At 44.8% G+C, this 268,044-nt stretch overlaps 3 protein-coding genes and 2 long non-coding RNA genes across 6 annotated transcripts; 3 read left to right on the top strand and 2 right to left on the bottom strand.

Moving 5' to 3' along the window:
• Positions 1–36,102: 36,102 nt before the first annotated feature.
• LOC143932226 (uncharacterized) lies at positions 36,103–38,342 on the bottom strand. Its single transcript, XR_013262896.1, has 3 exons — positions 38,117–38,342; positions 36,445–36,650; positions 36,103–36,340 (listed from the first exon to the last, which is right to left on the bottom strand). It is a non-coding gene; the product is annotated as an uncharacterized LOC143932226 (long non-coding RNA).
• A 3,561-nt stretch (positions 38,343–41,903) lies between these two features.
• Positions 41,904–50,849, top strand: LOC143932194 (uncharacterized). Its single transcript, XR_013262895.1, has 3 exons — positions 41,904–42,120; positions 45,041–45,086; positions 50,556–50,849. It is a non-coding gene; the product is annotated as an uncharacterized LOC143932194 (long non-coding RNA).
• On the bottom strand, positions 50,780–66,076 carry GNG3 (G protein subunit gamma 3). Its single transcript, XM_077455814.1, has 3 exons — positions 65,922–66,076; positions 57,685–57,791; positions 50,780–51,200 (listed from the first exon to the last, which is right to left on the bottom strand). The coding sequence occupies exons 2-3, from the start codon at positions 57,781–57,783 to the stop codon at positions 51,072–51,074; spliced, it is 228 nt and encodes a 75-aa protein (XP_077311940.1). The 5' UTR covers positions 57,784–57,791; positions 65,922–66,076; the 3' UTR covers positions 50,780–51,071.
• A 13,313-nt stretch (positions 66,077–79,389) lies between these two features.
• Positions 79,390–157,885, top strand: BSCL2 (BSCL2 lipid droplet biogenesis associated, seipin). Of its 2 annotated transcripts, none has more exons than XM_077455813.1 (10): positions 79,390–79,476; positions 86,929–87,660; positions 103,116–103,197; positions 106,525–106,668; positions 135,698–135,832; positions 139,722–139,819; positions 144,612–144,735; positions 146,350–146,419; positions 153,046–153,108; positions 156,323–157,885. In XM_077455813.1, exons 2-10 carry the CDS (start codon positions 87,449–87,451, stop codon positions 156,475–156,477), a joined length of 1,083 nt encoding a protein of 360 aa, XP_077311939.1. In that variant the 5' UTR covers positions 79,390–79,476; positions 86,929–87,448; the 3' UTR covers positions 156,478–157,885. The 2 variants fall into 2 exon arrangements, with proteins under 2 accessions (XP_077311939.1, XP_077311938.1); XM_077455812.1 differs by having other exon boundaries at positions 79,406–79,504.
• Positions 157,886–172,164: 14,279 nt separating this feature from the next.
• On the top strand, positions 172,165–180,103 carry LRRN4CL (LRRN4 C-terminal like). The gene is made up of 2 exons (XM_077455811.1): positions 172,165–172,502; positions 178,790–180,103. The coding sequence occupies exon 2, from the start codon at positions 178,790–178,792 to the stop codon at positions 179,651–179,653; it is 864 nt and encodes a 287-aa protein (XP_077311937.1). The 5' UTR covers positions 172,165–172,502; the 3' UTR covers positions 179,654–180,103.
• Positions 180,104–268,044: the final 87,941 nt, after the last annotated feature.

Raw genomic sequence — 268,044 nt, 5'->3', positions numbered from 1 at the left:
TCTGGCGTACATCGGGGGATAAGCATATTGGAAAAGCCAAAGCCTGAACCTTCTTGTTCCAGACTGACAAGATGGTGTTTTGTAGCAGTCTTGAGTGAAACTGTGCGTAAGGGATGGCCTCGAAGGAGGCCATTTTCCCTAGCAATCTCATGCACAGCCGAATGGAAGGATCTTTCTTTGCTTTGACAAGTTTAATTAGTCCTACAATGTAAAGAAAAAAAATACCCAACACGACTGACCCTTACCATCAGTGCAACGATAGTGCACATGTAATGACACCTCTATGCTCTAAAATCCTCCCAAACAATACTCTGGAGCAAGATCTTTTCCAATCATGAAACAGGTATAAAGATCCTTGTGCAGCTCAGCAGTCTCCCAAAAACAACAGTCACATCTGTAACCCGATCATATACTAGAGCCAATTTTGGACAGAAGCCAATTACCCTACCAGCAAGTCTTTGGAGTGTGGGAGGAAACCCACACAGGCACAGGGAGAACATGCAAACTCCAGGCAGGTAGTGTCGTGGTTGGTATTTGAACCAGCTAGGCGAGAGTGCTAACCACTACACCACTGTGCCGCCTGGTTCTTGTCTGGGGTAAGAATACCTTTTTCTGTACGGTATCTATGACTAGCCCCAAGTAATGTAATCTTGATGGTTTTAAGGAGGATTTTTCCCAGAGATTCCAGGTAGTTTACAGCTGTGTGATTTATAACAGAGACTGAATGATCTATTAAAAGTAGATTGTCTAAATAGGCTAGGACCGTTATGTCCTCAGCCCTTAATCTGGCTAAAGGAGGTGCCAGAATTTTTGAAAACACCCGCAGTGAGGTGGCTAGATTGAATGGCAGGGCCACAAACTGAAACTGATGATTTTCTATCTTGAAGTGTAGAAATTGCTGGTGAGCAGGAAATATTGGCACATGGAGATATGCATCCTTGATATAGATCGATGCTAAAAACTCCCCAGCAGCAAGATAGAAACAACCAATCGCATTGAGTCCATGCAAAAGGACCGGATAAGTGCCGATTCAGATCTTTGAGATCTAGAATGGGTCTTACATCGCCGTTTGGTTTTGGAACCGTGAAAAGTTTTGTATAAAAACCTGTGCCCTGTTACTCCAAGGGAACCTCTGATATCCCCAGCTGGGATAAGAGATGATCCAGAGCTAGAAAGAGAGACTTCTTTTTCTCTGGATCCCTGGGAACGTTTGATCTTAGAAAACGATAAGGTAATTCAAAGATATTTCTTAGAAAACTCCACTTACCTTCCCGCCGCAGGCTTATCTGAGATAAACCCAATATTCACCCTTCATGGTCGGCTCCGAAACCTTCAGGAACAGGGTAACCTAGAGGTTACCCACAATCCTGGACCTGCAACAGCACCCTGCCAGTAAAAACTTTATGGCCTTACTACCAAAAATTACTGGATCCCAGGGTCCAGCTCTCTAAAAAGAGAAGCATTCGCAAGCAAAACCTTGTTTCTTTGGACACGAGGCCCTGGTACCATTCCTTAGGCCCATTAAAGGACACTCTGAATGGATCTGGTCAGCATAGTTAGCCCCAGCAAGGCTTGCTCCAGTGGGGCTCAGCACAGCACATCTTTACTCGTGACCAACACCTTAGACACTGGCGAAAAAACAGAGGTACTCCCAGTAGTGGGAGGGGTTATATAGGGAGTGCACTTCTGGTCTTAGGGCGTGCCAGTGTCCATCACCTAAAGGTGGCCTATTAACCCACATAGTAACTACTATGGCTCTGTGTCCCCTGATGTATGAAAATAAATATAAGGGCTGTTACTGATTAAAATTTTCGTGTTTGATTAATTGATTTTTTTTTATTCAACTAATTTCAATTAATTATAACGCACATACAGATCCAACTACTTTTAGCTGATCTCCTTGCATTGCAACTCTGCATTAGTCAGTGGTAAATGTGGTCTAATAAAAAGAAATTAGCTGCGCTGAAAAAAAAACAAAAAAGTGATAGCAGCTGATTAGGCTGGAACAATTAAATACAAATGAATTGATCAATAAAGTAGATGAAATGAAGAATAATGTCCAAATAGTCCAATAATATCCAAATAATTAAATTCAGTATTCCACAAAATGATGAGACTGGTAAAGGCGCATCCTTAGCACTCTATTCACTAGTGACGTAACACAGTAGCACCCAAAGAAGCAGTGACAGGGTATGATAGAAAACATCCTCCACCACCGATAACACTACCAGATCCAAAGATCTCTTTTTAGGGAGATCATCAACAGCAAGTGGCTCATTCCCCAGCCAGGGTTTCTGTATGCAGATAGAAGAATGGTCCCTGCTGTGCCATATCAGTTTGGTTTCAATGGATTAGGCAATGCTCATCCCCCATGCAAGAAACAAAAAGGGCCTCCATAGTGTAACTCTTAAAAACTTTTATTAAAAAGCATAAAGTAATGCACTTACAAATCTTCATGGTTAAAAAAGCGCCGGCTCTCGAACGCTGCCCGTAACTTCCGGGACAAGCGCGGTATGTGGTGACGTTGGCACACCACTCCTCCCTACGCCATTTCATCACAGATGACGTTTTCCAGGGGCACGTAAATGTGGTATACACTATATACAATCACCCAACACTAGTTAGTTTCCACAATCCATGACTTAACTTCACAGTTCACACAAATACATTTTAAATTCAAACTAGCACTGATGTAAGTAATTTTTTTTCCTACAGTAGCGTGACAATCCCTCCACCTCCGGTCTAACTAATCACTCCCACCTTATGGCATGGACCCCTGTGCAAACGGGTGGTTATGCAAGCGGGTATCAAAAGGGTTAACACGGACCATAAACTTCTCTCACGTCTCCTTAAATCTCAGCAAGGATGCCAGGTCATGGGTAGAAAGAAAAGATCTGTGCTCAAAGCTTAAGTATAAGATTTAATTTTTGTGTTCAAACACAAACTACTCACATAAAGATGATAAAAACACAGTGTCAGAGAATCACCAGACATCAACGTCGGCACTTCCCTGTGCGCCTGCGGGGAAGAGCTGCACAACGACGTATGCATATGCGTCGTACGATACAATGTCGCACACGCATGTGCAAGCCTATGCACACGGCTATGGGCCTTACCTGATTGGCCTGACAGTCCTATAAAAGGCATCAATGTGCTCTGTGTCTTTGCTGGTTTGTCTCCTCAGCTCACCTGTGTTCCTGTTTCCTGTTCCTGTTGACCACTTCCTGTTGTGACCCGGCTTGTTTGAAGACCACTCTGCTTCTCTCCTGATCTGACCCCTGGCTTGTTTATACGGACTTTCTGCACTTAGCCTTGCTGGCTCACGGACTGATACCTGTGCTTGACCCTCGGCCTGCCTCTGGAATATCCTTTATCTCACGGACTGATACCTGTGCTTGACCCTCGGCCTGCCTCTGGAATATCCTTTGTCTCACGGACTGTACCTGTGTTTGACCCTCGGCCTTCATTCCAGGTGTTGGAACCCCTGGCAGGCGTTTACCTCTACCAGTTCCAAGATCTTCTGCACGGGCATCTCTTCCTTCAGTAGACCTGCTGCATTCCAGTCACCTGCTGGCAACCCGTGCCTCTCTGTGCCCTGTACCCACTGTTCCATCCTCAGGGGTACTGTGCACCCAGCTGCAAGGGAAGCCGCTCACAGCACTTCGGCTTTGGTGAGTACCTTGACAGTACAAACCAGCCATGTCAGAAGCCGACAGGGCTGGCTCACCTTTGGAGGCTCTCTGCCAGCAGGTTGCAGCCCTCACCCAGGCCGTACAGTGACTCCAAGATGGCTACTTCCAGATTGAGGGTCGCCTTCAGCATTTGTCAGTCGCTCCCAGTCTACCAGATTCTTCATCGTCCACAGCCAGCAGCCCTTCTGCTTCGCAAGCCCAAGGCGATGCAACACCTGCGGCAGTCATGACCCTTCCGGAACCCAGGGTCCCTACTCCTGAGTGTTTTTCGGGCAGCCGGAAGAAGTTTAGGTCATTTAAAAACGCATGCCTCCTGTATTTGGCTTTGCAGCCCAGGACCTTTCATTCTGAGTCGGTAAAGGTGGGTTTCATCATTTCCCTGCTATCCGATGAGCCACAGTCCTGGGCCCATAACCTCCTAGAACAGAAGAGCCCCCTTCTTGACTCAGTAGAGACTTTTTTTGAAGCTATGTCACAACTATATGACGATCCCCAGCGCACCGCTACGGCTGAAGCCATCCTGCATTCCCTAACCCAGGGAAAGAGACCAGTAGAGGATTACATTGTGGAATTTCGGAAATGGTCTGGGGACACTAACTGGAATGAGGCTGCCCTTAAGTATCAGTTCCGTCTGGGCCTGTCTGAGACCTTAAAAGATGAACTAGCCCGAGTAGACACCCCTACATCCCTGGAAGATCTGGTCCAGTTGGCTACCAAACTTGATCGACGTCTACGGGAGCGTCGCTCCGAACGCCTCCAGTCACCTAGACCCACGTGGATGCTACCCCGGGTACCCCCGGTACCCGCACCTGTTCCAGCTCCCATCTCCTCTACTGATGGCGAACCCATGCAGCTGGGCTTGGTCCGGGCTCCACTCACCCCTGACGAGAGACTCCGTCGGCGTCAAGCCAACCTTTGTCTATATTGTGGTGAAGCGGGCCATTTCCTACGCAGCTGCCCTGTGAGACCCAGTAAGTGCCAACCTCGTGTTGCTGTGAATTCCCAGATTGCGGTTTCCACCCGGTCTCACCTTGTCCTCCCGGTTTCATTACAGGTGGCGGAAGAGGAGGTTCGGCTGGGAGCCATCATTGACTCCGGGGCCTGCAGTTGCTTTATGGACATAACCCTAGCTCGGAGCCTGCACGTTCCCCTCTGCTCTAAAAAACAACACCTTCAGATTCATCTGGCCGATGGCTCCCTACCCTGCTCCGGTCCTGTGACCCAGGAAACGGTACCAATCTTGACATCCACAGACTCTGGTCACTGCGAATTTCTTCGCTTTGACGTTATCCACTTTCCTATGTTCCCAATCATTCTGGGTTTCCCTTGGTTACAAGCCCACGACCCACAGATCAACTGGAACAAGAAAGAAGTACTCTTTTCATCTGCCTACTGTTCACAGCACTGTCACCTGCCGACCTCCCACAAGTCCACCTCCTGCCTAACCATACAGACCATTCCTGATAACCTGCAACATGTCCCTTCAGCCTATCATAATTTTTTGGACATCTTTGACAAGAAGAAGGCTGATACTCTGCCACCCCATCGGCCCTATGATTGCCCGATAGACTTGCTACCCGGTTCCGAAATTCCGTTTGGTCGGATCTTTCCATTATCAGAGACTGAACTAGAAGCCCTACGCTCTTACATAGATGAAAACTTGGAAAAGGGATTCATCCGACCATCCTCTTCTCCAGCTGGTGCAGGCATCTTTTTTGTCGAAAAAAAGGACGGTTCTCTCAGGCCTTGCGTGGACTACAGGGAACTTAATAAAATTACCATTAAGAACAGGTACCCGCTTCCACTCATCCCTGAACTTTTTCAACGCCTAAGAACTGCCAAGATATTTACTAAACTAGATCTTCGGGGAGCATATAACTTAGTCCGAATCCGTGATGGGGATGAGTGGAAGACGGCTTTCAGGTCCAGATTCGGGCATTTTGAATATCTAGTGATGCCCTTCGGGCTCTGCAATGCCCCGGCCACATTCCAGCATCTGGTCAACGATATATTCCGTGAGTATCTAGACAACTTTGTGATAGTATATCTTGACGATATTCTGATTTTTTCCAATTCCTTAGAACTGCACCGTACTCACGTCAGGAAGGTCCTCCTTGTCCTCAGAGAACATGGGCTCTACCTAAAGGGAGAAAAGTGTGAATTTGAGAGAGACACCATCCAGTTCCTTGGATTTATCATCTCCACAGGAGGAATCTCAATGGATCCAAAGAAGATCAAAGCCATTCAAGAATGGCCGGCACCTTCAGACAAAAGGTCGGTACAGCGATTCGTTGGCTTTGCCAATTTTTATCGCAGGTTCATCCAGGGCTTCTCCACGATTATTTCACCCAACTAACCCGCCAGCAGGTGAAATTTCGATGATCTCCACAAGCACAGGAAGCCTTCGATGAATTAAAGAGACTTTTTATATCAGCTCCTATCCTCCTACATCCAGATCCAAGCCTTCCCTATGTGTTGGAGGTGGACGCCTCCGAATTCGCATTAGGTGCTATCCTCTCCCAAAGAAGTGGGCCGAAGGCTCTCCTTCATCCAGTTGCCTTCGCCTCTCGGAAACTCAGTCCTCCGGAGAGGAATTACGATGTCGGAGATCGAGAACTTCTCGCTATAAAGTTTGCACTGGAAGAATGGAGGTACCTGCTGGAGGGTGCGTCCCAACCCATCATGATCTTTACAGATCACAGGAACCTGGAGTACCTCAGAGCTGCTAAACGCCTCCGACCCCGACAAGCACGCTGGGCTCTCTTTTTCTCCAGGTTCAACTTCCATATCACCTTCCGTCCTGGTTCCAAGAATGGGAAAGCAGACGCACTCTCCCGAATGTTTCCAGAAGCCGAAGAACCACCTGAACCCACAACTATTCTGTCTCCACACAACTTCCTCCAAATTATCCAGCCCGATCTAGAAACTGCCATCAAACAAGCCACTAACCAACTCTCCAAAACCACAGCATCCTCCCTGGAAAGGAAACACGGTTTGCTATGGGCACACAACAAGGTATTCATTCCTCCCTCAGTAAGACCTCAGATCTTGCAAACCTTTCATGACCACAAGATGGCAGGACATTTTGGGATCCAGAAGACTACCGATTTAATCAGTCGTTCGTACTGGTGGCCGGGTTGGAGAAGGGACTGCAAGAACTATGTCCAATCCTGTATCACTTGCCAGCGTAACAAGGGGGCAAACACCAAGGCCTGGGGACTTTTGAGGTCCTTACCTGTCCCCGAACGCCCTTGGAGAGAGATCTCTATGGATTTTATTGTTGACTTACCACCTTCTGACCAATTCACTACAATCCTAGTAGTGGTAGATCGTCTCTCGAAGATGGCACATTTTCTACCTATGTATGGCACCCCTTCTGCTTCAGCTACAGCAAGTATCTTTATCAAAGAAGTCGTGAGGCTACATGGCGTCCCTTCCAACATCGTGTCTGATAGGGGAATCCAATTCACCTCCAAATTCTGGAAAGACCTCTGCAAAGCACTAGAAATCAAGACCTCACTATCCTCCGCATACCACCCGCAAAGCAACGGGCAAACAGAAAGAACAAATCAGACACTAGAACAATACCTTCGTTGCTTCTGCTCCTGCTCTCAAGACAATTGGTCCTCTCTCCTGCCCTGCGCGGAATTTGCGTATAATAACTCTGTACATTCCGCCACCAACCAAACTCCATTTTGGGCGAACTATGGCTACCACCCTTCTTTCTTGCCAGATTCCGTCCCTGAAGTCTCCGCTCCTGCAGTCCAAGAACGGGTGAAGTCAATTCAGGACAATTTCCTACAGATTCAAGAGGCCATGAAGAAGGCTCAAAGAGACTATGAGGTGTACTACAATAGAAGAAGAAGAAGTTGCCCAAGTTTCAAGATCGGGGATAAGGTTTGGTTATCTTCTGCCAACCTAAGATTGCCATACCCGTCACGGAAATTCGGTCCCAAGTTCATTGGCCCCTTTGGAATCAAAAGGGTGGTAAACCCAGTAGCTTTTGAACTGGCGCTACCTAGTTCGTACAAGATTCACCCGGTGTTCCATGCATCCCTATTAAAACCAGTGATTCCAAGCTCCTTCACCGGAAGACAAGTGGCACCACCTCCACCCGTCCAAGTCGAAGGTGAGGAAGAATTCGAGGTTGAAGCCATAATGGACTGTCGAAAGAGGGGAAGACAGACCCAATACCTGGTAAAATGGAAAGGGTATCCCCCTGAAGACAGTTCTTGGGAACCCTCCAGTAACATCCACGCTCCTCGCCTGATACGGGATTTTTACCGGAGACACCCCAAGCTACCAGCCAGATTGGGCATCCGGAGGCTGCCCCTGGGGGGGGGGGGGGGCACTGTCAGAGAATCACCAGACATCAACGTCGGCACTTCCCTGTGCGCCTGCGGGGAAGAGCTGCACAACGACGTATGCATATGCGTCGTACGATACAATGTCGCACACGCATGTGCAAGCCTATGCACACAGCTATGGGCCTTACCTGATTGGCCTGACAGTCCTATAAAAGGCATCAATGTGCTCTGTGTCTTTGCTGGTTTGTCTCCTCAGCTCACCTGTGTTCCTGTTTCCTGTTCCTGTTGACCACTTCCTGTTGTGACCCAGCTTGTTTGAAGACCACTCTGCTTCTCTCCTGATCTGACCCCTGGCTTGTTTATACGGACTTTCTGCACTTAGCCTTGCTGGCTCACGGACTGATACCTGTGCTTGACCCTCGGCCTGCCTCTGGAATTTCCTTTGTCTCACGGACTGTACCTGTGTTTGACCCTCGGCCTTCATTCCAGGTGTTGGAACCCCTGGCAGGCGTTTACCTCTACCAGTTCCAAGATCTTCTGCACGGGCATCTCTTCCTTCAGTAGACCTGCTGCATTCCAGTCACCTGCTGGCAACCCGTGCCTCTCTGTGCCCTGTACCCACTGTTCCATCCTCAGGGGTACTGTGCACCCAGCTGCAAGGGAAGCCGCTCACAGCACTTCGGCTTTGGTGAGTACCTTGACACACAGCATGTAAAGCCGACAATCATGTTAGTTCCATAGGGCAGCAGCGGGTGAGGTCATGCGTAGCTCCTCCCCCATATGCGTTATGTTTAATCAGAACTTCAACGTCACCGGACGTCCAGTGACATTGATGTCTGAGAGGTGAGTACCGATCAAAAAAATTTATCAAGGAATTAAGCTTTAATTTCCACAGCCCTAATATATATATATATAGATATATATATATATATATATATATATATATACACACACACACAGTCAGTCACTCATGTATAAATATCTATATATATATATATATATATATATATATTACACACACACACACACACACACACACACACACACACACACAGTCTCCTACAGACACATATATATTTATACTGATTGCAGGCCATTCCTGGTGTACGTATTGAAATACACTTTCAGGCAGGTGATTCAGTGATATGCAGTGCATAAAATATATATACAGTCTCCTACATATATATCCACTGCATTCTAGTCTAGCCAAGCCCATATCTGACTGCAGGCCATTCCTGGTGTATGTTTTCCAATATACTTGCTGGCAGGTGATTCAGTGATATGCAGTGCATAAAATATATATATACAGTCTCAGGCCATTTCTGGTGTACGTTTTCAAATACACTTTCAGACAGGCAGGCAGGTGATTCAGTGATCTGCAGTGAATTAACCACTTGGCGCCCATACTACGTCTATTGACGTCATGGGCTTTCAGTGGTTATATCTAAATGATGCCTGAGGCCACAGACATCATTCAGATATTGACAGTTTCAGCCGGCGATTCCCTGCACCATAAGAACAATCATAGCGGCTGTTCCGCCGCTTGATCGTTCTTATGGGCGGCGGGAGGGCACGCCCCCTCCCGCCGCCCTCTGGTGCTTCTACCGACTCACCGTTTCCATCGGTGAGTCGGTCATAGGATCCGCCGGCCCCAGCAAGTTACCATAGAGATTTCCGGCGGACCAGATTGTCCCCGGAGTCTCTATGATCGTTCGGAGGCCGGGCGTGATGTTATGACGTCATGCCCGGCCTCTGTATTCAAATTAACGGCGCCGATCTGGCTAGGAAGCCAGGATCGTTTTTTTGTTGTTTTTGTTTTATTCTTCCCAGCCTAGAGGTGAGATATGGGGTCTTATTGACCCCATATCTCACTGTAAATATGTCCGATTGTGCCATATTCCTATTACAAGGGATGTTTACATTCCTTGTAATATGAATAAAAGTCATCAATTTTTTTTTTTTAAGTGTCAAACTAAAAAAATAAAAATAAAATTAACAATAAAAAAAAAAAGTAAAGCGCCCATGTCCCCGTGAGCTTGTACACAGAAGCGAACGCATACGTAAGTCCGGCCCACATATGAAAACGGTGTTCAAACCACACGTGAGGTATCGCCGCGAAAGTTAGAGCGAGAGCAATAATTCTAGCTCTAGACCTCCTCTGTAACCCAAAACATGCAACCAGTAAAAAAATGTAAAGCGTCGCCTATGGGGATTTTTAAATACCAAAGTTTGGCGCCATTCCACGAGCGCGTGCAATTTTGAAGCGTAACATGTTGGGTATCTATTTACTCGGCGTATCCTCCTCTTTCACATTATGCAAAAAAATTGGGCTAATTTTACTGTTTTTTTTTTTTTTTAAGCATGAAACCGTGCGAGATAAAAAGTTGCAATGAGTGCCATTGTATTCTCTAGGGTCTTTGCTAAAAAAACATATATAATGTTTGGGGGTTCTATGTAATTTTCTAGCAAAAAAATTAGGAATTTTACATGTAGGAGAGAAATTTCAGAATTGGCCTGGGCGCGAAGTGGTTAAATATATGTGTAAGGCTCACCGCAGGGTAAGCCTGTATTTGTAGGAGGAGTCAGGCTGCATAAAGCCTGCCCTCCTCCACCTCCTCCTCGTTGGACGTCGGATCTCGTGTGGCTGACGTCACTTCCGGCGGGTCGGAGGAGGAGGACTTTTCTGCTTTGGAGTTCATGGATGGGGATGCTTGTGGCCCCCGCCGGCTCCGTTTATGGGCATCTGTCTGCTCGGGGGAGCCTTCTTTCTGCCCGCCTCTTTCTCCGGCCGCCGCCCACCCGCCTCCTTCTCCCGCTGTGCCAGCCTCTGGTTTCCCCCATGTGGTGCTGCGGGGGGGGGGCCGCTTCACCCACCGGCGGCTGTCTGCACGGGGAGGCTTTCTCCCAGGCTTCCTCCGTGTGATTCTGCCGCGGGCGCTTGTCTAGTGGGGGGCTTGCACCCGCCGATCCTCCTGGCGGGGGGAAGGGGAGGTATTCGGCCGCGCCGGCTCCCCTTCCCCCCCCCCCTCACATATGCAGTGCGCCCGCAGTTTCTCCTGGTGGGGGGAGGGGGAGGTTTTCGGCCGCGCCGGCTCCCCCTCCCCCCCCCCCACATATGCAGTGCGCCCGCAGTTTCTCCTGGTGGGGGGAGGTTTTCGGCCGCGCCGGCTCCCCCTCCCCCCCCTCACATACATGGTGCTACCGCCGTTTCTCCTGGGGGGAGGGGGAAGTGATAGGCCGCCTCTCCCGGGGCTGATCCAGCTGTGGGGGGCGTCTGTATGCTCATCCAGCTCCATGATGGAGCCGCCAGCGGGTGCATTCAGTTCCTTGTACTGGGGGGAGCTCCACGAGGGGGACACGCCGTCCGCCCGTTTTTTCCGCTGGGAGGGGGGGGGGATTTGGCAACCATCAACTTCCCTGTCCTGACTCCACGTAGGGGCCGCCCGCCCGCTTCTCCCGCCGGGAGAAGGGGGGGGGTTTTGCTGCCGTCAGCTCCTCTGTCCTGGGTTCTCCTGGGGTTCCGCCGGGAGAGAGGGAGGGGTTTCGGCTGGCCGCCGGCTCCCCCTCTCCCCTCGCATCTTCTTGTCCACTCTAGTGCAGGGAGACGGTGTGTATTTGCACACACTTTGCCCGCGGGGGCGGTGGTAGTGAGTGTGTTCGGCGGGATAGAGGAAGAAGAGCATATGCATGCACTTTAAAGATGGATCTCCTACTTAACTAAAATGATCCAGCGCCACGTGGGAAGGAAATAAAAGCGTTGGGAAAGAATCGCACGCTGGAAGCTTTACAGTGCCTGGAAAAGTATTCATACCCCTTGACATTCCCCACATTTTGTCATGTCGGATAGGAAAAAAAAAAAAAAAACCTGACTAGGGTTCTACCTCGCCGCCCCGCCTGAGCTCCACGTGGCGTGCCCAACCCCCGCCTGAGCTCCACGTGGCGTGCCCAACCCACGCCTGAGCTCCACGTGGCGTGCCCAACCCCCGCCTGAGCTCCACGTGGCGTGCCCAACCCCCGCCTGAGCTCCACGTGGCGTGCCCAACCCCCGCCTGAGCTCCACGTGGCGTGCCCAACCCCCGCCTGAGCTCCACGTGGCGTGCCCAACCCCCGCCTGAGCTCCACGTGGCGTGCCCAGCCCCCGCCTGAGCTCCACGTGGCGTGCCCAGCCCCCGCCTGAGCTCCACGTGGCGTGCCCAGCCCCCGCCTGAGCTCCACGTGGCGTGCCCTGCCCCCACCTGAGCTCCACGTGGCCTGCCCCCACCTGAGCTCCACGTGGCCTGCCCCCGCCTGAGCTCCACGTGGCCTGCCCCCGCCTGAGCTCCACGTTCTCGTGTTATTCACGGTTTTCCCATACAGTTTTACGTTCTGGTGCATTTTATGGTTTTCCCATGCGTTTCGGTCCCATGCGTTCCGGTTTCAGGCCATTCACGTTCTCTTAGCGGTCACGTTCTTAAAGCATTTGCGTTTTCATGCATTGGCATTTTCTTGCAGTTGCGTTTGTCATGCATTTGCATCTTCTTGCAGTTGCGTTTTCATGCAGCTGCATCTTCTTGCAGTTGCGTTTCTCAAGCAGTTGCGTTTCTCAAGCAGTTGCGTTTCTCAAGCAGTTGCGTTTCTCAAGCAGTTGCGTTTCTCAAGCAGTTGCGTTGCTCAGGCAGTTGCATCTTCTTGCAGTTGCGTTTCTCAGGCAGTTGCTTTTCTCAGGCAGTTGCATCTTCAGGCATTTGCGTTTCTTGCATTTGCGTTTCTTGCATTTGCGTTTCTTGCATTTGCGTTTCTTGCATTTGCGTTTTGTTTCAATTACGTTTTCATGCAGTTATGTTCTCGTTCATTTACATTCTCATGTAGTTATGTTCTCGTTTCGTTTTCCGTTCTCATTCGAGTTGACGTTCTCATGCTTGTTGGTTTCAAGCACGTTGCTTACTGTTCTTACGCAATTTTGTTTTTCATGCGTTTTGGGGTCTCTCATGTGATTTACTTTTCTTATGAAGTTGTTGTTTCTCATGCAATTTTCGGTTTCTCATGCATTTGCGTTTCTCGTGCGTTCGCAGGCAGTTGGCGGTTTTTTTTAACGACGTACAGTTCTTACGCATTTATGGTTCTCAGGCATGTTAAAATTCTCAGGCTATTTACGTATTAGATGTTGTTTACGTGTCTCACGCAACTCCTTGCGTTTCCTGTGTTTCTGACGTTTCCCCATGTTTTTATAGCATTTTCTGACGTTTCCCGTGGTTCTGACGTTTTCCCGTGGTACAGTTGACGGTTCATGCAACTACGGTTTCTCATGCTTTTTATGGTTTTCTCTCACTTTCCAGGTTTTCTCTCACTTTCCAGGTTTTCTCTCACTTTCCAGGTTTTCTCTATTGCTTTCCAGGTTTTCTCTATTGCTTTCCAGGTTTTCTCTATTGCTTTCCAGCGTTATGCGTTTTGCGTTTCATGCTTTTTGGCATTTCATGTTTTGCGTTCTCATGCAGTTATGTCCTCGTTTCATTTTACGTTCTCATGCACTCATGTCCTCGTTTCGTTTTTACGTTCTCATGCACTCATGTCCTCGTTTCGTTTTTACGTTCTCATGCACTCATGTCCTCGTTTCGTGTTACGTTCTCATGCACCCATGTTCTTGTTTCATTTTAACATTCTCATACACTCATGTTCTCGTTTAGTTTACGTTCTCATGCATTTTATGTTCTCGTTTCGTTTTACGTTCTCATGCGATTATGTTCTCATTCGATTTGACGTGCTTATGCTTTGTTTTCACGCACGGTTCTCACTCGTTTTACATGCAATTGCCGTTTTCTCATGCAATTCAGTTTATGCAATTCACGGTTTCCATGCAGTTGGTGTTTCTTGAAGTTACGGTTCTTACGCAATTTTGTTTTTCATGTGATTTAGGTCTCTCATGTGATTTACATATGAAGTTGGTGTTTCTCATACATTTGATGGTTTTCCATGTAATTTTACAGTTTCTCATACAATTGCGTTCTCGTGTGTTTTGCTGGCAGTTGACGGTTTTTAAACGACTTACAGTTCTTGCGCTTTTATGATTCTCATAAATTTATGGTTATCAGGGTTTTTTACGTTTCTCATGCAATTCACGTATCGGATGCATTGTTCATGGCTGTTATTTACGTGATGCAACTTCTTGCGTTTCCCTTGTTTCTGACGTTTCCCCATGTTTTTCTAGCATTTTCTGACGTTTTTCCATGGTTTTGACGTATTCACATGTTTCCTTACGTGTTGTCCGGTGTTTCCTTCCGTATTTCCCATGTGCCGCACGTTTCATGTCTCATGCCTTTCATGTCATTACCCTTGTGTAGTTTCATGATTCTCAGGCTTTTTTATGTTCCTCATGCTTGTTAGTGTCGGATGTATTGTACGTGTCTGATGCTATTTACGTGTCTCATGCATTTTCTCGCGTTTCCCATGTTTCTTTTGTTTCTCGTGTTTTCTTGCCTTTTCTCGTGTTCTTACTTATTCCGATATGCAGCACGTTTTGTGTCTTAGGCTTTTCTTTTCTCTTGTGTACCCCCCAGGGTTTTCTTTTATGTTTTTCATCAATTTGTGAAGCCTGCATTTCCTAGGCAGGTCGTGTTTTCTAGCAGCCGCGGTTCTTAAAGCCGCTCATGGTGATCGGTTCACGCTTCTCATGTTTTCATTCAGTCACGTTTCCTTATCGCAGGTTTCGTTTTTGTCGCAGGTGTTTTTGTTTGATCACGATTCTCTCGCTAGTTGGGTGCCATTCCTCACTATTTACTTTAATTTCCTAGCTGCGTCTCCGGCCAGGAGTTGTCCTGGGGTATGGAAGTTTGGTTAGTCAGTTTTTCACTGATCCACGGTTTTCTACTGGCTCAGGGGCTTTCGTGGATCACGGGGCCCGGGCTAGTATCTGTAGGCTCGGGTCTCAGAAGCAGGTTTCCAGTGACGCACTTTCTTGTCAGTTCCAGTTGTGGTAGATTGGTTTTCCATTTGGTTGGCACTGCAGCCTCGATCATTGGGTTTTGTTTTAAATTCCAGGAAAGCCCATGACACTGCTTGGCATGTTTCCAGGTTAGGTTTCCAGTCCTGATGGTGAAACGTCCAGTTCCCTTTGCTTTTCTGTTTTGTTTTAGTTTCCTTTTTTGGCTCCTCCAGCTGGTATCAGCCTTCAGCACTTTCTGGGCGTATCCAGTTAAGTCCCAGCATTTCATGTTGAATGATCTATCAGGTTGTTTTATTTTCGGCTTTTCCGTTTGAAGCCATCCGGGTCTCCAGCGGTGGGGACTCCCTGCTGTGCTTAGCTGGTTTTCCATGGTGGGTTTCATTTTATGACGTTCACGTACTCTCAGGTTTATCTTGTGTTGGTCGCTGGGTTGGGCTCAAGGGGGTGCTATAGCTGGCCTTGTGATTCCTGAAGCCAGGGGAGGGGCTACTGCCTTTCTTAGCGTTTCCTTCTCTGCGGCAAAGGCATAACTCATTTGTCACCACTCCAGGTTAGACGTTATTCACTGGGTCATCTGGTTGTTGAGCTTTCTTCCTACTGTGTTATTTTTTGGCCCCTTTAGGCATACTGACCACGTGACCTTTGGCACACTTCAGGTCTTTGTTTCCTTGTTGCTCTTTGTTCCTTTCCTCATCATCCACAGAGTGACTCTGAGTACAAGTGTAAGGCTCACCGCAGGGTAAGCCTGTATTTGTAGGAGGAGTCAGGCTGCATAAAGCCTGCCCTCCTCCACCTCCTCCTCGTTGGACGTCGGATCTCGTGTCCCACCCACCCATTCCCTTTTTTCTTTTAATTTCTTTCTTTACATTTCATACTTGGGTATGCCCCCTTTAGGCATACTGACCACGTGACCTTTGGCACACTTCAGGTCTTTGTTTCCTTGTTGCTCTTTGTTCCTTTCCTCATCATCCACAGAGTGACTCTGAGTACAAATATATACAGTCTCGTACATATATCTACACAGCATTCCAGTCTAGCCAAGCCTATATCTGACTGTAGGCCATTCCTGGTGTATGTTTTCAAATACACTTGCAGGCAGGTGATTCAGTGATCTGCAGTGCATAAAATATATATACAGTCTCCTACATATATATCCAATGCATTCTAGTCTAGCCAAGCCTATATCTGACTGCAGGCCATTCCTGGTGTACGTTTTCAAAATCACTTGCAGGCAGTCAGGCAGGCAGGCAGGGGATTCAGTGATCGGCGGTGCATTAAATATATATATATATATATATATATATATATATATATATATTTATTTATATATATATATATATATATACACACACAGTCTCCGACATACATATATATATATATATATATATATATATATATATATATATATATATATATTATATATCTGCTGCATTCCAGTCTAGCCAAGTACTAGATCTGACTGCAGGCCATTCGTGGTGTACTTTTTCTAGTAAACTTCAGGCGGTGTTTTGCTAATAAAATTCTGCAGCATGTCTGGAAGGCCACCAAAGAGAGGCAGTCGCTCACAGGCCACTAAAAGAGGGCAAGCAGGGTCTGTCTCAGACCAACAGTGCTTGTCGTGGACACGGTGCATCCTCAGCACGTGGCCATGGGGCACACTTGTCGTTTTTCCTGCAGCTGGCCGTGTTATTGAGCCACAACATGCCCTCCTCATCCTCTGTCACCCAGGCTCAGAGTTTGCCTGTCAATGCAGCTGCCAAAGTCATCAGTCACTCCTTCCCTAGCCCCACCATCATGCACGGAGTAGTCCCCCGAATTGTTCGACCACAGTGTCGTGTACATGCTGCAGGAGGATTCGCAGCATTTTGAAGGCTCCGATGATTGTACCCAGGTTGAGGAAGGCAGTAACGTGAGCCCAGATAGAGGGGGTGCCCAAGAAGGACAAGAAACTGGCAGTCATGTTCCCCCAGCTGCAGCATACTGCCAGGTTTGCTCCAGTGACGAGTAGGGAGGGGATAATGAGGTCACTGACTCTATGTGGGTGCCTGATCGAAGAGAGGAGGAAGAGGCACATCTCCGAGGCAGGGTGCCCTCCAGGGGCCAGCTTAAGGGCAGCCACCCAACTGCATCACTTTGCAGAGCTCCGCATATGCAGGGCGCTGCTGACTCCCTGCGTATTTTGAAAAGTTCTTTGGCGTGGGCCTTTTTTGATACGTGTGCAGCAGATCACACCATTGCTGTTTGCAACATATGTCTGAAGCGTATCAAGTATGACCAAAACAGTAGCCACTTGGGCACCATATGCTTGGCCAGACATATGTCAACCTCCCATGCAGTCCTTTGGCAACAGTATTTAAAAGACCCACACCAAAGAACAAGGCGGACCTCTCCTTGCTCCTCATCAGCTGGGATCTCCAACCCCACTTTACCTTCAGTCCTCTCAGAAACATGCACTGAGAGAAATGAAGGTGTAGAGTTAGGTGTGCCAAGTACTTGCGGGCAAACTGTTATCGCTACACCAACATCCGATTTTAGCAGGCAGATTTCCCTACCCCAGTTGCTAAACCGTCAAAAGAAATTCGGTCCCAGCCATCCACATGCTCAGCGGCTGAATGCTAGCTTGGCTAAATTGCTAGCATTCCAACTGCTGCTTTTTCAGCTGGTAGACTCTGCCCCCTTTCATGAATTTGTGGAATGTACCTCAGTGGCAGGTTCCCAAACCCTATTCCTTTTCACGGAAGCCCATTCCAGCTCTCTACTGGCATGTGGAAGGCAATGTCTTGGCCTCATTGGACAGGGTGGTCAGGTGTAAGGTGCATATTACTGCTGACTCATGGTCCAGCAGGCATGGACAGGGATGTTGCCTTTCTTTCACGGCGCACTGGGTAACTGCTGGGAAGGATGCAGGACAGGGTGCAGCATTGTTGGAGCTTGTTCCGCCACCACACCTCCAAAATGCTAGTAGTGGTGATTCTGCCACACCTCTCTCCTCCACTCCCCCTCTTCTTCTTCCTCTATGGCCTCTTCCGCTGCAGATTTGTACTCGGAACCAGCAGTGCTCCGTAGGCATTCAAGGGGCTACACAAGCACTCAGGCAAAAAGGTGCATTGCAGTGCTTGAGTTGGTCTGCTTAGGGAAAAGGAGCCACACTGGGGCAGCGATTCTGTCAGCTCTACGGGGCAGACTCAGAAGTGGTTGATGCCACGCCAGCTTCAGCCAGGAATGGTGGTTTGCGGCAATGGCACCAACCTCCTCTCCGCCCTCCGACAGGGACACTTGACCCATGTTCCTTGTTTGGCTCACGTTCTTAATGTGATGGTGCAGTGGTTCTTTGCAGGTACCCGGGCTTACAGGATCTCCTGAAGCAGGCCAGGAAAGTCTGTGGACATTTCCGCCGGTCATATAATGCCAGTGCTCTGCTGGCTGACCTTCAAAAGAAATGCAACCTTCCCAAGAACCGCCTCATTTGTGATATGCCCACCAGGTGGAACTCAACGTTGGCAATGCTGCAGCAGCTGCACACACAGCAGAGGGCCATCAATGAGTACCTGTGTGAGTATGGCACCAGGACAGGGTCAGGGGAGCTTGGCTTTTTTTGCCACACCAGTGGCTACTGATCAAGGATGCATGCACTGCCCTGTCACCATTTGAGGAGGCCAAGAGGATGGTGACAGTGCATGCATCAGTGATACTGTCCCTCTTGTCTTCCTGTTGGAGCACACGCTTCATGGAATAATGGACAGGGCACTTGAGGCAGAACAGAGGGAGGAAGAGGAGGAATTCCTTACCTCTCAAGGCCCTCTTTATCCAGACAGTATTCCTGTGGGCCCGCCGATCACATAGGAAGAGGAGGATGAGGATTGTGTCAGCATGGAGGTGGAGCCTAGCACTCAACATCAGTCTACAAGGGATCAGTCCCCAGAAACCCATGGACTTGTATGTGGCTGGGAGGAGGTGTCTGTGGATCATGTCATCCTTAGTGACCCAGAGGACTCCGGATCAAATGCCTCAGCAAACCGTCGCTGCATGGCCTCCCTGATCCTGGAAAGCCTGCAAAAGGACCCTCAGATTTGTGGTATCAAGGAGTGATCATTACTTGCTGGCAACCCTTCTTGATGCACATTACAAGGGTAAGGTTGCGGAACTTATCCAGCCTTCACAGAGGGAGCAGAGGATCAAACATCTTCGGGAGGCCTTGCAGAAAGGTTTGTGCAATGCGTTTCCAGAGCCTGGGAGGTTACAATTTCCTGGTCCTTCTGGGCAACGGGTTGCTGAGGCTTCGGTCAGTCACAGAAGGAGCGGTGGAGAAGGTGGCCGTCTGACCGATGCCTTCAGACAATTATTTAGTCCGCAGCCCCAAGGTCTAATTGGTTCCAGCAACCATCACCAGCGTCTGATTTACATGGTGCAGGAATACCTAGGGGCAAGATCAGACTTGGAGACCTTTCCAACTAAAAATGCACTGGGTTACTGGGTCTGGAGGATGGATCACTGACCAGAGCTTGCACAATATGCAATTGAGCTACTGGCCTGTCCTGCATCCAGCGTTCTTTCTGAACACATTCAGTGCTGCTGGAGACTTTGTAATCGATCACAGAGTGCGCTTGTCCACAGACTCAGTTGATCGGCTCACCTTCATAAAAATGAATCAGTCTTAGATCACCAGCTACCAAGCACCTGAAGCTGATGTAACCGATTCATTTTTCTATGAATGTGAGATCCCTTGAAGACTGCCTATGCTGAGTGACTATCTTGTTATGCTGAGTGACTGTCCTATTCCTCCTCAATGTTCATGTTGATAGATTCTAAGAACATTTTTTGTTTCAGGGCACCACCACCAGTGCCAAAAGCCTAATTTTTCTGCCCCTGTTTAACAGGGGAGTATAATTTTAATTTTTGCTGTAATTTTTTGGAGCAGGGCTCATTCTTGCGCTCAACTAGAGTATCTGTGAGGGGTTGCAGTGTTCTGGCACCACCACCAGTGCCTAAGGCCCAATTTTTCTGCCCTTGTTTAACAGGGGCATTAAATTACAATATTTGCTCTAATATTTCACAGCAGGGCCCGTTCCTGTGCTCAACAAGAGTATCTGTGAGGCTTTACAGTGTTGTGCCACCTCCACTACCGCTTAAGGCCCAACTTTTCTGCCCCTGTTTAACAGGGGCATGTAATTACAATATTTGCTCTAATATTTCACAGCAGGGCTCGTTCCTTCACTCAACAACAGAATCTGTGAGGGGTTACAGTGTTGTGGCACCATAGCCTAAGACCCACATTTTCTGCCCCTGTTTAAGAGGGGCGTGTAATTACAATTTTTGATCTAATATTTCACAGCAGGGCCTGATCCTGCTCCCACCAAGAGTAACTGTGAGGGCATACAATGTTGTGGCACCACCACCACTAAAGGCCCAATTTTTCTGCCCAAGTTCAACAGGGGCATGTAGTTACAATTCTTGATATAATATTTTACAGCAGGGCCCATTCCAGCGTCCACTAAGAGTAAGTGTGAGGGCTTACAGTGTTCTGGTACCACCAATACCTAAAGCCCAATTTTCTGCAGAGTATCTAGGGCAGGCCGTATAGTATCTACAGGCGGTCCCCTACTTTCAAACATTCGACTTACAAACGACTCCTACTTACAAACGGAGGGAGACAACGGGAAGTGAAAGGAAATCTACCCCTTGGAAGGTAATATGGGAAAAAGGTTTCTCCATATTTTCTTTATCACCAATCTTTGTTTCCCTAATAACCCCAAATTTTCATAATCCAATTGTCACTGGGACAGAAAGTGAGGTGAAATCTTCTGAACCGGGGCACAGACAGCAAAACAATTGTTACAGGGGTGATAACCCTTCCCTATGTTATCCAAAAAGCTTAAAAATAAATTTTTTGGCTGGAGCTACACTTACAAAATATACCTGTTCCAAATTACAAACAGATTCAACTTAAGAACAAACCTACAGTCCCTGTCTTGTTTGGACCGCCTGTGTACTGCTGTTCAGAATATATAGGGCCTGGGAGCCTCACAGCTTTTATTTTTTTAATTTTGGTGTGGGGCTCCCCTTAATATCCATACAAGACCCAAAGGGCCTGGTAATGGGCTGGGGGGAGGGGGGGTACCCGTACCATTTTTCTCAATAATTTTCATCCATATTGCCAGGACCCGACATTACATTAGAGCCACAAGCAGTTTTAAATTACTTTTATTCCTTTAGAAATGTAATTTTGTGCAGGGACTGTTCTAAACACGGGAAACACGTGCCACTTTACAGGCATACTATAGTCATACTATAGTCACCCCCCAGGTATGATATTTAACCTCCTGGCATCCGCGCTATGGCCGAATGATGGCCACAGCGCAGATGTGAATTTCCAGGAGGCCGTCATATGATGGCCTCCCCTGTGCGCGCTATGATCACTGAGTCACTGAGACTCGGGTGATCACCGATCCGAGTAAGGGGCCGGTCCTGGCCCCTTACCATGTGATCAGCTGTCAGCCAATGACAGCTGATCACATGATGTAAACAAAAGCTTGGTGATCGTTTTTTTTTTCTCCTCGCGCTGACAGCGGAGGAGAAAAAAAAAGCAGATCACCGGCCTATCTTAAAGGGACATCGTTCCCGAAAAGGAAGAGGCAATTATGCCTCATTTATAGAGTAACAGTGCCCACCAGTGGTGCCAATAAGTGCCACCTAGAAGTGCTGCCTATTAGTGTAACCGATCAGTGCCCATCACTGCCACCCATCAGTGCCCATCACTGCCACCCATTGGTGCCCATCACCATCAGTGCCGCCTCATCAGCGTACATCAATGACGGACAAAAATTACCGTTATAAAATTTTAAAACAAAATTTAAAAAAAATTTTTTTTTTTTTAAATTCGGTCTTAACATAAAAAAAAAAAATCGCACAGGTGATCAAATACCACCAAAAGAAAGCTCTATTTGGGGGGGAAAAATGATAAAAATTTCATTTGGGTACAGTGTTGTATGACTGCGCAATTGTGATTCAAAGAGCGACAGCGCTGAAAGCTGAAAATTGGTTTGGATAGGAGGGGGGTTTAAGTGCCCAGTAAGCAAGTGGTTAAAGGAATATTTCACTTTTATTTTTTCACTTTAAGCATTATTAAAATCACTGCTCCCGAAAAAATGGCAGTTTTTAAAACTTTTTTTTGCAATAATACATGTCCCCTGGGGCAGGACTCAAGTAACAATAAAATATTACAATATAGCTGTATATTGTACAGTAAGAACAAAACATTTACTCAATAAAAATAACAACTATTTTTGACTTTATTTTTTAACTGTAAAGTCTAGGCTAGGGTCAAAATCAAAATGTGATAGCCACCTAACATCTTTGGGGACCATGTGTAAAAGTGTGCTGTGCTGTACTATATACCAGTGGTTCTCAACCCTGTTCTCAAGTATCCCCACCAGGCCATGTTTTGGGAATTTCTCTTAGCTAAAATAGCTGTCCAACATGCCAAGCCATTGACTCTAATTTAAAGCACCTGTGCAAGATAAAGGAAAACATGCAAACATGGCCTGCTGGGGGTAATCGAGGACAGGGTTGGGAACCACTACCTACTAAACTAGCGTCTGGTAGCGACTGAAACGGTTCCTGATGTAGAGACCAGGTTGGCCAGGACAGGAGGGACAAAAATAGTGGGTACTATGCCTATATCCGCCTTTTCTATAGACACAACATTCTCTTTGGGTAGAGGTATTAGGGAGGACATCTGGAAAATGCCTCTCATGCAGCTGGCTCACTGCATCTGGATTGTAAATTTGGGCCAAAACACCTGGAAACAAAAGGGCTGTGATGATCTCTTCCTGGAATTTTAGGAAGGATCCACTTCTTTCTGACGCTTTGTATAGCACATAAACGTTCAGCAGAGCCAATTGGAATAAGTATACAGACACTTTTTTTGTACCAACGTCTAGCCTTACTGGCAAATTAAGTACGACACCATTATCTGGTTGTTGAAGTCCACCCCTCCCATGTTAAGGTTGTAGTCGTGGACACAGAGGGGCTTCTCGCCAATACCAGTAGTATCTGCATGAATTGAAGATGTAACAAAAACATTCAGTGTGTCCTTCCACTTCACTGCAAGCAATTTATTACACCTCAAACAGGCTCTCTCTCCCATCTAAGTTGGGCATCGACAAGCAGCAGGGAGAAGCCCTGGCGATTAGGTTGCACAGTGCCACATGCGCCAATTCCAGAATCAAAATGGTGACTAAAAAGTGGCACGCTTGTGTAATACGGTATTCCTTTCCGAATAAGGGTGACACCAAGACCCAAACAATCTTGTGGCTGCTCCCTATATAGTTTGGGCAGTCACTGGGCTCCATGTTGCTATATTTAGCCCCGTAAATCCAGAAATTACATGTATAGCCTGTTGCCCTGTCACAGAGCTTATACATTTTGACCCCATATTTGGCACGCTTGCTGGGGAGATACTGTTTGAAAACATGGCGGCCAGAAAAAGTAATCGGGACTCATCAATACAGACAGCTTGTTGGGGCAAATTTTTGGTTGATGTGATATACGAGGGGCCAAATTTTGTGGAGCCCATCATATCGAGGGTCACCCTGAGGATGACAGAGTTCATTGTCATTTAAATGCACAAACTGCAAGATTTGTTTGCATCTAGTCCTGGCCATGGCAGCAAAGAACACGGGCATATGATGAATTGGGTCAGTGGACCACTATGACTGCAACTCTCTATTTTTAGTGATGCCCATAATGAGGGATAGGCCCAGAAAGGTTCTAAATTTGGAAACAGTGATATCTTTCCATGCACGTTCTCTGGCAAGGGTCAAATTTAGGTTTGTGGTGATATATTGATTGGCATATAAATTGCTTAGGTCTACAATAGATCAGTACAGATCTTCTGTGAAAAACAGCTCATAAGAACCAAGGGGAGTAAAATCCGCTGTTTCCACCTGAATTCTGGGTTGGCCAGTGAATGGGGTGAAGTATGGGCGCTGCAGAAGTGGTGGGCTCCCAATCAGGATTTGGAAGCGTATCAGGAAGGACACTATGGGCCTGTCTTTGAATTCTTGGTGGCTGCGGGATACTAGTTGTGCTAGCCACTGCACCAGCTTGAACTTCACCAGCTTGAACTGCACTAATGGGACTCGACACATCACACCATGTTACTGCAGTGCTGGTTTGTCTACGACCAGGGTGTACTAGGCCGCTTGGTACTTGCCAGTGTACCAGAAGGTTAAGCGGCGCTAGTACTGACACTAGTCAGTATACAAGAACTATGCGATTGTTGCACTTCAGCAACCTGGGAACAGGGTCGGGTATGCCTGACCTTAGCAGGGACCACTACTCCATCGTCAGAGCTATTAGTCAGGGTGCTGCTGCTCTCTACAGGTTTGTATACTGAGCCTGATTCTGACAGTGAGGCTTCCCCATCGCTCTCATATGTCATGCTCAGCATCGTGTGCTGAAGGGTGTCGGGGCTGATCCTGCTGAGTTTTGGGAACACTATACTATACTATTCTATTGGGGATGCTAGTATAATTCTGATCAAAGATATTGATCCATTCAGACACTGTACTAGTAATGGAGGTGTTTATTGGGTGTGTTACTGACAATCAAAGGGTTAAAATGTATTACTGAACATGTGGCGGACATTCTGACACTAGCTGATGCTAACTGGCATCACGTCACCCGTGACACTAATACAGGGATTAGAAAAAAGATCTGTACACTGTACTAATGACACTGTGACAAGGCAGTGAAAGGGTTAAGGGGGTGATCAGGGGGTTAAAACTTTATTAGGTTTAGGGTACCCGCCATATATTCCCTATCTGGGACTGAAGCGAACTGCTGCTAACACTAACTGACATCACTAGTGACACTAATAGGGTTCAATAGTGACACTATGAAAGGGTTAACTGGGGGGGTCATCAGTGATTAAATGTGCCTAACTATATGTACTGGTTTCAGTGTAGTGCTTGTACGCACTGTCTGATGTGATCTCCTCTCACGTTGGAACCAAAAAGGGCTCCAGAAGAGGCAATCACATTATTTCCTATGTCTGTGTTTACATTACACAGGCACAGGATGTTCTGGGATTCCTCAGAACCAATCAGCAGGTCCAAAAATAATTATCCTGAAGCTGCAGATTGATTGGTTCTGAAACAAATCCGATCATAGCTGGGTCGGCGCGCGCGAGTGTCATACAGGTATGTTGATTCGCGCAGCAATGCCACCTTGTCGCAGTAAATCTGCAGTGGGCGGTTGGCAACCAGCTAAAAAAAAAGTAGGATTTTCAACATGGGTGTCTGTGTTCTTTGTAGAAGTTGCCTCTAATTGCCTTCAATTAAACTTGATAACCTTTTTTATGTTTGACTGTCAAATGCAAAATCTATCCAAGACTGACACACTCATCGTTTGAATTTTTACTCTTGTTGACCAGCCGCCGTACGACGGCGGGTCAGCTCTCCTGCGCGAATCGCTGTAGCTGGACGGCAGTTCATGTAGTTGCAGGCAGGCAGCTCGTACACGCTGCGGAAGTGTGCTTGTGGGTCGGGCGGACTCGATGTCCACAATTGCCTCGTACAGAGGCAGAACGGGGATCTGCCTATGTAAACAAGCAGATCCCCATTTTGACAGGGGACATGACAGAGATCTACTGTTCCCAGTCATCGGGAACAGTGATCTCTGTCATGACCCTGGCAGCCCATCCCCCTACAGTTAGAACACACCTAGGGAACACACTTAACCCCTTGATTGCCCCTTCCCTGAAAGGTGTCATTTTTATATGGCTGCATGGGGTCGTGCCTTGCGCTGCGGTGCAATCTGTCACCGACTGTGTCCAATGGACACAGCCAATGACTGATCACTGTACCAGTCTGCTGCATGTGCCCACTGTAACAAATCACAGCAAGTCACCTGACAGTTGTACACAATGGATGGCCTCCATTGTGTATAATTGTGTTGCACCCCGTGATTGGTCACAGGGTCTGGTCACATGGTACAGACTGAGCCAATCACAGCCCATCTATGCCATGTGTTCAGCTGCGGCCAATCACAGCTAATCACAACAAAACAATTGATTCCTTTCAGTAAAATGCTTAATTATAGTAATGAAATTCATAACCTAATGTGTAAAATAAATAAATAAATCACTTCCCCAGAGTAGTACAATGTTACTATGGTAACATTATTTTGCTGTGGTAAAAGTGTGTACTGTCACCAGTCAGTGCCACTGCCACATCAGTTATATGATGATGATGCTGTACTGTGCTGGTGACAGTATGTAAAATAAAAAAAATCCTTTTTAAAATGTCTTTATTTTCCAGAAAATTACAACTTAAAATTTTTTGCCATGCCTCTTACTTGGACTGTCATGGGTCACTTGGGGGATATCTGTACTTTCCTGACATTTTTGAGCCTGCAGAAAATGTTTGGTCTTTATTCATTTAATTTATTTAGCAATAAAATAAAAAATAAAACCCGAGTGGTTATTAAATACTACCAAAAGAAAACTCTAGTTATGTGAACAAAATTATACAATTTTATTTTGTGTACAGTACGGTGTTGCATGACTGTACAATTGTCATTCAAAGTGGGACAGCGCTGAAAATTGGCCTGGGCAGAAAGGGTAAAACTGCTTGGTATTAAAGTGGTTATATACCCGCTGACACTTTTTTTTTAATACCCCTGTAAGGCAAAAGGCATAATGAGCTAGTATGCACCACATACTAGCTCATTATGAAATACTTACCTTAGAACAAGGCGTCAGCATCTCACCAGATCCACGCCGAGGGAGCTGATATGTTCAGTTATGTTGGGTATCGCTGTGAGTGCCCGGAGCCGTGATGTCGTCACTCCCGCACATGCGCGCAGGAGACTTCTTTCCGGAAAGGTCTGGCGTCTGCCGGGCTTTCAGCCGAGAATACCCTGGGCGCATGCACCGGTTGCAGATTAAATTAATTATTTTCCTAAAAATTTTACAAAATATCCTATAAATGACAATTTACAAGATATGTACATAAGTATTCACAGCCTTTGCCATGACACTCAAAATTAAACTTAGGTGCATCCTGTTTCCACTGATCATCCTTGAGATGATTCTAAAATTTGATTGGAGTCCACCTGTGGTAAATTCAGTTGATTGGACATGATTTGGAAAGGCACACACCTGTCTATATAAAGGTCCCACTTTTAACAGTGCATGTCAGAGCACAAACCAAGGCATAAAGTCCAAAGAATTGTCTGTAGACCTCAGAGACAGGATTGTATTGAGGCACAGATCCAGGGAAAGGTACAGTAAAATGTCTACAGCATTGAAGGTCCCAATGAGCACAGTGGCGTCCATCATTCATAAATGGAAGAAGTTTGAAACCACCAGGACTCATCCTAGAGCGGCTGCCTGGCCAAACTGAGCAATCGGGGGGAGAAGGGCCTTAGCCAGGAAGGTGACCATGAACCCGATGGTCACCCCGACAGAGTTCCAGCATTTCTCTGTAGAGAGGAGAACCTTCCAGAATAACAACCATCTCTTAAGCACTCCACCAATCAGGCCTGTATGGTAGAGTGACTTGACAGAAGTCACTCCCTGAGTGACCAGACAGAAGTCACTCCCTGAAGGACTATGACCATGAGAAACAAAATTCTCTGGTCTGATGAAACAAAGATTGAACTCTTTGACCTGAATGGCAAGCATCATGTCTGGAGCAAACTGCTCATCACCTGGCCAATACCATCCCTACAGTGCAGCATGGTGGTGGCATCATGCTGTGGGATGTTTTTCAGGGGCAGGAACTGGGAGATTAGTTGGGATCAAGGGAAAGATGAATGCAGCAATGTACAGAGACATCCCTGATAAAAATCTGCTCTGGAGCGCTCTGGTCCTCAGACTGGGGCAACAGGACAACGACTATAAGCACACAGTCAAGACAACAAAGGAGTGGCTACGGGACAACTCTGTGAATGTATCCCATAATTCAGAATCCAAAGATTTGAATGGGTATAGTTTGGATAGAAGCCTGGCCTCCGCACTGCCCGGGATACATACAACCAACACTAGCTGCAGCCGGACATTCCGCTACTCCTCCCCACTTAGTCAGCACCCAGGGATAATCCCGGTCCCCACAACATGCTCCGCAGGGTCACCTGCACTAAATAGAAGCCGAAAACGATCCAGGAAGTCCTGGCGTGGGCCTCCATAAAGATGGCAGTGGCTTCATCCACACAGCAACGTTCTCCACGCTCTGCAAAGATGCATCAGACGAATGGTGAGTCAGACACAGACCTGGAAGTTAAGCAAAAATCTGATCACTTAACGGATAAGTTATCCAGAGAAGTTGGGGAACTGGGTCACAGAACAGAAGAACTAGAGCATAGGGCAGATGAATTGGACATGCTCACTCATAACCACTCATAACCATAACACTGCAATCACGCCTGGAGGATTTCCAGAACAGGGCTAAGCGATAAAACATCCACAGGCTCCCTTAATCCATCATTGATGCACAGTCCACAGTCATGGCCCTCTTCCAGGAGCTGGTCCCTGCAATACCAATCAATCGCCTGGAGATGGACAGGATTCATCGTGCCCTGACCCCACGGCAACCAGAAGGTCTGCCACGAGACATCATAGAAAATATTCTTTCGCACTAAGGAACAACTTCTGGCTGCTGCCCGCAACAAATATACTCTTGTTTTTCAAGGTCACACTTATCAGCTTTCCCCCCCTCGCCTTCACCAAGATAAGATAAGAGCACTGAAACCACAACTCCAAATTCTGCAACAGCACCGCATCACCTATAGGTGGGGCTTCCCGTTCTCTGTACACTTCTCCTACCAATGTCATGACTACACATGCAGATCTCTGAAAGACCTCCAAGCCACCCTACAACTCCACCTTTCATCTCCAGACGCACCACACAACAGCTCTTATCAACGTCGATCAGCCTCCTGCTCACCCCATAAGTACCAAAACTCCCCATAAGCACATGGTCAAACCAACACACACAAACGTGGGCGTTTTTGCCTCTCCAGTTCCGCAACACCTAGTCTCAATGCACTGAATCTATTCTGATGTTTATTAGGATCACACCATTTGTTATGTTTCGGCTGCAGATCCCAATATTCACCGGTTGGAATCCGGTCTTCCTGCACATGACTTCACCGGTGGTAAACAAAATGCTTTGTACCTCCCCAACTACTGTCTATTCATACATGTTGCCTTTGAACTGGCCCTTATGCAGTACACCCACTCTATACTTCTTAATGCACGACCACTGTGAGATATCCCTTAGTGGAATGTTATGATCCCTTGGAGCCCAAAAACTTCTTGAATCCCTCCTATGCTTGCATATCATAGCAAACTACAACTTGATCCCCTTACTCCACTTGTACTAAATTGACACTCTGGCTCCAGGGATTCATAGCCCCCTACATAAACTTTTTTTTTTTACATTATCTTTGTTATGTGTTACCCATTTCTTTCCTTTTTATTTGTATTTTTTTTTACAAACTATGGTTACCCTAGTTCATTGCTGGTTCTCACCTGAACCTTTGTTGCTATTGTTAGCTTGGCTGAAGCAACATATGCAACCCTTTTTTGGTTGCTGATTGATAATTGGGGTCTTGGGGACACCATGCACCCATCATGTGATATATTTATATTTTTGCTATTTGTTACTTGTTCTGCTGTACCATACATTACTTCTCTTCTCCCCCCTTCCCCAGGTGTTTCCTAACAAACTCCACTTGCAGAGGCAACCACAACCATAGTGTATACCTAGCCTCAGAATGGAACTACTAAATATACTAACACTCAATGTACTAGTGCTAAACTCTCCACACAAATGGACCAAGGCCTTTAAAACCTTCACCACGGCTAAGGTATGTATGCAAGAGACTCATTTCATCTCCCTGATCCACCCCAAATTCTTCAACCAAGCATATCCACAAGTATATACAGCATCAGCTAATTCCAAAATTAGGGGAGTTATTATAGCCTTCCATCGTCCTACTCCCTTTACACCCCTGGTAGAAATCAAGGATCCAGAGGGCCGCTATTTAATTGTGTCCAGCATGCTGCTTGACTCCGAAGTGACAATAATATCCTATTATGCACCAAACTTTAAACCTCTACTGTTTCTTTTCCATTTGGTAGGTGTTGTTGAATCTCACAAAAGGGGCACACTCCTCCTCTGCGGGGACTCTAACCATTTCCTATACCCCTTTCTAGACAAATCTCCTCTATCCCCCCTCCCCAGTGCCACCAAACTTAGCTTTCAACATATCCTACAACGCTATTCCTTAGTTGACTTGAGCCGTGAACAAAACCCAGCATAACGTCAATACATGTTCTATTCTCACCTTCACAATACATTCTCCTGAATTGACATATCTTCCTCACCACTGGTACCACACCCCCACCTACCTTCTCAACTATTCTTCCGATCCCCTGGTCAGATCATAGCACTGTTTTTACCACCTTAGCCTCCCTAATCCCCTCCACTAGGAACTCTTCCTGGAACATCAATGATAACATTTTATCCCACCTGTCACATCGCCTTACAATATAAATAGCACTCAAGGAATACCTATGCATCAACTCTACCCCTGACATCTCCCCTCTCATACTATGGGAAGATCACAAGCCAGTCATAAGGGGGGCCTGTATTAGCCAGGTGTCCTTTCTGAACAAAGAAAATCGCCTTACCCAACAACGTTTAGAAACATCTTTTAGCAATGCCCACATGACATTTCAGGCAGACCCACTCTACGTCGAATCGCCAAGCTTTGGAAAAAGCTAGGCTACAACTTGACTTATTCCTGATGGACTCTGCAGAAAAGGCCCTATGCCGCTCATACCACACATTACACGTCCTAGCCCTCAGACATCTAGACCGTACGGTTAAACCGATCTGACTAAAGCTATCCCCGACTGATTACACTACCAACCCTGTCAAGATCCTCCAAGTGTTTAGTAAACACCTTGCCACCCTTTACTTGAGTAATGATACCTTTGATTGCACCCGTGCAGAATCCCTTCTCTCAACTACTACTTTGCCACCCCTTTCGTTTCTACAACGCAAAAATCTCAAAAAATTAATTTAAATCGAAGAGGTTATGCTGGCCATAAAGATAAAGAAAACCCATAAGTGCCCAGGCCCTGACAGGTTCTCGGCCACATATTTTAAATGGTTTGCTGACTTCCTAGCCCCAGTACTAACTAGGGCATTTAACACCATCCTTGCTGGCCGCACAGTCTGCTCTGAAACACTGACAGCTGCCATTGCTATGCGTCTAAAAGCCCAGACAGATGACTCCTCTTGGTATAACTATCGACCCATATCCCTCCTCAACCTAGACATCAAACTGTTAGCCAAAATCCTAGCTACTAGGCTCAACCATACCAATGAGTCCTTAATAAACAAAGACCAAGTAGGCTTCATTCCGATTCGGCAGGCAGGGAACATCTGCCTCGCTATTCTCTTGACTCATTTAGCCTGCAAACGCAAAATTATGTTATGCCTCCTGTCCTTGGACATTAGAAAGGCATTCGATACAGTCTTCTGGCCTTACCTACAATTCCCCACAGCCTTCAATTGTTATATAGGCCACAAGTCAAAGATCGTTATTGTTATATAGGCCACAAGTCAGAGATCAAGAGAGGCACACGGCAGGGTTGCCCACTCTCACCTCTCCTTTTTGCTCTATCCCAGTTGATTCTCAATAACACCAACATCAAAGGGCTGGAGGTCAGTGGCCATAATCATAAATTGTGTTTGTTTGCAGATGATGTCCTCCTCTTTATGGCATCTCCACTGACCTTTGCACCCAACCTCCTTAAACTTTTAAGCCCCATACACACTATCAGATTTTCTGCTGAGTTTTTCCTTCAGATTTACCAAAACCATATAATATGAGGTCAAACCTTAGGAGATGCAATGTGTATGCAATCAGACAGGCCCTTGCACTACATGGTTTTGGTAAATCTGAAGGAAAAACTCAGAAGAAAATCTGATAGTGTGTATGGGGATTTAGAAGTCTTTGGTCAAATCTCCAGTCTAAAATGTCAATCCGGCTAAGTCTAGAGCCTTAAATATCTCCATTTCTTTTGCTGACCTAACATATCTACAAACCTCCCTCCCTTTTCCCTGGTTCACTCATGATATCACATACCTAGGAATTAAACTCACAGTTAACACGTTAGACCTTTACGCAGCCAATTATCCCTCAATGCTTTCCCATCTCACCAACCTGCTTAACAAATGGTCTCCCCTTCCACTAGCCTGGATGGGCATAATAACTACAGTTAAAATGCAGATTCTCACCGAAATATACTTATTCTGAGTTCTACCCATCCTGGTTTCAGGTTACTACCTCCGCTTACTACAGAACCAAATATCTTTCTATATCTGGCACACCATTAAACCTCGAATTCCACACTCTACCCTCCACTTACCGAAGATAAACGGTGGCTTAGGCCTGCCGCATCTCACAAAATATTACTGTGCTGGTCAATTAGCCCATTTGCCCAAGTATCATTCCACCACCAAAATACCCCTTTGGGTGGCTCTGGAATTCGTTGAATGTGACCCCCTTTCTGTCGTTAACCTCCTATGGCTTCACCCCTCTGACCACTGCACAATACACAGCCCAGTTACGCGCCACTCACTCTCACTTTGGGATCGTCTTAAATCCAAACATTCTCTCCAATCTCACCCTAGCCCCATGCTCTCCTTCCTACGTAATCCTTCATTCTACCCTGCCTCGTCATCACCATCCAAAAATGGTCCTCCACTAACCTCATCCAAGCTTATAAATTCATAACACCCAATGGCATAAAGCCCTTCCCAGCCCACAGGGAGTCTAATTATATTCCATCCTCCGAAATCTTTTGATACCTTCAGATCAAACATTTATTTAAACTCTTAATTCCCAAAGACTCATCCACCCCTCCATGTCCTTCTTTGAACAAGCCTGTAAAAATGACCGTCATAGGAGAGGCCTAATCTCAGCATGATTTACCCAACTACTTAACTCAGGATCCCCTCCCGCCCTCTCCTGCACCCTCCCACACCTCTAGATGGGAAAGAGACTTAGAAATTGCCTTAGAATGCGCAGGTTGGAATCACATTTGGTTGGCCACAAAATCCTCAAAATATTGTGGCAATTCAAACTAACTACAAAGTCCTGACCTGACCCGTTGGTACTTGGTCCTAGCCAGGATATCAAATATGTCCCTCAATACCCCTCCACTTGCTTTAGAGGCTGTTCTGCTCAAGGGAACTTTCACCATATTTGGAGGTCATGCCCTATTGTGCAAATTTTCTGGTCCAACCTGTTCAACATACTCTCCACCCTCTTACATACAGATCTACAATCTGATCCATTTATAGCTCTCTTAAATCTCAAACCACCAAACTTATCTCAGCACCAATTTAAACTTCTCTTGCAGGCCACAACAGTGGCCAAAAAGATCATTGCCAAATCCTGGAAAACTCACAGTTTATGTGTCCTTGCAGTCAAAAACAAGGTGACATAAGCAATGATACGCGTGGAAATTGAGGCTATCGTTTCCGACAGAGTCGCCAAATACGAAGCCCTTTGGTCTCCTTGGGTGACATGCTTCCTCCCACCCCCTCCCATCCCTCTTGCTCCCATGAGAGGCATCCACTCTAACATATCTCTTGTCCAGCCTAACTGATACAACCCACAAACACCTGGCCTTCTACACCTCTCCATACCCGCTCTCTTCTTCCCCTACCCTGCCACTCTTCCCCTTCCCTCCTCTTTATCCTACTCTTTTTTCTGTACACCCTATCTCCCCTTTCTTTTAGGTCGTTAATATTTTACTAATCGTTTCTATATTTAAACCTGTTGCCAGGTCTGATTCACATAGTTGCTTAAAGCGGTTTTGTACAGAAAATTGCAAGTTCATCTTATTCAAATGGCTTTGGAACATAGATGCAGTTTTGACCATTGAAATAAAATAATATGCAGTATTTACCTTTTATTTTTAATGTTTATGCTGACTTCCGGGCTCTCCTCCCATGGGAGTAGGCGTGTTTATCGGCTTCGCAATGGTCCCTGGGAACTTTTTTAGCTATTTCCCAGGAATCCGTGGGGGACACAGTCATGCCGAAATCTCGTGAGATTTCGGAAGGAGGACGCCGGTCACGTGACGAGGGCGTGTCCGAAATTGCCATTTTGAAAGTGGGCAGGCAGCTCTATCTGCCATTACCACTATAGCACACGAGGCAAGAGGAAGGAAAACAAAGAGGACACTCAATGAGCATGTGCGAGATGGAGCGGTGGATGCTGGGAGCTCAGTGTCATTGCATCCAGGAAGTAAATGCCTGTGGGCTTCAAACGCCCACAGTGAAAATGGAAACCGCCGGACTGCTTTTTTAAAAGTTTTCCTTAGCTATTAAATCGTCACACCGGGGGTTAAAAAGACGCCGATCGTGACTGCAAAGACACCGTAGGAATCGCCCACCAGTGACACAGGTAAAAAAAAATAAAAACGGCAGCGGAATCCCGCTTTAATCTTACGTACTTGCTTATTCATTATACTGCTCCATTGCAAATTTGAAACGTTACATACGCATTAGTTAGCTAGATCTCTAGGGTTTCACCCCTAGGCCGAATAAACACTCTGTAACTCCCTAAGTATATAACCATTTTCTAGCTCACTGACATTGGTTGTTTTATTGTTTTTAATTCATGTTTAGTCTATACTTGGACCTTTTGTTAGTTTATACTTTATCCTACACCTTTAAATATAATTGACTGAATAGGAAACACTATCTATGTTACAGGCAGGTTCCATTGCCTTCCCCCATGGCACAGCTTGTTCCCATATGGGGTGTCCGGGCGTGTTGGATAATAATCCCTACCTTCTGTTCAGCCCTTGGACTACATTGCTCACACAAGTTTATTACTACTGTTCTGTCATAAGTACCCATTCATGCTACACTGTTTCCTGTGTCCCAATGTATGATGAACTCAGTTTGCCCTCTTTACCGTTTCTTCTGAAAATCTCAATAAAAATTTTGAACAATGAATGGGTATAGTTTGGCGAACCAATTCTGAACATTCACCTTCTTCTCTGCCTTTTCCTATTCATCTTCTATTAATTCCTGTATTTCAGTCATTAATGGGAAGAAGGCTCCCCGTCACTTTAAATTTGGGAAATATCTCCTTAACTTCTCAGATGATTTAGAATCTAGTTCCCATTCTATGGCCTCTTTTACTGCTGTGATGTAAGGATCTAAGATGAAAATCAAACAAATGCTCAATTAAATCTTCCACAGCTTAACCTGAGGCTATTTCCAGCAGTGGCGGGGAGGCTTGCTTCTGTTTAGACATGCCTTTCGGCTTAGGCTCGTTTCCAGAGTAGCTTGCAGTAGTCAAACTCTACATACTCTTGGCTATTGCTTAATGAATATATGTTTTAACTCAGAGTGCTTCTGCCTCTTTATCCATGGACACATCTTTAATGCAAAATGCGCAGAGTACATTTTTTTGCCAGGGAAGGAGCTGTGCAAGCCAAACAGAGCACCTGGGATGGCCGTCAGTTCTCCAAAGTTCCACGGCTGGGGTATTATTGCATTGTGTTTGTCCCTTTGGATAATTGTACATGAACTTTCATGATCGGATCTCTGCAGAAGGAAAGCCTTAAAACATCATCATTAGTGTGTAACCTATTTCAAGGATAAGGACCCAATATCCTTTCTGTACAATATAGTCCAAAAATAATTACAGTGAACTGAAATGAATGCCTTTGTAATGTCTATTAATGCCATAAGGCCGGATCGGTGTAATTGTCAGGCATTAAAGAACCTCCTAATTATAAGCATGAATGTTTTTACCTGGCATAAAGCTAGTTTGGTCAGGATGTATTAAAGTAGTAGTAGAATTGTGGCCATCCTCATTGCTAAGGTTTTTGCTAGAATTACTATTTGAAAAGAAATTGTGACCTGACCCAATTCTAAGTAGAATATTGGCTTGCCCCCATCCCTAAATTAGGTAAAACATGTGAAGAGAATCGAACTGGGACTTTAAATGAGGCAAGTCAATCATTAATTAGCTGTTTCTAATGCCTGAATAATAAGGTCATATTGTAACATATTCCACAGAATCACAACTATATCAGTAATTTAATAATACTTATAATGATACCGTAATCACAAGATTTCCAAAGTAATATTCGTATAAGATATTTAATATAATTGATCATTGGACACGATGGTACAAACGATAAAAATACAGAAGGCAATTGATGTGGTTAATACAGCCATATATATAAAAAGAATCAACAAAGCAATAAATTTAAGGTTATATAAGAAAATTAAAGCATCCATAAGATATTAACGCTACGCGTTTCATGGTTTTGTACCAATCTTCAGGAGTCAGATGCATATAAATATAGGCTGGAGAGAAATAAAATAAATACATTTTAATTTAATAACAAAGGGAATCATCTATTTAGGTAGAGGGTAAGTCTAAAGAGATATATAGTTTCCAAAATACTCACTAAACGCCAATAGATAGGATCAAAACTCCTAGGGTGAAATTTAATGGTGGTCTGGGCTACATATGGTCTCAACCGGGGTTGAGGCAAAGAACATCCCCCAAATGGGTGAACCCCGGTCCAGGGAAAACCAGCCGACACAATCACCAGAACATCACACTGCGTCATCGCTCGGGAATGTGCAAATGTACCACCGTGAACTTGCAATTCTAGTGATGAAAAAAAAAAAAATGTGGAGTAATTAATGAAGAAAAATTCAGTAAGGGATATGTGTAGGCTAATAATACCGTTATGGATATATAAAAAAATATAGATAAATAAATAAATTATATATGTAGGTGCCATGAAAGTGTAAATGTGATCGCTAAAAAGTGTGATTGACCAATGTGTGACACATATAAATAACCAAAGTGTAACAGGTGTATTTACCTAGGGTTTGCACTGAGTTGTGCAGGTTGGACATTCCCAGCCGGTGATAGTGCAGGAATTGAGCCGGCAATAGAGCCCACCACTGATATACGCTGGATCCGGGGCGTCATGAAACGCCGGAACAGCGTGCAGGGATGAGGGGACTCTTCCTCCACGAACTGACGATCGCGGTGGATGCCCGCCCATCCAACGCGGAGGCGTATGATGACAAAAAACACTAACTCCTACAATACAGCGTCAAATGATGCTGCGTGCAGAGCGTGTTGCCATGACACCGATGCGCAGAGGTCACGTCCCACCCCCATCAGCAAAGAGATGGGCGGGGGAAGCAAACTAGGCACATCGCAACCCCGAAGTGGGAACCAGAGTGCACCAGTCCCACCGTCACTCAAAGGGGTGAAATTTTTTTATAATAAAGATAAATAATTTTATTAAAAGAAATATTGAAAGGGGAGACATTTTAAGAATCAATTGGGCCAATATCGATTAAATAGGTACAATAAAAATGAAAATGACAACAAATTAGCATATATAGAATTATATTGTGTAGTTATGTTGGCCAATAATGAATTGACTTTTTTTCCTTTTTCTGTTCATTTATAGAAATTGTTTCAAAATAGAGGTTGGGTCAGGTCCAAGGTAGGTGTCTTCGACCCGTATTTGGTCAAAATTTTAAAAGAAATTGTGACCTGACCCAATTTTAAGTAGAATATTGGCTTGCCCCCATCCCTAAATTAGGTAAAACATGTGAAGAGAATCGAACTGGGACTTTAAATGAGGCAAGTCAATCATTAATTAGCTGTTTCTAATGCCTGAATAATAAGGTCATATTGTAACATATTCCATAGAATCACAACTATATCAGTAATTTAATAATACTTATAACAATACCGTAATCACAAGATTTCCAAAGTAATATTCGTATAAAATATTTAATATAATTGATCATTGGACACAATGGTACAAATGATAAAAATACAGAAGGCAATTGATGTGGTTAATACAGCCATATATATAAAAAGAATCAACAAAGCAATAAATTTAAGGTTATATAAGAAAATTAAAGCATCCATAAGATATTAACTCTACGCGTTTCATGGTTTTGTACCAATCTTCAGGAGTCAGATGCATATAAATATAGGCTGGAGAGAAATAAAATAAATACATTTTAATTTAATAACAAAGGGAATCATCTATTTAGGTAGAGGGTAAGTCTAAAGAGATATATAGTTTCCAAAATACTCACTAAACGCCAATAGATAGGATCAAAACTCCTAGGGTGAAATTTAATGGTGGTCTGGGCTACATATGGTCTCAACCGGGGTTGAGGCAAAGAACATCCCCCAGATGGGTGAACCCCGGACCAGGGAAAACCAGCCGACACAATCACCGGAACATCACACTGCGTCATCGCTCGGGAATGTGCAAATGTACCACCGTGAACTTGCAATTCTAGTGATGAAAATAAAAATAAAAAACATATATAATTTATTTATTTATGTATATTTTTTGATATATCCATAACGGTATTATTAGCCTACATATATCCCTTACTGAATTTTTCTTCATTAATTACTCCACATTTTTTTTTTTTTTCATAGTGCCCCCCACCCTCCTGTCAAGCCCTGTTCCGAGCCACATTTATGTCTGAATAATGTGTCCGGGTTTCAGATGGATTGAAACCTGGACACAAGATTTGAAACCCGGACTGTCTGGGTAAAAATTGGACAGGTGGCAACCCTACTTCACTCCCACAGCAACATTCATGGATCCAATTAAGACTTGAGACAAGAGAATCTCATAGTGCAGTACAATCCAGTAAAATGTATTCAAAAAAAGTAAATGCCCTTACAAATCTGTAGCATGTACAAGGTAGGGATTGACAGATTATCGGTGCGGCAGATATTCACTTTTTTAGAAGTATCGGTCACAAAACTGATTGATAAAACCGATATTGCTTCAAGGGGTTTTACTGGGGTGATGCATGCAGCTGCAGCATGTTTTTGGTATTATATCACCATCAGGGTCTTTAAAATCCCACAAGGGGGAACCTTGTACTCTGTATATTGTACACAGGGATGTTGGCCCACCCCCAGTCCTCTTTATCTCAACTTCTTTCTGTATTACCGCTGGATAGTAGGACAGGTGAGTGTGTTTATTAACCGCTTGCCGACTGCCTCACGCCGATATACGTCGGCAGAAGGGCTCGTACAGGCAGAATCACGTACCTGTATGTTGCCCTTTAAGAGGCGGCCAGCGGGCGCGCGCCCACAGCAAGCTCTGTGAGTCGGGTTGCGGGTCCCACGGACTCGATCGCCGCGGGAACACCCGCGATCGCCTCACAGGGAGATGCTAATGTTAACAAGCATCTCCCCGTTCTGTCTAGTGACAGTGTCACTGATCTCTGCTCCCTGTGATCAGAGCAGAGATCAGTGACATGTCATACACAGCCACGCCCCCCCAGTTAGAAACACGCCCCAGGACACACTTAACCCCTACACTGCCACCTAGTGAGTAACCCCTTCACTGCCAGTGTCATTTACACAGGAATCAGTGCATTTATATAGCACTGATTGCTGTATAAATGACAGTGGTACCAAGAATGTGTCAAAAAAGTCCGAAGTGTCCGCCATAATGTCGCAGTCATGATAAAAATCGCTGTCATTTAAAAAAATAATAATAATAATTAATAAAAATGCCATAAAAATATCCCCTATTTTGTGGGAAATTCATCCCCTATTTTGTAAATGCTATAACTTTTGTGCAAACCAATCAATAATTGCTTATTGCGATTTTTTTTTTACCAAACATATGTAGAAGAATACGTATCGGCCTAAACTGAGGGAAAAAAACATTTTTTATCTATTTTTTGGGGGATATTTGTTATAGCAAAATGTAAAAAAATAATGTGTTTTTTTCAAAATTGTCGCTCTTTTTTTGTTTATAGCGCAAACAATAAAAACCTCAGGGGTGATCAAATACCAGCAAAAGAAAGCTCTATTTTTGGTAAAAATAAAGGACGTCAAGTTTGAGCCACGTCGCGCATCCGCGCAATTGTCAGTTAAATCGACGCAGTGCCGAATCGCAAAAAGTGCTCTGGTCAGGAAGGGGGTAAATTCTTCCGGGGCTGAAGTGGTTAAAAGTAATCAGCTACCGTTTTTGTAGCTGCTGACTTTTAACCACTTCCCGACCGCCCACCGTCGTTATACGTCTGCTGTTTGAAGAGGAGTATCGTTGTTATGGCAGCAGCTAGCTGCCATAAACTTAGTATCATCTTCTTCAGTGAGCAGTCCAGTTTAAGATAAAAGTGGTCTCTGCGGTGGATTCGCCACAAAATCACTTTTATCGGCGGCGGGAGGGGGACGGTCATTTCTGCCCACAGCTTCTAAGGGTCCATTTAAAAAAAAAAAAAAAAATGTATGCACTGATTACTGTATAAATGACACCGGCAGGGAAGGACTTAACACCAGGGGCGATCAAAGGGTTAAATATTCCCTAGGGAGGTGCTTAATGTGTGGGGCAGTGTCACATTGAAGGAAAAGAGAGATCCATAATTCAGCTTAGCTAAATCACAAGATCTCTCTTTCCCTTCCTGAAAGATCCGCCGTTTGCCTTGTTTACACAGGCAGATGGCTGATCCATTTCTCCTGTGAACGATCGGCGGGTCGCAAGCAGCAGCTCTGCCGATTGGCTCCTACTGTGTTCAATCACAGCAGGAGCGCCCCTCAAACTGTGTTCACTAAATCACATACAGGTATGTGATTTTGCGCAGCCAGTCCTCCCTGCCGCAGTAAATGTACGTGGGGTGGTAAAATGTCATACTTACCACCTCTGTGCAAGGGTTTTGCATAGAGTGGCCCCGATCCTCCTTTTCTGGGGTCCCCCGGTGGCGCTCTTCGCTCCTCCTCTTCTTGAGTGCCCCCTCAGAGAGAGTTTCCAAAGGGGGCACTCATGCAGGCATGCTCTCGAGTGCTACTGTTGCGTCCATTGACACAGGCAGCAGGACTCGGCCCTGTCCCCCCTCCTGTCACTGGATTTGATTGACAGCAAAGGGAGCCAATGGCTGGTGCTGCTATCAGTCTATCCAATGAGTACCCGAGATAGCGGTTGGAGCTGCTGTGCTTGTCCCCGTCACTGGAGCGATCGGGTTTAAGTAAGAAAAAAAAAGGGGGGGGGGGGTGTCAGCTGTACAAAAGGTTTTTCACCTTAAAGCGGAATTCCACTGAAAAAAATAATAATAATAGTCAGCAGCTACAAATACTGCAGCTGCTGACTTTTATTATTAGGACACTTACCTATCCCGTGAGCTCCTCACCCGATCTATCCCTCGGCTCCCGGGTGCAGGCACTGGCATCTTCAGTAAAGGAATCAGACCTTGTGGTTTCACAGCCTGATTCCCTAGTGCGCATGCGCGAGTCGCACTGCATGTCCTCTCTGGTTCCTGCTGTCTTCTGGGACCTGTGTGTCTCCTAGAAGACAGCAGGGACAGGACGGATGAGGGGCGGGACATGGTGTAGATCTCCGGAAGTGGGAGCAAATCCCTGTATTAGACGGGTATCCGCTCCCCCGAAAGGTGTCAAATGTTAAACAGGGGGGGGGGGGGGTGGAAAAGTAGAAGTTCCATTTTTGGAATAGAATGCATTAAGGTGCAAAGCCCTGAGGGTTTACAACCCCTTTAATAAATAAACCATAAAAACAGCATCTGGCCTTCATAATGAGAGGACTGGAGCAACTCTGCATAACAACCAATCAGCTTCTAACTTTCATTCTCTGAACAAGCTAAAGCCAGAAACTGATTGGTTACTAAGCACAGCTGCACCAGTTTTAGTATATTCCAGTTGTATTTGTCATTGATCATAACAAGCCCGTCAGCCAGCAGCATGTAAAACAGTAGCAGGACGAAGAGGTCTTCGGTGAATCAATACTGGATTGCTTTCCTGCACTATGTCTATGACGGTAAATGATTACGATGACAGCGCAACAACCAAAACACCGGCATCACGGGCTGTGCAGGGGAGTCATGTGATGTTGTGATCACGTGCCCCATGCCTGCCTATCAGCGGCGTGGCGCGTATTCCAGCTGGATATGGCTGAGGCGGGAGTGAGCCGGCGGAGCTCCGGACTTCTTGTAAACGCTTCCCCGGCCCAGGGAGGACAGAAGCGGGTTCTGTGCGAGGCGCTCCGGAAACTCACCGCGATCACGCGAGGCATTTCTGTAAATCTGAAGAACGTCAATGACAACCTGGAGAGGTGTGTGGGCGGGGCGCTGTAGTTTGATATTAGAAGCGCTGAGCGCCACCTGTCGGTGTGTTTGAAGTACTACCTATCCGGGGAACCTTTCAGTTCATGTCCTGAGTATGTAGTACACAACAAGCAGTCTATTGCTGGGGGTCAGTGTCTTTTAGGAGTCTTGTGTTTTTTTTTTTTTTTTTTTTTTTTGAGCCACATGTCAGTTCTTTTGCCTAAGTGACCAGGAATGAAAACGCATGCAAAACGCTTTATGTGGTGTGTTAAAGTGTACTTAGGCGCATTAAAAATGCGCTATGTATTTTCACAATACGCAAATCACATTTCACAGGGGGTGGGTATGTATGGCCCTTAGGCTCATTCTATGTGTGTGCAGGAATGGTGTAGATCACATTCATTTTGAATATCACCCCCCCAAGTATCTGAAAACGCAGGCGTGTTTTCGGTTATGTAAAACGGCATGGTACCGCAGAACTATGTAATTTTAGTGTGCCGCGATTTTAACTGCTTCAGCCCTGGAAAATTTGGCTGCTTGATGACCTGGCCATTTTTTGCGATTCGGCACTGCGTTGCTTTAACTGACAATTGTGTGGTCGTGTGACACTGCACTCAAACAAAATAGATGTCCTTTTTTTTTCCCCCACAAATAGAGCTTTCATTTGGTGGTATTTGATCGCCTCCTGTGGTTTTTATTTTTTTGCACTATAAACAAAAAAAAAGCAACAATTTTGAAAACAAAAAAACAATATTTTGGTACATTTTGCTATAATAAATATCCCCATTTATTTTTATTTAAAAAAAAAAAAAAAAAAGTTTTGTCAGTTTAGGCCAATATATATTCTTCTACATATTTTTGGTAATAAAACTTGCAATAAGCGTATATTGATTGGTTTGCGCAAAAGTTATAGTGTCTACAAAATGGGCTATGGATTTATAGCATTATATATATATATATATATATATATATATATATATATATATATATATATATATATATATATCTTTTTTTTATTTTTTTTTACTAGTAATGGTGGCGATATGTGTATATTATATAATTTTTTATTTTTTTTATCGGAACTGCGACATTATGGCAGACACTTTTGACACATTTTTGGGACCATTTTATACAGCAATCAGTGCTATATAAATGCACTGATTACTGTAAAAATGTCACTGGTAGGGAAGGGGGTTAACTGTGCTACCTCTCTATGTTCTAACTGAAGGGGGAGGGGACTGAAAAGGGGAGATGACAGATTGCTGTTCATACTGTGTATGAACACACGATCAGTCTCTTCTCCCCTTAGAGAACTGGAATCTGTGTGTTTAAACACACAGATCCCGGTTCTCAGTGTGTAATGAGCGATCACGGGAGCCCAGCAGTCATCAAGCCTGCTGGCGCTCGCATCAGCTCAGGGGGTGAGCAGTGGGCGCGCCCCTAGTGGCCACAGGGCGAAGTGACGCAACATAACGTCGTTTCACCTAGCCGTGCCATTCTGCCGCAGTAAAACTGCGGCGGCTGGTCAGCAAGTGGTTAACCATTTTCCAACCAGGCCTTTTTTGGCACTTTTTGCTTACAAGTTTAAATCTGTATTTTTTATTTTTTGCAAAAAATTTACTTAGAACCCCTAAACCTTATATTATAATATATATATATATATATATATATATATATATACACTTTTTTTATTTTTTTTTTGCAGGGACCCTAGGGAATAAAATGGCGATCATTGCAATTTTTTTATGTCGCACGGTATTTGCGCAGCAGTCTACAATTGAATTTACAAAAACAAAACACGTTTACCATAATTTTTTTGTATAATATGAAAGATGATGTTACACCAAGTAAATGGATACCTAACATGTCACACTTTAAAATTGTGCATGCTCGTGGAATGGTGACAAATGGGTATGCTGGCACTGCTTTCTGCATCGAGGACCACCTACCACCAGGAAACAATCCAACAAGCAGACCCTGCTTATTACTTGACCTGCATGAAGGCTTTGGGAAAATTAGATATTTGTTTTGGCATAGTAAAGATTTGACCATCTGTTGTGTTTGGAAGGTGGAGCTGCTGTCGGATGCAACCCATTGAAGTGCAAAGGACTGCACTGGAGGCTTTCAGTGATTAACACAGGTGGTGAGGCGGTGAGGTATTACTTCCTGTCAAATGCCTCTAAAAGTCAATCCATTGCAATTGCTTTTCAGGAGGGTGGTAAATTTAGCCACACATTTAATGTAGCCTAAAGCAGTGTATTACACATTGAGTGTTTGGGTTATTTATTTATTTTCTTTTTCATTCAACCAGTGACTTGAACAAAAAAAACGAAAAAACTCCCTGATTCTCACATCCACACAAGCGATGTAGATGCAGGGATTTCTTCCGCTGTGCTATTGTATTCTGACAGCAGGGACTCGCCCCTCCGTTACAATACATTGATCTCCTTTGTAGCCACTGACATTATGTACAAATGAAATAAAGGCTTTATTTAAAAATGGAGAAAAAATAATAATTTGGTGTAGCCGTTTTTCACTCAACATTATTGGCTATTGACAAAATAATCCACTTAAAGTGGACCTCTGGACTAACCAAATAAAATGGGTGGACAGGCAGGAATTTGAATGCAGGAGAGACATGCTTTGTCTCTTCTGCGTTAAAAAGGACTTGCCTGCCTGTTCACCTCTGTACAGTGAGTCCCACCCTTGCCGCTTGCTGTACAAATTCGGCAATACCGAATTTTGACTGACTGAATTCCCATGAATGTTCGGGAGTGACGTCATCTCTGCCTGTCCAATGGCAGCGATCCAGACCCAGAAGCCAGCCACCAGAAGATGTCATTGGCCAGGTGGGAAGTTTATGAAAGATGCTGACAAGTCACTTGGTTTGTTTTAATGTTTTATATTTCTACATTTCTGTCTTTGTAGAATACTGATGGATAAAGCAGAAATAGAAGAGCTGGAAGAAATGCTGGTATGTGACCTTATAATATATAAAAATATACTTTTGTATACAGAGAAGTAAAAACTTTGTTTTAAAGGGTTTATACTCCTCCCCACCTGCACATTGTGCTTTTCACCTGCATAATATGTGCATTGATCATGGCCTGTTGGCCTGTTCAGAGTCTGGGGTAGCAGAAATATTTGTTTTTTTGGTGATTAGTACCAGGCTAGCTCTAGCAATACATAGACATAGGGGAATTGACCAGTCATGACACTACAAACTGCAGCGACGTGCAAGCCTGTCATTACTAGGTAAGGCAAAAGTGAGTACACCCCTAAGTGAAAAATTAGCCATTTTCCTTCCCTGGTGTCATGTGACTCATTAGTGTTACAAGGTCTCAGGTGTGAATGGGGAGCAGGTGTATTAAATTTGTTGTTATTGCCCTCTCTGGTCACTGGACGTTCAACATGGCACCTCTTGGCAAAGAATTCTCTGAGGATCTGAAAAAAAGAATTGTTGCTCTACATAAAGATGGCCTAGACTATTAGACCTTGTACACACGGTCAGAGATTCCTGATGGAATGTTTCCTATCGGACCGTTTTGTCGGATATTCCGACTGTGTGTGGTCTGCATCAGAATGCTTCCAACGGACCAAGTTTTCCAACTTGCCGGTAAAATTTTCCGACAAAATGCTCCTATCGGACATACTCCGATCATGTGTAGCCTACTCCGATGGACAAAGTGCCACACATGCTCAGATCAAATTCCTAGACCAAAGCTATTGGCTACTAGCGTGAACATAGTCCCGTCGTAACGAAATAACGTCATCACGTTATGTACAATCGGATTTTACGACAACTTAGTCCGACCGCGTGTATGCAACATCACTTCCGGAATTAATCCGTCGGGATTACTCTGACGGATTTGGTTGTCGGAATCTCCGACCATGTGTACAAGGGCTTAGATTGCCAAGACCCTGAAACTGAGCTGCAGAACGGTGGCCAAAACCATACAGCGGTTGAACAGAACAGGTTCCACTCAGAACAGGCCTCGCCATGGTCGACCAAAGAAGTTGCGTGCATGTGCTCAGCGTCATATCCAGAGATTGTCTTTGGGAAATAGATGTATGAGTGCTGCCAGCATTGTTGAAGGGGTGGGGGGGGGGTCAGCCTGTCAGTGCTCAGACCATACGCCGCACACTCCATCAAATTGGTCTGCAGGGCTGTTGTCCCAAAAGGAAGCCTCTTCTAAAGATGATGCACAAGAAAGTCTGCAAACAGTTTGCTGAAAACAAGCAGACTAAGGACATGGATTACTGGAACCATGTCCTGTGGTCTGTTGAGACCAAGATAAACTTATTTGGTTCAGATGGTGTCAAGTGTGTGTGGCGGCAACCAGGTGAGGAGTACAAAGATGTGTGTCTTGCCTACAGTCAAGCATGGTGGTGGAAGTGTCATGGTCTGGCGCTGCCTGAGTGCTGCCGATACTGAGAAGCTACAGTTCATTGAGGGAACCATGAATGCCAACATGTACTGTGACATGCCGAAGCAGAGCATGGTCCCCTCCCTGGGCCGCAGGGCAGTATTCCAACAACTACCCCAAACACACCTCCAACTGCCTTGCTACAGAAGCTGAGGGTAAAGGTGATGGACTGGCCAAGCATGTCTCCAGACATAACCCTATTGAGCATCTGTGGGGCATCATCAAATGGAAGATGGAGGAGCGCAAGGTCTCCAACATCCACCAGCTCCGTGATGTTGTCATGCAGGAGAACTCCAGTAGCATATGTTCATTCCATGGGTATTTAAACAAACTAGATCTGCTTTTGTTGCAGTGTACCTTACATTTAACTAAGCTAAAGTCCAGTGAGACTGCAGATTTTTTATTTTTTTTCCCCCACTATTTACTTTTCTCCACCCAAATTTTTCCTGCCATTTTAAGTGAACAGTGATTATGGTAAGGGTGTAAGTGTTAAAGCGGAGGTCCACCCTAAAGTGGACCTCCGCTCATCGGAACCCTCCCCCCCCTCCGGCGCCACAATTGGCACCTTTCAGGGGGGAGGGGGGTGCAGATACCTGTACAGTACAGGTATCTGTACCCACTTCCGGGATAGCTCTCTGCGGAAAGGGGCGTATATTACGCCCCTTCCCGCAAGTGCCCGCCCCTTCCCGCAAGTGCCCCGCTGCCTGCTGGGAAAACACACAGATCCCAGAGGCAGCGGGGACCGTCCTTATTGCGCAGCGCGGCTCGCGCATGCGCAGTAGGGAACCGGGAAATGAAGCCGAAAGGCTCCATTTCCTGATTCCCATACCCAAGATGGCGGCAGCAGCACCCGAGATACGATCTACAGATCGGCTTCGGGTGCCGACATCGCGGGCGCGCTGGACAGGTAAGTGTCACTATTTTAAAAGTCAGCAGCTGCAGTATTTGTAGCTGCTGGCTTTTAAAAAAAAAAAAAAAAAAAAAAAAAAAAAAACGCGGAGTCCCGGTGGACTCCCGCTTTAAGGTATACTAAAGTCTGTATTTAAATTGAACCTTGATGCGTAAAACAAAAGCACAGCCTTCCTAAAAACCGCTTCAGATGTTTATAGAGACATGGCGCTAATGCATCAGTCCAATCCAACTCTTATGGTAATCTGGTAACTCCTTTTGCTTTATTTGTTTGTAATGCTGAATAGGTGTTTCCAAACACATCCTCTGCCTCCTCCTAGTTGTATTGGCCCTTGTACACACGGTTGGAGATTCCGACAACCAAATCCGTCGGAGTAATTCCGATGGATTAATTCCGGAAGAGGTCCGGAAGTGATGTTGCATACACACGGTCGGACTAAGTTGTTGGAAAATCCGATTGTACATAATGTGATGACGTTATTTCGTTATGACGGGACTACGTTCAGGCTAGTAGCCAATAGCTTTGGTCTAGGACAGTGATGGCGAACCTTGGCACCCCAGATGTGTTTGAACTACATTTCCCATGATGCTCATGCGCTCTGCAGTGTAGTTGAGCATCATGGGAAATGTAGTTCCAAAACATCTGGGATGCCAAGGTTCACCATCACTGATCTAGGAATTTGATCTGATCTGAGCATGCGTGGCACTTTGTCCGTACGAGTAGGCTACACATGATCGGAGTATGTCCGATCGGAGCATTTTTGTCCAAAAATTTTACCGGCAAGTTGGAAAAATTGGTCCGTCGGATATTCCGACGGAAACAGTCCGATGCAGACCACACACAGTCTGTATATCCGACAAAACGGTCCGATAGGAAACATTCTGACGGAATCTCCGACCGTGTGTACAAGGGCTTAGAGCTCGTTCACACGTGTGGGTAACTGCTCTGAAAAGTATCTGTCCAACCCTGAAAATACTGTGCCACAACTTGAATAGGTCACATTTGGTGGCAGAATTGCCAGCCCAAAGCAACATGTCATTTTATTTTAATTTTTTCCCTGCGGCATGTACACAGCCCTTCTTTAGTCAGGTAATTGGCGGCGGGGGTGGTAAAGCTGCCTGATTCTACTGTCCCATTGCTGCTTGTGTGCATGAGATCTTATATATGCAGAAAGCTTAATATATCAAAGTGTATGAAAGTTTCTCATGGTCACCAATCAGATTTAGACCTGCCTTGAAGTTCTCTGGTCACAGCATACTCTTGTTTCATAACATCATCGTTGTAATTTTGGACAATACAATATAAGCTTGCATAAAAATCTTCTTTTCACATTGTGAGGGCTGCCTGCCTGCTGGTCGTTTCTTTCTACAACTTTCTAGATTCCCTGCATGCTTTGCAGCTTCATTCCTTTCGATTTACTTTCTTTTTCTAAGGACTACATATCCCATGGTGCTTTGCTGCCCGCAAGGAACGTTTCCTGTACTGACTCCGCCTACTGAAACTCCTCCTCTCAGCACCCCTATAGTTCAGAAGGAAGGTGCTGTGAAATGTGTAGCACAGCAGTGCCTACTCACAGGGCATTTTATGTGTCGCTGCATTCAACAAAGTAATGGTTTGGAATTCTTCTTCCTTTAGATTAGATTAATAGGAGTAGGCTTGAAATAAATTAATATACAGATAATTATTTTTATTTATCTGTAAGGGGAATTTACATTGGACCCCCCCCCCTCCCATGGTCCTGCTGTACCTGAGGCTGTCATCATCTGCTAGAAGACATTGGGTCGTCGTTTTACTGGTCTCTCTCTCCTCCCTCCTTTTTTTTTTAATTTTTTTTACACAAGGTACATTTAGGCGGTTACGCCGTGGGGACTTCAAATCCCCGGACTGGTGAAGTGGGGACTCGATGTCTCCTAGTGGGTGATCACCGGCGTCAGCTACAGCAGGACTGATGGAGTCCAGTGTAAGTTCACCTTACAGATTCTCTGTAAAGGTGAACTTAAACTTTTTAAATGTGTTGATGCACCAGAGATTCAGGGAGAGGGGGGTTACATCACATTAAGAAGATTAAGAAAGCCTCCTAAACATGTGAGGATCATGAAAATTGTAAAACCTGACTGCAATGGATTACATATGATACCTATAATATACAAAATGTAGTCATGGTAATGGGGTAGACGTTCTTATTTAATTTTTTTCTTTATTTTTTTTCCTGTGGAAGCGTTCTTTAAAGTGGTTGTAAAGGTAGAAAGCTTTTTACTTTTCATGCATTCTCTACATTAAGGTTAAAGCCTTTCTGCAAGCAACTCCCTTCCTTATACTTGCCTGTGCAGAGGATCTCTCCCTTATTGGCTCTGATACAGCAATGGGAGCCAATGTCATTGTCAGCCAGTGAGGAGGGGGCAGGACCAAGCCACACTCTGTGTGACTTATGGGCACACAGGGGCTTGTAAACGACCATGCACATGCAGCTTGCTATGGGGGCACTCAGCGGGCGTGGAGGAGCCAGGGGCTTTAACACTGTAGCCTGGTGTGAAATTTAGCATAACAAGGATCCTTCATCTAGATGTCAGACATGTATCCAGTTAGTTGGAATTAATTGTGCAGATGCCTGCAGTCATACAGAGCAAACTCCAGGCAGGTAGTGCTGTGGTTGGGATCCGAGCCAACGACCCTAGTGCTGTTAGATGGAAGTGCTAACCACTTCGCCACTGTGCTGCCCATCTGATCAGCTGACAGCGGAGATGTCTGCGGCCATTTTTTTTGCAATTTAGGATTGGCCAAGAAGTGCTGGCCAGCACAGATGTTGAAAATCAGTTGAGTCATACCTGCACATCTGACCGAGTGTTTATGACCAGCTTTGTAGTTCTGTGGAAAACCAAACTGTAGGATTATTAAGAACGAAACTATAGAGGTGAGCATAATATTGGTATCCTTGTTGCCCTCCACTTGCAAGAAAATGACTAGTTTTGGGTGGACATTTTATTTGAGATGTTCTAATGTACTAAAATACCTGAAATTCAGCATTGATGAAAGCAGTATATTGTGTTTAAAATGCATTAACCTTGGTTTGTAGACTTGCTGATGATTTTTCTTTGTTCTTTTGCAGAATTCTATGGCGGTGAAATAGGACCGGCACACTGAAACTTCGCGCTGTATGGACCTATTTTTGAATTAACTCAAAGCGGTCATTTTGGCTCTGTCTGTAGAAATTGGCTGATATTCAGTCTTGTACTGGGATACAGGCCATTTATGTAGCTGTATACGCCGTTTTTGGACTTTAAACTTGGACAAACAATTAATTTACTTAAGCAAGAAAAATGAAATTTGGACTTTTTTTTTTTTTGTCAATATTTATTAATCACAGTTGTATAATTTACAAATAAATACTGGTTGTATATCACCACAGTCTTCCATCGGCATAATTTAAAAGTTTAAGTCCCTTGGGTTGAGAGGACATTGTCAATAATTCTCCATGCTGAGGGAGAAGATGGGCAGCATTAAAACCACTCAATGGCGAAATAAAATCGGGTGGAAGGACATGTTGGTAAAAGACAAGGAGGGGAGTGAGTGGGCTGACTGAGCGTGTCAGAGGATGTAGTATTTTTCTGATGTAGCAGATACGTCAGAGGAGGGCACAGAAAAACTTCTTTTCTCTAAATGGGTTTTCAGAAGTGGGCACTGGAGTGATGAGTGGATCTTCACACGCATGAGCATCGCAGAATGTCATGAGATCCGATGCTGCCTTTGAGACCTGCAGGGACAGAGCATTAGAGGAGTTGAGTTTTCTTTTGTCACATAGCATGTTGTAAGCCTCTAATCTATAATTGGATACTTTCCATCAATGGCAGCGAATAACACACTAATATTAAAAATTAGGTATTTTCCTTTACGAAGTGTTAGGGTGGCCATAGATACCTTTTGTGTGTTTATTTTTTTAACAAAAAAAAATAAAAATGGCTTCTTGACAAAAAATTAGTGCATTCACCTTTCCACACATGTGACGTGGATGGAGGAATCCTCCCTGCTGTGCCATTGCATCTTTCGCTGTCGGAATAAAGTGATCAGCAGCTGCAGGCATCTGATTGAGAAACATTTTAAAAAGTCCAGGCTGACAGAAGTCGATCATTAGATCCTCTTCTTCTGTTGAGTGTGACCGGCCATAGATGGATTGAAATTAGGCCAGTCCCTGCTAAACCAGATGAATTTCGATCCATAAATGGGCAGCTTTGTAGTGGTAAGCTTTTTCTGAGGTTGGTCCCCTTGGCTATTCCAAAAGGGCAGTTAAGATTTTCCCTACCCCTCCAGACTCGAATGGTTGCAATTAGTTTGAGTGGTGAACTAATGGGCCCAAGTTTAATAGTGACACACAACTGTGACCCCACTCGCTGAAACATGCTATATGCAGAAAATGCCCTTCCATCATTTTTACATATTGGTTGACATTTCTTCATGCTATCAATTTTAGTGAAGCAGTTGAAAGGATGTTATGGATATCACACTAAGCTGGGTCATGAAAATATGGTTGCCTGATTGTGCTGGGCCCATTTGTGGTTACTGGCTTTTATTAACCACTTTCCAACCGCCTCCTGTAGCTTTACCACTACAGTGCGGCTAGATCGCGCAGGATCACATAAATATATTTTACATAGTGGTAAGTAACTTGCATTTCCGGGTAGGGGGAACTCAACACAAGCTGAGAAGCGGGTCCCGACCAGTGATGTATAGCCGGAACCCACCGTTGGGTTAAGCAAATGACAGAAGAGAGCCCTGTGTAGGTAATCGCAGAGCTCTGAAAGCAGCAATGTGCCATTTTGTTTCTTACAAAGCAGGGAGTACAAATCTGCACATTGCTTGGTAAAACTGACACATAGTAAACATTGTTAGGCACGTATTTAACCCCTTCCCAGCCAGTGTCATTAGTACAGTATATAGTATTATCACTGTATTAGTGTCACTGGTGATGTTAGTGGCATTGCGCCCCCCCCCCCCAGCGTCTGTGTCAGATTGCCCACCGCATTCCCATTATAAGTCGCTGATCACCACCATTAGTAGTATAAAAAAGAAGTGTGTGTGTGTGTGTGTGTGTCTATATATTTATTATTCACACACACATATATAATTATACACTTATACACACACCTCAATCATAGTTTGGCACTATAACTTTCATGCAAACGAATCAATCTACACTAATTAGGATTTATCTAATTTAAGAGAGCCATCTTTGGGATACCTCGGCTACTCCCTTCACAGGAAACACTACCTTGGCTTCAAGATTTTAAGCCCCTCCTGTCCCACTGGACTCTGTTTTTGTTGTTTCCTCCGGTGGGTAGACATCGCTGGGAACCAAGGCTTATCAGCCAAGGAGGTTGGAGTCAGTTTTCACTGTGGGGAGAAGCTCTCCCCCCTAACTTTATTTCTTGGTGGAGCCATGGGCCTTTGGTAAAGTACCAATAGGTCCGCCGCTTAGCCACCCCAGCTTCTCCTGAGGGTGGGGAAGACGTTTCGGGGGGGGGGGGGCATCATCAGAGGTGCACCGTTCCTCCCTGCCTCCTGTGAGGGAGCTTAAGGGCTGGGACGGAGGGCGTGGTGACCTCAGGACCAGTGGAGGCATGCACTACTGCCAGGGCCATGACTTCTATTTCCAGCTGTGGTCTATGAGAGAGGGCCAGGCTGTAACACTTGAGGGGTCAATGAGCAGCTCATAAAGTTGGGACCAACGCGATCCTCAGTGGAAGATGTCCGGGCCAGAGGCAGCCCAGACTGCTCCTGGCAATGCCAGCACCAGCCACTAAGGTAAGAGGAACCCTGGGGTGGGTGTTCCCTTTCCATATTAACTGATGGCTCTATGGGTGTAGACACCTCTTGGTGGTTGGGGGGTTTTGGAGGTGGTACAGGGACCCTGGCGGTGGTTGGCCCTAGGGCCACTCCTGGCCCTCTTAAAGGAATGAGATGATGGCTTCTGAGAGCTGGTTTGTCTTGAATGTGTAATCTCATCCCGCAGCCCCAGACTAGCCCTCCGCTAGCTCAGCAGAGTATTGCACCAGCTGCACTGGTCTTGCCCTCCACTAATGAAGGGACACCAGTGAGGAGCCAGTTAGCGCTGCTTTAGGCTCCCAGGTGGAGTCAGAGGGGTTGGTCGGTGAGTCCTCTAGACCCTCTCGCTACAAGCTTTCCTTGGAAGAGCTCTTGGAAGCCATCCATACCACCCTGGGAATCAAGGAGAGGAAGCCGCTATTGCTAAATGGCAAGATGTGTCAGGGCCTAGGGGGAAACGAAAGAGTGTGTTCCTGGTCCATGAAGTTCTGGTGGAAGCCATTAAAGAATGGCAAGATTTGGAGAGGAAACCCTTCCTTTCAGGAGCCCTGAAAAGCGTGGAGGACGGTCCGTAAGTCTGTAAGATCCCCAGACTAGACGTAGCCTTCCTATCAGGTTTCCAGGCATACAGACTTTACCTTGGAGAGATCCCATGGATGGGAGGATGGAATTGCTCTTGAAGGATACCTGGGACGCTACCATGGGGCGCACATAGGGACCGGGAAGGTGACAATCTTGTCCTTTTCCATGTTCTTACGAGGGGTGGCATATATTTCGGATGCCTCAGAGGAATCCATGCATATGTCCACCAGATCCTCAGCCCTAGTCATTTCAGCAAAAAGGGCTTTGTGGCTAAAGCTTGGCAGAGGGACAGTATGTCCCAAGGCTAAGCCCTGCGGGATTCCCCTCATGGGGACCTTTTGTTTGGTCCTGGTCTGGAAACTTTTTAGATCAGACGGGTGATGGGTAAGAGTCCTTTCCCATCAGGTGTTAACGGGGGAGTAAGCAGAGAATAAGTCTCGCCCACAGAGAAAGTTCAGGGGTCCCAATGGATGACAGTCCTAAGAGGTCTTGGGGTGGTATTTTTTTCATCCTCCCAAACAGCCTGAAAGACACAATGACAGCTGACCACAGTGGGTGGAAGATTGGGGGGGGGGCCTTACTCCCCACACCTGAAGCAGTCTGCTCCAATCCTTTCTTTTTGGGGAACGTAAGGAGGGGTTACCAGCTTGAATTTGCAAAGTTCCTCATTACCAATTTGCTAAGGTGCACCGAAAAAGCGGCAGCCTTACTACCCTCCCTGAGAAATCACAAACCTGGTATCCACCATGGCTTAGTGGCTAGCAGCACTCAAGCCATGGGTTTGGATCCCAAACTTGACATCACATGTGTGACGCTTAAATAGTAAACAGCAGAATATCCTGAAAATAGGCGAATGCCTAATTGCCAATGCGACATCATCATGTTTGTTTTTAAAAGGGTGTCCCCAGTCCATGAAGTTGGGTGGAAGCCATCAAAGAATGGCAAGACCCGGAAAGGAAACCCTTATTTTCAAGGGGAGGTAGCGAAGGAAAAGCCAGTTAGCACTGCTTCAGGCTCCTAGGTGGAGTCAGAAGTAGAGGGGTTGGACGGTGAGTCCTCTAGACCCTCTTGCTAAAAGCTTTCCCTGGAGGAGGTGGGGGATCTCTTGGGAGCCATCCATACCACCCTAGGAATCCAGGAGGAGAAGACGCTATCACTTCCTGACCAGATGTATCAGGGCCTGTGGAACAGAATAGCTTACAGAAGGCTCCCGTCCTTGCCCCTTCGAAAGTTTAATGGCATTCATAGACCTGGAGGATGCTTATCTGCACAGCCCTATCAGAGTTTCTCTGGCTGGTAGTAGAACCAGGGAAGGCATGGTCCTTCAGTTTCAAGCCCTCACTTTTGTCCTATCCTTTTCCTCCTGCAATTTTATCAAGGTCAATCTGGATGTCCTGCTCCTATTTGTCTTTAAACCAAGATAAATTTCTAATTCGTATTGCATAGCATTGGCAAAGGAGGGCGTGGCTCTCGATCCTGAAGGATCTGGCATGGAACCTCCCCTGGATTCTGCCAATCGGGGAGGACCACCTTCTCAGTGTCCATTCTGCTGTCCCCAGGTGGAGTGGTGGAATCTCGCTACGTGGTTTCCAAGGAAGAATTGCTAAAAGGCAAGGGCTTCTCAGATCGGTTGGTGGCTCCTGCTAAGTAGCAGGAAAGAGGAAAACCTGCTCCATCTACCAGGAGATGTTTCAACAGCTGGTGCGCAGAGGGCTCTTTCAATCGGGGCCCCCCTTTTTTACAAACATTTCCGCACCAGGTGATTTTTAGGACAGTTCTGACCTTTTTTTTTTTTTTTTTTTTTTTTTTAACTGAGGGTGGCCTCGAGGTTTCACAAAGGCCAAGAAATTATTTTACCAACTTTCTGTTGGAATTCTGTAGGTAAACGGGAATGTAATTTCCAAGAGTTGGATGTTAAAAGGTCGTAGCACCTTTTGTCAAACACTATAGGTTAGCCCTGTTATCCGCTAAGTAACAGGGCTTTGGGGGGAAAAGTGACCTGCAAGCGGTTGTCCCACCTCAAGATGAAGTGCTCGTTTATCCTCTCAAAGGTGGCTGTCCTTGAGGGAAAAACAGAGTTGCGTACCAGTAATGTCTTTTAGGACAGCACCGGTACCCACCTGAAAAATGGGTTTGAGTTTAGATTAGAGTTTTGTGTGCCGCGTTCTTGTGTCTGCCCAGCTGGTAGGAGGCACTTTTGGAAGACTGAGAGCCCAGAGGGGCAGGAGGGGATTAAAATTTTGAAACTAAGGTGGTGTTTCCTGTGGAGGGAGGAACCAAGGTCCCATAAAGGTGGCTGTCTTAAGACTCCTGGAAAAGACGTTACTGGTACATGTAACATAATACATTTTGGCCAAATTGTATGAAGACTTTTTTTTTGGGGGGGGGGGGGGGGGATTTATTTTATAGCAGAAAGTAATAAAACAGATTTATTTTTTATTTTTTCATTTTCGGTCCTTTTTTTGTTTATGTAATAAAACAATTAAAAAACACTGTGGTCATCGAATCCTAACAAAGGTAAGCTCTATCTGTGTGGAAATAGAACTATAAAACCTTTGGGTACAGTGTTGCATGACCGCGCAAGTGCCAGTTAAAGTAGTTCAATACTGGATAGCAAAACAAGGCCTGGGCAGGAAGGGGCTAAAATCTTGCAGAGCTGAAGTGGTTAAACAGTTTCACATACACGCATAAAGGTAAATCATTCAAAGGCTAGTAAATATAGCATATGGTGAAAACAAATGTGTCTGCTTTTGAAGGTTACTAATTAACTACAGGAAGGTTGCAGGTTTTCAGTTTACTATTGGCAAGATGGTGGCAGTCTAACTAAATTGTGGGCAATATCCAGTTTATTCACAATATAGAAAAACAGTCCCTTATCTGAAACAGTTTATAGACACCTCTTTCTTTTGTTTCCAAAATATACATAATTATAAACAAGGAGACAAATTAAACAGATATATATTGTATATATAATGCATATTTCTTGGTAAGTTTTTTGTTTGGAGTAACAGTTGGGCTTCTAGATTTGGAAAGGACAAGGTCTTTGAAGAGAAGAATCCATACTGTGAAGTGTGGTGGTGGACTGCTGGTGAATTTATAAGCTCTCATGTCCTAAAGCGAAAAATTTGTATTTTTTTTTCTCTTGGGCCTTGGAAGCTGTGTACATCGATGAATACAAGTCAATGGCTACATGTGGCTGTACTTGTGTTATCACAGTAGAAGTGATCAGCATTTGCATGAGTACAGATGTAAACAGTCATCTTCAGGAAAGTGCTGGGGGGTTTTATACTATGACACAGGAGCTGATTAATGTCTGTGTGCACAAGGCCTCAATTTGACAAGTAGTTTCTTCTTGTTCCTTTTTTGTTTACTTGAAAAGGATCTAATCTTTAACCAATATGCAACAAAACCTATAGTGCCTGTCGCTACATTGTCATTAAAGTGTTAAATTGGCTGCCCAGTACCCTCAAAATGCTGACGGCTCAACTAGAGCTTTAAAGGCTGAGAAAGGCAATAGAATCAGTCAGAACAAATTATGTTTATTTTGATACTCGCTCTAGCACTTAATCACTACAGCTTTGTATCTTTTTTTTTTTTTCTCCTCTTTTTGAATTGGGTAGGCAGTGTGTAATTTCAGAAAAAACTGTAAGAAAAAAAAAATGCTGATAAAGGACAGTGGGAATTACCATGAACAGGACCTAAACGGGTTCAACAATGAACCTGGTTACCTGAAACAAAACAATTGCTTCAGCTGTAAATATACTGGCTTATATTTTTTTTAAATACTTGTTGAGCATTGGATGATACACAGTGCCAACATTACATGGTATACATACTTTAATACGACACATCGATGCTTCGATTTTTAGCTGCTCCACAAGCTTTCTGGCTTGTCCAACACTTAGTGTGCTGTTCACGGGGGTGTCCCCTTTCATTGTGCTGCCTAAATAAAGAAAAAAAGTGGTCTGTTTATTCGCATATACTGTATGTCTAGGCTGAGAGATCTGCCCCTCCAAACAGAGGAGAGACAAAACAACTCTGCTCGTTTTATACAGTGGTATCATAAAGTACATATTAGTATGGAGAGGAAAAGAGCAAAACAGTTCAGTAATGTTGTGAACACTAAATTTTAAGTCTTGAAAATAAAATCTTAAAATAATACACCGGAACTGATTCTCAGATGACTGCTATTTTTGGTTGTATATTAAATCTGATGTACCCTGTTTCCCCTAAAATAAGACCTAGTGTGATTGTCGGTGATAGCTGCAATAAAAGCCCTACCCCCCAAATAAGCCCTAGTTAAAGTCCTTGTAGGTCTTCTTTTCAGGGTAGGCCTTATTTTTGAGGAAACAGAGTAGGGCTTATTTGGGGGGTAGGGCTTATATTGCAGCCAACACCGACAATCACGCTAGGTCTTATTTTAGGGGAAACAGGGTAATAACTAATTTATGTATTCTACATCTGACAAAAAAAAAAAAAAGGATAACCAAAGTACTTGAATTACTGGGGTCATATCCTCTACTTCCTTACAACTATTAAGGTATGTACACTGTTCTATAGACCTTCTCATTAAATTAAATACTGAATGTGTTAGTGCAGAACTTGTTGATAGATAACAGTGGTTGATTACAAGGTGACTAATTTGCATGATAATTTGTATGCCTTCTTCCTCTGCCCATTTGATATTTAAACACCCAATAATCAGCTCTGGGAAATATCAGTCATATACACTAATCAGCCAAAACTTTGACCACCTACCTAACATTGAGTAGGTCCCCCATTTGCCACCAAAACAGCCCTGACCTTTCATGGCATGGACTCCACTAGACCTCTGCAGGTATACTGTGGTAACTGGCACCAAGCCAGCCGCAGCAGAGCATTTAATTGCTGTAAGTTGCATGGTGGGGCCTCCGTTGATTGGATTTGTTTTTCCAGTACATCTCACATATGCTCAATGGATTGAGATCTGGATAATTTGGAGACCAATTCATCACCCCATACTCATTTTGTTTCTTGAACCATTTTTGTAGTATGGCAGGATGCATTATTCTGCTGAAAAGAGGCCACTGCCATCAGGGAATACCATTTCCATAAATGGATGCAGGGAGAAGGAATGTGTCAAGTACCATCCACAAGAATGGCAGGACCCAATGTTTGCCACCAGAACATTGCCCAAAGCATTACACTGCCTCTGCCGGTTTGCCCTATTCCCGAACTATATCCTGGTACCATCTCTTCCCCAGGTAAGTGGTGAACACACTCCCAGCCATCTGCACGATCTAAAAGCAAGTATAATTCATCAAACCAGGCTACCTTCTTCCATTGCTCTGTGGTCCAGTTCTGGTGCCCACATGCCCATTGTAGGTGCTTTTGGCTGTGGACATGGGTCAGCGTGGGCACCCTTACTGGTCTGTGGCTACACAACCTATTTTTTCCGTCAACACATCAGCTTCATGGACAACATATTTACTTGCCTAATATATCTCACAGACTTTCAGATGCCATTGTAAAGGGATAATCAATGTTATTCACTTAATTTGTCAGTGGTCATAAAGTTATGATGGATCATGTATATACATAAGCCAGTGATAACCAGGTTTGGTATAATCTGCAGGTAAGTGGCCTGTACATGGGCACCTTGTATTGGGATGAAGGTTTTGGTATTGGTTTGGTGCACAAAATAAAATGTGAGTTTGTATGGGCAAATTTTCTTCACACTGTACAGCTGGAATCATGGGTGTTCGCAGAATTTTTTTCAGGGGGGGGCATCATTTTAGGGTCACCCATGCACCGCCCCTTTTCGACAATGCCATTATCATATTATCATGGTCAGAGACTACAGACGTAGTACAGTCCTTAGGATAAGTAATGGATAATTGCCAACAGGCCCTCTTACCAGACCCAGCGAAACTACAGCAGTGATCCCTCTGGCTGGGTTCCTTAGGGCCGACTCTGGCCAGTAGTGTAGCAAGTCTGTACCCTGGTAGTGGCTGAGTGTTTCTCTCTCTGGTAGTGCTGGGCAGTGTGGCTCTCTCTCTGGTGCCGCTGGGCAGTGTGGCTCTCTCTCTGGTGGCGCTGGGCAGTGTGGCTCTCTCTCTGGTGGTGCTGGGTAGCGTGGCTCTCTCTGGCTTCCGCCCAGCACACTCATTCTTTGTCCTGTAGCGCTCTCTCCCTCAGCTTTTTCCAGGCTGCAGTCTCTTAATCTCTCTCTTGATTGAGCTGTAGCCTCCTCCCTGTGGAAAATGGGGCCACCAATCTTTGGGACTACATGTCCCATGATGCTCTCCTCTCCTAGTCTCCCCACTGGTGGGTGGCAACCGGGTGTGGGCTGCCCGCACCCTGATAGCGGCGCAACTGTGCTGAATTTAAGATCCGATCCCTGATTCCAGGGGGGGGCACTTGACCCCCCTTGCCCCTACCTGCGGACGCCCATGGCTGGAATGTCAGATATCTTACAAACTACCACTGGTGGCACTTTAAAATTCCTTCCAACAACATACGCAGATGAGGCCCAGTATGTCTGATGCAACAAAAGGGATGTGAGTTATTGGTAAAACTTTAAAACTGAATCTCACAAAAGATTTCATACTCAAACATTAGAAACTCTTAAAACTTTACTTTGCTATAACATCAAACCCACGCCAGGACATGTTTACACACTTTAATAAAGAGTGTACTTAGGTAATGGTGGGTCACTGACAGGACATTCCACAGTGCATTTCTTTGGCAGACTGGCACTTAACTTTTAACAGGATTGGGTCAGTGGAGCCCATTCAATGCATGAACTGAATGTTAAAATTCTCCAGTATGCCATATGTCTTAAATGGTTTGTAAAGCCTTAATGTTTTCCTTGCATTAAGGTAAACATTTTTTAGGTGTCCTCAGCCCCTATTTACTTACCGGACTCCCCTTTTTGACCCAGGGGCATGTACATTGGCAAATCGTTTCTCCCCTCACTTCTGGCTCAAAAGCCAGTGATGATAGAGCAGGGGGTGGGGCCGAGTCCCTTTGTCTGTGTCAATGGACACAGGAGAGGGACTCGGCTTCCCATGAGAGGAGGGACCAGGAGCGCTGGCGTGGGACATGAAAGAGGAGGTTCCCACCCTCTCTGTGTGATTCAATTGCACAGAGTAGGTAAGTATAGAGATCTAAACACTGGAAATCTTGCGAGCTGCCATAAACAAATATTAGGTTCTTATGTAGAAAGCTGCTAGCACTGATCACTTCCCATAAGGCCTTGCAGTGCTGTGCTAACTTCTATTAATTAATTACCTGTGTGTTTCTACATATATATACACACTCTAGACTATACCTGTGTTTTATATTTACAACCCCTTAAAGCCAGGTACACACCGGGGAGACATTTACCGGTTAATAAAAAAAAATAAAAATGACTGACATTCTGCAAGTGTTTATGTCGGTCTGCCCATTTGGCCGGATTCTGTCAAACCAGCAGCTGACCAACTCTTGATCAGCGCTCTCAGCGTTCTGGCAGGGGGGCCGTCCCCCTGTCAGAACACAACAGCTCAGAGGGGGAGATGGCTGTACTAATGTTGGATGGTTAGTACTGCGGCTCTGACTGAAGCTGTCAGTTTTTTCCATACAACCCGCTGGGTTGTACAAAGAAAACTAATGCCGCGTACACATGATCGGACATTCCGACAACTAAATCCTGGATTTATTTCCGATGTATGTTGGCTCAAACTTGTCTTGCATACACACTGTCAAACATGTCGGAAATGCTGAACGTCAAGAACACAGTGACGTACAACATGTGCAAAGAGCCGAGAAAAATTAAGTTCAATAGCCAGTGTGGCTCTTCTGCTTGATTCTGAGCATGTGTGGAATTTTGTGCGTTGGGATTGCGTACACACGATCGGAATTTCCGACAACAGATTTTATTGTTGGAAAATTTGAGAACCAGCTCTCAAATTTTTGTTGTCGGAAATTCCGACAAAAAATTTCCAATGGACCCTACACGGTAGGAATTTCTGACAACAAGCTCCCATAGAACATTTGTTGTCGGAAAATCCGATCGTGAGTTCGCGGCATTAGTGTGTACCAGGTTTTACTTTTACACAGGCCCCCCTCCAACACACAGATTTGTGAGCTGTAATTCATACCCAGCGTTTACTCCTCAAGAAATATGCTGAACTTTCTATGCACAATTCCCTTATTACCAATGTATGGCTAAAGTCCAAAATGCTACCCTACCCCACTACAATATACAGTAAGCCTCCTACATACAAACCTTTGAGTTGTGAACTTTCAAAGATGCAGACGTGTTTGCCCAGTTTGTTTTCATTCAACCCAGCGGTCTGAATGAAAAAAAACCTGACAGATTGCCGTACCAACACAAGCAATGTTGGTGCAGTGATCTCCCCAGCTGTGCTATTGTGTTCTGACAGGGGAACTCCCCCCGCCAGAACACACTGATCAACACTCGCAGCCTTTGTCTGCAAACACTGATCTTTGTTGGACTTATGAACGAGCTCACGGAATGGAACTCGTTCGTAAGTAGGGGACTTACTGTACTTCCAAGGCGAGTTCAGAGACTGATTCCAGATGATATGCATTATCATTTGTGTTGGTGGCCCCCTTCACATCTCTGTGATTCATTACCACATGCACAATGGTGCATTGTAATGCCATTAAAAAGTAATAGCAATGTACAATCATGTGCTTTTTAACGTGTGACGGCATCACAAAGCCAGCCTAAATGAAAACATTCCTGAGAAAACGTGGAGGCTGCCATTGCTGACTTGTCATTCTGCAAATACTGATTCTCTGACTGTAACACTCTTGAGTCATTTATTTGAGCCAAATTTAGGGTCTAGAATAAGAACCTCTGACTTTATCTTGACTATTCCAATCTGCATATCTGTTCCACACCACTGATGTCAGTGGGTCAGCATAATAGTCAGGCAACTAGAATTTTTATAAGGGGGTCAGTAACGGCCACCCCATGTTTCTCTTAGGGCAATGCCTTGTACACACGGTCGGAAATTCCGACGGAAAAGGTCCGATCAGATTATATTGCAGGAAAATTTGATCGTGCGTGGGCTCTATCGGACTTTTTCCGTCGGAAATTCCGACTGATTGTTTGTAGAGAATTCCGAACGGACAAAGTGCCACGCATGCTCAGATCAAATTATGAGATATTATCAAAATCCGTTTGAAAAAATCTGACGGATTTTGTTGTCGGAATGTCCGACCGTGTGTACAAGGCATAAGGCTTTGGTCATGGATGTCCTCTGAAATGCATTCTACTATGTAGAGACTCATAACAGTCTAAGTCCATAGTGGAGCAATTATATCTCCCAGATTGTCTGAAAATATTTTGGTGACTTCCTGAAAAGGCTTGATCCCCCAGCCATCTGTGCAATGTGTTGATGTGCATTCAAACTCCAGCACACAAACATGCATGCTAGAGCATTCATTCCAGCCATGTGGAAACAACAATCTCCTCCTACCCTCGCCCAATGGTTCGCCAGCGTCAATGATATAGAAAGCAGGGAGCATCTGACCTCCGGCCTTCGGGATAAATCGGAAGAACACAAAACCAGATGGTTCTACTGGGATTAGTTCCGGTTTTCTGATGAATATCCTCAATGCTTATGAAACCAATTTTTTGCCTATCGTGACCTGGGTGGTGTGTGGCTGGCGGGGCACTACCCGCATCCTCTCCCCTACTTCCCCCCAATTCATCCTTTTCTCCCCCCCCTTTTTTTGTTTTCTCTCTTTTTCTTTTTCTTTTCCCATTATTTTTTCTTAAGCTCAAAAATTGATGCACTTTGTTACGGCCAAACACCGTTTAAGAAACAGTCCACCATTACTAGTTACTACTTTCTCAAAAGTTTAGAAATCTTTGTTGATTGCACAAAACTGCTTTTTTTCAATCCTATAAATCAGGGATCCTCAAACTACGGCCCTCCAGCTGTTGCGAAACTACACATCCCATGAGGCATTTTAAAACTCTGACATTCACAAACATGACTGGGCATGATGGGAATTGTAGTTCCTGAACAACTGGAGGGCCGTAGTTTGAAGACCCATGCTATAAATAGATAATGTTAGATTGTGGCATTTACGCTGATTGTTATTACCATAACTCTGATAGAGCATGGCCGATTATCTACTTGTAATAATCATCTTTTATGCATCTGTCAATAAAAAGATAATTAAAAACAAAACAAAAAAAAACATCCATGCTCTTATAGGGGCTTTTCATAGGGCTGGCAGAGCATGTCAACATCACACCTGCTCAAAGCATTTAGTAATGCAGATGCATATTTGATAATTAAGCCTCATGCATACACACGATCGGAAATTCGGCCAGCAAAAGTCAGATGAGAGCTTTTGGTTGGAAATTGCGATAGTGTGCATGCTCCATCGGACTTTTGCTGGTGGAATATCGTCCAGCAAAAAATTGAGAGCATGTTCTCAATTTTTCGGTTGGAAAAGGTTCTGATCGGAAATTCCAATCGTCTGTACAAATTCTGACACGCAAAATCCCTACGCATGCTCGGAAACAATTCGACGTATGCTCGTAAGCATTGAACTTCATTTTCTCAGCTCATCGTAGTGTTGTACGTCACCGCATTCTTGACGGTCGAAAGTTCGGAGAACTTTTGTGTGACCGTGTGTATGCAAGCTAAGCTTGAGCAGAATTCTGTCGGAAAAACCATCCAAGTTTTTCCTCGACGGAAAATCCGCTCGTGTGTATGGGGCATCAGTGTTTAATGTTAAACTTAACTTACCTCTCTTCATTCCCTCAGCTGCACCAACATCTTCACCTTCTCCTCCTCTAGGTTTTGGATCTTTGATCATCTTGATGGGCCAGACTGGAATGACATAACTCCTGCACTTGGGCTGGGAGTTCATTCATTTTTAGCATCAAGGCTTGCCGAAAATGCACAGTACACTGATTTGTGCATGCACAGTCCAGTGTACATTCTGAAGGTGACTGTGAACAAGCAGCTAAGTTTGCTGACTGTTGAGGAGACTTTGCAAGTCTCTTCTGCAATAGAGCATACCTGCTAAAAATGTTTTCAATTCTCAGTTATGTTCCGCTTTATAACTTGAATTTTTCATGGTCCTGGAACAATGCTTTTTGAAGCACCTTGCAAGGTAGGTTAATTATACCCAGAACTACTGATTGAAATCTCAATACTGAAATTACCATTGTATTAGGAAACTATACATATATATATATATATATATATATGTGTGTGTGTTTAAAAATATGGTTAAAAGGAACTGCATTACCTGCATATAACCATACAATATACAGAGATGGCTAGCATATCATTTTCATAATGTGACAAAAGGTAAATTATTTTTCAAAATTGCTATCCAGCCATAGTTTATACCTATTGTCAATAAAAATATGCACATGTTCATGTAAAAAATAAATGCCAGGCTTGGTTTAAGGCTACCATACAATTGGAAAAAGGTCACATGGCAGGGTGTTGGCAATGAATGTTTGTTTCAATTACAATTGGCCTCTTTCTCATATACATTCAAGATCTATTTTGCCTGATATTCCTGGAATGCGGCATACTTCATACCTGAATACAACATAATATATGATGTCATGATAAAAATAAAGTCATACCCTCTATTACCTTATGGGATAGCCCTATATGAATGGCACAGGCCATTTTCCCAATATTCTCCCCTCTAAGACAGCATACAGCCAAAACCTTCTATCATGATTGTAAACATAAAAAAAAAAAAAAAATCAACCTACAATTATATTCTATACATGCTAACTGCAAATACAATCACACTATATTGTATTGCTAATAAATTCTAATCATTTCAAATGCAAGAAGATAAGAAGCAAAAAAGCTTTCCTGTGTATTTTCCTTTTTCTATTCATCCAGACAACATGGTAGATATGTAGCTGGATGGACAGTAGAAGCAGGGAGGGGCTGTCTGTTGTCAGACTCTGGGGATATGGCAGGATTCCCCCATTTAGTGTTAGTAACAACGCTTCTTTTCTTGCTTTTCCCTATCATTGCATTCCCCATTCTTCTATTCTAGAAATGGTTGTGTGATTGGTACCCACCTGTCTGTTTTGGTGATGGAGGGATACAGGATGCTGAGCACAGCTCCTTCAATGCAGCTACACCAAACACTCACACCCTGCAACAAAGAGAAATGGGGGAGGAGAGACTGGAGGAAGGAGGAGGATTGTGAGAAGTGACTGAATGATTGAATATGGTCACACAGTGTTATGGGAGAAAAAAAAAAAAGGGAAAAAAGAAAGGGGGAGGAGAAATGGAGAAGCGACTGGACGTAATGGCAAGGTCTGCAAATGTATTGCTAATGAATACGGACCAGCAGCACTCAGATAACCAAGGAGAAAATCACACAATGCTTAAAAGGAAAATCCTATAATAATTGACGGTCCTGCCAATATAACAGCAAAATATTCCTCGCAGTTATCTATTGTGTTACATTACCTTGTTATGTTTGATACAACTTGTATTATAAATTCAAATACATTTTTTAGTTAATTTAGATGACATAAGTAATAGGAAGCTTTTTTAAAGAAAAAGATAGATATAGAGGGGCATTAGGATGTATCTGTGTTGCATTCCTAATAGATAAAATATATATATAAAATAATAGATAAAATAGAGGTGCATTAGGATGTACCTGTGTTGCATTTGTAATTTTATTAGCTATATCCCATTATTTCCTATGGAAATGGAGAAGCGACTGGACGTAATGGCAAGGTCTGCAAATGTATTGCTAATGAATATGGACCAGCAGCACTCATAACCATCGAATAGGAATAATGGAAAATTCCTATCAAAATACTTACCGTAATTTTCCTTTCCTGATGGACTCCATGGCAGCAACGTGTGGGTTAAGTCCCGCCTCCACTACCCATAGGACACTACTCCCATAAATCTTTGCTCCCTGCCCCTGGCCGTGTTCGGTAACTAGCCTACTCCAGCCATTTTGGGAGGGAACTCCTGCTGCCATGGAGTCCATCAGGAAAGGAAAATTACGGTAAGTATTTTGATAGGAATTTTCCATTTTCCTGACAGACTCCATGGCAGCAACGTGTGGGAAATAACTCGCCAAACACACCCGGGTGGGCAAAAAATGCTGAACAAAAGATTTATTTAACACTGTCGGCCGACAGGACTTTCAAACCAAAATCAACAGAGGATAAAGAAGCTGGCTCAACACAATAGTGAGACATGAAAGTATGAATAGAAGACCAGGAGGCCGCTCTGCAGATTACATCAGGTGCAACGTGGCGTGAAGCCGCCCATGAGGTTGAGAGACTTCTGGTAGAGTGAGCTGTAACCGCCTCAGGAGGAGCCAAGCCCTTCTCTCTATAAGCCCATTGAATTGCTTGAACCACCCAAGCAGCGATGGATCTAACGGAGGCCTTGGCGCCTCTACTTTTCCCGTTAAATAGCACGAAGAGGAAGTCAGATTGACGAAAAGAAGCTGTAATATCCAGATATTGTTTTAGAGTAACTCCCAAATCGAGTGGATGTGGATCTTGACTTCCAGCAGAATTGAAGGTAGGAAGAGTGATTTCCTGGTTTTCATGGAAAACAGAGGTCACCTTGGGATTTGTCCCCAACATCGGAATTAGGACCACCCTATCTGGAAAGAAGGTGAGAAAAGGTTCCTTTGCACCTAGAGACTGAATTTCGGAGATTCTCTTCGCCGAGGTTATGGCTACCAGAAAAGAGGTTTTAAGGGTTAATTCTCTGATTGAGAGCGTTCTGTCAAGTTGAGAGAAGAAATCTAGAACCAATGGAAGATCCCATTTGGGGAATCTAGGCTTCCTTTGTGGCCTAAGCCTGACTGCTCCTTTGAAGAATTGTTGGACCAAGGGATGATTGGCCCATGCGACTCCGGAAAAGGCTGAAATTGCTGAAACCTGGACCCGGAGAGAACTAACCGAAAGGGAGATATCCAATCCCGATTGCAAGAAGCTTAAGACGTCCCGGACTGTCAGGGTATTACAGGAACTGGATCTTGAAGACAAGTGATCTGCAAACTTCGCCCAAATTCTCTCATATACCCGGTTAGTACTGCTTCTTCGAGCACTAAGAAGAGTGGGAATGACTTCTTCAGGACAGCCTAAAGCCTTCAACCGTCCCCTTTCAAAAACCAAGCCTTTAGGCGCAGGTGATCCGGGCAAGGATGTAATCTCGACCCTTGAGACAGAAGGTCTGGCCTGGATGGTAAAGGAATTGGATCCCTGACACTGAGGAGCATCAGAAGCGGAAACCAGGGTCTGTTGGGCCAATAAGGGATTATGGCTATCACTTCTGCTGTCTCTGACCTGAGTCTCCTCAGGAACTGATGAATAATAGGAGTTGGGGGAAAGGCATAGGCCTTGTGGAACCACCATTTCTCCGTCAAGGCATCCACCCCGTAGGCTTGAGGATCCCTGTACCTTGAATAATACTTCTCTAGTTTTTTGTTGCAAGGGGAGGCAAACAGGTCGACTTCTGGGGAGAACCCCATTGTCAGGATCCAGCTGAACACTTCCTCGTGGAGAGACCACTCGTTGTTGTCCAGAAGTATCCGGGAAAGAAAGTCTGCCTGAACGTTCTGAATCCCTGGGACATAAGATGCTGTCAGATCCTTCAAGTTCCTCTGAGCCCAGGTCATGATCGGTTCCACCTCCTGGAGAAGGGATAGACTTCGGGTACCCCCTTGCCTTCTTATGTACGCCACTGCTGTGGTATTGTCTAGCCTGAGAGAGACCGAGGCTCCTGAAATCAGATGCCGAAAGGCTAGCAGAGCTTGAAAGGCTGCCCTTAACTCCAGGATGTTCGACACCGTCCCTCTGGAGGGGAGAATCCAGGTGCCCTGAGCCATTTCCGCCAGACAGTGGGCGCCCCAACCCCTGTTGCTGGCATCTGTTGTTATGGTGACCCATGAGATGGGGAGAATGGAATGGCAGTTGCAGAGATTTTCCCGTTGGAGCCACCACAGAAGGGAATTCCTCATGGATAAGGTGATCCGAATCAGCTGGGTTTTGCTGCCTGACCATTGAAGAAGGAAACCCCTCTGAAAGGGCCTCATCCTCCACTGTGACCACCTCACCATCGGAATTGTCGCTACCATAGTGCCTATAATTTTCAGGCACTGGAGAGCCTGGAGATGAGAGGCAGAGAGGGCTGGACGGATTCTGTCCCTGACCACTGACAACTTCTCTTCTGGCAATGAGATGGTGCCTCTGACAGTGTTGAATAGGGCCCCTAAGAACACCAGCCGCTGAGATGGGACCAGCTGGCTCTTCTCCAAGTTCAAGATCCACCCGAATTCCTGTAGGGTGGAGATGACCTGCTTCCTGTGTACCAGAAGTTGATCCTTGTCTTGAGCCAACAACAGAAGGTCGTCTAGGTAGTGATGTAGACGAATCCCTTTGGTTCTCAGGAGAGCTACCACTGCCAACAATACTTTTGAAAATACACGAGGAGAAGTTGATAACCCGAAGGGAAGGCAAGTAAACTGAAAATGGCTTTCGCCCACGGAGAAGCGGAGATACTGCTGGTAATTTTCTGCAACTGGGACATGAAAATAGGCGTCCTTGAGGTCTATGGAGACCATCCAGTCCCCTGCTTGGACCGATTGTTGAATTGTGGATAAAGACTCCATCTTGAATTTTTCTTTTTTGATAAAACTGTTCAAGTGGGTTAGATCTATGACCGGCCTCCAGGCCCCGCTCTTTTTCCGGACCATAAACAAAGGAGAGTAGATTCCCATGCCTCGCTGAATGACTGGAACATGGATAATGGCGCCTTGAGCCAACAAAGATTCCACGTAGGCTAGAAGAATTAGCCTTTTTTCGTCTGAGGCTGGGAGAGAGGTGGGGACCCATCTGAGTCTGGGAGATTCCTTGAAGGTCCAAACATGACCTGAGGAGACTGTCTTGATGGTCCAGAAGTCTTGGATCGAGGCCGCCCAGACATGGCGAAAGTGGAAAAGACGAGCCCCCACCTGCCCTGTCTGAGCGGGCCCAACCTCAAAAGGATTTAGTTGGTTCCCTCTCTCCCTTCAAATCACTTTTTGTAGATTTTTTAAAAGAGGATTGTCTTGATTTCCAGGACCTGGAAAATTCACGGCCTGGTCTGTAACTGCGAGCTTCCCTGGCTCGTTCCTGGTACTGTCTCTTTGGAAAAGACCTTCTCTGGGCTTGCAAACGCCGGTCCTGGGGGAGGAACCCCGACTTTCCACCAGTGGCTCGGGTAATAGCCTCATCCAACTTATTGCCGAAAAGGGAGGACCCTTCAAAGGGGATGCGGCACCATACTTGTTTTGAGGCTTGGTCTGCCAGCCAGGGGCGGAGCCAAAGAGCCCGTTTAGCCGTAACAGAAGAAAGCATCACCCGAGCCACCAGGCGTATAATGTCGATAGAGGCCTCCCCAAGAAAGGCGGAGGCCAGCCTAAGCTCTTGGATAGGCGAGCTCTTAGCTGTATCTTCAGAGATATTTCTAAGTGTCTCATCTACACTATCTGTCCATATCTCCATTGCTTTGGACATAGCGGCCAGAGCCAACGCTGGCTTACAGGCCATTCCTGCTGTGAGATACACTCTCTTCAAATCAGCATCAATTCGTCTGTCCAGAATGTCCTTAAAAGACACGGTATCCTCTAAGGGAAGTGTGACATGTTTCACCAGCCGCATGACTGCTGCGTCTACCAACGGTGCTGACTCCAAATGCTTCACCTCTTCTTCATTGAAAGGATAGAGTTTCGAAACCTTTGATAGCATGGAATTTTTCTTCTCCACCTTGCCCCATTCATCTGTGATAATCTCACCTAGCTCAGAAATAAAAGGAAAATTAATCCGTTCCTTCTTTAATTGCTTAAAGAATTTTCTTTGTTTGGAAGGAGCAGCCACAGAATCTTCCCAGTTCAGTGTCTCTTTAACAGCTCTGACCAGAGGAGGCAGTAGAGCGAAATCAAAGCCCACACAGGGATCACTTTTATCAGAGTCACTGTCAGATATGGCAGCTGAGGGGTGGCTATGCGCAGAGGATTCCCAAGTATCCTGCAGCTGAGTCTCCCTTCCTGGAGAAAGTGGCAGCTCTGCCGGGGGAACATAGGACTGGCCCTCAATATTTCTGAGGGACTCCTTAACAACTTTCTCCACCAGGGTTTTAAGTTGTTGATCCGCGTCACCCCTTTCATTAGAAGCCTTGGCATAGCAAGGATCGCATAAAGATTTTCCTGCCGGTACAAGAGCTCTGCACCCCCAACAAGCACTAGCTGAGTGACTAGATTGAGTCCTCGAGGAGTGCGATCTTTCTTCACTACGGTGTCCTGATTTTGAGGAGGAACCATAATGTTTAGATTTGGAAGAGGAGTGCCGGTGATGCGACTTGGAGGAGTCGCTCCCTCTATGAGAGTTGCGATGCTGTTCTGACCTGGAAGGGCTGAAAAAGACACAAGACAAGAAACCACAAGATACAAGACATCAGGACAGAGCTAACAGATACATACCCCTCCCCCACCAGACCTTCAGGTGATCATTAGAAATACCTTTTATGAGAGGGCTGGCCACAAGCAGGCGGTAAGGAATCCATGTCCTCAGCGATATCCATACGCGCTGAAAAGATGACAAGGGATCAGTGCAAGGGACAGGGAAGGGATAGCCTCCCTATCCCAGAATGCCACTTACCAGTGGATGCAACACAGAGGCAGGGGGAAGTCACCGCAACAGCCCGCAAGCATTCCCAAAGCTTGCAGACAAATTCCACATTTAAATAGCCCGCCCCTGTGATGTCACCGCCGTGCCTGTGCGCATGCGCGAAACAGCGGCATTTTGCCGCTATCGCGCATGCGCGAAACCAAGCCTCGATCTCAACCGCGTTCGCGCATGCGCAGTACGGCCGAAAACGCAAACCCGGAAGTAGAACGGCGGCTGGAACGCGGAAGAACCAGCCGCCATGCCTGCACATACAAACAAACAGAAACAAACGAAGACAAATAATAAGATACAAAAACTGCTGCCATAAAGAACTTTTAGAACCTCTCACCACTCCCACCACGATCGATCACTCGGCCGAAGATAAGGTAAGATGACACCGGACTTTCCAGGGGGCAAAACAGGTCACCTGCTAATAGCTGGCTATCCGACCAATGCGCAGCCTGCCTGCCAGTGGCCAGGACATGTGGCTTCTTCACAGCGCCTCTTCCACTGCCCACTCCATACCCTGCTAATAGCTAGGGCTTAGCGGAGTAATGCGACTTTCCAGACCCAGAGTCGCAGACCGGCCGACCTCGATCGTGGGGATGATAAATCTTCAGGTAGGAAGACCACTTCTGGGTCCTTCGGAGGAGGACAAAAAAAGAACACGGCCAGGGGCAGGGAGCAAAGATTTATGGGAGTAGTGTCCTATGGGTAGTGGAGGCGGGACTTAACCCACACGTTGCTGCCATGGAGTCTGTCAGGAAAGGAAGCTTTGAAGCATTTTTTAAACAAAAGATAGATATAGAGGGGCATTAGGATGTATCTGTGTTGCATTCCTAATTTTGTTAGCTATATCCCATTATTACCTAGTCCCCCCCCCCCCCCCTTTTTGCGATTTATCAATTCAGTGTGTCTTTCAAAAACCAAAATGGCTGCTGCAGTTTTTCACAGTGCAGCTTACAGCAACCTCAAGAGAGAAAGGCATGAAGAGAAATCCAACAATGGGATAATAAGCTTGTTATTCACAATGACAACCAATATGAGCTATAGTCAAATGGCTGAAAAAAACAACAACAACCATAACAAATAATTCAGAGCCTAGTAATGTGATAATGAGCCTAATGAATCGACCCTAAAGCCCTGTACACATGGGCCAAATGTCAAGCGGCATTGGCTGGTTCAATAGAAACTGGCTGACATTCGGGCCGTCTGTACTGCAGCTAGTCCTGTTCTGATGGCTTCTGTTGAAGGGGCATGACCGAAAAGCTAGCTCGACTGGCTCCCAATCTTCGCTCTTAGCCAATGGCTAAGAACGCTGACTGGAGTGTTCAAGGTGGGGGGGGGGGCGTCCTCTTGTCAGAACACGATAGAACAGCAGGGGGGGGTCACTGTACTAACGTCGGATTGTTAGTACAGCCTCTCTGACCTGAGTTGTCAATTTTTTTTCGCTCAGCCTGCTTGGTTGAATGAAAAAAAACTAGTAGTACTAAGCTTAAATTGATCCTAAAGGGGATTCATCAGTTTAGAAATGTGAGAGCAACCATTGCTCTACTACTTTTTCAGTTTTGAGGGAATGTGCTCCTGGGCTGAGTTTGGAATTCCCGCTTCACTAATTCACTCGTCCAAGTATATATGAGGTCTTAATATCTGGTAAGCTGCCATTTCGTTTAATGGTGGAGATGAGCTGACTGTTTTTTTTTCATGAAAATACTGTTGCTTGACTTCCAGTGGTAATTTGAGTTCTGATTAGAAAGAACTGATTAGAAAGAACTGTTCAATTTTAAAATGTGACGTTATGTAAGTTTTATTATTTTGAATTTAATAATCAGATAGGCTTTTATTTAGACATTTGCCACTAACCATGACCAGACGGGTCAGACAAAACTTTTGCCAGTTCGGCCCCCTGTTTGGCAGGAGCCAAAGATCATATATAAAAAGTTGCAAATCTACCGCTTACATATATGAAAGCTTCCTGATGTCACTGGTTCCTAAGTAAGCCCACCACATCTCTAGGAACCAACGATGCCATCGGTTTTCCCTGTCACTTTAGCAAATTAGCGGGGTTAGGGGTGACATCACTTCCCACATTTGGCCACTGGCCCCAACACCCTGGCTCCCATCAGCCAGAGTTTTAGGGAAGAGGCCCTAGTCCTCATCAACAAGGCATATGCATCTGATATGCATTTTCTTAGGCACTTCATGCAATTTTTTCTTTTTTTTTTGATTTAGGTACTCACCTAAAATACATACCAAACTCAGATGAAAAAAAGAGGGTGCCTTCATCTAAATGTAGGCTGTAATAAAAAGTTGTGTTAAGAATAAAAGTATTACACTCACTAGATATATGTAGATAGTGAAAAGTTTTATCCCTATTGTGGGGTCCCCAGTACGGTATTTGTATATTGAAATCATATCCCCTCTCAAGCATCTCTTCTCCGGAGAGGATAAGTTCAATGCTCGCAACCTTTCCTCATAATATCCTCCAGACTCTTTAGTAGCTTTGTTGCCCTTCTTTGTACTCACTCCATTTCCAGTACATCCGTCCTGAGGACTGGTGCCCAGAACTGAACAGCATACTCCAGGTGCAGCCGGACCAGAGTCTTGTAGAGCGGGAGAATTATCATTTTATCTCTGGACTTGATCCCCTTTTTAATGCATGCCAATATTCTGTTTGCTTTATTAGTAGCAGCTTTGGATTGCATGCCACTGCTGTGCCTATCATCTATTAGGACCCCCAGGTCCTTTTCCATCCTAGATTCCCCCAGCAGCAACACTTGTTGCTGCTGGGGGAATGGAGGTATATAGTACGTTACAATATGATTCAATACGATTGTAATCAGAGGGCCATGCTCGTATTCCAAAAGGATAAAAAATTGTTGCTGTAACTGTTTAAAAATTGTTCGCTTGGTTTTGGTTTAATTTGTTAGTCAAGTCCATCTAAATTGCTAATACCTCTAAAACTACTCTCTCCCCAGATTGACAATTGTTCTGCTGGGGGTGGCTCCATTGTCCCTCCACAGAGCAGAGCCACCCAAAGACAGGACATGTGTTACCGGCCTGAACACCAGATAAAAAATAAAAAAAATAAAAAGCCTAAAAAAAAAAAAAGGGAAAAATATTCACTGCATCTGAGCACCACAAACAAAAAACACTGTTTAATTAATTTTTAATATTCAAAGCACACTCCCTCATCCATCTATGTCTCTATGATTGATTTATTTTGTTGAGAAATCACTTTGAAATACACCCCCCTAGCATTTCTGGTTGTGGCCATCTTGAGTAAGGGCAAATGATTCATGTTGCATTTACTTCCTGGAATCCACCTTTCCTTAGCTCAGGCATGCATGCAGGTGAGGGTGCTTAGCTGAGAAAACCCCTCCTCCCCTCCTCAAGACTCCTGGGATGTATGACATCATTTGCCTAGGCAAAACACAGGAAATAACAGATAAATGTAAAAAAATAAAATAAAAAAAAGTTTAAAACAGTGGCAGGCAGAAAAGACTGGCTGCTCACATGACTACTGTGATTGGCTGAAATAGTGAAAGAAAGAAAAAGAACAAAATATTACAGCGCACACATGCACAACATTAAGTTTAACTCCTGCAAGACTATTTAAAACACCTGAAGATTCTCAAAAAATATAAAAAATATGGGGATTTGGTCACACCATATGGCTATATGGTGCTTAAAGAGGAAGTAAACCCTGATGGGTTTACTTCCTCTTTCATTCCCTGCAAAGGCAAAGCATAATGGACTACTATGCATCGCATAGTAGTCTATTATGTGTCACTTACCTGACACAGGAGCCAGCGAAGTCACCGCTGTCCCCTGTAGTCTGGTGCATCCATCTCCTCGTGGGGTCTCGCAGCTCCGCCGCTGTCATTCGGCGAAGCCGCGATGACGTCACTCCCGTGCATGCGCAAGGGAGCCGACACTCGCGACATCTCCATCATTGAAGATGCCGTGCTCAGTGCGCCTGCGCGCCGCTGTCTTCGGGCAAATATCTCCTAAACCGTATAGGTTTAGGAGATATTTCTTGGACCTACAGGTAAGCCTTAATCTAGGCTTACCTGTAGGTCAAAGTGTGTTGTAAGGGTTTACAACCACTTTAAGCCCACTTACTGTGACAAAGTACCCCATTATTAGTGGGTCCTAAGCAATATAGTGTGACCAAATCCCCATATTTTAGTATATTTGAGTTAAATGTAATTTTTTGCATGTGGAGGCGTTTTTCAGGCGCTTTAGCGCTAAAAATATTGCCTGTAAAACACCTCAAAAATGCCTCATCTGCAGTATCAGTGTGAAAGCCCGAGTGCTTTCACACTGGGGCGCTGCGCTGGCAGGACATTAAAAAAAGTCCTGCAAGCAGCATCTTTGGGGCGCTTTAGAAGCAGTGTATACACGGCTCCTAAAACGCTAAGATCAATGGGCAGTGCCGACTCGCGTGCGTTTTTAACCCTTTATTTGGCCGCTAGTGGGGGTTAAAAGTGTCTGCTAGCAGTTGAAAAGCACAGTGGTGTAGTGGTTATCACTTTCACCTAGCAGCAATAGGGTCGCTGGTTCAAATCCTGACCACGACACCATCTGCCTGGAGTTTGCATGTTCTCCCTGTGCCTCCGGGTACTCCAGTTTCCTCCCACACTCCAAAGACATGCTGGCAGGTTAATTAGACCTAAAAAAAAAAAAAAAAAAATTGGCCTTAATATGTGTATGTCAATGTCGTTTGTTTGTAAGCGTGTCAGGGTAATGGGGTAAAGGACCACGCAAAGCTGCAGATGGGCTCTGATGGCAAGAAAGCGCCCTGAGGCGATTCAGTTCGCATAGGTAGTGCTATACAAGTCACTCACTCACTCAAAAGTGCCTCTAAAACTACGGTAAAGTGCCGCTAAAACTAGCAGTCATGCTCTCAGTGTGAAGGGGCTGTTAGAGTGGAGACTGTGAGCCAGGCCTTCTCATCCAGCATCAGTGCCTGACTTCACAAATGTGCTTCTGGAAGGATGGTCAGACATTCCCAGAAACACACTCCTAAACTTTGTGGATGGCCTTCCCAGAAGAGTCAAAGCTGTTGTAGCTGCAAAGGGTGAGCCAACTCAATATTGAACTCTACAGACTAAGACTGGGATGCCATTAAAAGTTCATGTGCATGTAAAGGCAGGTGTCCCAATACATTTGGTAATATAGTATGTGGGAATTAAAGCTCGCCCCTGTGCTGCTATATGTTAGGCAGTCATAAAGTGGTAAACAGACATATAACCCATGTACCTTGACCAATGTTTTACTTCTGTAAGTGCTCTGGTTGTCCAGAAATCAGCATTGGAAACTCCTGGTCACTTATGGGTGACATCATGAAACCCATAGCGTTGCTCAGCCCTCCTTGTGCCATCTACGTAATTTACAACATCAGGGCACAACAGAAGAATTTTCCATTCAGCAGGATGTAGATACAATGGTGGGGGCTGACTGTCACTGTGGGGTGTATTTTTAAAAATTTGCATAGCTGTTTGTTCATTGAAACTGCATGTACAGTAAATTAGTTCAATGCGAATGGGACAAAATCAGTTGGTTCCAGGCTACATTCTCTGCAATTCGAACATATAGTTACATAGCAGATGAGGCTGAAAAAAGACACAAGTCCATCAAGTCCAACCTATGTCAGTATTACATTGTATATCCCTGTATGTTGCGGTTGTTCAGGTGCTTATCTAATAGTTTTTTTAAACTATCGATGCTCCCCGCTGAGACCACCGCCTGTGAAAGGGAATTCCACATCCTTGCCGCTCTTACAGTAAAGAACCCTCTACGTAGTTTAAGGTTAAAGCGGAGTTCCACCCACAAATGGAACTTCCACTTTAAGTGCAGGTGACCCCCTAACATGCCACATTTGGCATGTCATTTTTTTTTGTGGGGGGGGGGATCCTCTTTTTAGAGGGTTCCAGTTCCCACTTCCTCTCGGGGCACCAAGGCGCCAGAAGCAAGTTCACCTCTGCCCCCTCCCTCTCTGCAATCATCTGGGACATGTCACAGGTCCCAGGTGATTGCCCGGCCAGTCATAGTGCTGCTCGCGCATGTGCAGAGCGTGCCCTAGCTCTGAAGCCACACCCAGGTGCCCACAGTGACAATGCCGGCGCCACAGAAAGGAGGGGGAGAGAAGCGGGGCTTCATTCGCCAACATCGCTGGACCCTGGGACAGGTGAGTGTCCCATTATTAAAAGTCAGGCTGACTTTTATATGGGTGGAACTCCGCTTTAAACCTTTTTTCTTCTAATTTTAATGAGTGGCCATGTGTCTTATTAAAAGCCCTTCCACAATTTTTTTTTTTTCTATCCCTATTGCGGGGTCACCAGTATGGTATTTGTAAGTTGAAATCATATCCCCTCTTAAGCGTCTCTTCTCCAGAGAGCATAAGTTCAGTGCTCGCAACCTTTCCTCATAACTAATATCCTCCAGACCCTTTAGTAGCTTGGTGGATAACCAGCTATACATATCTGTTATAAAGACACCCCTATGAGCTGCATGGTCATACTGACAAAACTGCGGCCAGCACTTTCCAGCTGGAGCGTGGGCAGAAGTCAAACACGTTAGTATGCATTTATAGACCTCGTTCCCATGGGGCATATGTCTGTTTGCCCACATGAGGATGTAGGTGTTCCGTGCATCTCTGTGCAGGAAGTCCCATGCATGTGAATTGGAACGCAGCAGCTGCTCCCAATTTGAGATCTGTGTGCGCTCAGGGGCGTGCACCCCAATTGACATGAATGGGACTGACTTCACGGGGGGGGGGCGTGGTCACCCACCCATGTGGGTGACCACGGCCCTCATACAGGTGTATGTGTAGAACGCCCTGTATGAACAAGGCCATAAAGGTCAGCGTTATATGGCTGTATGATGATCATAGTGTACAGTGGCGGTGCATCCATAAGGGGGCATGGGCGCTGCCCCCTCTCTCCTGCCACCCTCTCTAGCACCAATAGATTGCATGACTGTTTATCTATCTATGGCCGCCGCTGCCACCCCCATTCAGGCACAGGGCACCTGAATTACAGCGGGGGGTGTTTTTGAATCACTTGATTAGACCCATAGGCTCTAATAGGCATCAAAAAAGGTGACCTGTGAGCGCCATGCTGGGCACTTGCAGGTCACTCAGCTGTGTTAGAAAAGCGAATGAATATTCGCTTTCCTAACACTAAACCGCTTCTCGGATGCTCGGATCTGTTACCGGTCACCTGATTAGCTGAAACAAAAGGTGCTTTGATCGTAAGAGAGGATGGGAGAAGACATTGAGGCGCTGTTCCTCCGAGACAGGTAAGTGCAGACGGCAGGCCGGTGGGGGGCACACTTGCAGCATTTGATATGGCACAGTGGCTTCGTTTGATGGGCACAGTGGGCCCAGTGGCTTCGTTTGATGGGCACAGTGACTGCAATGTAATTCTAAGGTGAACTGACACGTTTTGCTGCATGCTAAAGCATTACATCTATTTGCTGCAGTCTAATAAGATAAAGCCCAGATCAGTCCACAAGCATCCCTTCAGTATAAACAGAGACTCTGCAGGAAAACTCTCACACAGCCCCAGGGACTTATAACCCAATGCACATTAGGAAGCCATTAAAATGTAGAGCAATACAGAGGAGCATCTTTCCCTGTCTAATGGCCCCTCTGTCCTAATGACTAAACCACTCATCTCTGAGGAGGAGGAGCAACACAAATATATTCTTGTGTATCCTCCCCTGTACAGGACCATACCACCCTACATCCACTCTCCCCACTTTCTATAAACCAGCCAATCACAGAGCGTCTCTTACATCTTCTGCTATTGCATGAAAACGGCTTGCCATTGGTCACTTCTCTCTGGCTTGGTAATTGGCTGTGGTGGGCGGGGTTGGATGCAGCACGCACGGAAATGTTGTGTGTCAGAGCTCTTTGCTGGCAGCTGAATGCTGAGTAAGTGAGAGAAGGAGGTCCATGGACGGTATGTGACTGTTTATTATAGGAGTAGAGGTCCTGGTGGAGTGTTCAGGAACCGTCTGTGTACAGACAGGTGTGAGCATTGTTCTAGCTGCAAACTTTGTGAAGTGAGGGATTTCATTTAGACTGAAGTTCAGTCACTTCTTCTTTTCATGTTGTCTGCACAGCACCAGGGACATAACTTGTCTGTATTCAGGGACCAGCTCAGGCGTTCTCCAAACATTATTATTATTATTATTATTCAGGATTTATATAGTGCCAACCGTTTACCCAGCGCTTTACAATATCAAAAGGGAGACAGTACAGATACAGTAAAATACAGGAGGGTCCTGATCATAAGAGCTTACAATCTAATTGTTTCCTCTGTAACCAAACTCCATACTTGCACTCTCGTTTAAAAAAAAAAAAAAAAGTCCAGTGTATATAAAAAATAAATAAAAATATCGCTTAGATGGAGACCACCCCCCCCCCCCCGCCTCTATGCCGAGAACTGAGCGATCAAACACCGCTGATTGCTCAGTTCTCAGTCTTTAGTAAGTGGAGATCAGTGACTGTCGGACAGCGCCTCTCTACTCTCTCCCTCCTGCACTCACTGGAGCGCTGGGCTGTGGAGGGGGTGGGAACGGGTGGCTCGGGCTCTCAGCAGCAAACTGAGAGGCTGAGTCAGCTGCCAATCAGGCATTGGGGTGGATCCCGACGTTACATAGTAGGTGAGGTTGAAAAAAGACAAGTCTATCAAGTCCATCCTATGTGTGTGATTATATGTCAGTATTACATTGTATATCCCTGTATGTTACGGTCGTTCAGGTGCTTATCTAATAGTTTCTTGAAACTATCAATCTTCCCCCACCTGAGATCACCACCTGTGGAAGGGAATTCCACATCCTTGCCACTCTTACAGTAAAGAACCCTCTACATATTTTAAGGTTAAACCTCTTTTCTTTAATTTTAATGAGTGACCACAAGTCTTGTTAAACTCCCTTTTTGTGAAAAAGTTTTACCCCTATTGTGGGGTCACCAGTACGGTATTTGTATATTGAAATCATATCCCCTCTCAAGAGTCTCTTCTCCAGAGAGAATAAGCTCAGTCTTCGCATCCTTTGATCATAACTAATATCTTCCAGACCCTTTATTAGCTTTGTTGCCCGTCTTTGTACTCGCTCCATTTTATCTATTATACATACTCCTTTGTTTAAAAAAAAAAAAAAAAAAATGTACTTGCCTCTTTTTAGTCCGGTCGGGTGATCCTGCAGCTCCAGGTCCTCTGTCAGTGTGTGGCTGTTGCAGGGGAGAGAAAGGGAGTGCCGACAATTGCTGGACTACCCTGTTTCCCTGAAAGTAAGACCTAGCGATTGTCATTGATGGCTGCAATATAAGCCCTACCCCCCAAATAAGCCCTAGTTAAAGTCCTTGTAGGGCTTATTTTCAGCTGGAGGAGATGTTCCAGGACCTCAAGGGGGAATAGGGTGAAAGTGATGTCAGCTTGGGGGGCAGGCTGCCTCTACATCCCCTCCAGTCCTGTGAGCACCTCCAGTTGCCTGTGCATGGAGGCTCTATTTACTGTGAGTTCTAACAATTTTTAAACTGCCCACTAGATGGCACTTTAATCCTTTACACACACACACACACACACACACACACACACACACACACACACACACACACACACACACACACACACACACACACACACACACACACTAGAGGGAATCGCACCACATTCTGGTTTAAAATGAATGCGATTCTTTGCAGTGCCATTTTGCGCCCTTTCATTTTGTATTGATGAAAATTGCACCATAAAGAAACGGATTTGGGAGAGTTACCGATACTTGCGCAAATGCTTTGTTTTGGCACCAATACCAGTATCGGTACATACCTAATTTTTAAGAATAATGTAAAAACGGCCATAGATCAAAATTTGTCTGGTTCAGCATCTGTGGGATCCATCTATGGGCAGTCTGGTTGTACAGAAGTCGATCTCTCACATTTCTGTACAACCAGCATGTTAGAAATTTTTCACTAGATCAGTGTCCTCTGCTATAGACAGTCATGCTAATGAGTGAATTCTGATGATGAGGAAATCTCCCAACAAATGTGTGGTTGGGGGAATCTTTACAGGTGACGCGGGGCTGCACATGCAGGGGGGGGGTTCTTCCAAAGAAGTGGGGTTCATTATATAAGTGGCACTTCTGCTCTTGCTCTTCAGAGATTTGCACAAAGCAAACCACAGCAGATTGCAGGTGCTCACTTCCAAATTCTCACCTTCCTCTCTGAAACATGCACTCTTTACCTCTCCTCCTTTTTCACCATCGCCCTACACCCTCTGGCAGTAGTCACAATCTACGCAATTTAGTCTCCATTTCTCTTCTTCCCAACGCCAGCCTCCCCCTCTCCTGTGCCCTCTGGAACGCCCGCTCTGTCTGCAACAAACTCACCATTGTTCATGACCTCTTTGTCACCAATTCCTTTAACCTACTTGCTTGTCACCAAAACCTGGCTCCACGAATCTGACACCCCTTCTCCTGCTTATCACTCCCAGGGTGGCCTTCACTGGACTTGCTCCCCTAGGCCTAATGGACGCAAGGGAGGGGGAGTGGGATCCCTCCTATCTCCCCAAAGCACCTTCACTCCCCTCCCTCTCTTTCCCTCTCATCATTTGAAGCTCACTGTATATGTCTATTCTCTCCAACTTCCCAAAGAATTGCTTTGATCTACCGGCCCCCTGGATCATTATCGACTTTCCTTGATGAGTTTTCTGCCTGGCTACACTACTTTCTCTCTTTGGAAATTCCCACAATCCTTCTCGGTGATTTCAACATTCCTGCTACTTCATTTTACCTGAAGCAGTGGGTACAGGCTTCTACTCATTCTGATGGCAACACCCTTGACCTTGTATTCTCCTACCTACGCTCTCCATGTACCGTATATACTCGAGTATAGGCCGACCCGAATATAAGCCGAGGCCCCCAATTTACCACAAAAAAACTGGGAAACTTATTGGCTCGTGTATAAGCCGAGGGTGAGACATCCCTGTGTCCATTCCTGTGTCCCGTCCATCCCTGTGTCCGTCGCTGTGTCCCGTCCGTCGCTGTGTCCCGTCCGTCCCTGCCTACCTGTGCCGATCTGCAGCCTCTGTGTGCCATGCTCTCCTCGTCTGACAGACGGCGGCCATTCCTCTGTTCAAAAGCCACGCCTCCCTGTCTGTGATAGGCGGAACACTCAATTTCCCAGCAGTCAGTGTTCCGCCTATCACGGACATCCTCTCATCCTCGTCCGTAGTATGAGAATGAGCGGATGTCCGTGATAAGCGGAACACTGACTGCTGGGAAATTTTGTGTTCCGCCTATCACAGACGGGGAGGCGTGGCTTTTGAATAGTAGAATGGCCGCCGTCTGTCTGCGCTCGACGCGCTGATCGGGCAGGCAGACGGCGATGACTCGAGTATAAGCCGAGGGGGGCACTTTCAGCCTCAAAAAAGAGGCTGAAAATCTCGGCTTGTACTCTAGTATATACGGTAACTTCTCAAACAATCCTTTTCCTCTTCACCTCCCTCTCCCACCACCTTTCCCTCCAATCGCCTAACCATCACCCGTAGAAACTTTGCTACTTCAACTCTTCTCTCCTCTATTCTGCTACTGACCACCTCTGACAAAATCTCTCCCCTGTCCTGCCCCAGCCAAGCCACTTCCATCTACAATAAATCCCTGTCTTCCACCCTGGACCCACCCAGAATCAGGCCTCGACCCCTACAACCCTGGCAAACAGATGACACTAAAATTCTCAAAAAATGTAGTCGTGCGCTTGAGCGTCTGTGGCATAGTACTAATGCCGTGTACACATGGTTGGACTTTCCAACAGAAAAAGTCATACCAAATCATTTCATCAGATATTCCGATCGTGTGTGGGCTTCAGTGGACTTTTTAATTTTTTTTTTTTTTTAATTCGGACGGACCTAGAAATAGAACATGTGTTTAAATCTTTCCGACAGAATCAATTTCTTTTGGGAAAACTGTTCCTCTGTATGCTGTTCCAACGGACCAAAAACAACGCAAGGTAAACTACCGGCTATTGAACTTCCTTTTTCTAGTTCCGTCGTATGTGTTGTACGTCACCGCATTCTAAACGATCTGACTTTGGTGTGATCGTGTGTAGACAAGTCTGTTTCAGCCCAACTCCATCGGAAAAAATGGCAGTTTATTCTGACGTAACAACCGGTCGTGTGTATGCGGCATCAGTCTTTTAAAGACTTCAACCAATACAAATCTACCCTCCAAAAATATACTATTCTTTCCTCCACACTGCCAAGCTGACCTATTTTACAACTCTTATTAACACCTTCTCACCCAGTCCCCATAAACCTTTCTCTACCTTCAACTCTCTACTTCGGCCTCCGCCCACTGACTCACTCACTGCCCAGGAGATTGCATATCACTTCAAAAACAAGATTAACGCCTTCCCGCCAAGCGTACGCAGATGTGCGTACTCTGCTTTCGGGGGTTATACTGGAATGATGCCCGCACCTGCAGGCATCATCCCGGTACCGTTTTTACAGCGGGCGATTGGCTTTCCAGCCATAACAACTGAAGCGGCTAAAAGCCGCTCGGCTGTTATGCCGGAGGAGCGGAAGGGGACGTCCCGCCACCTCCTGCCTCTGTTACCGGTGCTCCCGCTTGATCGGGAGCACCGATTCGCCATCCGACGCCTCCGGCTGCTGGGGAGGAACTGGAACGAAGCCGTAAGCGGCTTCGTTCCAGTCTCCTCATAGTAAACACGGAAGCGACATCATGACGTCACTTCCCGTTTACTCGGCTGCCAATGGCGCCGGTTTTAAAAAGATATACGGTATTCAGAATCGCCATTTTCGGCGATCTGAATACTTTGAAGTATAAAGGAGGGGTGGGGGGTCTTTTAGACCCCCGATCCCTCCATAAAGAGTACCTGTCGCCACCTATTACTGTCACAAGGGATGTTTACATTCCTTGTGATAGCAATAAAAGTGATCAAATTATTATTATTATTTAAAAACAAACAAACAATTTATTCATTTTCAAATAAATAAAATAAAAAACATTTTTTAAAGCGCCCGCCGTCCCCGCGAGCTCGCGAAGCAAAGAAAACGCATACGGAAGTCGCGCTCGCATATGTAAACGGTGTTCAAATCACACATGTGAGGTATCGCCGCGATCGTCAGAGCGAGAGCAATAATTCTAGCACTAGACCTCCTCTGCAACGCTAAAGTGGTAACCGTAAAAAAAAAAAATTAAAGCATCGCCTATTGAGATTTTTAGGTACCGTACTTTGTCGTCAATCCACGAGTGTGTGCAATTATAAAGTGGGACATGTTTGGTATCTATTTACTCGGCGTAACATTATCTTTCACATTACGCAAAAAAATTGGGCTAATTTTACTGTTTCATTTTTTTTTAATTCATGAAAGTGTCCCTTTTCCCAAAAAGTTGCGTTTAAAACACCACTGCACTCCCCCAGTTAAGACCCCATGTCAACAGGTACAATTGACACTCCACTTCAAATCTGCTACTATAGACGAAGTTGCTAAACTCCTTTCTCACACCCACCTGCCCCCTGGACCCTATTCCCTCTCAAATACTACGGTCGCCCTCTGACTCTATCCTACACTCTCTAACCCACATCTTCAATCTCTCTCACCTCCTGGCATTTTTCCCAATGCTCTAAAACGTGCACTGGTCACCCCCATACTTAAAAAGCCGTCCTTGGACCCTACCAGTCTTAACAACCTACGCCCTATCTCCTCGCTCCCCTTTTCCTCTAAACTCTTTGAACGCCTGGTTTACAACCAACTGAGTGACTACCTCATTAAAAACAATCTGCTTGATCCCCTTCAATCAGTTTTTTCGCTCTCAACACTCAACAGAAACTGCTCTTTTAAAACTCACAAATGACCTACTAACTGCAAAAACCAGCGGACACTATTCTGTAGTCATACTTCTGGACCTTTCAGCTGCCTTTGACACGGTTGCTTTACTCCCTTGGTCTCTGTGACTGTGCTCTTCAGTGGCTCTCATCCTACCTATCTCAGCACACCTTCAGTGTCACTTACAATTCTACTTCCTCCACTCCTCTTCCCTCGGACCTCTTTTATTTTCAATCTACACCTCTTCCTTGGGTCAGCTGATAGCCTCTCATGGCTTTCAATATCATTTCTATGCTGACGACACACCTCTATCTCTCTACCCCTCAACTCTCTATCAGTTTCCTCATGTATCACCAACTTACTAACAGACATATCTGTATGGATGTCACACCACTTTCTCAAACTCAACTTGTCTAAACCCGAGCTTATAATATTTCCTCCCCCACGCGCCTCTTCCTCTGACTTATCTGTCAAGAGCAGTGGCACAACCATCCACCCATCCCCACATGTCAGGGTTCTAGGTGTTATCCTGGACTCTGAACTCTCCTTTCAGCCCCACATCCAATCATTTTCCAAAGCTTGCAGCCTCAACCTGCGCAACATCTCTAAACGACGTCCCTTTCTAACCAATGAAATCACAAAGCTCCTGATTCACTCCCTGGTTATCTCTCGCCTTGACTACTGCAACTCCCTCCTCATTGGCTCACCTTTTAAATGGACTATCCCCCTTTCAGTCCATCATAAATGCTGCTGCCAGACTCAACCACCTTACAAACTGCACAGTGTCTGCTACCCCTCTCTGCCAATCCCTCCATTGGCTGCTACTTGCCCAACAAATGAAATTCAAAATGCTAACAAGTTACAAAGCCATCCACAACTCTGCCCCCAGCTTCATCACTAGCCTAGTCTCAAAATACCAACCTAATCGCCCTCTTCGTTCCTCCCAAGACCTCCCACTCTCTAGCTCCCTCCTCACCTCCTCCCATATCTGCCTCCAGGACTTCTCCCGAGCCTCGCCCATCCTCTGGAATAAGCTACCCCAATCTGTCTCCAAACGTATCCACTTCTAGGTGATCCCTGAAAACTTTCCTCTTCAGAGAAGCCTATCCTGCCTCCATCTAACAACTGCACTATTTTGTCCATTAGCTCATACCCCACAACTATTATCCTTTTGTATAACTTGACCCTCCCTCCTAGATTGTAAGCTCTAACGAGCAGGGCTCTCTGATTCGCCCCTGTATTGAATTGTATTGTAATTGTACTGTCTGCCCTAATGTTGTAAAACGCTGCGTAAATTGTCAGCGCAATATAAATCCTGTATAATAATTCATTCATTTTCTTTGGTCGAACGGGAGAAAGAGAATTATATGGCCTGCATTGGGCTGTGCCATATATTGATGTTCTGTCTCTATTGTAGAACGTCTGTCTAAAATTTGGCTTTAATGAAGGATCCATCTAGTAGTTTGAAATAAGCTTCTGTCTTCACATGATATTAACTGTTACTAATGGTCGCATATTTGTTCCCCTCTCTACAGACTGCCTTTGGCATGAAACCAATGGTCCCGGCATTTCTCCCCCTCCCCCAGTAAACTCTTGTACGCTTTCACCCAGTACAGCATACACCACAGATAACTTTAAATTTCCACACTCGAATGTAATGTGACCGGAAGATCATACATTACTTCTGATGTCAGCAGAATTTTAAAAGCCATACAAAGCATGTTACAGACATGTTGGGTTTGAAGGAACAGACAATCTATCTCCATTTCTTCCTTGCCTGATGGATATTGATACAGCCTGTTAGACCTATGGATAGCGTGATACATTTACAATTGGCCATTCCTTATATACCGGGTCCTACTTCTCATCTATAGAGCCTGTTACTGCTTATTGCAATTGTTTATTATTGCTTAACCATGTGTAAAATATCACCCTAAACCCAGCAAGCACAGTCCTGTGTTTTTATGACACCGGCACTCTTGCCAAGATTAGAGATTTAGGACACCAATTGCCTGACAGCTATTGTGCCACTGTGATCACTACCCATCCACCATCATGTCTAATGGATCATCACCCCCTCTGCTGCTATGGGTGGAAGACATGTGTATACTGTTGTTTCTGCGGACACGGAGACTACTTCTGCAGACTGGAATATTGCTTTGTATCCTGCTCTTGCTTCTCTGGGTGTCTGTGTTTTTATATGGCAGCTTCTACTATTCCTATATGCCAACTGTTAAATATGCCAGCCCAGTGCACTTCCAGTATAGGTAAGTGTCCTTTTTATAGTATCTCTTCTTTTTATAGATTTTATTATCTTTAGACACTTTTTGTTATTTTTAGACATTATAATTTGTTTGCAGTTTTATCTTGGTTTTAAAGTTTGATCGCTTGCCGACTGCCTAACATACTATTACTGCAGCAAAGCAGCCTCCCTGTGCTGGATCATGTACCTAGCACTAGATTTGTGCACCTGCCATCCTGGCTGTGCTGTGATTTGTCACAGCACAATCCTACTGCCGGCACCCGCTGATCGTCGTTTTTCACGGATTAAGGGTCTTGCTGTTTATTTTCCTTTGCTAAGCAGGGGAAAAAACAAGATCCTTAGTAAAAGCAGTACATATCTCGCAGCACACTTTTAACCCTATGATTGCCCTAGATGTTAACCCTTTCCCACGCAGTGCCATTAGTACAGTGACTGTGCATATTATTAGCACTGATCACTGTATTCATGTCAGTGGCTGTTCCCCTGAGTGTCAGATTTCCCGTCGCATTATCGCAGTCCTGTTATTAGTCGCTGATTACTGCCAGTAGTATAAAAATTCCAGTATGCTGTATATCCCATAGTTTGGTTTGTCTGACAGTTACAGCATCTACAATCAATATACACCTATTGGGATTTTTTTGTTTTTCTTTCACCAAAGACATGTAGCAGAATACATTTTATTTATATTTTGTTTGTATACTGTACCGATGCATGACCACGCAATCGTCAGTTATAGTACAGTGCCGATTTGAAGGAGGTAAAATCTTCTGGAGCTGAATTGGTGAAAGGATATGTTCACCTTTTTGGAACATGTTCCACCTGTATTTAGTCCAGGTTAACACCGGTGCTGCTTTGAAATCGGGATGCTTCAGTGCAATTTCGAAACCGTAGATCAATGTGATTTGCAGCTTGCGACTTAATTTAATAGAAGTCTATGCAAGTCTCAAATCCCAAAAAAGTAGTGCAGGAACCTTTTTAAAAGTCACTGCGACTTGAGTCCCAACAATTTGGTTTCATTGCCGGAAAAGGGGTGCGACTTGTCATGTGATTTTTTTTTTTTTATTATTATTTATTTATTTTTTAACTCTTAAATCTCAAAGGTGTGAACCATGGGTTGGGATGGAACATGTAAAATGTTCCAGCAGCTGCAACCTCTCCCCCCATCCCTGTGATGGCAAGTGGGGGATCTTTTCCCCTTGCCCGCTGTCACTATTGAAAAAATAACGCAGCCATGCAAGGGCTCGGCTCACGCGGCCGCATCATTTATTCAGTTTCCTGTGAATGCACAAACTAAAACGGTCAGTCATGGCTGCTGATTAGTTGTAGTTCTGAATAGACTGCGAGGTTGCTAATGAGCTGCCTCGTAGTTCTTTCACAAGCACTGCAGCTTGTAAACAGTCAGCCTGCATAGAGGTATGGACGAAAAGCTGCATAGGTTGTCTGCATGAGTCTGATCCAATGATCACAGGTGCAATGCTTTCTAGGCACCTTGGGGAAAAAATTCTAAATGCACTTTCTTTTTTCCCCAAAAGATGAACGTATCCTTTAATTCCAGGCAGATCTAATAAACACAATGTATGCAGCTTTGTATTCATTAATACATTATTAAATGTATTTTATTGCAAGCAGTGTAGGTACCTGACCTTGATTTTGGTATTGTCCACTGTACAACAGAGCTCAGAGAAGAGGAAGCAGCGCAAGTAGAGAATATGTTGTGCCTCAGTGCAATGAGCTCAGCAGTTTACTGATTTCACTGTCCAGGCACAGGTTGGGGACCTGTAAGTGTAATGCCGCGTACACACGATCAAACAAGCGGGTGGAAAAGTCTGGCAAACTGAAGTCCGCTGGACAATCCCCCCGTGTGTAGCCTCCGGCATACTTTTTTGAGTACTTTTTTGAGCGGACTTGGAAAGTAGTTTTGCACTCCAATCTTCCCGCCGGATTCGCATTTCGGCGGACAATCCGGCCGTGTGTGTGCCAGTCCGCCATACTTTTGAAATGAGCGGACTTTTCCCGCCCGGAGGAAAGTCCGCTCATTTCGAGCGGGTCTGCAGGTAGGCGGGGCCCGCGAAGGAGATGCCGCTGGCCCCGCCACCTGGTATGGACTAAAAGGGGAACCCCAACGCCGAAAAAAAACGGCGTGGGGTCCCCCCCCCCCCAAGTCCACAACAGACCCTTGTCCGAGCACGCTACCCGGCCAGACAGGAAAGGAGGGGCGAGCGGGCACTACTTGTGAATTGCGCAGAACTCCTCAGGGTGATGAGTCCGGCAGGAAAGAGCCCCTCAGTCAGCGGCAGCAAGGAGGGTTGGACTGTCGCTGTCCTAAGTCCCCTACGGGTGGCAGGCAGGGTAGGGTCAGCATGGCTTCAGAAACTGGTGTTTCTTCCCCTGAAATCCAGGCAATTGCAACCGGGTCACCGGACTGCGCAGTTCCCATGGACACCCTGATGGTGGTCCTCAGTTTGTTGCCAAGATGGAGGCAGTGCGTGGGAAGAAAGGTGCATTAAAGAGGCCCCTGCCCCCCCCCCTCCTCTGGGGATAGCTCTGACACAGACTTGGGTCCTGTTGAGGCTGGTGACCCCTGCTTTGTCTTATCAGACGATGCTGACCAAGACTGTTCGGACAGGGAGGATGAGTCCCCATCCGGGGACCAGCCGCGACAAAGCGCTTGTTGGAGCACTTATCACAGCTGTGCGTGATACCCTGAAGATTCAGGAGCCAGCGGATCCCTCTACTGATGTACCGGACCCTTTTGGGTCCCACAAGCCAACTTTTTGCGCATGCTCAAACGCGTTGTGTCCCCTGCCGATGTCACGCGCTGCTCTCACGAGCTGGTCCGCATCTCTGCCGAGCGCAGAACACAGCTGAGCTCCCCCCCCAGCGTTCTGTGGATCCTGTCACAGCTGCTTGGACTCTGAGACACTTACTTGCTTGTGGGAACAGCTGCTCGTCCATGTGTAACTATGATTTTAACATGTAAGTGATATTATACATTTCTGGAATCTAATAAAAGCAATTTTACTGAAGTGGTTAAATAAAGTAACCATGATTCCGGTTGAGGGGACTCTTGCATTCAAGGATCCCACGGACAGGAAGGCTGAGGCAGTGGCTCGTTCCTTGTTTACGGTTGTGGGGTCAGCCGTGCGACCAGTACTGGCATCCGCACTTGTGTCGCAGACACTGACTGAGTGGGCAAAACTTTTGCACCGCGAATTGGGAGAGCAACAGGCTTCTCCTGTCTGCGTGGAACTAGCAGACCAACTAGTGCAAGGCCTTAAGTACGTCTGTGACGCGGCCCTGGATACTCTCCCTCTGTTATCCAGGGCTTCAGTGTCAGCTGCGGTGCTGAGGACTAATTTGGCTAAAATGCTGGCCTGGCATCCAAAAAAGCCCTGACGGATCTTTCCTTCCTTGGCAATCGGCTCTTTGGAGCCTCATTGGATGACATTATTAAAAATGCCACCGGTGGTAAGAGTACTCTACTCCCACAGGCCAGGAAGGCTAAGGAGCCACACCGTAGGCAAGGGTCCTCTTTTTCCGCTCACAAACGGCTTTTTCGTCCGCCCGGAGCTTCGATGAAACATCCCTAGCCCGACAGGACATCCATGGAAGGTCAAAGTCCCTGGAACCGCAAGCCTAAGAAGCCTGCGAATAAGTGCTACTGCATGAAGGTTTGCCCTCACCCATGTCTTCGGGAGTTTGCAGCCCGGTGGTCCTCCCGGTTATCCGACCAATGGGTCTGCGATCTGATTTTCACAGGCTACAAGATGGTTTCTCTCTTGGCTGCCAAACAGATTCTTCCCCTCCAGCATACCCATATCCCTGGCTCACGGGAGGCCCTCTTGGGGGCGGTAAGGGATTTGCTGAATCGCGTGGTGATTGTACCGGTTCCGGAATCGGAGCGATTCCAGGGATTCTACTCAAATCTGTTTGTGGTTCCCAAGACGGAAGGGGTACGTCCGATCTTGGACCTAAAAGCCCACAATAATTTTGTAAAAGTGCAGAGGTTCAGAATGGAATCGGTTCGCTCAGTAGTCGCTGCACTCCATCAAGGGGACTCTCTGGTTTCCTTAGACATCCAGGATGCGTACCTGCACATACCCATATGCCTCCGGCATCCAAAAGTTTCTGTGGTTTGCAGTTGGGGAAGCCCACTACCAGTTTGTGGCTCTCACCTTTGGTCTGTCTTTAGCCCCCCCCGAGTCTTTACCAAGGTATTTGCTCCGGTTTTGGTGTTGCTATGGCAATATGGGATCAAGATTGTAGGATACCTAGATGATCTCCTCCTGAGGGCATCTTCCGCCTCAGAATTAGAGGAGGATGTGGAGATCACCATGCAGACCCTGCAAGAATTTGGGTGGCTGTTGAACCTAAAGATGTCGGTGCTTGTGCCGACCCAGCGTCTGGAGTACCTAGTACCTAAGCGAGAGTGTTTCTCCACAGACAAATTGCAGACTCTCAGATCTGCGATTAAAACTGCTGATGAACTGCAAGTGGTCGTCCCTCCACTTTTGCATGCGAGTACTGGGACTCATGGTAGCCTCCTTTTGAGGCAGTACCTTATGCCCAGTTCCACACCAGAGTCCTGCAGAAGGAGATTTTGACAAAATGGGACAAATCTCAGTTGTCTCTGGATCGACAGATCCAGGTGAGCCAGTCAGTCAGAGACTCGCTGATCTGGTGGTTGAGGTCCCTGGTGATTCAGTCCAGGGAAATCGTTCCTTCCTCTAAAAATGGACGGTGATCACAACGGACGCCAGTCTATCTGGCTGGAGTGGAGTGATGGGGGTTCGTTCGGCTCAGGGCCTCTGGTCAACGGAAGAATCCAGTTTGCCAATCTGCTCAAATTGAGTGATCAGGCTGTGCCTTTCCACATGGTCAATGAGACTGCAAGGGCATCCGATCAGGATCCAGTCAGACAACGCCACGGCCGTGGCATAAGTCAATCACCAAGGGAGAACAAGAAGCTCAGCTGCTGCACGGGAGGTCGCTCACATACTTCGGTGGGCAGAGCGACACGTTCCAGCCCTGTCAGCCATTTACATCCCGGGTGTGGAAAACTGGCAGGCGGACTACCTGAGTCGGCAGATGCTGGACCCAGGAGAATGTCTCCGAATGCAATGCCCATTCAGGCTGCTGTGTCTGAAGTGGACCAGATGTGGATCTATTGGCCTCCCATATCAATGGTAAGGTGCCGAGATTCATGTCCAGGACGAGATCTGTGGGCCGACGCGCCAGACGCACTGGTGGCTCCGTGGGATCAGTACCAGCTGATCTACGCCTTTCCTCAACTGAAACTGTTACCATGTCTGCTTCAGAGTGGAAGACGAGGGTATCCCAGTGATGCTGGTTGCCACAGATTGGCCTCAGCGTCCCTGGTACGTCTGGTGGCAGACGCTCCCTGGTGACTGCCGCTGCGAGATGACCTTCTGTCTCAAGGTCCGATTCTCCATCCTGCTTTACCATCGCTGGCTTTAACGGCATGGCTATTGAGAGCCAGGTGTTGAGGAACCGGGGTCTGTCGGACTCTGTGATCCAACTATGTTGAGAGCATGGAAATCTTCTTCTCAGAAGATATACCATCGTACCTGGAAGGCCTACATCTCCATGTGTAAGGAGAAAGGATGGCATCAGAGCTCCTTTTCCATATCCAGGATCCTGCTTCTTACTCCTTAGTGAGTACCTTCGTTCAGGGGGTACGACATGTAGTCCCGGTGTGTCCACCGCTACCCCCTTGAGATTGGAACCTGGTGTTGTCGGTGCTTCAAAAACCGCCATTTGAAAACATCAGGGAGATTCCCCTGTTGACTCTTTCCCAGAAAGTGGTCTTCCTAGTGGCCATAACATCGGTCAGGAGCGTTTCGGAACTGGCGGCCTTGTCTTGCAAGTCACCCTATCTGGTTATCCACAAGGATAAGGTGGTGTTGCGTCCGCAACCGTCTTTTCTACCGAAAGTAGTCTCGGATTTTCATATCAATGACGACATTGTATTGCCATCTCTGTGTCCTAAGCCAAAGCACCCTAAGGAGGTAGTCCTTCACGCTCTGGATGTGGATCGGGCTATTAAGGTGTATTTGTCTGCCACGGCTCCCTTTTCGGAAGTCAGACTCAGTTTGTTTTGGTGGCTGGTCCAAAGAAAGGCATGGCAGTCTCGTCGACCACCATTTCCAGGTGGATCAGACAGATTGTAGTACAAGCCTACGCCTTGAAGGGGCAGGTGCCCCCCTTTCCGGTCACGGCCCACTCCACAAGGGCAATCGGAACATCTTGGGCCTTCCGACACCAAGCGTCTGCTGCTCAGGTGTGTAAAGCGCCGACCTGGTCGTCTGTCCATACATTTACCGTTCATCTAAAGCTCGCCATTTCTTAACCACTTGACGTCCACGCTATAGCCAAATGACGGCCACAGCGTGGACCTGAATTTCTGGGAGGCCATCATATGATGGCCTCCCCTGTGCACGCTCCCTGCGCGCTCTGTGATCACCGATCTGAGTAAGGGGCCACTCCTGGCCCCTTACCATGTGATCATAGTAGGCATAGTAGATCATAGAGGCATAGTTTTTGTAAAATGTGGAAAGAAAATAAACGCTTTATTTTCTCAAAGTTGTCCATTTATAAAATTTCTAACACATAGCATGTACATCACAAAAATTACACCCCAAAACATAGTTTGTCTGCTACTCCTCCCGAGTATGGCCATGCCACATGTGAGACTTTTACACAGCCTGGCCACATACAGAGGTCCAACATGTAGGGAGCACCATCAGGCGTTTTAGGGGCATAAATTTCAATGCTAATTTGACTACCTATTACACTTTGAGTCACTGTAGTGGCATGGATGAGCCGTGGATGGGGATGGCTAAGCATTGTTGAGCCTTGAATGTGTATGGATGGGATGGCTGAGGATAGATGGATGAGTATGGATTGCTGAGCATGGATGGAATGGGCACAGATCAGCGCTATGGGCAGTACACATCCAGCCCACAGCGCTGCTGCACCCAATCTCTCCCCTCGCACTATACCGATCAGTACAAAGAGGGGGGAGAGGAACCAAACGTGACGCCGGTTTGTTTACAAGTTATTCAGTAACCAAAACTGCAATGTTTATCCTCATGACTCACCACAGGAAGCACCCTCATGGCTAACGGAGGATAGGTTTTCCAATTCTAACATTAATAAGTCACAGAGACGATGCATCCCTGGGAATTAGACCAGTTAGGCTAACATTTAATCATGTGCAAGCTCTTGGAGGGGATAAGGGGTTATATACAAGATTTTAGTAATGAAACCAGTATCCTTAGGAATAATCAATATGAAGCTCGTTCTTGCCAAACCAATCTGTTAACCTTCCATGAGGAGGTGAGTTGCCATCTAGATAAAGGAAGGCCCATAGACGTGGTGTATCTGGATTTTGCAAAGGCATTTAATACAGTTCCCCATAAATATTTACTGTACAAACTAAGGTCTGTCAGCATAGGGTGAGTACATGGGTTGAAAACTGGCTACAGGGGTGACTTCAGAGGCTAGTGATAAATGGGGAATGGTCGGGGGGGGGGGGGGGGGGGAGTTGGGTCCCCCAGGGTTCTGTCTTGGAACCAGTCCTATTTAGTTTATTCATAAATGGTTACAACAATGTCTGGGGAATGCCCAGGGAAAAACCAAAGCCTACTTACCACCAGCTCGCAGACAACCAAATTAACCTGTCTAACAGTATGCGTTAAAAGTAGGGGTTTAGTCCGCACGCATTTGCAAACGCATGCGTGAGCCACGTCAAGGCACCCTGGTATCTGTGGTCCTAACACTAACATATAAGTGTCCCCGCAGTGGAGGCACATGCATTCTGATGGTTAGATGAGAGCAGGTGGACTGAAGGGGAGCCACCCCTCCTTAAAGGTACAGGAGCACACCAAACACCCAGCAAGAGCACAATGGCAGCAAAGGTGTTTGTGCACTGCTGGACCAATACAAACACTACCGTGTTATCAAGAACTTGCCCACCGCCCTCATCTATAGCTGGCTATCGCAGTAAGTGGCTTTGGAAGGCTAAAACAACAGGTAACAACAATGTCTGGGGAATGCCCAGGGAAAAACCAAAGCCTACTTACCACCAGCTTTATTCATAAATGACCTGGAGGATGGGATACATAGCTCAATCTCAGTATTTGCGGACCATACTAAGCTAAGCGGGGCAATAACTTTTCCGCAGGATGTGGAAACCTTGCAAGAAGATTTAAACAAATTTAATGTGGTGGGCAACTACATGACAAATGAGGTTTTAACCACTTGCCCACCACTGGCCATCAATGACGTCCTTGAATTTGTGGGGGTATATCTGAATGATGCCTGCAGTTAGACATAATTCAGATGTTATCTTTTTCAGCTGGTGATTCCCTACACCATAACAATGATCATAGTGGCTGGTCAGCCGCTTGATCGTTCCTACGGGCGGCGAGAGGGGACGTCCTGCCGCGCTCTGGTGCTTCTACTGACTCACCGCTGCGAACGGTTAGTCGAAGAATGGATCCGCCATCCCAGGATGTTTACATAGAGATTTCCAGTGGACCAGATGGTCACTGGATTCTCTGATTGTTTGGAGGCTGGGCGTGATGTTATAACTTCACGCCCGGCCTCTGCATTCAAACAAATGGTGCTGCCTCGGCTGGGAAGCTGAGATTGTCTGTCTGTTTAAAAAAGAAAAAAAAAATTATTTAACCCACTCCAAAAAAAACGCGTTTCAAAAATTGGTGCACAAGTACTGTGCAAGGTAAAGTTGCAATGACCGCCATTGTATTGTCTAGTGTCTCTGCTAAATAAAAATATCATGTTATGTCATTTTCTAACAAAAGATTTTTACATGTAGAAGAGAAATGTCAGAATTGCAATATAAAGTTACCTTTCAAGTAGGGTCAAGAATTAACCATAACAAAAGCAAAAGACAGCTATTATGGCTGTAGCGGACAAATCTAGGAGGATATCTGTTAATTCAAACTTTTATTAATTGTCAAAGCCACACCAAGATAAAATCACGTTGCCCTATGGCTGAAGTACATCCGACCCTGCTGGGCATCAGATAGATTTTTGGTATGTCACTAACAAATGCATTCCTGGTGCGTCCTACAACCAATGACCAGGATACATTCAAACAATAAACTCACATAAAACAGACAAGGCGCCACCCAGACCAATAACACACCGAGCTCCTTGTGAGAGTAGCCTCCCTTATTACAGAAAAAGGTTTCTTGAAAAATATATTAGATAATTCATATTATAACAAAGAACTTTCCACCAAGTCTCATTATGGTCTTCCAGAGTTCTAACATTCCTTAAAACATGCTGTTCCTTTATGTATTTTATGAATACATAAAGGAATACATGTGTGTGCATGAGACAGTTACCGTATTTGCCGGCGTATAAGACGACCCGGCATATAAGACGACCCCCTAAAAACCTGCAAAGTTAAAATGTTTTGCCCGTACTCACCGTTTAAGACGACCCCCGATTCCGAGGCTTCCGACGCTTCATATTCCTCTTCTTCTTCGTTCTTGCTGGAGCCATTTCCTTCTTCCTTCTGGTGCTGGAGCCAATCACGGCGAGCAATGTATTCTATTAATGAATACAAAGCCTGCTGGGATTGGCGGAGGCTGTTGCATCATCAGCCCGCGCCTCACTCTCAAAGCCAATCGGAGCAGGCTACTGTGTGTAGCCTGCTCGGATTGGCAGAGATTGCTGCTCCAATCCGAGCAGGCTCTGTATTCATTTGAATACATCGCTCACTGGGATTGGTTCAGTGGTATATACTGTATGTAGCCGAAGCTACATACAGTATTACCGGACAGCCAGAAGGCATCCCAGCAGCGGACCCGGCGTATAAGACGACCCCTCCTTTTTGCTCAGTTTTTTTAAGCGTAAAAGGTCGTCTTATACGCCGGCAAATACGGTATTCAATGTTATTAAATTTAGATGCTGGTAAGGAAGATATCTTTTTCCATCATAATCGGGGAATTTTTGTTGATAGTTTAAATCAAATAGCTTGCACAGACGTCTCCTATATGTATGTACAAATCATCAGTCCCAGACAAAGTAACCATCTGAAAGAAGTAAATAGAGTCGGTCATTTTGACTCGGTCAAAAGCCTTCTCGGCATCTGTACTTAAGACGTATGGTGTTTTAGTTACTAAGGCTATACGCACTAGGTTGAGCACCTTGGTGGTGGTATCTCTCGCTTCACGAGAGGGGACAAAGCCCACTTGCTCTTGATGTATTATGCCTGTCATGTGGTGGGATAGTCTATTGGCCAGTATTTTTGTGAAGAGTTTGAGATCTAGATTCAGGCAAGATATAGGCCTGTAGCTGCTACATGCCAGCTGGATCTTTACCCTCCTTAGGAATAAGGGAGATGATGAGCTCTGTGTCCCTTTGGAGCTGTCCCCCTTCCACCAGGTTGTTAAATAGTTTCACCATATATGGGCCAAGGATAGGTAAGAGGGCTTTATAGTACTGCAGGGTAAACCCGTCCGGAACCGGCGCCTTACCCCGTTTCATCCCTTTAATGGTACATTGCAGTTCCTCTAACATGATGGGCTCATCCAATTCTGCCCCTGTTTCCTCAGTGAGTTGTGGAATGCCAGATGAGGTAAGATATTCTTCTACTACAGTGTCAATACGTAAACAGAAAAGATAAAAGTGCAGCGCTTAACCTCTAAATATAAATGTGACTTAATACAAAAATTTGTGAATTTAGGTAAAAAGCCTAAATAATGAGAATATAAATATTGTGAATCAAAATAGAGTGAAAATCATTAGTGAAAAGTATTTTCAAAAATCAGTTAATCAAATAAAAAACATTTGTCTGTAACTAAAATGTTCCAATACATTAAAAAAAAATTGAAAAATTCAAAAGTGTATAATAGTGCTACACAGTGTAAATAATGTCCCATGTGAATAAACAACAAAAGTGTAATTGATCCTGTTTGTTCAAACAAAAATAGTGCTTGACCACGTGGACCCTTCACCGCTGTAAATCAATAATGAATGGAGGCTTACCAGATCACCAGTCGGTACACGCAGATACGGACACCTAGACGGTTCGATGCGGAAAGCCGGAAAAACGACCCACTCCTTCAGATATCCCGCAATCACCGAAATCAGCTCGGATCCTCTCTTGAGCCGGTCTGCGCGGCTGCGAATACGTAGGAGTTTCGATACACGAAGCCGGAAGACACCCACACCTTCGAATATCGCGAGTGCGCCAAATCGTGTAGTAAAGTTTGAACAAATTAATTTTTATTCAACTAAATGGTTTTATGCGCTAAAAAATGACTCCACCGAGCCATATGAAAGTAAACGTATCGTTAAAAAATGAACAATTTGCTAGCAAAAAATATATATATAATAAACGAATGCTGAAGCACAAAGGGTGAGCGTGGCTACCCGACAATCGTTTCGTCAAAAGTCTGACGTCATCAGGGGTACCCCTGATGACGATACGTTTACTTTCGTATGGCTCGGTGGAGTCATTTTTTTTAGTGCTTAAAACCATTTGGTTGAATAAAAATTAATTTGTTCAAACTTAACTACACGATTTGGCGCACTTTTATTTTTGTTTTTATGGTGATATGATGCTTCGAGGCTTTTGAGAGGACCAGAACGGACTTGGTGACTACGCGATATTCGAAGGTGTGGGTGTCTTCCGGCTTCCTGTATCGAAACTCCTACGTATTCGCAGCTGTGCAGGCTGATTCGGTGATTGCGGGATATCTGAAGGAGTGGGTCGTTTTTCCGGCTTTCCGCATCGAACCGTCTAGGTGTCCGTATCTGCGTATACCGACTGGTGATCTGGTAAGCCTCCATTCATTACTGATTTACAGCGGTGAAGGGTACACGTGGTCAAGCATTATTTTTGTTTGAACAAACAGGATCAATTACACTTTTGTTGTTTATTCACATGGGACATTATTTACACTGTGTAGCACTATTATACACTTTTTTGAATTTTTTTTAAATGTATTAGAACATTTGAGTTACAGACAAATGTTTTTTTATTTGATTAACTGATTTTTGAAAATACTTTTCACTAATGATTTTCACTCTATTTTGATTCACAATATTTAGATTCTCATTATTTAGGCTTTTTACCTAAATTCACAAATTTTTGTATTAAGTCACAGTTATATTTAGAGGTTAAGCGCTGCACTTTTATCTTTTCTGTTTTGTTGTGCCCAGTATCCTGGTTATAGTGTTCAGCTGCTGTTTTTTTAACTTTTTACTAAGCGCAGATTTTTTTTGTTTTATTTTTTTTCTTATTTTTGAGTGTCAATACGTGCTGCGCATGATAATGGGTGCATGGTCTGACCAAGTGATATTGCCTATTGCTGGGTCATGAGCTGCCTCTAGTTGGGGTATTAGGAAGTAATCAATGCGTGAGTATATTTTGTGTGGGCATGAGAAAAACATGTAGTCCCCTTTTTCCCCAGGGTGGTGGAGTCTCTATATATCTATCAGTTGGGCTTCATGTAGATCTCGCGTGATGTGTTTGTGTATGCTGGTACGAATCGATGAGAGTCCGGACGACGTGTCCACCATAGAAGCCATAGGTGCATTAAAGTTTCCCCGTAGGATCAGTTGGCCTTCTGTGAAGTTCATGCAAGGAGTATAGAGACTCCTTTTGGATTTGGCCCCTGGGCTAGTGGCATAAGATAATGGGAAGTAGCGGTTCTATAGGCATGGATGTGTGCCCATTCTGAAGTGTGTCTCCTGTATGAACGCCACATCCACTTGGGCCCTTTTTAAGGTCGTTCAGGAGCATGTAGCATTTCAGGTACATTTTAGACTCTTGGCATTCAATGAGAAAATATTAATGTGATCCATCGCTCCTGGGCTCAAATGGGGAGGTGGGGGGTTGGGTGGGTGGAGAGTGGGTGAGGGGATTTATAGGTGGGAGAGTAGAGGTGAAAAAGCAAGATTGGATCAAGAGAGAATAAGACAGTGTAGACTGTCTTATCTTTTTACGAATTCTAAAACAATTTTGTGCAATGAAGCACACTCCGTGTTACCAGGAAAGGTGCTTGGGCTTAGTGGGGAGGAGGTCGGACTATGACCGGGGGAGACCACACGACCCGGTCCAGACCCCCCTTCTTAAAAACATTAACTTTCAACATGAATGGATTCATTACAGTATAAATGTGCAAGTCCATTCTCTTATATAAAACCCATATAATACAGCGCTTATTCCTGAATACAAATACTGAAGAAATAATTTTGAAGGTGAAAAAATTATATGCGACAAAAATTTGTGAATAAATATGATAAATACAGTAGAAACAGCTGCAACTTAAAAGTGAGATACCCACAATTACAAATATCAATTTTTCCAAAAAAAGCTGCGCTATAATGAATCAAAACAATATGTGAAACAAATGAAAAGAAAAATGTTTAAAACGTGAAATCCAAAATACAAACAAAAAAAATCTATATATAAATATCCAAATTAGTCCATTTCCCAGTCAACAGAAATTCTGCTCATCATCTCCACCGTGTTTTATCACACCGCACCAATGGAAAGAAGTGTCATCAAAGTTGCAGAGAAAGGCTTTCCACCACCAACAATACTGACGCTTACCAGCTATACTGATCCCATCTCAGAGTTCAGATATCGCCATAAATAAATCGCTCCCTCTGAACATGGACTGCATGGAGGATGTATCTCTTTAAACGCTTTGTTCAAGTGGATGGTATGTTCCTACGGCCACACCGCTCATTGCCCAGCACATGCATAAACAAGAGGAATCGCCATAGTGTGATACAGTCAAAAGTTTTAATAAAATAAAAAGAGCTGCACTTACATCAAAATGTAAAAAAAGGAATCGTTTTTCAATTAAGTTTTGCCAACCGGCTTCATACAACGCTGCCCGTCGTTTCCGGGTTCAGCATAGATCGCGGTGACGTTAGCACGCCGCTCCTCCCTACGGCGTTTCGTTAGAGATGACGTCTTCCAGGGGCAGTCAAGATGGGTACAGAGGCTCAATGCTTTCAATTTCAAGCCCTCCCCTTCGGTCTATCCTCAAGCCCACGCATTTTTACAAAAGTATTGAGGGAAGCGCTGGCTCTGCTTAGGTTAAAGGTGATTAACTATTATCCCTTACCTGGATGACCTCCTTGTGGTGGCAGAGTCATACCAGAAGTTATCGGATCTCCAGGCTGTACAAGACTTCCTATAATCCCTAGACTGGTTGATAAAAGTAGAGAAGTCATCCTTAATTCTGGCCCAGAAAGTGACGTATCTGGGTTACGACTTTTGCTCGGTAGACCAAAAAGTTTTTCTTCCACAGGAGATTACAAAAGTGATCCGAACTATGTCAGCATTACAGACCAACCAGTCGCGCTGAGGCAGGTTACGAGAGCAGTGGGTCTGATGACCTCATGGTTTCCCGCAGTACCATAGGCAAGATTTCATCAACGTCCATTATAACTGTTTCTATTAAGAAACTGGGACGGAGACTGGCTTTCTCACTGAGACTGCAGGGGAGCCATTTTTCAGGCGCTTTACAGGTGCTATTTTTAGCCCAAAAGCGCCTCAAAAACGTCTATGTGAAAGGGGTCTAAGTAATGTTGTTTTTTTTTTTTTTTTTTTTGCATGAATCTTTTTATATGGAGGAAAAACTGCGGTTTTAAAGGGCCACACGCCCTACTAAAGAGGAATCTGGATATACAGTGCAACAAAAAAGGAGCCCACTGTGCATACCCCAGCATATAGGGGAAAATTAGGTCAAACATAGAGGTCCAAATGTTATGATCTGAGAACACAGTTATCCTATCCCATGAATGTGGTTTGTGTCCTGCCCCCTCGATGTCTGCTCACAAGTGGATTTCCTGCATCTATTTTGCCCCCTGGATAAAGGCCCTGACTGGGTAACTAGCCGCAAGCTAATCTTGGCTTGCCATTCGCTAAGCCCGCAGTTTGTGGTGGTAACACACATCCGTGGCGGTGTATGTAATCCATTCCAAGTCACTATTTGCTGGATATTCACACTCTCACATGTTGATGGACTTTTTGCAAATGTATAACTCGCATGCATTTTTATTTGTGTATAGATTTGGGTATTGATGTTATTAGCATGGCTTCATTATTTTTTTTATTTTTTTCACTATTGTACTGTGTGTATTTCACAGCAGAGCTTCTGCTGTTTAGGATGTTCTTATTTAGTACTGTATCTTTCTTTTAATTTGTAAAACGGAGATATGTGTAAAGTACATCCTTATGTATGTGCTACAAAAAAGGGCAAGTAGTCAACGAAAATGTGACAAGAATAATACTCCGTTCCATATTGTTTGTATGTACCTCTCCAAAGATGACCACTTATTTTGTAACCAACCTTTCTTAAAAAAACAAACAAAACAAATGAAAACAAATTCAATTGGGAAGCAGCTTTGTATTTACTTGTGTATTTTTGCCTTCTTCAGCGCTGATTGCGACTCGCCACCTGGAATCGTGTGCTCATTCCCAACAGCCAATGTGTCTCTTCTAAAAAATAATCGTGATCGGGTAAGATTTACTGTCCCATTCCTTAATGGCTATATTCATGTTTTAAAGCGGAGTTCTGCTTAACCACTTGCCGACTGCCGCACGCTGATGTACGTCCCTACTTTCGGGACGGATATCGTTGTTATGGCAGCAGCTAGCTGCCATAACCCCGGTATCCCCATGTGCGGTCGGCTACAACAGGGGTCTCCAACCCCCGGGCCGCGGCCCGCTACCGGGCTGTAGCCCGCTTGCAGCCGGGCCGCGAAGTGCGCACTGAGATGCGGCGGCGGTGAGCAGAGCAATCACCGCACTTCCGCCCACACAGCCCTGCCGCTACACTGCTGGGGGTGAAGCAGGTGAGCAGAGAGATGACATCATCTCCCACCGCCCCGCCCACATCACCGCTGTTCCGCCCACACAGCCCGGCCAGTATACTGTTGGAGGTGAAGCGGGGGAGCAGAGAGATTACATCATCTCTCACAGCCCGCCCCGCATCACCTCTGTTCTCTCTCACGTGGAACCCACCACTCCACTCCACTGCACTGCCTCTGTGCTTAGTGACAATTTGCATTTAAGAGGCTGCATCTGGTGGCATGTGTCTGTGGCAATCTGCATCTGGTGGCATGTGTCTGTGGCAATCTGCATCTGGTGGCATGTGTCTGTGGCAATCTGCATCTGGTGGCATGTGTCTGTGGCATGTGGCAAGTGACTGTGGCAATCTGCATCTGGTGACGTGGCAATCTGGTGGCATTGAACTGTCAATCTGCATCTGGTGGCAAGCGATGTCGCATGTGGAAATCTGGTGATGGGCAACGTGGCAAGCAGGTAGCAAGTGACAAGCTGCATCTAGTGACAGATTTTGCATTATGGTGAGTTGAACTATTTAATTTTATATTACAATATAAAAATGATGCACTTCAATCATCCTGACACCATATTAACCATGGTGTTGTGATGAAGTGCTAACACCAGCCATTTCCTGACAAATTGGCCGCAAAAAGCCGCATCGTCCCCCATGCGCCCACCGCCCCTTTTTGGGTGGAACTCCACTTTAAAAGCACAGAATTTAGCAGGTAGAAAAAAGTGTGTCACGCACACTGCCAGGTTCCTGTAGAATCTTAGTATAGCTTTCTGCTTTTACCTCCTGACAGGCAGGCAGCTGAAATCAGGAGATCAATGAACTGAGAGAGTACTCGCCAGCGCTCTTGCAGTTCATTAAGAACTACAAGCCACCTGTCGCAATGGAAGAGGGTAGTTTGTAGTTCATTTATTCACAGAACTCTGTGAGGGAATGATGCAGCCGCACCCTAAATAAGGGTGTAACATGTTACCAAAAGTCAATTTATCCTTTTAATATGTACGATCTAGTTGTGTAGATAATTTCCTGTAGCTGTTTACTTCCGTATGCTCAGTTTGAAATGGTTAAACAGGGAGCATATTTTATAGAATCTGCACAGGAAAAATGTTTGACAGCCACGGAAGATTAGGCTGCTCAATGACCAGAGCGCTTTTTACAATTTGGCACTGTGCTGCTTAAACTGGTAATTGCGCAGTCATGCAATGTTGTATCTAAACAAACTGTGCATCCTTTTTTCCCACAGAGCTTTATTTTGATGGTAATTGCCTCTACGGTTTTTATTTTTTTACGATTATAAACAGAAAAAGACCGAAAAACAAAAAAACAAAAAATTTTTTTCTACTTTTTGTTATAAGAAAAATCCAGCAAACTCAATTTTAGTCATACGTTTAGGCAAAAATGTATTCAGCCACATGTCTTTGGTAAAAAAAAAAAGTCAATAAGCGTATTTTTATTGGTTTGCGCAAAAGTTATAGCATCTACAAACTAGGGTACGTTTTCTGGCATTTACGCAGCTTTTAGTTTGACTGCCTATCGTTTTCTTGAGGTGCTAAAATGGCAGGGCAGTTGCTGTTTGTATCTGCTAGTACTAGTACTGATTTTAGTGTATTTTTAGCAAACATATTGTTTTTAAAAATATTTGTGCAAAAATGACGAGGCCTTAAATCGGTAACACATTCTTTTTATTCTACTGGTCATTTCCTTTCAGAAAATATATGGTTTGTGGGGTCTTTGACAAACTCTGAAAGCTGTCAGTGAAAAATGAAAATCTCCAGATTTTTGACAAATTTGGATATTTAAATTTTTTTGCATTATTTTCACCATTTTGCAAAAAAGTGCAATTTTGTTATTTAACCACTTCCTGCCCGGCCTATAGCAGAATGATAGCCAGTGGTTCTGTTATCCTGACTGGGTGTCATATGATGTCCAGTCTGACACACCGCTACACCGATCTTGACTCTGACTGAGGCTCTTTACCACGTCATCAGCTTTGTCCAATCACAGCTGATCACGATGTAAACCAGAAGAGCAGTTGACCCTGGCTTTTCCTCATTTGCGTCTGACGGACTTGAGTAGAAGAGATCCAATCGGCTGCTCTCTCGATGGGGGGGGTCTCTGCTGATTATCAGCGCAGCCCCCCTCCCCGTGTATGCCACCTAGGACCACCAGGGATGCCCACAAAGTAAGTTACCCCAAACGGTATGCCACCCTGGACCACCAGGTAGATGACAATTGGTGCCACCTGTCAGTGCCGCCTTATCGGTGTCCATCAGTGAAGGAGAAAACATACTTGTTTACAAAATTTTATAACCGAAACAAAAGAAAACCTTTCAACCTTATTTTTTGCTTAAAAAAAAAAAAAAAAAAATAGGTGATCATAAAAAAAAAAAACACCAAAAGAAGGCTCCATTTGTGGGAACAAAATGATAAAAAAAATTTGGGTATAGTGTTGTATGACACAGAGCTGAAAGCTGAAAATTGTCTTGGGCAGGAAAGGGGGGCTAAGTGCCTGGCATTGAAGTGGTTAATAACTTAATACAGGTTAAGCTTTCATATTTAGCAGGCATTTTGTAAAGTGTGTGTGTGTGTGTGTGTGTGTGTGTGTGTGTGTGTGTGTGTGTGTGTGTGTTTTTTTTTTTTATTTAATTTTTTTTAAATCCGCTAATAATGATTATATTTGTAGTGAAAATATTTTGATAAAGATTTGCGCAATTATCACAGAGCCTTAAAAATCAGTAGTACCTTCTTTTTATTCTACCATTCATGTGCCTTTAGAAAATGTATGGTTTGGGGGTCTTTTACAAACTCCTGAAAGCTGTAAGAGAAAAATAAAAATTGGAAAAATTGCAAAATTGGTCCAGCCAACTGAGTTTAAAAGTGGTGCACGGGGCCTGGTATTGAACGCATTAAGCTGGTATACATGTAATATTATGGAGTATATGTTTATAGAAAGATATTAACATACTTTCCCCCCCCCCCTCCACTTGTAGGTGCTGATGTACGGACAGCCTTACCGCATTACTCTGGAGCTCCAGGTCCCGGAGTCAACTGTTAATCAGGATCTTGGGATGTTCATGATCTCGATATCATGCTACACTCGTGGGGGGAAACAGATTGCCTACACTGCTCGATCAGTGAGTAACTGTCAGTTGCTTTCTTTCCATAAGCACATTTTGTAAATGTTTTTTATTTAAACTAGTCAAACTGCAGATGACTGGTGTATTACTGGCTGTACCAAATGTTCCTCCTGTGACCCTGAAGCAATGGACCTGTAATACAATAAGTGTCAAAGCCAATACTGGGACTTTTGTACATTGCGGTGACTTTGCATACGTTACCTGTAGAAAAAAATATGGCCTGCTGTTGCTCTGCTGAGATTCTAATTGGTTAAGAGTAGCTAGGGTGTCAAGTTGGATTAAATGCCAATGTGTAACTCCTGCTTTTACCTGAGTTGGCCACAGCAATTACAAAAAAGTCATTATTATTTTAAAGCTGAATTCCGGGATAAGCAAATGTCTAAATACATTAGTCATATGTATTCTTAAATCTTTGTGTCCTTTATGAATTTCTTTCAGATCTGTGCTGAAATCCAATGTGAAACATTACCTTTTGTGCAGGAGCTTCCTGTAATAGACCAGTCACTGCTGCTCTGTCCCCTTGTCCAGGGTTACTGGTCTTGTCTGCCTTTCCCCCCTACCCCCATTTAGTTTTCTGCAGATAGTGTGTAGTGGTTGATGATAATGCAATCTGGGCACCCCAAAAACTGTACGTGAAGACACAGGGCAGCCATGTTGTACAGAATTCATAAGTCATGACATTTTGTAGAATAGGAGACCCATAACAGCAGTGATCCCTTTTCCATAATCCCAGGAGGGCATCTTCTAAATTAACAAATGTTTAGTGGCATTTCAAACACCCTTATAGGGCTAGTGCAAGGATTTTTGACACCCTAGGCGAAACCTCACTTTGCCACCCCTTCCCTGAGTTCAGATTTCTAGATTTCTGATTATGCATTGCAGTCTCCTGTCATCACTGACATCCAGATCTTTGACAGCCATCGCTACACAGATGTAACCGGTACACTTAGGCCCCTTTCACACTGGGGCGGGGGTGGCGTCTGCAGTAAATCTCCGCTATTTTTAGCGGAGCTTTACCGTCGTATTTGTGGTGGTATTTGGCCGCTAGCGGGGAGCTTTAAACCCCCGCTAGCGGACGAAAAAGGGGTTAAAACCACCCGCAAAGCGCTGCTACAGTAGCGCTTTGCTGGTGGTATAGCCACGCTGCCCCATTGATTTCAATGGGCAGGAGCGGTGGATGAGCGGTATACATACTGCTCCAAAGATGCTGCTAGCAGGACCTTTTTAAACCGTTCTGCCAGCGCACCGCTCCAGTGTAAGAGCCCTCGGGCTTTCACACTGGAGTGAATGGAGCAGCTCTTTCAGGGAGCTTTGCAGGCGCTTTCTTAATGCCTGCAAAGCGCCCCAGTGTGAAAAGGGGTCTTAGCCTTGATTCACGCTATAAATTGCATGTATTTCACATAAAATTCAGTGTGGGGTGAATTGAGCCCATTCATTTTGAAAGAGGCTCAAATTGTGCCACGTTGCACAAACCTTGCAGGCAAATGCACTGAGTTTTGCGACCTGCATTTGAGCTCTCGTTAACATTGCACTGACACCCACTGTAGATTGTAAGGGCAGTGCAATTTGAATGCGGTGTAGGAAATGCACATGGATGGTGGGTTTCCTGCACCTTGTTCTAGAGCAGGGGTTGACAAATTTGCTTGGAATCTAGGAGCCAGCTAAAAAAGTTAGGAGCCAGGTCCGTGACGGCGATCTGGACCTGTCCCTGGCCTGACATGGAGACGAGTGAGGGGAAGATAGCCCCCAGCCCCCCACCTGTCTCCAAGTCATTTCCCATAGCTCTTAGAGGGACATTTTATTTTTTTATTTTTTTCAAATGACAAAGTTTTTTTAAATTGCATTTTAGTGTAAATATGAGATATGAGGTCTCTCTGACCCCAGATCTCATATACAAGAGGACCGGTCATGCTTTTTTCTATTACAAGGGATTTTTACATTCCTTGTAATAGGAATAAAAGTGACACACTTTAAAAAAAAAAAAAAAAAAAAAACTGTGAAAAAAATAAAAGTTAAAATAAGAAAAAAAAAAATATTTTAAACGCGCCCTGTCCCGCCAAGACCTCCTCTGTAACTTAAAACGTGCAACCTGTAGATTTTTTTTTAAACGTCGCCTATGGAGATTTTTAAGGGTAAAAGTTTGTCGCCATTCCATGAGCGGGCGCAATTTTGAAGTATGTCATGTTGGGTATCGATTTACTCGACGTAACATTATCTTTCACAATATAAAAAAAAATTGGGCTAACTTTACTGTTGTCTTATTTTTTTGTTATTAAATGCATTTCCCCAAAAAAGTGCGCTTGTAAGTCCGCTGTGCAAATACGGTGTGACAGACAGTATTGCAGCGACCACCATTTTATTCTCTAGGGTGTTAGAATAAAATATATATATAATGTTTAGGGGTTCTGAGTAAAGGGAAGGAGATGGAGCTTCCCCTACCTGCCAGCCTATTAGCATTGCTGGTTGTAATTCCAACGGCCACCACAAGAGGGCGCCAGATTCCAGAAGGAACCATAGGATCATAGAAGGCCTCAAAGCCGGGGGCTCAATTACCGGCCGTCGGCGGCGTGGCCCGATGCGATCACGCCGGGGGGGGGGGGTCCGCGGTGACAGGATACCCCCAGCTGTGATGCCCCAGGCGCCAGGTCGCAAATGCGACCTGGCGCCCGGGTTTTGTCTAGCCCTGTTCTAGAGTGAACTGGGGCCAAGTCTGGTGTGTGAGGGTCAGGTCTGTCTATGCCAGCAATCACCAGCCAGGATGGACAGGACAGATCCCTGGACCCCTCATCTCTGTGTACTCCAGGCCTGGCCAGTGATCAGGGATGGTAGCTCAGAGATTGTACAAAATCGTGGAGGATTTCCTTCTCCTAAAAGCATAGTGGCAATAAAGAATTGCTTCCATTAAAATGAGTTGCCTTGCGAGATGTAGCATAAATGGACCACATCATAAAAATATAATACTTTTTTTTTTTTTTTTTTTTTTTTATTGAAATCCATCTAAAAAAACAATGCGTCACAATGATTGTCAAGGATAAATATCAAATATTCTACACCACCAACACTCGACAACGTCGTCTTAACACGCAATGAGCCACTAGAAAACGTCAGTGCAGCACACTCATTGTATGTAGGGAGGGGCTGTCATATCCAGATAGACCACCCACCTAACCCTACAATCACTGGGATGACCAATTTTATTTATACCTTCTGGAAGGAATTTGAAGTGGATGCAGTGGATCCATGATCTGTCTGTGTCTTGGCAGCAAAGCACACACAACTCCTCTAATATTATAACCGGGGCAGCCAGCAGGATAGGTCTGTCAACCAGTGTGGGACAGTAATACTATATTTAACACATATAGAGTGTAGTTCAGTCAGTATTAGATGCTATAAGCAGTGCTACCATCACTGGTTGTGTCTCGCCCAACCTGTGTGGATCTGCATGTCTGCTGGGTGTCTGAAGCAATGACAGGACAATCAGTCACAAAGCTGCAGTCTGCTGCTTAACCCCACTACACAGGCCATCAGGATTTTCCCCTCCTCTCTGCACCCCTGTGTCCCCCAACTTTTGCCCCGGCAGAGTTTGGGCATCTCTTTTCCCTAGTCCTGAATGTCCCCCTCTCTGTGTGTGCAGATCCCTGGTGTCATTGTTCCCGGTTCAGACCCTGTACACATGGTTTGCCCTCTGGTGACATGTTGGCTACCTTTTTTCTGACTGGGCTGCAGCAACAGGTGGGAAATGTTGCCTGTTCTCCAGGCTCCACTGCAGGTTCCGGCGTCCTCACCAAGAGGAGAACAGAGCTGAGGAGAAACGGCAGAGATCTCAGATTGCCTGAGGGAAGAAGGGAGGGGAGGGGTTTTGGCCTGGCTCTTTCCCCTCCTGTTCTCACTGCTGCACAGTTGTCTGAAGACGCAAACACACACTAAAGGGAGGTTGGGAATGAAGTAGCTTACCAGCTGGATATTGTTAGCAGTGCTCTCCTGGTGGGAGAACACTCTGATCTTGCAGAGTGCCCGCACAGCTGAGGCTGAAGTCTTTGAGCCCTGGACATTGCTGGAAAGGCTGAGAGAGGGGAAGAGGTGGAGTTGCGGGGTAGATGAAATGTAAAACATCTCCCCTCCTGGGAGACTATTCGAGAACCGCAAGGTGCATCGGCTAGTGAGCAGTATCTTTTCATTCCATTGAAACATTAGATTGCAGCCTTGCATCACACGTCCACCTACCCATTACAAATAACTTTTTTGAGCACACATGCCAGCACAGCCCTGGGTCCCCAAGCCTTATCTCGGCTATCTATGCATTCCTAACTGGACGCCTGCCATCATCACCCTTCTTACATGGCCCAATGGGAAAGGGACCTGCGGGCCGCAATAGATTAAGAAGACTGGAGTAAGGCCTGGAAAATGGTAGCCAAATGCTTGTTTAATACAAATACCCTAGAAGCAGCATACAAAGTACTATTTCGCTGGTACTGTGTACCAGCCCGCACAGCTCAGGCCTTCCCTGGAAGTACTGACAGATGCTTTCGCAACTGTGGACAAGCGGGGTGATGTTATACATACGTGGTAGTCCTGGCTGAGGCTGGGGGTGTTTTTGGTCTAGGGTTTTCGGTTTGCTGCAGACACTCTTCCATCTAACGGTCCAACGGGACGCCAGGCTAGCCCTATTACATTGTCCGATACTAGACTTGCAAGGTCCCCAGTAGAAGTTGGCCACCTACCTCTTTATAGCTGCTAAGCGGACCATTGCTCAGGCCTGGAAGACCCAGCGGGTAGATCTTCAAGGGGTGAAGACGCGTATGACTGCTATGCTACTTCAGGAATGCATGTCCAGCATTGTGCACGATTCACACGCTAAATTTCTCAAGATCTGGGGCCCATGGATCTTTTAAGAGTTCCCTACACTCCAAGCAGCATGCCTAGGCCTGGTCTGACTCCCCTCGGTGGGGCGTCCGTGTCCGAGTTTCCCTGTCCCTTCCCTCCCTATTTTTTACTTTGACCTTCTTTCTCTTGTTTCTTAGCTCTTTTCACTTTTCTTAATAGCCTCTTAACGTTCCTAGCAATCACGGCTGCCCCCCATAGAAGGGGGTAACAGGAGACGGGCTTCCCTTCCAGGGACGATGAAGGGGACAGGACACTTTATACTGTAGCCTACCTCGATATCCTCCCCTAGCTACATTATGCTACCTGTTAATTGTGCTGGTTTGCCCTGGGGATTACTTTTTATGTTTGTAGCCCCTGCGAGGGCGTTTAATGAGCACATTACACTTGTTCACTCAAATTTTCAATAAACATATTGAAATAGAAAGGCAAAACACCAGAAGCGATAGGGGTGGCGAACTTTCTTGACACGCCAGCTCGGCACCCCCGACCGATGTGCACTTTAGGCTGTCGCATACCTTGCCAGCCCTGCACCCCTAACACAATACATATCTCAGTCTTGCTCCGACGATCAAGAAACCTTCAAGCTTTCAGGCTTGTGCAAGTAGACTCTTAACAGATATCCGCCCTAACTAATAGTTTCAGACTTCTCATCTGTCATAAATCGCTCAGCTGGTGGAATAGCTGAATACCCATTCCCTACTGGCTGTTAGTGGCCAGAGAATTCAGACTTCATAACTCCTCCGATAGCCGTACATGCCATAATAAGGACGTATTTTCCTCAATCAAATAATTAGCAGCATTTTAAACCCAAACACCACGCTCCTAGGAGAAATAACCATCTAACACCCAACATATTCAGTATCTCACAAAATTGAGTACACCCCCACCTTTTTTGTAAATATTTTATTATCTTTTCATGTGACAACACTGAAGAAATGACACTTTGCTACAATGTAAAGTAGTGAGTGTACAGCTTGTATAACAGTGTAAATTTGCTGTCCTCTCAAAATAACTCGCACACAGCCATTAATGTCTAAACCGCTGGTAACAAAAGTGAGTACACCCCTAAGTGAAAATGTCCAAATTGGGCCCAATTTGCCATTTTCTCTCCCTGGTGTCATGTGACTCGTTAGTGTTGCAAGGTCTTGGGTGTGTTAAATTTGGGATGGTTTTGCTCGCACTCTCTAATACTGGTCACTGGAAGTTCAACATGGCACCTCATGGAAAAACAACTGAGTATCTGAAAAAAGGGATTGTTGCTCTACATAAAGATGGCCTAGGCTATAAGAAGATTGGCAAGACCCTGAAACTGAGCTGCAGCATGGTGGCCAAGACCATACGGCGGTTTAACTACTTGCCATCCAGCCACCGTCGTACTGTGGCAGGTCAGCTCTCCTGCGCAAACTGCCATAGGTGTACTTCAGTCTTTGCACAGGAGATAGCAGGTCCGGCGGACATCGACCTGCGATTGTGGTATACAGAGGCAGAATGGGGAACTGCCTATGTAAACAAGGCGATTCTTCTGTTCCCAGTGATCGGGAACAGTGATCTGTCATGTCCCTGGTAGCCCATCCCCCCTAAAGTTAGAACACACCTAGGGTACACACTTAACCCATTCCCTGACAGTAATTTTTACATTGTTCATGAATTTTTAAAGCACTGATCAATGAAATGTCACTGGTCCCCAAAAAGTGTCATATGGGGTCAGATTTGTCTACCGCAGTCTCGCTAAAAATTGCAGATCGCTGCCATTACCAGTAAAAACTATAAAAAAAAAATGTAAAAAAAATGAAAAGTCCCTAAAGCTATCCCATAGTTTGTCGACTCAATAACTTTTGCGCAAACCAATCAATATACACCTGTTGCGATATTATTTGGAAAAGTATAATACAGCGCTCATAAGTTTACATACCCTGGCAGAATTTATGATTTCTTCATTTTTTAGAGAATATGAATAACGCAAACTTTTTTTTTCTTTCACTCATGGTCAGTGTTTGGCTGAAGCCATTTATTATCAATCAGCTGTGTTTACTCATACTCCTAAATCATAATGACCACAAACTACCCAAATGCTCCTGATCAAAAGTTTACATACCCTGGTGATTTTGGCTTGATGGCATGCACACAAGTTGACACAAAGGGGTTTGAATGGCTATTAAAGGTAACCATCCTCACCTGTGATCTGTTTGCATGTAATTAGTGTGTGTGTGTGTGTGTGTGTGTGTGTGTGTGTGTGTATAAGGCTCGATTCACATCTATGCATGTTGCTTTTGAGTGTTTTTGCAGTGCTTTTTGCGGTGCTTGCCACGATTTTTGGACACGCGATTTTGCCGCGTGTTTTTTTTTTTTTTTTTTTTTTCTTCTCCCTTCGTCTTTCAGGACAGCACCTGGAGAGAGCACAGCTCCACCCACTTTCCCAGGAAACTCTGCAGATCACTTTAAAGACCGGACACCTCCACCATGGCCTCAGTTGTAGTGTTTCCTCCGGCCATGGTGGAAGCGCTGCAGGGAACCAAGGGGTGTTGCGCTCTCTCCAGGTGGGGAGAGTTGGAGGCATACCATTGTTGCTGCTTCTTCTTCTTCTTCTTCTTCTTGGTACAGACCTGGCCCAGCTTCCTCCCTTCACGTGCGCGGGTTGCTCCGGTGTCCGCTCTCCTTCATACCCAGGGGGGTCAGGCCGTGGAGGTTCCCCCTCTTCTAGACCAGTGGCGGGGTCTGAGACAGGGCTGGGATTCATATCTCGCGCCGTTTGTTCAGGCTCATGCCTTCCGGGTCCGGATGACAAGCGCGTCATTCCGGCCGGGGGTGGGACTTCCGACGGTGCGACGCGGCTTCCGGTTCCGGCCGCTGGAACGCAGAGAGAGGGGGGCGGTCTCTTCGGCTGACATCACTTCCGGGATTGGTGTGGAATTTAAACTGATAAAAGCGCCCAGACGCCATTAATCCTCGCTGAATGATGGAGGAGGATCAATCGGCGGTAGCAGGAGCCACGATTGTCAGCCAGGCTCAGGTAAGCAGGGGCAGTGGTCTCTGTCATTACTGTTTGAGCCATGTCGTTTCCTCCCTTCCTTGCATTGGGAAGCCTGCAGCATTGTTTTCCTAGGATGCTATTTAGGAATAATGCTTTTCAATAGTTGTTTAGTGAGTCTGTGGGGGGATTCACTGGCTGAAGAGCAAATCGAATTTGAAAATTGTTAATCTGTTCTATTTTTGCAGCATGTGTGTTTTTTTTTTTTTTTTTTTTTTTTTTCTCTTTGTTCATGTGTATTGTAACTGAGGTTTTGGTTTTTTTTTTTTCCTTGGTATATTTCAGAAGGCGAAAGAAAAGACCAAACATGTTTCCCCTCCTAGCAAGAGGAGGTGTCCATCATGTAAAAACGTACTTAGAGATTCTTGTACTAAGGTGTTATGCAGGTCCTGCATAAGCGACTTGGTCAAAGAAGCAGCTTCCACTACCCCTGCATCACAGCAGGGAGAGCTGCTAAGTTCTTTTAGGAAAGAATTATCAGATACTTTTGAATCTTTCCGGTCTTATTTAGACAGGCGCCCAGCTGCAGGTAGTAGCTCAGCGCCCCGTTCTCACTCCCCAGCATCTGCATCCAGGGGGGGGCAGTGACCTGGAGGATGAGGAACATAGTAGGTCCTCTGCTTCTGGGGAGGAGGCAGAGGAGGTAAAGGAGGCTTCTGCTTCATCATCCCGGTATAAATTATCCTTAGAGGAGGTGGATGACCTGCTTAAAAATATCCACACTACTCTGAATATCACAGAGGATAAAACCCAACTGTCACTACATGACAAAATGTTTCAGGGTTTGGGCGAGGTGAAACAGTGTTCCCGTTGCATACGTTTCTATCCGAAACTATCAAAAAGGAATGGAGAGACCCTGAGAGGGCTCCTTTTTCTTTTCCGGGTCCCTCAAACGCAGGTTTTCCCTTGAAGAGGATAGCTCTCAGGTATGGAACAAGAAACCTAAGCTCGACGCAGCTTTTTCTCAGGTCTCAAGGAATACGGATCTTGCGTTTGAGGACATGGGTATCCTCAAGGATCCCATGGACAAAAGGGCTGATTCTCTCCTAAGGAAGGCTTGGGACTCAACATTGGCAAACCTCAAGCCAGCGATGGCTTCAAAAGTAGTAGCCAGAAATCTGGAGCACTGGCTGGAACAATTAAAAGACCATATCAAGGCAGGAACGCCTAGAAAGGACCTGCTCGATACCTTGCCTGTCCTCTTAAAAGCAGTGGGGTATATGGCGGATGCCTCGGCAGAATCAATTAAGATGTCAGCCAGGTCCTCAGCCCTGATAATCTCAGCCCGTAGGGCCTTATGGGAGAAGACATGGACAGGGGATACTGCCTCAAAAACCAAATTATGCGTTCTTCCGTTCGAGTGTGATTTGGTGTTCGGCCCTGACCTTGAAGCCATTCTGGACAGAACGGCCGACAAGAAGAAGGGCTTTCCTGTTAAAAAGAAGGTGATTTCCCCAGAGCACAAAATTTTTTCGTGCTTTTCGTAAGACCTCAGAAACCAAAGAGACAGGATATAGAAGGCGCTGGAAGCCGCAAAAGGGAAGGGGCAAGTCGGGAGTGTTATTCCGCCCCCTACCCCGAAGTGACGGTCAGTGCCAGTGACGGTCTTCCAACTGTAGGAGCAAGGTTACAGGCCTTTTTTCCGCAGTGGAAGTCAGTGACAGTCTGTTCATCCTCAAAACAATAAAAGAGGGTTACAGGCTGGAATTCGCTCATTCCCCCCGCACGGTTTTATGTAACCCAGGCTCCTCGAGATCCAGAAAAATCAGTAGCCACGATCTCTATTTTGCAAGAACTGATGCAGCAAAGGGTGATCATGTACGTTCCCCCCCCCGAGGAGGTAGGGCTAGGCTGTTACTCACACATCTTCCTTGTAAAGAAACCATCGGGCAAACTCAGATTGATTCTGAATCTGAAGATTTTAAACAAATCGATCAGATACAAGAGATTCAAGATGGATACAATTTTCTCGGTGAAGAGTCTTCTGATGCCAAACTGTTTTATGGCATCCATAGACCTAAGAGATGCATATCTCCATGTGCCTATGGCCATAGCTTCACAGAAATATCTGAGGTTTGCGGTCAGGACGGGAGGCTCGGTGCTACATTTCCAGTTCAGAGCTCTCCCGTTCGGTCTATCCTCATCTCTGAGGATATTTACAAAGATCGTAGCAGAGGCCCTAGCCCCCCTCAGAGTAGAAGGTATATCAGTCGTTCCATACTTGGACGACCTTTTAATATTTGCCAATACAAAACATCTATTGGAGAGGGACCTGGGAAGGACAGTAAGACACTTAGAGGGTCTCGGATGGCTGATAAACAGGGAGAAATCAAACATGATTGCATCTCAGTCGATAAAGTTCCTGGGATACACCATCGACTCCAGACAGGAAAAGATTTTTCTCCCAGTAGAGAAAATAGAAAAGGTTCAGAGTGCTGTGAAGAGGACCCAGACAAACCTGCCTATTTCTATCAGGGCAGCCATGTCAGTTTTGGGCCTCCTCACAGCATCCATCCCTGCAGTTCAATGGGCACGCCTTCATGCAAGGGATCTCCAACAGGCAATATTGACGAATTGGTCCTACGGGGAGTCCCTGGAGAAGCAATTCAGGATGCCCCCTCAGGTCCAGAGAAAGCTCTGGTGGTGGAGGAGTCACTCAAATCTAGACAGGGGTCTACTTTGGTGTTTTCCGGTAGACCAGAGGTTGACTACAGATGCAAGCTCCTGGGGGTGGGGTGCCCACCTGGAAGGACAGATGGCCCAGGGGAGCTGGACAGTCAAAGAGGCCAGGAGATCCTCCAATTGGAGGGAACTCAGGGCCATCCTGCTCGGACTATGGGCCTTCAAAGAAGTGGTTCAAGGTCTCCATATCCAGGTCTTATCCGACAACGCCACAGCTGTATCCTATATAACAAGGCAGGGGGGCACAAGAAGCAGGGTGCTGCTATCCCTGGCCAGTCAGATTCTGTCATGGGCCGAAAGCAACCTGAGGTCCATATCAGCAGTACACCTAAAAGGAGACCTGAATGTTGTAGCGGATTTTTTGAGCAGGGAAAAAATTCGGGAGTCAGAAGCCTGAACCCCGATGTTTTTCAAGATCTGACAGTGAGATGGGGTCTGCCTCAGCTCTATTCACGTCAAGGAGCAACACCAAAGTGAAGGCCTTCTTCTCTTTAAACAAGCAAGATCAGGCAAGGGGACTGGATGCCCTAGCACAACCGTGGAACTTCCACTTGTGCTACGCTTTCCCCCCTTTTCAGATGATCCCTTTGGTTCTGAGGAAATTGCAGGGGGAATCCACAAGTCTGATTCTAGTGGCTCCCTTTTGGCCCAAAAGGACATGGTTTGCAACCATACAGAGGATGGCGGTGGGACCCCACCGGGCTCTTCCGTTTCTAAGGGATCTCCTAACCCAGGGACCTCTTCAGCATCCGAATATCGGGCAACTCAACCTAACTGGGTGGTTACTGAGGAGCAAATCTTAAAAAGAAAGGGGTTATATGACAAACTCGTCACAACCCTCTTAGGAAGTAGAAAAGATACTACTAGGTCAATTTATTTTAAAACGTGGAAACGTTTTAACTCCTGGTGCCTATCAAAGGAATTCCCTCCCCAGGAGATACTTTCGGTTCTTGAATTTCTCCATGAGGGCATGGAACTAGGGTTGGCAGCCAGTACCCTGAAGGCACAGGTGGCTGCTTTATCGTTTTTTTTTCTTGAGAGACAGTTATCTCAAGAACCGCTTATTAGATTTTTTTTAAGGCATTGGCCAGAGCTAGGCCTATACCATTTAAGTTTTTTCCGAAATGGGACTTGTCATTGGTTCTACAGGAATTAACCAGAGAACCTTTTGAACCCCTAGAAGAAGCGACTATCAGATTTTGGTCGCTTAAGTTAATTCTTTTAGTGGCTATTACATCTGCTAGAAGAGTAAGCGAGTTACAAGCCTTATCAATAGTGGAGCCTTTCTGTTATATATTTCCGGACCGGGTGGTTCTTAAAACTGACCCGGGTTTCCTACCAAAGGTCTCAACAGCCTTCCATAGGACGCAGGAAATGGTTCTACCTACCTTTTTGTCCTTCACCTTCAAATGCTAAGGAGAAGTCTTTTCATAGCCTAGATGTAAGAAGGTGCCTATTACACTACCTAGAGATCACAAGTAAGTTCAGGAAGTCAAACTCTCTCTTCGTCGTATTCTCAGGACCACGGAAGGGCTTTAGTGCGTCCAAAAATACTATAGCTAGGTGGCTACGAATGGCTATTAGGGAAGCCTATAGAGCATCCGGAGTAGAGCCCCCCCTCAGGGGTAGTCGCCCATTCCACTCGGGCAGTAGCAACATCCTGGGCGGAAAGAGCAGGGGCCTCTCCAAATCGGATCTGTAAAGAGGCTACGTGGACAAGCTTCTCCACCTTCACCCGCCACTACAGGTTGGACCTGCTTTCAGCTTCAGATCAATCGTTTGGCAGAAGGGTTCTGCAGGCGGTGGTCCCACCCTAGAGTAAGTACTCTTATCTCCAGGTGCTGTCCTGAAAGACGAAGGGAGAAAACCCTAGTTAGACTTACCGGTAACGGTATTTCTACGAGTCTTTCAGGACAGCGCCGATGACCCACCCTAGATTGTATTTGAAAAATGTGGTGTTATTGCTATGTTCTGCTTATTTAATTTCAGCATGGCTGGAGGTACTCTATGAACAACTGAGGCCATGGTGGAGGTGTCCGGTCTTTAAAGTGATCTGCAGTGTTTCCTGGAAAAGTGGGTGGAGCTGCGCTCTCTCCAGGTGCTGTCCTGAAAGACTCATAGAAATACCGTTACCGGTAAGTCTAACTAGGGTTTTTTTTATTTATTTTTTTTACACTGTGGTTGCTTGGCAACCAGATATATACAGTGAAAAAAAAAAAACGCGGTACTTGCGTTATGCAGGTCCATTGACTACTATTACATGCAAAATGCTGCATTTTCCATGAAAAAAAGTCCCCGACCCTTTCCGAAAACGCAGAGGCACAAAAATGCATTGATGTGAACATGTTCCATAGGAACCCATGTTAAAAAATTTCCTTGCATTTCTGTAAAATGCATCAAACGCGCTAGTGTGAATCGAGCCTTAAAGGGCAATGAGTTTCTGGACTCCTGACAGACCCTTGCATCTTTCATCCAGTGCTGCACTAACGTTTCTGGATTCTGAGTCGTGGAGAAAACAAAATAATTGTCAATGGATCTGCGGGAAAAGGTAGTTGAACTGTATAAAACAGGAAAGGGATATAAAAAGATCCAAGGAATTGAGAATGACAATCAGCAGTGTTCAAACTCTAATCAAGAAGTGGAAAATGAGGGGTTCTGTTAAAACGAAATCACGGTCAGGTAGACCAACTAAGATATCAGCCACAACTGCCAGAAAATTTTTTGGGATGCAAAGAAAAACCCTCAAATAACTTCAGGTGAAATACAGGACTCTCTGAAAACCTGTGGTGTGGCTGTTTCAAGATACACAATAAGGAGGCACTTGAAGAAAGATGGGCTGCGTGATCGAGTCGCCAGAAGAAAGCCAATACTACGCAAATGCCACAAAGAAATCCCACTTGCAATATGCCAAACAGCACAGACGAGCCTCAAACCTTCTGGCACAGTCATAGAGGCAATTCAGTTTGCATTGTGCGCTATACAAGTATTTCTTTCATTTGGAGTGATGAGACCAACATTTAGCTTTTTAGCCACAACCATAAAGTCAACAAGGCTTATAATGAAAGGTACACCATTCCTACTGTGAAACAGGTGGATCGCTGATGTTTTGGGGATATGTGAGCTACAAAGGCACAGGAAATTTTGGTCAAAATTGATGGCAAGATGAATGCAGTATGTTATCAAAAAATACTGGAGGAACATTTGCATTCATCAGCCAGGAAGCTGTGCATAGGATGTACTTGGACACTTCAACATGACAATGATCCAAAACACAAGGCCAGTCGACCTCTCCTTGGCTATAGCAGAATTAAAGTGAAGGTTCTGGAGTGTCCATCTCAGTCTCCTGACCTTCAATATCATTGAGCCACTCTGGGGAGATCCCAAACGTGCAGTTCATGCAAGACAGCCCAAGAATTTACAGGAACTGGAGGCTTTTTGCCAAGAGGCATGGGCAGCTTTACCATCTGAGAAGATAAAGAGCCTCATTCACAAATACCACAAAAGACTTCAAGCTGTCGTGTTAAAGTGGGCAATACACGCATATATATATATATATATATATATATATATATATATATATATATATATATATATATATATATATATATAAAAAAATCTCTATATCCCTTCGTCTTTCAGGTCAGGACAGCACCTGTAGAGAGCGCATCTCCACCCACTTTCCCAGGAAACACTGCAGTCAGTTTTTCTTTAAAGACCAGATGCTTCCAGCATGGCCTCAGTTGTAGTGTTTCCTCCGCCATGGAACAGCTGCAGGGAACCAGGGGTGTGCTACACTGTCTCCAGGTGTGGAGAGTATGGGGCATTCCTGTATTAGGTGATTGTGTGTTTTTTTTTTTTTTCTTCCAAGGCCAGCCCAGCTTCCTCCCTTGCGTGCGGTGGATGCTCCGGTGTCCCCTTCTCTTCATACCCGGCGAGGGTCAGGCTGCTGGGGGTTTCGTTTGAATTCCCTAAAGCCTCATGCCTTCCGGGGTTCCGATTGGCCAGTGCGTCATTTCGGCCAGGGGGGGGGGGGGGGACTTCTGGTGGCGCAACGTGGGTTCCGGCCATTGGAGTGCAGGAGGAGGGGGCGGTCTTCCTCCCGGCTGACATTTCCGGCCCTCGCAGCGGTGAGCGGCCCGGGAAAATTTAAATAAAAATGTACAAAACACCGTTCAGACCTTGCGGCAATGGAGGAGGAACAAACAGCAGTGGCAGGAGCAGGAGCCACACAAGTCAGCCAGGCTCAGGTAAGCAGAGACAGTGGTCTCTGTCTATTACTATATGGGCCAGGTATTGTTTTTCCCTTCCTTAGATATTGGGGGAATTTTTGGAAGCATGCAGCAATCTTATTGTTTGATGTAACAGGAAGAATGTATATCTGCTTTTTAATAGTGAATCTTTGGGGGGATTTACTGGCTGTGGAGCAAAGACAGGAGTTAAAGGGATAGCTCCTCTGTTTTTTGGCAGCATGATGTTTGTTTAATGGAAATGGTATTTTTGGTGTATTTCAGAAAGTTAAAGAAAAGACCAAACATTCCTCCCCTCCTACTAAAAGGAAATGTCTGTCATGTAAAAATGCTCTAAAGGAGTCCTGGACCAAGGTGTTATGCAGGTCCTGCATAGCAGACTTGGTTAAAGAGGAAACCATTCCTGCTACACCTGCGACTCAGCAAGGAGAATTATTAAACTCCTTCATTTGAAACGTTCTGATCCTATCTGGATAAACGCCCAGCTGCAAGTAGTGGTGCAGTACCCCGCTCTCATTCATCTGTTGCTGTATCCAGAGTGGGCAGTGTCTCAGAGGATGAGGAGCAAAGTGTTTTTTCAGATTCCGGGGAGGAAACGGATGAAGTGAAAGAAACTTCTTCCGCTTCTTCTCGGTATAAATTATCCTTGGAGGAGGTGGATGATCCTTTGAAAAAATATCCACACAACTCTCAATATCTGAGGATAAAGCTCCGTTTATCGTTACACGATAAAATGTTTCAGGGCATGGGCGAGGTGAAACATGGTTTTTCATGTGCACAAGTTTCTATCGGAAACTATAAAGAGGGAATGGAAGGACCCAGAGGGGGCCCCTTTCTTTTCCAGATCCCTCAAATGGAGGTTTCCTTTTGAAGAGGATAAAACAAAAAAAACAAAGCTTGATGCGGCTTTTTCTCAGGTTTCAAGGAACACAGACCTCGCGTTTGAGGACATGGGTATCCTAAAGGATGCCATGGACAAGACGGCAGACTCCCTATTAAAAGCGTGGGATTCAACCCTAGCAAATTTAAAGCCAGCTATGGCCTCAACGGTGGTAGCCAGGAACTTGGAGCACTGGCTGGAACAATTAAAAGCCCGTATCAAGGCAGGAACTGCCCATAAAGACCTGCTGGATATGCTGCCGGTACTACTGAAGGCAGTGGGGTTCATGGCAGATGCCTCAGCTGAATCTGTAAAAATGTCAGCCAGATCCTCAGCATTGATAAACTCAGCTCATAGAGCTTTATGGGTTAAGACATGGACTGGTTATACAGCCTCAAAAGCCAAATTATGCGATCTGCCCTTTGAAGGGGGTTTGGTTTTTGGCCCTGATCTTGAAGCCATACTGGATAGGACGGATGATAAGAAAAAAGCCTTCCCAGTAAAGAAGGTGATCCCTCAGGGCAATAAATTTTTTTTTTTTCTTTTTGAAAAACCCCAGACACAAAAGAAACAGGTTACAAAAGACCCTGGAGATCTCAGACAGGCAGGGGTAAGTCGGAGTCCTTTTTCGCCCCCCTACCCCTAATGCAAAAAGCCAGTGACCGTCCTCCGACTGTGGGAGCAAGGCTGCAAGCCTTTTTTCCACAATGGAAGATAACAACCAGCCCGTATATCCTCAAGACTATAATGGAGGGTTACAGATGGAGTTCTCTCAAACCCCACCTGTTTGTTTTTTGTCACTCAGGCTCCCAGAGACCTAGCGAAATCTATGGCCATGACTTCGATCTTGCAAGAATTGATTCAACAGAGGGTGATCATAAATGTTCCCCCCCAAAGGACAGGGATGCTATTCGCACATATTTCTTGTATAAAAAGCCTTCAGGCAAATTCAGATTGATTCTGAACCTGAAGATGCTAAACAGATCAATCAGGTACAAGAAATTCAGAATGGATGCAATTTTTTCAGTAAAGGGTCTCTTGACCCCAAGCCGTTTTTATGGCGTCCATAGACTTGAGAGATGCGTATCTCTGTGTACCTATAGCCCCAGCATCGCAAAAACACCTAAAGTTTGCGGTCAAGATGGGAAGCTCAATTCTACACCTTCAGTTCAGAGCTCTTCCTTTCGGGCTGTCCTCCTCCCCGAGGATATTTACAAAGATTGTAGCAGAGGCCTTAGCACCCCTCAGAGTGAAGGGTATATCGATTGTCCCATATTTAGACGACCTAATATTTGCCAAAACAAGGGATCTGTTAGAGAAGGATCTGGTAGGGACAAAGACACCTGGAAGGTCTAGGCTGGATAATAAACATGGAGAAGTCGAACATGACTTCATCTCAGTCAATAAAATTCCTCGGGTATACCATCGATTCCATACAGGAGAGAATCTTTATCTCGGAGGAAAAGATGGAGAAGGTTCAAGATGCCGTGAAAGACCCAGACAAACCTACCAATTTCTATCAGGGTGGCTATGTCAGTATTGGGTCTCCTCACGGCATAAATGCCAGCAGTAGAATGGGCACGTCTCCATGCAAGGGATCTCCAGCAGGCAATTTTAAGAAATTGGTCCTATGGAGAATCCCCGGAAAAGTTTATCAGAATGCCCCCTTGAGTTCAGAGGAAGCTCTGGTGGTGGAGGAGCCGCTCAAATCTGGACAGGGGCCTGCTCTGGTCTTTCCCCACAGGGAGGAGATTGATAACAGATGCAAGTTCCTGGGGTTGGGGTGCCCACCTGGAAGGACAGATGGCTCAGGGAAATTGGACAAACAGGGAAGCCAGGAGATCATCCAATTGGAGGGAACTAAGGGCTATTCTCCTAGGACTATGGGCCTTTGAGAAAATGGTCCAGGGTCAACATGTCCAGGTGTTGTTGGACAACGCCACAGCAGTGGCCTATATAACAAGGCAAGGAGGCACGAGGAGCAGGGTGTTGCTATCCTCGGCCCTTCAGATCCTGTCCTGGGCAGAAGACAACTTGAGGTCCCTAACAGCGGTGCACCTAAAACGAGATCTGAATACAGTAGCAGACTTTCTGAGCAAAGAAAGGATATTGGAATCAGAATGGAGCCTAAACTCAGAGGTATTCCAAGGGCTAAGCGAAAGGTGGGGAGCTCCTCAAGTCGATTTGTTCTTATCCCAGAGCAATGCAAAAGTGAAGACCTATTTTTCACTAAACAGACAAGATCAAGCTAGAAGATTAGATGCACTAGCACAACCGTGGAACTTCCACTTGTGCTATGCCCCCCCCCCCCCCTTTTTAGTTGATACCCTTGGTATTAAAGAAGATACTACAGAAAGAGGCCACGAGTATTATTCTAGTGGCTCCTTTTTGGTTCTCAACTGTTCAGAGGATGGCGGTGGAGCCTCACTGAGTTCTTCCTCTCGGGAGAGATCTCCTAACCCAGGGACCCCTTCAACATCCAAACGTAGAATACCTTAGACTAACGGTGGTTACTAAGAAGCCGATCGTAAAAAGAAAAGGCTTGTCAGACAAACTGGTTTCAACCTTTTTAAGTAGCTGAAAAAAGGTTACTGGGGCAATTTATTTTAAAAGTGGAAACGCTTTAATTCCTGGTGCACAACAACAACAAAAAAAGTTTTCACCATGGAAATCCCTTCGGTTTTAGAATTTTTCCATGAGGGAATGGAGATGGGGTTGGCGACTAGTACCCTGAAGGTCCAAGGGGCTGCTTTATCGGTTTTCCTGGAAAGACAACCATCTCCGGAGCCGCTTATTAGATTTGTAAGGCATTGTTCAGGGCAAAGGCCAATGCCTTTTAATTTTTTTCCAAAATGGAATCTATCTTTTGGTTCTACAAGGTTTGACCAAAAAACCTTTTGAACCTCCAGAGGAAGCGACAATCAAATTATGGTCGCTAAAACTAGCCTTTTTTAGTGGCAGTTACTTCAGCTAGAAGGGTAAGCGAGTTGCAAGCCCTATCTATAGTAGAACCTTTCTGTTATATATTTCCAGACCGGGTAGTGCTGAAAACTGACCCGAGTTTCCTGCCAAAAGTTCCGACAGAATTTCATAGGACACAAGAAATAATTCTCTACCTTTTGCCCTACACCATCCAGCTCTAAGGAGAAGTCTTCCCATAGCCTGGGCGTGAGAAGGTGTTTACTACACCATCTAGAAATCGCAAGAGAATTTAGAAGTTCAAATTCGCTCTTTATTCTGTTTTCAGGACCACGTAAAGCAGGTATCTGCAATTAGTGGACCTCCAGCTGTTGCAAAACTACAAGTCCCATCATGCCTCTGCCTTTGGGTGTCATGCTTGTGGCTGTCAGTCTTGCTATGCCTCATGGGATTTGTAGTTCTGCAACAGCTGGAGGTCCGCTAATTGCATATCCCTAACGTAAAGGGTATAGTGCTTCCAAAAACACTATAGGTAGATGGCTGCGATCGGCCATCAGTGAAGCTTACAGAGCTTCAAGGGCAGATCCTCCCACAGGGATAGTGGCCCATTCAACAAGGGCAGTAGCAACGCCCTGGGCGGAAAGAGCAGGGGCTTCTCCGGGTCAGATCTGTAAAGCGGCCACGTGGACAAGTTTCTCCACCTTCACCCGCCACTACAGATTGGACTTGCTGTTAGCATCGGAACAATCGTTCGGCAGGAAGGTCCTGCAGGCAGTGGTCCCACCCTAGAGTAAGTACTCTCTTATCTCCAGGTGCTGTCCTGAAAGACGGAGGGAGAAAACCTTAGACTTGCCAGTAACGGTATTTCTACAAGTCTTTCAGGACAGCGCCGATGACCCACCCTAATTGTATTATAAAATGTAGTGTTGCTGGAGGTACTCTACGAACAACTGAGGCTATGGTGGAAGCATCCGGTCTTTAAAGAAAAACTGACTGCAGTGTTTCCTGGGAAAGTGGGTGGAGCTGCGCTCTCCAGGTGCTGTCCTGAAAGACTCTTAGAAATACAGTTACCGGTAAGTCTAACTAAGGTGTTTTTTTTGTTTTGTTTTATAGAAGAAAGTAAAACAAATTGTGTTTTTCAAAATTGTCAATTTTTTTCAAAAACCACAGGTGATCAAATACCACCAAAAGAAGGCTCTATTTGTGGGATAAAGGGATGTCAATTTTGTTTTTTTACAGCGTTGCGTGCAATTGCCAGTTAAAGCGATGCAGTGCTGTGTCGCAAAAAATGGCCTTTTCATTAAAATGACACTAAACCCAGTAATATGAAAATAGTTCATCTTGCCTACAGTCGAGCATGGTGGTGGGAACATCATGATTTGGGCTGCATGAGTGCTGCTGGCACTGGGAAGCTACAGTTTATTGAGGGAACCATGAATGCCAACATGTACTATGACATAATGAAGCAGAGCATGATCCCCTCCCTGCGTAGACTGGGTCGCAGGGCAGTATTCCAACATAACAGCCCAAAGCACACCTTGCTAAAGAATCTGAGGATAAAGGTGATGGACTGACCAAGCATGTCTCCAGACCTAAACCCTATTGTGTCTGGGGCATCCTCAAATGGAAGGTAGAGGAGCGCAAGGTCTCTAACATCCACTAGCTCCGTGATGTCATGGAGGAGTGGATGAGGACTCCAGTGGCAACCTGTGAAGCTCTGGTGAACTCCATGCCCAAGAGGGTTAAGGCAGTGCTGGAAAATGGTGGCCACACAAAATATTGACCCTTTGGTCCCAATTTGCACATTTTCACTTGAGGGTGTACTCGCTTTTGTTGACAGTGGTTTAGACATTAATGGGTGTGTTGAGTTATTTTAAGGGGACAGCAAATTTAGACTTGTATAAGCTGTACACTCACTATGCTTTACGTAGACATTCAAACGGTAATTTCATGCTTAAAGCGGGAGTCCGCTGGGAGTTCCGCCGTTTTTAAAAAAAATTATTATTTTTTTTTTAAAAGCCAGCAGCTACAAATACTGCAGCTGCTGACTTTTAAAATAGTGACACTTACCCGCCCATCGCGCCCGTGATGTCGGCACCCGAAGCCGATCTCTCGATCGTCTCTCAGGTGCTGCCGCCGCCATCTTGGGTATGGGAATCAGGAAGTGGAGCCTTTCGGCTTCATTTCCCGGTTCCCTACTGCGCATGCGCGAGTCACGCTGCGCAATAAGGATGGTCCCGCTGTCTCTGGGATCCGTGTGTTTCCCAGCAGGCAGCGGGGGACTTTCGGAAAGGGGCGTAGACTCTGCAGAATCTACGCCCCTTTCCGCAGATAGCGATGCCGGAAGTGGGTGCAGATACCTGTACTATACAGGTACCTGCACCCCCTCCCCCCTGAAAGGTGCCAATTGTGGTGCCGGAGGGGGGGAGGATTCCAATGAGCGGAAGGTCCCCTTTAGGGTGGACCTCCGCTTTAACGGTAATATGCAAGTTACCAGAATGCAACCTGTAGGTATTTCAATATATTGATATATGTATAAAACGCTGTGAGTGGCAGCTTCTTGAACATAAACACTGACCTACCACTGGCCACTCCTCAGACCTGAGTGGTCAGATCATTTGTTCACACCCTTCTCAGGGACCAGAAATGAGAGCCTGCATCAGTAGTTTAGAGCGCTCCCTTTTTCCATCAAAGAAACTCAGCTTTATTTTTCATACATCAGAGTTAGGCTAATATTCATTACCTACTGGGTTATACTTCATCTCCAGGTGAATGGACACAGGTAGACCAAAGGTCTTTAGACAGGAAGTGATCCCCTATATAACTCCTCACATTCAGGAAGTACCTTATTTTTGTTTACCAGTGTCTGCAAGGTGGATGACACGTTTGAGCTCTCTGAGCTCCAGGTCTCTAGTCCCACAAACGGTTCTTAAATGAATCGGGATTGACTGATCAGACCCATTTGACACAGGCTCTATATGCTTAGATAAATGGTACGCTCAGCGTGAGGGCATTCCTGCAGGGTGCTCTACAGGTCCAAGGGAGTGGACCCTAAAACATGAAAAGGGTATCCAGTCCATGAAGGTCCTCAAGTGACAAACCCACAGTGATAAATGAAGATTGGGCTCTCAGTTTCTAAGCTGGCCTGGGCGGGTAAAGGAAACCCCTTTTATTTACTTATTGTAGGGTGTCCCAGTGATTGTAACAGTTAAGCTAGCTAGAGTCTGCACACCTGTGTGCGGTGACCATATGGGGGAGTTTTTGAGATAGCTGTGGGTGTTTGCAAAGTTTAGCTTTTTTGCTTGTCTGGCTGTTTTCTACCAGTATGATGGTACAATGGTGTGCCATTTTGCCTTTGTTCGCAAAAGGGCCGCTGTGCTCAGCAGTTGGGCGGCCATGGCGCACGTGGCTTTGCCACACATGCGCTGTAGTCTTAATTTGAGCGCACAAAGATATGCGTCATAAGCTAATTCAATCACGTCAGTTTGCCGGGACCATGCACGTGCGCACGCATGCACAGAACATTCCAATGCACAGACGGCTTATTTAAGCTGTGTATGCCATGCAGTGCTTCTAGAAGGCAGCTGTGGGACACGGCAGGCCCGGAACCAGGTATTTGCAGCAGTTCATTTCTCCTCCTTACCCAGGTCACGTGAGTCACTAGGTGTTGCTTGGCAGGCTAAAGGTGCTTAGCAGGATTGTTGCGTAAGGGCTTGGTGAGCCCCCATTAAAGGGTCTCCCTTCTGAGGTGTGTTAATACTACACCCAGGTACCCTTTTTCTGACTTGTAAATGTCTTCAAAAAGAGAGGAGCGGAACTAACACTACAAGGAGGGGCACTCCTATGTCATCAGTAGTTCCTGATGAACCTAGTTGTACCCCTGGTGTTTTATCCCCTGAAAGGCCAGAGGCTTCCGGGCAATCTGAGCCGCTGTGCCTATCTGGTATCGTGCGTAGTCAGCGCTGCTGCTTCACCCTTTATCTCCAAGGATGCAGTGTCCTCGGCCCTAGCCGGGTTAGAGCACATGATTGCATCCATCCCGCAGGGAGGCAAGAAGCGTGACAGATTCCCCTCCCCTGGAGCCTCCTAGTTTGGAGCATGAATTTGTTGAGGATGGGGGAAGAGCTAAAAGCTCAGGATTCTGTGGAGGGCCTGGCGGATAAGTCTGCCTCTGAGCAATCTGGACAGCAAGATATGCAGTTGATGTCTGCCTCTGTCGCAGATGCTTTTGATCCAGTCTTACTGAGATGGTTCGTTCTGCCTTTAAGTTGCCTCTTACAGAGATTACTGAGCCCCTCTGGGGCCCCTGAGGCCTCTTAAGGCTGCACAGGCTTTACCCTTACACCCTCTGTTGGAACAGGCGGTGTATGTTGATTGGGAACATCCTGATTAGTTTTTTTGTTCCTCCTGAAGAGGTTTTCCCTTTTTATATCGCATGGATTAAAAGATCCTTAAGAAGTGGAGCATGCCAGCCATAGATGCAGCAGTCTCTTCCTTAAACAAGAACTTAACTTGTCCCGTAGATAACGCACAGGGCTTGAAAGACCCCATTGACAAGAAATTGGAGTCATTACTAAAAGGCTTCCTTTTTTTTTGGCCAATTCAGCTATTCTGCCAGCTGTTCCAGCAATTGGTATCGGTCAGTCTGTAAAGGATCAGGTCAGACAGCCGGACAGGCATAACCGGGAGGATGATCTGGCTGAAAATAAGACAGATATTCCTTGAGCGCTGTGTTTTGCTGTTGAGGCCTTTTAACCACTTGCCGACCGGCTCACGCCGATATACGTCAGCAAAGTGGCATGGGTGCACAAAATGAAGTACCTTTACCTCACTCCGTCATGGGCGGATAGTAGACGCGTGCCCGTGGGTCCTGTGGACTGTATGCCCGTTGGTGGCCTGTGATCATGGCACGGAGAGGCAGAACGGAGAGATGTGATAAAAATACTAAAGCGCTGATATGATTTAAAAAAAATACTAAATGACATTGGCTGCAACCATTCAAAAAGTGATCTGACACTTATTGGGTGATGAGCTGTGTGATAATGGTGCGCTATTATCAACCTTTTGTAATGCACAGTGCCCCCTAGCATATACATATATAGAAATATGCAAATAAATTGTGACAGAAAAATAGTGAGTAAAAATATAAATTTAAAACATCAACATAAAGGCATCCTTCATCTATGAATGAATAAAGAAATGATGGTTCGATAGTCACCACCACCTATGACGTGCTTCCAGGCTAAGCACAAATTGTCACTGAAATCTCCACATACATGTAGCAATCAGATTCCAAAGTGTGGAATTAGTTTGCCAAGAAAACTTTTCTTCTTTTTTATCCTTGGTAAAAAACCTTATGCTTCTGCATGGACGTTAACTCTCAAAAGATATAAATACCATTGTGCACTGATGTTTTTCTCACAATTTTTAAGAATGGGGAGATGTAAACAAGGCATTTTCCTGTACTGCTTAACATGACAGGAATGCACTGCTCCCAGGGATCTCTGTCCATGTTCTAGTGAGCCCAATTCCACCCCCCCCCCCTACAGTTCGAACACGCTGAGGGAATACACTTAACCCCTTGAATGACCCCTAATGGTTATACCCTTTCCGTGCCAGTAACATTTACACAGTAATCTGTGCATTTTTATAGCACTGATCGCTGTATAAATGTCAATGGTCCCAAAATGGTGTCAGAAGTGTCCGATCTGTCCTCCGCAATGTCACTGCCATGTTAAAAAAAAAAAAAAAAACTGCCGCCAATAAATTTATATATATATATATATATATATGTCCCCTAAAATGTAATGTCTAAACCACTGGCAACAAAAAGGAGTACACCCCTAGCAGCAACAATGAAACCACCACCATACTTGACTTTTTTGGCAAGGTACCTGTGTCTTTGAACTCCTCACCTGGTTGCTGCCACACCATCGGAACCAAATACATTTTTCTTGGTCTCATCAGAGACCAGCAAACTGTTAGCAGGCTTTCTTGTGCATCATCTTTAGAAGAGGCTTCCTTCTGGAATGACAGCCATACAGAGCAATTTGATTCAGTGTGTGCTGTATGGTCTGAGCACTGACAGGCTGACCACCCACCCCTTCAACCTCTGCAGCAATGCTGGCGCAGCACTCATACATCTATTTCTTAAAGACAACCTCTGGATATAACCTCTGGATATGACGCTGAGCACATGCGTTAAACTTTTTTGGTTGACCATGGCGAGGCCTGTTCTGAGTAGAACCTGTCCTGTTAAACCGCTGTATGGTCTTGGCCACCCTGCTTCAGCTCAGTTTTAGGGTCTTGGCAATCTTTCTATAGCCTAGGCCATCTGTATGTAGATCAACAATTCTTATTTATTTATTTTCAGATTCTCAGAGTTCTTTTGCCATGAGGTGCCATGTTGAACGTCCAGTGAACCAGTATGAGAGCAATAACGCCAAATTTAACACGCCTGCTCCTCATTCACACCTGAGACCTTGTAACACTGAGTCACATTGTGAGGGAAAATGGTTAATTGGGACCAATTCGGGCATTTTCACTTAGGGGTGTACTTACTTTTGTTGCCAGCGGTTTAGACAATGGCTATGTGAGTTATTTTGAGGGGGCAGCAAATTTACACTATTATACAAGCTGTACACTCACTATTTTACATTGTAGCAAAGTGTCTTTTCTTCATTGTCACATGAAAAGATATAATAACATATTTAGAAAAAACGTGAGGGGTGTACTCACTTTTGTGAGATACTATATATATTTTTGGGATATTCTAGCAAAAAGTGAATGGGTTTTTTTTTTTCTTTTTCAAAATTGCCTTCCTTTTCTTCTTCCCTTTTCTTCTTCCCTTTTTCTTCTTCCTTTTTCTTCTTCCTTTTCTTCTTCCTCCGCAAAAAATAAAAACTGCAGAGGTGATCAAATACCACCAAAAGGAAGCTCTACTTGTGGGGAAAAAAAAGACGTCAGGGATGACAAGGACCGTGCAATTGTCAGATAAAGAGACGCAGTGCCGTATTGCAAAAAAAATGACTTGGTCAGGAAGAAGGTAAATCCTTCCGGGCTGAAGTGGTTAAAGGATTCAATACAGCAAGTTTCTTGTTTGTACATATATGCGCAGATTTTTGTGGCTTAAGAACTGGTCAGCTGAGCTTTCTTTTTGGCAGATTTCCCCTTTCATGGGGAACATTTATTTGGTGATCGTTTGGTCAAATGTATCCAAAAGATTTCCGGAGGGAAGAGCTCTCTACTTCCTGTGAAGAAAAGCACCAGGCGTCCCTTGTTTAAAATCTCAGGGACTGCTTCCTCAAGTGTGTCAGCACCAAGGCAGTTCTGCCGCCAATAGGGCACTAGAGCCAGGGGCAAGCTGCAGGGCCAGGAGAAAGCCCTGGGTCCAAAACTCTTCTAAACCCAACACCAAGCCCTCCTTTTGAGGGCATGCCCCCACTCCATCGGGTGGGGGGGAAGGCTGCTGCACTTTGCGGAAATTTGGACAACAATAGTTCAGGACCAGTGGGTCACCTCAACTATATCCCGCAGTTACAAGCTGAAGTTGCAGGGGGTTCCCCCTTTGAGGTTTCTAAGATCCAGTGTTCCCTCGGATCCTCCAAAAAGGCTTATTGCTTCAGGCACTACATCATTTAGTGCAGCAAGGAGTGATTGTAGAGGTTCCTGTATCTGAAAGGGGTGCTGGGTTTTTCTCAAACCTGTTTACGGTTCAAAAACCAAACGGGGACACAAGGCCCATTTTGGACCCAAGATCCCTGAACCAGTATCTACCGATCCAGTCCTTTTGGAGAGTCTATCCGCTCAGTAGTAGCCTCACTCCAAATGGGAGGCTTTCTATCTGCCATCGATGTAAAAGATTCGTATTTATACTTATCTGTCTTTCAGCCTCATCAGAAGTGAACCGTGAGACCAGCTCAATATCTAAAGTATTTTTAGGGCTGATCCTAGATGCGGTCCAAGCAAGGGTATTTTTTCGACACGTAAGGATCTGTGTCCTGAAGGATCAAGTGTGTCAGATAAGAGGCACTAGACAACCCTACATTTAGGTCTGTATGAGTCTAGGGAGGATGGTGTCCTCCTTCGAGGCAGGGCCCTATGCCCAGTTCCATTCCAAGTCTTTACAACCAGACCTCTTGTTAACTTGGAACAGAAGGACAAGCCCTGGATTATCCAATGTTCTTATCGCCTTGGGCACGCTTAAACCTAAACTGGTGGTTGCAGGATTAGAACCTGCGAAAGGGAAAATCCTTCCTCCCGCTAACTTGGAGAGTACTGACAACAGGTGCCAGTCTCTCAGGCTGGGAGCGACCCTAGAGGGGCTCACAGCTCAGGGGAAATGGTCAAGGACAGAAAAAATCCTAACCATCAACGTCCTGGAATTACGGACAGTACAGCTTAAGGACTGTCCTATCAGGGTTCAGTCCGACAATCCCACTGCAGTGGCCTATATAAACCACCATGGCTTTACCAAGAGTCGTTTAGCTTTGAAGGAGGTGAACCACATACTAGCCTGGGCAGAGGGACATGTGCCGAGTCTATTGGCAGTCCATATCCCAACAGTAGAAAACTGGAAAGCAGATTATCTCAGCCGCCAGCAGATCTGTCCAGGGGAATGGTCCCTCCACCTAGGGGTGTTCCAGGAAATTTGCCAGCGTTGGGGATGGCCAGAGTTCGACATACTGGCATCCAGGTTCAACAACAAACTACAGCAGTTTGTCCCGAACAAGAGATCTTCTGGCAATCGGAGCAGATGCTCTGGTAGTTCCATGGAGCCAGTACTCCTTGGTTTATGCTTTCCCTCCGATCCCTCCCCTTCCACATCTGTTGCACATCATTTGGAGAGAGGGGGTTCCAGCCATTCTGATGTCGCCAGCCTGGCCCAGGTTCCCGGAGATTATGAGATGGACACTTCCATGTCACCGCGATCTACTGTCTCAAGGTCCTATAATCCACCCCAATTTACAGTCTCTAAATTTGACGGCATAGCTATTGAAGACAGGGCGTTCAGGGACCGTGGCATCTCGGGACCATGGCTGTTTACCCTACTGAATGCTAGAAAAGCTGTCACTCGGAAGATCTATCATAAGGTCTGGAAGACTTGTATTGCTTGGTGTGAAGCCAAAAAATGGCATCCTCCGAAGTACATGATTGTGAGAATTCTCTTTTCTACAGTCAGCTGTGTAACTCAGATTTGGCTTTGAGTACAATCAGATGTCAGATTTCTGAGGATTTGGCTTTTGGCCGCAGTGTACTGTGGGCTGTCATATAAGGTATTGTCATATAAGGTTTGATATTGTTTTAGCAGGGTGTCTCACTCCCCTTGATGCTATTGCTCTGGGATGTCCCAGTATTTAATGAATAATAGCCTAGCTCTATCACGATGTATGAAAAGAAAATTATTTTTTTTTCATCATACTTGCCTGTAAAATTATTTTTGAGTATATCCTGGGACACAGATTACTACCCTCCCTTTTTTTTATTTTATTTTTTTTGGTTTAGCACTTGTTACAAAACTTCCTGTATTGGAGGGGTTATATACAGTAGGGGATCACTTCCTTTCTAAAGACCTTTTTTGGTCTACTAGTGTCCATTCACCTGGAGATGAAGTATAACACAGTAGGTAATAAATATTAGCATAACTGTGTCCCATGATGTACTCAAAGAAAAGGAGTTTACAGGTAAGTATGACAAAAAAAAAAATCCTATTTTATGAAAGCCACGGATCTATTATTTTTTTTTTTTTCACGCAAAAGGGGTGCCTCCAACCACGCCCCCCCCCCCACCTTTCTGCCTTATTTGGCACCTTTTGAGGACAAGGGGGAGCAGGTACCTGGTTCTGACAGGTCCCCTATCGAAATTTGGGCTCACCTCACTGTGAAAAGGTGAGTCGGAAGTTAGGCCCCTCCAGTGGTATAAAGGATTAACTGCATAGGTAACCAAACCTAGGGACGATCGCCTTGTTGGCTAGCACTTAGATTGTGGTCTCGCGAGCTGGAAAATCTTTGTGCAGGCGCAGGCTGAGAGTGTGTCAGTCATTGTGCAACAGTGACAGTGTGAGTTTGACCAGCCATTTGTCACGCGTTGGTGAAGGTGGTCAGGGTCTGACACCGCGTTCATCGCAGGTGGAGTCTGCTGGATCCCTCCCACAGCTCCGCTCTCTGCACAGACTATGTGCAGCACAGTGATGTCACCTCCCAGAGTAATAACTGGTTTACAAAGGCAATTGATGCACACAAAGTGGTTGTAAATCCTTTGTGACTTTTGAGGAATGCAAATGAATGTTTTTGTGCCTAGATTTAAGCTTTAGCTCCAAGCGCAAGTCTTCAGATGGGGGCTTGTGCTGAGCCTGGCATATAGTAATCATACTCTGTTTCTTTGCAGGCAATGCTGTGCTACAAATCTCCTCTCCTGAGGACAATGGAGACACTGACCACATTACCATTATTGCTGTCCGGTATGTCAGAACAGAAGCAGTCTATTGAAGTGGAGCTGTACACTGATTATCTGGAGGATTCGGTTAGTGCTTTTCTGTGAACATCAGTCATTGTTGTTCCTCCTCACTGATGACCACCTGTGTCATCCCGTTTTTTTTTTTTTTACAGTTTGTGTCAAACGTCCAATTTATCACAGTGTATATTTGTCACCATTATGGCTAAAATGAGAATCACAATTTTATTTGCTTAAAAGATAGATCACGATTCTCTCTGCGTCTTCGTTTTTTTATTTATTTATTCCTTGAAGTGTATTTTTTCCCAAAAAATTGCGTTTCAAAGACCGCTGGGCAAATACAGTGTGACATAAAATATTGCAGCAATTGCCATTTTATTCCCAAGGGTCTCTGCTAAAATATATATAATGTTTGGGGGTTCCAAGTAATTTTCTAGCAAAAAATATTGATTTTAACTTGAAGTGTCAGAAAAAGATTTAGACTTTAAGTGGTTAAACTTCCTGCATTTACATGTTATAAACTTGGCAGACTGCCTGGATTTTTTTCCTTTACACACAGAAGTTTATCCCTTTGCTCTAAGAAGGAAGCTTAGTTACAATGTTTCATATTAAAAACTTGGCAGACTGCCCAGATGTTTTCTTCACACAGAAGTGTACCCCTTTGATCTAAGAATTTAACGATTAATTGTGCAGCTCTAGTATCTATTGTCATGCAGGAGAAATCAGCAGAAATGCATGAAAAATGCATAGGTGTGAGCAAGACCTTAGAGAAAAAAAAAATCCTCCAAAGTGAGGGAATCCTGGAAGTTTTTCCCTCTATTACTGTTGTGGTGTCAGCCTAAAATTTGGGATTTTTTTTACTTTTAATTTCACAGGACAAATAGAGGGTGAATCTCCTTACCGGGGCAACAGACGCAACAAAAACTGAACGGTGTTCTAGTCCCTCTTCACACTAGCCAAAGCTTATATATATATATATATATATATAAATTATACATTTTTTTTTTTTTTTTTTTAAACAATTTAAAAGTACCCATCGCCCTGTGTACACACCTGTAAGCAAATACACACGCAGGGCATGCACATGTATGATAAACAGCAATTATTCCACAAATATAAGTTATCGCATGACTGTCTGATTGGGAGTACTAATTCTGGGGCCATAAGTCGTGATTAGCGCTAAATTGATAACTTGTAAAGGCTTTTAAAGCATTGCCTGTGAACAATTATGGGTATCCTAGTTTTTCACCATTACACAGGCGCAGCCTTTTTTTTTAAATGTATTTATTTTTTGTACGAAAACTCATTTTGGCATATTTATTTTCCAGAAAATATGCGCAAGATAAATAGTTGCACAAATATCAACGTTTGATCTTTTTTAGAAAAGCAGGTGGCTGCAGAATAAAATTAGTGTTTTTTTTTTTTGTTTTTTTCCAACCCCTTTCTTCCCACCCCAGTGTCTCTTTAACTGGGCTTGTACACCCAAGGGCGGGAAAGTCTGTGTGATCATGACTGCTATGGCTGTCAAAGTGGTCACATGATCAGGAGCCAGTCCCACCAGTTTCCAATCACTACTATGGACCAAAAGCTGTCTGACAGCTTGTGCTCTGTTTTTTGAAAGCTCAGTGAGCACGTTGCCAGCACCGAAACTTCTGCCCCCCACCCCATGGATGCATATGTGTTAGGCATCCAAGCTTTCCACCTTTGCTGCCGCATATATACATATAGCCAAGTTGGCATTTGTTAACAGTACATAACCATTAATAAGGCTAGGGCTGTATTGAAACAAAACACTTTTTGCATTCTATCAGAATTTCTAGATGTGTGGTTATGTCAAATTGATATAATGTGGGGGAAACGTAAAAGTCATGCGGTGAAACAGATCAAAGCAAAATGTGGTCTTGAACCATAATGCCTTTAGTAAAAGATTAAAGTACTGTATATCTACAGTGAGGGGGGGGGGGGGGGGAGAAAGTATTTGATCCCCTGCTTCTTTTGTGTGTTTGCCTACTGACAAACGATCAGTCTATAATTTTAATGGTAGGTTTATTTCTACACTGAGAGACAGAATAACAAAAAAATCTAGAAACCTGTTACAAATTTGATTTGCATTTTAATGAGTGAAATAAGTATTTGATGGAAGAAACACAAAATAACTGTAAATCTCCCTCAGTCTGGGGCTCCATGCAAGATCTCACCTTGTGCAGTTTCAATGATTGAGGACAGTAAGGAGTTAGCTCTGAACTATACAGGAGAATCGTTTCTGATCTCAAGGCAGCTGGCACCATAGTCACTAAGAAAGCAATTGGTAACACGCTATGCTGTGAGGGACTGAAATCCTGCAGTGCCCGCAGGGTCCCCCTGCTCAAGAAAGTACATGGTACAGGCTTGTCTGAAGTTTGCTAATGAACAACTATATGATTCTGAGGAGAACTGGGTAAAAGTGTTTTGTGGTCAGATGAGACCAAAATTGAGCTCTTTGGCATCAACCCAACTCGCCATGTTTTGGAGGAGGAGGAATGCTGCCATTGACTCCAGGAACACCATTCACACCTTCAAACATGGAGGTGGAAACATTATGCTTTGGGGACAGGGCAACTTCACCGCATTAAAGGACGATGGACAGGGGCATGTACCGTCAAATCTTGGGCGAGAACCTCCTTCCCTCAGCCAGGGCATTGAAATAGGTCATGGATGGGTATTCCAGCATGATGACCTCAAACAAGGCAACAAAGGAGCAGCTCAAGAAGAAGCACCTTAAGGTCCTAGAGTGGCCTAGCCAGTCTCCAGACCTTAATCCTATAGAAAATATGTGGAGGAAGCTGAAGGTTCTTGTTACCAAACGTCCGCCTCAGAATCTTATTAACTTGGAAAGGATCTGCAAAGAGGATTGGGATAAAATCCCTCCTGAGATGTGTGCAAATCTGGTGGCCAACTACAAGAAACGTCTGACCTCTGTGATTGCCAACAAGGGTTTTGCCACCAAGTACTAGGCCATGTTTTGCGAAGGGGTCAAATACTTAGTTCACTCATTAAAATAGAAATTAATTCATAACTTTTTATTTATTTTTTTCTGGATTTTTTTTTTCTGGATTTTTTTTTTTTTTGGTTCTGTCTCTCGAAACTGGGGTGCGCCAACGTTATGGGGGCGGGGAGTAGGTTTTCCCAGAGAAAGCCGGAAGGGTATTCCTGGTAGGGATGGGCTGCACTGTGTTGTGTATGCCCCTGGAGTGGTAGTCCAGGGGTGCCATAATATCACTTTGAGTTATGGCACCTAGGTCACTGCACCATCACTTTTCACATCTGCCTCTTGGGCCGGGCCTTTTAGCTAGGACCAGTGGAAGTTATATTCCTGGCTGAAAGACCGGCCATTGTATTGCACAATGGCACTTGATGCACTTTTTACACTTACCCTTTTCCCGCCCTCTATATGTATGTCGTGTTTGTCACTTTTTGTTTTTTGATTGACGGGTGTCGTAAGCGCTTTGTTCGCGTTTCGATTAGTAGGGTGTAGGTCCTCGGGCCTGCCCTGAAAGTCTTCTGAGGAGGAGGACATGGCCTTGTGGCTTGGTTCGTCCTCTTTCGCGCGGTCTCCCTTCAGGGGAGCCCCACTTAGTACTTGGGTGTGTTCGCACACCGTGGGCTTTAAATTAAAAGCAAAAAAACCCCCCAGAATATATAAAGATGCACTTTAAATATTGTTGAAGCCGAAATTTCCCCACCTGTTGGCAGTCATCTTGTTTGCAGTACACTGTTATCACATTGGCGTTGCATTGAATTCAGTCAGCAAACTGTTATTAGCAGAGCAAATTACTTTCCTGTGTAGCTCTAGTCTAAATGCTCATGAGAACACGCTGTACTCGGTAACTGTCTTTGTAAATAACCCTCTCACCACCTACCATGTTATTTGTTCAACGCTCTTTGCTTCCTCCCTTTTTACTTTGACTTTCTTCTGCAGTATGTCCCAACCACAGGGGCAGTGATACAAATACAGAGTGTCCGCTTACAGATATACAGTGCAGAGCTCCGCGTCCATGCGCACTTTACTGGACTCAGGTGAGACTTCGTATAGTTCAGCAAACTGGCTATATTCCAGATGTCGTTCAAAAGTTTAGTCCTCGAAGAAGTGATATATTGGAACCTGGAGGAATAAGTCCACCTAGTTTATATCATATTTTATTTTTTTATTTTTTTCCAGTAAAGAGATCTCTCTTCCATAGCTCCTGACTCTATTCACAGCCAACTCAAAATGTTGGGAATTCCTCCTCCCTCCTCCCATAATGATAATGGCAGGTATGCAGATGTGGGAACAGACCAATGATGTCTCTGCGAGATCCAAGAAGTCTGAGGCTTGGTTCACATTTATATGCAAATTGGATGCGTTTTTGTTTTTTCTGCATCCAATTCGTACAACCGGTGGAGCTGGTTCACACGTGCCAGGCTGCCACAGTGCAGTTTTAAAAAGGGTCCTGTGCTATTCTGGGTCCGGATCAGGTAAAAAGTTGCACCTGAACCAGTGAACAGAACCGCACTGAAACCATGGCTGTGTGTATGTGATCCCAGCCTCATTTTTGGCCGGGATTTCAGGGAATGCCTGTGTAAACTTGAGGTCTGTGGACCTCAACTCGCATCAAAGCCGGACCAGAGTAGTACAGGGACTGCTTTTGAAGTCGCACAGATATGAATGATACTCACTGGAAATCACGGGGTATAACTTGTCATGCCACTTTGAAGTCCCAAGTCGCAGGACAAGTTTTTTAAATTTTTTTTTTTAATTTTTCTCATGAGATACTGTGCACAGTTTTGTGTGTGTTTAGTCACTTTATTTTTTTTTTTTATTTGTACCAGTGACAGTACTTGAATGAAAAGTGTTGCATGTAATCTCCTGTCCCCTGCCCCTTGGATGCCTCTGGTGCTTTGGGGGTGGATATGATTGACTGCACTTGTCACAGGCACTCCTCAAAAGTGCCAATTAGGTCTTTCCTTTCTTGCCTTCCTTCTCCACTCATAGAAGCCATACTATCGATTCCCACAATAAAAATCTTGTGAACCAATATTACAGGCTCTATGAATGGAGCACAAGGACAAATAGGGTGGCTGCTCATAACTTATTAACCCTGCAGCACCAGAAGATCTCAGCGGGGGTGGGGGGTGTTTTAATTAAAGGCGGCAGGGGACTGGAGATTTCAAAGAGCACAGCACCCCCTAAGACTGGCTAAAAAAGGTGCAGCTCCTTTTCAGGAGAAACTGCAGAGTTTCTACATGGTTCATTTGGGCCTCACTAACCTGTGAGGCTGCTGGATGTGCGGAATAAACTGTATGTAGCTAAGGCTACATACAGCACCGTGTTCTGGGTTCAAGACGAGACCTTCCTGTCTCATACCCGGAACACAGTCTGTCTGGTACTCAGCCATTCACTGAATACAAAGCTGCTTCTGATTGGCTGGATCATAGGTTGTGACATCATCAGCCCACCTCTGACTCCAATCGGAGGAAGCTTTGTATTCATTGCTAAAAGACATGGCTTTCTCTGAATGGCTGAGCGCTGATCAGATAGACTCTACGGTTTTCCGGGTATGAGATGGGAAGTCTGGGATTGAATCTGGAACACAGTGCTGTATGTAGGCTCAGCTACATGCAGTTTATACCGCACATCCTCCGGCCTTGCATGTTGGTGAAGGGCATAGTTTGTTTGGGCCCCCTTGGTGTATCAGAAGCTGGAGTTCAGGTTTAAGAGAGAAAAAGTAAACTTTAGCTCTAAATCTTTGGTATCTTTAAAGAAAATTGAAATATGAGTTTTTCTGGACTGGTCCTGTAGTGCTTGATACACTGAATCTATACCTGACTGTATGCTCTGGGCTCCATTTTTTTTATTTATTTTTTCCTTTTCAGGCTTTTTTTTTTCCAGTAATGTGGTCAAAGTGTACAACTGCCTTATGGTGTCATCACACAAAGACACAGACACGATTACCTGAAAATGATTGATTTAATCTGTTTCAACCTATAAAACAGAATTTCTTGGTATAAAATAATTGCTCGGGCCCTTTAAAGTCCTTTTTTGTGTGTGGTGTTAACAATGATTTATTTTTGCATAGATAATTTCCTATTTACAATAATGTCAGTAAATAACCTAAAATGACATTTAAAAAAGTTACATCTGAGATATTGCTATAGTGTTTGCATATTTCTATATTGTTGAAAATGCTACTTTAACCAAAGCAAATTATGGATATTGAAGTTGTATTTTCAGGCTTGTTGAATAAATGAGATCAAAGGGCACTAATATGCAAAGTAACTTGTCCCAACTATTCAGATTTCAGTTTGCAGAAATCAGATCAATGAAAGCTAGATCTAAGTTACTGCAGGTTTTCAGGCAATATTTACTGCAGTGTTTTCCAAACCTGCCTCACCAACAGATCCGGTTTTGTTAAATCTACATTTTATAGCTACAGTATAATACATTGAGACACAAATTACACCTTCTGTTCACATTATTATCTTCAGAACGCTGACTGTGGGACATGAGAAATAGGTTTAGGAAACACTGCCTTACACCAAAAGCTTTTATATACTTTATTTTTATTTTTTTATGTGCATATGCTGTCTATTATACTTTTACGTCTTTGACTTGTTCATCATAACTGTACAGCTGTGTTTTTGCATACTTGCATTTATTACTGTTCATTCATTCAATGTATTATAGCTGTGAAACTCTGCTCATCATAGAGCACAACTTAGTAGTGTTACTGTCCAGTTTTGAGACTTGTGCATGTCTGAAGCTGCCATACTAAAAGAACTGCAAAAGGTGTAGACATTCAGAAATTGTCACCAAACAAAGGTGAAAGAGTCCGAGAGGCTTTTTTAATTGTTTGCAAAATGCATCTCCCATATACAGTGCCTTGCAAAAGTATTCACCCCCCCCTGGCATTTTTGTGTATTGTTGCCTCACAACCTGGAATTGACATGGGTTGTTTGAGGATTTGCATCATTTAATTTACAGAACTTACCCACAACTTTGAAGGTGTGTGTGTGTGTGTGTGTTTGGTTTTTATTTTTAAAATTTTTTTTGTGAAGCAAACAAATAGGACAAAATAATAGTCAATGTGTATAACTATTCACGCCCCTAAGTCAATACTTTGTAGAGACACCTTTTGCAGCTATCACAGCTCCAAGTCACTTTGGATAAGTCTCTATGAGCTTGCCACATCTTACTACTGTGATTTGTGCCCATTCCTCCTTGCAAAACTGCTCAAGCTCCTTCAAGTTGGATGGTTGGCGCTTGTGAACAGCAATCTTTAAGTCTGAACACAGATTTTCTATTGGATTGCAGTCTGGGCTTGGACTAGGCCATGCCAACACATTTGCATGTTTCCCCTTAAACCACTCAAGTGTTGCTTTAGCAGTGTGTTTGGGGTCCTGCTGGAAGGTGAACCTCCATCCTAGCCTCAAATCACACACAGAGTGGTACAGGTTTTGCTCAAGAATATCCCTGTATTTCACACCATCCATCTTTCCTTCAACTCTGACCAGTTTCCCAGTCCCCACTGCTGAAAAACAGGCCCACAGCATGATGCTGCCACCACCACAATGTTTCACTGTGGGGATGGTGTTCTTTGGGTGATGTGATGTGTTGGGTTTGTGCCAGACATAGCATATTCTTTGGCCAAAAAGTTCACTTTTAGTCTCAGCAGACCAGAGCACCTTGCTCCATACATTTTTGGGAGTCTCCCACATGCCTTTTTCGCAAACTCAAAACGTGCCATTTTGTTTTTTGCTGAAAGTAATGGCTTTCTTCTGGCAACTCTACCATAAATCCCAACTCTATGGAGCATACGGCTTATTGTCGTCCTATGTACAGATACTGCAGTCTCTGCTGTGGAAGTCTGCAGCTCCTTTAGGGTTACCTTAGGTATCTGTGCTGCCACTCTGATTTAATGCCCTCCTTGCCCGGTCTGAGTTTTGGTCTGCAGCCGTCTCTTGGCAGGTTTGCTGTTGTGCCATGTTCTTTCCATTTGGTTATGATAGATTTGATAGTGCTCCTAGGGATCATCATAGATTTGGATTATTTTTTTTTTTTTTTTTAATATCCTAACCCTGACTTGTATTTCTCAACAACATTGTCGCTTACTTGTTTGGAGAGTTCCTTGGTTTTCATGGCAGTGTTTGGTTAGTGGTGCCTCTTGCTTGGTGTTGCAGCTTCTGGGGCCTTTCAAAAAAGTAGTGTATATGTAATGACAGATCATGTGACACTTGAAGTGCACACAGGTGGACATAATTAGTAAAATTATGTGACTTCTGAAGGTAATTGGTTGCGCTAGAGCTTTTTATGGGCTTCTTAACAAAGGGGCTGAATACATACTCGCATGCCAATTATCAGTGTTTTTATTTCTGAAAAAGTCTTTCTAATTTTATTTCACCAATTTAGACTATTGTGTTCTGATCCATCATATATATCATTCAGATTTAAAAAAAAACATTGAACTAAAGGCTGTAATGTAACAAAATAGGTAAAAAGCCAAGGGGTTGAATACTTTTGCATGGCACTCTATGGTGTATACCTGTCTGCCCAGAGTTATTAAAAGGTTTAATTAAAATGAGTACACATTTTTGATTTAACACGCTGTGTGTGTGTGTGTGTGTGTGTGTATGTGTTTACATTTTAAGGATACTTCAACATAACTTATATTGGGTTGGCCTCCTTTTTGGAAAGCTTAAGGGCAGTAGTTTTGAAAAAAAAAAAAATACAACACAAATTCATTTCACCTCAACTGTGTCCCTGGCATGTTTTTTAATTAATTTTTTATTTTTTTATGTTCACCATATTATGACATTCACTATTTTGTTACAGGTACCTGTTGTATAGTTTCCCGGTCATGTCTGCTGTTATTGGCATTTCCAGCAACTTCATCTTTATGAGCATCGTGGTTTTGCTCAGCTATCTCCAGTGGGGTTTTAGGAGGTCTCGTGTGGGGGTGAGTTGTGGCACTCGGCTAGTAAAAGGAGATGTATAATCGGTGTTCCTCCAGGATACATACTGAGTAATCACAGCTGTCAAATCTGTATTGTATTGAACGGGGAAAGGCACTTCTAAAGAGATCAAAATGATAATTGTATAATGCACTTCATCCAGATTAGATATATCTGCATCACCAGCATCTTCAGATATTAGATCATTCTGTTTATACACTGAGCATTGTAATAATCCCTGTCAAATATTGGCCCCGCCCACTGCCACAGTAAGCTCCTTCCATAAAGGTCATGATGTCATTCCCTTTTAGGGTTTGGCTTTTATTCCACTGATAGAGCTTAGTTTTTCTTTAATTCAGGCCAGTCAGTGGGGTGGTCAGTCTGCATCTGTCGCTGTCTGCAGTCATCCTTGTCACCTTGTGACCATCAGTCTCTGTCTAGCAATGTCTGTGTGAATTTTAGTGTATTATAGGATAACATACCTCTCTGCACTGAATTATGGATGTTTGAATAACCTCGGGGTTCTTTGAACTTCATATATTCTCTAGACTTGTAGTCTTTGTTCACTTATGAGAATTATTCTTAGCTGAATCTTAATCTTCACTCTCATTTGTATCATCAGGTACATTTTCCTATACAAAAGCAGCTACATGGGCAATTAGGGGCTTGCATTGGATTTCTGCAGCAAGAATCTGAAGGATTCTTCTAGTTAGGCTCATAAGTGTATGCAAACAACTTCAGTCAGGTAGCCTGTACAAAGCAATGACAGGCTGACAGGAGCTGCAGCTATTTGCATGTGTCTACACATCTGGGGGTTATCTGCAGTTGGGGACGCATGTCTGACCCTGGATGCAATCTGTCTGTGTCCAGTGTCAGACAACTGTCCCCAAAAGAAGGTAACTGCTGGATGTGTGGATACATGCAAACAGCCCATACTCCTTTCAGCTTGGCATTGCCTTTGCATAGGCTTCCCAGCTGCGGCTCTTCATATACACTTACAAGAACTGCAGCTGCAGGAATACACTATATGTCTCTAAATGCACATATAAATGCAACCTAGGGCTTCAGTCACACTGGCACTCCTGAGTTTTAGCTTTTCTAAACAACAAAGGTTATTTGGAAAGTATAAACCACCAGACCTTTGTCCCTAAATGGAAAGGACCATACATGCCAGTACCAGGTAAAATGTCCAGCACCATTCAGCTGTAGCCTGCCATAGACTTTGACAGACGTCCTGCAGTGGAGTTGAACGCTGTACCTGTTTCTCCTGGCTGCCCTGTATAGACACATTTATTCACGTTTACATGTGTTCAGCTGCATTTAGAGTTTCTAATTGGATCCCAGGCGCACAGAATTCTGTTGTCTCTACATTCAGCTAAACTAACCATCTAAATGCACAGAGTGAATGGCACCAATAAAAAAAAAATAATAATAAAAAAAAATCATTACATGCCTTTTAGAAATGTCTTCTGAATGCATATAAACACAGGTTTGAGGGTGTCAATGAGGCTTTAGGGGTATATTGCTAGTTTCACTCAGGAATCTTTTTTTTTTTTTTTTTTTTTTTTTTTTTCCTTTAGAAACTGAAATTTTATTGGTGCTTTAATTTTTTTCTACAGGCTGACCCAGGGCAAAGCAACACTGAAACAGGTACAACGGAGATTCAAGGACGAAGATCCCTTGAGACAGGTAAGGTATTTAGGTATGCTGGAGCTGCATTGTCCTGTTACGGAAATCAGTGGTATTTGAATGCATTGGTTTAAAATGCCATAAATATTTTAAGGGAAAAAAAAATACAAATGCAGATTATAAAAAAAATATTGGCCCATGTGACTTCATTGTTTCTCTCTTCAGCAGTTTCCTGAAGTCATATATATAGTTGTTTTAAAATAGTAAAAGGAATAAGCTAATACTCCCTCACTGTACAGGTCTCCTATAGAATTCAATGGTGAGTTATGTGATTCATCATCTGAAACCACTAAGCTTAAAATCGGAAGGATGGATGTAAAATTTACCACATTATAAATGGTTGAATAGTATAGAGTACATGTTTAGCCATTGTCAGCAAAGGAGAAACGGTCTGGAAAACAGACACCAGGCCACTGAATAGGCTTTATAAATACAATATAACACGTCTGGATCAGTGGTCCAATCATTCCCTGTTTTGTAATTGGGCCCCCATATGTACAGTCTCTCACAAAAGTGAGTACACCCCTCATGTTTAAATATTTTATTCTAGCTTTTCATGTGACAACACTGAAGAAATGACACTTTGCTACAATGTAAAGTAGTGAGTGTACAGCTTGCATAACAGTGTATATTTGCTGTCCCCACAAAATAACTCAACACACAGCCATTAAGGTCTAAATCGCTGGCAACAAAGGTGAGGACACACCTAAGGGAAAATTCCAAATCGGCCTATAATAGCACTTTTTCCCTCCTCGTTGTCACGTGACTCATTAGTGTTACAAGGTCTCAGGTGTGAATGGGGAGCAGGTGTGTTAAATTTAGTGTTCATTCTCTTACTGGTCGCTGGAAGTTCAACATGGCACCTTTATGGCAAAGAACTCTCTGAGGATCTGAAAAAAAGGATTGTTACTCTACATAAAGATGGCTTAGGCTATAAGAAGATTGCCAAGACCCTGAAACTGAGCTGCAGCATGATGGCCAAGAACACACAATGGTTTAACAGGACAGGTTCCACTCAGAACAGGCCTCACCATGGTCAACCAAAGAGGTTGAGAGCATGTGCTCAATGTCATATCCAGAGGTTGTCTTTGGGAAATGGACGTATGAGTGCTGCCAGCATTGCTGCAGAGGTTGAAGTGTGTGTGTGTGTGTGTGTGTGTGGGGGGGGGGAGGGGGTCAGCCTGTCAGTTCTAAGACCATATGCCACACTACATCAAATTGGTCTGCATGGCTGTCGTCCCAGAAGGAATCTTCTAAAGATGTTGCACAAAGCCCACATTCAGTTTGCTGAAGACAAGCAGACTAAGGGCATGGATTACTGGAACCATGTCCTGTGGTCTGATGAGACCAAGATAAACTTATTTGGTTCAGATGGTGTCAAGCGTGTGGCGGCAACCAGGTTAGGAGTACAGAGACATGTGTGTCTTGCCTTCAGTCAAGCATGGGTGGTGGGAGTGTCATGGGCTGGGGAGCTACAGTTCATTGAAGGAACCATGAATGCCAACATGTACTGTGACATACTGAAGCAGAGCATGATCCCCCTCCCTTCAAAGACTGGGCAGCAAGGCAGTATTCCAACAGAATGACCCCAAACACACCTCCAAGACAACCACTGCCTTGCTAAAGAAGCTGAGGGTAAAGGTGATGGACTGGCCAAGTATGTCTCTCAACCCTATTGAGCATCTGTGAGGCATCCTCAAATGGAAGGTGGAGGATTGCAAGGTATCCAACATCCTTCAGCTCTGTGATGTCATGGAGGAGTGGAAGAGGACTCCAGTGGCAACCTGTGAAGCTCTAGTGAACTCCATACCCAAGAGGGTTAAAGAGGAAGTAAACCCTTCCAAACAACTTGGACCTACAGGTAAGCCTAGATTAAGGCTTACCTGTAGGTCCAAGCAATATCTCCTAAACCTATATGGTTTAGGAGATATTTGCCCGAAAATGGGCACCGCTGTCTACGGCGCATGCGCCGTAGACAGCGGCGCGCAGGCGCACTAAATGCGGCAAATCCATGAATGGATTTGCCTAATTTGTCGACTCCTGTGCGCATGCGCGGGAGTGACGTCATCGCGGCTTCGCCGAGTGGCAGCGGCGGAGCTGCGAGACGCGACTCCCATGCGCATGCGCGGGAGTGACGTCATCGCGGCTTCGTCGCTGTGATTCGTCGAAGCTGCGAGACGCCACCAGCAACATGGATGCGGCGGACTACAGGGATCAGCGGCGACTTCGCTGGCTCCTGTGTCAGGTAAGTGACACATAATGAGCTACTATGCGATGCATAGTAGTCCATTATGCTTTACCTTTGCAGGGAAAAAAAAAGAGGAAGTAAACCCATCAGGGTTTACTTCCTCTTTAAGGCAGAGCTGGAAAATAATGGTGGCCACACAAAATATTGACACTTTGGGCCAATTTGGACATTTTCACTTAGAGGTGTACTCACTTTTGTTGCCAGCGATTTGGACATTAATGGCTGTGTGTTGAGTTATTTTGAGGGGACAGGAAATTTACACTGTTATACAAGCTGTACACTCACTACTTTACATTGTAGCAAAGTGTCATTTCTTCAGTGTTGTCACATGAAAAGATATAATAAGTTATTTACAAAAATGAGAGGGGTGTACTCACTTTTGTCAGATACTGTAGTTTTTTTTTAACCAAAGACCTTGGGTATATGAGACATATTTAAGAAGAAAAAAATTCTTCCAGAATCCTTGCCAATCGCTCATGCACCCAGGGCTTTCTGCATGATGCTTGCTCTGCCAGTGTAAAACAAGGTTATTGTCGAATATTTGGGAAAATCACAGAACTGAACAAAAAAATTATTTTTAGCTGCAAAAAATAGTTGCTTTAAAACCATGTCTTTTTATATACAAAAAAAAATATGGTCTTGCTTATACAACTTTGGTATCATAAGTAATGGAAACATTATTGCTGAATCAAAAGGCTTATACCAGAAATGCAACAATTGTTCTGGTACATGAAGGGTGCACATGGGCAGGAGCATACATGGCTTGATATGAGGCTCAATTATTGGCAGTGTAATATGTTATATGGTCCCTAGGTGGCAGGATCATACTCTTTAAGCTTCACCAGTTTTAGTACATTCTTGGCTTCTTTTAGCAATATATAAAGATTTTTTTTTTTTTATGTTTTTGGATAGTATAGACGCTTTGCCAAGTGTTTATTTCTCAGTGTTCCTGCTATATTACAATTCATCCCTCTGTTTTTTATTGTATAATCTGTTTTCATTATTTTTAATGTACGAAATGACAAAAACAATTACAGAAAGCCAGGTTAAGTAGATTATTCCAATAAGCAATTGTATACAACCATGCATCTCCATGTACATACAGTCAAATATGATATAGCATTGGTGTTATAATCCTCTTAACAGAACAACATCCAGTTACAATGGGCCTTCATCTCTCTATTTATCTTGGTGACCACTGTTATCAAGATAGTAACTAAAGGGAAATTTTAACATTCTGTATTATTATTGGGAAAACTATCCAATAGGAGACATCTCTCTTCTGTGATGACTCTCTAAAATTGTAATTTTCACTTTCAAGGGATTTCCATTTGTGTCTCCAAAACAGGAAGTGAAAAGAAATCTACCCAACTGGGCACACAGCAAAATATATTTTGACTGAGATTTAATCCTTCCCTACTCGATGAAAAAATAAGTTATATTTTTACATTTACGCAACATTCCAGGCCAAACAAAAGCTGTTCTAGAATCTGCCTCCAATGACAGGCTGTTAATAATAATAAAAAATAATTACGTTTAATAGCTATACGTACAAAATATTAACACACATCTCAGTTTCTGCAGCTGCAAAGGCCACTACTAATGTGGAAAATATCTAAACTCCTAAACCAGATGGCTAGAGTAATTTGTTGTATGTGCCTGCCCTGCTTTACGGATGCAGAAAGTGTAAAAATATAAAGTGATAAGAATTTGTGAATAAAAAAAACTCAATCAAAACACGAGTGAAGCTGCCCCTTTAAGAGTGGATACTCCAATTCGTGAATAAAATGTATAAGGAAAGGTGTGACGCTATCTCATAATAAACCTTCATCCATTAACCGCTTGCCTACTAGGTACTTAAACCCCCCTCCTGCCCAGACCAATTTTCAGCTTTCGGTGCTCTCACACTTTGAATTGAATGACAATCATGCAACACTGTACCCAAATGAATTTTTTTTTTTTATCTCACAAATAGAGCTTTCATTTGGTGGTATTTGATCACCTCTGGGGGTTTTTTTTCCGCTATAAATGAAAAAAGACCGGAAATTTTGAAAAAAAAACAAATTTTTCTTTGTTTCTGTGATAAAATTATGCAAATAATTTTTCTTCATAAATTTTGGCCACAATTTATACTGCTACTCATCTTTGGTAAAAATAACCCAAATTGGTGGATATTATTTGGTCTTTGTGAAAGTTATAGAATCATACAAAATTGATCACATCTGATGTACTGGTGGCCGATCTCATTTCTTGTGACCTGAACAAGCCAGGAAAGTAGAAATGCCCCCCAAATGACCCCTTTTTTGAAAGTAGACATTCTAAGGTATTTAGTAAGAGGCACGGTGAGCTTTTTGATGTCATTTTTTTTTTCCCACAATTCTTTGCAAAATGAAGATTTTTTTTTTTTTTTCCCACAAAATTGTAATAGGTTATTTCTCTCACATGGCATGTGTGTATAGCACAAATGACATCCCAAAATAAATTCTGCTACTCCTGAGTATTATGATACCATGTGTGCGGGACTTTTCCACAGCCTAGCCACTTAGAGAGGCCCAACATGCAGGGAGCACCATCACGTGTTCTAGGAGCATAAATTAGGCCCTGGAGCACCAGGACAATGACACATGGCACTGATGACATATGACACTGATACGTGACACTGATGTGGCACTGATGACAGATGCCACTAATACGATGCACTAATACATGGCACTGATACGTGGCATTGACGCATGACACTGATAACAGAAAGCACGTGGCATTGATGACAGATGGCACTGATGTCATCAGTGCCATCTGTCACATGGCACTGGGTACAGTTGGCAGTTTATTTTACACTTTTTTTTTTTTTGGAACTTCTGGCCGCTGCAGCCGTTCATCTCTCCCTCCTCACATGCTGTCTCTGTATGAGGAGGGAGAGCGGTGCTGAGAGATTATCTCATATGTTTACATCGCCAATCACGCTGTTAACGGCCGCTGTGATTGGCCATTTACAGCAATCTGTGATTGGCTGTGTCCAAGGGACACGGCCAACACAGAACTTCCCCGATGCGTGCTCTCAGGAGCGCGCATTGCGGAAGTAAACAGGATGTCCAGGGACACCCTCCCGGCAGGTTGCATCCGCGCTGTAGCAGTCTTTCGGCTATAGCGCGGATGCAAAGTGATTAATAGCGTGTCAAATTCACATCAAACAGCAAAAAGAAAATTAAAAATAACCACGTTGTACCGTAAAAGTAAAAAAAAAAATTCTTCAATAATAAATCTTCACCTAAAAGAGGAGTTCAAACACCGTGATTCAGAGCAGATATAAACTTTCAAGTAGTGCTCCACCATAAATTATGCAATGCACACTCACCAGAACCTTAGACTCTACATTCATATTAGGCTTTTTTGATATCTCTCTCAATCAGCATTAAAGCTGAAAACCATTCCTTTAGCTTTAGTGGAAATCGGGTAATGAAGCTTGGGAGTAAAGATATGCAATCATAGCGCAAACCTGTTTGATACCAAGGGGGAACAAGCAAACATAGAGAAATGCACACTTACATTAACATGTGCTATAAGTTAGCAATGCCATGTATAGCTTGAGGTAGATACGCCCACTGTTCAACCAGGCACGGCGTGCGTTTCAAAACAGCAGGATAAGGAACCAGCAGATGCGTATATGACGTCAGTGGAGAGCGGACATGCAGATCATGTGATCTAAACTCCTAAAACAGATGGATAAAGTAATTTGTTGTATGTGCCTGTCCTGCTTTATGGTTGAGGAAAGCGGAAAAATAGCACTGGATCCAGAGGGTTCTCTCACTGGTATTATCTTAAAGTATTGCTGTTGATGTAAATGATCTGGTTCCCGGGCAGGCAGCTTCTACATCCCAGAGGATCGTCCGTCTCCTTGGCTTGTACAGTAATGTAACAAAATATGAAACTGAAGCACCACACCAGTGCTAAGAGGTCCAGATACAACTTTATACCTCTAAAAGTCAGGGAAAATCTGAACAGTAGCTGGTAGTGCATTTCAGGGTATCTGCTTTACGATCAGTTCTCACCATTGACATCTTCAACATTCTGAGGTTAAATATTCTTCCAAGTCTTGAATTTTTATTTTTATTTTAATCCTGACTTATGACTAGGAGCCCCAGCAATCATCCGCTCTATTTTTGGGAAAAAAGTACGTCAAGTTTTGTTTGGGTGCAACGTCGCACGACCGCATAATTGTCAACGTGACGCAGTGCCCAATCGCAAAAAGTCCTCTGGTCAGGAGGGGATAACATCTTCTGGGGCTGAAGTGGTTAATTAGGATGGACTAGGTACTAACGGAGAATGTTATAGGTATATATCTAGATGGGCTTCTAATAGGAATTTTTCTTTTTTACAGATGAAGATAGCCCACCAGCCGCAGAGACACTTGGGCATGGTGAAGATGGAGAAAGAGATACTGGTAAGGATGATTCTTAGGCCTCAGGCACACAGGATGTTTTGCAAACACTCCAGGAAGCCTTTCCCTCCTGGTAGCAGCTTTTTGGCAGCATGGACACATAGGCTAACATGCAGGGGGTGGTTTAGAGGCAGGGAAAAAAAAAAACACCAGACACTCCTAGAAGCAGCTGCAAAAAAAATTCAGTGTGCATGAGGCCTCAAAGTGACAGCAAACGATCTCACTTTTCTCCAAAAATCACACACATCCATTACCTAATGTCCCTGTTATCTATTTTTCACTTTCCATCTATTATTATTGTTTTAACTTTGGTTAGCAAAATTTTTTTTCTGCCAATAAATACCTGTCAGCTCACTTCCTGTTTGGTCATTAGCCTAGGCTTATGACCTCATGCATAGCTCATGAGTTTGCCAGAAAGGGAGGGGGAAATAGTCGTAGGATGGCCAATGAGAGCTGCAGAGCTAGAGGGGGCTGGATGAGGGCGGAGCGAACAGGAGACTGCAGAGATCTGTGTATTCATCCAGAGGAGAAATAAGCAGGTAAGCAGAGGTGTGTGTGTGTGTGTGTGTGTGTGTGTGTGTGTGTGTGTGTGTGTGTGTGTGTGTGTGTGTGTGTGTGTGTGTGTGTGTGTGTGTGTGTGTGTGTGTGTGTGTGTGTGTGTGTGTGTAAGAAAATCCAGGAAGTTAACAGGCAGCAGCTTCAGCTGCTCAGTTAAAATGGCTGCAGCCAGACTTAGTGGAGGGAGATTTCTACAGCATATTTGGGAAGTACAAAATCAGTGTGTATACATAAATGAATATGCAAAGTGGTTGGAGGGAAGCTTCAGAATAGCAAAGCTGTTTTATTACAAATTATGTGGCGGCACAGTGGTGTAGTGGGTCGCACTCATGCCTAGCAGTAAAAAGGGTCGTTGATTCGAATCCCAACCACGGCACTACCTGCCTGGCATTTGCATGTTCTCCCTGTGCCTACGGGCACTCCGGTTTCCTCCCACACTCCAAAGACATGCTGGTAGGTTAATTGGCTTTTGTCCAAAAAAAAATTGGCCCTAGTATATGAATGTGAGTTTTGGGGACCTTGGAATGTGGGCTCCTTGAGGGTAGGGACCGATGTGAGTGTGCAATGTATGTGTGGAGCGCTGTGTGAATTGACGGCGCTATATGGGTACCTTTTTTTTAAATATATAATAGAGGAACATCTTAATGAGACACAATGTACAGAGATGGGACAATTGTAGACACGCACCCACACCTCACTCAGGTTGAACTGGATGGACTGGTGTCTTTATGCAACCTTACTATGTGAGCAGACTGCAGTTTCTCTCTAATGTCACTTTAAGGGCACACTTGCTTTGACTTCAACACATATTAAAGTACCTTTAGCTTCAACATGCTGTGTTGATGCGTTGGTGATGCTTTGTTGGTGATTTCTGAAGCTTGGCAGGTGCCCTGTGTGCACGCGTGTGTGTGTGTATATGTATATGTATGTATATGTATGTATATGTATATGTGTATATGTGTATATATATATATATATATATATATATATATATATATATATATATATTGTGCACTGAATGGGTTTTTTCGTGCCGAAAATGAAAAATACACTAGGCCGAAAATGACTTTATACATTTTTATATAACACATTGCTAATAGTATTAGCAAAATTTACATGCAGTGTACCTCTAGCAGATATGATGCAGGAGATGGTCAGAGAGTGGGGACATGGTACAGGAGATGGTCAGAGTCAGAAGGATCCCAATAAGCTTCAATTATACCACTGCAGCTACATTTTTATGTGCTGCAAATGCACATGAAAATGCACAAACATGACTTTAGCTGGAACCACGTGAGTGTGGTGCGTTCTTTTCCCTGTCACATTTTCTATGTTTTTAGGTTTTTAGATGTGCTACCATTAGATCAGTATGCGTGTCTGGCAAGGTGGTATGCAGGAGTTTGATGCGCTTTCATGAAAACATTTACTTTTACACGGCATGCAGGGAATTGTAGAGCTACCTTAAAATTGTTGCTCCTCTTCCAGTCAGGGCATGCTGAGACCTGTAGCCTCCTCCACCATCACCTCTCCAGGAAGCCCCCCGAGGTCCCAGATCTGGAGTTTGTAGAACTCCGGGCTCTCCTCTGGTCCTCTCCTCTGCCGCCTTCCCACCCACGTTCTTTTTTCCCTCCTTGGACGCCGTCACACCGTAGTACCTTAGGCCACCACTTCACCATCTACAGTGTCCCGTTGCTAGGCAGCCACGTGGGGAGGAGCCGCAGCTGGACACCTAACCTGCAATGGTAGATTGGCCGGGGTGAGGACAGGGTTTTTCTGTGCATAGAGGGAAGCTGGCATTCCTATGATGAAGCAGGCGACGGTCTGCCCCTGGGTGGGTATGCCCCTGGTAACACAAGGAGAGCAGGAAAGAGAGATACTCCCACAATGGGTGGCACCCGGGGCAGACCACGCCCCCTTTTCGGTATCGGCTGTTTATGTAATTCGGCTGCCGAAATTTCGGTGCACCACTAATATTATATTATATTATATTATATTATATTATATATATATATATATATATATATATATATATATATATATATATATATATATATATATATATATATATATATATATATATATATATATATATATATATATATATAATTTTTTTTTTTTTTTTTCATATATTTATATTCATACACACACACTATCTATCACCTGCAATACCTCTTAAACAAATTTGCTAAAGCTTTAGGTGCTTCAAGAAAGCTTTGTCATAGACTTCTATGGAGGCTTTGAAGCACCACTAAAGCGACATGGGGCATAATAGTTATATATATCTATACACTATCCAGGTCCCAACAGTGAATGTAATTTGGAGTTGGCCATACACAAGTAGATCTGTCACTTATTCTGAGAGATATACCTCTTTCCCATTTGATTCCAAAAAAGTAGAACACACAGAGGATCTGGGTTCGTTATTCAAAATATCAAAAGCTGTAGAGCATAGTCATCTTAATGCCTTCACCAGACTGGTTCAAACATGTGGCCTCATTTTCTGAATGCAGTTCAGTTTAGCCACAGGTTATTGTGACTTAATAGTGTAGTATTGCAGTTTTTTTTTTTTTTTTTTTTTCTTAGCTTGTTTTAGTATGCCAATGTATATTTCCTCCTATGGTATCTGTGAACTGATTTCCAATATCACTGTTGTGTTTAGATGGGTCTTCCCAACCAGCTGGGGTCCCTGAAGAGTGTGAAGAAAAGTCTTCCCTTGTGGATACAGAAGACCCTGGAGCTATGGGTGCTCAGAGCGAGCTGCACGCTGAAAGTTTTGCACTTCGTCACAGGAGTGCACTGAGTAGTGGGCACTGACCAATTAAGTTTGAACTTTGTCATTCACCCTGTACCCTTTCAGAGGGCTGTTGGTGCTGATGGACTGGTATAGCTAAGTGGATATTAAATTATAATGCAAACTGCCCGTAGGTACGAGATGCTGGTAAGAAGAGCTAGCCAATTCTTTAGAATGACAGTGGCACATACATGCATGCACATATTAGCGGAGCATGTTTATGCATCGCGTAGATGCCTGCAATGTCGTCTTTACCGAGGAGAAAGTATTGATTTTTACGGAGACTGGATAGCTGGCCGTGCAGGCTTTCCATAGATATAACACTGTGAGATGACATTTATCTTATGTCTAAGGGGAAGCTTTACAGATGCTATGTGTTTACACCTATTGTTGAACTGCAACACTCATGTTATCTAAACTACTGAACAACCACATCACCCTCTACTGTGGCATAACATAGATGAGTATCTTTACTCCTTTAGGGATTACAGTACACCAATGCACATGTACACCCATGTAAAGGTTTAGAAGCTAGAACTTGTTTATCTGTTACTTTTTCGTTTCCCCTCTTTTTTTTTTTTTTTTTTTTTTTGTTCTATGTTGTTTGTTACTGCTATTTTTATGTTTCCTGTTAAGTTTACTGGGTTTAGGAGAGAAACATGTTCTCCTCTTTGCATAGTTACATTTTTGTTACCTCCCTTTGATCCTGTGCCTATGTCATCTTGTTATGAGCTATGTTATCATCACCCTGAGGAATACTGTGTAATACGATGAATCTGTTATCATGTACAAACCCTAGCCCAGCAGCACACATTCCACACTGGATTAGCGGAAGTCTCTCCCTACCTCCTTCATCATCTCACCTTTCTCCAAGTTGGCAGACATAGCACAACCACACCTTTGGGATTCGTAATATAGCCCAGACACAGACATGAGGGTATGACCACATCGGTGCTCATAGTGTACAAAAAAACACCAGGTTGTTATGACTTAAAAAAAGCACGATTTTAAGATGGTCACACGTCAGTCTGTACTTTCTCCTTTTATCTGTACAGTTGTATAGCATAAGGGCTTACTTGCATTATCCAATCAAATTAATGCTTCCTGTGCCTCAGTCCTAGAATAATCACATTTTGTTTGGGAGAATTTCAGTTTAAAGCTATACTGTACTTAACAACCTTTACTAAACACAGGGCAACCAAATATTGTCAAACACATAGTACTAATTAGCAAGCACTGCACGCGGACACCCTACAAACCTGTAACCGATATTATTCACTTTTCCCAGTATAAACATTCCAAAGCTAGGCATGGTCTATTAAGACACCACAATATGCAAGTAAGTTGTAACCAAAGGTAAATTTGTAACACAAAATTTGCTGAATGGTGATATTGCTAAACATCAATAAAGTTTTTTTTTTTTTTTTTTTTGTTATGTTGTGGTGGTTTCTGGTTGTGCATCATAGACTCCAAATAGAGTTGAGTTGCTGTTTGGAGGGGGTCATTCTATCCTAAAGCTGCCCATACGTTGTTCAAAATGTGGCTGGTTCAGTGGGAACCCGATGAATTTGGATCAGTGTGTGGCGTTTCCCATTTGACATGTTAGGAAATCCGTGTAACAGCAGTGGATACAGCTCCACCTTGTTTGTGTGGATGGGGGATATCTGTCTGTTTTATTTGTTTAGCCAGCAACCTAAAATAAAACTAAGCTTAGGTTAAAGAACATCTGTACAGAGGGAGTATGAATGCAGTGGTTAACTATCCCTTATGTAAATACCAATTTCTCTTATATTTACCGACTGCCACAGCTCCTCTCTTAGCCATTGGGTTGTTATGCCCTATTACTAGGAGATACTAGGCATTAGTTGTAATACAACACTCAGAACTCTTAGTTCCGCCCAGGGGGCGGTCCCTTGGGCAACAACCCTCCAGCCTGCCATGCAGTCATCAGTTTTATTTTACCTAGTGAAGGAGAAGGACCTAGGAACCCTGTGGGCCCATCGGTCCGTGCTTTTTTTTTTTTTTTTTTTTTTTTTTTGCGCAAGATGAATGATCCTGTGATCTACCATCAACAGCCGGCTGGGTGACAGGCTGGATAACACTTATACTTGTAGTCTCCCCAGTCTGGCCATCATGCGTGTGCAGGCGGCAGCTACGTGCTAATCAGGCCATGGCGAAACCTCAGCTCCAGAGGTGGTCGGTGAGCTTTTATGCTCCGGGGCATACATATGACCGGGCTACTGATGTCTGCGTCACAGTATGCCGGCCCAGCAGCCACCCTGTACTGATCAGGGAGTGGGTCTGTGATGGAATGTCTCCCAGCTCTTCAGGACTGATAAGTACAGCTCTTTCTGCCTCAGCGGGGCTGCGCAGCTGGGCATTCCCTGGGAGGTCGATTTGAGGATCCCTCACCTCCCTCCCTCTCTCTTCTCCCCTCTCTGGGGGGATGCTGCATGTGTGTGTGTCTATGCAGGGGTTCTCACCTGGGTTGGGGGGCTGCGCTGGCTAGTGGTGTCCTGTTCTTCATGCCCCTGGAAGGTGTCTGTGAGGTTTTGCTGATGTCCTGTACAGCGCTGTGTTCAATCCCATCGTTTTCTCCCTGTACCTCATGGAGCTGCTTTGGTGGCCATTTTAGGTGTGGGTAAGGGCAGCATGCTATCCTGGGCTTCAGCTGCCATTTTCCTAGTGATCTCCTATCCAGGACACTGGTGGACATTTTCTTGAAGCCTGAACATGTTTTTCAGTGTTCTCTAGTGGCAGCATGTGCTCCTGAGCCATTTTCCCTGTGTGTTTTTTTTTTTTTTTTTGTGCTGGACGCTGGGTGGCCATTTTATTGAAGCCTGAGCACCATCTATCTGTCCTAAGCCAAAACACCCTAAGGAGGTGGCCCTTCATGCTCTGGACGTGGTTCAGGCTCTGAAGGTGTATTTTTCTACCACGGCTTCCTTTTGGAAGTCAGACTTCCTGTTTGTTTCGGTGGCTGGTCCCAAGAAAGGAATGGAGGTCTCGTGGGCCACCATTTCCAGGTGGATCAGACAGATTGTAGTACAAGCCTACGCCTTGAAGGGGCAGGTGCCCCCCTTTCAGGTCACGGCCCATTCCACAAGAGCAATCGGAACCTCTTGGGCTTTCCAACACCAAGTGTCTGTCGCTCAGGTGTGTAAAGCTGCGACCTGGTCGTCTGTCCACACGTTTACCAAGTTTTACAAGGTAAACGTCAGTGCAGCGGCTGATGCCTGTTTTGGCCGCAAAGTTTTGCAAGCGGCCGTATAGTTGCAATTGAATATGCAATATATTTTCTCTTTTTCCTGTTTTTTCGATAAAAACACAGTACCGTTAAGTTAATGCGCGGTTTCATTACATTCCACAGATTTTGGTGCAGTTGTAGGTAGTCACTCCTGTTGAGGGTACCCTGGTTTTGTGGTGGATTTCTCTATGCACTGTTTTTTGTGGGTAAAGTTTCACTAGTTCCCACTTTCCATGGTGGATTTAGTTTTATATGCTGTTTTCCCACCCGTCGTTTGGCACTGCTTGCGGACGTCCCAATGGCTAAGAGAGGAGCTGTGTCAGTCGGTGAATATAAGGGAAAATAGGATTTTTTTTTTTTTTTTTTTTTTTTGTACTCATCGTAAAATCATTTTCTCTGTAATTCACCAACCGACACAGCACCCGCCCCTCCTTTTTATCTTTACATTATACTGCTTGTTGACTTACTGATGACTGCATGGCAGGGTGGAGGGTTGTTGAGCAAGGGACCGCCCCCTGGGCGGAGCTAAGAGTTCTGAGTGTTGTATTACAACTAATGCCTAGTATCTCTTAGTAATAGGGCATAACAACCCAATGGCTAAGAGAGGAGCTGTGTCGGTCTGTGAATTACAGAGAAAAGGATTTTACGGTGAGTACAAAAAAAAAAAATCCTATTTTCCTGGCTGTAGGAATGAGGTTGACAATGTCTGCCTTTTTGTATTTTCTCAGTACAGCTTTCCTTTAGCCCTTTTGAATGGGCTAGCAGTGCACCTTAACACACTAAAAACCACAACTCCCATTTCTTTAACCGCTTGCGGACCAGTTTTATTGCGGCAGGTTGACTCTGCTGCGCCAAATCACGTTATTGTATGTGATCTTGTGAGGCTTGGATAGCAGGCATGCGCACGTGCCCGCCGCAAGCTCCGTGGGTACCGCTGACTCTAGGACTGTGGGGATACCCACGATCGTCTCACGGAGAGGAAGAGAGGGGAAATTCTGGTGTAAATACGCATTTCCCCGTTCTGCCTGGTGACGCTGTCACTGATCACAGCTCCCTGTAATTGGGTGCGGTGATGATCAGTGTCTTGTTGCACACAGCCCCTACCCCTTCCACAGTTAGAATCTCTCCCTATGACACAGTTAACCCCTTCACTGCCAGTCACATTTACACAGTAATTGGTGCATATGTGGAAGAATACGTATCAGCCTAAACTGAGGGAAAATTTTTTAATATATTTTTTTGGGGGATATTTATTATAGCAAAAAGTAAAAAATAATGCTTTTTTTTTTTTTTTGTTTAACGCAAAAAATAAAAACCGCAGAGGTGATCACCAAAAGAAATCTCTATTTGTGGGGGGGAAAAAAGATGTCCATTTTGGGAGCCATGTTGCACGACCGCGCAATTGTCCGTTAAAGTGACGCAGTGCCGAATCGCAAAAAGTGCTCTGGTCTTTGGCCAGCCAAATGCTCTGGGGCTGAAGTGGTTAAATGCAGGGCACCACAATGAATGGTATGTGTGTTTTTTGGCTCACTGCAATGCAAGTGCCAGTTCAACATACTGCGCCATAGTCTGCATGTGTATGTTTAATGTGGCGTAATGCATTGTAAAGCAGAGGTTTTACTGATTGCTCTAGCAGTAAGATTCCTGCACAAGGTCATAGATCTGTGTCCTTATAGTACAGTTGTTACAAGGTGACTCTCACAACTGGACTTTAAAATAAATCAACCTTCAGTAGGGGGGATGAAACATACTCAGGAAAGGGTTAGATGTTTAGTGGTAACACCCTTAATTGCATAAGGGTTATAAAATCTCTCTCTGAATGTTTCTGTATATATTATTGTGATTTTTTTTTTTTTTTTTTTTGGGGGTAGACCGTATGGGTTATTTTGGACGGATAGTCCACACAGCAGTAGGGGTCCAACTTGGCTGCAACCAGATTTATTGTTTCTCTAGCAAGAGAAAAACACAAACTACTTGTACTTGACGATAAATTCATAACCATAGAAGACTTAAAGTCTATCTGACTTTGAGGGCCATTCACTAAGAAGGCGCTTACACCAGTTTATACATTAATTGGTGCGCTCAAAAAGTCATTAATTGAACGTACAAACAGGCGCACATTGAATCGCAAATAACGATAATAAATACCTTCAATATGTAAACTGTGGTTTTCTCATTGATAATAGTGCACACCCAATACGATTGGTTAATTTCATCTAATTAGATGTGTTTTGTTAGGCAATTAGGAATGAGATTGGCATCAACAGGGTTAATTAGCTGAGAACCTACTATCACTTCTAATATATCTTTGAAATGTGTGTCTTGTTTGTTTTCCTGCGCCCCCCCCCCCCCCCCCCATATCTTTCATTACATTACAAAGAACAGAGAAGTGTTTCTAAAGCTAATAAATTCATTTTTCTTATTGTACATCACGGGACACACAGCCATAGTAGTTACTATGTGGGTTCTAGGCCATCTTCAGGTGTAGGACACTGCCATGCCCTAAGACAAAGTGCATTCCCTATATAATCCCTCCCACTACTGGGAGTACCTCAGTTTTTTCGCCAGTGTCTAAGGTCTTGGTTACGTGTAAAGATGTGCTGTGCTGAGCTCCACTAGATGAAATCCTTGCTGGGGCTAGCCATGCAGGAGGAGCCAATTCAAAGTGTCTTTTAGGCCAAATTGAATGGTACCTGGGCCTTGTGTCCAAAGAAACAAGGTATTGCCTGTAAACGCTTCTCTTTCAAAGAGCTGGACCCCGGGATCTAGCACATTTGGTAGTAAGGCCATAAAGTTTTACTGATAGTGGTGCTATTACAGGTCCAGAATTGTGGTCTTCCCTGAGGATCCCCAGCTCCTGAAGATTTAACAGAACCCACCGTGAAGGCTAAAGATTGGGTCTGTTGGTTTTACCACAGAAAACCCTGTGGCGGAAAAGTTAAGTGGAATTTTCTAAGAAATTTTCTTATGAATGTCTCCTTTTTAAATTTAGTGAATGTTGTCATGCCTATGTGTCACCACTGAGTGCTGCATAGAGCACTTACTGTCTCATGCTTCTCTGAGAGCACACGATGTGTCCAGGAACAGCAGTTTCCTTTCCTCCAGCCAGCAGCAGACCTCCAATAAGTCTAAGGGGTTTCTTTCTCCCCACCAGACAGCCCCTTGCTGTTTTGTTTTTTTTCTCCCCTCTTCGTGGAGGAATGCCCAGAGCGGGAAAGAGAAAGCGTTGTTGCTGCTGCGGGGGGGGGACACAAGAGCAAAGGTGGCATGAAAAAGGTTTGGTGACACAGGCATTCCTTTTTACTAGTGCATCAGGCTGAACATTGATAGCAGCAACAGGGCTGGACTATTGCTCAAGCCATGGATACGTTCCTTCTGGTAGTACCACTGCTTTGTGCATTGGGCTATGGTCGGAAGGAGTGGTAAAAACACCTCAAAATGGGCTATAGAAAGACTTCTACAGTCACACGGAAGCCTAGAACCGTCTCAAAAAAAGATGGCATACTCTCCTGAGAGTAATATGGCTGGTCAGAGTAAGCCATCAGGAGTGATGAGTGTTGCAGCTGCTCTTAATACTGCAGTCCCTATATATATATATATATTACTAAGGAGGATTTTTCTTCAACCATTTTAGGCTTGGAGCAAAAAATGTACGCTTTAATCGCATCCCAGAGTGGGACTAAGCGTAACAGGTCCCTGTTCATTGCTCAGGACCCTCATGCTGAGGAACAAGGGGTGAGAGATGACTAATTTCTCGCAGTAGACTAGGAAGAGGCTGGTGGCTCCTCTTCCGAAGAACCTAATACGGAAGGATTAGGTTCGCAAGAAAGATTGTTGGTACAGTCTCTCATTGAATTGGTCTGCCCCACATTTTTACTGACAGTAGCGGAGTCAGTCAATAAGCCCCCTTCTGGTTTGAGTTCACTAAAGCCTCCCCTAACTGTTCATGCTTTTAAATTAGAATAGTTAATAAATGGCACATTCTCTGCAATGTAATAAATAAACCAAAGTGAAGTGGAGAAGCCAGAGGGGTTCTACGGTGATGTTAAACTCTTGCTTGACATGTTTCACACACCTTCTTTCGGAGCTATTAGTTCTGATCAGCTAGTAAAAAACAAACAAAATATGCATACTATACTCAATTCTATTCTAATATAATACTGTTACAAAGGAGTAGGAACACTAGAGGGATGTGTCTCTGATCAATCTTGGCTTTTAAAAATGCCTTGTAACAATTGTCTATATTTCGTAAATAAAAATTTAAATTTTAATATATTATTGTATAGTGCTTAAAAAGTCCATTGCCCAATTTTTCTTCTCTGTCCAAATTTGAACTTAGGCCGTGGCACGTTTTTGTTTTTTGTTGTATCCACCTTACCACAGGGTGTGTTGATACTTATAGAATTTTTTTCAACTGACGTCAATCGATATCAAGGATGCTTATCTGCCTGTGCCGATTATTTTTTTCCCCGCTCACCAGAAATACTTGCGCTTCCTTCCTTCAGGGCTGAGGAGCAGTCCTGGAAGAAGCGTCTGTCCAAGGGAAATGGTCCAAATCAGAAATTACCTTGCCCATTGATATTCTAGAGATTTGGGCAGTATGCCTGGATGCTCGGACTACGGAATTGTCCTGTCGGAATCCAATCCGACAATGCCACAGCAATGGCATATATCAATCATCAAGGGGACATGAGAAGTCCTGCGGACCAAAGAGAGGTGAATCATATCCTACCTTGGGCAGAAGACAACATTCCTCGTCTGTCAGCAATCTTCATCCCCAGGAATAGAGAATTGGCAGGCGGACTACTTGAGTTGCCGACAGTTGTTCCCGGGGGAATGGTCTCTTCACCCCGATATCTTTCTGTCAATATGTTAAAGATGGGGAATTCCGGACATGGATCTGTTTGTGTCCAGGTTCAACAGCAAGATCGACAACTTTGTGTCAAGGACAAGGTATCCGATGGCATGCAGAACAGATGCTTTGGTTTTTCCGTGGGATCGTTTTTCACTGATCTATGCATTCCCTTCTGTTCTGCTGTTTCTGCGCCTTCTTCGCAGGATTAAGCAGGAAGGGAAGGAGGTGATTCTTGTGGCCCAGGTGATCTTGGTTTGCAGACATTGTAAAGATGGTGGTATGGGACCCATGGACTCCACCACTATGGCCAGACCTTCTCTCGCCATGTCCGTTATTCCATCCTACCTTATAAACACTAAATTTAATGGTCTGGCTATTGGCACCCACATTCTGAAAGACTGTGGGCTATTGGCTTCAGTAGTTTCTACATTAGTTAATGCTAGGAAGCCGGCCTCCAGAGTCATATACTATAGAGTCTGGAAGGCATATGTCTCCTGATGTGAATCCAGAGGTTGGCACTCCAGGAAATATGTCATAGGTAGGATCCTTGAATTTCTGCAGATAGGATTGGAAATGAAGCTGGCCTTGAGTACTATTAAAGGCCAGGTATCGGCCTTATCAGTATTTTTTCAACTACCACTTGCTTCACACTCTCTGGTTCGTAACGTTATTCAGGGGGTAACATGGATTAATCCTCCAGTTAGGTCACTCCTGAACCTTTGGGACTTGAATTTAGTCCTGTCGGCATTACTCTCTTGTAAAGAGCCATATTTGAGTATTCATAAGGATAAGGTTGTATTGCGGTCTCATCCTAAATTCCTACCGAAGGTAGTGTCAGGTTTTAATTTAAACCAGGATATTCTGCCTTCATTTTTTCCAGAACATCGTTCTGTGGAAGAAAGGTCACTACATTTTCTTGATGTGGTGAGAGCGGTCAAGGTCTATTTGAAGGTGACCGCTGAGATTCATAAAACAGATGTTTTGTTTGTGTTGCCAGATGGTCCTAAAAGAGGACAGGCATTGTCGAAATCTACTATTTCTAAATGGATTTGTCACGTGATTGTTCAAGCTTATGGCTTAAAAAGGAAAATTCCACCTTTTCATATTAAAGCACACTCCACCAGGGCTGTTAGTGCTTCTTGGGCAGTGCATCACCAAGCCTCTATGGCTCAGATCTGCAAGGTCGCAACTTGGTCTTCAGTCCATACATTTACCAGATTCTATCAAGTAGATAGAGGTTGCAGTATAAGTCCTCTACTCTTAGTGCCCTACTTTTGTTGTCTCCTTCCCTTCAGTTGGCATTGCTATGGGACATCCCACATAGTAACTACTATGGCTCTGTGTCCCGTGATGTACTTCAAAGAAAAGGATTTTACAGGTAAGCTGTTTTAAAAATCCTATTTTAGATCCTTATCTTTAAAGGTGACCATACACTGCAATCAGATCTTAAATAAATTGGATTTAGTGCAAGAGCCTGTTTGATTTCCTATAATTTTAATTAATTGTTCAAGTGTGTCTTCCTAGTGCCTATTTTTTCTAAATATCGAGTTGTACAGAGATTTGCCAATCAGATTGCATAGTGCATAACCATCTTAAGTGCCAAATTTGGAATGTAGATGTGCCATGACCCACTTGTATTTTCCAAAAGATATATTTCTTGGGCATTATACAAGGCACATGAAAAAACACCTTTTTTCAAGACATGCTAGAGTGATCAGGAATCTTCAAACTACAGCTCTCCAGCTGTTGCGGAACTACACTTCCCATAAGGCATTGTAAAACTCTGACATTCACAGACATGACGAGAATTGTAGATCCTAAACAACTGGAGGGCCGCAGTTTGAAGACCCCTGTGCCTGACCATTACACACAGGAATGACATCACACCCCCCAGGAAGCTGCTTGTACTGCTGTGAATTTCTTCCCACCACCATGCCCCACTCACTGTTCTCTGAGGAAGAGATGATCCTTATTTGCAAGTTAAGATTTTTTTATTTATTTTTACATGGTGTGGTGTTTGTGTGGGTCGGGTATATGTCTAAATGATTTAGCCTCAAAACACACGTGTGTATATATGTGTGTGTATCTATATGTGTGTGTGTGTGTATCTATCTATATGTATATATGTATGTTCTTGTGTCCACCAGCAGAGAGAAGTTGGGTAGATGCCACACTCCCAATTCTGGAGGCATAATAATGGTTACATAACCAACTTTGTAACCATTCTTATGCCTCCAGAATTGGGAGTGTGGCATCTACCCAACTTCTCTCTGCTGGTGGACACAAGGACCTAGATCTCCCCTTTCCCCCAGTTCACTTGGAAGTGCAGTTGCTGGAGATCCGAGGGGGACATGCAAGGAAAATAAAAAAACGCATCTTTGCTTCCCCTCAGATTTACAGCGAGCACAGTTGTATTGCAGAGTGGATTTGCCTTTAATAAAGTGCAAAATACCTAATAATTTATGGTGTACACAACTCAAGTGCTAGAGTGCAATTTGCCTAATGGGGATACTAGTTAGATTGACTTGTATGTCCCCAAGGAAAGACATTGGTAGGGTTTTACCCTCACTTCCTGTTTAGCTATGTAACAGGAAGTGAAGCCAAATTTTCAGAAAAGGGACAGAAAGCCCAACCTAAAAAAACAAGCAGGGGTTCTAACACTCGCTTGGTTTCCCTCAAATGTCCACAATTAGAATGGGATTGTCTTGAGATAGATTTTCAGCGCAGCACTCTAAATCAGTGGTTCTCAACCCTGTCCACAAGTACCCTCAATAGGCCATGTTTGCAGGTTTTCCTTCATCTTGCATAGGTGCTTTAAATCAGAGTCAATGGCTTGGTATTTTGGACAGCTATTTTAGCTAAGATAAATTTCCATAACATGTCCTGTCAGGGATACTTGAGGACTGAGGCTGAGAACCACTGCACTAAAAGGGAAAATTAAATACTTGCCTCTCTCTAATTTTCCTTTTCTGGTGCCTCTCTATGGCAGCATACGTACAATCCATGCGGATGCTGCCATAAAGGCACCAGGAAAGTAGATTTTAGACAAATCTCACTTTTTTTTTTTTTTGCCATGCCAATCAGCTTAGTTAACCACTTAAGGGCCGAGCCTCCTTTTGAGATTTGTTGTTTACAAGTTAAAAAGTAGTTTTTTTGCTAGAAAATTACTTAGAAAAAAAAATGGATAATGTTTGGTGGTTCTAACACCCTAAAGAATAAAATGGCGGTCGTTGCAATACTTTGTCACACCATATTTGCGCAGAGGTTTTACAAGCACACTTTTTTGGGAAAAAAAAATACACTTGAATTATAAAAATAAGACAACAGTAAAGTTAGCCCAATTTTTATTTTTTATATTGTGAAAGATAATGTTACATTGAGTAAATTGATACCCAACATATTGCACCCGCTTGTGGAATGGCGACAAACGTTTACCCTTAAATCAGCGGTCATCAACCCTGTCCTCAGGGCCCACTAACAGGTCAGGTTTGCAAGATAACTGAAATACATCACAGGTGATATTATTTGCTGCTCAGTAATTGCAGTATTCTAGTCTGCATCTCCCCAAGGTAATACATAAAACCTGGCCTGTTAGTGGGCCCTGCGGACAGGGTTGATGACCACTGCCTTAAATATCTGCATAGGCCACGTTTAAAAAAATTCTGTAGGTTGCATGTTTTGAGGGGATCTTGCAGCAAATCCGCCACAGAGACCACTATTATTGGAAAGCGGACCACCGGCCGAAGAAGAGGATAGCAGGGTTATGGCAGCTACAAACAAATATTTTCCCACAAATAGAGCTTTCTTTTGGTAGTATTTGATCACCTCCTGCGGTTTTTATTTTTTGCACTATAAACAAAAAAAGAGCGACAATTTTGCTATAATAAATATTCCCCAAAAATATATAAAAAAAAAAAAAAAATTCCTCAGTTTAGACCAATACATATTCTTCTACATATTTTTGGTAAAAATATTTTCTATTAGTAATGGCAGCGATCAGTGTTTTTTTTTTTTTTTTTATCGTGACTGTGACCGTAAGGCGGACACATTTTTGGGACCATTGTCCTTTATACAGCAATCAGTGCTATTCAAATGCACTGATTCCTGTGTAAATGACACTGGCAGAGAAGGGGTTAATCACTAGGGGCCAGTGTATGGGTTAAGTGTGAACTGGGGAGTGTTTCTAACTGTGTGGGGGGGGGGGCGGCTACGTGTGACACGTCACTGATCTCTGCTCCCGATCAGAGATCAGTGATACTGTCACTAGGCAGAACGGGGGAGATGCTTGCTTACATTTAGCATCTCCTGTTCTTCCTCTCTGTGAGGCGATAGTCTGTGGGACCCATGACCTGACTCACGGAGCTTGCCGTGCCACCTCTTAAAGGGCCACGTACAGGTATGTTAGTAGGCCTGTATGAGCCCTTCTGCCGATGTATATCGGTGTGAGGGGGTCAGCGAGCGATTAAGCTGCAGTTGGGAAATCTTCCATGAAAATTGTTTGAGAGAGAGAGAGAGAGAGAGAGAGTAAAATGCATTACTTGGATTGAGCATGCATTTGCAAAACAAATTATTAATAAAACAAAAATGTGCTAAAAATTTTATTGGTCACAAACAGCAAGGAAAGCAAAAGACACATGTATGTTAATTTGAGACACTAACAGAATATGGTTTTGAGGTCTGACCATTTTGCAGAGGAAATTAACAGGAGTTAACAGGACTGCACCCACAAACATCTCATAGGAAGATTTTGCAAAATAATACAGCACTGACAATTAAATCAAAGTGAAACTAACAACCTACAAATGACACACATTGACAACCTCAAAAATATTTTAGGGAAAAACATCTCCCCCCAAAAAATAGATAAACATAAGTGAAAAGTACTTGCTCTAAAACACGTGTTTTGTAAGGGCTGGTTCACACAGGGGGCGACACGAGGCGACACTACTTGTGAAGCCAAGTCGGATACGACTTGTATCCGACTTAACAGCGCGACTTGGGGCGACTTACAAGTCGCCTCCAGGACAGGGAACTGTACAAGTGAGCTTTCACCCCTTGTGACATCATTCCTGTTCCTGTCTTCTTCCTTGTTCCTGTTTTTGCCAGTTGTTCTGTGTCCAAAATGCTCTCTGTGCGTTACCTTATGTCAGCTGTCCTAACAGCTGGTTTGGCAGTACTGATGGAAGAGGAAGAAGAAGAAATGAAGCGGAGGAGGAGGATGGGAAGAAGACGTCGCTACTGGATCCATCCAATCATTGCCAATCGACATAACAGAGGGCAGTTCTGGGCTATGTATGAGAACTTGCGTAGTTTTGATGACAAGTTTTTCAAGTATACACGGATGTCGATCACAAGGCAAGTACATATGCTGTATGTCATTGTCCACTTTCCACGTCACTTGCCATACAGTCTTGGCATACAGACACCTTCTCTCCCGAACAAAGCGTATGAGGGACTCATTGTCCACTGGTTCTCTCCTGTTCATAGCAGACATTTTGCAGGACTGAGCTCTTGGTCTGTGTGAGTTCAAGATAACCAGGAAAACGAAACTAATGTGTATGGAAAGGAGGGGCTGCCTGCAGTGGGGGCTGGGTGACTTCCTGTCAAGTAGCCTGCAAGTAGCCTACAGATGAACAGGAGAGGCGACTTACATTGACATGAATGGGTACAAGTCGCCTAGAAGTCGTTTCCAAGTAGTACAGGAACCTTTTTTAAAAGTCGGAGCTACTGCAGTAGTGTATATTAAGACAGCTCCATTGACTATCATTGTTTTTAATGCAGCGCGACCTGGAGGCGACTTGAGGCAACCTAGACCGACCTGAAGTCGGATCGCAGTCGCCCGCAGTGTGAACCGGCCCTAAAGCCACAACAAACAAAATACCAAGAGAAAACACAGACTTTTCAGGGAAAGGTAAAGAATGCTATCTGCAAGCTTTATATAACAGGTTTGAGTGCTGATGAAGCAATTGAAAAACACATGCACAGTCCATGAAACACAAAATGCAAGTTCACCCAATGTAGAGACATTACTTAAAAGTGGGTACACATGTTAAGGATGTCCTTAAATTACCCAAAAAACACAATTTCTTAGCATGCCCAGAAAAACCCAAGTACCGTTCACACACAAAAAAATAAAAGTCCCTGAGCATGCCCAGACCAGCCCAAATGCAGCTAGCACAAAATAAGTCACTTCCCTGTCCGAAATTAAGTGTATCATCCAACATGATACAAAATTACAGATGGGCAAAATTTATACAACAAACACCATTGCAGTCTATGGGAACTGACTTGTTAATTTTGCTAGTCCCCACTTGGCTAGCTTATATTCTAGTTATTGGCCTTAAAATGGGTATGGTGGCCCAGGTCCCACCCTGAGGAACAAAGAAGAAAAGGATTTTTACAGGTAAGCTGTTATAAAAATCCAATTTTTTGCGAATCAGGCTGCATCTTATTGAGCAATATCTCTGTCAGGTTTACACACCTCTGCTTACATATTCCTGGGAAGCCAATTGCAACAGTTTGCAAAATTCCAAGACAGATTTATTACGGAAGATAAGATGGATATCTACTCCAAACAGACACATAATTAGGAAGTGGTCGGGTTTAATGCAGCCAAAGGAGGAATTTATGACTCTGGCTGTAACCTTGTAATACATCTGTCTCATGATGCGTTTCACTGCTCCTGTTTAGCATTGCTTGGCCTTGAGATAGGATTGATAAATGCCCCCTATAGTGGTGAACTGTATGTTGCAATGTTCTGTGAAAAATGTAGCCTGTCCCATTTTTGTGTATTGTGGTGCATTTCAGTTCATTCTTTATGAATGGGCAGTTTAATGTTACGGTATGTGTGTTACGCGGTTGTGTGTGTGTGTGATAGTGTAATCGGGCCCTTAGCCTAAAGCTGGTTTGCACTTTTGTGTTTTTAAAATGCTTGCATTTTTATCACACATTTTCTAGCAAATATATCTGCATTTTCCAACAAAAGGTGGATCTGCCTGCAATTTAACGCATGTACTGTGTATTTCATACGCTTCATTCATCTTTGCATTTTTGTTCAAATGCAGCTTTTTTTTTTTTTTCACTTCTTCTAACTGCACCAAAAAATGCATTAGTGATTAGTGAAAATAGAAAGCCCTAACCCAAACACTAACCTATATTCACACTTATGCATTTTTGCAGACCATTCAAATAACTGGGCTGCTATGCCTGCATTTCTGCAAACAAAAGGTGAATGCACCTTTTCAAATACGAAGGCACAGGGAAATCACATGGCATTTTTGCCCATGCGATTTCCCTGCTGTACCTGCACTGCAATTTTACATGCGTGGGGGTGCTGTTCCAAATGAATGCCAGCCACTCACGTTTTCATAGAGCAGTGCGTTTTCACTGTGGGTAGTTGCGGGTGCTGGAAATACCCGCCCCCCAAGCGCAGAAGTGTAAAACTAGTCTAAGGCCAGACAAACACCTGCATCATGGTAATGCAGATGTGCACAGCTGTGTGCTGTTAGTTCTTAGATGAAACATTTAGTATTGTTCTAATGGCATAGGGAACTGTGTACGAGGACATTAATATAGGGTGGCAAGGTGATGAAAACAAGCCAATGCTGCCATCTCCCATTTTTCCATCCTTGCTTTACCAGAATAAGCTGAGAGACAGGCAAGAACACACTTGTAAAAGTCCACATTCCTTGCACACATGAGAACAGTGCTGAGAGTCAGGTTACTTTTTCTTCCGAAAGTCTTGCCTTTTCCTGTGTGTTGGTCCCAGATTCCAGCCAGTCATTTCCACTCCCACATACTCAGCCCGTGATTCAGGCTCATCCATTGAGGTGACATCACAGAGTGGATTCATATAAAGTTATGCAAGATTGCCCTCAAGAGCAGCTGAACTTATAACTGGAGAAACAAAACAGCGACAAGTCGATAAAGACAACCTGCAGTAAAAGGTGAGTTAAACAGAACTGTGTTACATTGATGGGTTGGAGATATGAAATTTTACTAATGACAAAGTACTGCATGGTATAGCACAGAGCAAGTAGGTGTGATGGTGTTTTATTTTATTTTTTTTGGCCATGGTTTGGTTTGCAGGTTGTAGACTTGATTCTAATTATTACAAGCATTATAATGACTTTTGCTAAATGCCGATTGAAAAACTATATTGGATGAAGTATGGGGGCTGCCAATCCTGACCTCCTACTGAAAATATTAGTTTCCTGGCTGCCACTTTCATCAATACTGTCTAAGACACCAACAAAGAAAAGCATGCAGAATAGAAGATCCGTTTGAAGTCAGAACCTCTAATCTCTATACATGTTCTAGTTGGGACTTAAAATGTAGTCAAGCCATTGGATCAGCATGACAGGTGGGGAACTGGAATTTTCAACAGGAGATAGCAGTGATTGTAATCACTGTATCCTCTTTACAGGTTTTTCTAAAGGTAAACCTGCGCTTTGTCCATGCAGAGAGATGGGTTGGCTAGGGAAGTGACGGAAAGATGAGCACATACAGGAGATGGGGCCAGGCAGGTTAAATTGTCTTTTAAGTACAGGCTCCCTTTAAAGCAAAACTTTTTTTTATTTTTTACTTGTATTGTGAGAACTATTATGGTGGCTATACACACAAGTGTTACTAAAGCCACAACAGTCAAATCAGTCTGTATATGCAGTAAAGCATGCTTGTTATACTCACTGTGGAACCTTAGGGGTTAATCCTCCACATTGTGAAAAAAGGCTGTTTGATCCTGTATACACAGATTCTCCCCTCCCTGCACTGTCTCCTGATAATACAGAGCCTATGGAGTCAGGCTGCACATGCTCAGTTTGTGTATTGCTAGATAGGGTTTTTTTCTTTTTCTTCTTGGGACAGTGCATGTGATCGGCACAGGGCCAATCTGCACTGTCCAGACAGAGGGTCAGGAGTCCTGGATTCTGATAGGACACTCAGTGCAGTATGAAAACTCCCCCTACAAGCTTTAACTAGTGCTTGGCTGGACACTGCTAGAAGTCATGAGACTGCTATATACTGCTGATGAGAAAAGGTATTTAGCAGTTTATATTTACTAAAATAATTGCTTTTTCATGTTCTGTGTACTGTGGGAGACCAGATATAGCGAATGCAGGGTCCTGGATTTAGTAACACTTTAATCATTCAATCAATGTGGATGAATTTGGGTTCTATTTCAGATTTGATCAAACTGAGTTCCTTAGCCAAGACAGAAAATAGTTATATAAATCCACAGCACTGAGATACTGTGTTCATGAATACAATATTTCAATTGATCAGATTATTATATCACATAATAGAAACAGATATGTTACGATTGTATTTTAACTATTGATCAAATTCACTTCCCCTTGTGTGAAATATCGATTGAATGGGTTGTTGACTATAGATTAATTGTATGTGTAGCTATGTATAGATCAATTATTCCTATTGGAATAGATCAATCGGAAAAGAAATCGAACATTTATCAAACCGTGTATGGCGACCATTAGTTTAATGCAGGCTTCATAATAAATACAACAGAGATATGACTCGATGTACAATGTTCTAACACTATATCATTTCTAGTGCATCTTCAGGTTGCAGAGAATGTTCCCACATTCTCTTCACGTAGCTGCAGGAAATACCTGCTGATTTAGGAGTGTGGGGTTCTCAATGTTATACAACATGCCTTGCTCTGCCTGCTGGAATACTGTGCTGAGATGAGGTTTAGCAGAGGATAAGGAGCCAAGTATTTTGGTTATAAGCACTCCAAAATAAGGGCCGCTGATCGGCCCCATTCCCCAATGTTTAGATTATCAGAAGATCTCTTTTATATCCTACTTTTTGTGTCTACTGGAGAGTGCATGTTAGGGAAAATCTCCATAAACTGTTGGCTTATATCTGTTATACCCCATACACACATCAGATTTTCTGCTGATTTTTGTTTTCAGTTTTACCAAAACCATGCAAGAGCCTGCCTGATTGCATACAAATTGAAACTCCTAAGGTTTGACCTCATTATATGGTTTTGGTAAATCTGAAGACAAAATCAGCAGAAAATCTGATGGTTTGTATGAGACTTTAAAGTATCAGAGCTCAATGTGGGTATTGCCTAACATTTCCCAATCAGGCTGATCAAGCTTGAGCCATCACTACTGATTTAAAGCAGTATTAAAGCCAAAAACAAACATGTATTATATTTCAGCTTACCAATCATTAGATGTTTGTTTGCTGCATTAGCTTGCTTTTCCCCCCTCTGTTTTCACCTAAAGATCTGGCCAGTAAAGCTGGCCATACACCATACAATTTTCTTATTCAATTTCCCTTAGATTTACCTTCAACTGTGTAGTAGAAGGGCCTGCCTGATTGCACACAAATTGAAAGCGTTTAGATTTGACCTTATATTATATGGTTTTGGTAAATCTAAAGGAAATCTATAGAAGAAAATTGTATAATGTATGGCCAGCCTAAAAAACTTCTTGTATTATAGTGCATCCACACTGGATTAAGGGGTACAAGGGCACATTTGGACAGCAGCATTGTCAGTCTGGGGGGGGGGGGGTTGTTAGATGCACTAGCAGATTTAAATACACTAACAAATTGAAAGTGAACTCCAGCTCACACGTTATAAGTAGTTACAGCAACAGTTTTTTTTTCCTTTTGGGATAAAGGTTTTACATAAAAGCTAATCATTGTAAACACTAGTGTCAGTGGTAAATGGTGTGTCTGAACACTAAAGCTATGTACAGGATGAGATTTTCTGACAACAAAACCGTGGATTTTTTTTCCACAGGATGTTGGCTCAGATTTGTCTTGCACACACACGGTAACATAAATGTTGTCAGAAATTCTGAACGTCAAGAACGCGGTGACGTACAACACGCACAACAAGCCGAGAAAAATGAAGATCAATAGCCAGTGCGGCTCTTCTGCTTAATTCCGAGCATGCATGGCCTTTTGTGCATCAGAATTTGTGTACACACGCTCGGAATTTCCAACAACAAGTCTTGTCGGAAAATTTGAGAACCAGCTCTCAAACAACAAATGTTCTATGGAGCATACACACGGTCAGACTTTCCGACAACAAGCTCACATCCAGCATTTGTTGTCGGAAAATCCTATCGTGTGTACGGCCCATAATTGTTACATTTTCTGGGCAGCTTGTTCTTTTGAAAAACAGACTTGCTGACCTGATAACTAGGTGATAATAAGATAGTAAAAAAAAAGAAAAGAAAACAAATGCAGCCACCACATCTAAAGGCCCATACACACGATCAGACTTTTTGACAACAAACATGCAAATTAGCTGTTTTGGAGCAACATCCGACCGTGTGTACGCTCCATCGGACAAACTTTTTTGGTTTTCATCTGACTTTTGTTGGCTGTGCGAGCGGACAAACTTTCTGGCAACAAAAGTCTGATGGAGCAAAGTCTGATCGTGTGTACAGAAAACCGTAGGACTTTTGTACAAAGTACAAACGGGCATGCTCAGAACCAATGCAAAAGATCAGACAACAATACAGAAGTTGACCAAAGGTGGCAGTAAAGAGCAGAAAAAAACACATAATTTGGTGAAAGTTGGCTGAAAAAGTCCTGCTGTGTGTATGCAATACAAGTTCAGGGCCGACACCCTTTGTACAAAAATCCAAGGGAAAGTTTGTACAAAGTCCTATTGTGTGTATGAGGCTTAAGAATTTGTAACCTGCAATATAATCAATGTTTGCTTTTGGGTTTTATACCACTTCAGTGTAGCTATTTTCAGTCTACATTGGCATGAATTGTATGATTGTGCAGTTTGGATTGGCAGTAGTTTGGCTACGTTGAGCCTGTTTCCACAGAATAATAGAAAATGCCATATGTGCACTCAGTGAGAAAATCGTGCCTGACATAATGGGGGTGTCAGAAGCAGCCATAAAGATTATATTATTAGGCACTTGACTGGGAGTACAGCACTTTAATTTAGTCTAGAATAGTGGAAGATTTACTTTCATTACAAAATGAGTAAAGCCTGTGTGGATCTGTGTGAATGAGGTGAATGTGTACCAAATTCAATAATCCAATCATATGCAAGAAAAATTCCCTTTTTTTTTTCTCGCACACCATTGAGTATTTTCTGCAAGATTCAAAGGTATTGAAACCACTGGCAATGCATAACAGCCAGGCAACCAACATTTTCAGAGGATGGTTAGCATATGGCAGTCACTTTCCTTACGAAAGGATGACTTTTATATACATATTTACCTTATAACATACCCAATATCATGTACGATATACATTAAACTAACATCCCCGTCATCCCCGCCCACACTATATATACATCATTATTTACTGTTTAATATCGGGGTTATAGCAGCACCAAGCTGTCATAATCCAGGTATCACTGATTATTGCAGGTGATTCAGCATCTGCTAAAAGTGATCCTGACAATGGATTGGCCGTGGGATCACTTTTAAAGGTGGCGGGAGAGGTGCCCCCCACCGCTTTCTGGATCGGCAAGATGGCCCACCACTCTGCTCTATGCCTTTGGAAGACCGGAGCGACCTCCAACGTCTCTTCTGGTTCTCGGGCTTAAAGAGATGATTTATTTTTTTGTTAAAGTCAAAGACCTTTTTTTTTCTTTTTTTTGCCTTTAAAGGTAAATGACAGATCTGCAGTCTTTTTGACCCCAAATCTCTCAATAAGAGGACCCGTCATGCTTATTTCTATTACAATCGATGTTTACATTCCTTATAATAGGTAAAGAAGTGCTAAACAAAAAATAAAGGGACAGTGTAAAAATAAAAAAACGTAAAATAAATAAGGACATTTTTTTTTTTTTTTAAAGCTCCCCATCCCTCCGCACTCTCACACAGAAGCGAACGCATAGGTATGTCCCAAACACATATTTAAACGGTGTTCAAACCACACATGTGAAGTATAGCTGTGATTGTTAGAAGAAGAGTAAAAATTCTAGCACTAGATCTCCTCTGTAAATTTGAAACTGGTAATCTGTAAACCTTTGAAAACGTTGCCTATGGAGAGTTTTAAGTACTGTAGTTTGTCGCCATTCCACGAGCATGCACAATTTTAAAGCATGACATGGTAGGTATCTATTTACTCGGTGTAACATCATCTTTCATATTATACAAAAAAATGGGCTAACTTTAGTGTTTTTGTATTCATTAACCACTTCTCGCCCGACCAATAGCAGAATGATGGCCTGGTGGTGGTTGTTATCCTGACTGGGCGTCATATGATGTCCAGCAGTATAACAGCTGCCATGCGCCCGATAGGGCTCACATCGCAGTGATCGGTGGTGCTGTGTGTGAGTCTGACACACCGCTACATCAATCTCTGTAAAGAGCCTCTGACGGAGGCTCTTTACCATGTGATCAGCCGTGTCCAATCACAGCTGATCACGATGTAAACAGGAAGAGCCATTGGGCTTTTCCTCACTCGCATCGGAGAGATGCAAGTAGAAAAGAGCTGATCGGCTGCTCTCCTGACAGGGGGAGTCTGTGCTGATTGTTTATCAGCGCAGCCCCCCCTCAGATGCCACCCAGGACCATCAGGATGCCGCCAGGACCACCAGGGATGGTCACCACATTGGACCACCAGGTATGCCACAACTCTTTTTCTTCCTCAAAATTTTTGGTCTGTTTTTATTCGTTTAGCAAAAAATAAAAACTGCAGAGGTGATCAAATACCACCAAAAGAAAGCTCTATGTGAACAAAATGATACAAATTTAGTTTGGGTACAGTGTTGCATGACCGCGTAATTGTTATTTAAAAAGTGACAGCTCTGAAAGCTGAAAAGTGGCTTGGGCAGGAAGGGGGTGTAAGTGTCTGGTATTGGAGTGGTTAAAGTGTAATTTTTCCCAAAAAATTTAGTTGGAAACACCGCTGTATAAATCCAGTGTAGCATAAAATATTGAAACAATTGCCATTTCATTCCTTAGGCTCTCTGCTGAAAAAAATATATAGTGTTTTTTTTTGTTTTGTTTTTTTTTGGGGGGGGGGGGAGGTTCTAAGTAATTTTCTAGCAAAAATAAAAAATTTAAACTTGTAAACAAAATGTTACAGAAAAGACCTGGTCAGTAAATGGTTACAGTGTATATATTAAACTAACATCCTATATCAAACTTCCAACAGTTATATTCCATTTCATCTATCTGTAGTTGATTCACCTTATCTTTTTCTTTTCACTGGAATTGCCATCTTATTTTCTACTCATATTCCACTATTAATATGCTTCATATTTCCATTTTAGATGATGTCCTCTCTTTATTTGGTTCTTCTACACATCTGCCTCATCAATACGAGGTCTCTGGTTTTCACCCTTGAAGATTCTGCATTATTAAAGGCGAGCACACCTACCCTAACTACTGCCAATAACCAGTCTAGCGCTATACAGCACACAAAAGTTACAAAAAGTCAAACCACCCGAGAGCGGCTCCTGTATGTCACCAGTGAACCAGATGACTACTATGATGACGATGCTGATTCAACGGTTTCCCCCCCTCCACCTCTTTCTATGAAACCATGCCCATTCGATCATTGTGAGCACCTGTCACCAACATGTGAAGAGATGCAAAGCAAGGCAGGTGATAGTTGTCTTTGCCCTGGAATAGATGGACCAAACGTCAAACCAGACCCCCCAAAGCTGAGTCAGGTCTTACTGGCTGACAGAGAAATAACTGTGAATTGGTGCTCCCCTTCGTCTACAGTGCACATGTATAGAGTACTGTACCAAGGACTGGACAGTCAAGTTGAAAAAGGACCAGACCTTAATGCCTCATACCGCTCCTATTCGATTACAAATCTTCTCCCTGCTACCCAGTATACAGTGTGTGTGGTGGCCATTAACAATGCTGGAGAAAGTCCATCAGAGGTTGAAGCGGAAGAGGATATAGAAGGAAGTATGAGAGGTCCTTGCAGAATCCTCCACACCACTGCCTCCAAGATGTCACACATATATATAGGTATAGGGGTAGGCCTAGGAGCATTGGCAGTAGTGATGGTTGTGTTGGGCATCTTGCTGTGCAACAGAAAAGGGAGAAAGGGCAGAATGGATGTTGAAGAGAAGGAAATGGGAACAACCAACCATTTATACATGGCTGGGACTGCAAACTAGCTCTAAGGGCACAGAACTGGAGTAGTGACTTTGGGAATGTATGTGTAGCATATTAAAGGAAACCTTTGCAAAGAGACCCCGTAAAGGCCACCATGCTGAACCTAAAAAAGGCTAGTTGCCAGACAGCCATGCTGACTTCAACTGTCTGAGTCAACAGTTTTGAGTCACTGACCCAGAACAAGCTTACAAGTAGGGAATTGTACTTTAACTTCCTAACATACTGTATGTACTCTTCTTCCATGTCGGAGGCAAAGAAAGTTTTGAAGTAGATGGTCAGCATAACAGCCAGGTAACTAGCATTTTCCGAAGCAGGTCAACAATGGCATCTCCCACAATTCCTTTGGGTTTTGAGATAAATAACCCCTCAATGAATAATAATAATGCAACATATGTATATACTATTTTTTGTTTTATATTTATTTTATTAAACTCTATTTTTTTACTACTTAATCTACATATATTATTTACCTAATTGTAAATATGCAAATTGTTGTGATTGTGTTTGCTTTGCTTTTTATTGTGTGATTGCCAGAAAAATAGAAATTTCCAATGTGCATATGAGGGACTTCTGTAGCCTAAAGAGTCCACAATAATGATGAAGCTGAAACGATCACTTTGGGTTGTGTACCATGCACTGACTACACACATGCTGTGCTTTCTGCTTGTAAAATCTGATGGTGTGACCACACACATATAAACAGGATATGGGAGTAGTAGGGGAGCTGTACATTCTAAACTCCTTATACCAAACCCAGACCCAAAAGAGATAAATGTTGGACTATACCGGTACTTTTATACATACATATTAAACAAAAGAAAAAACATTTTTTGTAGAATAAAATTTAATATAAAGTTTAATAAAGAGCAGAAATAGAAAAAGATACAAAAATAACAATTAAAAAACTAATACACCCCAGATTCGCATGTACAGGTTACTCATGGTGGAGTTCCATTCTGGTGGTGTAGGTGGACAGTTCCTCAACTAGTTTTGCGGATTGTCCGCTTCTTCAGGAGGGGGTCTGCCAGGAGGGTATGCATAAGGCAGACACCATTATCAAATAGCGTTGCGTGTTTAGAATCTTGAGCCTATGGAAGTATGCAATTACTATATATAAGTAGTTGCTGACTGATGAAAAACCCAAATGACAGGAGCGATAGTGCGTCATCAAGCCAGAACTCAGTCTGCGGTGGTGAATAACCTGGGTGTGTATGATAACAACACGCATCCAAAATTGATTGCCGTATATTTGGAGCTCCAAGATTAAAGTTAGCTTTGATAATTCAAATATAAGGTATAATACTGCTGCATCTGATAGGTATAACAGCAAGGGGGAAAAAAAAAGGATCAATCCTATGCCATCGCCAGCCCATAGGATTGATCCTTTTTTTTTCCCCTTGCTGTTATACCTATCAGATGCAGCAGTATTATACCTTATATTTGAATTATCGAAGCTAACTTTAATCTTGGAGCTCCAAATATACGGCAATCAATTTTGGATGCGTGTTGTTATTATACACACCCAGGTTATTCACCACCGCAGACTGAGTTCTGGCGTTGATGACGCACTATCTCTCCTGTCATTTGCGTTTTTCATCAGTCAGCAACTACTTATATATATAGTAATTGCATACTTCCATAGGCTCAAGATTCTAAACACGCAACGCTATTTGATAATGGTGTCTGCCTTATGCATACCCTCCTGGCAGACCCCCCTCCTGAAGAAGCGGACAATCCGCGAAACTAGTTGAGGAACTGTCCACCTACACCACCAGAATGGAACTCCACCATGAGTAACCTGTACATGCGAATCTGGGGTGTATTAGTTTTTTAATTGTTATTTTTGTATCTTTTTCTATTTCTGCTCTTAATTAAACGTTATATAAAATTTTATTCTACAAAAAAAATTTTTTCTTTTGTTTACTATGTATTGTAATGGACGCCGTGGCTGGGTCCTGGAAGGACGCTATATTTCCCCTCTGTTTGGGTTGTGCTCTCTTTAAGGGAATAAAATTGATTAACCCACCTGTTAAGGAAGTGTCTTTAAAAAGCAAGACAGGAAGTTGTAGATGGGTGTGGAGGAGTGGAGAACACATGGTGGATGGTGTTTGTTCTGGGTTACAGCAACTGAAGTGGACAGCAGTGTCCTGTTTGGAAGGCTCCTGGCAGGGGAAGCTACCTGCCAGCAAGATCAAGCTCTGTTTGGATAGAGACAGCTATTCTGAACTGTGCAAGTCGGTGAGACTAAAAACTTTTTTTCCTTTGTGTTTTTGGCTGCTGTAAAGCGATTTAAGTTTAATAAACCCTTTGTTGTGAGCAAAGCCTGTGTCCTGCGATCTACCTGGTCCCCCGAACATTACAAGTGGTGCTCGAATGCGGGCAGGACAAAGTAACAGGCGTTTTTTCTTGCTATTTTTTTTTTTTTTTTGTGTGGATTTGAACTGACATTTAAAGGGACAGTACAGTGAATTTATGTCCTGGGTTAAAGCTGCACAACTACGGAAAGCTGAAACCATGGAGGAGCTAATTAAACAGCTGTCCTTGGCGAATATACAAGCGCAGACCCGCCATGAGGAAGCTAATCAGCGCTTAGCAACCCAGCTGGAGGTACAAAAAACGCAGCTGGAGGTACAAAAAACGCAGCACAACGAGGCACTGGCTTTGCAGCAAGAAAATACTCGCCTGTTGGTGGCCCAGTTAGCAGCCCAGCAAGCGACCCAACAAGGGGTTATGCAGGCTCAGATGGCGGCCTTAAAAGAAGCAGTGCAGCAGCTGTCTCAGGGCCGTGAACAAGTGGCCGTTGCCCCTGGCAACCAGGTGACCATAAGGGCAAGCCATTTCTTGCAGAAGTTGTCCCTGAGTGATGACGTAGAGGCGTTTCTGGCAACATTTGAGAGGACGGCAGAGCGAGAAGGGTGGCCCCAGGACCAGTGGGCCGGCTTAATTGCTCCTTTCCTCACCGGAGATTCTCAAAAAGCCTATTTTGACCTACCACCAGAAGATGCTAAAAATTATCAAAAACTAAAGGCAGAAATACTGGCTCGGTTGGGGGTGACTACGGCCGTTCGGGCCCAACGAGTGCACCAATGGAAGTATCGTTCAAACCGGCCACCGCGATCTCAAATGCATGACCTGGTGCAACTAGTAAAAAAATGGCTGCAGCCCGAAGTGTTGTCTGGCCCCCAAATTGTGGAGCGGGTCGTGCTGGACCGATACTTAAGGTCACTGCCAGATGACCTTCAACGGTGGGTCAGCCATGGAGACCCCAAAACCGCGAACTGCCTTGTTGAGATGGTGGAACGATATACGGTGGTGGAGGATCTGCTTGGCCCCACCAAGCGTCAAGGGCCCAGTCTGCCACGGCCCTTCCGACCAACTGCCGCCCTTCGAAAGGATGTCCCCAGGAGCCCTGGAACCAACCCCCCCGGAAGGCCAAGAGTCATACCCGTTACCCCCTCAGCGACCTGTTCCTGATCGGAGAGGAGGGGATGTACAATGTTGGCGATGTCATGCCTGGGGCCATACCCGGGCCCACTGCCCATTGCAGGAAGAACCCATGGAATGCGGGGTTCTTCGGAGGGGGTCTTTTTATGCCCATAAATCGTGTACAACACATCTTGACCTTGGAGAGAGGAATTTTGAGTGTGAAGTCCAAGTGAACAACCACCCCGCATGGGCCTTGCTGGACTCTGGAAGCATGGTAACCCTGGTTCACCCTAGAGTAATTGGGAAGATCGGTCCGGTAAGCAAAATTTTGCGGGTTGTGTGCATTCATGGGGACACTAGAGAGTACCCTCTCATCTCGGTGTCCATCTCCACAGCATGTGGCACTGGTACTCAAGAGGTGGGGGTGGTAAAGAACTTGGTACATGACGTTATCATAGGACGAGACTGTCCATTATTTGCAAAACTTTGGAGACAAGGAGAACTATCTGAAAGGTCCAGAGACTGGGAAGAAACTAGTCCCTCTGTTCCTGTTGTAGAGGGTAATAACCCTGAGATGCCACATGTTCATAATATGGACCCAGTTGATAAAAACGCCAAGACTTTGGTTAATAATGATGAAAATAGTGCTGATACTGTTAAAGATGTCAATATGTGGGGTTCTCAGACCTACCTGAACACTGAGGGGGGGGAACCTTCCCCGCTTCAGGTAATGCTGGGGGAAGACGATGAGGAAATGGCCTCTACCCCTGACTTGCCAGATTTGGGTGTTCCCCAGGGGGCATTTGGTACTGCCCAGATGCAGGACCCCACTTTGGCCAGGGCACGGGAACAGGTTGTAGTAATAAATGGGGAGCCCCAAGAGCCAGGTGCTAATGAGCGGTGGCCACATTTTTCAATATGTAATGAATTGCTTTATCGGGTTACTAAAGTGAGAGAAAATGTGGTAGAACAATTATTGGTACCCCAACAATATAGACGCAAGGTCCTGGACCTGGCCCATGATGATGTTTTAGGGGGACACCTGGGAGTTGAAAAGACGGAGGCACGGATCGCCGACCGGTTTTACTGGCCAGGCTTGAAAGCAGAGGTAAGGAGATACTGTACCTCTTGTCCCACCTGTCAGTTGACCGCTCCGGCGACCCATTTCCGGAGCCCGTTGGTCCCTCTGCCCATAATTGAGGTCCCATTCGAGAGGATAGCCATGGATATAGTGGGTCCCTTGGTAAAGTCGGCTCGAGGTCATTCTTACATACTAGTGATCCTCGACTATGCCACTCGATATCCTGAGGCGCTACCCCTGCGGAATACCTCCTCTAAGGCTATTGCACGGGAGTTATTCCAGTTGTTTACACGGACAGGTTTTCCCAAGGAAATACTCACAGACCAGGGCACCCCGTTTATGTCGAAGGTTATGGCTGATGTATGCAAACTGTTCCGGATTAAACAGCTGCGCACATCGGTCTACCATCCCCAAACAGATGGATTGGTAGAACGTTTTAATAAGACCCTTAAGTCTATGCTCAAGAGAGTGGTACAAAGGGATGGGAAAGACTGGGACTGCCTGTTACCAGCTCTCCTGTTTGCTATCCGAGAAGTGCCCCAGGCCTCCACTGGGTTTTCGCCCTTTGAATTGGTATATGGGCGGAGACCTCGCGGATTACTGGACTTTGTTAAAGAAGAATGGGAAAGTGAATCAGTTCAGCATAAAAGTGTTCTTGAATATGTCTCAAATGCAGGAGAGGATCCGAACGGTGATGCCGCTAGTTAAGGAACACTTACAAAAAGCCCAGGAGGCTCAACGACGGGTCTATAATAGGGCAGCCAAAATTAGGAACTTCCAAGTGGGGGATCGAGTAGCAGTGTTGATTCCCACTGTGGAAAGTAAATTCTTGGCCAGATGGCAAGGCCCTTTCGAGGTTGTAGAAAAAGTGGGAGAGGTAAATTATAGAGTCCACCAGCCAGGCAAGAGGAAACCCTTCCAGATATATCATGTAAACTTGTTAAAGCCCTGGACAGACAGGGAACCAGTGACCTCCCTGGCTAGTACAAAACTTGAGCCTCGGGTTGGGGTGGAGAGTGTCCAAGTAGCAAATACCCTGTCTAAAACCCAAAGTCAGCAGGCAAAGGAGTTCTTGCAGAGAAATAAAGAAAAATTTTCAGACTTGCCAGGGCTCACTAGTGTTATAGAGCATGATATTGTCACAGAACCAGGAGTCAAAGTTTTTGTCCGGCCCTACCGCATCCCAGAGGCTCAAAGGAAGGCCGTTTCAGAGGAAGTTAAAAAGATGTTAGACCTAGGGATTATTGAGGAATCGCAGAGTGAGTGGTCGAGCCCGATTGTGTTGGTACCGAAGCCCAACGGGACTCTGCGATTCTGCAATGATTTCCGGAAACTTAATGAAGTTTCCCGGTTTGATGCCTACCCCATGCCCCGGGTAGATGAGCTTATCGAGAGACTAGGTCCAGCCAGGTATATCACTACGTTAGACCTTACCAAGGGGTATTGGCAAATACCGTTGACTAAGGCCGCTAGAGAGAAAACAGCTTTTTCTACCCCAGAGGGGAGTTTTCAGTACAAAAGGATGCCTTTTGGATTGCAAACTGCTCCAGCCACGTTCCAGAGAGCAATGGATAGGATTTTACGACCTCACCGAAAGTATGCCTCAGTATACTTGGACGATATAGTCATTTTTAGCAAAGACTGGGAATCACATTTGCCCAAAGTGCAGGCAGTGCTGGACTCTCTTTGGAAGGAGGGGTTTACAATAAACCCTGAAAAATGTGCTTTGGGAATGGAGGAGGTGAAATACCTGGGTTATATCGTGGGTAGAGGGGTAGTGAAACCTCAGGTCAACAAGATAGAGGCTATACAGAATTGGCCCCGCCCCCTCACAAAAAAGCAGGTACGTGCATTCCTGGGCATGGTGGGATACTACAGAAGGTTTGTACCCAACTTTGCCACATTGGCGGCTCCGTTGACTGATCTGACTAAGGGTCGGAAATCGGTCATGGTGGAGTGGAATGCAGACGCTGAGAAGGCTTTTTTGGAGCTCAAGTCGGCGCTGTGCCAACACCCTGTCCTGGTAGCACCTAATTTTTCAGAAGAGTTTGTTGTCCAGACTGATGCTTCCGATGTAGGATTGGGAGCGGTGCTGTCACAGGTTATTCATGGCGAGGAACACCCGATAGTCTTCCTCAGCAGGAAGTTAACACCAGCAGAGAAAAACTATGCCATAATTGAACGAGAGTGTCTGGCCATTAAGTGGGCTCTGGAATCCCTCAGATATTACCTTTTGGGGAGGAAGTTTAGGTTGATTTCTGACCATGCCCCTTTAACATGGCTGAGACAGGGAAAAGGGACTAATGCCAGGGTTACCCGGTGGTTCCTGGCACTCCAGGAATTTAAATTTGTGGTGGAGCATAGGCCCGGGAGACTGCATCAAAATGCAGATGCCCTCTCCCGAGTCCATTGTTTGAGCTCCACTGTTGCCTCCACCTCCTTGGCGTTGGGGCACAGGGGGGGGATATGTAATGGACGTCGTGGCTGGGTCCTGGAAGGACGCTATATTTCCCCTCTGTTTGGGTTGTGCTCTCTTTAAGGGAATAAAATTGATTAACCCACCTGTTAAGGAAGTGTCTTTAAAAAGCAAGACAGGAAGTTGTAGATGGGTGTGGAGGAGTGGAGAACACATGGTGGATGGTGTTTGTTCTGGGTTACAGCAACTGAAGTGGACAGCAGTGTCCTGTTTGGAAGGCTCCTGGCAGGGGAAGCTACCTGCCAGCAAGATCAAGCTCTGTTTGGATAGAGACAGCTATTCTGAACTGTGCAAGTCGGTGAGACTAAAAACTTTTTCCTTTGTGTTTTTGGCTGCTGTAAAGCGATTTAAGTTTAATAAACCCTTTGTTGTGAGCAAAGCCTGTGTCCTGCGATCTACCTGGTCCCCCGAACATTACAGTATGTATAAAAGTACCGGTATAGTCCAACATTTATCTCTTTTGGGTCTGGGTTTGGTATAAGGAGTTTAGAATGTACAGCTCCCCTACTACTCCCATAACCCAAAAAACTCCACTTCTGAATCATTAATGGATGATGGTACATTTTTCTATATAAAAAATTCTCTTAACTGAGGCCATACTCCCAAATTTCTCTGATATAAACAGGATACTTGATTTCTCAAGCAGGGTAAATCTGGAAATGTGCCTCCCATACTCAGCAAAACTCAACAAAGTGCGGGGGTTAGAAAGGGGACAGGGTTATATATAATGGAAAACCAGCTCAACACTGACTAAGATCTACTCTTAAACAACTTGCCTAAAAAGTAAACTCTATGTATTTCTATCTCTAAATGTGCATTCATGTCAGTATAACTGCTGCTGTGAAAACCTTTTAGCAGTTTAAAAATGTTAAGTATGCAAAGTATAAGTAATCATAATCACATGCTTCATGCAGCGTAAATGGCGTTTTGGAATCGGTCAGCCTGTATCGCATTGAGGCTTAACAACCTGAAAACAGCTCCGATCTCCTCCTGGTTTCTCTTCTGCTGGCTCATTGCGAAAGTGGTAGATTGCTACATCTCCATATCCCAAGAGCACATTGAGTACAATGTATTCAGTGAAGAAAATGAGCATCTGGCCGGCAGTTTCTAAAGTTTTCTGCTGGACAATGCAAGTGGTTATAATAAGACTTATGCTCTGTGCCAGGGGTCTTCAATCTTCCCAGACAAGGGCCAGGTCACTGTCCTTCAAACCATAGGGGGCCAGATTGTGGTCAATGGGAGTAAATATTACCCCTGTATCCAACACTGTATCCAGGCCTAGGCCGACAAGGCCCAGGCCTAGGGCAGCACTTTGCAGGGGGGCAGCACAGAAAGTGTTCCCGCCGGCTTGCGCTACACTGTTACCGTAGTGCCAGTCTTATGGGGGTGGACTGGGCTGAGAAGAAAATTAGTCTAGCGCCCCCATAAATCGGCTGCAATGCTTCCGGTTTGCGGGCGGCCGGCATTCCGCAACTGTGTGTTGGGGGGGGGGGGGGGGGGGGGGGGGTGTGCGCGCTGCTTCTAATTTTGACTGTCCCATCATCCTGGACCATAAACCTTCCTTACTCTGCTATATGTTTTCTGCTGCACCATTGGCATGGTTATGTCTTCTTAGTCCTCTCCATAAAATATCAGAAATTTGTGCTTAACTACTTGCCGCTGGCCATATAGCAGAATGACATTCGCCAAGTGGTTTTGTTATCCTGATCGGATGTCATATGTTGTGATCAGGACAACAGAGCCAGCGTGCGCCGTCTGACACACCACAACTCAGATCGTGGTATACCATGTGATCAGCTGTGACCAATCACAGCTGATCATTGCGGGAACCAGGAAGTGCCGGTAAACGTCTTTCTTTCGGTTTACGCTGACGGGGAGAGCCGATCGGCGTCTCTCCTTGTCAGAGGGGGGTTCTGTGCTGATAATCAGCACATTGATTAACAGCACATCCCCCATCAAAAGGTGCCCATCAGCTGCCAGTCAGTACCCAACACCTGCCAGCCTGTCCCCATAATAAACAGATGTCACTGCCCCATCAGTAATGCCTGTCAGTGCCCTATCAAAGTGCCAATTAGTGTCACTCAGTAATGCCTGTCAGTAGCTCCTAATCGGTGCTGCCTATCCAGTGCCACCTACCAGTGCCCATTAGTGCCACCTATCTGTGCTGCCAGTGCCCATCTGTTTTTTTTTTTTTTTTCTGTTTATAGCGCAAATATTAAAAACCGCAGAGGTGATCAAATACCACCAAAAGAAAGCTCTATTTGTGGGAAGAAAATTATAAAGTTTGGGTACAGTGTTGCATGACCACGCAATTGCCATTCAAAGTGCGACAGCGCTGAAAGCAAAAAATTGTCCTGAACAGGAAGGGGGCAAAGTGGCTGAAATTGAAGTGGTTAAAGTAGAACTGGAGGCAACACTTTTTTTTTTTTTTTTTTTTTTTTTTTCATTTTGGCTAGAGTAAGGCCCCTTTCACACATGCAAGCCATATGTCCGTATTTCATCCATCCGTTTGCGGATTAAATACGGACATACATGCATCCCTATGGGATAGCGGGTGTCTGCGGATGAACATCCGCAGACACCCAATATTGTCCGTCTCTGCAATGGTCCGATTCTGCAGACGGAGGAAAATCCTATTTTTCTATCCGTCTGCAGAGCGGATCGGATGAACACGGACAGACGGTTCGTGTTCATCCGATCCCGCATAGACGAAAGCCGAGAGCTGCCAGGGCGGTTCCTGCACAGGAACAGATCATTACGGATCCGTCCCGTGTGAAAGGGGCCTAAGGGAGGGTTTTAGTCCCTGTCAGTTTTATTTTTTACCATCCCTGTCTCATTGCAGAGATTTCCCTTCACTTCCTGCCCCATAGCTAAACAGGAAGTGAGAGGAAATCTATGAAAATTAAGGGAATCCATTGCCCCCCCCCCCCAGGCCTTCAGAACTAGTGTCCCCACTTGAAAATTTCAGGGTGGGCCTTAAACAGCAAGGGGTGTGACCTTGGCAGGAAGGGGTGTGTCATATTTAAATTAGGGGGTGCATGAGTTTAGTCAGGCCTAGGGCAGCACAAAACCCAAATATACTACTGCCTGTACCTGTACTGTGATTAGTGGAAGGAGGAATAATGGCCTTGCAGTCATTGGTGTCAATGAAAGGAATGGTGCCTTCTTGGTGTCAGTGGGAAGAATAGTGCCCTATTGCTGGTGTCATTGGGGAAAAACAGTGGCTTGTTTTTGGATCAGTGGAGGGAAGAGTGCCCTATTGGGACACTATTCCTCCTGCTGACACCATTGTTTTTTTCTTTTTAAATCAGATAATTTTTATTGAAAACAAACACGAAAAGAAAAACAAATACAAAAACAAAAATCAGCAGCTTTCCCATGTTACACTACATAACTACCGTATTTGTCGGCGTACAACACGCACTTTTTCCCCCCTAAAATCAGGGGGAAATTGGGGGTGCGTGCTATATGCCGATCCCCCGCCGTTCCTAACCTTCTCTGACGCTCTCAGCGGCTTTCAGGTATTTTTGGCCGTTCTCGGGTATATTTGACTGACATGGCTGCAATGGAAGGCTGCAATGCAAGGCTGCAAATGACTGACAAGGCTGCAATGCAAGGCTGCAAATGACACTAATAAGGCTGCATTGATGGGCATTTAAATGTAAGTTTTTTTAATTAAAATTCTCTCCTAAAAGTTTTTTTCTTTTAAATTCCCTCCTAAACTTGGGGTGTGTGTTATACGCCGGTGCGTGTTATACGCCAATAAATACGGTATATGTCCTCACAAATATAAGATATGTTATCGCCATTACTCAACCATTTGATCTAATATGTTATATCAAACAAACCTATGTATTTAGGTGTAAATATGTTTGTGTGGTAAGGCTTCTATTGTTATGATTATTTGGATTCATCTCTGCGATGTGTGTCCTCTGTGTGCCATTTTCTTTTCATTCCCTTTCTGCACAACCAAGCAGGAAGGGGTAACACGCAACCATTGGCTCCCACTGCTGTCAATAAAATCCAATGACATGGGTGTCGGGTGCTTGGGGGTGGGGCCGAGTCCTACATTCGGAGTCTATGGGCGCGGAATGCTGGACTCTGGATCACGCCTGCAAAGTAATCACCTGGGAGAGCACTTCTCCTAGGGGTTATACGATGCGGGGAGGAGCCGCAAAAGCCGCGGAGAGGCCTTGATGTTGTTATTGTACTCCCCTTTAAGGCAACTATATAGGTGATGTGTTGTGGTAGCTTTCCTCCCCTTCCCCCATAACTGGTAGCTTCTTTTTTTTAGGAAAGAAAAATTGCCCATTGCTAAGGTATAACAGCTGTTGTGGAGGTTCTGCCTCCTAGAATTCTATTGTGGACCAGGCGTAGTGGAGCTAGGTCAGGTGTGTCCAACCAGGGATCCCATATAGTCTCAAACTTTCTCGGGCTACCTCGGTGTTTATATGAGAGCTGTTCACTAATGAGAGAGTCATTCACAAACCCAATCCATTACGTTAGTGTGTGTGCTGTCGTTGATAGCCATTTTCTGGCTATAAGTTTCCTAACTATAAATAATACCCTTAGCATAGCAATGTATGTATGTGGTGTGTATTGTTCTTCATCCAGCCACCCCAGTAAACATAATTTAGGATCAGTTATAAGTTTGAGTTTCCATTTGCTGTTAGTAGTGTTTATTACTGCTGCCCAATACCTTTGTTGTTTCGGGCTTCTCCACAGCATGTGGACGAGTGTACCATTATTAACCAGACAGCGGGCACATAGTGGATTGTCTCTTCTGTGCCATTTATGTAGTTTCTCCGGTGTGCGGTATGTATGATGAATAATGAATAGTTGGGTACGTTTTTGAGAGGAGGATAGTGATACTTTGGGAACATTGTCTAGGATATTGTTCCATTCCTCATCTGTTATGTGTCCTATGTCATCTCCCCATCCCGCCCTGCAGTTCAAAGTCATTGCCTTAGATACTTGACAGAGGAGGGAATTGTATATAGAGGAAATTTGTCCCTTCCGGGATGAGGGCATTAATAGTTGTGTGAGCACCCCTGTCCTGGTCAGCTCCAAGTCTGTTGTTGTATTGTGTGCCGTTATGGCATGCCTAAGTTGTAGGTATTGATAAAATCCAGTGTTTGGCAGGTTAAGTTCTGTACGCAGGGATTGGACGTCTCGGAGTACACCTCCGCAATACAGTTGTGGGATATAGTTTACTCCGTTCCTCATCCAATTCGAGAATGTCTGTAGTTTATTAAATTCTGGTTAATCAGTTATTCCATATACGTAACCAATTTGTGTACCCTGTGTAATGTAGATGTTGCTTGGCCTTATTCCATATTTTATCTATAAGTATTAGTGTGGGGTATTGATTTCGGGTTCCCAACCAGATATCTGTGTTTGCACAATGTTCCGAATAGGGTCAGAGGATTCAGGGCAGAGCCAGCCCTTTAAATGTTGCAATTGGGCCACCATAAAATAATAGAATGGGTTCGGCACTGCCAGTCCCCCTGAGTCCTAAGTCCTAAGTTTAATTCTTGAAACTTGTTTCTTCCAGATCAGTGTGCAATATATGGTATTGAGCAGGAATCCAGAGAGGGGTATTGTGGAGGGCATATAGTATTTGAGGGTTCCAAACCATCTTTATCAAGTTGCAACGGCCAACTACCGAAAGCGGCAACTTAACCAAGCTGGTTGTTTTTTACTGAAATTTTTTTAAAGAGTGGATCTATATTTAGCCTAATGTAGTGGTCTAAATTAGGATGTATAACTATGCCTAGATATTTGAACTTATCCACTACCTTGATTTGCTCTGCTGCCCGAGGCAGGGGTCCAGTCAATGGATCCAAGGGTAGTATTGTGGATTTATCTAAATTTATTTTAAATCTGGAGAAGGATCCAAATGTGTGGATCAATTCCATAAGTTTAACCAGTGAATTGGATGTGTCTCCTACAAACAGAAGTGCGTCATTGTCATATAATGCCAATTTGTCCTCTCCCCCCCCCCCCCTCTTAAATCCGACTATTTCCGCTTCCTCTTATGGTGGCTGCCAAAGGTTCTATGGCAAGGGTAAAAAGTAAAGGGGACAGGGGGCAGCCCTGTCTCGTTCCCCTATGCAGATCAAAGGAGGGTGACAAGGTGTTGTTTATTCTAATGCAAGCTTTTGGTTCCTTTATAGAGTAGCTTAATCCAGGAGATAATGCTTTCCGCCAGACCAAGCAGCTGACACCATCGATGATGTCAGTGGAAAAAACAGTGCCCCATGGCCGGGTGAAGGGCAAACTTGGGGACCCATGCTCTAAATACCTAAAGTAAACCTGTCATGAGGGAAAAATAGGTCTGCTGGTGACCTCCTGAAAATGCTAACCATCTGACTGTTATTTAGAGGTACTAAATACTTTCTGAGTCACTGACCCAGAGCAAACCTGCAGGAAAGTCAGAGAAAAGTCAGAAGTCCCTGTCTGCCCACTTGTACCATGTGAATGACTGTAAAGATTTATTGTATATTTAACCACTTTTTTACCAGTGCCATTTATAACTGGTAGACAGTGAACATGTGTTCACTGATCTCCAGTCCAGCAACTGAACATGAAGGCAATGTATTTATGTCACACGGGTGGTGATTTGGAGTGGTGACAGGTTCAAATAATGCACCAACATCCCTGAATAGGCAATATAGACAAGAGGGAGTATTTAGCGGGATTTTTTATGTGCTGAATATACTGAAAAACCATATACAATAAAAATATAACTTTTTATTTAACACAGGTATTTAGTGTCAGATAAGGTATACATTGGTACAACTGGTATGGAGAAATGCCAGGTATGGAAAACAATATATTTTCGTGCGGGTGGTGGTACATTTGTGCTGACATGTTTCGACACTGTGGGCTTCCTCGGGAGATATACCAAAGCAGCACGAAACACATCACTAAATATATATAAAGAACATACATTTAGGTCATATTGCTTAAATTTCATGCTCACAAGGAAAAAAGAGACAAAAACAAAACTGTCGAGAACACTGTCTGTCAGGGCCAGTCACACAACTACTCACCCAGACTGGACTCCACGCAACTCCAATGATGGGCACATGAACCAATATGGAATCACCCAAGTGGGGCAACGAGAGCGGGCAAAAAGGAGACTTTTTGACTGTTTGACGCTGTTTATTCACCTTCACTTGCGAGTGTATCGATTTTATCCTTTTATATTCAATAAAAAGACGTTATTGCACCATGAGCTTGTGTGCTCGTATTCCCTTTTATTATTATACTGCTAAACATTACCCCAGTAAGTAGGCACCACTGTGAAGAACTTCAGTTTGTGTTATTTGGGCACAAGACAAGACTCAGAGTTGGTAGGTGAACGGGTTGTAAAGTGAAACTGCATTTCTGGGTAGGCCAGGCCTTCTCCAGAGTTAGGGTGAGTTTTCCACTTCATTAATTAAAGAAACTCTGGGAAGCCCATGAAAAGAAATTACACACACGTGTCTCTTTAGCAAAACAGGGAATGGGTGAAAAACCCTAATTTTGGTCTCCACTATATAGCTAAACATTTTTCATACCTGTAGTTGTCCTGTTAAAATTTAAGTTAAACGAATCAAACCTAAAATTTAAGTTAAACTAATTAAACCGGCAAGTATGAATGGAGATCCATTTTCCTTGAGCTTTGAGAGCTGTGATCACAGGCTCCGACCAGTACGAGCAATGCTTATTTCACATTCAACTTGTCTGCAGTTCAGTTGTACAGTGAAAAGAGACACTTTTCTGTAGAACAAGGCTGAGGGAAACAGGGCATCTTCTACTCATATCTATTTGATTCATCTGGACTGATTCATCAAGCTTGCAAACATTTAAAGAGGAACTAAACTCAAAAAATAAAGATTTGCTGTGTGTGTAGGGAACATCTAAAACTATTAATTGTACATAAGCAGCACCTTGAAAAATCTATCTTTTTTTCAGAACTTCCTCCTGAATAATAGCTATGTATTTCCTGGTATGTGAGTGTGCCTACTGCCTAGACACTCCTGTGCCCACAGCCTCATATTTGTAATAAGTGGGTAAGGGGTAATAAGTCGCCTACATATGTAAAGCTCCATTTCAAGAGTGCATTCATAAGTCCATTTTGTTCATAAGTCCAACAAATCCTAGGTTCCCAACTAACAGAGTCTGTTGTAAAGTACTGTACTGTAATGGGTTTATAATAAAGTACTTTTCACATGAATGATACTGTACTACTGTATACTGTACAGTACACTAAAACACAAGCACTTGTAGAGGATGCACGCATGTGAACAGAGAATGAACGTCAGTGAATCCATTATCTGTCCACCACAAGAATTGTTTAGGATTCTCACAACTGGGGGGAAAGTAAATGGCAGTGAGTAAGATGCAGTAAAGGTAAGTGGGGGGATAGAGTGTGTCATACACGGACCAGACCCTCGTGGGCATTTTGTGGGGGGGAGCAAGGGTAGAGAGGAAATGGGAATAAGGTGAGATTTGACCAGATCAATAGTGGCCCATAGCAGCATTTGATATGTGTCATGAAGGTGAGATAGTGGGGCTATGTTCACTGCCGTGTAGTATTCCTGAAGATTGAGGACCGAAAGGCCTCCATTGATCCGCTGAGTGTACAGAGACTGCTTATTGATCTGGGGTCGTGTGGAACCCCAGACAAATTTCAAGAGCTTGCGTTGGTGAATTCGTAATATATAGTAGGTGATCGGGACTGCTAATACTCAAAATAGCTACAACAGTTTCGGGAGGTAGGTCATACGAACTGCAGAGATCCTGCCGAACCAGGATAGTGGGAGGTGGGACCAGGAGGATAGCATGTCAGTGAGCTTTCTAAAGAGAGGAGGGGAATTGGCCTGGTACAGTCTGTCATATTTAGGAGTGAGATGTATACCCAGATAGGGCAATGAGGGGAGCCATTGAAATGGGAAATTGGCTTTTAGAGAGGTTAGTTCCGAGGAGGAAATGTTTACTGACATCGCCTTAGACTTAGTAGGGTTAACGTGTAGTCCTGAAAGAGGCGCAAAGGTCTCCAAAAGCAAGAATAAATTAGGCAGCGAGATTCTGGGGGCTGTCAGTCAAATAGATGTCATCTGCAAACAAGGAGATCTTATGAGCAGAACCCACCACTTCAATACTTTTTTATATCTGGATGTGATTGGATCAGCTCCACCAGCCGTTCCATAGCCAGGACAAACAAGAGAGGCAAAAGTGGACAGCCTTGTCGAGTGCCCCTCCAGATAGAAAAAAATAGAGGATTCAAATCTGTAGTATTTCATTTTAGCCTGAGGGACATCGTACAGTGCTGCCAGCCAACTTAGAAAGGAAGTGCCAAAGCCGTAGTGGTGGAGTATTATCATGAGATAAGGCCAGGACAAAGTGTCCACGGCCTTGTTCACATCCAGTGACAAAAACATGGTTTCCAAGGGAGTGGTTATGGGCAAGGTGCTGAAATTGATTCTCCTAATGGCATCCCCTGCCTGTCTCTGTGGTACAACCCTACGTGATCTTTTTAAACAGAATTAAACATGGCCGGGTCAAGGGAAAAGCTAACACGTCCACTAGCTTTCTATAGTAAAGTGTTGTAAAACCCAGCCTCTTCCCTACTTTTAAGTCTTTAATACATTGTCGGACTTCATATTCTTGGATGTCACGGTCTTGGATATGTGCCTTGGATATGGTGGGCAGCGAAATACGCTGCAAAAAGTTTGTCATATCCTGGTTGTTGGTGAGGTCTTGGGTAGAGTATAAAGTAGCGAGTCTATGGCGGAACTCATCCAGTATCCGGAACGGGTTGCTAGTAAGCATATTATGTCGGGTGCATAAAGTAATAGGGGTGGGTTTGGGGTTGAAAGTACGTAACTTTTTGGCCAGCATTGCATTTGGTTTGTTTGCTTTAATATGGTCGCTGAGACATAAGTCTAATTCCGTGCGAGCCTGGTCCAAAATTTTACGGTTAGCAGGTGTGGGGGTTTGTTTAAAAATTGTGGAAGCGGATTCCAGCCGGGATTCCAGTGTTTTCTGCAGCTTTTGGTGTTCTCTTTTGCGTTTTGAGGCTATCTGGATAATATGACCCCTAAGCACAGCCTTATAGGCCCCCCCAATGACGGACAAAAATTACCCGTTTTAAAATTTTATAACAAAAAATAAAAATCGCATAGGTGATCAAATACCACCAAAAGAAAGCTCTATTTGGGGGGAAAAAAATAATTGGGTACAGTGTTGTATGACCGCGCAATTGTCATTCAAAGTACATCACTGCTGAAAACTGAAAATTGGTCTGGATAGGAGTGGGGTTTAAGTGCCCAGTAAGCAAGTGGTTAAGCTACTTAAATACTTTCACCCTTTTCTGTGGTGAGTTCATACCTTTTTTTTTTTTTTTATTCTTTATTTAAATTTTCCATTTTCCACTCATAAAAACAAGAAGGGATCTGTCATTATACATAATACATTACATCACTTATTTATCACCAGTCCCCTTCAGACCCCCCCTCCCCCCACCCCCACATCCCTGCACGTCACCTCTGTACAGTAAGTTCACCTAGTTGGCCCCGCCTCTTACCCTACATACTCTTACCAACTCTAATTTTCTCTAGTTATCTCCCACACATACCTCCAAGAATTTTTGAAACAGTCCCAATCCTTCCATTTATCTTTCCTTTCACCTTCCTTTCCCTCCTCTCGCTCTTTATCTTGCTCCCTTTCTATTTTTTGAATATCATTTACTCCCTTTATCCACCTGCTTATCTTTGGACTTTCTGATTTCTGCCAATTTTTGGGGATCAATCCCTTAGCTATATTTAATAAGATTGGTTCCAGTGAGCCTTTATACGACCCTATCGGTCTATCCGTCCCATGGAACAGGCAGACCCATGGATCGAAAGGGATAGATTCCCCCGTTATCTCTTTTATCAATGCTAAAATCTTAATCCAATATTAATTTATGGTGGGACAATCCCACCATATATGTAACATTGTGCCTGCCATTTTGCACCTTATCCAGCGTTCTGGTGATGTTTCAGGTTGATAGCTACTCAATCTATCTGGAGTAAGGTACCATCTCACCAGGCATTTGTAGTTTATTTCTACAGTCCTAGGTGCCGTTTCATGTGCCAATCTACATATTTTAGCTAACCTATCTCTATCGCACCTCGTGCCAATTTCCCTCTCCCATTTCTTGATACTTGGGGGGACATCCCCTTTCTCCTCCTCCATTACAACTTTATATATTTGAGCGATACTATTTTTTATATTCCCCTTTACTATCATCTTTTCCATTTTTGTATATTCCTTTTCCGATCGAATTGGTTCAGGTGATTTTTCCACAAACTTTTTCAACTGGATGTACCTCCAAGTATCAAGTTTCCACCTCTCCCTAACACATTGTAATATTTGAAAAGTGCATATTTTCCCTTTATCAATTATGTCCTTTACTTGGACATCTTTTTTTCATCCAATTTCCCCCCACCGCCCTCGTCCCTGGTGCGAAAAAGACATTATCTTTCAAATAAATTAGTGGTGAGTTGTATTTCCATTTTTTTGTGCATGTATTCTGTCCCATATTTTTAGTGTAGTATGAGTAATTTCATGTGTGTCCTGCCCTAATTCCCTAAAGTGTGGTGGATTCCATATCATGTGGCCCAAGTGTGTTCTACTCATATTAAATTCTACGTCCCTCTATCTTTTGTTACTATTATCCCTTGTCCATTCAACTAACCGTGATATTACCACCGCATAATAATATTTTTTGAAGTCTGGAACAGACTTGGCACAGTGCGGCACCTGTGATACGTGGTTTTTTATTATGCCATATATAACCAGAGATGATACCTTTTTAATATTGTAAAAAACGATTGTGGGATCCTTATTGGGAGCATTTGAAACTTATAGAGGATTTTGGGGGTTATTTTTAACGCGCTTATACTGCCGAACCACGAGAGGGGGGCGGGCGACATTTTATTTATTTCTCTCCTTATCTCATCCAGCAACGGGATATAATTTATTAAATATATTTTCCTCAGGGTATCCAATAGTCTAATCCCCAAATATTTTATATCGTGTTTCCAAACAAAGTGGAAATCTTTTCCTAATCTCTTTTCTTCTATCTGATTTATATTAATATTCAATATTTCCAACTTCGTAGGATTAATTTGAAGGTTGGAAAGTTCTCCATAATTTCCCAGGACTCTCAATAAATTGGGCAGCGATATCCTAGGATGTGAGATAAAAAAAAGAGTACGTCATCAGCAAACGCTGCCAATTTATGCTCCTCTCGGCCCACTCTTATCCCCCTTATGTCCACACAATTTCTTACATAAGCCAGTAAAGGTTCCAATGTCAGTACAGCAAGGGGGACAAGGGGCAGCCCTGCCTTGTTCCATTTTTCATCCTAAAAGGAGAGGATGAGTATCCATTTACCTTCACCCTTGTTTGAGCGCCCCTATACAGTGCTTTAATCCAACTAATTATCCCGGGCCCTGTCCCCATTAACTCCAAGACTTTCCACCTAAAACCCAAGTCTACCCTGTCAAAAGCTTTTTCAGCATCAATTGACAGGAATAGACTGGGGCTTCCTTCGTTCTTTGCTGCTTGTATCAGCAATAGGGCCCGAGCTCCATTGTCCCGGCCCTCCCTACCTGATATAAATCCAGTCGGGTCCGGATGGACTAGCTCACTCATCCTCTCCTTCAATCTGTTCGCCAATACACTTGAGTACAATTTAGTATCCGCGTTTAAAATCGCGATCGGCCTGTAGCTGGAATATAGTTTATCATCTTTCCCTTCCTTTAAGATTAGCGTTATTGAGGCCATCTGCATAACTTAGGGACCAGGATGTTTTTAAACTTTTTTAAATATAGAGTTGTGAAGCCATACGGGCCTGGGCTCTTGCCCAGGGGAGATTTTTCCAGGACTTGATATATTTCTTTCTCCGTTATTGGACTATCCATGTACTCCCTATCATGCTCTGATCATTTATTTAACCCCCTGCTCTCACAGAAATCCAGTATCTTTGCTTCCATTATCTGTCCTTCCATTTCCTGTCCTTCCTGATTTTCCTTCCTTACGGTATATAGGGCCTCGTAATAGTTTCTAAACTCTTGTGCTATCTCTTTTGTGGTATAAACGGGGTCCCCGGCCTTATTCAGAATTTTCTCAATATAATTAACCTCTCTTTTCTTCTTCACCATCCTGGCTAATTGCTTACTGGGTTTGTTTCCCCATAAATATTGGTTCCGTGATATCCTATTAATCTCTTTCATGGCCACCTCTTCCATGATGTCCTTTAGTTCTTCTCTTTTACTTACCAACTCATGGAAGACTACCTGTGAAAGCCCCCCCTGATTTTTATGTTGTAATTCTAGACCATAAATTTCTTCCGTAAGTTTTTTAATCCTCATTTCTCCTTCCCTTTTTTTTTCTGGCCCCTATGGAGATAAGGATCCCTCTTATATAAGCCTTGTGTGCTTCCCAAAGAAAATTGGATGCTATTTCCCCCTTATCATTGTTCAAGAAATAAAACTGAATCTCTTTCCGAATTTCGGCTACAACCTCTTCATCCAATAGTAGACTTTCATTAAGCCACCATGTATATGGTATCCTTTGGATCCCCGAGGTCCCCATCTCCATAGTGACCGGGGCATGGTCAGATATTGATATTATATCGATTTTAACCTCCCCAACCTCCTCCAATACTTTGTGATCTACAAAAAAGTAATCCAACCTTGAATAGGTCCCGTGCACAGGGAAGAAAAAGGTATAATCCCTAACTCCATCATGTTTTGCCCTCCAAACATCCATTAATTGGACTTGGTGTAACTTTGATTTTATCCTTTTAATTTGTACCCTGCTCCTCCCCTGTGCACTCGACGTACTATCCAGCAAAGGATCCGACCAAAAGTTTAGGCCTCCCACCAGGACCACCCTTCCTGTCCGGAATTCCTCCAATATAGTCATAATTCTCTTGAAAAAACATATAGGGTTCTTGTTTGGGCAATATACATTGACCAAGGTATATATCCCCGCTCCCATTTTACCTTTTAATAAACATATAGCGCCCCTCCGGGTCAATCCTTCTATCTAATATCTGAGTCTCCTGCAAAAATATAACATCTACAGATCGCTGTTTAATTTCTTTGATGATTTTAAATCTCTTCCCATACAAACTCAATCCCCGCACATTATATGTCATATATTTTAACACTGTCATCTACCTGGCTCTATGTTGGGTCTGGCTACTTGCTACCAGGGGTCCCCATTCACTCTTATCCTCCCCGTCTTTCCACATAGTTAACTGAGGTGCATGCATACCCCACCTCCCCTCCCCTCCCATGGCTATTCTGTCCCTGTATCTCATGTTAGGTATCAAAACTAATACCCACGGGGACGCCTACTTCTGAGGGTGGAACTCGGGCCCTGCTGACACAAGTTTCAAACCTCCCCAGAACCTCACCCTTTACACCTGGAGAGATCTGTGGGGACCCCAGTCCAGATCTTTTTGGAGCTCCTCAACCATTTCCTCCTTATTGCTTGACATACTCAAAATTGTTTAAGGGGGAAACAAAGAGGGTGGAGGGGGCGGGTCAGCACATATCCCAACCGCCCCCACTCTCTTATCCGTCTTGTGGGGTTGCACGCAGGATTTTTGTATTTATTTTCCCCCCTTCCCTCCCCCCATCCAGGTATACTAGGGATCATAATTTCCAAATCTTTACAAAACTCTGCCAGCTCATCCATATATTTCAACCTGAAAGACCTCCCTCCTTTATAAACCACTAGGGCTGACGGGAACCCCCAACTGTATTTCAAATCTGCAGTCCTCAACAGCCCTAGAAGGGGCTTTAGTCTCCTTCTCCATGCCAAAGTCTCTGCCGACAGGTCCAACAGTTCATACCTTGAACATTTAACAACAACCAGTGTAGGGTCATGGTGGAAAAGTGGTTAAGGGCTTACCATTGTCACCAGATTGAAGCCCCTGCAGACTGAGAGAAGGGTAAAGAGAAGGGAGATTGTGGGGAAAGAAGAGGGAGGTAGTCAAAGAGAGAGAGAAAGAGAAGCACAATAAGGCTGAGGAAATCTTGGGAGAAAAAATTTGGATAAAGCAATAGTGCAACCAATCGTGGGTCCAGGGACCCACCAAGAAGTCTGTGGATGGCTAGGACCATAGTCCTAAGCAAGTGCCGCCATTGTGGGGGTGAGGTGGTCCACCGGATCAGTTCGGCTTACTTAACCATTTAAACCAAATTAAAATAGATAAACATGAGCACTTAATATAACATAATATATTAGACACAAAACTATTAAAGAGAAACAGTAATTTCTAGCTCAAATACAAGATTGGGTTAGACCCATTCCAGGCTACCCAGGCAGGGGAGGCCCGGGAGAGGTAACGCACATAGAAATTGAACAACTTAGGTGCTGACATCAACTACCTATTAGGCAACTGTTGTGGTGAATCAAATCAACCAGTGAGACTGTGCAATATCTGGTAGGTCAGAGGTCTTCCATGATGGCTAGAAGAAATAAGGTCACAGTCTGTAGACTGAAATGGGCACGGAGTGGACCTTTAACCCGAATGAGTAACAACTGGCCAAGGAGGAATCTGAGACATCAGCCAACTCCTCAACTGTGGGCCACCCTCCCCCAGGTTGCCATCTATCAAATTGGGTAATCCGGGGTGGCGGTTCCACACTTGGCAGTGTTGGCCACTTTTAAATGTAAGGCAACAATCATGTGTGCATTAAAATAGTAAACAAAAAAAATGTATGGAAATAAAATAGATATATAAAAGTTTGATACCAACAATGCGGCTCTAGGGAGCCTCTCAGTGACTGTGGGAAGATGGATTCAACCTCAGTAGGCGTAGCCAAAGTGGGCTATGATGTGGAAATAACTCAGGCCCATGTTGAAGTGAAAACCCGGGGTTCAGGAAAGTTCAGTTCCTGAGCAATTGGGGACATCCTGGAAGCCTTGAGCTTGAAGGGAACGGAGGACCTGGGAGCCTTGTTGAGATGCCTGTGATGGTTTGTACCAACTGTGGGTGGGAGGACAAGGAGGGACGATTCCTCTTGGGATGGAGGGAGATACAGTTGTAGGTCCTGAAAGTGGCGTCTCAAATCATGCAAGGAGGATGCTTGAACTTGGCGTCCTCGATGGGAAAATAAAAGCTTAAAGGGGAACCCCCACCTGTATTTAATAGCTTGTGTTTGCAGGATTTGGAGATTTGGTTTCAAGTTCCTTCTTTTTGCGATTGTGACTGGGGATAGATCCGCAAACAGCTGGAGAGAATGGTTTTGAAAGGAGAGATTCGGACGTTCCCTCACCGCTTGCAAGAGTCTCTCTTTAGTATGGTAAAAGTGGAACTTTCTAATGACATCTCTGGGAGGGCCATCTGTAGGTTTCTATGAATGCATTCAAATTCCAAGCGTTCCAATGGGATCTCGGTTCCTGGAAGAAATCGGTGGCCGTGCCTTACAAGTTGGTAATGACCTCCGGAATCCCATGGATTCTAAGATTGTGCCTGTGGGCACTGTTTTCAGAGTCCTCCAGCTTGTCATGCAAGCTTTCAAGCTCAGCATTAAGTTTGTCAACCTCATCCTCGTGGCCCTCTAGCACTGTGGTGGTTAAATCCATCCATTGTTAAGGCTGATTTGTGCGGTGGCCTAGCTCTTTAAGGCCTTGCATGAGATCAGAGGAGAGCTTGCAGGAGGCTATGGAGATTTCATCTCTCACAATGGAACGGAACTTGGGCAGCATTGCATCTGAGTTATGCAGGTCAGGGCTTACCAGGTCTGTAGGGAATTGCTGCAGGCTGTTTGAAGGGGGAAGCTGGACCTGCTGAAGAGAGCCTTGTGGCGTCATTAGGCTCAGGAGGTTTGGGCGCTACCATCTTGCCTTTTCCCACTGCAGGAGAAGCTTTGCTCTGTTTATTAAGCTACGTTTTGACTGGAGCTGATATTTATTGAGAAAGCACAATTGACCCTAATATACCAGTGGGGCAGTCTACATTAGGTGAGAGGACACCCGGGTGGTGTGGTGAAGGGCACTGTGGGTGTGGAGTGAAATAGAAAAGATCAGGTATCACCTGTGAGAAGAGTTCATAAATCGTGCACCGATTGTATATAAATTGGATGGTGAATAAGACACTACATTCGTAACATATGTTGTTTGGAATTTTATTTTTATTTTTTTATTTTTTTTACGAATTTGGGATTTGCACATTGGTCAAGAGTTGATGGGAGTTTAAATTTACATTTATGTGGATCGAATTTTTCCTGGTTTATGTTTGTATTTAATTTATATGATTAATATTGATTTAATTGTATTATTATGAGTTGTCACAGAGAGTTCTTTATACAATTTATAAATTATCACTATTTAAGCACTATATAATATATATTGCATTTTGACCGTGTGGTGATAACACGTTATAGGTGGAAGCTGCTTTTTTTTTTTTTTATATAGTGGTGTTGAGTAGAGTAGCGCAAGGCACCTAAATGTATTTATTTTTTCCAATCCTGCTGCCAGTCACTGCCACATTATGACCAGTCCCAACTCAGTCACAGCCAGTCCAATCCCTCCTCCCTGGTGACTGACCTCAGTCACAGCCAGTCACTCCTCCCTGGTAACTGACCTCAGTCTGACCTCAGTCGCAGCCAGTCCGATCACTCCTCCCTGTTGACTGACTTCAGTCAAAGCCAATCCAATCCCTCCTCCCTGGTGACTGACCTCAGTCATAGCCAGTCCAGTCCCTCCTGCCTGGTGACTGACCTCAGTCACAGCTAGTCCCTCCTCCCTGGTGACTGACCAAGGTCACACCTAGTCCCTCCTCCCTGGTGACTGACCTCAGTCGCAGCCAATCCAATTCTTCCTCCCTGGTAACTGACCTCAGTCACAGCCAGTCACTCCTCCCTGGTAACTGACCTCAGTCTGACCTCAGTCGCAGCCAGTCCGATCACTCCTCCCTGTTGACTGACTTCAGTCAAAGCCAATCCAATCCCTCCTCCCTGGTGACTGACCTCAGTTGCAGCCAATCCAATCCCTCCTACCTGATGACTGACCTCAGTCACAGCAGCCCAGTCCCTCCTCCCTGGTGACTGACCTCAGTCACAGCCAGTCCAGTCCCTCCTCCCTTATAACTGACCTCAGTCGCAGCCAGTTGATCCCCCATCCCTGGTGACTGACTTCAGTCACAGCCAATCCAATCCCTCCTCTCTGGTGACTGACTTCAGTCACAGCCAGTCTGATCCCTCATCCCTGGTGACTGACCTCACAGCCAGTCCAGTCCCTCCTCCCTGGTGACTGACCTCAGTCACTGCAAATCCAATCCCTCCTCCCTGGTGACTGACCTCAGTCACAGCCAGTCCAGTCCCTCCTCCCTGGTGACTGACCTCAGTCATAGCTAGTCCCTTCTCCCTGGTGACTGACCTCAGTCACAGCCAGTTCCTTTTCCCTGGTGACTGAAATAATTTTTCATGGCTACCTACGTTTTTTGTACGGGGGCCATAGGGACAGATAATGAAGAAATCTCTACAATGGGCTCACAGACAGAAATAAGAACTCTTTCCCACTCCAAAACAAAAAAAAATAAAAAAAATAAAAAAGTGAATTGTTTATATTCAGGTTGGCCACAAATGAAATAGATGTACCCGTCCCCCCAACCACCACCAATGTGACACTGTAATCTGACAGCACCTGTTGTGACAGACTCACATGTCCGGAGTCCATCACACCCATTGCTGTCAGAATACACTGATCAGTCTGTGCAACAGACTGGCTGCAGCTGCTGATCAACTGAAAAGTTTCCAATATGGAAACTTGGACTTCTGTCGAGAGGGGGTGGCCACCAGGGCTAGGACAAGGGGTGGGCAGGAGGGGCAGCTAATCCTAACCCTAAGGGAATGGGGGGGGGGGCAGTTTGGCATCTTTGCCCTGGGAGCTAGATGACCTTTTCCCAGCACTGGATGCCACGCATTTGTTGAAATTCAGTAGGGACTGGCTGGATTTTGATCAGTGTATGGCTTATTTTAAGCTTTAATAGATTAGCCCTACTGCTGTGATGCAAATACGTAGAAGGAATCTGAAGTTATTGTGGAATGGAATACAATGTGCATGAAGACAATAATCGCTCAAAAGAAGGAGTCTCATGTGACGGTACTCTGTATAATGTACAAGAGTCTTTTGGTGAAAGCACTAAGTAGTTATCGTAGCCTTGTAAGGAAATCCCTAGTGTATTTGGTGCCTGTCATTATGGGAACATAGAATTTGACAGCATTGTTGTAACCTAAGGCGCGTTACCAGCAATGTTACTACAGAGCTCTGCTTTTTATCACAATTGTGTTTTCTTCATAACTAAAAAATTACGTGTTTAGTTCCATACTGCTACACTAACAGAAAAGTAGCGATCAAATACTGTATAAGGCTGCTTTTGTTAAATTCTCTTTATGGACATTCTAGTTACCTGGTCTTCAGGCTGAATTCAGTAAATTCTGAGTCACTAACCAGGAATCAGCATGGATTCCCTATCTAAATCAGGAGTTCTGACTTCACTCTGACTTTTATTTTGGGAAAGTTTTCCAATTATTTGTTGAATAACTGATTAAACAAAACTGCATTTAATAGTCATGGACCTTATGTGGACTATATAGAAAAACAAACTGAGTATCATAAAAACTAGGGGAGCACCGATAATCGTTTTTTTTACATCAAGTGCAAGCACCAATACTTTTTTTTTTAGTATTCGCTGATATCAATTACCGATATTTACCGGCAACTGTTCTGTTTACACTTCAGCTGTCAGCAATGGTACAAAGCACTGAAAAATGATTTACAAATTAAATAAATACAATTTTTTTGTTCATTTGCACTTTTTTCAATGTGAAACATGTAAATATATGTTAAAGGTGTAAAATATTAATGAGCAAAACAATAAAAAACAATAAAAAAAAAAAAAGATTAATAGTTTATAATATAGGAAGTGAACAAAACATCATCAGGAAAATAATAATTAAATGGGGAAGGAGAATAAGGAGTTCATTTAGACTGATTAGTATATTTAATTAAAAAAAAAAAAAAAACTTTTTTACTTGACAGGCTGCTTTAAACTGACTTTATCTGCAGATCCCTTTGATCTGTAGATGAATAAACAGAAAGATACAAAAAGAAACAATGTTTCTTTCTATCTTTCTGTATCAGCGCCAAACAATGTTGTTGATTCTTTTTCCTTGACAGCTCCATTTGCCTGGAATTTGTTTACACTTCAGCTGTCAGCTATGGTACAAAGCACTGAAAAGTTATTTACAAATGAAATAAAAAATTTTTTTTTTAAATTTGTGCTGCTTTTAATGTGAAACATGTAAATATATATTAAAGGTGTAAAAATATTAATGAAAAAAAACCCAACAAAAACACATTTTTTTAAATTATTAATAGTTTATAAAATAGGAAGTGAACAAAAAAAATCATCAAGAAAACAATAATTAAATGGGAAAGAAGAATACGGAGTTAATTAAGGCTGATGAGTGTAAATTGAGGATTAATAAAGGGTTAAACAAGGGAACATTTAATTAAAAAAAAAAAATATATATATTTTTTTTACTTGACAGGCTGCTTTAAAATGACTTTATCAGCAGATCTCTTTGATCTGTAGATGAATAAACAGAACGATACAAAAAGAAAAAATGGGGGTCATTTACAAAAGGCAAATCCACTTTGCACTGCAAGTGCACTTGGCAGTGCAGTCACTGTAGATCTGAGGGGGATATGCAAGGAAAATAAAACACAGCATTTTAGCTTGCACATGATTGGATGATAAAATCAGCAGAGTTTCCCCTGATTTCAGATCTAGCCCTCAGCTCTACAGCGACTGCACTTCCATGTGCACTTGTAGCGCAAAGTGGATTTGCTTTTTGTAAATTACCCCCATTGTTTCTTTTTATCTTACTGTTGCAGTGCTGAGCAATGTTGTTGATTCTTTTTCCTTGGCAGCTCCAATTGCCTGAACTTTGTTTACATTTCAGCTGTCAACTATTCTCTGCAAACCCTAGAGATGGTTGAAAATCCCAGTTTTTAAAATAATGAGACCACGAACAACCATACCACATTCAAAGTTACCTAAGTCCCCTTTCTTCCCCATTCTGATGCTCGGTTTGAACTTCAGCAAGTCTTCACCACATCTAGATGCCTAAATGCTTTGAGTTGCTGCTTTAAACTGACTTTATCTGCAGATCCCTTTGATCTGTAGATGAATAAACAGAAAGATACAAAAAGAAACAATGTTTCTTTCTATCTTTCTGTATCAGCGCCAAACAATGTTGTTGATTCTTTTTTTTTTTTTTTTTTTAGAAACTTGTGTTACAAAGCAATTGAACAGGTGTAGCTAATAAAGTGTCCGGTGAGTGTAAAAATGGACTCTATCACAGTGATCAGTCATTGTACAGATTGCTCCTGTGTTTTCTCCTCTTTATGGTGAAAAAGATACATTGTATGTATTGTTGCAAAAGGAGACAATTGTAAACAAAAAAGTGTGTGAGAAAAAGTAATAAAAAATAGAGCTAAAATAGCTAGGTCAGGGTTTTGTCTAGCTCAGGGTTAGAGTTGGTGTCAAAGGTCAGGGTCAGTGTATTTTAGGTAGAGTTAAAAACCTCATTTTTATAAAGTTTAGTATCCGTGTCCATTAGTGTCGGTGTGTTTTTTATAGAATAAATAAAAGTAACGTACACTATTGATTCTGGGCCCTAGTACGGGCACAAACAACAAATAATGTTTGTTTTCATTCTGGGCTAGGAGTGGCTCAGGGCAGGGCTGGGTGACTCACAGGTAGCATCACTGTCACCTCCCTCTTCTTTCTAGAAAGTGCGAGAAGGAGAGGAGAGAAGAGGTGGAACTACCTAAGAGCCTTGACCCATCTCCAACTAGGATTAGCAGGGGCAGGCCTCCTTAAATACCCAGGGCCAGCCCAGCTGGGGAGGGGTTTTCAGGTGGAAGAGCTGGAGTGACAGAGTGTGGAGGCTGTCGTGGCCCACGGGGCCCTCCCTAGTCTGGGGGGGGTGACCCTGGGCCAGGGATTGGGTGCATCCAGGAGGAGAGACGAGATCCTGGAAGAGAGGTACAAGAGAGGGCAAGGAGAAGACAGCTGGGAGAGCTGGTGAGTGGAGCACAGTCAAGAGGACTGGGGAGGCAAGCCTGAGAGAACTGCGAGATTGCAGTTTGAGATGGGTGCATAGGACAGTTAGCAACTGAACTATTTCTACACCACAGGGGCCCAAGGTCCCTGCCCGCAAAAGACAATCCATTGAGGCCTGGCTGAGTTATCGTCAGGCCTAACTATACAGTGCTAACTAGTCTGTAGGAGTAACCATCTGCAAGAAGGGAAGTGCTGGTGGAGTAACAGTCTGCAGCAAATGAAGTGCTGGAGGAAGAATGGTACGAAGCAAGTGAAGTGCCGGAGGAGTGAAGGATAAGAGGTCTTAAGAAAGTGTTGTGCTGGAGAGAAGACTAGAGTGTAGGGATGAGCCGAACACCCCCCGGTTCGGTTCGCACCAGAACTTGCGAACGACCCCCGCGTTCGGTACGAACGTTAGAACCCCATTGAAGTCTATGGGACTCAAACGTTCGAATTGGAAAGTGCTAATTTTAACGGCTAATATGCAAGATAGTGTCCTAAAAAGGGTTTGGGGACCTGCCTCCTGCCTCAGGGGACATGGGTCACTGCAAAAAAAGTTTTAAAAACTGCCGTTTTGGCGGGAGCAATGATTTTAATGACGATTAAAGTGAAAAAAAAAAGTGAAATATTCCTTTAAATATGGTGCCTGGGGGGTGTCTGTAGTATGCCTGTGAAGTGCCACGTGTTTCCCGTGTTTAGAACAGTCCCTGCACAAAATGACATTAAACGGAAATAACACCATTTAAAACTGCTTGCGGTTTTAATGTTATATCTGGTTCCTGCAATATGGTTGAAAATCATTGAGAAACATGGCATGGGTAGCCCTCCCTGCCCATTACCAGCCTATTTGGGTCTTGTACGCATATTAAGGGGAACCCCGTACCCATATTAAAAAAAGGAAATGCGTGTGGCCCCCAGGCCCTATATACTCAGAACAGCAGTATACAGGCGGTGCAAACAAGACAGGGACTGTGTAGGTTTGTTGTGTTAAGTTGAATCTGTTTGTCATTTTCAACCGGTACATTTTTAAAGTGTAGCTCCAGTCAAAAAAACTATCTTTAAGCTTTTTGGAAAACATAGGGAAGGGTTATCACCCCTGTATAATTTGTTTTGTCGTCCATCTTTTTTCATCTCACTTGCTGCTGTCTCCTTGCGTTTGCAAGTAGGAGATGTTTGTAAGTTGGATGTTTGAAAGTAGGGGCCTGCCCTATATTATAGCGGTATGTACTGGGTACAGAGCACGCAGACAGCACGCACTATCTCCTAACACTACTGACTGCAAGCTCTATTATTAACCACTTGTTAGCCCAATGTTTGCATAAAGTGAAAGATGAAGTTATGCTGAGTAAATAGATATCAAACATGTCACTCTTCAAAATTGCACATGCCCGTGGAATGGCGCCAAACGTCGCTACTTAAAAAATCCCCATAGGCGACGCTTTAATTTTTTTTTTACTGGTTACATGTTTTGAGTTGCAGAGGAGGTCTAGGACTAGAATTATTGCTCTCGCTCTAACATTCTCAGCGATACCTCACATGTGTGGCACATGCGAGCACATGGGGACATGGGCACTTTAATTTTTATTTTATTTTTTTATTGTTCATTTTACTTTATTTATATTAGTTTGACATTTTTTTCCCCAAAAATATATTTTTGATCACTTTTATTCCTATTACAAGAAATGTAAACATCCCTTGTAATAGGAATATGGGGTGACAGGTCCTCTTTACAGTGAAATCTGGGGGGTCAATATGACCCCACATCTCACCTCTAGGCTGGGAAGCCTGAAATAAAAAATAAAAAAAAAGATTCTGGCTTTGATCGTACTGGCGAGTTGGTAGAAGCACCGGAGGGCGGTGAGGGGTGGTGGGCGTCTATGGCTGGGTATTTCAGGGTATCACCGAGTATGGCTGGGTATCTCTGAGTATGGCTGGGTATGGCAATTTATGGCAGGGTATTACAGAGTATTGGCGGGGTACTACAGAGTAATAGCAGGGTACTGCAGAGTATTGGGGGGTACTACAGAGTAATGGCAGGGTACTGCAGAGTATTGGGGGTACTGCAGAGTAATGGCGGGTACTGCAGAGTAATGGCGGGTACTGCAGAGTAATGGCGGGTACTGCAGAGTATTGGGGGGTACTGCAGAGTAATGGGGGTTACTGCAGAGTAATGGGGGGTACTGCAGAGTAATGGCAGGGTACTGCACTGCAGAGTAATGGCGGGGTACTGCAGAGTAATGGCAGGGTACTGCAGAGTATGCACTGGTATTGCAGAGTATTGGCAGGGAATTGAGGGGTTAAATTCGGTGAGCAGCGATGTGGGCACTGCAGATGCAGCCCACATCGCTGCTGACACCGATCTCTTTCCCCTCCGCTGTACCGATCGGTACTGAGAGGGGAGGGAGGAACAGGCGTCATAACATGACGCCGGTTTGTTTCCAAGTGATCACTCCGTCATTTGACGGAGCAATCACGTGGTAAACGGCCGCTATGAGGGAGGGAGGAACAGGCGTCATAACATGACGCCGGTTTGTTTCCAAGTGATCACTCCGTCATTTGACGGAGCAATCACGTGGTAAACGGCCGCTATGAGCGGCCGTTTACCGTGATCCGTGATGCGACCCGGCGGTCACGGATGCTCTCGAGTGCGCACACCTCGGAGCACGCGAGAGCAGAATTCTGGGAGGCCGTTAATTAACGGCCTCTCAGAGTTAAACAACCGCCCTGAAGCCGTTAATCGGCAATGGGCAGTTGTTAAGTGGTTAAAGCTAGATCACTAGCTATATAGGTGAGGTGAATATAGTGGTGTATACTGCAGTCAGGGCACCGACAACAACCACTACACAGCAGCAAGATAGGAAATCAGCCAAAAACGATTGGTGTGTACTGTGTTGAAGGTACACAGAACACCCACTGCTTCAGATGCTAAGTAACACACTACACGAAGCCGCCTCAAAGGCGGCCTTATATAGTGTGGGGCGTGCACTACACAGCCTGAGCTATGATTGGCCACAGGCAGGATGCCTGTGGCCAATCATGGCTCTCCTCGCTGCCGACGCTGCGATTGGCCAAGCATGCGGGGTCACAGTGCATGCTTGGCCAATCATGGGGCAGCAATGCACTGCGCCACCGCAGTGCATTGTGGTCCGCGCGCGCGTCACTCGAATTTTGACGTGAACGGCCCAAACGTTCCGAATTCGCCGAACGGCCGAACAGTCAATGTTCGAGTCGAACGTACGTTCGACTCGAACACGAAGCTCATCCCTACTAGAGTGTATATATTGGAGTGTTTATAGAAGTACCAAGCAAGCTGCATTGAATATTCCTGGGCATCCCATAATTTCCCATCCAAGTTCAATCCCCTCAACAAAAACAAAAAACAAAGCTTACAGACTGTTCTATGTCTCTGAGTTCCTGAGAGATGGATGTCGGGCTGGGCAGGGTGACAGGTGAACCACTACATTCAGCAACCCCTACGGGGGCATGGCTACAGTAGCATAAATAACGGAATCTGATTTGATATCAGTTGCTTGTAATGCTGTGGACTGAAGCACTCATGGTGGTAGAGAGAGGACAGCTCTGTAAGCCATTCATAGCTCTACTGCTTTCCATGGTGCTGTTAGTCAATAGTTTAAAGTGGTTGTAAGGTTAATTTTATATATATTTTTAAATAACAAACATATACTTACCTCCACTGTGCAGCATGTTTTGCACAGAGGGGCCTGCTCTTCTGAGGTCCCTCTGGGGCTCACACGCCTCCTCCCCGCATCAGATAACCCCCTGGGAGAAGCGCTCTCCCGGGGGATTACCTTGCAGGCTCACTCCCGAAGTCCAGCATTCAGCGTCCATAGAGACCAAATGCAGGACTCAACCCCGCCCCCCAGGCCGAGTCCTGCATTTGGCCTCTATGGACACTGAATGCTTGACTCTTGAATGGATTTGAGTGCTGCGCTGCTATCAATCTCTCCAATCAAGAGTTGGGAGCCCGTGGAGAGAGAGACGGAGCATCCCCACTGACTGATTGAAGGGGTTCAGGTAAGTAAAACGGGGGGAGGGGGGGCTGGGTGGCCGGTGACTGCCAGGTGTTTTTCCACCTTAATGCATCCTATGCACAAACCTTTACAACCCTTTTAAGCTAATAGGAGGAGAGAGCAGAGTGAAAAACTGTCACTGCTGTCTGGTAGAGGAGCTTGGATCTCAAGAGGTGGGTAAAACTGTCATGTATTTTCACTTTCTATTTTTTTTTCTTAACCCCTAGCCATTGACATTATGCAAAAATGTGGCCTCTCGGCAGGTGGGCCTTGGCGCTGAGCAACCACATAGTTGTGTACCAATTAGCAGACACAGCTATGCTGAGAGCAAACATATTATAATGTATACAACATTTATTTTCACTTTCAATACATTTTAATAAGGTTTTTGCAAAATACAAAGCATAACCCACACTAGTTTATGGAGTACAATGTATCAGTAAATTCTCAAATAATAACTATCAAGCATCAGGAAGAGAGAACAACTGTAGTAGAAAACAATGGATAGTCCGGGTTATGAGCAATTATTACAATAATGGTTAAAACACAATAAGTGTTGCGCTAGGGTATTCCAGAAGGCAAGGCTGATGATGAACTCTCAACTAACCATTCAAAAGCTCCTTCACATACTCAACTGACAATTTCCACCCAATCTCACACAACCAGGTTCATAACTCAATTTAATTCCCAGCACAAAAAGATCAAGAAAATTTTCCAAAAACACTAGGGGATCTTGCTGGAGGATCCCTGACTACAGACATGCCTTTCTAGTGCACCCAGGATCACATATAGAAAAGCCCAAAAATATCAAAAGTTGCATTGCACCGAGCAAATTAAAATCCACAAACCAAAACACACACAATCCTTTACCTTCTTATCTATAAAAGGCAGGTATCAATGTAAACAATTACAATGCCTGACTTGTAAATTTGTAACCCACTGTCAGAAATCATTTAATGCAAAAAGGAAAACATACCTTCTAAATGAATTTTACAACAGTTCTGATTTTGTCATATACTGTGTCTCCTGTTCCTGTGGTCTACTGCACCATCCGGACCTTATGTAAAAGGTTCAGAGAACATCGTAGGTCAGTAGAAGATGACAGTAATCGAAGCATTCCCAAACATTGCAAAGAATTTCACCAGGGCTCCACTGCCGGACTTCGGGTCTGGGTAATTGAGCAGATACCCAGGACCCTCCCTCTCACAGCGAGTTTAAAACGTCTCTGCGAGAGGGAAACTTTTTGGATTTATACCCTAGATGCCCTCACACCTGGAGGTTTTAACGAAGACATAGAAATTAATTCCGTTATCTAATTCCTCCCTTTATTTAATTCCTTTTTTTATTTTAATTTCCCTCCATTTCATATTTTCCCCACCACCCTTTTTCTTTTTTTTCTCTCCCCTCCCCCCCTTTTTTTCCAAAATCATAATAATCATCAAAATCTCCAGATTCACTCAACAGTACATCCTTATGATGATGCATAATACAAAATTTCCTTCAAGATATAGATCCCATTTACTTATGCAGAGGTGTATGACTCTGTTGTGTGCATGCTCGTGCTCATGCGCACCCACATTCTACTATTGTCGGCTTGTGCATGCGCCTTCAGACCCCCATACAAATAAATACAAAACTATTCATTCATATTGCTTTTCTGTAATGTTATTCCAACTATTTAAAAAAAATTTTTTATCAAATGTATTCATTTTTCTCCTAAATTATTATTATCATGATTATTTTTATTGTCTTTTAATTAATTCCCATATTCTTTCACAGGACCACTATAGTTCTAATATACTAAATAATTCCCCCACATAGAAACAGCCCCAAGTAAGTATATCTCTCATATAGCATAGTCCATCATCTGTAAAAAGAAATTTTTTTTTTTTACTGTTGTTATATTATGTCCCCAAAACATCCCCAATCCATTCACTAATTGATCTTCTGATTGATCGATTGATTAATTTTTTATCTATATCCTGTAATGTCTTTGACTTATGTCTTTTTGTGTGTCCTGTTTGTGTTATGGAGATGTATTTTGTGTACATATGTGCCCTTCCTTCATACATAATATTTTTTTTAATGGTTTACATATTGTCATGCTGAGGCACATTTCCCAATCCCCAGCCCCTCTCCTTTCCTGATATGTGTGGTTTGGAAGGGAGGACGGTCCTATGATCTTATGATCACCCGCCCTGCCACCTCTATATACCACACCTAAGATGGCCGACAACCATGCCTGATGAAGCAGCATGCATGGTCTGAACGCATGCACATCACAGGCTCCTCCCTCAGAGACCAGGGACTCCCTGAAAGACGGCTTCCTCCTGCGCCCTTCACGTCTAGCTCGGGACACCAGAAACCACTGGCGCCGCTGAGCAAGACTTCACTGTACTATTTGGAAACTGTTCTGCATCCCTGATGTCCATCTGCTGCCTATAAAGATGTGACTCCATTTATCCTGATTCTAATGAGAATTAAATGTGTTATTCATATTGCTACACTTAGATTGGCACTGCTTGTCTATTTTTTGTTTTTTTGTATTACGATAATGGTTAACTTTGTACCTAGGAACCTGGAACATAAACTAGCTGTGAGCCAAATGGCACTGATAGGTTTAAAAGGGTTGTAAACCCTCTTGTTTTTTCACATTACTGCATCCTGTGCAGTAAGGTGAAAAAACACCTAGCAGTAACCGGCCCCATTAGCCCCCTCGTTTTACTTACCTAAGCCCGGTATTTCCATCTGCGGAGTCCCTCTCTGCACAGGGTCCCGGCTCTCGATTGTATAGATTGATAGCAGCGCAGCCATTGGCTCCCGCTGCTGTCAATAAAATCCAATGATGTGGGTACCGGGGGGCGGGACCGAGTCCTACATTCGGAGTCTATGGTCACCGAATGCTGGACTCTGGAGCACACATGCAAGGAAATCCCCCGGGAGAGTGCTTCTTCTAGGGGGTTATAAAATGCGGGGAGGAGCTGCAAAAGCCACAGTGGGACCCCAGAAGTCGAGGATTGGGGGGCTAAAACAAATTGCAAAGTGGAGGTAAGTATGACATGTTTGTTATTTAAAAAAAAAAAAAATCTAAGCTTTACAATAACTTTAAAGGATAAGTTCTCCTTTTTTAATTTTTTTATTCCAGTTCCCCAATGTAACTTTCGTGCATATATTATTAGCGTAATTCTTGCAGATATAAAAAAAGCTTTCTAATTACCGTATTTATCTGCGTATAGCACGCACCTCAAGTTTAGGAGGGAATTTTGTGGAAAAAACTTTTAGGAGGGAAATTTAAGGAAAAAAAACTTACATTTAAATGCCCATCTATGCAGCCTTATCAGTGTGCATCTAAAGCCTCGTCAGCATCATTGCAGCCTTGTCATGCAGCCTGTCCTCATTGCAGCCTTGTCATGCAGCCTGTCCTCATTGCAGCCTTGTCATGCAGCCTGTCCTCATTGCAGCCTTGTCATGCAGCCTGTCCTCAATGCAGCCTGTCCTCATTGCAGCCTTAGTGCTTTGTCCGCTTATTTTTTTTAAAATGGCGCTGCCGAGATGTCCTATCTATCTCGGCGGCGCCTGGAAGTTCTTGGCGGCTTTCGGCTGCTCTCGGACCTTCTCGACGGCTTTCGGCTGCCTCCGCCCTTCTCGGCGGCTTTCGGCCGCTCTCGGACATTCTCGCCGGCTTTCGGCCGCTCTCGGACCTTCTCGCTGGCTTTCGGCTGCCTCGGCCCTTCTCGGCGGCTTTCGGCCGCTCTCGGACCTTCTCGCTGGCGCCGAGAAGGGCCGAAGGCGGTTGAAAGCCGCGAGAAGGGCTCTGGGCTCTTCAGCCGCCCAGAAAATCGTGCGGAAATCGCGTAGTATCGGCGTATAATAAAAGTGCGTGTTATACGCAGATAAATACGGTATCTTTCACACCCCTTACCAGTTGGATGTATAAAAAAACTTCTCCATTACTTCCTGGACAGACCTTGGCATGTGACACAGGAATCGGTTTACCAGCTGACTTCATTAGCACACACCCTGCATTTGCCCTCCCCCTTCCAGCAGATCACTACCACCCAACTCATCAGGTCCACAATTTCCCAATGCAATCAGTAAACACAGTTCTCACTAAGTACACAACCATAGATCCTTCATTTGGCAGAGAACCCCAGATAGCAAGCAATTGAGCTGCAAGTTTGAAAATGACTTGCTAAGCTATTGCTAGACTTACCAGGCTTCAAAAGTTTGTTGCACAATTGCAGCAAGTCCACATCCATACCTCCCAACTGTCCTGTATTCACCAGGACCATCCCAGGAATGCAAATAAATCCCAGCATCCCACGAATACAGCTGACGTGCTGGAATGCATGGCTCCATTATTGCATGCATTTCACAGGGGCACGCCGATCACACAGGAACCTTCCTCACACCTCCCATGCTCTAGCCAATCGCTAGGGAAGCTCCCTTGCACCTCCCCTTCCATACCCCAACCTGTCCATGGAGCAAAAATCCCAAATGTGGGCTCCTGGCTGGCATACATCAGAGCAGATGGGGAAACTCCAAGCCTCGCCCACCTGCTGCTGATTGAAGGGGAGGACTGGAGGCAGGGACTATCCATCAACACAGGCAGCAAAAACTAAATTTTGGGCCCGCCCACCTGCTGCTGATTAGGGAACTCTGAGTTTCAGCAACTTGTCACTGACTGAAAAGGAGAGGACCGGGGGTGAGGATGGCTCATTCAACACCCTTCAAGCTGATAAAGTGTGTGGGCCTGCACAATAGTGTGTGTATTTGGGTGTGTGTGCATGGTAGTGTGTGTGCATGGTAGTTACATAGTTACCTAGTAGGCAAGGTTGAAAAAAGACACAAGTCCAACCTATGTGTGTGATTTTTTTGTCATGATTACATAGTATATCCCTGTATGTTGCGGTCGTTCAGGTGCTTACTTAATAGTTTTTTGAAATGATCGATGCTCCCCGTTGAAACCACCGCCTGTGGAAGTGAATTCCACATCCTAACCGCTCTTAGCCCTTGTACACACGGTCAGAGAATCCGTCGGAATGTGTCCTATCGGACCGTGTTGTCGGATAATCCGACTGTGTGTGGTATGCATCGGACTGTTTCCGTCGGAATATCCGTCGGACCAAATTTTCCAACTTGCTGGAAATATTTTCCGACAAACTGGTCCGATAGGACATACTCTGATCATGTGTAGAGAATTCCGATCGGACAAAGTGCCACACATGCTCAGATCAAATTCCTACATCAAAGCTATTGGCTACTAGCCTGAACGTAGTCCCATCGTAACGAAATTACATCATCACGTTCTGAAAGATCTGATTTTTCAACAACTTTGCCCGACCGTGTGTATGCAACAGTTTCGGACAAGATCCGACGGATTTGGTTGTCGGAATCTCCGACCGTGTGTACAAGGGCTTACAGTAAAGAACCCTCTACGCAGCTTACGGTTAAACCTCTTTGCTTCTAAATTTAGGAAATTGCCACGTGTCTTATTAAATTCCCTTACGCTGAAAAGTTTTATCCATATTGTGCGGTCACAGTATGGTATTTGTACTTTAAAATCATATCTCCTCTCAAGCGTCTCTTTTCCAGAGAGAACAAGTTCAGTGCTTGGAACCTTTCCTCATAACTAAGGTCGTCCAGTCCCTTTATTAGCTTTGTTGCCCTTCTCTGGACTCTCTCCAGTTCCAGCACATCCTTCCTGAGGACTGGTGCCAAGAACTGGACTTATACTCCATAGCATACTCCAGGTGCGGCCGGACCAGAGTCTTGTAAAGTGGGAGAATTATTGGTTTATATCTGGAGTTAATCCCCTTTTTAATGCATGCCAATATTCTGTTTGCTTTGCTTGCAGCAGCTTGGCATTGCATGCCATTGCTGAGCCTGTCATCTACTAGGCCCTCAAGGTCCTTTTCCATCCTAGATTCCCCCAGGGGTAATCCTCCCAGTGAGTAGATTGGATTCATATTTTTGCCACCCAAATGCATTATTTTACATTTCTCCAAATTAAACCTCATTTGCCATGTAGTTGTCCACCCCATTAATTTGTTCAGATCTTCTTGCAAGGTTTCCACATCCTGTGGAGAAATTATTGCCCTGCTTAGCTTAGTATCGTCCGCAAATACAGAGGTTGAGCTGTTTATCCCATCCTCCAGGTCGTTTATGAATAAATTAAATAGGAATGGTCACAGGACATAACCCTGGGGGACCCAACTTTACACCCCTGCCCATTCCGAGTACTCCCCATTTATCACTACCCTCTGAACTTGCCCCTGTAGCCAGTTTTCAATCCATGTACTCACCCTATGGTCCATGCCAACTGACCTTACTTTGTGCAGCAGTTTATGGGGAACTGTGTCAAATGCTTTTGAAAAATGCAGATATACCACGCCTTCCTTTATCTAGATAACAGCACACCTCCTCATAGAAGGTTAATAGATTGGTTTGGCAAAAACAATTCTTCATGATTCCATGCTGATTACTGCTAATGATACCATTTTCATTACTAAAATCCTGTATATAGTCCCTTATCATTTCCTCCAAGAGCTTGCATACAATTGATGTTAGGCTAACTGGTCTGTATTTCCCAGGGATGTATCTCGCCGCTTTTTTAAATATTGGTGCTACATTGGCTTTTCTCCAATCAGCTGGTACCATTCCAGTCATTAGACTGTTCATAAAAATTAGGAACAATGGTCTGGCAATTACTTGACTGAGTTCCTTAAGGACCTTCGGGTGCAAGCCATCTGGTCCCAGTGACTTATTAATGTTAAGTTTTTCAAGTCTGTTTCAAATTCTGTCCTCTGTTAGCCATGAGGGTGCTTTCTGTGGTGTGTGATGATTGCACCCTTACATTCATTGTTGCATTCTTTGTAAAGTCGGAATGCTGATGATGATTCATTGCTGATGAATTCATAGCTGATGAAAGAACAACCAAATGAAGTACTGGATGAAACAAACACGCACCTAGCAACAATCACAGCAATCCTGTGCCTCCTTCACCGCCGTGCACACCAACAAAGGAAGATATCAAAGCTTCTTACCGGAAGCATAGACCTCTGTAACAGATGATCTGACAGCGATTCAGGGAGAAATCCCTTCTAGGATGGATGGATGGATCACTGCTGTGTCCCTAGCTTGGCACTCCTGATAGCTTTCAAGCTTCACCCCACTGGCCCGCACGGTCCCTGGCTTGGCACACAAGGCTGCTCTGCAAGTGTCTCCTCTGCTGGTTGGGTCCCTGGCTTGATTCCCACTGAAGTTTCCCGATTCTTCACTGTCCCTGGTTGGTGAGAATTTTACTCGGCTACTTGCTTCAGCTACTCAATGTGGTCCCTGGTAATTAGGTGGATTGTCCCTTAGTGGCGACAGATTCCCCTCTCCCTCCAACCACAACAGGTTCTCTGGCTGGCAGAACTGTCACTTCTGGTTGGGCTGCAAGCCACAATCCCAACTCTGCGCTGCTCTCTTACTTCTGGATAGGCCCTCAGACAGCCTGGCAGCCAGATGTCCCCGGGACAGACCCAAACTCTGCCCTAGCAGCCCTGGGCAGTACAGCACACGTCCACCCAGACAGCTGTCCAGGTGGCACAGAACCCTGATCACCTGACTCCACCGAAATATATAGGTTCTCCCAGCAGGCCAAGGGATTTAAGAAAACCCCTGCACATTGGCTGAGGACGTGTGACGCGGTGCAGGCTCCAGAAGGCAGGAATTACAATGCAGCCGCCACGTGAGATCCCCGCTTGGCTCTTCTCCGGCTGCCTGCTGTCATGATGGGTGCGCACCGCACTCCACGGCTGAGCTGCTGCTGCAGGACACATGAAGTCTCCTGGTCAGGTAGGTCAGTGTGTGTCACTACCGTCAGTGTATGTAGGTCAGTGTGTGTCAGGTAGGTAGGTCAGTGTGTGTCAGGTAGGTAGGTCAGTGCGTGTCAGTGTATGTATGTCAGTGCATGTCAATGTATGTATGTCAGGTAGGTCAGTGCATGGCAGTGTATGTATGTCAGGTAGGTCAGTGTATGGCAGTGTATGTATGTCAGGTCAGTATGTCTGGCAGGTGGGTCAGCATGCTACGCAGGTAGGTCAGTGTGTCAGGCTGATGAAACTCCACCACCTGGCTGAAAAAAAATCCGCCGCCGCAGTCCCACTCCCCCACCGTGCCGGCCTTGGACTTTGGGCTGAAACCCCTGGTCTTGTTGCCACCTAACAACTCCCCTGCTGGCAGGTAAATTTAGGAGCAGCCCAGCCTAAACATCAGCTTGCTACACCAAAAACATGTAGCAGAATACATATTGGTCTAAATTTATTTAAAAAAAATAGATTTTTTTTTCTTAAATTTTATTGGATATTTTATAGCAGAAAGAAAAAAAATTGTGTTTTTTTTTTTTCAAACTCGTCTGTCTTTTTTTTTGTTTATAGCGCAAATAATGAGCTCTATTTGTGGGGAAAAAAAACATACATTTTATTTGGGTACAGTGTCATACGACCGCATAATTGTCAGTTAAAGTAACGCATGGGATGAAGAGATTGGGACCAGAAGTACGGAGGCAGAGATTAATAAAATACTCAAGATTCTGCATGCAATCTCTCTGGCTTGCAGTATATTGGAAATGAACTATAAGTGTTTGGCCCGTTGGTATTTAACCCCAGATAGAATCCATCAATTCCAAAAAGGGCTCTCTAACTTATGCTGGAGGGGTTGCTCAGAAACGGGCTCTGTGATCCACATTTGGTGGTCATGCCCTAAAATTAAAGTTTTCTGGAAGACCGTTTTGTTAGCAATCAAAGAAATTACGGGCTTGGATATCCCAGAGGACCCTAGGGTATGCCTGCTGCATGGGACCACCTTGCCTATTAAACAATACAGGTTATCATTGATACCTAATTTATTAAATGCAGCAAAGAGTTTAATCCCCTGCCAGTGGATGGTAGATGTATCGTATAATGTTTATGGGTAGAACGAGGGCGCGAGAATATTTTGTAAAGATATGTTTAAAGGAAGTAATTAATTCCGTCAGATGGGTATCATTTTCTAATTAAAAAAAGGAGGAAAAAAAATCCACATATGTATGAGAGATTAATGCTACAATGATGTTTTAACGAGTCAAGACTACGATGAACAGCAGAGTTGATTTGAGTTCCCCGAACGAGTTTACTGATGTGGTAAAAAAAAAAAAAGTAACGCAGTGCTGTATTGCAAAAGATGGCCTGGTCATGAGGGAGGGATAATCATTAATATATCATTACATGTAAAATCTACCCCCTCCCCTCTCCCCATCCCCACACACACTGCTTGTTCAGTCTGGGGGTGCAGGAATAAAGTGTAAGTGTAAAGTGTGGGATCGGTCCCATGAAGTCTCCTCTATGGTGCTCTTGGCCTTGGTTGCAATCCTGTGTCTTCCACATAGAATACAGGAATGACAGCTCTTTATTGTAGGTGATGATGTTGAAGGACTGCCCACAAATCTGTGAGCACTGGAAGGAGGGGGGGAATGTAAAAAAGGAGAGGGTAAGGTAAGTGGATGCAAAAGGAGGGGGTAAGGTAAGGGGTACAAAATGAGGGGGTAAGGTAAGTAGACACAAAAGGAGGGGGTAAGGTAAGCGGACGCAAAAGGAGGGGGGTAAGGTAAGTGGATGCAAAAGGAGGGGGTAAGAGGTGCAAAATGAGAGGATTAGGTAAGTGGACGCAAAAGGAGGGGGTAAGGTAAGTGGATGCAAAAGGAGGGGGTAAGGTAGGTGGGTGCAAAATGAGGGTTAAGGTAAGGCAAGCAACCTCTTTAGCTCCCCCTAGATCTAACAAGCATTTAGGTCTATGCATGAAGGTAAAAAACCTTCTGGGTGCAGCTACCCCCACCCCCCACAGGCCCCCTTATACTTACCTGAGCCTTATCTGCATTAGAGCATCTGTTCTCCCAGCTATCTCTCTTCTCATTGGCTCAGACAGAGCTGTCAATCACAGCCAGTGAAGGGGGAAATGAGGGGTAGGGCCAAACACAAATGAGTGCCCCCATAGCAAGCCGCTTGCACTAAACAGAGGGGAGGAGACTGGCACGCCAGTGGGGGACCCCAGAAGAGGAGGTTTAGGGCTGTTCTGAGCAAAACCATTGCACAGAGCAAGTAAGTATGACATGTTTGTTGTTTGAAAAAAAAAAAAAATCTGCTTCCCGGATGCCCCACGTGCATTTACTGCAGCAGGGGTGATCCCTTCAGTGCCAAATTAACTACCTGTAGGTGACTTCAAATGCCGGGTCTGGGTGACCTGCTCCCGCTGTAATTGGGCACAGTGGGAGCCAATCAGCAGACCCGATGTTCGTCGACATCTGGTGAGCCTTCCCGGGAGAGGCAAAACGTATATAAACAGGGCAGATCGCCGTTCTCACAGAGAGGAAGATGGAGAACTTGTGTTTCTGCTAAGCAGGAACACGGATCTCTGGTTCCCACAGTAAAAGCACCTCCCCCACACACACAAACACAGTTAGCATGCACTACCAGAGAACACATTTAACCCTCTAATACTAGATTGTAAGCTCTAACGAGCAGGGCCCTCTGATCCCTCCTGTATTGATTTGTATTGTAAGTGTACTGTCTGCCCTAATATTGCTGCGCAAACTGTTGCCCCCAAAGTTAACCGCTTCCCTTTTAGCACTGATCACTGTATTAGTGTCACTGGTCCCCAAAATGTGGCACTTAGTGTCAGATTTGTCAGCCGCAATGCTGCTAAAAATCGCTGCCGTTACTAGTAAAAAATAAATTAAAATTCCATAAATATATCCCATAGTTTGTAGACGCTGTGATTTTTGCACAAACCAATAAAAATGCACCACAAAATACAAATTGGCCTAAATTTATAAAGAAATTAGATTTTTTTACATCTTTTATGGGCTGTTCTATACCATAAAGTAAAAAAAAATATATATATTTTTTTCAAAATTGTAATATTTTTTGTTTATAGCGCAAAAAATAAATATCTGCAGAGGTGATCAAATACCACCAACTCAACATCAATTTTATTTGGGTGCAATGGTGCAGGACCGCGCAATTGTCAGTTAAAGTAATGCAGTGCCATATCGCAAAAAATAGCCTCATGAAGTGTTGTAAAATTTCTGGAGCTGAAGAGGTTTAATTAACTCTTGTCAAACTAGGGCTATCCATGGCTAGAATATTTCATGATTCAGCGGGAATCAACTGAATTTTGAACAGTCTATGGGTGGCTTTAAATACAAGAATTTGAACAAGCAGCCTGTCATTTCCTGCACTAACAAGAAGTATTATGACAGGAGATTAATATTTATATAGGAATTTAGGAACATTTCTACATGATTTATTTTATTAATTTGTTATTATTTTTAATAATAATTATGAAATTAATAAAAAAGTACTGCAAATAATAACTTCTAATTTGCTATTATTAATATTATTTTGAAATAAATATATTAAATAATAATAACTAATATTATCCATATTAATAATATTATTATTATTATTATTATTATTATTAATAATAATAATAATAATAATAATAATAATAATAATAACAATAATGATCATTTATGTCTTTTTGGTTTTTGGCTAACATTCTGCTTCAAAGTGATGCTGAAGATATTCTTATCCTAAACATTATTCCATACACTTCCACTTTAAAAAAAAAAAACAATATTTGTTGCTTATAGCAAGCAAATTCTAAATATATATATATATATAAATATATATATATATATATTTATATATTTATATATATGTGTATATATATATATATATATATATATATATATATATATATATATATATATATATATATATATGTATATATATATATATAGCTACATTTCACACACACATGTCTAATTCATACCAGGACGGTTATTTCTCAAACCGAACATTTTTTTCAAACAAAGTGACTGTTCATTTTGGCCAACTGACAAATCATTGGATCAATTTTTAGCTCAGGTCAGTGAGATCTGAAAATTTGAGCACAGAAATACATTGGGACAAACAACGTGAGAAAATTAACCCTTTGTTAACATTACATTTGCAATGCAGTGCTGCTAGCAGGAAACCTGCTGAACAAACAATTTGCAGCAGTGCGGTTAAGCAAGGTGCAGCCTAACTGCCACTGATGACATCACAGTGGGGAGATTTCTGAGCTGATATAAACAGCCTCACTGCCTGCTGTGTGTCAGTATGAGATTGACTCTGGTAGAGCTCACACCTGTGATCTGTTGAGAATTCTCATTCAATTTACTAAGCAAACATTCAGATTTTTTTCTGATTAGCTAAGTAAATACGATATAATAAGATAAGAATCTAATTATTTGTCACTTTTCTCTATTCTTTGTGAAATATTTGTAAAATGAGCCTTTTGAAAGCTTTTGCAGTCGTTTTCTGCATTGTGTACCTGGCATGCGGTGTACATGTTCAGGCGCGACCATTGTACACCATTATGGACGTTAAAACTGGCTCTAAACTGGTGATCCCGTGTGTGGTCCCCACCGATCATCGCTCTGGTGCAAGCAGTGTTGGTGTTGAGTGGGGAATGACTCCGGAAGAAGGCGGTCCCTACACACCTGTCATCAAAATGCAAATGCACCAAAGTAAAATATTTAATCTGCATCTGACCCACTCAGATGTAGAAGATTGCTCCTTGGTCATCAGCCCGGTCCTCCAAAGAGATAGCGGAACCTACGAGGCTCGCCTCACCATTGACAACGTCCTGCTTCAACCATTCAGGAAGGTCATCGTTCACGTGACTGGTAAGTGTTACAGGTTTTGGTTTATTGTTCATTCTATGGGGGTCTTCTGCCCCATCAAAACGGCCCCATCATATTGCCACCATCAAAACAGCCCCATCAGAATTGCCCCATCATATTCCTCTATTATAAATCAGTACATGGTGTGTCTGTGCTCTCCTCCAGGCTCTGTATGTAATCAGAGCTGAGATGCTCCAGCAGCCTCCCCCCACTGCCCATCACTGTGTATAAGAAGCTTTGGTAACATGGCAACAAAACAGACAACAAAGGCCCGGTTGCCCTAATTTAATGAAATTTCCTGAAATGATCACTAAACTTAAACAAATTTTTCACAAAAACTGTAAAAGATATCAAACTGAAAAGATATAGCCAGATAGCTGAATATTTTGTGAACATTTTAAAGTTTGTTTGGCATCTGTAGGTGAAAGTATGAAGTAGCTGAAACTTTTGGGAGGGGAAGAACATTTTAAGGATTTGAAGCATGCTCTCATTCACTTCAATGTTAAAAAGAAGGGTTAAAAAGCTTAATATTTTAAAAAGTATAAATAGTAGAAAAATAAGTCCCATCATCAGCTGAAAGAGTTGAACATTTTAAAAGTTGAATGGCTTTAATAGCTAAAAGTATGCAGAAGTTACGCAGAGCCAAAAAACGTAATAATAATAAAAAAAAAAAACAACAATAGTGGGACTGCTGAAGCATTCCCACTAAAAATCATCAACACAGGAGACGTCTGGTCATTGCAATCTGATTTATTGTATCTCACCATCACTTCTCACACTATACAAATATAGGGACCATCACACTATACACCTATAGGCACCATTATTTTTATTTATTTTTTTCTTATTTATTTTACCTTTTATTTTTTATTTCTACACTGTTCTTCTCAAAAAATAAAATTGTGTCACTTTTATTCCTATTACAAGGAATGTAAACATCCCTTGTAATAGAAAAAAAAAGCATGACAGGACCTCTTAAATATGAGATGTGGGGTCAAAAAGACCCCAGATCTGATATTTAAACCAAAATGCGATTAAAAATAAATAAAAATGTGTAAAAAAAAAAATATGGCCCCTTAAGAGCTATGGGCTGAAGTGACGCTTTAACGCCACTTCTGCCCTTGCAATACTATGGAGACGGGTGGGGCCCATCTTCCCGTCATTCGCCTCCATACCCAGCAAGGAGCAACATCCAATCGCCTCCACCGCTGCCGATGGCTCCGGTAAGCGGCGCAGGGCACCGGAGCACAGCGAGAGGGGGCCCCTCTCCCGCCGACAAAAGTGATCTTAAGGTGAATCCGCCGCAGGGAACACTCTTATCGGAAAGCAGACTGCCGGCCAGAGAAGAGGATACTGGGGTTAGGGCAGTTAGTTGCTGCCATAACAACGATATTCCTCTTCAAAGTTGGGACGTACATCGGCGTGCCGCGGTCTGGAAGTGGTTAAAAACTGTACTAGTCCACCCAACACCCCCCTCCTCTAATTGACAATACTGCTGTACAATGCTACAATGCTCCTCCATAGATACACTGGCAGAGTGAATGTAGCCACCATAGGACAGCAGGTGTGTTACTGGCCAATCAACGGCTGAAAATAAAAGAAAGGAATAGCCTGCAAAAAGATAACTAATGTAGCCACCACGCCTAATGATGTTAAGCTGTAATATATATTCGATTTTAGACTGTATCACAGATTGTAATAACAAGTGGATGTATCATTTTATATCCTGTGCATTTCTCTATAAAACTTGATTAGAAAAATAACCTTAACCCCCCCCCCCCACAACATATTTATGAGCACAGAGGACCTATAGGATGAAATGGTGACAGTTGATACGTTTAATTCACAAAATATTTGTACAACTGTTTATCAAATCTAAATTTTCAGTATAAAAAAAAAACTAAAATTAAATTCCCTAAACTCCAACAAAATGAAATCTCCCCATCTGATATAAAAGCTGACAGAATCCAAATCTGTCATGGGTTTACAATTGTACATGCCCATAATGATCCATAGATGCCCCAAACGCTTTATAAAACTCCTCAGCTTTGGAGTTCACCATAAAGAATGGAGCTAGAATTGTATCCTTTTGATTCATGACCCATTTTTATTTATTTATTTCATCAATGCGCCTAGGTTTGCTCAGGACTTGTGTTTATTAGTTGAACATTTAACCTTATTTCCTTTGTTTTTGTTTGAACAGATCCCACTTTGGAGGCGGTTGATACCGAGACAGACAAGAAACACCACGGAACCCTAAATGAAGCAATTGAGACCCCTTCAGTCGCTGACACTGAAAGCCCCAGGATGTCGTCACAACCGATGACTGAGACCAGTACTTATTATTCAGGAATACAAGTCACTGATCCCAATGAGAAATATATCATAAGTATTCATTTAGATTGGCGCATTCTAATATTGGCCGGGCTCTTCCTTCTAATATTGATCATCTTTAGTACAACAGGATTCATCCTTGGGTAAGTCATTGTACATTCTTCTTAGGTTTTCTCTATTTTCTACATTACATATTTTCATGTTATCACCCACTGTCACTGAGCCTCCACCTCCTAATACTCCTAATACTGTATTCATCATTTCCCTGCCTGTAGGTAGGCAGTTGATAAGACATACACGCTATGTTTGAAGTCAGCTATTCTGAAAATTTCTGATTGTTTATGGACGCATTCTCATAACATTTCTTTCTTTATCTCCACAGAATTCGGTACTGCAGGGACAGACCAAGACAGAGGGACGAGCTAAAGACAATGAAAAAAGGATTGATGGACAGGATAAAAGGGATAGAAGAAGAACTCGCAGTGTTGGAATTAGACGTCACTGCTTTTGAAATGAATACAGAGCTGAAGAGACACGCAAGACGAAAAGATGAAGAAGAACTTCAGGAAGTAGTTGTGATAGAAACAACTGTGAAGCAACCGCAGGCAGTTGCAGAGTAGACCATCCATTTGAATGGGTGAACTTGGAGGACAGGGGGACTACGTGGGAAGAGGACAGGGGGGCAGCGTGGGAAGAGGACAGGGGGGCGGCGTAGGAAGAGGACAGGGGGACGGCGTGGTATGAGGACAGGGGGGCGGCGTGGGAAGAGGACAGGGGGGACGGCATGGGAAGAGGAGGGGGGGGGAAGAGAACAGGGGGGGCGGCGTGGGAAGAGGACAGGGGGACGGCATGGGAAGAGGACAGGGGGGATGGTCAGGGCCAGATTAAGAACATCATGGGCCTGGTGCTGAGGATTTTGGTGGGGCCTTTTATACATAAAACAATAAATAAATAAAAATGCAAACTATTTTTTGTTATAATAAATTAAAGAGAGAGGGAGGATGAGAAAGAGAGAGGGGATGAAAGAGGTGTGAGGGGTAAGGAAGGGAGGGTGAGAGAGAAAGGGGGGTGATGGGAGAGAGAGAGGATGCACATGAGCATGTGTGGGAATGACATCAACGCAGCCTGGCCAAGGCAAGTGACCGAAGGCACAGAACCCAGAAGGAAGACAGGGTGAAGATGGAAGTGCCGGGGCCCCGCCGGATTGATCACAGCACTGGAGGGCTCAGTCTGACAGGTAAGTGTACCCTAATGTGCTAATATGCTGGGCATACTTGTACATTATGGCATAACCTATCCCAGGGCCTCTAAAAAGTAGTAATGTTAGAAAAGTTTACTACCGCTTTAATATCACAGGAGCCTCTCATGGGGCCCCCTACTGACCCTGTGGCCCTTGGGCAGTGCCTAAGTGCATAGTTGTCAACATTTCAAAAATATTTTCAGGGACGCTTTTTTTTTACAAGTGCTATATTTAGATTAGCTGACATCCCCCGTGTTCCTCTATACATCACAATAGTAATTACAAAATTAAATAATTACTAATAATGGGACAGAACAAATATGAGGCCTGTGAGATTTCCTAGAGCTGGTAACATTGAGGATATTCAGTATAATTTTAAAGAACAGTTTTTGTGGGTAAGAGGCATAGGGGAGGAGTATGGATGGTATAAAAGTGTGAAGTATGTGCAGGTGAGGGAGAGGAATGTGGAGGGTCTAACAGTGGGCACTATGTACATGAGAGGAGTGCAGAGGGTATAACAGAAGGCACTATGTACAGGAGAGGAGTGTGGAGGGTATGACAGTGGACAGTATGCACAGCAGAGAAGTGTAAAGGGTATTACATTGGGCACTATGTATAAGAGAAGAGTGTGGAGGGTATGACAGTGAGCAATATGTAGAGGAGTGTGGAGGGTATGACAGTGGGCAATATGTACAGGAGAGAAGTGTGGAGAGTAGGACAGTAAGCAGTAATTACAGGAGATGAATGCGGAGGGAGGGTATGACGGTGGGCACTATGTATAGGAGAGGAGTATGGAGGGTATGACAGTGAGTAGTATGTACAGGAGAGGAGTGTGGAGGGTATGACAGTGGGCACTATGTATAGGAGAGAAGTGTTGGAGGTATGACAGTGGGCACTATGTATAGGGGAGGAGTATGGAGGGTATGACAGTGAGTATTATGTACAGGAGAGGAGTGTGGAGGGTATGACAGTGGGCACTATGTACAGGAGAGGAGTGTGGAGGGTATGACAGTGGGCAATATGTACAGGAGAGAAGTGTGGAGAGTAGGACAGTAAGCAGTAATTACAGGAGATGAATGCGGAGGGAGGGTATGACGGTGGGCACTATGTATAGGAGAGGAGTATGGAGGGTATGACAGTGAGTAGTGTGTACAGGAGAGGAGTGTGGAGGGTATGACAGTGGGCACTATGCATAGGAGAGAAGTGTTGGAGGTATGACAATGGGCACTATGTATAGGAGAGGAGTATGGAGGGTAGGAGAGGAGTATGGAGGGTATGACAGTGAGTAGTATGTACAGGAGAGGAGTTTGGAGGATGCGACAGTGGGCACTATGTACAGGAGAGAAGTGTATGACAGTGGGCACTATGTATAGGAGAGGAGGATAAAGTAATCTGGGAAGGAAAAATGTAAAGGTTTGTGGAAGGATGTTTAGGGACTGCGTAGTGGTTAAGCGGGCCAGACATGGATTGAAATTACACCAATTAAGCAGAGACCAACCATAGTCGATCTATGTATGGGCTAGCTGGTTTTACACAAGTCAACCTATTAACCGACTTGAGTACAACCAGCCTGTCAGGTTTTCCCCAAAACAATCAGTGCTGCCAGCTATAGTTGGCAACACTAATCATTGTATTCACTGGCAGAACACAATAACATTGCGGGAGTGATTGCCCCATTCACAGGTCAGCAGGTGAGAGGGTGTGTGGGGACAGGCTGGGGAGAGATACTAGTCAGTCCCTGGGTAGGCACTGGTTAGTATCAGAGCCAGATACACACAGGTTACATACACCACGATCGTTAGGCGAGAGCAATAATTCTAGCACTACTCTGTAACTATAAACAAAAACGTTTGAAAAATTGCTGCGCAAATATCGTGTAACATAAAAAGTTGCAAAGACCACCATTTTATTCCATAGGATGTCTGCTAAAACAATATATAATGCTTAAGGGTTCTGAGTAATTTTCTAGCATAAAAAATGATGATTTTTACATGTAGGAGAGAAGTCTCAGAATGGGCCTGGGTGGCAAGGGGTTAATTATCATAAGTAATATACAGATAATTATTATAAGTACTGTGAGTTCCTCCTCTCAGTCTGCTGCAGAGTGTTCCAGCTTGTATTTAAACTGGCCGCTCTGTATGTAGCTTCTGACAGGCTGCGCAAGGAGCCCCGTATCCCCGGAACCATAGATGATAGTAGCCCCATATTTTAACCAGTGCTGGAGTGGGTCTTTAGCTACAGACCCCCCAAATGTGGGGTCTCTGTGACTCCTGATCGCCGAGCTACAATCCTCAAAGTCAATCTTTTTTTCTTTCCATTTTTTTTTTTTTTTTGGGGGCAAATGGGCCTATCTTGAGAAAGGGGCCTGGAGCTGCAGCTCCAATAGCCCCTATGTTAATCCGGCCCTGGGGACGGTGTGGTATGAGGACTGGGGGACGGCGTGTTATGAGGACTTGGGGCCAGCCTTTACACTTGTAGTCAGAGTCTTCAAGCGGGGAATGTGATATTTCTAAGAACCAAGGCCTGAGGTGTGCCTTGGCCTAGCTGGTCAGTATGCTTGAAAAGAGGGCAAAAAGACACAAATTTAGGTGAAGAAGGGAAGGTAATGAGCCAACACCTATAACAGCGTGCGCCCGGATGGCAACAGTAAGTATCCGGTAAGTATCTGCTGCGACAAGAGAAACCCACTGAATCCTGACTTGGTGACGAGAAGGAACCCCTATAGAACCAGCGAAACTAACCCGAATCCAACTGAACATCCCATGAAAGATTGGATTGAGCCAGATACCCGAGACAACCCAGACATGAGAATGAACTGCTTGTGAAATGAGAGGATAAGTGGGGGGAAAAAAAAGAGCATATATGCCGAAGCATGGGGGCAGCAGGGGTGGAGGAGCGATTTGCTCCTAACTTTTGTGGGAGGATGCCCCCATGCTTCGGCATATATAAATGGTGCATGTATGCCCATCATTGGAAGTGGGTAGATGAAGGGAAGTATTCTAATGGTGGGTATACCCACCGATCAATCTCTTTTTCGTTCAGCCCACAGGCTGATTAAGCAAGATTACAATTTGTAGTCAGAGTCTTCAAGCGGGAAATGCGATATTCCTAAGAACCAAGGCCTGAGGTGTGCCTTAGCCTAGCTGGTCAGTATGCCTGAAAAGAGGGCCTACCCTGAATGTTAGAATAAGAAAATACTATGAGTATGTATGAAAGGCTGAGGGAACGGGTGGGTGGGAACCCAGAAATGCTGACAACACTGGCCCTGACAGAGGAGGAGGATTAAATAGCCCTCTCAGGCTCCTCCTAAAAATACAGGCTGGCCTCTGGCCAGCTTTTACACTTATAGTCAGAGTCTTCAAGCGCAAAATGCGATATTCCTAACAACCAAGGCCTGAGGTGCACCTTGGCCTAGCTGGTCAGTATGCCTGAAAAGAGGGCAAAAAGACACAAATTTAGATGAAGAAGGGAAGGTACTGAGCCAACATGTATAACAGCATGCGCCTGGATGGCAACAGTAAGTATCCGGTAAGTATCCACTGTGACAAGAGAAACCCACCGAATCCTGACTTGGTGATGAGAAGGAACCCTTATAGAACCAGCGAAACTACCCTGAACCCAACTGAACTTCCCGTGAAAGATTGGATTGAGCCCGATACCCGAGACAACCCAGACATGAGAATAAACTGCTTGTGAAATGAGAGGATAAGTGGGGGGGGGGGGGGGGGAGAGCATATATGCTGAAGCATGGGCGCAGCAGGGGTGGAGGAGCGATTTGCTCCTACGTTTTGTGGGAGGATGCCCCCATGCTTTGGCATATATAAATGGTGCATGTATGCCCATCATTGGAAGTGGGTGGATGAAGGGAAGTATTCTAATGGTGGGTATACCCACTGGTCAATCTAGTTTTCATTCAGCCCACAGGCTGATTAGGCAAGATTACAATTTGTAGTCAGAGTCTTCAAGCGGCAAATGCCATATTCCTAAGAACCAAGGCCTGAGGTATGCCTTGAGCTAGCTGGTCAGTATGCCTGAAAAGAGGGCATACCCTGAGTATTAGAATAAGAAAATACTATGAGTATGTATGAAAGGCTGGGGGAACAGGTGGGTGGGAACCCAGAAATGCCGACAACACTGGCCCTGACAGAGGAGGAGGATTAAATAGCTCTCTCAGGCTCCTCCTACAAATACAGGCTGGCCTCTGGCCAGCCTTTACACTTGTAGTCAGAGTCTTCAAGCGGGAAATGCGATATTCCCTAGAACCAAGGCCTGAGGTGTGCCTTGGCCTAGCTGGTCAGTATGCCTGAAAAGAGTATATATGAAAGGCTGGGGGAACGGGTGGGTGGGAACCAGGGCTCGAGTCCTGCGGGAACGCATGGGAACGGCGTTCCCGTACTATTTCCACAACGGGAACGCAGTTCCCATTAGCCGCCTGAGGCTATTCAGTGCGTAGTCCGCCACTCATCTGCCACCCGAGTGACTGGTTGTTAGGCTAGGGCCGCTCCGCGTCTAGCAACTGGTCACATGATGTCGGCCATACACGTGGGCACGCACTGGAGTCAGTGGGCAGTGCGCATACGGCCTCCAGCGCAGCCAGCGACAGACACATGCCGCTGGGATCCGGACTGTCTCCTCCCTCCCCTCTACCCAGTGCCAGACAGTCCAGGCCTCCTGGGGCCACAGACGCTGCACTGCTACCAGTTTACTTCTCTCCCGAGAAGTAAACCAGGTTAGTCACTAGTATGTTAAGTTGCACTCTGCATTACACCGCCAATATTCTGCAATACTCAATACTCTGCATTACCCAATACTCTGCATTACCCAATACTCTGCATTACCCTGCCAATACTCTGCATTACTCCACCAATACTCTGCATTACTCAATACTCTGCAATACCCCACCAATACTCTGCATTACTCCACCAATACTCTGCATTACCCAATACTCTGCAATACCCTGCCAATACTCTGCATTACTCCACCAATACTCTGCAATACCCCGCTGTTGTGAATTTATGAAGAAATACATTTAATATTCACTGGCAAAGATGAGAGAGTTCAGTAGGCCTAAAAAAAAGTGAATGAACTATAATGTTGATATTATTGAACTGTGACCTCTTGGAGAACTTTAAAGCAAAATACAGGATCTCACAGGTTTTTCCAAATGTTCAAGGGATTAGTTCTTTTTAAACTTTTACAAAACCTGTGTTGAAACAAGAGACTGGAACAATGGTAGTTTATGTCACCAAACAAAAAGATGTTTACTTATTTTGTTGGTTAGATTGAGAAGACCAAACTTGCATAAGTATTTATCACATGGAAATAATCCTTAACTAGAAAACCCCATTGTGCGTAAGTAAAAGACTGGACAATATACAACCATGCAGATAGCTGACACCTTGTCCAACAAAACCTATTGAAGGACACAACTAAGCCATTTAAACATTTATTGGAAGCTCAGAGTTCATCTCAAAACATGGTGTGAGAGGGATATACAAGTCAGACATATTTCAAAAGTACTTCAAGTAATTCAAACTATATGTGATATGTGTAGGTCACCAAAGAGATATTATAATTTTAGTATCTAATGATCTAAAGAACTTTGTCATAAAGAAATTATATATGAAAGTGTGATTATAAATAGAAGTGTTTTAGCAACGAATTAGCATTATGAAAAACATATAATCGTGATTATAACTGTATAAGAATTTAACCTATGTTTAGATAAACAAATATTGATTGGATACCCGAATTATACATGTATCCATATAGATAATAATTGTATGTGATATTGTTTAATATATATCTAACCCGTGTCCTTTCTAAATGGACTAAAGATTTAATAGACATACATTGATATACATATATAACCATTTTATACAATGGGGATTATTCAAAATTATGTTAAGGGTATTTTATATTATACTATCATTCCTGAACACTCGAGATATATTCGTTAGAACATATATAAACAACGAACGCATATTATAGAAATAAAAATATTAACTTAAAGAGATAAAACACCAAACACATGTGAGACACCTGGTGGTTGAAGGTGCTATTACCTTAAAATGACGAGACTACTGGGAAAAGTGATCATTAAGTCTGCCTGCCAATAGGAAAGGGACACATACCCTCTGGGCAGAACTTAGTATAATTTTATGACCTTTTTGTTTAAGAGGATATTTAAGAAACTAAAAAGAGGGCTGAGGGAGAGAGCTCAGGGGGAAGCTTAGGGACCCCCCCCCCCCCCTGAGAAGGGACACTGGAAGACTCCCAGACAAACTGATACTCATGCACCATGCATGAATACATATTTTTACATTCATGAAGATCCCTGCTCCTTGGAACTCGGAGGTCACACAAAGTAATTCCTCTGTAAGAGAATCTATGTTGAAAGCCACGGCAGCCATCTTAAAATTTCTGGTAACCAACTATCCACACTAATAGTCATATTTGGAATGGGTAAATATATGTTTATCATCTATTCTATGTTCTCTTAAAATAAAAAAATAATAAAAAAATCTCTTAAATATAGATTTTTTTTTTATATTCTATTATTGAAAATATTTCTCCCGAATCAATAACCGCCTTTTAGATTTTTCTCTAAATTTAATTTTTCATTATAAATTTCTTTTTGCATAGATGCCAATTTTATTGACAAACAAATGTCTAATTTATTTCACATTGTTAACCACTTACTTACCTGCAGTATAGTAACGGTTGGACGTGAGAAATACAGACATTCTGTTTAATTGTCAATTATCAAAAGGTTATTGATTCTACCGAGAAGTGATAATGGTGATGATTAAGTCCAAGGTACTACTACGCCCAGTTTGAGGGTATTTCCATTAATTGTAAAATGATCAAGTAATGCAATCTGTATTTTAATTTCATGTGAATATTTGTCTTTTGTCAACCAATAAATGTAACTATTTTTATGATCACTTGTCTCCGTGAATACGTTTCACATGTATAGACTGTGTCATATAGATTGATTCTGTATCTTAAAAATATTGTGCGGGAAAATGTCCTTAAAAAGCACAACACCGCCAGTACTCTGCATTACCCAATACTCTGCAATACCCTGCCAATACTCTGCATTACCCAATACTCTGCATTACCCAATACTCTGCAATACCCCGCCAATACTCTGCATTACCCAATACTCTGCAATACACCGCCAATACTCTGCATTACCCAATACTCTGCATTACCCAATACTCTGCAATACCCCGCCAATACTCTGCATTACCCAATACTCTGCAATACCCCGCCAATACTCTGCATTACCCAATACTCTGCATTACCAATACTCTGCAATACCCCACCAATACTCTGTAATACCCTGCCAATACTCTGCAATACCCAATACTCTACAACACCCCGCCAATACTCTGCAATACTCTGCCAATACTCTGCAATACCCTGCCAATACTCTGCAATACCCTGCCAATACTCTGCAATACCTGCCAATACTCTGCAATACCCTGCCAATACTCCGCAATACTCTGCCAATACTCTGCAATACCCAATACTCTGCAATACCCTGCCAATACTCCGCAATACCCAATACTCTGCATTACCCAATACTCTGCAATACCCTGCCAGTACTCTGCAATACCCTGCCAATACTCTGCAATACATACCCTGCCATTACTCTGCAATACCCTGCCAATACTCTGCAATACCCTGCCAATACCCTGCCAATACTCTGCAATACCCAATACTCTGCAATACCCCACCAATACTCTGCAATACCCTGCCAATACTCTGCAATACCCTGCCAATACTCTGAAATACCCTGCCAATACTCTGCAATACCTGCCAATACTCCGCAATACCCTGCCAATACTCCGCAATACTCTGCCAATACTCTGCATTACCCAATACTCTGCAATACCCTGCCAATACTCCGCAATACCCAATACTCTGCATTACCCAATACTCTGCAATACCCTGCCAGTACTCTGCAATACCCTGCCAATACTCTGCAATACATACCCTGCCATTACTCTGCAATACCCTGCCAATACTCTGCAATACCCTGCCAATACCCTGCCAATACTCTGCAATACCCAATACTCTGCAATACCCCACCAATACTCTGCAATACCCTGCCAATACTCTGCAATACCCTGCCAATACTCTGCAATACCCCGCCAATACTCTGCAATACCCCGCCAATACTCTGCAATACCCCGCCAGTACTCTGCAATACCCTGCCAATACTCTGCAATACCCAATACTCTGCGTTACCCAATACTCTGATATACCCTGCCAGCACTCTGCAGTACCCTGCCAATACTCTGCAATACATACCCTGCCATTACTCTGCAATACCCTGCCAATACTCTGCAATACATACCCTGCCAATACTCTGCAATACCCTGCCAATACTCTGCAATGCAATACCCTGCCAATACTCTGCAATACATACCCTGCCAATACTCTGCAATACATACCCTGCCAATACTCTGCAATACCCCGCCAATACTCTGCAATACATACCCTGCCAATACTCTGCATTACATACCCTGCCGATACTTACTCTGCAATACTTACCCTGCCAAGACTCTGCAATACTTACCCTGCAATACCCAGCAATGCCCTGCCAATAATCTGCAATACCCAGCAATAATCTGCCATACCCTGCCAATACTCTGCAATACCCTGCCAATACTTATCCTGCCAATATTCTGCAATACCCTGCCAATAATCTGCAATACCCAGCAATAATCTGCCATACCCTGCCAATACTCTGCAATACCCTGCCAATACTTATCCTGCCAATATTCTGCAATACCATGCCAATACTTACGCTGCCAATACATATTCTGCTAATACCCAGCCATACCCATCCATGCTCAGCCAAAATATTATTGGGGGAGATGACGTGGATATTACAGTGGGGGAGATGTATATTGCAGTGGGGACTATATGGTGGTGACATTTTAACAGTTTTTTGCAAATTCATTTATTATTTGCTGATCCGAAAAATGATCCGATCTGTGACTGATCCAAGGAATGTTCCGATCCGTGAGTTTTTTGATCCGTTTACGATAATCTTGCACGGCAAGGGCAACGTTATTCCAGTTTGTGGGATATTTTCTAATTTGCTGTATTTGAATTTGGAACAGGGTGTATTTGTGTTAGAAATTCCCTGCGAGGGAAAGATCATCACCCATTGTGTTGATTATTCTGTTTGACAAGTTAGCTTATTTTGTTTTTGTAAACTGGCACTTTACAATAAATGTACTGTATTTTCTGTGAAATATATATGCATATATATATATATATATATATATATATATATATATATATATATATGCGTACCTTTATTTATTTATTTATTTATTTTTTTGGTGGTGGAGTGGATCTTGTGTGGGAGTTCCCACATTTTTTTCCCCAGGACTTGAACCTTGATGGGAACCCAGAAATGCCGACAACACTGGCCCTGACAGAGGAGGAGGATTAAATATCCCTCTCAGTCTCCTCCTACAAATACAGGCTGGCCTCAGGACAGCCTTTACACTTGTAGTCAGAGTCTTCAAAAGGAAATTGCAATATTCCTAAGAACCAAGGCCTGAGGTGTGCCTTGGCCTAGCTGGTCAGTATGCCTGAAAAGAGGGCAAAAAGACACACATTTAGGTGAAGAAGTGAAGGTAATGAGCCAACACGTATAACAACGTGTGCCCGGATGGCAACAGTAAGTAACCGATAAGTATCCGCTGTAACAAGAGAAACCCAGCGAATCCTGACTTGGTGATGAGAAGGAACCCCTATAGAACCAGTGAACATCCCGTGAACCCCAACTGAACATCCCGTGAAAGATTGGATTGAGCCCGATACCTGAGACAACCCAGACATGAGAATTAACTGCTTGTGAAATGAGAGGATAAGTGGGGGAAAGAAGCAAGGTCTGGCCCGAGGAACCCCTGCAAAAGATGGCCGAGAAGATCAGAATACTTCAAGCGGACAGCAGTGAAATAGCTCAGTGACATGCCCACCCCAATCCCTGGCCTACCCATACTTGGTATGAGGAAGTGAGAAGGTGAGTGCAAAAAGACCACTGGCAGCAGTGCGAAATGCTGGAAATCTGATGGATGTGATGGCGTAAGCTGATAAGGCCCATGCGCCATGGCAATAACATCGTCAACGTAGAGAAACCATGCCAGACACAGGACACGGGTCCCACCGAAACGATCGGGTTGTACTTCAGCCTGAGACCTAACAACTGAGTCTGAATCCTGAACCGAGGAAGGAGAGCCAGACTCCATCCCAGGGAAATAATTCCCATGGCATGATACAGCCATACCCAAAGTGAATGAAACCCCCCCTACCTGGAACAGGCTGGGGATCGGAAAGGACAACTGGATTGACGTCCCTGAGCAGTACTCCAGACAACATGCTAGACAATATCAGAGCCGAGAGTGGAATCCAGAATCATGCCGTTTGTCAAAACCTACCACCCAAGGACCGTCAAGGGGACGTGGCTTAGCACACACCCTGAGAGAGACTATACATCCATGGGCGGTAACCAGGGCCTCTACGCAACAGGATGTCAACTGAAGAAAAATTGACGACTGCTTCTGACTCAAGGGTGAGCCCAATGGTGAAACGACATCAGCACCAATCAACTAGCCCCAACAATGGCTAGGGCTGATGGAAATGAGTGCAAGCATGGTTGATATCGGTATGGATGCCAAGACGGCCCCACCTGAAAACACAAAGTAGAGAAATGACAGACAACCAGACATGGAAACAAAAACGTCCCTCTGTGCCTACCTAAGAATGAGAGCATGAGCAGAAACATCAAGACCACTGCATGTAAATGAACCTGACGGACCCCCCCCCCCCCCCACCCTTGTGTACGTAGTAAGTGAGCCCAAGTAACTTGCAGTGCAGAGACAGGTACCGTATATACTCGAGTATAAGCCGAGATTTTCAGCCTCTTTTTTGAGGCTGAAAGTGCCCCCTCGGCTTATACTCGAGTCACCGCTGTCTGACTGCTCGATCAGCGTATCGAGCAGACAGACGGCGGACATTAAAATTCAAAAGCCGCGCCTCCTTCTCCGCCTCCGCCTGTGATAGGCGGAACACTGAATTTCCCAGCAGTCAGTGTTCCGCCTATCACGGACATCCGTTCATTCTCATACTACGGACGAGTATGAGAGGATGTCCGTGATAGGCGGAACACAGGCTGCTGGGAAATTGAGTGTTCCGCCTATCACAGGCGGAGGACGGAGGCGCGGCTTTTGAATTGTAGAATGGCCGCCGAGAAGAGCGGCGATCCATCGGCACGACACGGGACGGAGGAGGCACGGAACGGAGGAGGCACGGGACAGAGGAGGCACGGGACAGAGGAGGCACGGGACAGAGGAGGCTCGGGACGACGGCGGCTCGGGACGGAGGCTTGGGACACAGGTAGGCTGGACACACACACAAGGCTGCACGGACACACACACACACACACACACACACACACACACACACACACACACACACACACACACACACACACACACACACACACACACACACACACACAGGGATGGATGGATGGATGGATGGATACACACACACACACACACACACACACAGGGATGGATGGATGGATGGATACACACACACACACACACACACACACACAGGGATGGATGGATGGATGAATACACACACACACACACACACACACACACACAGGGATGGATGGATGGATGGATACACACACAGGGATGGATGGACGGACACACACACAGGGATGGATGGATGGATGGATGGACACACACACAGGGATGGATGGACGGACACACACACAGGGATGGACGGACACACAGGGATGGACAGCCATGTCTCACCCTCGGCTTATACACGAGTCAATAAGTTTTCCAGTTTTTTGGGGGTAAATTGGGGGCCTCGGCTTATATTCGGGTCGGCCTATACTCGAGTATATACGGTAATTAACTGAAAACTCAGGGCTAGTGTACCCACAGACTGTGGTGGGTAGTCGTATAGGTGTGCTGAATGAACATGCATCATATGACGTATAGTATACGGGCGAGAAGATTGTGGACAACAATCAATTAACAAACAAAACCAGAAAGCTATGACAGAAATGCTGGCCAGGACGCTATGACAGAAATGCTGGGCAGAACGCTATGACAGAAATGCTGGGCAGAACGCTGGCTGCGATAGAGACACTGACCAAAGAAAGTAAAATAGCAAACCTGGCAGACCTGTCATCTCACGTTGCCATGACTGCTGTGGGTGGTCTGACATCCTCTGTCACGGCTGCAGAGATGCCAGTTTTGTGGGGAGGAAAAGAGCGACAGGCGAGTGACCGCCCATCCCCCGTGAGCACCGGGACACACCAGGCGTGCGGCTCCCTCGTAGGGATAGATGTGCATGGGGAGCGTAGCCGGCCAATCTGCCACCCCCCCACACCGGCCGCCACATGGAGCAATATGAAACAAGGTGGGCGGCCGATCACCAGGCAGGCGGCTCCCTCGTGGGGATGGATTGTATGGGGAGCGGAGCCGGTGGGGGCCTTCCCACCAGGAAAATCGTCGTGGAACAAATAAAAACCTGGGGAGAGAGGAGCTGGCGGACAGCCGATCCCCAGGCGGGTGGCTCCCTCGTGGAGCTAGATGCATCTGGAGTAGGCGGGCGGGGAGAGGGGAGAGAGTGAGATGGAACATGGTAGGACAGACGCAAGCCCGCTACCCCCAGCATGAGCACCAGGAGAAGCGGGCTGGTGGCACGCTAGCCAGATGGAGCCGTGGGTAGTGGAGGGAGGATGGATGGACTACCCCCCCCCCCCGGCATGAACGCCGGGAGAAGTGGAACCCAGGGATGATGGGGGGCCATTGCCGCGGCCGACCGTCACTCTGAAAGGTGGCCGGAAGTGACGTGCATCCACCCAGAAATGCCGACAACACTGGCCCTGACAGAGGAGGAGGAGGATTAAATAGCCCTCTCAGGCTCCTCCTACAAATACAGTGGTGGGGACTGTCTTTCATGGTTTTCTCTGGCTCTCTTGTCCCAACAGGGAACCTGAGAATGCAGCCAGTGGTTCCGCCAGCTGACCATAGAGCTGATCAGTAGGGATGAGCTGGGTGTTCGAATCGAAAGCATGTTCGACTCGAAAACACTGGCTGTTCGGCGAAGCCAGATCTATGTGGGCCATTCATGCCATATTCGTGTGGCGCTCACGGCCCACAGTGCACTGCGCCATCGCTGCTGATGATTGGCCAAGCATGCACTGTGACCCGCATGCTTGGCCAATCACAGCGCCAATCACAGCGCCGGCAGCGAGGAGAGCCATAATTGGCCACAGGCAGGATGCCTATGGCCAATTATACCTCATGGGGTTTAGTACACGCCCAACACTATATAACGTCGCCTCCACGCGGCCTTGTGTAATGTGTTGCGTCGTTCAGGGAGAAAGAAGGATAGGCAGGGACAGTGTCTTCTTTTCTTGTGATTGAACCTAGCGCAGTTAGAGTTGGTGTATTGTGCCTCCTGCACAGTATAGATCTGAGACTACCCCCAATTGCTAGTGTTGTTCTTTTCCTATACCAAAGGCAGCTGCAGCAGTTAGAGTTGGTGTATTGTGCCCCTTGCACAGTATACACCTGAAGCTACCCCCAATTGCTGGTGTTGTTCTGTTTCTATACCAAAGGCAGCTGCAGCAGTTACAGTGGGTATATTGGGCTTCCTGCACCGTATACACCTGAAGCTACCCCCAATTGCTGGTGTTCTGTTTCTATACCACAGGCATCTGCAGCAATTACAGTCAGTGTATTGTGCCCCCTGCACAGTATACACCCGAAGCTACCCCCAATTGCTGGTGTTGTTCTGTTTCTATACCAAAGGCAGCTGCAGCAGTTAGAGTTGGTGTATGGTACCACCTGCACCGTATACACCTGAAGCTACCCCAAATTGCTGGTGTTCTGTTTCTATACCACAGGCATCTGCAGCAGTTACAAATAGTGATGGCCGAACAGTTCGCCCGGCGGTCGTTTCGCGGCGAATTTCGGCTGTTCGCGGTCCGCCAGTTCGGCGGACTATTGGCACGGTTCGCCCGGCGGACTTCCGTGTTTTTACTGTGTAAAGGAACTTTGACCTGATGACACATCCATCATGGGGTACAGGACAGCCAATTGAGACATTACAGCACATGGACACTTGGACATTCCCCCTAACTTATAAATACACCCGATCCGGCGGCCATTTTACATTCTTTCTTCTGTCACTATAAGGAAAGGTTGCTGTGTGGAGTAGGGAGAGATAAAACGCTAGCTATTTGGTACACAAAAGTTCTTTTCAGGACTGGTATAGGTGTTAGGTGTATATAGGTTTGCTGTGCTACTGATTGTTGCAGCAGCCTGAGTGTCTTTTGTCAGTTTAGAGAAAGGGACAGGGCGCTGTGTGCTGCTATTGTAGGGACAGCCAGATTAGTCATCATCATCATTAGCTGTTACTATCAGGTCCACAAAAGTGCTATCCCAGTAACCAGTTATTGTTCCAGTAGCCTCTGTTTTGTCAGTTCATATAGGGACAGGCAGGAAGCAGTGTGTCAGGCAGTGAGGGTCAGTTTAAACAGTAGCTGTTACTATTAGTTCCACAAAGGTTCTTTTCAGGACTGGTATCAGTGGTATGGTAATAGGCTTGTACACGTATAATATTCTTTCTTCCAAATATAGAAAGAATATTATACTTGACTGCTGCCCTTCTGCTGCAGTCTGCTAATCAGTCACAACTCACTTGTTCCACAAAGCTCTTTATCAGGACTGGTAACTTGGTCTGTCTAGGGTGCTACAGTACATAGGGTTGAGTGAGGTACAGTCTGCTATTCTGTAAGGACTGGTATCGGTCCACAATACATAGGGTTGAGGTGCACTACTGCTGACCGCTGCCCTATACTGCAGCAGTCCTTCAGCAGTATAGGGACTGACGTACAGTCTGCTAATCAGTCACACACAACCTAATTGGTCCACAAAGGTCTTTATCAGGACTGGTAACTTGGTGTAGGGTGCTACAGTACATAGGGTTGAGTGAGGTACAGTCTGCTGTTCTATAAGGACTGGTATCGGTCCACAATACATAGGGTTGAGGTGCACCACTGCTGACCGCTGCCCTATACTGCAGCAGCCCTTCAGCAGTATAGGGACTGACGTACAGTCTGCTAATCAGTCACACACAACCTACTTTGTCCACAAAGGTCCTTATAAGGACTGGTAACTTGGTGTAGGGTGCTACAGTACATAGGGTTGAGTGAGGTACAGTCTGCTGTTCTGTAAGGACTGGTATCGGTCCACAATACATAGGGTTGAGGTGCACTACTGCTGACAGCTGACCTATACTGCAGCAGTCCTTCAGCAGTATAGGGACTGACGTACAGTCTGCTAATCAGTCACACACAACCTACTTGGTCCACAAAGGTCTTGATCAGGACTGGTAACTTGGTGTAGTGTGCTACAGTACATAGGGTTGAGTGAGGTACAGTCTGCTGTTCTATAAGGACTGGTATCGGTCCACAATACATAGGGTTGAGGTGCACCACTGCTGACCGCTGCCCTATACTGCAGCAGTCCTTCAGCAGTATAGGGACTGACGTACAGTCTGCTAATCAGTCACACACAACCTACTTGGTCCACAAAGGTTCTTATAAGGACTGGTAAGGTATATAGGATGCTACGGTACATATGGTTGAGTGAGGTACAGTCTGCTATTCTGTAAGGACTGGTATCGGTCCACAATACATAGGGTTGAGGTGCACTACTGCTGACCGCTGCCCTATACTGCAGCAGTCCTTCAGCAGTATAGGGACTGACGTACAGTCTGCTAATCAGTCACACACAACCTACTTGGTCCACAAAGGTCCTTATAAGGACTGGTAATTTATATAGGGTGCTACAGTACATAGGGTTGAGTGAGGTACAGTCTGCTATTCTGTAAGGACTGGTATCGGTCCACAATACATAGGGTTGAGGTGCACTACTGCTGACCGCTGCCCTATACTGCAGCAGTCCTTCATCGGTATAGGGACTGAGAGTTTTGTCACAGGGTCATTTAAAAAATGACAGGCAGAGGAAGAGGCAGGCCCTTCCGCAGGGGTGGTAGGGGTAGGGCAGGAGCAACAGCCTTGAGCCAAAGTGGGAAGTTGCAGAAGGTGCATTCAATTACTTTAAAGGACGCACCAGACTTGGTTGAGTGGCTCACTCAGCCTTACTCTTCTGCACCCTCCTCATCCTCTCGATCTGCACCCTCTTCTTCACTCTCTGCTATGTGCACCCCCAAAGACACTACCACCAACAACACCACCACCACCACCACATACCTTCCGCTTGAGTCACAGGAATTTTTTTTTCCGATCCATATCAAGAGGACATTTCTGATGCGCAGCCACTCTTGGTATTGGATCAGGAAGAGGAGGTAGCAACAACCGCTACTCAGCAGTCTGACGACAGTACCCAGATCAGCCCAAGGAGGAGGTTGGTCCCCGGTGTTGCTGCCTACTCCGAGATCTCTACTTATAGCGGTGGGGAAGGTGACGTTGATGATGACGTGTCTAGTGATGTCACGTGGGTGCCCACAAGAGAGGAAGAGGAGGGGAGTTCAGAGGGAGATATGGACCAGCAGATAGGGAGGAGAAGCAGGAATAACTTACATTGCACAGGAGGGACAAAGCAGACTGCAAATGTATCAGGAGCGAGTCATCGACCATGTACGGTTACATCTGGCGCTCCCAGGACACCGGCACATGGCTCCGCAGTGTGGGCTTTTTTTAACGTGTCCGCTGCTGACAATAGTGTTGCCATCTGCAATCTTTGCAGTCAACGCATTAGTCGCGGTAAGCCCAACACTCACCTAGGGACGACCGCCTTAAGAAGGCACATGGGCAGCCATCACCGAGCCGAGTGGGAGCAACGGAACACACAAAGCCACACTGCAGGCTCTCACCGTCCAGCCTCGTCTTCTACTTCTCCTTCTCCTCTCTCCTCACAATTGTCCTCCACTCCACCTTCCATCACGCCAAGCTCGCGTTTTTCTGCAAAAAGGCAGGCTTCCGTGGGCCTAATGTTCGAGCGTAAAAAAATGATGACGCCGGATAACCCTCTTGCCCAACGGTTGACGGCTGGCTTGTCAGAACTCATAGCCCGCCAACTACTGCCATATAAACTGGTGGACTCGGAGGCCTTTCGCAAATTTGTGGCCATTGGAACACCACAATGGAAGGTCCCAGGAAGGAAGTATTTCTCAGAGAAGGGCATCCCAGAGCTATATGGCCATGTTCAGCGGCAAGTGAATGTATCTCTGGCACACAGTGTCGGTGCCAAGATACACAGACACGTGGTCTAGCAAACACGGGCAGGGAAGGTATATCACTTTTACTGCCCACTGGGTGAACCTTCTGACGGCCGCCAAGCATGTAAACCGTGGCACCCGTGTAGATTTGGTTTTACCGCCACAGATTGCATGCAGGCCTGACTCTTCTCCTCCTCCTCCTACTACTCCATCCTCCTCCCTCTCCTCCTCAGCTGACTCCTCCTTTTCCGCTGCTAGCGTCTCTTCCGCTGCACCGCCCAAGCTCCCCAGAACCTATTCCACATGCCAGGTGAGACGTTGCCATGCCGTGCTGCATCTGTTGTGCCTGGAAGCCAAGAGCCACACTGGCCCGGCACTCAGTGGCTAACACCGCTCAATTTGACAGTTGGTAAAGTGGTGTGTGACAACGGTGCCAATCTGCTTAGCGCATTGAAACAGGGCAAAATCACGCACGTGCCATGCATGGCACACGTCTTAAACTTGGTCGTGCAGCGATTCCTTGTCAAATACCCTGGGGTCCAGGACATCTTGCGGCAGGCAAGGAAAATCTCGGCCCATTTCAGAAGATCTTACACGGCCATGGCTCGCCTTGCTGACATTCAGTGGCGACATAATCTGCCGGTCAGACGTCTTATTTGCGATTGCCCGACGCGATGGAACTCAACCTTCTATATGCTTGATAGGCTGCTCCAGCAGAAACGTGCAGTTAATGTCTACCTGTATGAACTCTGCGGCAGAAACGGTTCTGGGGAGCTGGGTTTTTTTTCACCGCGCCAGTGGCTGCTCATGCGCGACGCATGCAGACTTCTGCGGCCATTTGAGGAGATCACCAAACTGGTCAGTCGCAGCCATGGCGCCATCAGTGACATGGTACCTTATGCCTTGTTTATGGAGCGTGCATTGCGTCGTGTCATTGATCAAGCTGTGGAGGAGCAGGAGCAGGAAGATGAGGAAGTCGCAATGCTGGATGAATTCCCAGGGGGGGCTACTCTATCTGAGACAAGTCAACAACAGGAGTCTGAAGAGGAGTCAGAAGAGGATGGTGCCGGGCGGATGAGGAGGAGCAAGAAGAGCATGCTTTAAACCTTTCTGGGATCCCTGTTGTGCGTGGATGGGGAGAGGAGAATGAATAGGACGACATTATCCTGGATGATGAGCAGGAGCCAGGCCACCAGACCGCTTCCACTTTAGTGCAAATGGGGGCCTTCATGCTCCAGTGTTTTAATAGGGACCCCCGTATAAAAAGCATAAGGGTCAAGGACCAGTACTGGGTGGCAACGTACTTAGACCCCCGGTACAAACACAAAATGGTGGAAATGTTACCGCCGTCGCAGAGGGCTGTCAGAATGCAGCACTTCCAGGCCTTGCTTCGAAAAATGCTGCATTCTGCTTTTGCGTGCGCTGGCAGAGGAGCAATTCCCACTCCCAGAGAAGGAGTTGCGGGTACCAATCCAACAGCGCCTGCAAGAAGAGGCCGGTTTGAAGATGTGTTGGTGACTTCGGATATGAGGTCATTCTTTCAGCCGACCCATTAACAGGTGTCATCCGGATCCAGCATCAGGGAACGCCTAGACCGTCAGGTGTCCGACTACATTGGGTTAACGGCCGATGTGGACGCTCTGAGGAGTGATGAACCCCTGGACTACTGGGTGGGCAGGCTTGACCTCTGGCCAGAGCTTGCCCAATTTGCAATCGAACTGTTGGCTTGCCGCTCATCCAGTGTCCTGTCCGAAAGGACGTTCAGCGCAGCAGGGGGGATCGTGACCGATAAGCGTACTCGCCTAGCTCACGACAGTGTTAACTACCTCACATTTCTAAAAATGAATGAGGCATGGATCTTGGAGGAATTCAACACATGTGACCAGTAGACCATGTATATGTCTATAAACAATTTTTTTAATCAAGCACACAGACCTTCTTTCTTCATTTGGCTCACTTCCTTGTCCAAAAAAAGCACACCGTACTATATGCCCCTACCCTCCTCTTTGAAGAGGTTGAGCGGTGTCATATTTCTACTGGGGCTGCTTATTATGAGGAGCTCACACCATCCCTGTGCTGTGCTGACTTACTCCTGGGGCTGCTTATTATGAGGGGCTCACACCATCCCTGTGCTGTGCTGACTTACTCCTGGGGCTGCTTATTATGAGGGTCTCACACCATCCCTGTGCTGTGCTGACATCCTCCTGGGGCTGCTTATTATGAGGGGCTCACACCATCCCTGTGCTGTGCTGACATCCTTCTGGGGCTGCTTATTATGAGGGGCTCACAGCATCCCTGTGCTGTGCTGACTTACTCCTGGTGCTGCTTATTATGAGGGGCTCACACCATCCCTGTGCTGTGCTGACTTACTCCTGGGGCTGCTTATTATGAGGGGCTCACACCATCCCTGTGCTATGCTGACATCCTCCTGGGGCTGCTTATTATGAGGGGCTCACACCATCCCTGTGCTGACATCCTCCTGGGGCTGCTTATTATGAGGGGCTCACACCATCCCTGTGCTGTGCTGACTTACTCCTGGGGCTGCTTATTATGAGGGGCTCACACCATCCCTGTGCTGTGCTGATTTACTCCTGGGGCTGCTTATTATGAGGGGCTCACACCATCCCTGTGCTGTGCTGACTTACTCCTGGGGCTGCTTATTATGAGGGGCTCCCACCATCCCTGTGCTATGCTGACTTTCTCCTGGGGCTGCTTACGGTGCAGGTGTCAGTGCTGTATATCACGGTGCTGATGTCAGTGCTCTCTGTCACGGTGCTGCTGTCAGTGCTGTATATCACGGTGCTGTTGTCATTGCTGTATGTCACGCTGCTGATGTCAGTGCTCTCTATCACGGTGCTGCTGTCAGTGCTGTATATCACGGTGCTGGTGTCATTGCTGTATGTCACGCTGCTGATGTCAGTGCTCTCTATCACGGTGCTGCTGTCAGTGCTGTATGTCACGCTGCTGATGTCAGTGCTCTCTATCACGGTGCTGCTGTCAGTGCTGTATATCACGGTGCTGGTGTCATTGCTGTATATCACGCTGCTGATGTCAGTGCTCTCTATCACGGTGCTGCTGTCAGTGCTGTATATCACGGTGCTGGTGTCATTGCTGTATGTCACGCTGCTGGTGTCATTGCTGTATGTCACGCTGCTGATGTCAGTGCTCTCTATCACGGTGCTGCTGTCAGTGCTGTATATCACGGTGCTGGTGTCATTGCTGTATGTCACGCTGCTGATGTCAGTGCTCTCTATCACGGTGCTGCTGTCAGTGCTGTATATCACGGTGCTGGTGTCATTGCTGTATGTCACGCTGCTGATATCAGTGCTCTGTATCACGGTGCTGTTGTCAGATAACTCTATCACGGTGCAGGTGTCATTGCTGTTTGTCACGCTGCTGATGTCAGTGCTCTGTATCACGGTGCTGCTGTCAGATGACTCTATCACGGTGCAGGTGTCATTGCTGTATGTCACGCTGCTGGTGATCATCTCCTGCACCCTCTTCTTTGCCTACCCTGGTCCCTGACCTTCCGTCTCCTCCATTGCCTTCATGCGCTCCACAGTCCTGAATTGTCAGGACAATTTCCCATATAAAAAAAGAATGCTTGTAGTTGTCGATCCCAGATTCACCTCATACATGTGTTATGTCATTGGCCATGTGGTGGGACTATGTTTGCACAGCTAATAATTATTTTGTGGCTGCAAATTTGACCTATAGGTTTGCGAAGTTCGCCTCCCATTGAAGTCAATGGGGCCCGCCGCGAACGTTTCGGTTCTCGAACTATCGGCCGCGTTCGCGGTCCGCGTTCGCGAAACGTCCGGTCGGGAGTATGTCCATCACTAGTTACAAATGGTGTATTGTGAAACCTGCACAGTATACACCTGAAGCTATCCCCAATTGCTGGTGTTGTTCTGTTCCTATACCACAGGCAGCTGCAGCAGTTACAGTTGGTGTATTGTGCCACCTGCACAGTATACCCCTCAAGCTACCTCCAATTGATGGTGTTGTTCTGTTCCTATACCACGGCAGCTGCAGTAGTTACAGTTGGTGTATTGTGCCTCCTGCGCAGTATACACCTGAAGCTACCCCCAATTGCTGGTGTTGTTCTGTTTCTATACCACAGGCATCTGCAGCATTTACAGTCAGTGTATTGTGCCACCTGCACAGTATACACCTGAAGCTACCCCCAATTGCTGGTGTTGTTCTGTTCCTATACCACAGGCAGCTGCAGCAGTTACAGTTAGTGTAGTGTGCCACCTGCAGAGTATACACCTGAAGCTACCCCAATTGCTTGTATACTTCAGATCCTATACCACAGGCAGGCAGCTGCAGTAATTACAGTCGGTGTACTGTGTCATCTGCTCAGTGTGCATCTAAAGCTACCCCAATTGCTGGTGTTCTCATCTCCCTGCAGGCCATTAGTATGTCTGGAAGGCCAACAAGAAGAGGCAGACAGTCACAAGCCAATAAAAGAGGGCAAGCAGGCTCAGAGTCTAGAGGCAACAGTGCTGGTCATGGACACGGTGCATCCTCATCAGCACATGGCCATGGGACACGCTTGTCCTTATTTTTGGCAGCTGGAGGTGTTGAGCCGCAACATGCCGAAGGCTTGGTAGAGTGGATGACCAAGCCCTCCAAATCCTCCTCATCCTCTCTCACCCAGGGTCAGGGTACTGACAAAGCGGCTGCCAACGCATCCTCTTCCCTCGTCTCAATGTCATCAATCACTCCTTCCCTAGACCCACCTTGTTCTCCTGAGGAGTCCCCTGAACTGTTTGAGCACAGTGTTGGGTACATGCTCCAGGAGGATGCCCGGCATTTTAAAGGCTCTGATGATGATACCCAGCTAGAGGAAGGCAGTAGTGTCCAGTGATGCCAGGTTTGCTCCAGTGATGAAGAGGGATGATGAGGTCACTCAGGACCTTTCCTTGCTCCTCGTCAGCTGGGATCTCCAACCCCACTAGATCTTCAGTCCTCTCTGAAACCTGCACTGAAAGGAATGAAGGTGGAGAATTAGGTGCGTCACAGCCAAGCACTTGCGGGCACTCTGCTAGCAGTACACCGACGTCCGATTGTAGCAGGCAAATTTCCCTGCCCCAGATGCTGGACCGTCAAAAGAAGTTCACCTCCAGCCATCCACATGCCCAGCGGTTGAATGCTAGCTTGGCTAAATTGCTAACACTTCAACTGCTGCCTTTTCAGTTGGTAGACTCGGCTCCCTTCCGTGAGTTTGTGTAATGTGCAGTTTCTCAGTGGCAGGTCCCCAAACTACACTTTTTCTCATGGAAGGCGATTCCGGCTCTCTACCAGCATGAGGAAGGCAATGTCCATGCCTCGCTGGACAGGGCGGTCAGCGGTAAGGTGCATATTACCGCTGACTCATGGTCCAGCAGGCATGGACAGGGACATTACCTATCTTTCACGGCCCATTGGGTCACTCTTCTGGCAGCTGGGAAGGATGCATGACAAGGTGCAGTAGTGTTGGAAGTTGTTCAGCCACCACGCCTCCAAAATGCTACTACTGGTTGTGACACACCTCTCTCCTCTACCTCCTCCTCTTCTTCTTCCTCCATGGCCTCTTCTAGCGCTCTGTCCTTGGAACCAGTGATGCTCTGTAGGTGTTGAAGGGGCTATGCAAGTACGCAGGCAAAAAGATGCCATGCCGTGCTTGCGCTAGTTTGTTTGGGGGACAGGAGCCACACTGGGGCAGATATTTTATCAGCTCTGCAGGGGCAGGCCGAGAGGTGGTTGACACCACGCCAGCTTAAGCTAGGAATGGTGGTTTGCAACAATGGCACAAACCTCCTCTCCGCCCTCCGACAGGGACAACTGACCCATGTGCCCTGTGTGGCTCACGCCCTTAACCTGGTGGTGCAGCAGTTCTTGGGCAGGTACCCGGGCTTACAGCATGTCCTGGGGCAGGCCAGGAAAGTCTGTGTGCATTTCCGCCGATCATTTAACGCCAGTGCTCGGCTGGCTGAGCTCCAACAGGAGTTGAACCTGCCCAAGAACCGCCCTATATGTGACATGCCCACCAGGTGGAACTCAACGTTGGCCATGCTGCAGCGGATGCACATGCAGCAGTTTTGCTGAGGCTTCGGTCAGTCACAGAAGGAGCGGTGGAGAAGGTGGCTGTCTGACTGAAGCGTTCAGACAATTTTTTAGTCTGCAGCCCCAAGGAATGATCAGCTTCAGCAACCATCGCCAGCATCTGATTTACATGGTGCAGGAATACCTAGGGGCAAGGTCAGACTTGGACACCTTTCCCACCGAAAATCCTCTGGCTTACTGGGTCTTGAGGATGGATCACTGGCCAGAGCTTGCACAGAATGCAATTGAGCTACTGGTCTGTCCTGCATCTAGCGTTCTTTCGGAACGCACCTTCAGTGCTGCTGGTGGCTTTGTAACCAATCACAGGGTACGCCTGTCCACCAACTCGGTTGATCGACTGACCTTCATAAAGATGAGTCAGTCTTGGATCACCACCAGCTACCAAGCACCTGAAGCTGATGTAACCGAATAATTTTTTTTGAAATGTCACATCCCTTCAAGACTGCCTATGCTGATACTAAGTGACTGTCCTGTTATGTTGACTGACTATCCTCTTTCTCCTCAATGATCCTGCTGATATCTTGGAAGAAAATTTTTAGTTCTGGGTGATGCCACCAGCCCAATTTTTCAGCCCCTGTTTAACAGGGGCGTGTAATTAAAATTTTTGATGCAATGCTTTGCAGCAGGGCTCATTCCTGCACTCCAAATAGAGTATATGGGAGAGGTTGCAGTGTCATGGCACCAGCACCAGTGCCTAAGGCCCAATTTTTCAGCCCCTGTTTAACAGGGGCATTGTCAGGGCTGGTTTAGCCCTTCCTTCTCTGAGCTGGCCGTTCAGCTGTCAGATAATTTCCAGCTCTCTTCTCTCTCCACAATTACCAGCTGTTCCTGATGAAGCTCATCTGACCTGCCTACTGAAAGCCTTCCGGCTCACTTCACCTCTGCCTTCGCCTTGGTCACATCACTAGAAACCATCTCCTGCAGTTTGTTTAAAGACTGGCTTCCTGAAATCCCTTCTGGCTCCTTATCCTGCTTGCTGTTGCTCTATTTGGATCCCTGACTTCTGGCCTGGCTGACTACCCGATCTGGTTACTGGACTCTGGCTATGCTTGACTACGCTTTTTCTATTACTCTTTTATTTTTATTAATAAACAAGTGTGATTTAATTGTACTTCTGTCTCAGTCTGATTCATGGTTTCTGACAGGCAGGTAATTACAATTCTTGATATAATATTTCACAGCAAGGCCCGTTCCTGCGCCCACCGAGAGTAACTGTGAGGACTTATAGTGTTGTGGCACCAGTACCACCACCACCACCACAACCACCAAAGGCCCAATATTTCTACCACTGTTCAACAATGGCATGTAATTACAATTCTTGATATAATCGTTCACAGCAGGGATCTCCAGCGCCCGCCAAGAGTCACATTGAGGGCATACAGTGTTGTGGCAACACCAGCACCTTAGGCCCACATTTCTGCAGAGCATATAGAGCAGGCCCCTACTTTCAAACATCCAACTTACAAACGTCTTCTACTTGCAAACGGAAGGAGACAACAGGAAGGGAGATGAAAAAAGACGGACGGCTAAAAAAATTATTAACCCTTCCCTATGTTTTCCAAAAAGCTGAAAAATAGATTTTTTGACTGGAGCTACACTTTAAAAATGTACCAGTTCAAAATTACAAACAGATCCTGGGGGCCCCATGCCTTTCCTTTCTTTAATTTGGGTACGAGGTTCCCCTTAAAATTACAAACAGATTCTACTTAACACAACAAACCTACACAGTTCCTGTCTTGCTTGCACCGCCTGTATCCTGCTGTACTGAGTATATAGGGTCTGGGAGCCCCACGCCTTTCCTTTTTTTAATTTGGGTACGAGGTTCCCCTTAATATCCGTACAAGACCCAAAGGGGCTGGTAATGGGCAGGGAGGGCTACCTATGCCTTTTTTCCTCAATGATTTTCATCCGTATTGCCGGAACCAGACATGACATTAAAACCGCAAGCAGTTTTCAATGACTTTTTTTTTCGTTAAATGTCATTTTGTGCAGGGACGGTTCTAAACATGGGAAACATGTGCCACTTCGCAAGCATATTATAGACACCCCCCAGGCACGATATTTAAAGGAATATTTCACATTTTTTTTCACTTTAATCGTCATTAAAATCAGTGCTCCAGAAAAAATGTAAAAAACTATTTGGCATTGAATGTTACAATATTTTGCATATTAGCCATTAAAATTAGCACTTTTTATCTTGAATGTTCGAGTCCCATAGACTTCAATGGGGTTCTAAAGTTCATACAAATTTTTGGTCCGTTCGAAAGTTCTGGTGTGCACCGAACCGGGGGGTGTTCGGCTCATCCCTATTGGTCAGTAACAGTCAGGCTGGCCAGAGATGGGAATGTTGTCCATCACCTGCCCTCCTCAGCATTTATAGGGAGGGATAGGATGACTATTTTCTACCATGGTCAGCCGAAGCTGTGTCATAGCTGTGGAGAAAAGGGGCATTTGAGCTCCTCCTGTTCAGCCTTGATATGTTCAGTGTGTCGGGGTCAGGGTCATATGGCTAAGGACTGCACCGATATGATCAGGGGCAACCTGTGCCTGCGCCTTGGTCATCCCTACAGCAGATGTCCTGAAGCCTGGCACAATATGGAGAAGGAGGTAATGGATGACTTGTCGAGGCTGGACAGGATGGAGGGTGAGGCCCCTGGTGTACTATCCTCCTCTGTGGTGAACGACTTTCCTGGTCCTGCTCAGGATCCCTCTCCAGTTCCTGTGGTCACCTCTCCTGTGTCTGTAAGTTTTCCTTCTGTATCTGACTCTGTGTGCCCCCAGCCTACTGTACCCTCTCCCCTCGTGTCAGAACCTTCCAAGTCTGTCCCCCCCCTGAGTCAGTTAACCCCCAGTTGTCTACCCCTTCTAAGTCTCACTCAAAGGGAGCACCCCCCCACCATGAGTGGTAGCGTGTACTAAAAAGGTTGCTTCTTCCACTGTAATGGAGTCTTCTGCAAAGAAAAAAACAAGAAATGATGGCATCTCTGAAGCTGACCTGCAGTACCTGGAGGAGAGAAGGAAGGTTGGGAAGCGGAAGAAGCAGGCAGTGAGGTCAGAACGGGCTCCAGTGCCTGTCTCCAACCATCATAGGTTCTCTAAGTGGGATATTTCTTCATCTGGAGCTTCTTCGGAGTGAAGTTCTGATTCCGAAATGGAGTTTGAGGCGGCCTCAAGAAAGAGAGAGGCTTCTGGTGATGAGCAGCAGAGGGGAGCTAAGAAGCAATCCACCAATTAACCCAAATGGCGATTCCCCCTCCGTTAAAAGTGGTGACAATAAATGTCGCCAACATTAAGTCAGTAAGAGCTCATTCTATGGCCTTCTTTTTGTTCAGCCAATTAGATACTGAAGTTTTATTTTTGCTAGAAACTAGGCTCACCTCCTTGGCAGATATTCATATGGCCAAGAGAGAGTGGAGGTATGGTCCATCTTACTGGTCTCTCGCGGCCGAGCCTTGCAGCCGAGCCTTACGGGCGCTGTGGTGGTGTTGTTTAAAACCGGCATGGTAAATATCCGGACGGTTATTGAGGTGGAGATTGGGAGATGTAATAAAATATGGACTGCGCTAACTACCAAAAATATTTAAATCATTATGTGTATATATTTCTTTACCCCTGTGCTCCAATACAGTATATATGTGCAAAGCTATAATAATACCACCAGTGCTATTTATCAGAAAAAATATGAATTAAATACTTTTAGTGCCCTTATGCTCTAAAAAAACCTCTCAGATTAATAAACACAATATTAGTGACAATTCATGAATAAGAATAAAAAATAAATAAATCAGTTCCAGAATATAAATAAAGTTAGATGCAGTTCCTTCATTACAGTCCAAAATGAATAAAAGATTTTTTATGAACAATCAACCGCTCCTATTTGCTCATATGTGATTCCTGCGTCCACAGCAAAATACACCGTTTGTGCCACCACCACCTTGCGAAATGGCCACTCACCAGATACCAATAGAAGCTCGCCTTTGGTTCATTAAACGGATAACCACTCCTCTCCAAATAGTAATCCACTGGATATTCAAGCTCATAAGAAAACATGTAGAACCATCATGGTGTAATATTTCTCAACTTATTTATTAAAAGATGATTAAAAACAGATTGCACTCGCATATCGCGGTGTCAATGAGCCGACACTAAGCTTATCCAGCCATGTATGCAGGGTACACTTAGACCAACGCGTATTTCCCTATGGCTTTCCTCTATATGACATGTGTTCTAAGCCTCAGTCCCTTGCTACGGCGTTCGCATTGTACAAAGTCCCAGCAGCCTCTACGCATTTCCCAATCCCATTTGCGTCATCAGGAAGCTTTCTCATCACTTTCCAAAGCAGCCTTTGCATTGTGTTGAAAGTTTCTGTAAAAAAGGTTTGAAACCCTTTTTTTTTACTTCAATTATCTTAATTTTCCATTGAGGTTAATTCAGGGTCATCTTTTGAAGATGGTGTCTTTTGTAGGATGTTCTGATGCTTCAGGGCCTCTTAATATATTATAAGCAAGATGCGCACCGCGTAATTTTTGGGCCTGGCGATGACATACATGTGGGGTCAGTTTGAAGTCATTATGTGTTAATCCTTATTTATTTGATGTGTTTCTGTTCAATAGTAACACCCTAATTTCTATCTCTCACCTTATTTATGGTATAGTCACTGTATTAGCACATTTTTCACCATACCTGCATGTTTTTCAGAAATCTCACTTTTTCTTTGATTCACATTTCACCATGTATGAATCTCTGTTTATTTGATATATTTATGTTTAAGTCACATTTATATAATTTATTTATGCAATTTTTTACTTTTTGCAACCTTAGCGGTGCACTTATTTATTCACGGTTTTTGCTTTTTATCTACAAGCTGTGCTAGCTGATAGGTTGCAGGTTCACAGCGCAGTATTCCTTTAACTTTATTTTTGGTATTTAGTCGACTGAAATCTCCAGTACATTTTATTTGACTAAAATTGAATAGGTGTATGTAAATTGTAATGCATTATTTAAGCATTTCTCTACAATTTCTAAACTCATTATATACTACTGCTGGACTGAAAAATCGAATATGTTATTATTTATGGTATTAAGGTTTGAACATGTAGTACAGACACATATTTGGTCGTTATATAAGGTCTTTATATAAGTAAAACCATTTTGTCAAGAATATTGCTTTTTTGACAAGAGGGTAACGTAAAAAACAAAAACAAAAAAAAAACCTCTTTGCATGATTGGGATAATGCTACCAACCATGCACTGCACAATTATTTACATGAATTTAACAGTTCAAGAAACTCAAACTGAACAACAAAACACACCAAAACATTTCAGGAGCTTGGCTGGCCTGGTGTCTAGATGGACAGTAAAGAGGCCACAGGCCAGGCCACTATCTCACCCCAGGAAAAACATCAAGGACAGACTGATATTCTGCAAGAGGTACAGGGATTGGACTGCTGAGGACTGGGGGAAAGTCATTTTCTCTGATGAATCCTCTTTCTGATTGTTTGGGGCATCCGGAAAAAAACCTTGCCCAGAGAATAAAAGGTGAGCGTTACACTATCAGGCCTGTGACATACTTATGCCAACATTAAAGCATCCTGAGACCATTCATGTGTGGGGTGGGTTGGTTCTCAGCCAAGGGAGTGGGCATACTCACAATTTTGCCTAAGAACACAGCCATGAATAAATGGTGCAAAAACATCCTCAGGCTCTGAGAACAACTTCTCCTAACCAACCAAGAACAGTTTGGTGATGAACAATGCCTTTTCCAGCATTATGGAGCACCTTGCCATTGCCAATGCCATAAGGCAAAAGTGATAACTAAGTGGCTCGGGGAACAAAACATGGACATTTTAGGTCTATGGTCAGGAAACTCCCCAGACCTTAATCCCATTGAGAACTTCAATCCTCAAGAGGCGGGAGAGTGACCAAAAACCCCCCACAAATTCTGACAAACCCCAAGCATTAAATATGCAAGAATGGCTGCCAGTGCCATCAATCAGAAATCAGGATGTGGCACAGAAGTTGATTGACAATGACAAAATGCCAGGGCGAATTGCAGAGATCTTGAAAAAGAAGGGTCAAATCAATGCTGCAAATATTGACTCTTTCCATAAACGTATGTAATTGTCAATAAAAGCCTTTGACACTTATGAAATGCTTGTAATTATACTTCAGTATACCATAGTAAGGCCGCGTACACACGGGCGGACTATTCGCCCAACTTTGTCTGCTGAACAGTGTTTGGGCGGACAGTCCGCTCGTGTGTGGGCTTTCAGCGGACAGTTTCAGCGGACAGTTTGACGGACAAGGTTTTTCGGAATTTCCGAAAAACTGTCCGCTGAAACCTTGTTTCAGTGAACAGTCTGCTCGTGTGTAGGCTTGTTCGTCAAACAAAGTTCCGCGCATGCTCAGAAAGGATTTTCACGCCGAAAGTTATAATGCAGTGTATAGGACGTCGTATTTTTCGTCCCGTCGTACGTGCCGTTCACGTCATCGCGCACGGTTTCAGCAAACTGTTCGTCCGTCGTGTGTGGCCATGTCCGTCCATGCTAATTTTGAGCGGACTGTTTGCCGAAACTGTTTGACGGACAAAGTTGGGCGAACAGTCCCCGCGTGTGTACGCGGCCTAACATTTAACAAAAATATCTAAAAACACTGAAGTAGCAGACTTTGTGAAAATTAATATTGGTGTCATTCTCAAAACTTTTGGTCACAGCTGTACATGCATAGTGCCTTGAAAAAGTATCCATACCCCTTGAAATTTTTCACATTTTGTCATGTTACAACCAAAAATTTAAATGTATTTTATTGGGATTTTACATGATAGATGAACACAAAGTGGCACATAATTGAAGTAGCAGACTTTGTGAAAATTAATATTGGTGTCATTCTCAAAACTTTTGGTCACAGCTGTACATGCATAGTGCCTTGAAAAAGTATCCATACCCCTTGAAATTTTTCACATTTTGTCATGTTACAACCAAAAATGTAAATGTATTTTATTGGGATTTTACATGATAGATGAACACAAAGTGGCACATAATTGTGAAGTGGAAGGAAAATGATAAATGTTTTTCAACATTTATTACAAATAAATATCTGAAAAGTGTGGGGTGCATTTGTATTCCGCTCCCCTAAGTCAATACTTTGTAAAACCACCTTTCGCTACAATTACAGCTGCAAATCTTTTTGGGGATGTCTCTACTAGCTTTGCACATCTAGAGAGTGACATTTTTGCCCATTCTTCTTTTCAAAATAGTTTAAGCTCTGTCAGATTGGATGAAGAGCGTCTGAACAGCAATTTTCAAATCTTGCCACAGATTCTCAATTGGATTTAGGCCTGGACTTTGGGCTATTCTAACACAAGAATATGCTTTGATCTAAACCATTCCATTGTAGCTTTGGATGTATGATTAAGGTCTTTGTCCTGCTGGAAGGTGAACCTCCAACTCAGTCTCAAGTCTTTTGCAGACTCTAACAGGTTTTCGTCTAAGATTGCCCTGTATTTGGCCCCATCCATCTTCTGATCAACTATGACCAGCTTCCCTGTCCCTGTCCACCCTGAATGGTGTATTCAGGGTGATGTGCAGTCTTGGTTTTTCCCACACATAGAGTTTTGCTTTTAGGCCAAAAAGTTACATTTTGGCCTCATCTGAGCATGGCACCTTCTTTCACATTTGCTTTGTCCCCCACATGGCTACTCACAAACTGCAGAACTTCTTATGGCTTTCTTTCAACAATGGCTTTCTTCTTGTCACTCTTCTATAAAGGCCAGATTTGTGGATACATGACTAAAAGTTGTCCTGTGGACAGATTCTCCCACCTGAGCTGTGGATCTCTGCAGCTCCTCCAGAGTTAAGCCCCATACACACTATCAGTTTTTCTGCTGAGTTTTTTCTTCAGGTTTACCAAAACCATGTAGTGCAAGGGTCTGCCTGATTGCACACACATTGAAACTCCTAAGGTTTGACCTCATATTATATGGTTTTGGTAAATCTGAAGGAAAAACTGATAGTGTGTATGGGGCTTTACTATGGGCCTCTTGGCTGTTTCTCTGATTAATGCCCTCCTTGCCCTACCTATCAGTTTAGGTGGATGGCAATGTCTTGGTAGCTTTACAGTTGTGCCATACTCTTTTCATTTTCGAATGATGAATTTAACAGTGCTCAGTGAAATATTCAAAGCTTGGGATATTTTTTTATAACCTAACTCAATTTTAAACTTCTCTACTACTTTATCCCTGACCTTTCTGGTGTGTTCCTTGGCCATCATGATGCTGTTCGTTCACTAAGGTTCTCTAACAAACCACTGAGGGCTTCGCAGAACAGCTTTATTTACACTGATTAACCACTTTGCGTCCGCGCTATAGCCAAAAGACGGCGGCAGCGCGGACGCTAACTGCCGGGAGGTCGTCCCTGGACGTCCTCCCTTTAACTTCCCCTCTGCGCGCCGCCGTGGGCAAGTATCGGGGAAGTTCTGTGCTGCCCGTGTCCCCCGGACACAGCCAGTCACAGATCTCTTTAAACGGCCAATCACAGCGGCCGTTTACAGCGTGATCGTCGTGCCCAATGAGAGATGATCTCATATGTAAACATATGAGATCATCTCTCATCGCCGGCTTTGCCACCTCACACAGACAGCGTGTGAAGAGGGAGAGATGAACCGCAGCGGTCAGTGTAAAAAAAATAAAAATACAGTGCCCATCTGTCCCCACTGCCATTTGCCCCCACTGCCACCTGTCAGTGCCATCTGCCCCCGCTGCCACCTGTCATCAGTGCCACCTGTCCCCAGTGCCACCTGTCATCAGTGCCACCTATCCCCAGTGCCACCTGTCCTCAGTGCCATCTGTCCCCAGTGCCCTGTATAAGTGCCATCTGTCATCAGTGACACATCAGTGCCACATGTCATCAGTGCCACATAGTGCCATCTGTTATCAGTGCCACATAGTGCCATCTGCCATCAGTGCCATATCAGTGTCACGTGTCATGAGTGCCACATATTAGTGCCATCAGTCATCAGTACCACGTATCAGTGCCATCTGTCATCAGTGCCACCTGTCAGTGTCACGTGCCATCTGTTACCAGTGTCATGTGTCATCAATGCCAGGTATCAGTGCCATCTGTCATCAGTGTCACGTGCCATCAGTGCCACGTATTAGTTCCATCTGTCATCAGTGCCAAATATTAGTGCCACGTGTCATCAGTGCCACGTGTCATCAGCGCCACGTATAAGTGGCATCTGTCATCAGTGCCACATATTAGTGCCATCTGTCAGTGTCAAGTGTCATCAGTGCCACGTATTAGTGGCATCTGTCATCAGTGCCACGTATCAGTGCCACGTATCAGTGCCATCTGTCATCAGTGCCACGTCGGTGTCACCTGTCATTGTCCTGGTGCTCCTGGTGCTCCAGGGCCTTCAAAAGTGTAATAGGTAATCAACAAGTTAGATAATTTATGCTCCTAGAACATGTGATGGTGCTCCCTGCATGTTGGGCCTCTCTATGTGGCCAGTGGAAAAGTCCCACACATGTGGTATCGTAATACTCAGGAGGAGTATCAGAATTTATTTTGGGGCATTATTTGTGGTATACACATGCCACGTGAGAGAAATAACCTATTACAATGATAATTTGTGGAAAAAATTCAAATAAAATAAAAAATCTTCATTTTGCAAAGAATTGTGGGAAAAAATGACAACATCAAAAACCTCACCATGACTCTTACTAAATACCTTGGAATGTCTACTTTCAAAAAAGGGGTCATTTGGGAGGTATTTGTACTTTCCTGGCTTGTTTGGGTCGCAAGAAATGAATGCTGTAAACGGTCAATCACAGCGGCCGTTTACAGCGTGCCGTCATATGTAAAAATCTCTCATCGCCGGCTTTCCCACCTCACACAGACAGCGTGTGAAGAGGGAGAGATGAACCGCAGCGGTCAGTGTAAAAAAATAAAAAAACAGTGCCCATCTGTCCCCACTGCCACCTGTCCCCACGGCCACCTGTCCCCACTGCCATCTGCCCCCAGTGGGGACAGGTGGCGATATTTGCAATATTTTATGTCACACGGTATTTGCGCAGCGGTGTTTTAAATGCCACTTTTTTGGAAAAGGGACACTTTCATGAATTTAAAAAAAAAAAAACTGTAAAATCAGCCCAATTTATCCCTTGTGACAGTAATAAGTGGTGACAGGCAGGCCTGGACTGGCCATAGGGCAGAACGGGCATTTGCCCGGTGGGCCGGGGCCGCCCGTGGCCTGTTGAGGATCAGGCCGCACAGCGGGAGGTAAGCGGCGGCCGCGGCCTGATCGTGGGTAACACAGGCCACGGCCGCCGCTCGCCTACCGCCATACGGCCTGTACCTGTGTCCTGCGGAACTGGCGGCTGCATGGGCTGTGCTGTGTGTCTCTCTCACACACAGCTCAGCCTCAGCGCCGCGCTGACAGTTTCGCTCTCCTCCTCCAGCTGTGGAGCGTCCGCACGGTGGGGAAAGCTTCAGGCTGCTGTCACTATTCCCCCCTCGCTCCCCCTCCCCTTCTCACGTCGGCAGCAGTGGAAGAGAAGGCGTTCCTTTTTGGTAGTTTTCCATCCCCATTGGCCAACACAGAGGGCCAATCAGAAGAAACTGGGGGGGCATCATGGGAAATGTAGTCCCAGAGATACATGGCACCATTGGTCTCAGCAGGGAGCAGACTACAGTCCCCAGCATGCACTCTGCTGGGGTGAAAGAGAAAACCGAGAAACAAGCTGAGGAGTGCTTGTAGCAGCTACTACAGGAGACATGGCAAATGAAACAGAGGACTGTGCTGGGGGAACTAATTGCCCTAGCACAACCAGCCACGCTGCACCGCACCACCAGAGAGAGTGACGCTGCACCGCACCACCAGAGAGAGAGAGAGTGACGCTGCACTGCACCACCAGAGAGAGAGAGAGTGACGCTGCACCGCACCACCAGAGAGAGAGAGTGAAGCTGCACCGCACCACCAGAGAGAGAGAGTGACACTGCACCGCACCACCAGAGAGAGATAGTGACGCTGCACCGCACCACCAGAGAGAGCAATGCTGCACCGCACTACCAGAGAGATCGACGCTGCACCGCACCACCAGAGAGAGCGACGCTGCACCGCACCACCAAAGAGAGCGACGCTGCACCGCACCACCAGAGAGAGCGACGCTGCACCGCACCACCAGAGAGAGCCACCCTGTACCTGCAGCGCCAGAGGGAGCCACCCTGTACCTGCAGCACCAGAGGGAGCCACCCTGTACCCGCAGCGCCAGAGAGCAGGTCAGTCCATAAAAGGGCACTGTAATCATTGCAGTGCCCCTTTTTAGTGCAGTTCCCTTTATATCACAGTGTCGCTGCACATTACAGTGTGGAGGACCAACACCAGCCACCCCCGCTAATGTCTACCGAACCCCCCCCCCCCCCCCCGGTCCCTGGAAAGGTTGGCTGCTCAATCTAAAATGCCCGGGCCTATTTTTTGTCCCAGTCCGGGCCTGGTGACAGGTACTCTTTATGGAGAGATCGGGGGTCTAAAAGACCCCCGATCCCTCCTTTACACTTCAAAGTATTCAGATCGCCGTTTTCGGTGATTCTGAATAGTGTATATATTTTAAAATCCGGCGCCATTGGCAGCCGAGTAAACCGGAAGTGACGTCATGACGTTGCTTCCGTGTTTACAATTAGGAGACTGGAATGAAACCGCTTACAGCTTCATTCCAGTCCCTCCCTAGCCGCTGGAAGCGGCAAATCGTGCATCGCTGCTCCTGATTGAACGGGAGCACCGGTAAGAGCGGCGGGAGGCGGCGGGAGGGGGCGTCCCCTCCCACTCCTCCGGCATAACAGCCGAGCGGCTTCTAGCTGCATCGGTTGTTATGGCTGGAAAACCAATCGCCCGCTCTGAAAAACGGTGCTGAAATGATGCCTGCAGGTGCGGGCATCATCCTGGTATAACCCCCGGAAGCCGAGTACGCACATCTGCGTACGCTCGGTGGCAAGGGCTTAAAAAGAAATGTCATATAGAGTAGACCCATCACCACAGTATAGAAGTATATTGTGGAGCATATTATCAAAAAAATAAAAATAAAAAAAATAAGGTGTCTATATAGTGAAAATAGGGAAGAGGAGATGAGATTCCTGAAATCAGAAGAAAGTAATGAAAGCTAGAAATGGTCACTGAAGGGGAGCTGCAGGGTGAGCCCAGTGGCCAGGGTCCCATCCAGCATCACACTGGCATGACAACAAAGGAGAGACAGTACGGCAGCAGCCAGACCTACTCACTATGTGTCAGCCAAGCTGAAATAGCACACGCCTGCATGAAGGGACGCCCAGTGGGTGTCGCACGCTTACATAGTTGCCAACTGTCCCGAATTTCCCAGGACATTCCCAGGATTAGAACATTTGTCCCGAATTACTTTTGTCCCGAGAAATGTCCCGGGAAATTCGGTTTGTCCCGGGAAATTGAATTTCCCTTTTTTTGCCGCTAGAGGTCCGCCACCATTTTTATGAAGACCGGAAGCTGGTCTTCAATAGAGAACCTGTGGCGCCGCCCACCCCCGCTGCCAGTGTGTGTGTAATGTGCAGTGGGCGGCGCCACAGTTCAAAGTTAGTCTCAGCGTGGCAACGTGAAGGACGGTATGTAGGGGGCCAGTCTGTGTGGATGGGATGGCAGAGGGGGCAGTCTGTGTGGATGGGATGGCAGAGGGGGCAGTCTGTGTGGATGGGATGGCAGAGGGGGCAGTCTGTGGATGGGATGGCAGTCTGTGGATGGGATGTCAGAGGGGGCAGTCTGTGGATGGGATGGCAAAGGGGGCAGTCTGTGGATGGGATGGCAGAGGGGGCAGTCTGTGGATGGGATGTCATGTCAGAGGGGGGCCAGTCTGTGGATGGGATGTCATGTCAGAGGCAGCCAGTCTGTGGATGGGATGTCAGAGGGGGCCAGTCTGTGGATGGGATGTCAGAGGGGGTCAGTCTGTGGATGGGATGTCAGAGGGGGCTAGTCCGTGGATGGGATGTCAGAGGGGGGGGGGCAGTCTGTGGATGGGATGTCATGTCAGAGGCAGCCAGTCTGTGGATGGGATGTCAGAGGGGGCCAGTCTGTGGATGGGATGTCAGAGGGGGTCAGTCTGTGGATGGGATGTCAGAGGGGGCTAGTCTGTGGATGGGATGTCAGAGGGGGGGGCAGTCTGTGGATGGGATGTCAGAGGGGGCTAGTCCGTGGATGGGATCTCATGTCAGGGGGGGGGGCAGTCTGTGGATGGGATGTCATGTCAGAGGGGGGCCAGTCTGTGGATGGGATGTCATGTCAGAGGGGGCCAGTCTGTGGATGGGATGTCATGTCAGAGGGGGCCAGTCTATGGATGGGATGTCATGTCAGAGGGGGGCCAGTCTGTGGATGGGATGTCATGTCAGAGGGGGGCCAGTCTGTGGATGGGATGTCATGTCAGAGGGGGGGCAGTCTGTGGATGGGATGTCAGAGGGGGGGCAGTCTGTGGATGGGATCGTTCTCGGGGGAAGCAGACCGCCATTCTGTCAGAGGGAGAAGATGGAGGTCTTGTGTTTCTGCTGAGCAGTCAAAGCACCTCCCCCCACACAGTTAGCAAGCACCCCCTAGGGAACACATTTAACCCTTTGATTGCCCCCTAGAGGTTAACCCCTTCCTAGCCAGTGTCATTGGTACAGTGCATTTTTTAGCACTGGTCCCCAAAAAGTGTCACTTAAGCCACGTACACACGGGCAGACTGTATGGCCTACTTAGTCCGTCATACAATCTGACGGACAGTCCGTCATACTTTCGAATGAACGGACTTGACCACACACGGCACTTTTTGAGTGGACTAATACGCCGTACTAAGTCCGCCGTACTATCCGCCCTACTTTTGAAATGAACGGACTCGCCCACACACGCGGAGGAAAGTCCGCTCATTTCGAGCACGTCTCCAGGTAGGCAGGGCCCGCGAAGGAGACGTCGCTGGCCCCGCCGCCTGGTATGGACTTAAAGGGGAACCCCAACGCCGAAAAAAATCGGCGTGGGGGTCCCCCCAAGTCCACAACAGACCCTTGTCCGAGCACGCTACCCGGCCGGCCAGGAAAGGGGGGGGAGCGAGCGCCCCCCCCCCCTCCTGAGCCGTACCAGGCCGCGTGCCCTCAACATGGGGGGTGCCCCACCCCAAAGCACCTTGTCCCCATGTTGATGAGGACAAGGGCCTCTTCCCGACAACCCTGGCCGTTGGTTGTCGGGGTCTGCAGGCGGGGGGCTTATCGGAATCCGGGAGCCCCCTTTAATAAGGGGGTCCCCGGATACCGGCCCCCCACCCTATGTGAATGAGTATGGGGTACAATGTACCCCTACCCATTCACCTGTAAAATAAAAGTACAAAAAAAAACACAACACACGAGATAAAATACTTTATTGCACAGCTCCGGGGGTCTTCCGTCTTCGGGGGTCTTCTCGCCGGACTCCTCCGCTATCTTCTTGTAGCTCTTTTGCTAGCGGAGGAGTCCGGCTTTCTTCCGTGCCGCCGGCCTCTTCTCCCGACTTCGGGGGTCTTGTCCCCCTCTTCGGTTCTTCTGCCGGGCCACCGCGCCTTCTTCTAGCTCTTTTACAGGCGGTGGCCCGGTCTTCTGTCGCCGCCGCCGCTGCCTTCCGTTCTTCTTCTTCTCCTTCTTCTCCAGGAGATGTTGACTCGACGGTCTCTCCGGCCACAATGCCAGGGCCGTGCTGCGCGGCCACTTATATAGGGACAAGGGGCGGTGTCACATGGCTTTATGTCACATGGCTTTATGTCACATGGGTTGGTGTCACATGGTGACCCCGCCCCCTTACGATGTCATAGTCCCCATGTGACATCAACCCATGTGACCAACCCATGTGACATAAACCCATGTGACACCGCCCCTTGTCCCTATATAAGTGGCCGCGCAGCGCGGCCCTGGCATTGTGGCCGGAGAGAGCGTCGAGTCAACATCTCCTGGAGAAGAAGGAGAAGAAGAAGAAGAAGAAGAACGGAAGGCGGCGGCGGCAACAGAAGACCGGGCCACCGCCTGTAAAAGAGCTAGAAGAAGGCGCGGTGGCCCGGCAGAAGCACCGAAGAGGGGGACAAGACCCCCGAAGTCGGGAGAAGAGGCCGGCGGCGCGGAAGAAAGCCGGACTCCTCCGCTACCAAAAGAGCTACAAGAAGATAGCGGAGGAGTCCGGCAAAAAGACCCCCGAAGACGGAAGACCCCCGGAGCTGTGCAATAAAGTATTTTATCTCGTGTGTTGTGTTTTTTTTGTACTTTTATTTTACAGGTGAATGGGTAGGGGTACATTGTACCCCATACTCATTCACATAGGGTGGGGGGCCGGTATCCGGGGGCCCCCTTATTAAAGGGGGCTCCCGGATTCCAATAAGCCCCCCACCTGCAGACCCCGACAACCAACGGCCAGGGTTGTCGGGAAGAGGCCCTTGTCCTCATCAACATG

This window comes from Lithobates pipiens, unplaced genomic scaffold (genome assembly GCF_037356315.1).
Source record: "Lithobates pipiens isolate NorthernLeopardFrog02 unplaced genomic scaffold, aLitPip1_a1.2 Scaffold_10, whole genome shotgun sequence".
Classification (NCBI taxonomy): Eukaryota; Metazoa; Chordata; class Amphibia; order Anura; family Ranidae; genus Lithobates; species Lithobates pipiens.
Note: the sequence above shows the minus strand (reverse complement) of the source record. Positions and strands in the feature narration are given on the sequence as shown.

Bases quoted from the DNA above. Each gene is read 5' to 3' on its own strand.
- GNG3 (XM_077455814.1), bottom strand. From the start codon at position 57,783: ATGAAAGGGGACACCCCCGTGAACAGCACACTAAGTGTTGGACAAGCC. The intron at 51,201-57,684 runs GTATGTATACCA...CTGTCCCTGCAG, and splicing joins CATCGATGTGTCGTATTAAA to GTCTCAAAGGCAGCATCGGA.
- BSCL2 (XM_077455813.1), top strand. From the start codon at position 87,449: ATGTCTAATGGATCATCACCCCCTCTGCTGCTATGGGTGGAAGACATG. The intron at 87,661-103,115 runs GTAAGTGTCCTT...TGCCTTCTTCAG, and splicing joins CCAGTGCACTTCCAGTATAG to CGCTGATTGCGACTCGCCAC. The intron at 135,833-139,721 runs GTTAGTGCTTTT...TTTCTTCTGCAG, and splicing joins CTGATTATCTGGAGGATTCG to TATGTCCCAACCACAGGGGC.
- LRRN4CL (XM_077455811.1), top strand. From the start codon at position 178,790: ATGATGTCCTCTCTTTATTTGGTTCTTCTACACATCTGCCTCATCAAT.